This window comes from Protomyctophum bolini (genome assembly GCF_963924005.1).
Source record: "Protomyctophum bolini genome assembly, chromosome: 11".
In the NCBI taxonomy this organism is placed as follows: domain Eukaryota; kingdom Metazoa; phylum Chordata; class Actinopteri; order Myctophiformes; family Myctophidae; genus Protomyctophum; species Protomyctophum bolini.
In genome coordinates, this window is record NC_137872.1 from 18,469,438 (window position 1) to 18,757,795 (window position 288,358).

General features: G+C 42.7%; 9 protein-coding genes across 19 annotated transcripts; all 9 read left to right on the forward strand.

The window, feature by feature from the left end:
• Positions 1–9,790: 9,790 nt before the first annotated feature.
• Positions 9,791–11,503, forward strand: LOC308323329 (phosphoenolpyruvate carboxykinase [GTP], mitochondrial-like; the record flags this gene model as incomplete). The annotated part of the gene is made up of 1 exon (XM_080775050.1): positions 9,791–11,503. Exon 1 carries the CDS (start codon positions 9,809–9,811, stop codon positions 11,501–11,503), a length of 1,695 nt encoding a protein of 564 aa, XP_080631176.1. The 5' UTR covers positions 9,791–9,808.
• A 2,664-nt stretch (positions 11,504–14,167) lies between these two features.
• Positions 14,168–19,578, forward strand: LOC308323246 (prostaglandin E2 receptor EP1 subtype-like). 2 transcript variants are annotated; one of them, XM_080774940.1, is made up of 3 exons: positions 14,168–14,421; positions 16,484–17,427; positions 19,280–19,578. In XM_080774940.1, exons 1-3 carry the CDS (start codon positions 14,397–14,399, stop codon positions 19,562–19,564), a joined length of 1,254 nt encoding a protein of 417 aa, XP_080631066.1. In that variant the 5' UTR covers positions 14,168–14,396; the 3' UTR covers positions 19,565–19,578. The 2 variants fall into 2 exon arrangements, with proteins under 2 accessions (XP_080631066.1, XP_080631067.1); XM_080774941.1 differs by having other exon boundaries at positions 14,168–14,417.
• A 4,516-nt stretch (positions 19,579–24,094) lies between these two features.
• On the forward strand, positions 24,095–26,861 carry LOC308324846 (nuclear factor 7, ovary-like). The gene is made up of 2 exons (XM_080777158.1): positions 24,095–24,120; positions 25,106–26,861. Exon 2 carries the CDS (start codon positions 25,160–25,162, stop codon positions 26,594–26,596), a length of 1,437 nt encoding a protein of 478 aa, XP_080633284.1. The 5' UTR covers positions 24,095–24,120; positions 25,106–25,159; the 3' UTR covers positions 26,597–26,861.
• A 1,668-nt stretch (positions 26,862–28,529) lies between these two features.
• Positions 28,530–35,164, forward strand: LOC308323330 (nuclear factor 7, ovary-like; the record flags this gene model as incomplete). The annotated part of the gene is made up of 2 exons (XM_080775051.1): positions 28,530–28,632; positions 33,490–35,164. The coding sequence occupies exon 2, from the start codon at positions 33,581–33,583 to the stop codon at positions 35,162–35,164; it is 1,584 nt and encodes a 527-aa protein (XP_080631177.1). The 5' UTR covers positions 28,530–28,632; positions 33,490–33,580.
• Positions 35,165–43,101: 7,937 nt separating this feature from the next.
• Positions 43,102–59,659, forward strand: mcoln1b (mucolipin TRP cation channel 1b). 2 transcript variants are annotated; one of them, XM_080775590.1, is made up of 14 exons: positions 43,102–43,312; positions 44,311–44,561; positions 45,070–45,231; positions 45,650–45,806; positions 48,207–48,288; positions 48,846–48,942; positions 51,354–51,453; positions 52,084–52,190; positions 52,498–52,647; positions 53,026–53,127; positions 53,606–53,728; positions 54,459–54,665; positions 55,205–55,335; positions 56,159–59,659. In XM_080775590.1, the coding sequence occupies exons 1-14, from the start codon at positions 43,282–43,284 to the stop codon at positions 56,169–56,171; spliced, it is 1,713 nt and encodes a 570-aa protein (XP_080631716.1). In that variant the 5' UTR covers positions 43,102–43,281; the 3' UTR covers positions 56,172–59,659. The 2 variants fall into 2 exon arrangements, with proteins under 2 accessions (XP_080631716.1, XP_080631717.1); XM_080775591.1 differs by having other exon boundaries at positions 56,196–59,658.
• Positions 59,660–68,994: 9,335 nt separating this feature from the next.
• Positions 68,995–126,995, forward strand: prr36b (proline rich 36b). 4 transcript variants are annotated; one of them, XM_080776727.1, is made up of 13 exons: positions 68,995–69,457; positions 100,870–101,038; positions 101,443–102,019; positions 103,012–103,090; positions 116,510–116,730; positions 117,002–117,453; positions 118,355–118,720; positions 119,127–119,158; positions 119,189–119,576; positions 119,692–119,991; positions 120,477–120,737; positions 121,204–121,488; positions 124,563–126,995. In XM_080776727.1, exons 2-13 carry the CDS (start codon positions 100,994–100,996, stop codon positions 125,259–125,261), a joined length of 3,705 nt encoding a protein of 1,234 aa, XP_080632853.1. In that variant the 5' UTR covers positions 68,995–69,457; positions 100,870–100,993; the 3' UTR covers positions 125,262–126,995. The 4 variants fall into 4 exon arrangements, with proteins under 4 accessions (XP_080632853.1, XP_080632852.1, XP_080632850.1 ...); XM_080776726.1 differs by having other exon boundaries at positions 119,127–119,576; XM_080776724.1 differs by having other exon boundaries at positions 68,996–69,457; positions 119,124–119,576.
• A 12,450-nt stretch (positions 126,996–139,445) lies between these two features.
• Positions 139,446–195,479, forward strand: pkn1b (protein kinase N1b). 2 transcript variants are annotated; one of them, XM_080775825.1, is made up of 22 exons: positions 139,446–139,985; positions 167,881–168,181; positions 168,883–169,022; positions 172,007–172,127; positions 175,288–175,433; positions 177,177–177,390; positions 179,488–179,688; positions 180,355–180,464; positions 181,800–181,943; positions 182,169–182,244; positions 182,980–183,121; positions 183,443–183,533; positions 185,659–185,750; positions 186,531–186,603; positions 187,901–187,992; positions 188,421–188,597; positions 189,573–189,635; positions 192,305–192,381; positions 192,986–193,128; positions 193,587–193,694; positions 194,381–194,461; positions 195,189–195,479. In XM_080775825.1, the coding sequence occupies exons 1-22, from the start codon at positions 139,965–139,967 to the stop codon at positions 195,390–195,392; spliced, it is 2,817 nt and encodes a 938-aa protein (XP_080631951.1). In that variant the 5' UTR covers positions 139,446–139,964; the 3' UTR covers positions 195,393–195,479. The 2 variants fall into 2 exon arrangements, with proteins under 2 accessions (XP_080631951.1, XP_080631950.1); XM_080775824.1 differs by lacking the exon at positions 139,446–139,985 and adding an exon at positions 163,824–164,072.
• Positions 195,480–203,657: 8,178 nt separating this feature from the next.
• engl (endoglin, like) lies at positions 203,658–230,044 on the forward strand. Of its 5 annotated transcripts, XM_080776155.1 has the most exons (18): positions 203,671–203,789; positions 205,060–205,147; positions 207,240–207,418; positions 208,411–208,554; positions 209,586–209,763; positions 210,567–210,765; positions 211,157–211,301; positions 213,661–213,853; positions 214,709–214,890; positions 216,157–216,306; positions 220,000–220,080; positions 220,678–220,956; positions 222,175–222,323; positions 222,523–222,937; positions 223,582–223,711; positions 224,094–224,195; positions 225,555–225,669; positions 227,331–227,464. In XM_080776155.1, the coding sequence occupies exons 2-17, from the start codon at positions 205,078–205,080 to the stop codon at positions 225,665–225,667; spliced, it is 2,709 nt and encodes a 902-aa protein (XP_080632281.1). In that variant the 5' UTR covers positions 203,671–203,789; positions 205,060–205,077; the 3' UTR covers positions 225,668–225,669; positions 227,331–227,464. The 5 variants fall into 5 exon arrangements, with proteins under 5 accessions (XP_080632280.1, XP_080632281.1, XP_080632279.1 ...); XM_080776154.1 differs by lacking the exon at positions 225,555–225,669 and having other exon boundaries at positions 203,658–203,789; positions 205,031–205,147; positions 227,331–230,044; XM_080776153.1 differs by lacking the exon at positions 225,555–225,669 and having other exon boundaries at positions 227,331–230,044.
• Positions 230,045–232,833: 2,789 nt separating this feature from the next.
• On the forward strand, positions 232,834–238,186 carry LOC308323875 (C-reactive protein-like). Its single transcript, XM_080775731.1, has 4 exons — positions 232,834–232,875; positions 233,109–233,175; positions 233,992–234,205; positions 234,932–238,186. Exons 3-4 carry the CDS (start codon positions 234,057–234,059, stop codon positions 235,359–235,361), a joined length of 579 nt encoding a protein of 192 aa, XP_080631857.1. The 5' UTR covers positions 232,834–232,875; positions 233,109–233,175; positions 233,992–234,056; the 3' UTR covers positions 235,362–238,186.
• The last annotated feature ends 50,172 nt before the right edge of the window (positions 238,187–288,358 follow it).

Below are 288,358 nucleotides of genomic sequence, written 5' to 3' on the forward strand. Positions count from 1 at the left end.
TTTGGATCTTTTGCAAAACGTACATTATTTTGTGCATTTGGGCCTTTCTGCCACATGCAAACAGCGTTTAAGGACCCAGGCCAAATGCCATTGCGCAGTACACCAACAAAAAGTCTATGCGTGTGTGCATAGCCGCATGTGAAACTATTCTCGTGCCGTATTTTGCTCTCCATTTCATGGTCATGGTCATGGGGAGGGAGAGAGAGAGGATGCAGAGAGAGAGGTGTCTGTGTGTGAATGCAATCGCATCGAATTCGAATAGCATGGTTGGTGAGAAGAAAGTATATACAGTGGGTCATGTCCAGTCGCAAAGGACTTGCCAGAGCAATGGGAAAGTGTCTATCATTTTTAAATAATATGGAGAGAAAAGTCGGGATTTGAAGATTTATGCACATTGACATGCTGACAGACAATGAAAGAAACATGTTCCACTTCCACTCAACAATTTAGGTGGCTTTTAAAATGCGGTACTTATTCCTTCATTCAAAAATATATTATGATAGGCATATAGGCCTACATGTATTTGGCAAGTGTAAATATAAAATCAAATATAATGTATACAAATTGAAACCTGCTGTGATTTTCTCCTGTGTTCAATGTGTTTCTGTGTTCATGTGTGGACTCAGATATCTCTGTCCTATGGGCAGGATTTATTTTTAAACGGAGGACGGAAATATCCGTTTTGCAAAGGTATAGCCCAGGCCTAAAACATGGCAAATAAGCCAGACACGAATGATATATGAGTCTGGCTTATTAGCCAGGCTAAGAGAATCTAACAGGAAGAGTACTGCTTTTAAAGGTACCTGCAATGCATCCACTACAGACACATAGGCCTACTGGCAGAGTGGGAGGCTGACAGGCCGTCACACAGTTCAGTTCTTTACACAAACTTGTAAGCATATGAAGACATTAAGAGATTGCAAAAGGAACTGTTCTGACATTCCATATGTTGATCCTTCCACTTCGATGTCTCCCTTTTGACTGATGACTGTCCATTTAAACTCTAGACGGGCCTGCCCCAAAGTTATTAGTGCAGCTGTGCCCGACAGCTGGCGGAAACTAGAGTTCTCAACAGAACTCGAAAATTAAGGCCCGGCCGTAACTGGGCCCTCATCAAACCCTGTACATTCAAGACACTGTACACCCTTGGTCGCTTCTTGCCCTCAGGCGTCTTACTGGTTATTATATGAAGCCACTAATGGAGTTATATCAGCCACTCACAACATTTTGGCCCAATACCTTCACGTCCATAAACCATGTACAATTAAAAGTTGGAGATTGTTACGTTATTGGCTTCAATATTCAGATAACAGGGCAGCTTTCCAAACCTCCTTTATTCATAGGAGAAACTCTAAACTCCTGTGTATCACGCACGCACACACATATTCTGATTTCAGAAAGTACTTTGAGTTGCAGTTCACCAAATTCATTCTCCTGGCATCTCATAATACACTTAAATGTGATATCACTTAGGGCATTGTAATGGGGGGGAATAACACGAAGCTAATGCACTCCGGTAATGTCTTTCCGGAGGATTTTGATAATTTTCTGGATTCAGTCTACAAAACCTCTGTGACGTATAGGACCTGTCACATTTATGCTCTGTCCGGCTGAAATAGCAGATATACAAGCTCTGAAGATGCATCTACTATATGCTTTAATATTCTGTCAGCGTTGCAGCAGCAGAATGTGACAAAACATTCTAGAAGGATTCATTGACACTAATTTTCAGGCTAAAAGTGTACTGCATATATATTTTATTTTTATATATGATCACGTTTTCAAATGATCAGAATCGGATCGGGAGTAAAAAGACGTGATCGGGACATCCCTAGCTAGTATCAATATTATATCCATATCACGATATTAGACTGGATATTGTCTGTGATTTTGGATATTGTACAAGTGTTCTATAAAAATCTAAATATCAGATCGGGAAAAATCGGTATCAGCAGATACTCAAAATCAAATGATCTGAATCGGATCAGGAGCAAAGAAGACGTGATCGGGATTCGAGACATCCCTATAGTACATATATCTCTGCTGTTGGGAAGAAACCACCTCTCCAAAATGTTCATTTTTCAGGAAATGAAAAAAACCTTAATAACAAAGCAATATTGCCTCATCAAAGTTTTTTGACTTTATATATTGTCAATTACTTGCATGAGAGAGGTTCAATGGAGTTAAGAGGTTTTGTCCGAAGCGCTTTTTACTACTTTTCATTGGTTCAATATTTTTTCTAAATATGATATGCATATGTATAGTATATGGCTTAGCCTGGACTACAGTGATTGTCCGGACTGGACCACCAGACAGTCATGCTCCATTTCCAGAACCCCACACTTACACATATAGGCATCAACAACAGTCATGCTCCATTTACTCAAAACTTACGCACAAGCATCAACATACGCACAGTGTGATGGGTGTACCCATTGGTGATCCGAGACTCTGCGGGGCCCAGGCAAAGAAGATCTTTAGTTTTTTTTTAAGTTTTTTTTTAGGGCACAAAGGCCTATAATGACACGGCATACATAACCTGAATGTCAGTTTTATTAATAAACACTAGCTCCTCTCTCCTTCTTCCCATGCTGTACATTCTCCAGCACCCTACAAAGGCATGGCAGCAAGGCCATCAAATAAAATAATGATTTAAACGTGTTTGTGTTTATGTTGCCCAATAACACTTGGACAACACAAGACACTTTAGTTGGAGCAGTGCCGGCAGGGCATCAAAGGCTACTATAGGTTTTGAGGGTCATAATACCAAACTGAGAGGGCATGGCAGCCTGCATGGCTTTCATGGCACCCGTGAAATTCTTGCCCTGGTTCTGTAGCTGAGCTGACTAACTGACAGCTAGTCTTAACAGTATGCAGCAGCTGTCATACAGTGGCTAGAGTGGGCCCCACTTATTTTGGACAGTGGTGGTGCACTGTATACCTAGGTGCCTTGCATGGTTTCCGCTGCCATCGGTGTATGAATGTGTGTGTAAATGCCGAATGGGTGAATGTAATGCACAATCTATGTAAAGCACCTGAGATAAAGGTGCTATATAAATGCACCATTTACCATTTACCAAAAGCTTCCAAAACCATCAAAAATACTTTTATATTGCGGTTTGACCACTTCAAGATTTCCTGGTTGGTCAACAAAACATCCTGTTTTTTATTTATAGGAAAGTTTTATAAAATGGGATATAATATTTACGGGAACATATAAAGTGGGATGACAGCAGAGATAAGGGTTTACTCTGGAAAACGAGAGGGTGGACAGGAATGACTCACTGACTCATGTTTGTGGGCCGATGGGGAACGGAGATGGTGCAACGTGATCTTTCTCGTTGGCTCTGGGAACTCCAGTGGCCAGAATATGGGCCAAACATCAGATATTAATGTATTCTAATTTCTAAATAATTCCGGACAACACAAAGTAGACAACTGATAGCCCAGACCCATGACCAATTTCTGTGCCATGTTTGGGCTCAATTTAACTTGTGTGGTTTTGGATACAAATGCACACAAAATCCATGATTGTAATGTTAATAGCAAGTAGAGTTCCTGCCGCACAGATCCTGCATACGTTTCATATCATATTCATCCAGTCATTCTGGAGTCATGTTTTTCACAAAATTCTAAATGCTGAGCCAAATGGTTCTTTAGACAAAATAATGTGTTCCATGAGAAGACAGGGAGCCGTAGGTCTACTGTATATAATTAAAGCCATACCAAATGACTAAGCTTTCAACGTTTTCACCTTAAATCATCTTTTATAGTGTGGAAAAAACACAATGCTTTATCCACCAATGAATATTATACAGATGGAATGTCTGTAGCTTTAAAGCTATCAAGGGAGTAGTGGTCCAATTAGAATCTGGGCTGAATGAAAATAATATGTTTGCAAGAGAACAGTAATAAAGACTAAAACCTTACATTTCTCTACAGAGGAGACATCGCAAAGGAGTGTGTCAGAACAGTCACGGTGCAGATGCTGGTATGTATTTGTATGCCACTACAGTAGTCTACTGTACTATTATAATAAATCATGTATAAAAACAGGGTGCGACCATAAAATGAGCCACAGCTTGTGTAGCAGCTCTCCCAAATTTCATTACGGTACATTCAAGTTTGACTTCTCTTTGCCTTCTCATAACATAACAGATACAGTGGTTATTCTAACTCATTACAGAAGTCATGCCAGGGATTCAGTTTTTATTTGCTTTAATTATTTGTGTGTGTGTGTGTGTGTGTGTGTGTGTGTGTGTGTGTGTGTGTGTGTGTGTGTGTGTGTGTGTTGTATATGTGATATTAAAATAGTTACTCATTTCAACAGCACCGGTGTTGTGCGAAGTGGCACACAAAACCTTGATATACACAAAAACCTTTGTGTTAATTTAACTGTAACCATAGCGTTATGGAACCAAAACGGACCTGTAAGGGTCCATTTGGTTCCCTTTTAAAGTTCTGAAAGTTAAATACCCGCTGGTGATTTTAATGTGCAGCCAGTTACAGTAAAGAGAGGTAAATAAAACAACGCTCCCTCAGTGTTGGCCATCATTTACAAATAAGGTAATGGGTCCTATTTGCTGAAATGTGTCCCCGAAATCCTGCTGGGACTGGCAGTGACGTTCCATGTGTGATGGGAACAGTGTCAGCTTGTCCAGTACATAGGGCGCCTCCCCCAGTCTTGTTAATGGAGCGTGAATGAACAGACATGGCCTGTTAACTGTCAACGTGTATGCATGGAGGCATTGTACCTGTCCTGCTTATCTCCTGCTTAAGTGGTTTATTTACAATCACAAGTCCTGTTTGGTGAGTTTAATAGCAAAATATTGTTTCTACAGCAGTACCTTTAATGGGGTATTTCACTTTAAAACACTTCTCATTTTAACGCCTACTCTGGCTTTTTTGTATGCACCCTACATCTTTGGGTTCTTCATTTAATATTTTGAAAGAAAAAAAGAAAGAAAGAAATTGAAACAACAGCCCCTCCCACATTACTAGGATCAGTCGCCAGTACCAGAAGTTCAATGGTCTTAATAATACTCTAGGAGAGGGGTGTACCTGATTTAAATATTGAATCTACATGGTCATATGACAGGCCTGGGAACAGAAGTCACTCCACACTGCATGTTCCTGAGATTGTTTTGAAATAGCTCCACTTCAGGTGTCAAACTGAATAAAGCAGTAATTCCCCAGCTGTGGGCAGAGGAAAAGTTATATTCTTTGCCTAAATCAGCTCTATGAGAGTGCATGATCACCTCTGGAAAAATCGTCCTAAAAATGTCCTAATTGAAAAGGATCATGCTGTCAATCAATAAATCAATCAATCAGTATTTTAATCTTCTTATTCTACATAACTGACAGTTATTTGTATGTCAATACTCAATAGTCATATATTATTGTTTTCAGAACAAATTAAAAAGGTGACACTATAGTTGCATTTATCCAAGCCGGATAAATAAACATGGTCTAGCAATGCACACGGCCCACCCATCTGATGTTAAGTGGTCAGATGGGTGGTCCATGAACACTGAGATTTTCAAGTGGGCTTTGTAAATGGAGAGATTGTCTTTTTTCGCCTGCCTGGAGGCTTCTTGCCAAATGACTGCATGTGGCCACACCAACATGCAGTCTGAACTGAGTGAATGGACACAGAGTAACGTTCAGTAAACTGTTTATTTCAGAGGGTTCTGATTTGGCCCCTGCATCCCAGTTTACACATAATAGGCTTATAGTAATAGAGCAGCGGTTCTCAACATGGGGCTCTGAGGACCCCCAGGATTCCTTTGGGGGGTTCTAGGGGTCCACAGCTAAATGATTGACAGTTAGGAACCACATGGGTATGTATAAACTCCAAGGATGCACTAATGGAACTAAATGGACCGTCATTTAGAGATTGGAAAAATGTGGTTTAGCAGTAGTGCCACAACTGCCTGCCTGACATGTGTGTTAGGAGGTTTGGATCTTTTTTGGAGATTCTAATTGTTTTTACTGTATGTTGTGTTTCATAGTTTCCTTCTTCATCTTCTTCTTCTTCTTCTTCCAGCTAAATCGCATCTGTTTCCCACACATGGGGACAGCTGGAGAAAATGGCCCAGGACCGGGATGTCTGGAGAGCTCTTGTTCGTGGCCTATGCCCAAAGTATGGCTATAGGCGTAAGTAAGTAAGTCCATCTGCTTCTGTCCTATGGGTCTTCCTCGGTCACTCCAGCCACCTGTATGTCCTCTCGTAACAAATCCATGAACCTCATATTTGGCTGTCCTCTTCTTCCTCTTGCCTTGGCACCTCCATCTTCAGCATTCTTCTCCCAGTGAAAACTAATATTACATCGAACTGAATCAAAAGCTCAGTGTCCTGTATTTAAAAGGTCAATCCAACAGCAAGTATTTCAGTTCTGGATGTGATGTGAAGAGGAAAGGAGAAGGGGTTAGTTAGAATGAACTCATAGTGCTGGAGAATATTTAGACATGGACGCAGACGCTTGCCAATTGGACACCATGGAGACAGGGTGAGGCTCTTTAGCAATAGCATTGTGAAGTGCATGAATACTAGTAGCAAACAATGGAAAAGTACCAAACACATGCACATCTCTCCAAAGTGTGGTCCATGCAGTGAATCAATATCATGTTTAGAGCTTAAAACCAAATGGCTTCTAAGTTTACTGTGAAGTGGCAATCATTTCCCATGTTAACCCCTTAACCAACTGGACCTGAGACTGAGTTGCCTTTGGTGTGTGTGTGTGTGTGTGTGTGTGTGTGTGTGTGTGTGTGTGTGTGTGTGTGTGTGTGTGTGTGTGTGTGTGTGTGTGTGTGTGTGTGTGTGTGTGTGTGTGTGTGTGTGTGTGTGTGTGTGTGTGTGTGTGTGTGTGTGTGTGTGTGTGTGTGTGTGTGTGTGTGTGTGTGTGTGTGTGTGTGTGTGCGCGCGCGTACCTGCGTGCGTGTCATTTATTGGCCCACTCACCCTCACTTATGCTAGGGTTTAAATGGCCCATATGTGGGGCTATATAATATGACATTGTTGTCATAACAGCTGTATCAGCAGTTCACAGTGGCCAAGAATAGCAAGCAGTGGTGGAATGTAACTAATTACATTTACTGAAGTACTGCACTTTTAATATATTTAGATAACTGTACTAAACCTTTAATATATTATACTCCACTACAGCTCAGAGATAAATATTGTACTTTTCTCCACTACAATTATTTGACAGACAATTATTAGCTTCAATCCATGTTTAGATTACTAATACAACATTTACTCAAGCAAAATGTTATATTGTACTTTATTTTGTATAAATGTATTTATAAATACACTGTTATTGTTATATTGTTATTGAAATATGTATCTGGATACTTGTACTGTCTATAAGCATCAAACATGGAAGTTCTTACAGTATGTTGTATTTACCTAATTTGTAAGCCTAATTGTGCGTGGTATCAGTGTTTGGCTTGATGGTAAATGGGAGGGTATGTAATTATCCTCGTCAACATACTGTAAACGCTCGCATCCTCTTGTTGACTACAGATTTCATGGGGTGATAAGAACAGATTTGAGCCTTTGGTAAAACAAGTCAATTACAACTATTCCCTTCTTAACATTTCGTTGCTGTCGGGTAGAAACCTTGTATCTCCATCTAAATTAATGATGAAGTAAGGCACTTCATTATACATGAGTGTCATGCACAAAAGTAGTGAAAATAGCAGATATACAAGCTCACAACATGCGTGCGATGCTACACATTAGGAGCTTGTAGACTGTTGAAAATAATAATAATGAAAGGTTTTGGACATACAAGGTTTCCAACCCACAGCACCGATTTGTTTGTTGTGTGCATGCTTTCATCATCAGTGTAGCTGAAACTGCTTAACGTTGAGCTGAACTCGACATGTTTTTTGTGTAATAGCCCTTGGGGTCATTGTTGGGCAGCTAAAGATAGCTCCCAGTGGGTATTATGTGTTATGTAGTGGTCTTAATGAAATGAGGCTGAGGCTGCAAACATTATTAGCACCATTACACCTCTGCTGAGCCATTTATTGGAACGGACACTCTCTGAACACCCAGCTCAGCGGCTGGGTGAGCAAGAACACATGTCCTGTGCTTGTGTGACACGCAGTCAAATATTCACTGTTAAGTTTATTCTCTTGTAACTTTGGCAGTACACGAGTGCAGTGGAAGAAGTACTCAGGAATGTTATAGTTATTTGATCAGATTTGAGAAATGAAAAGAAACAAAATGCAGGCGTGCATGGTTATCCATTGTTGGTTTGCAGTAATAATCTACGGTAAATCAGCAAAGTAATTATAGCTGTCAAATAATTATTGTGTAGTTAAACCTAAAAAGTAGATGAGATGTAGTGGGGATGAAGTATAAAAAATGTAAATACTCAAATAATGTGAAATAACCTCACAATAGTAGGTGTAGTAGAATAATTGTTCCATTCTTGTTAAAGTGTTCCAGTAACTGTTCCATATTCATTAGAAGCACTCAGTCAGTAGGTGGTCTTGGCTGGAAAGATGAGGGGTGTAGACGCTCACAGGAAACAATACAAGCATTCAGGACAATAGCAACAGTCCAGAGTACAACAGTTCTCCAGAGTGGTCAAAAACATGCTCATACATCTTAGTGAGTTGCACCTAGGGGATGAGCTGTGTAGAAGTGTGTATGTGCGTGCATGCTCTGACACTGCTCTGTGTCCATCCATCCATCCTTTTATGGACCGAAATAAAATCTATCTATCTAAGAATGGTGGTCCCTTATTGGCTGTTGATGGTGACGTAACTAAGCGTTTCAAGGTCAATAACAGGTCTAAAGGATTTAGAACAGCAGTTGTAATAGACATTAGTTAGTAGCAGTACTTGCGCGCTCTGCTTGTGCACAAGTAGGCCAGGTATGGCACAAGTTGGCACAAGTTGGAACCTCAACAGAGTGCATTTCTAGTTAAACACCGGACTGATTATCAGTGCCAAATATCTTGTGCACACAGCCGGTATAGGGCCATAGAAGGCCTGGGTGGGGTGAATATCCTTCACATTTTGTAAATTCCTAATGACAGGTCCACCGGCCTGTCATCCCTAGATCCACAGGAAAGCTATGAAGTGAGCGATGTCTTTGATGAGTTGATCTGGGGCACCCACTATCAAGTACATGACGTCATAATTCATATAGTCATTTATTTTGCCATTGATTTGAGCACCGCTCAAAAATGTATTGATTTTCAGTATGTTTTTATTTAATCCTTTATGCCATGGCTCTGAAGGAGTCTACCTGTCTAAAAGAGGGTTTGTGTGTGTTTCTCTGTCCAGAGCCACATACTGCACACTGCCAGCAGTTTTCACATATAGGCTGTATTAGGTTTTAATACATTTTGAAATAATGCACATTTATTATGGAAATCAATGGGGCTCTGGTCGGACTGAAACATTGCCCAAATTTGGAGTTCTACATCATACAGTAGACACATAACAGATGACTGACACTGGCCAGCACTGCAGATCAGTCACACATGAGCTGTGGTCTGTCATGGACACAGCTCCTCTCTGTTTTCTTAGTTGGTTATCAATGCTCTAGCAGGCTAGATCTCTTTAACTGCCAAATATGTCGTGCCTGTTACTGGGGGTAATACGAACGGGGGGCGGTGTTGAGGCCAGTGCCTGGGTTCCATCCCTCACTTCCATCCCCTCTCTTCCCCCCGGTGTTTCCGAGTTCGTTACGGGGGCAGTGGAGGAGTGCAAGCCTGCCGGTGTGCACGTGGTGACGGGAACCCCGGAGGAGATGGCGAGCCTCCTGGCCGGCCTGGAGAAGGAAGGGATGCTCAAGAGGTTGCCCAAATACGAGAACTGCTGGCTGGCACGCACGGACCCCAAAGACGTGGCCCGAGTGGAGAGCAAGACGGTGATTGTGACCAAGAACCAAAGGGACGCCATCCCCATCCCTGGGGGAGGGGCCAAGAGCCAGCTGGGCAGCTGGATGAGTGAGGGCGACTGGCAGAAGGCCAGAGAGGAGCGTTTCCCCGGCTGCATGGCAGGTCGGACCATGTACATCATCCCCTTCAGCATGGGTCCTGTGGGCTCGGCACTGTCCAAATATGGTGTCCAGGTGACAGACTCGCCGTACGTGGTGGTCAGTATGGGAATCATGACACGCATGGGTACCTCCGTCCTGAACAAACTGGCTGAAGGAGAGGAGTTTGTCCGTTGCCTGCACTCCCTCGGAAGCCCCCTGCCACTCAAAGCTCCAATGGTCAACTCTTGGCCCTGTAACCCAGAAAAGGTGCTCATCTCTCATCTGCCAGACACGAGACAGATCGTCTCCTTTGGCAGCGGCTATGGAGGAAACTCTCTCTTGGGGAAGAAGTGCTTCGCTCTCCGCATTGCCTCCCGCATCGCCAGGGATGAGGGCTGGCTGGCTGAGCACATGCTCATCATAGGTATCACCAACCCTCAGGGAGTGAAGCGTTACGTAGCAGCGGCCTTCCCCAGTAACTGTGGCAAAACAAATCTGGCCATGATGAAACCATCTCTAGTGGGCTGGAAGGTTGAATGCGTGGGAGACGACATCGCGTGGATGAAGTTCGACAGCCAGGGAAAACTGAGGGCCATCAACCCAGAGAATGGTTTCTTTGGCGTTGCCCGGGGAACCTCCGACAAGACCAACCCGTACGCCATGGCTACCATATCCAAAAACACATTGTTCACCAACGTTGGTGAAACCAGCGATGGAGGGGTGTGGTGGGAGGGTCTGGACCTGCCTATGGGCGGGGTCACCCTCACAGACTGGCAAGGCAAAGCTTGGACACCGGGAAGCTCCACTCCCTGTGCCCACCCCAACTCCCGGTTCTGCACCCCGGCCTCCCAGTGCCCCATCATCGACCCCCTGTGGGAAAGCGAGGAAGGCGTTATCATCGACGCCATCATCTTTGGCGGCAGGAGACCAGAAGGAGTCCCTCTGGTGTACGAGACGTTTAACTGGCGTCACGGCGTGTTCGTTGGTGCAACCATGAGGTCGGAGTCCACAGCAGCTGCAGAGCACGAGGGCAAGGTGATCATGCACGACCCCTTTGCCATGCGCCCGTTCTTCGGCTACAACTTCAGTGACTACCTGACTCACTGGCTGAGCATGGAGCACCGCAAGGCGCCCACCCAGCTGCCCAAAATCTTCCACGTCAACTGGTTCAGGGAGGACCCTGCCACGGGCTCCTTTCTCTGGCCAGGCTTCGGCGATAACGCCCGCGTGCTGGAGTGGATCTTCAAGCGCTGTGGAGCTGAGCGTGAGGACGAAGCGGCCAAGAAGAGCATCATCGGCTGGTTGCCACAGGACGGCAGCCTCGATATGTCAGGTCTAGGCAGCACGGTGGACATGGGCGCCCTGTTCGACCTGCCTAAGACCTTCTGGCGGAAGGAGACAGAGGAGTTGAGAGCGTACTTCGCCCAGCAGTTGGGAGCTGACCTGCCAGCTGCGGTGGAGGCTGAGCTCAAGGCACTGGAGGATAGGCTACGGGATTAAAACCGGACCCAAGCAGAGTCATTAATGACATGGGATTGCGTGCATCGAGGTACAACCGCGACCACTGATAGATTGGCCTGATTCTGCAGTTTGATACAATGTTAAAGCCCTCCTTATAGGGCTTTAGTCATTGCATAATTGAGTCTCAAGTGCCAGAGAGTATTTATTTTCAGCAAGCAACAGCACTGCAAGATGAAGCATACAGTGATAATAAATGAATATCCACACAAAATTATTTCTTTTTTGAGGGGCGCCTATGTCCAGCTCTTAATGTATGTGCAAACACAAACTTTGTCCTACACAAACATTAAAGGTAGAGTAACCTCTTTGGTTAATAGTTTTTTTTTGTTAAAATGCACTATTTTATGTTAGGTAACAGAGGTCTCACCATCTCTTCAATGAACAGAAAATAAATTCAGCCAAGAGAGAGTACCCATTTATCAGCTTCATTGTCTCCAGACTCTCCACCAGGCTGAAAGTGTTCCAATTCTGCTAATTTCATCACTTCCAATTCCACTTATTAATCTGTATCCTGTCTGAGTTCTCTATCCTGATTGGATGAAATTGGTATCCTGAGCTGAAAATGCATTTTCTGTTTAATAAAGAGCTGGAGAGACATTTAGACTGGTGTGGGGTAGGGATACCTACTGGTTGACAAGTAGTACTGCCTGGAGCTCATAATCTCCACTCACAACGTAGGGATCGCCTCTTGACTGAGCGTTTGCTGTTTGGACTCGCTCATGGGAGAACCTGGGTCCGAATCCCAGGTAGACAGCAGCAGCACAGCAGCCTGCTGTAATAAACAGACACACCTCGACTTCAAGCACTACCTGTCACGTTGTTCTGTGGAACTAACAATATGCCACACACACACACACACACACACACACACACACACACACACATTCCATTTCAGTCAAAGAGAAAGTGCCTCTGTGAAGGTTCAAGGGCCAGACAGAGGAATGTCATAATGTGCATGATGGCAGGTGAAAACAGTAACCTGACACTATGCATATAGCTCAGTGCTTCTCAAACCTTCTCATTTCAAGGACACCCAGTTTGGTATGCATTGAGGCCACAGACCCCCCATACCTCAGAGGCCTAGTACAGGCTATCCACCCATAAAGAGCATCTTATTTGATTATTGTATTCTCATCACTGTAGTGTACATGCATCGTCACAGTGGTTAAAGTCGGTTTGAAACACCCACTAGTCTTTGCAGTGCACCTTCCAGTTTAAATCTTCCTGACAGATGAGTGCTGCTCCGGGCATGTCAGACAGTCAGAAGAGAACACAGTCACACTATAACTATTTAGAGTCACAGCTGTGATAGCTGCAGGCTCAGGCCAGGGTTGTGAGATATACCTTGGAGAGCTTCTTGGAGACACGTGCAGCTGGGTTGAACTGAACACCTCTGTGTAGCTCATAAAAATGGTTGATATTTCTTCCACACAAAGAGGATTATTTTCACTGGTATAGTTGGGGTTGTCTATAGGGGAAGGATTTTGTTGAGGTTTTGCGGTTATTGGGGGGGGCAGTTTTGAATTGCAGCCGTCCATAGGTGCCCTTTGAGAGCGGTTTTGAAGGAGTCAAGGGATTCACATGTCTTAATGACTGTTGGTAGGGCGTTCCACATTTTGGTGGCATAGGAGAGAAAATAATTTAGTCCCTTGTTTGTGCCGAATCTGGGTAAATGGTTTGTTGCACTCCCTCTGGTGTTGTGGGTGTGGACTTCGTTTACATTAAGGAAGTATTTAGACAGGTACATGGATCTTGGTGGTGTATCGAATCTTGTGGACCAGACCCATTGCAAGATGCTGTACTCTGTCGTCGACCCTAAGCCATCCCAGCCTGTCAAAGTGGGCAGGCGTGAGGTGGGTTCGGGGGTGAGGCCAAGTAGGAGCCTGACCAGTTTGTTTTGGGAGGTCTGCAGCCTTGTTTTAAGGGCCTTTGAGGTGCTGTGGTACCAAGAGGTGGATGCATTGTCAAAGAAACCTATACGAGGGCTAGCTCCTGTTAAGGTCTTCAAGGTGTTTTTGTTGACCAGTGAGGAGATCCTTAAAGGAATCTTGTTCTTTGAATGACCTTTTTGATTACGTTGGTCAATGGTGGCCATTTTATCACCGGAAAGATTGGCCTCCAGGATGGAACCTATAGGTAATTTCATCTTTTCGTGTGATAATATTGTCACCCACTCTAACCAAGAAGCCATCTGCTTTGCTGAGTGTGTGTACTATATGTACACTATTACTTATTACTTTATGGACAAAATATCAAATTTTACACTATTCCATTGGGAGGGGGGGTTAACAGGAGGTCCGGATCGCAATCAAGCCAGAAGAGAAACAATGAAGACCATGCCTTGCCTACTCCATAATATTAAAATGTGCGTGGCATCATTATTGGCGACTTTCTTTAGCAGAAATATCAATGCACAGTGAGTGCACACTCACAGACGCTCGCGTCATCGCGCGGTCAATACAGGAGATCAGAGATAATACTGAGATCAGAACATACGGGCGGGGTTTTCCTGTGCCATCAGGGTTTCTGAGCAGCGAGGGCGGGGTTTGCCTGGAGCTGCGGTAGTATCCATAATAACGCACCGCGCGGACCGGTATAAAATGAGCTGGCATGCAGGCAGCGCGCACGTTGTGCAACCCTGCCTGGCCTGAAGGCAGCCTGCTTGTGCTGACAGAAGAGACTGTGTAAGCGGAGTTGTAGCAGCCTACGAACACTGCACTGGCAGCATGCACGACCGAGAAGGACACATAACATGTTTGGAATTATGCATCTGAAGACTGAAGAGGACCAGTCAATCTCGATTTCGATTTGATTACATTTTTAAACAGCCTACTATGGCTATGATTACATTATTATTATAGAATCAAAGTCCATGGAGTTCATACTTCACAAGGTAGGTAGGATATAAATACCTTATTTGACCTTTGGTTACAAATAAAGTATAATATTAAATTGAGTTGGGTATAGCTCTGGACCCTATAGGTCCATACCTCTGCATGGTCCATAGCCTTAAATGTTTCTGAATTTCACAAAACCATTGCCGTATCATTTTAGAATATTACTTTGTGCATTTCTGAGAGAAATCCATGCAGATCACTTTAATTGGAAGAAATGAGACAGGGGGGGGTGTGACTGTGAGTCAAAGGCATTCCCTTTATGTGCCATGTCGTGGACCGGCCAAGTGGCCAACATTCTTTTTGTTCCTGTCAATGCCAATACTTAAGAAAGTAATTAGCAGAATTTTGAATTGGCTCTCCTCCAACAAATATGAAATACCTTGTTGTACAATGCTGTGTTCATCATTGAGATGTATTGCACAGTTGAAGTTTGGTCAATAGAAAAGCAGAAGTGGCAGTCAATTGCATGATTTCTCTAGAATAGCTTACACACATTGGGTCAGTGGTTCTCAAAGTGGCATCAAAATAAGTGTAACCACTTACAGTAATACTCTACAAGGGTCACAACATGTGTGAACTCCTGTGTTGTGCAGAGCTTGCCTTGCAGATCTGCTATAAAATGTGAAGAATGTGGAATATTTCTGAAACATTTTATTAACAACACAAATCTTGTATGGGGTCCCTCCATGGCACAAACTATATTTGCAGACTGGGGTCTGTCTGCGTCCAAATAATATGGGAAACCATTTGAGAACCAGTGGTTGGTTATAGATTATGGAGTTGATAATGGAATACCTTTGCAGCAGGTTTCAGTGTCAACAGGAGCTGTCAGGACTTGTTATTATACAACTTCCTTGAATGAAGGGAAAACTATGAGGCTCCTTGTATGTATATTAACCTCAAGGGTGCTGAGTCAGACTCAAAGACTGTCGCAGCTGTCACAATGATATAGCTTAACTTAACCTATATACTTATTGACTGTAGTCCCCCAGGGTTCTCTTGGCTCCCTCCTGTATTCACTCTACACTAAACAGTGGTGGACAGTAACAAAGTACATTTACTTGTGTACTGTACTTGAGAAAATATTTTTGAGAACCTGTGCTTAGCTTGAGTAGCCTTTTTATTTCATTTCAAATATTGTACATTTAACTCCACTGCTTTACAAGGAAGGCTGCCAAGTAACAATATAGGCTATAACTATAATGAATTATGGGTAAACTAAACTAAATTAGCATACTAAAATTGGATTGACATTTCTTGCTATCGGGCCAGGGCTTTGGACTCCAAATGTTGGCTAATGACTCACCTTTTTATTCTGCTCAGAGTTAGAGCTCCCGTTAATTAAAATGTTCAAATTTAAGATACAGTATACATTACTGCATTTTGTTGATTCAATTGCAGTCCTATGCTGAAGTTTTTATAGGTGTTTCTAGGCTTCTGTATGCATTGAAAAACAATACAATAATGTATTGATATTATACAGTTCACTTGTAGCTACTTGTACTTTTGAATATATACGGTAAGTGATTTTATAAGCAATCACTCTAGTCTAATACGTTAAGTCGAGTAAAATTTTGACTGCGCAACTTTCACTTCTATAGTTGTATTTTAAGTATTTGACCAGGAGTATACTTTATACTAGTACTGGGGTTCAGTACTTCGTCCACCACTGACTCTAAAATAGGCATAACTTCAGCAATAAATAGCCGACAAATGGAAGTACTTCTTCCACCACTACCCGTAAATAGCCGATCTACAAGCTCATAGATCGTCTTTTCTCTGCGAGTGACATCCAACAGCATAATAAATTATGCATTAGGATAAAGATAGGCTTACACCAGAGCAGATGAAGCTAACCTAATATGATTATTCAGATTTAGATTTGCTGAGGGGAATGGGGAAAATCAATGCCTCTGCTTTTGATATCTGGTCTTTTTTTTTGTCCGGTGCTGTATGTCAGGTTGAATGTAGGGCACGTTTTGTGTTCTCAAACCCTGTGATTATTATTATTGGTAGAGTTCAAATAGCTGTATACAACATTCAATCTGTGGTGTCTTTCCAGCGCCCCCTCACCCCGAGGACCCCCATGATGCTTGGCGGCCAGCAGCAGCAGCGGTGATGTTGGCCATGCAGCACTACAACACCTCAGGCTTCATCGGCCCCACGGCCATCATGAACCAAACCAGCGGCGTGGAGGAGGCCGAGATAGAGGCCATAGTGCGGACACACAACGTCACCGGCCGCAAGCCCGGTGGCAACCCCACCGCGGCGGGCCTCTCCATGACCCTGGGCATCCTGTCCAATGTGGTGGCCCTCATCATTCTGGCCAAGGCTTACAACCGCTACCGGCGGCGTTCCAAAGCCACCTTCCTGCTTTTTGCCAGCTGCCTGGTGGCCACCGACCTCGCCGGACACATCATCCCTGGAGCCCTGGTTCTGCGGCTGTACTCCACGAGGAGTGAGCCCGCAGTGGCCGGCGCCCCCGCTTCTAGCTCTCCGGACGAGCCTGACGCCTCTTGCCTCTTCCTGGGAGGCAGCATGGTGTTTTTCGGCCTGTGCCCGCTCTTCCTGGGCTGCGCCATGGCAGCTGAGCGATGTCTGGGTGTCACCAGGCCCCTGCTCCACGCTCAGCTGGTGACCACGGCACGGACTAAGATGGCCCTCGCCCTCATCTGGTTGCTGGCGTTATGTGTGGCCTTGTTGCCGTTTTTCAGTCTGGGGGCCTACACGTACCAGTACCCATGGACCTGGTGCTTCATCAGGGTGCTGGGGGACACCATTCAGGGGACGGACTTGGCGTTTGTGCTGCTATTCTCTGGACTGGGCCTGACCTCAGTAGCCGTGGCCCTTGTGTGTAACACCATCAGTGGGATCACACTGGTGAGAGCCAGGCTGCGTAAGAAGAGCAGTTCCCACCGGCATACGGCCAAATCTCACGACATAGAGATGGTGGCCCAGCTAGTAGGGATCATGGTCACTTCCTGCATCTGCTGGAGCCCCCTGCTGGTGAGTTACGGGCATGGGAATTTGCCCAAGGGCCTAATTATTCTCATATACTGTACTTTTACTTGATACTCAACCGCTATTCTGTGGGGAACTTTGCCAGAAATCTGCTATTTTAACAAATAGCAAGACAGACACAGAGCCAACTCGGGTCCATAAGTAGTTAAGGCTGATTTATATGTAGTGACCATGGGCAGTTTGGGCACTAAGTATAACACTGCGCACTGGTGTCACTCATACAAGCTCACAATGTGCAGAAGAAGTGCAGTGTGTTGGAAGCTTGTTGATTGACTATTTGCGCAAGCAAATATAAATCATGTATTAGAAGGCGTAAGAGAAGAAAGTATGAATAGTTCCATCACATCAGAAACCCTGTAAAACTGTAAAAACGTAATCCAAATTAAAAGTTTTAGAAATATTTGTCTATCTATGCCATAGATAGACAGGTTTACACACAGTATCCATAGATTATATGGATACTGTGTGTAAACCTGTACCTGGGAACAAAAGGAAAGTAATTTTAGTATTTTCATAAATTTAAATTGAAAGACACAAAATCAATACTACACTGAATAACTCTAAATTGTAATTGCTTTGCCACCCATTATAAAGTATGCACTTTATATCTGCTTGCCATTTCACACATCATTATGTATGCAAAGAGTGGATACTGTTCCATTAAATGTGTGGTTCCTTCTGTCAGATGGAATGAATTAGACTTAATCACTCGGAGAGAAGTCCCCAGGCCATTAGCACAGCATTACAACATTAGCATATTTGAGCTTCTGTTACTGAAGTTCAATGGAGAAATTTCACCATGACAGGCACAGCTTTTAGTACTAATAGTATGTTTTCTGAAAGAAAAATACATAACTTTTATGGCACACTGGAGACTTAAATATAGTTTCTGAACTCACAGGCCATAAACATGTCATGTCTATCTGGCAAAAATGTACATTCAAAACAACGACTGCAATAAGAAGGGACAGGTCCCTGCTTTGTGTCACTGCAAGATGTTGACAATTTATTATTTTGTCTGAACAGGATAGGATCTTTTCATATCACGGTAACTCTCACTTTACAGCCTAGAGCCATTTTAAAATGCTATGTCATTTTAAAACTGCAATCTAAAACTTATTTTAATTATTAAAATGGTAACCGCCCCAACACACTTGCCCCCATTTTTTCATGGACTGGTAGCCCACAGCGGTTCTAGTATTCTTGTTTTATTGAGGTTAAGGTCAGGAATAAACCTAATGTTAGGTTTAGGGCCAGGCATATAGGTATACTGAGGTTACGTTTAGGAATAAGGTTAGTTTCAGGCATAGTTTTACTGAAGTTACATTTAGGAATACCTGGTGGCGACCAGATTTGACCCGGGGCGAGTGTGTTTTGGGGCTATTTTAGCCAATCTGTATGGTATATATAGATGCACATGCACTAGTTATAATAGATGTATAAGTCTCCCTACTCTTCTATTGAAACATTAAGACCCAGAGGTCTGGTAGGACACCTACTGGTTGACAAGTAGCACTGACAAACCTCATGTGCATGGTGCAAAGTACATTTGAGGTAGTTTTACTTTACTTGGGTATGTAATTTTTTTCCGTGCTTTATACTTCTACACACTAGAAGCTATATTGCACTTGTCACCCAACTATACATCTTAGACATTAGAAAACGGGGCATTCTGGGACATTCTGCATAATGCATAATGAATGTACTTTTACTTTTGGTATACTTTAAGTATATTTTGATGCCAATACTTTTGTACTCTTAGTCTTTACATGTAACAGATTATTTCTACATTGCCACCATTGCTAACAGAACTCTTGTCTTCTCTGCTCTGTGTTAGATCTTCGGTCTGATGTCGGTGACGAGGTCCTACAGCGGCTCGTTGGGCGCAGACAGGGACCCGTACCGGACGCTGATGATTATGGGCGTGAGGCTGGCGTCGTGGAACCAGATCCTGGACCCGTGGGTGTACATCCTGCTGCGGCGAGCCGTCCTGCGGAGGATCTATCGCATCACCAAACGGCGCGCCAGCTTCAAGGGGAGCACGTTCCGCTCCCTGCGCTCCTTCCGATGGGACATCAGCTCCTTCCAGAGCTCCGAGAAGAGCGCCGGGAATCACATCTGAGGGTATATCAGTGAGAAGCCTTCAGGAGCATACGTACAGTCCTTCAAAATTGTCTAACCGAAGTCCAACGTTTTTCTCACTTTGCCTGGACTGGCCAAACTGAAATATGTTTGAAATATGACAGGCCCCACAGAAGATCCGAATGACGTTGTCTTGCAGATATTGCCTACCCAACACATTTTGGCCATTCGGATAGAGTATTTACCTGCCTTTACACTGCAGTCTCAGTCCTGCACTGTAAAATATGTTTTTGTCCTCTCTCAGTGCATGTTTTTATAATGGGAGCACCAAGTTTTTGGAAACTCCAGCAGCTTGGCGTGGCACTGGGCATACCTTGTGCTCCCACTCCTAGGAAAATGCTGTGCAGTTTTCATCCGGGAAATAAAGCCTCAGTGGTAATAAGGATTTGCCTTAGGATTTGACTGTGACTAGAGGCAACAACGTTATAGGTGCTTTAGACAATATTCTGTCAGTCACTAATGGAGATGTTGCACCACACTCCTAATTGCAACGCATCTGTTGCACAAGGTTCCTCATTTTCCTGAGTTGTGCCTATCAGGTAGCACTCCTACAGTTTGCACGACTGTAAAGCATCAGCTGCCTCCATGCACCTGTCAAGAGAAAAAAGTACCTTCCTCAACGGAGACGGAAACGACGTGGATGAGGAGGGCTGTCAGCTCACAGACAAAAACTATATTTTGGGACCTGACAAAGCTATTAAAATTATTTCACAATTTAAATAATTTATTTTGGGAAAAGTGATATGTTGATTCCACAACTTTTTAAAAGCTCTGTGGATATATTATTTTCTTTTTATGATTCACCTACAGTATATGAAAATGTTATTAATGTCACCTTCTGGGTGTCAGTCCTGTGTGTCAGTCCTGCACCTGACAGTTCAAACTTTTTTTTCCAGATCCTTTTCCAGATCCTCCACGCAACAAATATTTATAATTTTTGTTGCGTGAAACATTTGTACACGTTACTCCCTTTCTAATGAACTAACTACTTATAAGTAACTCTTTGGGGCTTGTGTTCACAAGACTGCCTTTTTTTGAGCTGCCAGCACCAATCAGCCATAAAGATGCTCTTGAGCACTCCTCTTCCCAACACCAAGCATACAATCATATTACGCTGTAGTATGGAAGAAAAATAAACATAAAAGGTTAGAATATGGCGATATGAGGTTTCTGCAACATCCAAAGCGCTCCTCCTCACATAAAACATTTTCTGTTGACACAGCCCCTGGTGCAATATGATTGAGGTGGATACCCAACACATTTTGTTTTATGTCTGTGTGTGACATTATAGGAATAAGGGCAGATTTTCAGAAAAGTACAGCATGTGGTTCTCAACCTTTTTTAATTCAAGGACCCAACGATTGATATACATTATTAGATTATTAGGGACCCCCATTTGATAACAATATCTTATCTCTGGGACGCCCAATTTACACTGTATACTCAGTGTTTAATTTAACTCTGAGAGTGTACAAATGGAAAATGACATGGAGAAACAGTAAAGTACTATATGACTGTCCCCCTGAATTAATACGGACTGAATGTATATCAACAAGAAACATCTCAACGTTAACGTGTACAAAGCCTACTTTTTCCAGTGTTTTGGAAATGTATATTATTATGTATTATATTATATAGGCCTATGTTTGCCAGTGGATTTTACACATGATTAAAGTCAGTGTAAATAATGTGGCACCGAATCAAAGTGAAGGCTATGCTTTTGCCTCAAGTTTCAAGATTTGAAGAAGAGCGTACAGTAGAGCTAATGAGGCCTTTTTTCACAGCAGCCCCATTGACATGATTAGTCAAGTCATAGTTGCGGATTATGAGACAACATAATAGCAACATACCAGTAAGACGCCCTGATATGAGGGCGAGAAGCAACCTAGCCCTAAAGGGCGAGGTCGCGTGCACGGATCCGCCTGGGTGACGGCAGACTGCTGGCCGAGAGCTGGCCTTTTGGCATGGGGGGTCAGATCAACATATGGAATGAATTCTGTACTAGCCATATATGAGTACAGGGTTTGATGAGGTCAGATCAACATATGGAATGTCAGAACAGGTCAGCTCCATTGTATGGAGCTGACCTGTTCTGACATTCCATATGTTGATCTGACCTCATCCGCTGCCACCCTTAGATTTCCATATACTGTATGGCATACAGTATATGGAAATCTAAGGGTGGCAGCGGGGGCAGTGTCTTGAGTGTACAGGGTTTGATGAGGGCCCAGGTAGGGTCGGGCGGGGCGCGGCTGCCGGGCACGGCTGCACTAATAACTTTGGGGCGGGCCCATCTAGAGTTTGAATCAAATCAACCTTTATTTATACAGCACGTTATACACAACCAGAGTTGACCAAAGTGCTTCACAACAAAAGATAAAAGTTAAAACAGAATACATCAAGCATAAAAAATGGACAGGTATCAGTCAAAAGGGAGACATCGAGACAATGATGTCACGAGGCATGACCATTATGTGGAGGTGTGGGTGACGCAACGAACAAACGGGAAATGCACGTTTTCATAGTAAATGCAAAAAATAACTACATTTACCTACCTGTACAAATAAGAATAAGAACCATACTCAGAATCTACTTTATTGTCACGTCACAGGTTTACGGGTTTAAATTCACCAAATCGAAGACATGTGCGTTTACTCACTATGTGCACATACACCCAATGACGTATGACGTATCAGGATTAACACACTATAAACACATAATGATAGCATGTCATCAAAGTGAATTCTTTAGGCTTAAGTTCTCAATAATAGGTCTGTGCTATTGATACGAATTACTTAATTGACCCTTGTCAACTAAGTGCATATGGTGGTTTATTATTACCATTATAGTAACACCTGTGAAGGAAGTAACATTAAACAGATATTTATGTCAATATGGCTGGCTGGTGTGGAAAAAGTATTGTCAAATTTAGTACTGTTGGCAAATATGTGAATTTGTAGAATGTAGTACACTGTGAGTGTTTTCATTATTCCCCTGTTCTCTGGGGTCTGCAATGAAAATATCACTGTCGGGCAAAAACCTTGTATCTACATTTTGTGTTGTGTTTAATGTTTAATGTTTGTTTGTTTCGTAAATGAATGTGCAAATGTAGCTAAATCAGCAGCAACATGGCACTGAATGCATGGGAACACTGGTTCTTTTCTTCAATTTCCTGAAATATTACGGTTTTGGACAGGTTTCCACCTGACAGTGGCAATGATATACATTATGTTGCAAAAGCTAGTGAATGTAATATTGCCCAATGAAGGGAATGTGAATGTGACCAGTCTTAATTTTAAATGTCAACATTTTGTCCATATGTCATTCTTGGATGTAGGATTTTGTGTTTATAATGTAGACTTCACAAAACAAAACATAGGACATCTTTGATAGGTAATCCTACTTTTTACTGTTTTATTGTTTGCATTTCTACACTTTCCCAGCTGCAGTTAGCTAAATGAAAAAGAAAGGGGGGGGGGGGGGAAGCTAAAGATATATTTAAGTCCCTGACCATAATTTCTATATGTTTATTATACTAAAGTCTAATTGAGACACTATGATGTGAATTTGTGTTTGTGCTGTGTGCACTGAGTGTATTTATTATTCCCCTGTTCTTTGGGGACTCAAATTAAAGTATGTGTTGCAAAAGCTATTGCCCAATAAAGGGAATGTGATGTTGTCCAGTGAAGCATGTTGTCTTACCTTTCATTTCACAACATTTGTCCAACTCATGTATGGATTTACTTTATGGATTTTGTCTTAAGCCCAAACCACACCGGTATAGGGACTCCTTGGGACAAAACTGTTTTAAGGTAGTTTCATTGGTGTGGTTGACCTTAAAAAAACGTTTTGTCCCGACCTGAACCTTTGGTGTGGTTTGGGATTTAGTTTCAAAGGACCCCCAGCCCAGTTTGTTATACGTTAGTAGGTCTCGGACCCCAATTTGAATCACTGAATCTGAATCACTAGACACTAGTGGTTTAAGGTAACTAAGTACATTACTCAATTGACAGTCATGAATTCCAACATTAAATAATGAGAAATGTTTGCAGAATTCAGCAGCCAACAAAATGAAAAAGGTTATAGGCCTACTATGTGTTGTTTATTATTATTATTATTATTATTATTATTATTATTATTATTATTATTATTATTATTATTACTAACCTGCATTGTAGATAGATAAACATAAACACTAGTACTACCCAAAACAGAGTAGAAAATATGTGCTGGCTGGAGTACTATAGGCCTACTCATACTCCGGTACAGTAGGCGGCGGTATGGTAAAGGATAAAAGCAATGGTTGCTGAATTTGCTGTGCAACATTCAACAACCCGCAATAAAACAAAATAAGTTGTTGGTGCATCAGTCATCACCAGAGCGGCAGTGGTATTTTCTCAACTCCGTTAAAGCACGTGAAGCTAAGCTTTATTTTTTGTTGAAACGTTTGGAAAGGCTATATTGCATTTGCTGCTTGATAAAGATTTGTTTTGTGAAGTGGACTCGCATTCGGACTCGTTCCATGCAGATAGCGAGGTAGGCCTATAGTGTAATTTATTTCTAAAAGCCCCATTCATGAAAAAGATAAGTCCTACTATTTAAGCGACGATTCACCAATATTGCACAGACACACAGACAGCTTGCATTATCGCTTTGTCTCTGTCAAGCTTTGTTTAAAAACTAAACAAAACAAGTGTTTTTGAGCTACAGAGCTTATGAGCAACCTTTCCAAGTGTTCGAGTTGGAACACCTGTATGTATCACCATTGTTTACAAAATGCTGAGCTATGTACATGCTGGACGTCGCATGATACATGACAACATGGATTTTCCCTATATTATTTTAAACAAAACCTTGACGGATGATGATTAACTTTATTTTAGAATTCAGACACAATACGTCCATATACAAAACAAACAAAACACAGAGATAAGTACCAGACTATTTTCACTCCATATGACAGCCCCCAGATCAATTAAAACAAACAGTGCCTCCAGTGTTTCCAAAAGCAAGTGGAAAACCTTGTGTGATCCCTGTTAAGGCCATAATGAATACATTCTTTGACTCCTCCAGTCTACACTTCACTTCACTTGCACTGGTCCATCTTTGGAGTCAATGTCAGGAAAATTCTAAAAGCATCATTATAGGACCTTTACCACCTGATGTTTTTTTTCATTTTTTGCACACATTCTTTTGCACAAGTGAGCTGTATGGAGTGCAGAGAGAGAACACGTACACCATACGATAAACACTTGGAAGTGATGATGACACTAAAACGACGAGACAAAAATTGAATTGGTACACTATAGCTAATACATGGGTACACTCTTGCTGAAATTGGCATGAAAATGTATTCTGTTTATTAAAGAGCTGGAGAGCCTGTTACTGAACAAACACATATCATGATTACTATCAGAATAGAGCTTTAACTTTTTCTAAAAACTGTAATAATAATGTATATTCACAATTGTTTCTGTACCATTATGATATGAAGAGAACACTTATTTTTTATGTATTTCAGTGCAACAGTGGATCTGTGGACGTGAACGTGATATCAACTGTTTGTAACTTCACAATGGCTTCCAAGTCCTCTCGCTCAGAAGAGGATTATTGCTGTCCTGTGTGTCATGACATCTTTAAAGATCCTGTTATCCTGTCATGTAGCCACAGCTTTTGTAGCGCCTGTCTGCAGGACTGGTGGAGAGAGAAGGATACAAAGGAATGTGCCGTTTGTGAGAAAATAAATTCAACAGATGATCCACTCTGTAACCTGGCTCTGAAGAACCTGTGTGAGGCCTTCATACAGAAGAGACATGAGAGACCTGCAAAACGTCAGAGAACTTCAACAGGGTCTGACAATCCCCGCAGTCACCAATGTGCTGAGAAACCCAAAGTGTTCTGTCGTGAAAGTAAACAGCTATTGTGTATCGAGTGTCTTCTTTCTGAAAAACGTTTTACTGATAATTTATCCAACTTCCAACCCGTTGATGAAGCTGCACTGGACCAAAAGGAGGAAGTCCAGGGATCACTGAAGCCTTTACAGGAGAAACTGGAGGTCTTCAATAAACTTAATACAAACTATAATCAGATGGCAGGACACATAAAGGTCCAGATCCGACATACAGAAATGCAGATGAAGAAACTGTTTAAAAAGCTTCAAAAGTTTCTACAGGAGGAAGAGAAGGCCAGCATCAAATTACTGATGGAGGAAGAGCAGCAGAAGAGTCGGATGATGAAGGAGAAGATTGAGGGTCTGAACAGAGACATATCAACCCTCTCGGACACAATCCGCACCATAGAGGAGGATCTGAGAGCTGAACCCATCTCATTCCTGCAGAACTACAAGACCACAATGGAAAGAGTTCAGCCGACACCGCAGGACCGACAGCCGGTCTCGGGAGCACTGATAGATGTGGCAAAACATCTGGACAACCTGACCTTCAGGGTCTGGAACAAAATGAAGGACATTGTCTCCTACACTCCTGTCATTCTGGACCCCAACACTGCCCATTCGGAATACACCCTGTCTGATGATCTGACCAGTGTGACATTTGGAAAGAGTCAGCGGCTTCCTGACAACCCAGAGAGGTTTGATTACTATGGCTCCCATGTCCTGGGTTCTGAGGGCTTCAACTCAGGGACTCACAGCTGGGATGTTGAAGTGGGAGACAGTACAGATTGGTCAGTAGGAGTGTTGGCAGAGACGTACCAGAGGAAGGGAGACAGAGGCGGTCAATGCTGGAGTATAGAGTTAAATGAAGGTAAATACACAGCAGAATTCTCAGAATCAGCAACTGATCTCTCATTGGAGCAGAAACCCCATAGAATCAGAGTCCAGCTGGACTGGAATGAAGGAAAGCTGTCATTCTCTGATCCTGATACTGACACATACATACACACCTTCACACACACTTTCACTGACACACTCTTTCCATACATTAACACTAGTCACACCCACCCTCTGAAGATGTTACCAGGGAAGGTCAGTGTGACTCTGGGACAATGTAGTTAGACATGATGATGATGCTGTTTATAGACGTCACACAAAAAACTAGAGTGTGGCAAAAAAAGAAGCAACCAACTAACCACTTAACTGTAAATCCAATTTCAAAAGTAGTGAAAATGCTTGCTTGAAAGTTGAAAGTGTTTAATAAAAGTTCTTAATGGATGTAATGTTGCAGACAAGAAAACACAATTTGTGGTTAAATGCAAAAGCTATGGAGTGTCAATTGCCATCATCTAAGCCTAGGGCCCCAAATGAATCCCTGTGATGATGAAGAGACTACCTACTAGTCTCTAAAGAATAACTTGTGGTTGAGGTCTTGAGGACAAAGATTGAATTGAATTGCATTTTTTGTTTTAATATACAGTTATGTCTAATTTGTTTTGTTGTGGAAGCAATTCTTGATCTTGCAGTAACATACAGCTGGTTGTACAGTTGGTCTGTCATTCATTTAAGGAAATTAAAAATTGCACACTGCATCAAGCACCAACTGTTTCTTTATCTTTTTATAACACCATGATAGATGTGTAAAACTGACCTGGACCAGGAAAAGGATATGCTATTCCTTTTCAAAAAAGAAAAAATATAGTGTTCATCATATTCAGAGAATTAATGCTAATGTTAATAAATAATGTTAAATGTTGTGATGAAGTTTAAAGTTTGGGGGAAAAAAAGTGAAATGAAGGACCTAATGTAATGTAACCATGAAGCCATTTACATTATTTTATCTGCCAGCTCAAGATGCAAAATCATATAGCTGCTTAAACTCTCTTTCTACAATTTAGGCATTTTAGGCGATTAAGCCAGAACACAAAGCATGGCAATACATCGCATAAAAAAGTAGTTATGAATCATACGTAAGCTAAGAACGTAACGGTGGAATATCTATATAATGAAACTATGCATATATACTTTATAGTGCTATGTCTACATACAATGCTATCCAAGTTACATAAATTGAGGTCTTTGCATATACGCCTGTAAGATCGTCGGGCTCTCTCTCTCTAAAACCTGACAGTCAAATAGGATCTTATACAGAGAGCGTACAGTGGCAAGAATATGAAAGTTAAACCTAAGTAACAATTTTAACTTACACTAACTGCAAGTTGTCTTTTTTATTTATTAATATTTAGCTTGAACGTGATAACTGGAACAATTTAGTTCAATTTAGTCATTCTTAATATAATGCCAAATAATTATATAATAAAGTTGTTTCAAGACACTCATTTTCATTCCTGAGCATTTTTTTTTTTCCCTAAAAGAAATTCAAAACGTACTTTACTAGACCTACAGGATCACTAGGCTACAGGAGTACAAAGCATCAGTGGAATATTTGGAGATAAGATTTATTTCACATAATATATTTTTCTCTTCCATATTTAACAATTGTTAAATGTAATAATATGTTTTGTTATTATCTAGTATTGGCATTCAGCTTCTAGTATGAATGAAGTTTTCATAATTTTGTTTAATGAAGTAAAGTAAATAATCTATAATTTATACTCCGGTACAGTAGATGGCAGTATGCCAAAAGAAGTGGTTGCACTTGGCACTTGACATGACAACACAACCTATGACCCTCTGGCATAGCCCTCTGGCCATGCTTAAAAAGAACGAACAACACTGTTTGAACTCTGTCTGAACTGAACGACAGATAGCTCAGTGGCTGGCTGAGACTCCGTTAAACGCTCGTGAAAATGAAAGTTTATTTTTGCTTAAATTTGAAATAGAACGAATAGAAAGAGAATATTGCATTTCTCCATTTCCTGATTTGTAAAGGCTTGTGTGAACAAGTGAAGTGGCCTCGCTCTCCGTTGTAATTCAGATAGCGGTATGTTTATTTCCTTTCTGCGGTTTGAGGTTTTGCTGTATGTTTGTATATGTCTCTACCATTAATTGCATCATTTGCATGATGTATATGAACGATTATTTATTTAATATATGCCGTTCAACCAAGGATTTGATGACTGGAGTGCAACAAAGTAGAAGACTGCTGGCTCATTTCCTAATCCTATCTTGGAACAAAGTGTTTGTGTAACTTCAAGGTAAGTCGGCAGATAATAACTTTTGATATTTACATGATACTATATAGTCCTAGCCATGGTTCACATAACGCTCGTACTTCATAATCATGACAGTCATGTTTCAGGGCTAGAAGTCCATATCTAAACAACTATAAAAGTTCCCTGCTTGCTTCTCCTGGGGGTAACGGGAAGAGTGCGCACCACCCCAGCTAGCAAGTTATGGCGCGCCGCCTGCGGGAGGCGGTCGCCGCGCGCCGCCGATCGTGTCCTCCGCCGGGCGCGTCGCACGATGTGGCCGCGTCGTTCTTGATCAGCGTGTGCCGTGCGCGCCGACGCGCGTGTAGCCGGCGCCCCGCTTCTCTGCCGCGACTCGAACGTCAGCTACGACGGCAGCAGCAGGACAGCGTGGAGCTGTCTTATGACACCCCCCCCCCCCCCATATGACCCCGCACCCCTCGATCCTCCCCCATGCTCACCTCCCTCCCACATATTTATAGAAACATAATAAAGCAGCAAATGTATACTTAATTTTGTTTCTTTATTAGGAAAAAAAAAGGTTACAATGAAATCATTTAGGCACATAGAAAAAATATGTAAACAACCAAGTTTAGAATACAAGTGGTTGATTTTTATGTCATTTTGCTGAGAATGCACTTTAAGACCACTCTGAGAACCACTGGCTTCTAAAATCTATAAAACACCAACTTTCCTGAAACCACCAGAACATGTTGGATAAGATTGTGTCCACATTTCCACAGTTTTCTGAAAAACCTATGTTTCTATATTAGTGGTTCTCAAATTATGTTATGTCAAGGACCCCAGAAATATTATGAAATTGGCCGCAGACACCTACAGTATCTGAAAATATGTTGTTCCAGGGACTACCCAGAAGCAAAGATGAGTTTAAAAACGTTTGCTCTGAAACAATATATATTCAAAGATTTGCACATTTTCAGGATAAAACTAAATAGCAGACCTACAAGCTCATAGCGCGGTCCCTGGAACAACATATTTTCAGATTGGAGTAAATCGTTTGAACACCAATGATACAGAAACATCTAGGCTTTTCAGAAAACAGTCATACCATTCAAACACTTTAACCATAATTTTAAAAGCTGTTAGATTGTTGGCAGATTTACAAGCTCACAAGCTTGTAGATTTGCTAATACTAAAATGTGGCCCAAACACAGTGAACGTTTTAACTAAAATCTGCGAGGATTTAGAAGACATTTTGTGGAATCAGTTCAAGTTTAATTTCTATAAAACACCAAGTCTATTCTGTGTGGAGTTAGTTATGTAGGCCCAGTAATGTTGCAATAACAGTTACACAGCAATAAACAGAACACACAATCGAGATTCACCTTTTGAGCAAGAAATCGTGCAGCATACATTCAAGAGTCCATTTGGAAACCCCTATAGCGGTGGGTTTGAACCCTTTTCATGCCAAAGTTATTCACCATTTGAGCCACGGACCACCATTTGATGAGCTGCCTGCCGTGCCTGTCCGTTTCCTTCCTTTATGAAGCCTGACTGGTGGTGGCCGCCAGCAGAAGTTCCAAAATGCACCCTGTCCAACGTCTCCGGCTCTCAGACCCCAGGTCCCTGTCACTGAAGTCCAAGATCCCCTGGTTTTAGCCACTTTAACCATTATTTAAAAAGCTGTAAGCTGTTGAAAACGAGTTTGTAGATTTGCTAATTTTGAAACATCGTGAAAATGTGGCACAAATCTGTAAATATATATTATTTTGCAGCAAATGTTTTAACTAAAATCTGTGAGGATTTAGAAGACATCAGTTCTCAAGTGTAAGTGCTTAAGTCTTTAAAACACCAATTCTCTTCTGAGTGGAGTCAGGAGTTTCTGAGCGTAGCAATGTATGTATGTCCCCATGTCTGTATGTCCGAGCACGGAAAGCTGGGTGCGTTCCTTGAGGTCTGGATGTTGCGTATAGTAGAGGGTCAGGGAAACCCGACTGGTGGTAGCCTTTCCAGCAGAGGTTGCATTTGAAGTCGATAGGTCTTCCTCCAGCGAAAGTTCGTCTGAAATCACAGAATTAATTAAATAAATTATTGTGGGATAACGTTTTGATGGCTGAGAACCACTGCCTTAACCCATTTAGACCTGAGGACGCATCTGTGTCGCCTCATAGGTTTTAAACATTATTTTAAAAGCTGTTATCTGTTGAAAAATAGCAGATCTACAAGCTCATAGTGTGGCACAGAGTGCCACAGTACTCATCATAATACACCTCAGTCATTTAAAATGTTATGATGGTAACAATGGTACACAGTTACACATTGTTGGGTGCCAATTTTCTGTCCTTGGTAAAATGAACAATTACCTTAAATTAAAGAACGATGTCTCAGCTCTGTACAGCATGTCACCTTGTCTGTAAAATGAAATCAAATTCAAGTCAAATTTCTTTCAAATGTAACAGCAAACTTGAGGCAAGAGAGCTTGTAGCATGCAACCTTAATTCAGTGGTAGAAATGTTCTTACCGTTTGTACGCCCAACAGATCCAAGTCCTGTGTCTGAAATCACAGTAACAACAAAATGGTAAACATTGTATGTACATAAAAATCAATTTGATGAAAACAGAAGATCTACAAGCACACAATGTGCTGCGAGCTTGTAGACCAGCTATATTCAGCATGCAACCAGACATACACACAGACCCCATGCTGTATTGATGTGGTACCATAGGAGAAGTTCTAAAACAAAGAATGACAAAAAATGTGATTTACAGCTAAATGCTGTTTATGTAGTCTACACAAGCAACTTATCAAATCTTATCTAATTCGAATAATTGTGTTTAAGGACTTATCAACACAATAAGAAGTTACCTGTTAAAATAGCATGAGTTATACGTTTGCTAATGCTAACCTTATCCCCTCGTCCAAACAATAGATTGCCCAGGTAGCTAGGCTAGCTAGCTAGAGGGAAACATACACAGATAAAGATCGAAACGATTCTAACACGGGCAATTACACTACACACGGTAGATATCGGATATAAAAATACACTGACCTTTCAACTGAATTTCTCCGGAGAAAAACTGTGTAAGAACTAATATAAGCATTTGTTGGAGAGTCTTGTCTTCTGCGACTGCCTCCACCCCCGTACGTCGATTCAACAAAAACAACAACACTGCAATGCATGCCGGGTAAAGCCTCGGCTCCAGGCTAGGTAATAACAACAACAATAATAATAATAATAAATATAACCGCAAGAAGAAGAAGTAGAAGAAGAATCCACTTAATTATATTCAATAGTTAAAAAAGTATGTATTTTATACATATAATGCACATCCTTGTCTGAGAGAGAGAGAGAGACGGGCGGGGGAGGCAAGCCTTACGTCAGCGTGAGGAGGGACTGTAAATCGCTGTAAATTCACGATCGCATTAAAAAGTAACTGATCGCGCTCGTTTGACGCGCGGACAGCGGGGGGAAGTCCAAGCCAGCCCGGGCGTGCTACGCTGTGAAGGCGACAGCGGGAGGCGGTAGCTAGCGGGGAAATGTTAGCTGGGACGATGTAAAATTGTATATATTATATGTGCGTGTAATCCAAAGTATACTGATACTGATTAGACCATGCTTGAACAAATGTAGGCCTACACTGGCCAATGTAGCCATGTGGACCAACTGTTCAGACAAATTGAAACACCTGTGCTGGTCATCAGCATGGCTGGTGTAGGACTACACCACACTATGGGAATATATGCAACCCTACAAAATTACAAATTGCTACAAAACCTGTATATACCGAATCATTTTGGACATAAACAAGAAGTTAAGGATCGTTTTAAGTCTGATAATGATGTGCCATGCATGTTCACATTATGTATGCACTTTACAATACTTGTGAACATTTTTCAATTATTAATGTTTTAAATATTTTGGACAAAATGGCTAATTTTAGATTAAGGTGCCCACTCTTGTATACCTCCTGACCAACGGATACAATATTTAGGGACACAGGTTAGTTTGTCCAAACTAAGTTTGGCTGAAATGTAAAGTGATGACGCTAGAAGAAGCAGTCAATTCACTCAGTGGAGTGGGCTGGGTCTATGGTCTTTAAGTAATGCAATTATTTTGATTTTTACCATGCAAGGCAATAAAGGCATGCATCATTATCAGACCTAAATGTAATGTACACTTCAACTTCTTGTTTACCCCCTACAAATTAATATACTTTACTTCATTTTTTTTTAACCTTTTGGAAAACATGGCCTACTTAACATCGCATTGCTGTGCTAACTCCTCCTTGGTGCCCTCTCTTCCTGTTACCAATATTGGGATACTCAACAAGCAACCAGGTCTATGAAAACAAGCCCAAAATAAGTGACTAGGGCAGGTCACTTATTTTCTAGTGTTTTAGAGCAGTGGTTCTCAAACATTTTAATTTCATGGACCCCCAAATTAATATGAATTTGGCCACGGACCCCCAATTTTCACATTAAAAAAATGGCAGATACTAGCTCACAACAATTAACGTCTCATTGCATCATTATGCGTGTGAGCTTGCCTGTTATTTTCAAATAGAGCATCGCTCGTTTTTTTAAACACTGAAGTTTTAAAGGTCTTTAAATAAATACTTTTTTAAACTAATGGGAAATTCTGCCCTCGTTGTTCTGAAGGGGGTGAGACTGCGATGTGTATGTATATTGATGATGGGCCTACAAGTATAATTGTGTTGACCAAGGTGGACCTCTTCCACTTCACTGGTATCACAAAACTGCTCAACTGAATGTTGGAGGCCAGTCCAGATCCAACATTTATGAAAGATGCATTGTTTATGAGAATCCAAATTATAAGTGCTGTTTTTTTTATTTGAATATCCAGCATTTAAAATCATGTTCCCCCTTCCTTTTTGTTGCAGTTCAACGGTGGATAAAGATGGTTTTGAAGATGTGCTGGTGATATTGACTGAAGTGCAACAAAGTCGGAGACTGTTTTGCTCTTGAGACTAAATGGCTTCCAAGTCTTCTCCCTCAGAAGAGGATTATTCCTGTCCTGTGTGTCATGACATCTATAAAGACCCTGTTATCCTGTCATGTAGCCACAGCTTCTGTAAAGACTGTGTGCAGAAATGGTGGAGAGAGAAGAAAATGAAGCAATGTCCAGTTTGTAACAAAATTGATTCAAAGGATCCACCCTGTAACTTGGCTCTGAAAAACCTGTGTGAGGCCTTCCTAAAGAAGAGAGCTGCAAAACGTAAGAGAACTGAAGTTTTCTGCAGTCTGCATACTATGGAACATAAAATGTTTTGTGATGAATGTCAACAGCTAGTGTGTGAGATTTGTCGTCTTTCTAAGAAACACAAAAGCCATGGTTTCCGACTCATCAAAGATGTTGATCTGAATCACATGAAGGATGAAGTCTACTACAACTCACTGCCGCCTTTAAAGAAGCAACTGAAGGTCTTTAATAAAGTTAAAACAATCTATGATGACACAGCAGAACACATTCATTTCCAGACCGAGCACACAGAGAAACTGATTAAGAAACGCTTCAAGAAGCTTCATAAGTTCCTCAGAGAGGAAGAGGAGGCCAAGATCAAAGCACTGAGGGAGGAAGGGCAGCAGAAGAGTCGGATGCTGAAGGAGAAGATTAAGCGTCTGACCGGAGACATATCGACCCTTTCAGACACGATAAAATCCATAGAGGAGGAGCTGAGAACTAGTGGATGCATCTCATTCCTGCAGAACTACAAGACTACAATGGAAAGAGTCCAGGTCACACTGCAGGACCCACGGTTGGTCTCAGGAGCACTGATAGATGAGGCAAAACACCTGAAGAACCTGACCTTCAGAGTCTGGAACAAGATGAAGGACATTGTCTCCTACACTCCTGTCAGTCTGGACCCCAACACTGCCCACACAGATCTCATCCTCTCTGATGATCTGACCAGTGTGAAACAAGGAGAGACGGGAGAGCTGGAACTGCTTCCTCATCTTCCTGACAACCCAGAGAGGTTTAACCGCTGGTGCCATGTCTTGGGTTCTGAGGGCTTCAACTCAGGGAGTTACAGCTGGGATGTCGAGGTAGGAGACAGTACAGACTGGGTAGTAGGAGTGTTGTCGAAGTCGCACCGACGGAAGGGAAGCGGAGTGGGTCAATGCTGGTCTTTTCGTTTAAATGAAGGAAAATACAGAGCAGACTCCTCAGAGTCAGCCACTGAGCTCTCATTGGAGCAGAAACCCCAGATAATCAGAGTCCAGCTGGACTGGGATGAAGGAAAGCTGTCATTCTACGATCCTGATACTGACACACACATCCACACCTTCACTCACACTTTCACTGACAAACTCTTTCCATACATCAACACCGGTGGTACTTCCCCTCTGAAGATTCTACCAGAGGAGTGCAATGTAACACTGGACAACTTGGTTAAACATGAAGATGATGATGAGGAGGAGGAGGAGGAGGAGGAGGAGGAGGAGGAGGAGGAGGAGGAGGAGGAGGAGGATTCTTATGATGAAAATGATAATGATGTTTTTAATCCTCGTCATTATCCTCCTTATTCTAGATTATATGAAAGAATATGTATGTAGTGTTTTATGTTGTCTGTTTATTGGACCCTGAGTCTGAACAAATAAAATGGATTGATTACTCTTAAATTACTATGATGGTGATGAGTGCTTCTTTGACCTCATGCCATAGTAGACATGAGTAGGTTCATGAAGACAAACCATCTAGTCTTTAATGGGGTTTACCAGTCAATTTTATAATCTATATAGACTGTGTTGACAGTGGCTGTATTGAGCTTTTCTATTTTCTTTAATTCCAGTATTTGTTTTTCCCGTTGTTTATGTTTTAACATACAGCAATTTGTTAGTTCTATTATTAAGGACATGAATGTGCACTGGAGCACCAAGTGATTTTCTTTGTATTGAATTAACACTGATAAAGAGGTAATACCAAAAAATATATGATTTGTTGAAGAGGTGCCTCTGATGACAAATAAGTGTAAATGGTAATAAAGAAGGTTATTACCAACTGAACATGGCAGTCAAGTGCAGTGTGTTTTTAAATACTACTGTGTGTGTGTGTGTGTGTGTGTGTGTGTGTGTAGAAGGTTTTTAAACTCTACAAGATACATGATACTGATATTGGTATAGGCAGGTGTTGGAGCTATTCACTATCTTGTATTTCACATTTATTTGTTGATTTGTTTGGTAGAATTATTGTATGCATTATTATTTCAGTTTATTTGTGTTCCAGTTAAAAGCTTTTATTTTGAAGGTATTGGGCAATTGGGTGTACACAGGTGAATTGATTTAACTGTCATCAGACAGGCACTCAGCCAGATTTCAGTTTGGCACTGGGAAGGTGCACAAGTTTTTACCAGGGTGACAGGGTCAAAGCAGTTATTTCCATCATGTTTGCCATACCCGTCTATGAAGGAAAAACAATAAAATATCACCAACCTGCAAGAGCTGTTTCGACATCGACTCATTTATCCCTGCGTAAGATCCACTATACCCGGTGCCTCAGTGGCCTTTGGAACTTTATTGTTGTTGACAAATAGCCACTACATAAAGTAAAAACTTGCCCTTATTGAAGTGGACATTTTATTGTTTGGATTTTGCACTGGATTTTAAAGACACGTCAGAGAATGGAGGAGCAGCGACTTAATGGACATTGTCGCACAAAACTACCCAGAAACATTGGTATGTGAAAATAGTATACACTCAGTCGGCTTTATTGGAAAAAAGCTTAACTATTGGAGTGGCTGAGTTTGTTGTTTCACTACCGCAGAGCAGATCGTGAGTTGGATTTTGATGCATGTTTGATTGTGCAATTAGAAACATTCATTCATAAATCTCCGATCTTAACGGTTGTGTGAAGTTCAGACTACAGTAAACCAGACAATATAGTGTGTTGAGAAAAAGACACAATGTCACAGATACATTTAAAAGACAATGTTGAGACTCAGAATGAGGCTCATAGTGTGGTTTCTGATGATATCAGGCCAGAGGACAGCTTGTCAAACATTTCATGTCCAAAGGATAATCAAACCAGAACACACTCTCGTGTATCCAAAGCATCATTCACCTCATATGCAAGGATAAAGGCAGAGGCTGATAAAGCAGAACTCTTGGAGCGCATTCATGCGTTAAAAAGGAAACATCAGTTGGAAGCAAAGGAGGAGGAATTAAGAAAGGAAAAGGAACAGTTTGCTCTAGAGACTGAGCTAGCTGCAACCAATGCTAAAATCAATGTTCTGGAACTCAATTCAAGATGTGGATCCAAAAGAGCGGATGGAATGAACTCATATCTGGAAAGGAACCAGGGCCAGGCTCAGAGGATAAGCCAACTTAATCCACAAACTGGTCAATTTGTCCTACAGGGAAATGACAAAAACAACAAGTTGAGTGAATCTACACCTGAGGCCCTGTCTGTGTCTGCCAGGCCTAAAGAAACGTCACAGACCGTCAGACCTAAACAGGTGACTGTAACACAGACTGACCTCAGACCAGCAACAGCTGGAGCACAAACACAAGTGGTTCTACAGACTGGAGGTGATTCCTCTTTGAATATGTCATGCAACAATAGCACAGAGAATAATATTGTGAAGATCATGCAAAGGCAGAATGAAATCACTGCATTATTGGTTCAGCAAACTTTAGCATCCTCTCTGCCAAGGAGAGAGATAACTGTGTTTGAGGGTGACCCTCTTGAATTTCATTCCTTTATTAGAGCCTTTGAAAGTTGTGTCGAGGCAAAAACTGACAACTCCAGTGATCGACTACATTATTTGGAGCAGTACACCATGGGTGAGCCAAAGGAATTGGTAAAGAGTTGTCAGCAGCTACCACCTGCACAAGGATACCAAATGGCCAAATCCCTTCTTGATGAACATTTTGGCAATGAGTACAAAATTACTTGTGCATATGTAACCCAGGTCAAAATAGCCACGTCAATAAAATAAAGATCTAAATATAAATGGATTTAGGATATAAACCAGGTTAAAATACACTAACCAAACTTCTACAAAAGCGCTTTAACAATGAAAACTAAATGGGATTTGTCCAAGACTATTTTACTATAAAGAGTACAATGTATGGGTTTATATTCTATCTGTATTCACATTCATCTACTTGTGTAGTATGAGAGCCCTGTAAGGTGCTCTGAACAAGCCAATGAACCAATTGACCAATCAGGTCTCTCAATTAATAGACTGCACTTTGGAGAATCACCAGCCCAGGTGATGTGATTCAGCTAATGACATGCTGCAGAGCACAGAATGTTCTGGAGAGAACAGGAGAGAGAAGCCTGTTGAGCAGACAATTTGACAAACAGAGAGGAAAGACAAGATTTGATGAATGTGAACAGATTATTTTCATTTAAAGAGAGTTTTGATTGATCCAGTCTCTTTTTGAGAGAAGAGTGCTGATCCCTTTGAGAAGTTTGATCCTGGAACCTGTTAATTGTGTGAACTTTGTGAACACTGACTTGGTGAGTTGAACTACTGTGTTTGTGACTGACTGACTGCATGCAGCAGCAGCAGCAGCCATGTTACACTGCCTAACTTTCATGGTAACAGTTTTGATTTAATTGTATATCCAGCTAATTGTAAATGTACTATTAGTAGTTGAATTAAGATGAAGACAATGTTTTATTTTGTTTCTAAACTTTTAATGGTGTGATCCTAATGTGTGATTATATGACCTGTTTTGTAAACAGGTCAGGTCTTTTTGCTTTGATTGGATTGATTCGAGTGATATTGGCATATCACTCTGGCGAGCTACCCACGATTCTACGGATGAAGATCCTCAACACCACTGTCCCCTTAAATCAGATAAGAAATTGAGCCTTTGGTAGTGTGGTGTGGTACCACTGCAGCACACAGTGAGACTCTCAGTGTGCTAGCCACTTGTAGTGCACCTCCACTGCATACACATTGCACACACCTACCATACCTGGATGGACATACTGTACAGTGAATTCACAATACACTGAACACTGAATATATACACCCGGATGGACTCTCAGTGAACTATTGAGCTACACACATTCATTTCCATACTTACTGTCACACACAGTGGGAAGTTCATTGGACTTTTAATACCTTTTAATGGACATTTATGGGTTATTATTAAGTTCATGGGAATTGTAATGTGATTGTTGATATAGTGATTGTTTAAAAAGTTTATGTTTATGTTTAAAGGTGAAACGAAGGTGAATTTATAAATAACAAAGTATTTTGATTTCATAACATTACATTTCATTTGGTTAAAAGTGATACTTACTGTGAACCTAAAAAAGGAATAAGTTACTTAAAAACAACTTAACTTATTTACTTACATTAGATTAGATTTAAAACCTGAAAAGGACAACTAAATTAGATAGTAAATAAATAGGACTAAAACAGACTAAAATAGGATTAAAATAGTACTTACCTGTTTTCCTGTGGGAGCAGAGTTAATAGGAGGTATTTATTTGTGACATTCAACTGTCCAAGCACAGTTGTTTTCTTTTGTTTATTGTCTTGTATGATTATTGTCATTGTTTCTTGTGTATCTTCCGTTCTATTATTTTATTGCTGTAATACAAGCCATCGGGCTAATACTAAACTGTACCTATGGTCTGTGGTCTAAATCATTCTTCTTGCTTACTGCTCTTCCGAACCTAGTAACTAGTCCTGTACCCTGTAATTGATAACTAAAGGGTTACACATACATGGACAAAATTCACAACTGGCCTCTCATTAAAACAGAGGATGTCAAAGCTCTGCAATCATATTCTCTTTTCCTCCGAGAATGTTGTCATTTAACATATCAAATCATGCGCATGGAGTTAGACACACCATTCAATCTCAGAAACATTGTGATGAAACTTCCTTACAAGTTAAGAGAAAAATGGAGAGAGGTTGCATGTGATTGTCAGGAGAAAAGAGGTTGCAGAGCAGTGTTCAGTGACCTTGTGAACTTTGTTGAGAGAGAAGTCAAAATAGCCTCTGATCCAATTTTTGGAAATATCCAAGATTTGCAACCTACCAGATGTAGTAAAACCTCCACTGTAAGTGACTCAAGACAAAGGAAACGGGAAAGCACTTTTGCCACTAGTGTCACAACAGTGAAGGAAGCAAATATTTACATGGATAAAAAGTTCCCTTCTGTTGAAAGCAACCTCAAATGTTGTTTATTTTGCCAACAAAACACTCATTCTTTGAATACATGCTCACAGTTTAAGTCAAAGATGCATCGGGACAAGATAAGTTTCATAAAGGAAAATGGAATTTGTTTTGGTTGCTTAAAAGTTGGGCACACAAGCTCCACATGTTGGAGTCGTTTGGATTGCAGCGTGTGTCACCAGAAGCATCCCTCTGTCCTGCACATTGAGCAGAAGGGTATAGGTACATCCTTCAATGAAACTGTGAGCCCTCCACTGAGTGTAACACCTGAACAGCCTGAGACATGTGGTCACATTGGGGCCGGTGATGAGGACAGTTCAGTTTTCTCCATTGTAGCAGTTCAGGTGAAAAGTCAGACGAATAACAAAGTTGTGCACACACATGCACTTTTAGATCCTGGGAGTTCCAGTACCTTTTGCACTGTTCACCTGGCAGAGAAACTCGGCCTAAGTGGCAGGCCAGCCAGCATTTTATTGCAGACAATGGGTCAAAAGAAGATTGTGAGCACCACCTTATTGTCTGACTTGAAAGTGTCTGGCATGGACACAAATTATTTCATTGAACTGCCTAACGTTTTAACTCAACAGACTATGCCAGTGTCGAGGGTGAACATTCCACGGCAAGAGGATGTTGAAAAATGGTCCTACTTGAGGAAAATAAAACTTCATGACGTGGATGCAGATGTTGATTTGCTCATTGGATCAAATGCAGCAAAAGTGATTGAACCCGTGGAGCTGATCAACAGTCAAGGTCAAGGACCCTATGCAGTCCGAACAAGAGTCGGCTGGGTAATTAATGGACCTCTTCGTAGTGGAGACAACGCAGTGAAGACTGGCTGCTCTGTTGTCACAAATAATAGGGTTTCTGTGGAACATCTGGAAGACAAGTGCATTGATGCGCCCTTCATAGAACCTGTACAGCATCCCCAAGGCCAGAAGAGGAAAGTAAAGTTTAAGGAATACAACTCTAAAAGACACTCCACTGTGTGCACACATCCTAAATAGACCTGCAGCAAAGATCCCTCTGATGTTGGAGGCCACAGTGTAGAGCCATGGACAATTATTCTTTGTTCTTTCTATGCTGTCTTTCTGTCTGTTTCTCTTTCAGTGGCCACAGAGTACAAGATGGAGAAGTTGAATATCTCCTTTATGAAATTAGTGTAATTGTGACGTGTAGCCTACACTTTTCCCAATTAGGGGCCGGAATGTTGGAGCTATTCACTATCTTGTATTTCACATTTATTTGTTGATTTGTTTGGTAGAATTATTGTATGCATTATTATTTCAGTTTATTTGTGTTCCAGTTAAAAGCTTTTATTTTGAAGGTATTGGGCAATTGGGTGTACACAGGTGAATTGATTTAACTGTCATCAGACAGGCACTCAGCCAGATTTCAGTTTGGCACTGGGAAGGTGCACAAGTTTTTACCAGGGTGACAGGGTCAAAGCAGTTATTTCCATCATGTTTGCCATACCCGTCTATGAAGGAAAAACAATAAAATATCACCAACCTGCAAGAGCTGTTTCGACATCGACTCATTTATCCCTGCGTAAGATCCACTATACCCGGTGCCTCAGTGGCCTTTGGAACTTTATTGTTGTTGACAAATAGCCACTACAGCAGGAATACATTTTATGACAGCCATATCTAACCGGCAAACAAATTACCTCCCACTTCCCCTCAATAAAAGCTTAATACTGTAGTTATTGTGGTAGATTTTGTCCCTTTAGCCTACACGAGGCCCATTCTTTTAATCAGACATGGCATATCTGTCGCCCCTCACTTTCTCTCTGCTGTCTACTGTCTATTCCTGACTCATTGCTTGCTCCCTCCCTCCCTCCCTCCGTCCGTCTGTCCGTCGGTCGGTCGGTACATGCAACATGGGCATCTAGGTCGTGTAGCTAATCTTGTAGACCAGACGTATTGCAAGATGCTGTACTGTCGTGAAGCCACAGTACCATTCCAGCCCATAAAATGGGCAGGGGTGAGGTGGGTTCGGGGAGTGAGGCCAAGTAGTAGCCTGGCCAGTTTGTTTTGGGAAGTCTGGAGCCTTGTTTTTAGGTCCTTTGAGGTGCTGTGGTACCAAGAGGTGCATGCATAGTCAAAGAAACCTTGTACGAGGGCTCCTGTTAGGGTCTTCAAGGTGTTTTTGTTGACCAGTGAGGAGATCCTGTATGGGAATGGAAGGATGGAACCTTTACCTATAGCTAGGTAATTTCATCTTTCCGTGTGACTATATACGAGTAAGACGCGGGAAGCGAACGCGCAGCTCCATATATGGGCACAAAAGGGGCCAGGTCCACAACAAACAAATCACTGGCCCCTTTTGTGCCCATATATGGAGCTGGGGTACCTGGCCCCTTTTGTGCCCATATATGGAGCTGAGTGATTGCTGATGCAACACACTCCATATTTGGATAGCGGGACAGACAGACAGACAGACAGACACACACACAGACATGATCTGCTAGGTCTCATAGTAAGTGCTCATTGCGTTCGCAATAACCCACTCTAACCAAGAAGCCATCTGCCTTGCTGAGATTGATATTTGATCCAAATAGAATGGATTCAGTGTGTGTAAAGATAGTTTGTTATCAGTGAGTCAGGTGCGAGTTCAGAGCTGAGGGCCTTTTCAACCTGCAGTTTGTTCCTGTCTGAGACCAGCAGTGCCGAGTCATCCGCAAACAGGAATACACGATATATACACAATACAAATATAGCTTACATTTGTGTGTGTGTGTGTGTGTGTGTGGGTATTTGTTTGTTTATTTTTCAGTTAGGCTTACAAAATATAAAAAATGTTACACAAAGTCAATGTGAAAACATGTGAAGGAGAAGGAGAATGCCTTCTCTCCAGGGGCATAATAAGTGGCATTCTCCAAGAACATCTGTACATTAAGGACAAAAACATTGAATATGCAAATCAATTTATTACAATTAAAACACATATCACTTTAGGGGGGAAAAAACAATATGAACAAATTTTTTTAAAAAAACAGCAGAACGTACAAACCACAATAAAATCAAAGTCACAAAACAGGTTAAATTGGCAGACCAAAGGGAAGTATTTGGTGGTTAAGAGAAGTGATTAAGGCAGGGTGTCAGTATCAGTGTGTGTGGGGAGGGGGGGGGTCTCCCTTTGTAAGAACCGCAAACGTTTGTCACGTGACTGTTCTCGTGACCATAAGGGAAGCAGCGATCGACCGTTACAGAGTAATTGGTGACCTGTTCAATTCCGTTACTCCATAACAGAAAGTGTCTTGGAAATGCAAACCATAACAGTGCGTGCGTCGCGGACGGTGACAGGTCACCGTTTTCGGTGTAACGCAATGTTTACCGACTGGTTCTGGTCGTCACCAGCGCACTGAGCATCGTTTATTAACATGCTGTTGTCATTTATAACACGTTAATACAGCGAGTGACACTGAGCGTATTTTATTAACATGCTATTATTATGTTATGTAGGCTATAACATCTGACACCGATGATATATTTGTGATCATTATTGGATTTGGATCGTCAGATCATCGCCATGTCATCTGAAAATCATAACTGTGCTACAGGTTTGTTTACCATATTATTATTATTATTATTGTTGTTGTTGTTGTCAATCCATTATGCCTGCCCTACATGATAGCAATGTAAACATCTTAGTTGTTCATTTAAGTGTAGTTAACCTGTATACATCCCAGGCCATCCCATAAATTGGTCTATATTCATCACATCTTGAAATTCAAGATATGACAACAATTTTCATTCAAGACTTGAATGAAAATGTGTCTTGTCACATATGATCTAATGTCAGTGACACAGAGCTATGTCTACAAAATAGCCTATACATAAGACTTAGGCTATACTATTCTATTCTGATAGAGGCTTCCCTTTAGCCTATAGATCATTCCTAATAAAATAAACCATTTTTTTCAAGGTTTAAAAGAAAGAAATACCATGCCCTTTTCTTATTTTTATTTATAGGCTATTCAAGTTATAGCTATTATAATCTTGTTAGCCTAATAATAATATATTAGAATATTTGTGTATATCTGCATGCAGAAACACATTAACCCATTAAGATCTGTTGCCGATTCTACAATTGCCGTCTAAATTACTATAGTTCTCAAACTTTGTCCTGCCAAGACCCCCATGTGATATGGACCCCAATAATTATATATCTATAGGCCTATATACTGTATATTTATAGCAGAAGCTCGCAGTGTGATGCCCTGTGAGATTGTATATTTGCTATCTTCGAGAACCACTGTTCTCTACTGTTGTAAGTTTTACTGTAGTGTATATGTAGCAGAGTGGCTCACAACCTCAGCCTGATGACCTAAAAGTCTAATATCTCCCCTGCCGGATTATAGGGATATATCCCTTTAGTGTAGTGGTTAATATGTTTGCTTTCCACACGGGAGACTGGAGTGTATACCATTATTCTACATCTGGCCTACAGGGCACTGCTCCATGGATTCTCCATGGAGAATGCTTACCCGGTTTTAATGGGTTAAAATCAGTCTACAAAAAGATCTATTCTGTTTTTCCCTGGCTCGTTTCCACACAGAGAAAGACAGGCTGTTCTCCTCCGTGGCCAGCTATGGGTCCCAGCAGGAAGCGCTCGGTGGCGATGGGGAGGAGCCCCGTCCCGGCAGCCTGGCGGCGGGCGGCCATCATCAGCAGGAGGAAGAGGAGGAGGCCCTGAGGAGGAAGCTCAAGTACTTCTTCATGAGCCCCTGTGACAAGTACCACGCCAAGGGCCGCAAGCCCTTCAAACTGGGTCTGCAGCTGCTCAAGATCATCATTGTCACCGTGCAGGTATAGGGTACAGTGACAGGATTGGTTTGATTCCATTTTTATTGAAGGGAGAGAGCACCGGGGGTCACAATGTGCCCTTACGACTTGGCCTTGGCTGTGGCAAATTTCAGATTTTTGAGGGGATAGCCTCCTATATTCAGCTCTAATGTCGATTTTTCGTCTTAATTCCCATTGACAATAAATGCAAATTTACGTCATATGTAGCTATGACGGATCATCATATTTTTGATCATTACAATGAATAATAACCGTGGACAAAGTAGTTCACTATACTGTAGTGGCTGGAGCATTTGAGGGGCAATATATATTTTATATGCACTGATTACAAATAAAAGAGAATTTATATGTTGATAGCCAGTGAGCCTCTAAGCGCTAAATCGTGAGTTTTGAGCTAATAGATCTGCTCCTTATGATACTTTTGTGTGACACTCTAGTCTATGATAAGGCGTTAGAAAACACAAAACCCTTCTGTCCGTGGAAAGGTTTACCTCTCCTCTGCTCGTTACAGTTGGTGCTGTTTGGACTGAGAAACCAGATGGTGGTGACGTTCAAGGAGGAGAACACGGCCACGTTCAGACACCTGTTTCTGAAAGGCTACCAGGATGACACACCCCAGGCTGTCCACACACAGAGCCAGCTGTACAGCCACATCAACTACACTGTTCAACAGGTAGATAATCACTGTACAGACACATCAACAGAGAAGCGTTCATTTCTTTCCTTTTTGAAACGAAAGGTATAAATATGGTTCCACAACCCAAACATGAGTCCCAACCCAATGTTTGGGAAACACGAGAACGACGTAGAGAACAGACAATTTGTTTATTGTTGCCTTTTTTTCCTTTTTGGGGGGTAAAATGTTAAAGCTCTATATATTATTATATTATTATTATATCTATAATAGTAATCATTGCTATAGTGTTTGGTGATTTCAGTTTTCAGTTGGAACACAATTTGATCCATTTCCACTATCTTAGATTTTGAATAAACGAGCCCCTCAAAAAATTATTACTTGTATTAATTTAAAATCACTATATGTTTTTTAAAAGGTGTAGTTGGATTAACTGTTGCACCCCTCCCCCATGCAGTACATGGCTCTGCCGCAGATCTCACTGGGACGTTATGCGTATGTGCTGGGGGTCGGGGTGAACGGCAGCGCCCTCTCCCTGTGCCAGCGGTACTTCCGAAAAGGCAGCATCGATCCCGTCAACGACACGTTTGACATCGACCCCCACGTGGACACCGGTAAGACGTACTCCTCGGTCTAGGGTTGGCCATGTTCCCCCGAAATGTATCCAAACCCACATTTATACCTGGATGGCCCTGCACCCAACCGAGTACCCTACGCTGTGCTTTTTTAGCTTCTACTTAATAGAAAGAAATTATCCTCGTAGGACAGTGGTTCTCAAACTTTATCTTGTCAAGGACCCCCTAGGCTAACTATGACCCATTTGGCCTCTGACCCCCATCTGAAAAGAATGTTTCAAGAATATTCCTAATGGTGCCTGCTGGCAAAATGGTCCAGGCGCATGCCACATAATTATAAGCTTTGGCCTGACAGCTCGTTGCGTGTTCGAGTCCCGTTCATGACGACCTTTGCTGCATGTCTCTCCCCTTCTCTCTCTCCCTATTTCCTGTCTATCTTCACTTGACACTATCAATAATGGTAGAAAAGCCAAAAACAAATCTTAAAAAAATATATATATATATTCCTAATAATTCTTTGTTGTTGAAAATAGCAGATCTATAGCAGATTAACTAATTTAGCAGGGGACCCCCTCAGAACCTAAAGAACCCCTGAGGGTCCCGGACCCCACTTTGAGAACCATTGACTTCCCCTCACTCCTTTTTTCCTCTACAGACCAATCTGTTGGTCCCGAAATAGCTGATCAACATGTAAAACGCTCATTGTGAGCTTGTAGATGTGCTATTCTCACTGAATGTTCGCCCCCAGAATAGGGACGCTAGGGTTCATGTGGTTTATCATTCAAACCGGCAGCATAATTTAATGCATTTTCCAACGGCAGCGTTGCGTTCGCCCCGGAGGAAGTGAGGGATTGTGTGAGTCAGAGTGTGGCTGTTCCATATACGTCAGGAGAACTATGACCCACTTACTTAATGCCTGAAGTAGTTTCTACTATATGCAGTGGTGAAAGTAACTGAGTTAATTTACCCAAGTACTGTACAATGTTGAGGGACTTTGTACCTCTACATCACTACATATCAGATGCAAATATTTGTACTCCGCCACAAGTATTTGAAAACTTGCTATGTTAACTGGTTAGTTAATAAGCAAACATTAACCACTTAATCCATTGTTTTAGCTATTACCTCTGCTATTTTGCTATTTTTATATTGTTTTATTGTTGATTTTACTTAAATAAAAAACTTTGACTGCTACCATCACGAGTCACTACAGGACACAAAGAACACCCACCACTACCACAGTCTCTTGTTTTGTGCTTCTCCAATTGTTTGTTGCACACATCATTATCCTTTGACTAATGGCAGAAATGAAAAGTAACTTCCACAAGGCCTGCACTGCAGCCTTTTAGGGGCATAGTGGAAATGTGGAATCGTCTGTGCTTTTCACGTGACTTGGAAAACATGCCATCATTTCTGTGACTCAGTGAAAGCCGCTGTATTTAATTTAGCCATTTGTAACTCTGAGACTGAGGGCTGCAATTTCGTCACCGCTAAATCCCTTATCCCTAAACTTCTTTGCCTTTTTTTGTACTAATTTGAAAAACATTTTTTAATAGTTCAGCTAGCCAATCTACATTGACACGTTGTGAGCTTGTAAACTGGCCATTTTAACTATTCAAAAATGTTTTGCAAAATAGTAAAAAAAATGAAAAGTGGTGACGAAAATGGAGCCATGTGTGTACAAATAGAACCAAATGGACCATTCAGAATTAAATGAACATGCAAGGAAACAGGAAGTATAAAAAAATAATTGCAGTGTTTTTCCTTACATCTGACCCCCAAGTGTGTGACTGTGTTTGTGCACACACAAACACAGTCACACACTTATATACTTTTCGTATACTTGTATTACACTCGAATGGTGAAAATATCCTAATCTACAAGCTCACAAAGCATTGCGGTGGAGCGCATGTAGACTTTTATTTTTTGTGTAGACCATTGGTTCTCAAAGTGGGGTCCAGTCCGGGGACCCCCAGTGGTCGTAAAGGGGGTTCCCCAGAAAAAGTAGTTACCATAGCATCACAATAATTTGTAACCACTTACATACATTTATACAGTTGGCTATTCAAAAATAGCAGATATACTTCGTGCCACGCTGTGAGCTTTTACATTTGCTATTTTGGCAATTAAAAATAAATAAATATATATATATACAAGATCCATTGCACTAATGTTCCAGTAATCATATTTACTTTGGGTCGCTTGGTAGAAGTCTCCAGAAACTTTCAATATTTCACTTTGGTACATTGGTGCATGTATGTACGTGTACATGCCCGCTCTCTCTCTCTCTCTCTCTCTCTCTCTCTCTCTCTCTCTCTCTTTAATTCCTTGACTTGAAATGGTTTGAGGACCACTATTGTAGACTAGCACCAAACAGACTCCTGATCTTTGGCAGGGGGCACCAGGTTGGTCTAATGGTGTTGTTCATGTCTTCCACAGAGTGTGTTGGTGTGGAGCCGATGCCTGTCCCTTCCTACCTCCAGAACTCTGACTACAAGAACTTCACACTCAAGTTTCACAAGTTAGAACAACGTTGTTGCTATGTGTTACGTGCAGCACTTTGTGCGTGCGTGCACGACTGCGCGTGCATGCGTGCGTGTAGTTGTTAGGAAAAGATGTCTATAATAAATCCCAATTTCTCAAATAATAACCAACCAACATTATCCTTTTTATATTAATGACACCTAACTATTCAGAATATTGTAAAAGCTAAATAAAACAAGACAGTGACACACTCATTTGACATTAGAGTCATTGCAAAACTCATGGCTTTTGGGGGTATTTAAAAAAGAAAGAAAGAAAAAAAATGACATTGCTCAGCACACAGGTCTCAGGTCAAAACTGGTTAAAATGCAACTCTGTCTGTCATGAATATCGTTGTCTTTCAGGAATTTTTTGTGTCTTTTCTAATTGCCTGTGTGTGTGTGTGTGTGTGTGTGTGTGTGTGTGTGTGTGTGTGTGTGTGTGTGTGTGTGTGTGTGTGTGTGTGTGTGTGTGTGTGTGTGTGTGTGTGTGTGTGTGTGTGTGTGTGTGTGTGTGTGTGTGTGTGCGTGTGCGTGTGCGTGTGCGTGTGCCCAGGCTGATAAATGTCACCATAGAGTTCCAGCTGAAGGCCATTAACCTGCAGACCATAATAAACAATGAGATCCCAGATTGTTACACCTTCACTGTCATGGTGAGATTCTACCTCTGCTGCTGGTGTTTGTCACCCCTGAGTGTGTACTATGCTGACATGTTATTTAGATAGCATGCTGATTCAGACTTGAGACAGAACACTACTTTGTTCTCTCTGCGCTCTATTGGTTTGATTATTTACTTTGTGTTTATGCGGGGTCTGCTCATAATTACAACCTCCCAATAGTCCGGCAAACGTTAGAGTTTGCTTATGAGTCGCTCTGCATGACAGTGTCTACTAAATGCCTAAATTGCAATTGTAAATTGTACTGATGTATATAATATACCATACAGAGGAGAAATGTGCACGCAGCAGACGAAGAGAAGTTCCAAGGTGTTTATTCAAACGGAGTACACAGCATACACAGCAACAGCAATCTCTCACGCCAGCCATGCAGCAGAGTGCATGGCTCACGTCTCCCACAAGGCTCGCGCCTCCGACTGACTGACTCGATAGCCTTGTAGGCCACCTTTTTAAACCTTCCACATTTGGTCAAGCGGGTCGACACGGTGCATATCTATTATAGTAGCAAAGTCCTTTGATTCAATCACTCTGTCCCTTTACGTCAACAGACCCCTAATTTACATAGACCGGAATTAGGCTCCTAGCTTCTCCTGAGAGGCCGACACCCCTAGGCAGCTGTCCACCACAAGGTCTACTGTATGTAAATTTACACAATTGACACGAAGGCATTGCAACACAGTATAATTATGAGATCCTAAATATTCTTCATATTCCCCCCTTGATCATCACAGATGATCATCTAAAAATATGGAACCATAATTATCTTACACCCCCCTTGACCCTTAGCTTAGACAATACATTCGAGAAACCAAAAAATAACAGCATTACAGTACAGAATTCCCCCAACATGGTTTTCAGACATCCATACGTATATGAATAATGGAAAAATGATTAGTACAGGTAACAGACATTAAACAATACATATGCCGCTTTCAACTCCCTTTAAGAGCACTTTTTGATACGTAATAACCTACGTGGTTTACGACTAAACTCTGCTGTCCAATGTTAAATACACAATGCCAGCTAAACCACTCTCGGATTTACGTCTGACCAACATCACACACTGGTGATCCAAGTAGATACACATTCCACGCCAGAGTTTAACAATAATATCACATATCTCTTCATATCCATAGGAAAATTCCTCATTGATTCATAATTAGGCTAAATGACTCAACTTATCTAATTATACGACAAACACATACCAACATGAGGCCTATTATAATTCATGCTGAAAACAAACTTGACGCACTATTTGTTAAACAGAGAGAAGAAAGTCCATCTTTTCTCTGTACGAACAAAGGAAACTTCTTCTCTGTATGCTGCTCATTCTAGTTTACCTCGAACTGTTCGCTCAGCTGCACGGATCAAAGTTCAAGAGTCTGTTCACTGCTGTTGTCCCGCTGTCCTCGTCATCATCATCCTCATTCCTCTCCCCCCTCCCAACTCTGTTTACAACAGAGATGGGACGAAAAGAAAAGTAACACCGTCAACACAGACCCCTGTCTGTGAAGGCCCTCAGCTTGCAGGTCAGTCGGCCACTGCTGCTCCGTGCTGCGTCTCACCGATCCCCGCCCGCAATCGCTGGCCCCGCGCCGACGTGATGAATGACCAAGGCCTCCGTGTGGCTGCCGCCGCTCCATCGACCTCTCCGCAGCCCACCCGTGACACCCGTCCGGTGGCTCGTCACCGGTCCCCGTCGCACAACACTCCTCGCGGTGGTCGCCGTCATCATCCCCGCAGCGAAATGGACAAAATCACGGCCGGGTCGGCTCCGCTGAAGCTTCTTCCGTCGCCGCTCACAAAAAACTCCCCTCCACCGAATTAGACGAAAAAAAAAGCCGCTGGTACTGTTACATCTGACGTGATAAACACACCAACACGACCGGTTTCTGGCACCATCTGATGTATATAATATACCATACAGAGGAGAAATGTGCACGCAGCAGACGAAGAGAAGTTCCAAGGTGTTTATTCAAACGGAGTACACAGCATACACAGCAACAGCAATCTCTCACGCCAGCCATGCAGCAGAGTGCATGGCTCACGTCTCCCACAAGGCTCGCGCCTCCGACTGACTGACTCGATAGCCTTGTAGGCCACCTTTTTAAACCTTCCACATTTGGTCAAGCGGGTCGACACGGTGCATATCTATTATAGTAGCAAAGTCCTTTGATTCAATCACTCTGTCCCTTTACGTCAACAGACCCCTAATTTACATAGACCGGAATTAGGCTCCTAGCTTCTCCTGAGAGGCCGACACCCCTAGGCAGCTGTCCACCACAAGGTCTACTGTATGTAAATTTACACAATTGACACGAAGGCATTGCAACACAGTATAATTATGAGATCCTAAATATTCTTCAGTACTTTATGTTTGCCACCAGATTGTCATGGATAACAAGGCTCACAGTGGCAAAGTCAAGATCCAACTGGAGAACCATGCCTCTATTAAGGAGTGTACAGACCCCAACGTGAGGGGACATGGTGAGTGTATGTGGGAACATTTATGGGGGGAAATTGCCCAAAATATAGACAACAAGTTGAAAGTGATCAACTGTGTCTGTGTGTTTTATACTGTAAATATTGAACTAATGAAAGGTATTAATTAATGGTATTATATAAGGTATTAAGAGCTCGTCAGCAGTCACTAAATAATAACTCCATTGGATCAAGCATGTTTCATGATAAATGTTTTTATGTGATGTATTCCCATGCTTTTTTGTTCTTGCTTAATGTAAATCGCTCTGGATTAAGAGCGTCTGCTAAATGCCTAAATTGTAAATTGTAATCAGAAGACAGGTGTTTCTTTTACATTTCTTGAAAAGTAACAGTTTTGGAGATATGAGGTCTCCACCCACAGCCACGATATCGGATATGATATTGATAAACAAGAGTTAAAAGCACAGTAACAATAATGTAAAGTTAAGAATAGTAATAAGGAATGATCAATAGATACCTCTGAAGGGGGTAGCTTAAAATTGTTGGTAACAAGCTAGAAACGCGTGGTGATGTGGCATGGTTTTAGCTTGTTGTTAGCTAGTAGACCAGGCAAGCCAGGCCACGGTGTGATGGAGCATCCATGAATGTTTCTGTTGCTCTCGTCCTGTTGGTCAGCGGAGAGCTACACACGGCGGCTGTTTGACCTGCTGGTGGCCTTCGTCTGCCTGCTGTCCCTGGTGCTGTGTGGCCGCTCCATTCTCAGAGGAGTCGTCCTGCAACACGTAAGAACACACACACACACACACACACACACACACACACACACACACACACACACCGTGCACACCACTTTACCCAAATCCAGCTCAAGTGGAGTTAGGAGGTTTTGTCCATCATTGATAAGGACAGCTGACAGTGGATCTCCAAGCTCACAATGCATCACAACGAGTGAATTCATGCCCTGGTGCTTCATGACACTGCTTATACAGGCCTACAATAATAAGCAGGACTTTAAATATTACACTAACTTCTGCAAAGGGGTTCACGGTGTGTGTTCACTGTGTGTGTGTGTGTGTGTGTGTGCGCCAGGAGTACGTGCAGTTCTTCAGGCACAGGCTGTCTCGTCGTGTCACATGGAGCGACAGGATGGAGTTCATCAACGGCTGGTACATCCTGCTCATCATCAGTGACATGTTCACCATCATCGGCAGCTTCATCAAGATCGGGATCGAGTCCAAGGTGATCCATACATACGTTACAATTTAGGCATTTAACAGACACTCTTACCCAGAGCGACTTACAGTAAGCAAGGTAAACCCATAACATCTAGTTCAGAGAGACAGTGTAGCGCCTCAGTAAACTATAGGAGCACAGGTAAACCAAGAGCCTAAACAGTATACCTATCAAAAATAATAATTGACATAATTAAAACTATAGAATTTTCTTTTTATATATTTTAGAAACATTTAAAGACTATAAATATAATCAAATAGCATGATATGTATGATCCTGAAATGGCTCATTATGGATTCTGCATAATGAGTCATTTAAAGTTTGGTATATTTTGATGCCATACCGTTTTTTACATTTTTGAAATGTACCTGTACTCCATTGTAGCATCTGTCCTCCTATGACGTGTGTTCCATTCTGTTGGGAACCTCCACTCTGCTGGTGTGGGTGGGAGTCATCCGCTATCTCAGCTTCTTCCAGAAATATAATGTGAGTGAATCACACACACACGCACGCACGCATGCACACACACACACACACACACACACACACACACACACACACACACAAACACGTACACTCACTCACACACATACACACACACACACACACACACACACACACATGCATGCACAAAGTTCACATTACCATAACTATTGGGTGCCATTAATTCACTAAACACTAAAACACTAAACCAAGATATCTAACTCACCCTGTGGGTGATATCGATACAGCACCTGGGGAGCAGTCAGGCGTTACGTTTCTTGCTTATGGACCCTTTGACACATAGACCGGGGCAGGTTGGCGAACCGGGGACCTCCTATTTAAAAGGGCGCTATTGAGTTCCATTTGCACACTCTGGGAGTTAAATTTACACTGAGGGTTTTGCTTTGTGTCTTGTGTTGTTGGTGTGTGTGTGTGTGTGTGTGTGTGTGTGTGTGTGTGTGTGTGTGTGTGTACGTGACAGATCCTGATTGTGACGCTGCGCGCAGCCTTTCCCAACGTGATCCGCTTCAGCTGCTGTGCAGCCGCTATTTACATGGGATACTGCTTCTGTGGTTGGATCGTACTGGGGCCCTACCACGCCAAGGTACTGCACTCACAACACCTTCTATTTACATGGGATACTGCTTCTGTGGTTGGATCGTACTGGGGCCCTACCACGCCAAGGTACTGCACTCACAACACCTTCTATTTACATGGGATACTGCTTCTGTGGTTGGATCGTACTGGGGCCCTACCACGCCAAGGTACTGCACTCACAACACCTTCTATTTACATGGGATACTGCTTCTGTGGTTGGATCGTACTGGGGCCCTACCACGCCAAGGTACTGCACTCACAACACCTTCTATTTACATGGGATACTGCTTCTGTGGTTGGATCGTACTGGGGCCCTACCACGCCAAGGTACTGCACTCACAACACCTTCTATTTACATGGGATACTGCTTCTGTGGTTGGATCGTACTGGGGCCCTACCACGCCAAGGTACTGCACTCACAACACCTTCTTCTAATCAGTGGTGGGAAATAACTATTTCCAGTATTTACAAATTTATAGATCTGCTATTTTCAAAGGATTTTATACATTTGGAAACTAGCGTAATCGGACATTCTGCATGATGAGTACTTTCACCTTTGATACTTTAAGTATATTTTGATGCCAATACTTTTTACTCAAGTACATTTTTAATACCAGACTTTTACGTGTAACAGAGTATTTCTACATTTTGACACAGTACTTCTTCCACCACTGCAAGTAATGCTTACATTTTTAATCCTAGTAACCTCGACTCCCCCCACCCCCCCACCCCCCCAGTTCCGCTCGCTGTCCACAGTGTCCGAGTGTCTGTTCTCGCTGATCAACGGCGACGACATGTTTGTGACGTTTGCGGAGGTGGAGCGCAGCGGCACGCTGGTGTGGGTCTTCAGCCAGCTCTACCTCTACACCTTCATCTCGCTCTTCATCTACATGGTGCTGTCGCTCTTCATCGCGCTCATCACCGGAGCCTACGACACCATCATGGTACGTTGTCGTCACGTAGTTATTTAACACGCATGTCGCCGCACAGCTATAAAAGGTCCCGGGGACGATTTGGGCGCTGGGGGCGTGTTCTCTCCTCCATCAGCGCCAAAGACAAAGAACTCCCACCTGTCAGGTGAAAGGAAGCGGCTTTGCATTGAAGGAAGCATGTGAGGTCAGTCTGTTGCTCTCCCCAGGTTGGCAGAGGGAGTGTAGCGCGAATTGTGAGAATTATGATATTGGGTTTATTATTATTCTAAACCTATTTTCTTGCTGTTCTTCATACAGCCAATCACTTGAAGAAATTGCAGAGTGAGGCCTTATTAGATTTCATGAAATATCTGAGTCCATTATGGTTTTATTGGAAGATGCTTCTGTATATCAATTTACAATTTAAGCAATAGAACAATATTGTTTGACTAATCCTAATACTCTAACTGAAATCATCCATGGCAACGTTAAATCATGTCGATCTACATTGGATTAAATTCAGAAATGTTGAATTCCAAAGCTGTCCACTGTTCGTTGTGTATGTGTATCAGGCCCAGTCGCAGGAGCAGACGCGCACCACAGACCTGCATGTGTTCATTGCAGAGTGCACGGACACACCCAGCTCTGGCAAATTCAGAGGCCCAGAGCCAACCACCTGCTCCCTCTTCTGCTGCTGTGACTGGTGAGCAAGATTTATAGAGATACGTGTGTGTGTGTGTGTGTGTGTGTGTGTGTGTGTGTGTGTGTGTGTGTGTGTGTGTGTGTGTGTGTGTGTGTGTGTGTGTGTGTGTGTGTGTGTGTGTGTGTGTGTGTGTGTGTGTGTGTGTGTGTGTGTGTGTGTGTGTGTGTGTGTGTGTGTGTGTGTGTGTACGTGCGCGCGCACATATGCACGTGAGTGACGACGTCTTTGGCCATGCATGGTCATGTACTGTACGCAAGCACATGCTTCATCAAGTGTGTGTGCATGCAGGGCAGCGTAGATAGATTGATAGTAGTACAGAGGCAGTACAGCAGGGCAGCGTAGATAGATTGATAGTAGTACAGAGGCAGTACAGCTTCAGAATAAGTACATGCAGCTTCAGAAGAAAATAAGTACTGTAAGATACAACTAAGGTTGCATTCATCGCACCGGTAGACTCGATGCGATTGGGCAGAGAAGTTGCTCTTCTTGGGCAGAGAGAAATGTGTTCTTTTGGGCAAATGGTCGAGGCACAGCGGAGACGGGAGCGCAAAATGATCCAAAGTTTACAATCTGTCCCAGGGTCCCATTGATGGTGATACGATCACTATATGCAATTATTATGCATATGCCATGTTAGCTACCTCAATTATTGTCTTAAATAGCAAATCTACAAGCTCATGGCGCATCACGTTCGTGACACGTTACGAACGTACAAAACCGCACCCTTTGGTTTTACCGGCCCCCTCCCATCCATCCGTGCGTGCGCGCGCATGTGTGTGTGTGTGTGTGTCTGGGGTCTTGATGTACTCCCCTCTCATTTCAGTGACTGTAAATGAGATTTTGTGCTCCGCCTCTCACAGACGTGCCAAGTGGGACCATGACAGCACGTCATGCCTTGAGGACACAGCCACATGCCCTTGGACCACAGAGTCGCTTATTCTTTGCATTTTAATAATATCCAGTCCGGAACGCCTACAACGTAATGTGCTTTCAAAAAGGGCCTTATTACCTGCTCCAGCGTCCATATGAATAATTCATCCACGACTTCCTCTGAAATGCCCACTTTCCCAATCTGCTGGTAATGGCTTTTTCACAGGCAACAGTGAAAACCGTTCCTCCTTTCATTGTGTCATGCTGGACATAGACGTTCTGTTGACTTGAATGTTTCACAGTGTAAAGGATTTTACTGCCTTTTATATAATTTTAGCATCATTGTTTTTAGTTTGTATATTTTTTTATCTTGTGTTTGTGTTTATATGGCCACTGTCAAGGCAAAACCTTGTATCTCCGTATTCCATCTCCAACTTTCATCGTCTTTTCATAAAGTATATTATTTTAAACAGTGTTGCGCAAATGTAGGAAAATAGCCAATGTACATGCTCACAACTGAGCTTGTAGAACAGCTTTTCCACGACTTTAAATTTTATTTTGAAAATAAATGTTGCCCAAAATAGGGACATCATACAAGGCTGAGCTTTTGCTCGGATACTTTTACTTGAAAATATTTGAAATTTTTCACCCATAATGACATGAGCCAGAAATAGGGATGTGAAAGTAAAGTGTGTCTGTGCGTCTTGTAAACATTGAACCAATGAAAAGCATTAACAAGAGCTTGTGACTAAATGATAACCACATTAGCTCCATTGGAACCATGGTTCTGTTTTTCCATTTCCTGAAAAGTAACCGTTTTGGACATACAAGGTTTCCACCCGACAGCGACAATGTTCTTAGTGTATCTGCTCTGGTGCTGAGCCAGTTGCAGAGACATTGAACATGGGAGCCAGACGGAAAAAAGGGAAACAAGTGGGGGACCATTATCCCTATTTTACACCACTGGTTCTCAACATCCGGTACCCCGGTCCCAAGTGGACCCTCACGGGTCTGTAACTGTGTACAAATGGAACCAAACGGACCCGTAAGGATCTTACGGTGTAGTTTAGTTCATTGATTCTCAACCATTTTCATTTCACTGTAAAGTAAGTGTTATAAGTCAGATACAGTGTACAATTGGAACCAAATTGGACTTTCTCCGTTACAGGCCAGTAAGAGTACATTTGAGCCCCTTAGTGGTCCCCGGGGGGCTGAAGTTGAGAACCAATGTGCTAATGCACTGAGACAGGTTTTTTGTCTTTTTTGTTTGTTTTTTTCATAGTGAAAACATTGCAGGGGAAAATACGCCTTTTTCCACAATGTCAAACTGCTGCTTCGAGGCGTGGTATGAATAATTTTGTGCATTTTTTGCACGTCATGCTAGACTAAACACTGGCTACTGTCTGTATTTTATATGATGTGCCAGACAGACAGTGTAGCTGTAGATTCCTGAGCTCTCTGTCAAGGGATAGAGCTTGCAGTATTTATTTCATTGTTGTTTATTTGACGGCTGCCAAACAGAAATGTCTCTCTCTACAAAACCAGCATGCAGTGCAATTCTTTTTATTTATTCATGGTCCACCAACAACTGAATTAAAGGGGTATTTCACTTTTTATAAACACTTCTGGGCTCATTTTACTCTGGCTTTTGTGTGCACCCCAGACCCCAGTTTTTAAGTTGCTTGATTCAATATTTATGGTTATTTGATATTCATTTGATCAAACATGCCCCAGTATACATTCTCCATTTTTATCACTTTAGCCTCATTGAAAACACACATCCCTGGTTCTGGTGAATGATATATTGTCCTTCTAATGCATGAGGAGGCTGTGTTAATTAAATTACTTAAAAATAATAATAATACTTGCGCGCTCTGCTTGCGCAAGTAATTAAAAATAAATTATAATTACGCATTATGAGGACAATACCAGTCACCAGAACCAGGAACATGTTTTGTTTTTTAACATGGTTAAAAATCAAAACAAAATCTAATTATTGAATCTCTGGTCTCTGGGGTGCACACAAAAAGTCTAAAGTTAAAAATGACTCCAGAATTTCTATTCATTTTCTGTCTGTTTTCATAGAGAAGGCTTTTGTTTGTTAATGTGTTAATGTCATTGTGACGTACTGTGTAAACTCTTATGAAGGCTATACGTTTAAACTGAAAAGGGACTTTTCCGCTGCTGGAGATAAAGCTTTACAGTACTACTGTATATGGTATATCAGGGACAATACAGACACTAATGTGATCTCTTCAGCACACACACATGCACTGTCGATAGATTGCATGCACCCGGCCGCCCATATGCTGGGGACGAACATTTGGCTAAAATATCTGATAAGCTCACTATTTTCGCCAGAGAGATTTCATATATGGGCATAACAGAGTTTTGTCATAACAGGGAAAACAGCAGAGCATAGACCCCTGGGGGACACCCTCAGGCATCCATTAGGATTCCTCCCCACGTGTGTTTGTGCTTCATTGTTAACAGCATTGCATTTCATTGAAATGAGGCATTACTGTACTTGAATTGATGAATGGTCTTGCCAGGTACAACCGTTCATGTAATGAATGTTTTACACTTTAAACCGCATTTAATGAGGCTTGAGAGAGATATGGGACCTGTTAGCTTGGAGCGATGTGAGATGTCTCACATGGGAGGCATTAATGGAGCTGCCATTATGTACACTTATCTACTTAATGTTTTGTTTGGTGTTCTCTGGTGGACACTTTGTCACATGATTATTTACGCTTTCTACTCAAGGTTCTCAAACCATGGGTCGCACTTGACAACCGGACAAAGGACAATGTATCCTTCCCATTAAGTTTTATTTTTGAAAAGCACAGCCTGTGAACTCATTTTCATCTCATCTCATTATTGATATTAATATTACAAGTAAGACGCGCATTATTATTACAATTATTAACAGATTAAGGCTATCTGTATGTTTCAGTAAATGTGTACAGAAACACTTTCCGTAGCTTTTAAACCACGGTGAAGAAACAACAAATCAGTAGGAATCACAGAAATATTCCTATTCAAGGCTACCAATGAATTCTTCATTGTTGTCATGTATTTGACTTTGTAATTGCACTAGAAATCAAGTGTGTGGATGCCAAAACCAATGCCCCCATGGGTTCTCAAAAGGGTTTGAGAACCCAGTAGTACTGTATCGCTTAACTGTAAATGGAATTTATTCAGCTGCTATGTATTTGTAATGTTTTAACGTCTTATCACACCCAATGGTTGACTGTAACCGGAAATGCCATGGCTGAGTGTATTATCCCTGCAGTGGGGAGGTGGGGCTTGTTTTTACTCTGTAGCATCTTGAATTAGTTTTCTTAGAACATTGTGTAAACTGATAGCCAGTACAGTACACTCCAACACATTAAATTGAAAATGTGAAACTGTGTCGATTATTGCTCTGTTTTTTGGAAGGGTATGCACGTGACATCATCATCATCAGGCGGGATGGCAAAAAACTACTTTCTGGCCATCCAAACAGAAAAGTGCCATCTGATTGCATTAAACTGCGTTAACTCACTTTGCCACTCGATTTTCCACTCACTTTCTGCATGTGCATCCCCTCTATAATAAAAAGCTACCAACGTCTCTGTTGGGTGAAGTGGCCCTTTAAGTGCTTAATCAGACCGATCAATTTTGTCACTTAAGGTGACAGAATATTGTCGAGCGTGGGCGTCGGGTGGTAGATGACTCAGGAGACCCCATAAGGAACAAAATAAAGCAAATAACAGGATAAAGACACCAGGGCGCTAGGATTAATGTGGTTAAAAACTAGACCTGGACTCCGCCAGGCGGCCCAGGCCTGGTTGCATACCCAGGGCGTGCAAACTTCCCAATGGAACATGAAACATCTGACTGATGCATCTTGATCCCATGACTATGGAGATAATGTGTACCAATTAGCGTGAGTATTAATTAGCCTAAAGTTAAAAACGCAAGTCTGCAGGCACAAAGGGCCAGGGCCTATATGAGGAGTTGTGTCATGATCCAAGGAATCTAGGGGAGAAATAAAGTCATTGTGTGATCTACGGTTCAAGAGCTATATGCAATGAGGTTGATAAAAAACACTTCGGGTCTGTCACCCTACATTTTTTTCTTTCTTTGGCCAACTGGGAGTGTGCGTACAAAGTTTCATGTCCATCTGTCAATGAAGCCAAAGATTATCTCTTCAGACAGAATGACAGGACGGGAGCGTAAACTAGTCCTCGGCCTTTGGCCATCCGGCCTGTCAGAGACAATACAAAAATTACACCCGTGTGAACCGAGTGGTGCAACTCCCCTCTCTCTCCCCCCCCCCCCCACCCCCTCCTCTCTCTCTCTCTCATTAGCAGGCAACAGTGCAGCACTGTCTGTCTCTCTCTTTCTGCATGGCACAACAGCGCCCCTACTGGTACTCATACTGGTGCTCATTAACGTCACATAGGTTAACCACACATAGATAGGTGAACACGGACATTGCTGTTCCTTGGAGTGGTTGCACCACTCAAAGAGAAACATACACAAGACCCTGACAGTCGCCCCGCGTGGTGAACTCGACGTCCATGGGGACAGCCTCAGCGTCAAAGTGCTCAAACAGATTCCACGCATCGTGCTGTGCGACTGGCGTGGCTGCGTTCTCCTCATTAGCCTGAGGTTGTAGCTGCAGTGTAATGGAGTTCAGCGAGGAGACGGCGGTATGGATGCGGTCGCCGTAGCCGGACCGACACTGTAACATCTCCAGCAACGTCTCAGCTTCGCGGAGAGCCACCAGCATTGTGCCGCAATTCACCGTATTACCCGGGGTGAAGAAGTCGATGAGGCCGTTCAGAACTTTGCAGCGCCGTTGGAAGATGTCCCCGAAGACGGCGATCCAGTGTTTCTCCATACACCGCAGGACGTCCTGAAGGCTCCAGGGCGGTTTCAGGTAAACTATCTCGTGCCACAGGTCGTCGTACTCGGCCTTCATCTCTGCCTTCAGGACGGCGGACAGCGCCTCCTTCAGGCAGTCCTCCATGAGGGACACACAGGTGCTGATCTCTCTGGTCCTGTCCTCCGTCTCCTCGCCGCGTCCTTCCTTCCTTTCTGTCGTATTTAGGGGCTCGGTTCTCTCCGACTGTTGCCAGCCGCCTCTTCTCTCGCTGAGGGTGGATGCTGGTGTGGGGTGCGGGTCGCGTCCGTACCCCTCCACCTCCTCCACTAGCTCCGCCTTGCTGAGGGCCTTCACGCCGGACGGCAGGGACTTGTTGCGCAGGTTGACGTCGTCGGTGCACAGGATGAGCTCTCTCTCCGGGTGGAGACTCTGGTACTGCAGGCAGCACTGCAGAACCTGGTCGTCATTGTTCTTGGCCGTCAGGCCGTGGCGACGCTGCGCCTCCTCGGCTTGCTGCTTCGACTGGACCCAGAAGCTCTTGCTCTTGAGGCATGCATTGATGAAGTGCACCGCCCGCGTTCTGCTGTGGTTCTTCAGCGAGTCCAGCTCCTGGACCACCACGTGAGGGATCGCCAGCACGGGGAAGCCCATGGCTCTGAGGCCATGGGACAGGATCTTCTTCACGTAGTCCAGGTGAGCGATGAGGATGTTGGTGTCCATGACGATGCTATGCTGCACTCCGGCCTCGTTCGGCTCCTCGTCTACCTGCATCTCGACGTCACTGTCGAGATCCTGTACTCTGTCGTGTACACTCTGTGTTTGTGTGACATTCATTCCTTCCTTCAGGTGGGACTCTGTGATTAGTTTGAACACTTATCTGTGGTGTAAGGACGATTGGTTTCCTTTTTGGACTGTTCTCTGTCGTAACGCATCTTCTACACATTGAAAGCCTAAATAATATCCAACAACTCTATTAGCTCTCTGAAGTGTTACTTCCTGCTCTACTTAATACAGCACTTTATAAAGCAACCAGCGTGCTCTGATCTGACAACACACGTAAGATCATTGTCGTGTGACGTCAGATGGAGGCCAAATACGACCTTCGTCTGACCTGTAAAGTGTCATGACAGGAACTACCCTGTCATGGTTTCACGAGAGCTTGTGATGTCAGAGCGTGATGTCATCAATAACATCAGGTCTGCCATCACTCTCTATATACGGTACTCCCAGTGTCAGCTTTTGGCAAAGCACAAAGCAGCACTTATCACTTCTCAGTCATTCTTAGTAAGCACTTTAAGCTCTTTAAGTGTCTAAGGCCAGAACCATTTCAATTCAGCCTACAAAGATGCAGCATGTTAAAGGACCACTTCACCACTTTTCAACCTATCTTCCAATAGGCCCTCACTAATAATCATGATAAAATGGCACCATTTATTTCTACTCAGTCTGTGTCTCAAAGGAGGTCTGTGGGCAGTTCAGAAACCAGTCCACCAGTGACATCATCGATGGGGAATCGAAGCTAATAGAAACTGCAGGCTTTCTAGTCCTGAAAAGTTGCAATGCAAAAATGGAAGCCATCGTTCTCACGATAATAAAAACATTTTTGTAAAATAAATATTGTTTAAAAGAACGATGATGTCACTGGTGGACGGGTTTCTGAACTGCCCACAGCCCTCCTATGAGACACAGACTAAGTAGGGAAAAAGGGCCATTTTATCATGATTATTAGTGAGGACCTCACTAACCTAAAGATTGGTTGAAAAGTGGTGAAGTGGTCCTTTAATGATATGCTGTGCTGCTGGCATGTCAGAGAGAGAGAGAGAGAGAGAGAGAGAAAGAGAAAGGGTTCAGCGTTCCAGTGTGATAAAACCTGGTTCCCGGAAACGGTTCCAAAAGTGAGGGACCCGATTCCGGTTCCTCAATGTTGTTGGATCACCACCAGCATACTAGTATAGTAGGGTTTAAGTTGTTAAGCTCAGCAGCATCTTATTGACATAATGTGTGTGCAATGGCCACACAGCACCACTAGAGGGAGAATAGGCCCAGGTTGCACACCCACCAGCCAGCCAAGCTCTCTCATAGGAAATCAATTCAGTCCAGACTCAAGAGGCAATAAAGACATGATGGGAAGGGTACAGGCGCTCTGGGGAGGGGGGTTCAAAAGGAAACAGGAAGAACAATGCTGAGACAGTGTAACTCAAGTAAACAGCTTTCTCGGCCCACCATTATCTCCCCCTCAGACCCCTGTAACATCTCATAACATGAGATAAAGTGCACGCTCTCGACAGAGAGATAAGCATTTGCCACAGTGCAACCGTGGCAAATGCGTGTAATTGAGGATGCAAAACGCAAATGGAATACTGCTGTGGCCAAAGCATGATGGGAGGGAGAGAGAGGGGGGGGGGGGGGGGGGGGGTGGTGGAGCAGAGATGTGCACACTCAGTGCTCTTACTAGTATAGAGGAGTGGTATAGACAGGCCTTGCTGTCCGGTAGCCTTGGTGTGCAGTGTGCATTATTTATGACACAATACCACCAGAGCTGAGAAGAAGAAGATCGAGCACTTATACTCATCAGGGAGAACAGACAGACAGACAGACAGACAGACAGACAGACAGGCAGGCAGGCAGGCAGGCAGGCAGGCAGGCAGGCAGGCAGGCAGACAGGTAGAAAGGCAGGCAGGTAGACAGGCAGGCAGACAGACAGACAGACAGACAGGACATAGCCAGCCTGCCCTGATCTTCATCAGCATCACCATCATGGGTTTCAGAGCAGATTAAGCAGGGTCCCCTGGGGACAGCATGTGCTATACATCTTACTTTGTGTGCGTATCATTCTAAGGCCTATACTCTTGGCCCCCAGTCAAATCCTGGATGTTGATTGTCTATTTGTAAGTCTGACAGTGTACTACTATGTAACCAAATGGACCATCAGAGTCACACTGTCAGAGTTAAATGAACCTCCCCCCACATGGGGGGGAGGTGGCCGGAGGCCTGCCTTTCATGTGTTGCATGTGTTGTGAACGCCTTCTCTTCACGTGTGGCGCTTGTTATGCGGCATGTTAATATGTTGCGCTGGCATGTCAGAGAGAGAGAGACAGAGAGAGAAAGAGACACAGGGTGTATTCCTGCACTAATATAGTTCTGTCTGCATTAATAGAGCTACTGTACAGCCAAACAAACAGAGCATCCATCTTCAAAACACATGTGGAAATGCTGCTATAACTCGTACACAATTTTAAATACATACATTGAAAAATGTGCTGCTATTTGTGCCACAGGTTTTATGCCAAGTGAATGCAAAACATTAAATATTGCTTCCATTTGTTTCAAGCTAACTTACGTGTATACTGTATAGCCTACACAAATCTTCCTAAATTGCAATTATTCCCTTTTAATTGTACATACATACATTATTTAGTTTTGAGCATTTTGTTCAACTTTTGCTTTGGCTATAATCTAAACGTATGTTTTTTTTCATGCCAATAAGGCATGGTTTAGGGGGAAAAAAGAGAGCGAGAGAGCTCTCGGCTGTAGCTGTGTGCTGACCATGTGTATGCTTGGTATTCGTGCACACCGCTCCAATTAGGCTATTAGGGTAAAAGGGTTGTTGTGCACGGCACGCACGCACGCACATAACTGCTTTCTGTCCTGAGACGGAGGTTAATGTGTGGGCCTATATCTTGCAGGATAGGCGTGCCTCTCGCTGTTCACAATCACAATGCCAGCTCCTTCCCTTTGTGTGTGGCTTTGGCTAGCGTGCACAATTTGTACACATGTAACCAAATGGACCTGTAAGGGTCCATTTGGTTACATGCGTATAATGCTTTCAGAGTTAAATGAACACTGAGGTTTTAGTACTGTATTGGGCCCACGCCTACTGCCACACTGGACACATTAGCATGCAGAAAGTGATGATGAGGGGGGGTCGAATCGAAGGCCGGTACCTTGAGCTTGACAACGTGCCAGCCGCCTTTGTGCTGTGCTTGTCCAGCTGGACAGTGAGCTAAGTGGGGGGCTTGGTTGTGTGTGTGTGTGTGTGTGTGTGTGTGTGTGTGTGTGTGTGTGTGTGTGTGTGTGTGGGGGGGGGGGGGGGGGGGGGCTAGGGGTGTTTGGCGGGTATACACGGGCTAGCCCCTTCCTGTCGCTCAACTACCACGCCAGCCGCTGCACTGCTGTGTACAGAAGCTCAACTTCCTCTCTTTGTTGTGCTCGGTGAGTGACCTGCCAATATGCCCCCGTCAGCCTCAAGCCAACACTCAATCAGGTGTGGTCTCTGTCGCCAGATGCCTTACACACACGGCGTACGCGTGCACGTGACGCACTCGCACAGACACAGACACAGACGCATGCACATGCGCGCCGCGCGCTAAACTTGCACTCATGTGGTACATGTGTACACACAAAAACACACACACAAACACGCACACACACACACACACACACACACACACACACACACACACACACACACACACACACACACACACTTAGTATTCATCAGTAACAACTGGGCACACACTGCCACCATGCAGTGGCTCAGGATGTAGCCTGGCCCGACTCCCCCTGGCTATGTGTGGAAGTGTCCTTAAACAAGTCCCCTGAAGGCCTATTCATACTCCAGTTTTTGCTTGGTGATAAGGTGACCACCAAAATGGTGGTTAGTAATAACAGAGTTGTCTTTGGGTGAGCAGTGACGCAGTGTGACGTCATGTTGTAGTTTTCGGTGGTCACCTTATCACCTAAAACTGGAGTATGAATACGCCTTGTGCTCCCTCCTGATGAGCAGGTTGGTGCGGCGTCTTGCATATTGTTAAGCAATTTGAAGTTGCTATAAGAGGCAACATTTATATAATTTATTTCTGATAGTATGTGATAGTATTTTCATTGTTCCTTTTCTCACACTTCTGGTCATCACGTGTCAAGATATGAGTAGAGAGAAGAATACAGTGATGATAAAGCATTAGTTGTGAATAGAATTGGGCTGACATACTCTTCAGCTTTAGAACAAGGAGCTGGTTCCAAGAGCAGACAATATGCAAACATAACAGCATACTAATTGCTGTGAAGTGCAGCATTACATAGCCTACTGGCATACCAACATTGTACTGGAAATTGAAGTCGACACACAAACACATATAAATCAGGCGTTACTCTATCCCCAACCCCCAAACCTAACCTCTAAATGCCTAATCCTAACCTCTACTTGAATCTTTTCCTAATTGTAAGACTAACACCCCTAAATCATTTTGAACTAATTATACAAGCACTTCTCTCAACTTCTACTATATGTGGGGATGTTTGGCCCTCACAAGAAGGCTAATACAAGTACGTATGCGCGCGCACGCACGCACGCACACACGCACGCACTCACACACACACACACACACACACACACACACACACACACACACACACACACACACACACACAGTCCGAAGGAGAGAGAGAGAGAGAGAGAGAGAGAGAGAGAGTACCAAAGGCTCAGTACAACGACACACAACCAGAACAGACCAGTTCACAAAAGCCCGGCTCATGTCTGACAGGACCAGCAGGCTGCCGGGATCTGGCTGAACAGCAGCGTGGCTGGCAGACAGACAGACACACACAGATACACAGACACACAGATACACAGACAGATACACAGACACAAAGATACACAGATACACAGACAGATACACAGACACAAAGACACACAGATACACAGATACACAGACACACAGACACACAGAACGACACACATAGCCTACAGACAGACACACAGACAGATACACAGACACACAGACAGAACGACACACATATATCCTACAGACAGACACACAGACACACAGATAGACAGACACACGTATACATACACACACAGATAGACAGACAGGCAGACACACGGACAGACAGGCCGGCAGTATGCCCACCAGCCACCCAGACTGTGCGTATACTGCCCATCATCAGACAAAAGGCTGTGTAAAGCAATGAAACAATGCCCTCGCCCAGAAAACAAACTATGTCTGAAAGAAGACACCAAAATCAACCATGGTGTGGAGGGGGGGGGGGCTTGAACAGTCGTTGTTGTATTCATGGATAACTGTAAAATATCGACTGTTAATGTAGCTCTGAGAGGGTGTGAATGTTCACATTTGGAGCCTCTCAAAGCATGGTACAAAATACAATTTACTATCAATCTACAGTATGAACTGTAGCTTGTAACCTTGTATGTATCCCTTGTCATATCATGTAAAAGTTCTACCTATACCTCTGTAACTATTCTGCCTCCCTTGTAACTATCTTGCCTTGTAAGTTATAAGTATACTGCACATCTCATCTGATTCAGTAACCATCCTGTTTCAACAAGAATAACAAGGATAGATCATAAGCAATAAATATTGAGTTTTGTTTTGTTTGTTGTTTTCAAAACTACCGGTTAAACACATGCAGGATTAAAACTTAAAACTATGTATGATATTTTCTATGATATATATTTTTCTTTTATTGAGGAGTGCTAGCCCCTCCAATGCCCAGCTTTCCGGGTTTGTGTAAACACAAACATTGAAGATCATAAAAGTGAAGACGGAAAAGTGAGGACGCAAATTGTGATTGGCCAGAATGAGATGATGTATGATGATGATGTATGATGATAGCGCCCTTCACTTCACACTGATGTGATCTTTTAAGTAAATCTCTATATTCTAATAGTAATCATTGCTATTGAGTTGAGTGATTGTTCTGTCTCTGAAGCTTTTTAATTAATAAAGGAAATTGGGTCGCTAATTTCACCCAATCAGGAGAGGTGGGCACGAACTGGCACAGAAAATGGCCTTGGCAATTGTCTGTCCAGAACCCCACGGAGTCCTTGTGGGAGTGTGGAACACGTGTGTCAAATTTGAAGTCGGTGGGGCAAACGGTTCTCGAGTTACGTGGATTACAAGACACAGACAGAGACATGGTGCATTTATAGATAGATGCGCCATTGCATGTTCATGTGATTGTTGTTGAGAACATCAAGCCTTAGGTTAATTTTCAGCACCATACTAGTAGTAGCCAAATATTGATAGTGTTCCACAACAGACCAAGGCTTTCAACTTACTGATCTCCTGAATGCCATAGTGGTCTGTATAGACTATAGTCTGGTTGATATAACTGGACATGTATAAAAGAGTGGGTGAAATATTTTTTTGTGTGAGCTCTCAACATTGAAATAGTTAGAAGAGAGAATAGAGGGTATGCACATGCTTAAAGTGAATGGCACATCGAGTCGATTCGAGTGGCACATTGAGTGGCAAAGCAACATGCAAAGTGAGTTTAACATTGTTTAACGTTGTTTAATGCAATCAGATAGGACTTCTCTGTTTGGATGCATGGGCTGTCAAAGCCAGAAAGTAGTTTTTTGACACTCAGTATAGGCCTTCCTGCATAACTTCCGGGTATAATGAAACTTTTGGTACTAAAGTAGCTGTATTTCGAGGCCTCTGTATTACTGTAATACCTCTGTATTTTACTGAAGCAAAACTTTGAATATCAAGGACTTTGCTTTTTATATTTCTACTTCACTGCTCAGAAGGAGGGGGAAGGTGACATCATCCCCCTGATTTGAATAAAGCCCAGCCCAGCCAGGGGCCATGCGATTGGACAAACCAACTTTCCTCCTGTTGGTCGTTGCCTGCTATTCATCCACTCCTTTCAGTTTCTCTCTCCTCCTCCTCCTCCTCCCCCCTCCTGCTCCTTCTCTTGCCTCTTGCCTTCTGTCCAATGTCCATGTCCAATTGTCCAATGTCCATCCATCCATCTATCCATCCATCCACTGAAAGAGAAATAGAGTGACAGAGTGAGAGAGTGGGGAGAGAGAAATATATAGAGAGAGAAATAGAGAGAGGTAGTGAAGGTGGAGAGAAAGAGAGAGAGAAATAGAGAGAAAGAGAGAGAGGGGAGTGACTGCCAAAGCGCCCTGCCTTCTTCCTCTGACCTCTGTTCTTTCTTTCTGGTGCCAGATAGAACAGAACAGAGTGTGTGCATCACGGTAGACACGCACACACAGAGACATACACGCACCAGAGGCAAGTTTCTTTCACATTCCTCCTCCGGTCTCAGCTCCATTTTGGTTCGATTCCTTGAACCCTTTCACTTTCTTGTTCCTACCGCGGGGTGAGCAGGAGAGCGGGGATTGTCACTGGTCGCAGCCGGGGGACAGTGCACCGGAGACCGCACCGCACACACACTGTCTATCACACACTGTATCACGTTGATTGATATAGTAGCCAGGGGACAGTGGACCGGAGACCTCAGCTCAGACACGGGGCTTCACGCTGATCGTAGCCGGGGACAGTGAACCGGAGACGGGGGCTTCACATTGGGCGTAGCCGGGGAGGATTTGCTCCACATTTCTAGGTAAGAAAGAACGAACGAAGGACGCTGCTTTAGCCGCCGTGCTAACGATCACGTCTAATTGTATTAATTATCCTGTTATAATGTTGATTATATAATTATTATATACCGCCCCCCCCCCCACACAAGTTACAACGTGTGTGATTTTCTTTTTTTATTCAAGTCGATGAGCTTGGGGTTGGGGGGCGGGTGAGTTTGATTCATTGCATTGGGGGGCACAGTGGGGCGGTGGCAGCATCTCACACCGGTTATTAAAGTGGATATATGATAATGATCTGAGTCGTTGTTTAATATATTTGTACATCTCTAGTTATATTATTTTAGTACAGTTCTTCTCAAACCTTATAATGGCAAGGACCTAGCTAGCAAGGACCCCTACAAAGGCCTCGGACCCCCCATTTGAAACGATTTTGTTGTGTCAACTGGATTTGGAAAATAGAAGATCTACAAGCGCTAAACGCATGGTGTGCTAAACGCTTGTAATGTAGAGCTATTTTTTTGTTTAGCAGAAAAACAAAACGTCTGCCTCCTTTCACCCCCCTCAAGAATCGAGGACCACTATAGGGTTCCCCGGACTTCAGTTTGAGAACCACACCGATTTTTATATTGGCTGTTTCCCTGTATTGATCTACTATCTCCCTCATACTCCATCTGCGTGGCGGATGTCCATTGTTCTCTCTCTCTCTCTCTCTCTGTGTGTGTGTGTGTGTGTGTGTGTGTGTGTGTCTGTACTGTGTAGAGAGAGAGAGAGAGAGGGCTTGTCTGCTATGTTTGTGAGCTTGGAGATCTGTGTTTTGTCTGCAACTACACTGTGGTCGTAGTAGGTGTCGCTTGTGTGGGTGTGTGTAATCCTTCAAGGTCTAGGGGCATTGGGAACATGTTGGTTCATTTTAAGAAGTGGCAATATGATCACAGCACAATGTAGACATATTTTGGTATTACAAATATGAAAAGTAGCCTACTCAGTCATTATGCAGAAAAATTATGCATTCATGTGTTCACGACTTGTGCTGCGGGGTAGTCATAATCTATCACTATTCTAGTGATGCAAATAGCCTGCATCCTTAAGCATCGTACACACCTACACAACAAATGTTCGTTCGTGTGTGATGTCTGATTGCTGTTTGATTGCTGCTCCAATTCATTTTCAATGGGAGTCACATCGTTTGACCAAACATTTTTGTTTGATGGGGGAACAATCAGCAATCAAACACAAATGTTTGGTCAAACCATATGACTCCCATTGGAAAAGCATTGTGGTGGTGGCCCCCCAAAAAACTAAAACGACCAAACATTGCTTGATTGGTGTTTGGTACATGTGAATTAGATTCACTAAATTGAGAGAGGACGCAATCACGTCTCCCTCCGGGGCTCTTGGGATGCAATACTGTGCTGGATTTTTTTGATGTGTCACCACTAAATTAATGTACACTAGCCTATGTGGTAGATTTTTTTTTTGGTCAGAATTTATTGAAAGGATAGCCCCTTGAGATGCAGCATCTCATTTTAGAGGGGGTCCCGTGTACAGGGAAAACATTACATACATTACAGTGCAGTTACACAAATAGACAGTGGGCGATAGACAATACAGACATGTACAGATACAGTTTGCTTGCTCATTCTCTCCCACCTTGTGTCTTGTGTAGCTTGTGTCTTGCACTTGAGAATCCTGAATCATTGTAACTATTGAGCGTGTATAGAAGTGCACACTCAGGGCCCCTTTTCCATCAAAATAACTTTGGTTCTAGAACTGGTTCTGTTCTCTATTTTTCCATTATGGTTTATACTGTATATCACATCTGTATCTTCCAACCTGAATAGTGACACGCCCACTTTGGTTCTCACTTCAGGGCAAGAATAAGTATTTTTTTGGTTCCTGTTCCGAACCAACTGTTATGGATCCAACCAACTGTTATGGATCTGAACCAATTATTTTGGTTCACACGTAGGCTGGGAAAAAAGAACGAAAGCGGTTCATCCTCGCTGAGGATTTTACTGTGTGTGTGTGTGTGTGTGTGTGTGTTTGTGTGAGAGACAAGAGCGCCAGCCTGCCCTAAAAAACTGTCAAGGCATGTTTAATAAACTGCACCCATGCAAGGATTGAAAAACCTCCTCTCCCCCTCTCTCTCTCACACACACACACACACACACACACACACACACACACACACACACACACACACTTCCTTTAAACCCCCGAGGTGTCAAAGCCAGCTAGGCTGTATCCACTGTTAAGAAGATCAATACTCTACACAATGATCTATAGCACGGGGTGTATTATTGATGCAATTGGGCCTAGATTGTGTCCCAGGATGGTTTAATATAATATGAGCACTTATCAGGCTGGTCTTGCACTAGGGCTTGGACATTCTCTGGTGTCCGAACGGAGTAAAATCAACTGGTGGGGGTCTGTGTAGCCACTGTTTTTCAACCACTTGTCATGGTCCATGGACCACTAGTGTCGGCTTGTAGATCTGACATTTTCTGAAAGCTGTTGACAGCAACGACATGCTACATATTATGATTCAAAGAATTTGAAGTTAAAATGTGTACATTTTAGTCTTTTAAATAATGTATTCATTTCCCTATCCTCTGCAAATCTGCCCCCCTGGTGCCTTTGAAAAATACTGGTCCACCGGATTGCAAAGGGAAAATATTACACCCATTTTTATGGTAGAAGGAAGGCACTGGAGCAGACTCGGGACAGTTGGCAGGGTGTAAGTAAAAGAGACAATGTTTTGATGCAACTATGACATCTTCGTCAGGTCAGGACCCCTTTTTCTTATGTAGCAAAAATATTTTGGCCCCCACTTTGAAATCCCCTGGCCCTAATGTAAGCAGATTTACTCATGAAAACATCTCTGAATGAGAGAATCATGGCTTGCTCACAAATCTCCATACCTGCAGGACAAGGCAGGCATAATGTTAGGCAGACAGACTGGCAAGAAGACCTTGCCCTGGACTAATGCAATCATGTGAAATTAAATTTAGCCTCCATTAAAAACCAGAACCCCCCCCCGCCCCCCCGCCCTCCCACTCCCCTTTCATGAAATGCTGAGATAAAAGGTCTAAAATGGAATTTAAGCTGGCGGCCTGCGGATTCACGTCAGAAGCCATTTGGGAGATTTTGCTAAGAAGATTTATGTTGAGATTTTCTGTTGCTTTTTAATTTGAATAAATAAAGCATTTAATTGTAAGTTAATAAGCATCACCTTCGCTTTAGGCGACAGGAAAATTCCTTTCCATATTAAAAAGGTCTCTGCTGAAAAACCCTGGTGGCCATTTCTCTGTTGACCCATGAGTATGTAGTATAATTTAACTCTTGGGTTGGTCATTTGGTTACATTTGCACACTCTCTGAGTTAATAAAAGCAACAAGGCATAACTTTAACCCTGACGATTGAACCGTGAAAATTATAACCATGCAAGTCAAGGAGTGTCGCGATTCTGCTAGTGAAGTAATAGTGATGTTCATAATATTTACATTAACATTTCAATTCTTGCACATTATTAATATTAAAAGTGATTTCCAGTGACATTACATTTACATTTAACATAACAGTACCTCTGAGTGATACTGTTTGATGGAGGATAATTGGTTGAGGTGCTTGGTGACCAGTGTCACCTTGGCTCTTCTTTTGTGGTGCGACTGTAGAATTGCGTTTTAGGGTCGATGTTCATTTTAATGGCCCAGTTTGCTCCCAGCTGGCCTTTTTTTCTACTGTGTAGTGTGTTCAGGGTCCATTGGTTATAGAAGGAATGATTGTTCCATTAATAGGCCTGTGTCGTCTCAGCTTGCCCTCAGGCTCACCAGCACCAGTAAGAGGTGTGTGTGTGTGCTCTCGTCTGTGTACTTGTTTTACTATACTTGTGAGGGCCAAATGATCCCTGCACTTGTGTCGTGCACCACAATATCAGATCTACAAGCTCTGTGTTCCAGCCTAACATGTTGTGACTTTGTAGATCTGCTATAAAGATATTTTAGAAATGGCATTCATAAAGTCACTCTTCCGACTTCTAAAAATGTTGATGTCCTCACAAGTAGCCTATTGGGATGCAAACGTCTGTGTGTGTGTGTGTGTGTGTGTGTGTGTGTGTGTGTGTGTGACTCAATATTACCAACCTACCCCTCTCAGCTCTGAAACTCCCTGATTTGTGTGACAAGGACAACTCTGTCCGCCCAGGTCATATTTGGGGAGGGGGGCGGGTGTCTTCGGGGAGCTGTCCTGACCTTTGCTGTCCCTGTGACATCATGAAGGAATCATCGTCACTCATCATCAGCATCAATATTAACCCCATGTGTGATGAAGCAACCTTAACGAGCAGCTTCTTGCCGTTAACCATTCAAAGGGGCTGGCGATCCTAGTTATTGATTTGTTGATGGGCAAATAACAGCTTGTCTAACCAAGGATACCTTATTATCATTCCTTATCAGTTTGTTGCTGGTGATTTTCCTGTGGGGTTGCAGGGTTTCTCCTGCAGGAAAACAATCTTCGTAAGTGCTACTGGAGAGGGGTGCACGTTGTACTTGGTTGTGTGTGCCAGCGCCGTACTCAGTAAATTAGCAAGCTAAGATTTTGAAAAAAAGGTCTACAAAGTTTAGGCATATGCGCAAGACAGGGCCTTTTTTTTAATCTTCTATCATGATGTTCTGTACTATGTATGTGACCTTTTCCATGACCAGGAGAGTTACATTGAGGTATAAAAGCTCTGTTGCTATTTTGTTTATGTATGTTCTCTGGGTGGCTTGGTCCGAGGATGGCAGAAACGCCACATAACTGTCTTGAAGCAGACTGAAACATGTGCGCCAAGGAGATAAAGGAAAGGAGAGATAACAGTCAGCTGTAGCCTGACTCCCGTCCGGACATGTAGCTGCTGCCCTGGTCTCCATTGGTCGTGGTGGGGGTAGGGGGCTCATACAGACAGTTGTCAGAGCTGGCAGTTGGTGCGCGGCGGTCCTGTGGTTTTGGACGGCTTGCGTTTGCCAGGCCAGCAGCTGCAGTAATTTGCCGTGTTCGTTCGGAGGCTACAGTGCGAATTCCTCTGGTGGGAGGATGGATAATGGCCTTGTTGCTAGGCCTCCACGCCAAGGTTGCTTTTAGGGCTGCGACAGTTAACCAAGCTAATCGATTATTATAAAATAATTGATAATTGAATTAAAAAATCGATTATTAGTTTAGTGAAAAGTTACAAAAAATGTATCGCTATGAAAATAATCTAGCTCTACTAGTTAGTTGCTTTTATTTTTTATCACCACTGTGGTGAAATGCGGATTACGGTATTAGCCTAATGGCACCAGACCAGGGCCGTTTGTAAATCACAGATGGCAGCAGAAATCAATCGATCAATGAAATGCACTAATAAACTGTTCTCTGTGCGGGCTCTCAACAATGCAGTGAAAGGATGAGTTTAAGAAGGGAAGGGGCAATGAAAAGACATGAAACGCATAGAAATGCATAGTTGCTGTCGGGCAGAAACCTATGTCCATATTCTAAGTTTTTGTGTTTTTTCATAAATGAATGATGAGTTTGATGACCTACTTGATCATCCAGTGTCACAAAAGCATCAAAAGATTTTGGAGGTTTCCACCCGACAGATGATATAAAAAAATGGTAAAAAGTAATAAATAATACATTTTAAAGGAGCTCACAGTGCATCCCAATGCGTTTTGAACTATTTTCACTATTGGATATACAACAAAGTACGTACAAGTTTTAAGTGGTTCAGAGCTGCGGAATCAAAACGGAACAAGAGTTTGTTTGGAGGTTGTCAAAGAGGCATTCTGCTGCATCAGTCGCCAGCGTTGTCATGGCGACCACCTGTTTGTTTTGGGGTGTGTGTGTGTGTGTGTGTGTGTGTGTGTGTGTGTGTGTGTGTGTGTGTGCATACACGCACCTGTACGCTTGCTGTGGTGCAAGAAGTAAAAGTACCAATACCACAATATAGAAATACTCCGTCAGTAGTAAAAGTAAAAGTTCTGTATTCACATTTTACTTGAGTAAAAGTACGAAAGTAGTGACATCAAATTGTACTTACTACTTAAAGTACCAAAAGTACTCCATTATGCACAAAGTCCCATTTCTGGTTCTGGTTCAGGTTCAACAATCTTTTGAAAATGGAAGATCTTGCTTGTAGATCGGCAATTTAGTACAAAATAGTTGGTTAATGAATGTTTTGTCTTAATAATCCAAATCGGCAAAGTAACTAGTAACTAAAAGTTGTCAAAATAATTGTAGTGGAGTAAAAAGTACAATATTTACCTCTGAGATGTATGTATAAAGTAGGAACATTTTTAAATGCTCAAGGAAAGTAAAATAAACCCCCTCAAAAGTATACTTAAGTACAGTACTTAAAGAAAATGTACTTGGTTACTTTCCACCACTGTGTGTGTGTGTGCGTGCATGCGCTGCCCCAGAGGCCAGTCAGTGGGGTTCAGATGATGTCACAGGCTAGACGTGCGGTCAGTCGGTCCGTCCTGTCCGTGCTGTAGACATGGCATGGAGCAATAGGCATGCCTGCATGCCACAAACTGCTGACCACTACGACCCAACCCTCCACTCTTTTTAGCTACTGCTTCTGAAACATTTTCATCACGTCAAGGACCCCTCAAGTTTATTATGTATTTGGCTTTGTTCCCCCATCTGAAAAGACTATGGGGACCCCCATAAGAGTTCTTTTCAAAATTCAAGACAAAAAAAGCAGATATTGTGAGCTTGTAGGTATTTCTGAATATCCAAAGTCAAGTTTAGAATAATAGGTGGTGAAACCTATTTCGTCACCTGGGGACCTCTTCAATGACACCTGGGGGACCCAGACCCTATACTTTGAGGACCACATCTTTTAGGCAAACTAGCACAGGGCTGCGAACCATTCTGTGTCACTTCACCAAATTAAAAGGCTAGCTAGTTACCACTCCGTTACATCAGCTTTGTCTCTGTCAAACGCAGATGTGTTTTTGGGGCGTGACGAGAGAGCGAGAGAGAGAGAGAGAGAGAGAGAGAGAGAGTGTGAGTTCATGGCCCCGTTGTGAGCGAGCCAGCTGTTTTTGTGGCAGTGCTTTGATGCCAGCTGTGTGCTCGGTGTGTTATGGGAGGGAGAGAGAGAGAGAGAGAGCTGCTAGTTAGCTGCAGCCCGCAGGCCCTGGCGTGCGTGTTGGACCATAACGTAATAACATCCATCCAGCCAAACCTCGGCCCGGCTTGAGGAGGATCAGGTTCCATCTGGGACACATGTCGTTCTCCTGCTTCGCTTTAGAAACATGGCCGACATATAATCCTCTTAACAGTGCAACCCTGGGATGGCCGGTGGAGTCACACACCCCCCCCCCCCCTCCACCCACCCACCCATGTGCGAAGGAGAATCTCAAGAGAGTACCTGAGGTCTGTTGGAGGTGTGTCACTGTGTGTGACGTGTTATGTATGTTATCTATCGTCGTTCCTGAGTCCAGACGCCTATGTACATACGTTGTTTACTGCCATCTTTTGTCTCTCTTGCTCTGTTTTTGTCTCTTTCTGTCTTGCTCTCTGTGATGATGACTTCAGCAGTTCAGCCCCATTTCAAAGCTAACGGAAATGGCAGATCCACTAGAGGAAGCAGATTAGCAGATCTACATCATAGCGCATCGCGCTGTTTTTAAAAATGTATGATTATGACATATTCCCAAAACATAGGGATTCCCCGTTAAAACTGTCTGTCTGTCTGTTCCCTCTCTTTTCCTCTGTCATTGTTTTTTCTCTTTCATTTCAATTAAATTCAAAGGTGCTTTATTGCCATGAGACAACATACATTTATAGATATTTGGATACATAGCAAAAGTGGAACTAAACAAAATAAAGAGCGGTGTTTCATTGCAACTTAGAAATATCCCCCCCCCCCTCCTCTCTCTACTCTGATGACCGTAGTATTGATCCAGGAGGACAGCAGCTGGTCCCAGGTCTGCTCTGATCTCATTTATCTCCACGGAGGAGCCTGTCAGTCTGTCTCATAATGGACACGCACATGTCTGTCTGTCTCATAATGGACATACAGCCTCCAGCAGATCTTCAACACACTAATTACTCCAACCCTTCTCTTCCCCTTGGTCTTTTTCTCCCTCCGTCTGTCTGTGGTGCATTTTAAGACCATTAAGATCTGAGTCTGTTTCTACAAAAGGCCTTCTACATCATCAGTAGTTCTCACATTTTCAAGATTTTTCAAAAATGCTAAAAGATGTTCACACTCTCGCTGAGCTTGTGAGTAATGCAAGTTTATTTGTAAAAGGCATTTCAAAATGCTCTAGAGACACTATATGCCATACTCTGTTAAAATTTCAATTACATTATTATTCAATGTAACCTGAAGTTTCCACATGGGTCTTTTAATAACTAGCCTATATTTCCATCTCAATTTTCCAATCACAAAAGAGTATAATATATAGACAACCTGAACCAACTTCAAATGTACAATCATCTAAGGCATTTAACTTAATTAGCCTACACCAAGAGTACACGTCAGTAATCAAAATTACGGCTATTGGTCAAGATAACGGCAATGAAAAGGACCACTATTGGTCAAGAAAACGGCAGGAAAAGTAATTATTTATAGCACGGAAGAGTTTCCAATCCACCATCAGTATTGACATTAATTCATTTTGACCAACTGGAAATGTGCTGTTTATATATTGAGCTCTTGTAATGCAGTACACCATATTTTGTATTATTCCTCGTTGGGCATAGAACTCCTTTTTAATGTTTATATGCCATATTTTACGCTTCCACAACAGTAGCGAAATGTACAAGCTCACAACGTATTATAGGGTGCTGGATATGCTTATTTTAAACAGTATTTTCGCCCAAAAGTTTGAAGTATTTTGGTTTTTGACTTTTTGTATATATTTAACTAAGTGCGTGTGAAGGAATAATAACTACAATGCATGAGCGCTACAATGCATGCATGCAACCATAGAACACAAGTCGTTTCTTACACTTACACTGGTCTATCTGTCTGTCTGTCTTCCCTGGGGAACCAGGGATAACTGCATTAAGGGGAAGAGGTCCCCTGCTCGCCGCTCACTAATGCACTTCCTCCTCTCTCTCTGTCTCTCCCTCACTGTCCATCTGTATAGTCAGCATGCAGGCAGCAGCCTGCATGCTGACTAGTGACTATGTGTACCTCTGGTTGATGGCAGGATCTTTGCCGCTCCTTCCAGACTGTAGTAAGACTGCTGTGTTACGCTATTAGGGGGCCCCCTTCCTCCTTTATGCACCCCGCTCCAGAGGCATTGTGTTGTGGAGTGAAGAACCTCAGCCCTGCCTCCCTATTGTATGGTCTGGTTTCTGGGGCACACTGAGGCCTCTGTTAAAGTTGCCACTCTCTCTCTCTCTATCTCTCGCTTGCTCTCCCTCTCTCGCCGTCTCTCTCCTCCGCCTCTCTCTCACCCCCAGCTTTTCTTTGTCTCATTCGTACCCCATCTTGCCTTTTCACCTTTGTTTGTTTGTTTCACCTTGTGTTGCACGCTTAAAAAGGCAGGTCTGCAAGCTTGTTGATTAGCTTTTCTTCGGCGTGTCTGTTTTACACTCCCTTTCTCTCTCCTTATTCTCTCTTTCACGTTTTCTCTCTCGCTCTCTCTCTCTCTCTCTCTCGTTCTAGTCTTCCTCATGCTTCCCTCGTTCTCTTTTTGTCCGCCTAGTAAAATAGTGGTGCTAGCTAGCGGAGCACGCTGTGGGCCGTGCGCGAAGGATTAGCATCCATCATTGTCCAGGGTTAACGAGCTTTGTCATGTGTTAATCTGCCCAGTCCCCGGGTTGAGGGGGGGGCTTCCCATGGTGCACCAGGGCACACTGCTAGCGCTGAGCATTATGATTATTTAAGCGCACATGTACATTACAGTTGAATGTTTTACGCACCCAGGATTTGAACCTGGCTCACCGGCGCGAGAAGGGACATTGATTGAAGCCAAACATCTTATCCACTAGTGTAGAGGTGGATTCCCCGCTTGGCCGGCGAAAACATTGAGCAGCTCTACACGTGTGTGTTTTTGTCGCCTGGATCGTCCCGCCCCGCTGGCCTCTGTTGAATCGTCCTCCCCAGGGGGAGTGGAATCTGAACACGTAGGTTTTGAATTTCTGTGGCCTGTGTGTGTGTGTGTTGGGGGGGGGTCCTTTAAAATCATACCCCCTTCCCCTCTTGTTTAGTGTGTGTGTGTGTGTGTGTGTGTGTGTGTGTGTGTGTGTGTGTGTGTGTGTGTGTGTGTTCACTTGTTGAGCACGAACAGCGATGGGGCAATGAACGTATCGACATTTTTCTAATCTCTGCTCTCTGTACCCCCCCCCCCCCCCCCCTGCCCTAAAATTAAAAGTTAATACAAAACCCTTCATTCTAAAAACCAAACACAAAAGATCTTTTCCACAACAGGAGAATCCTGGGGATTAAGTCACCGGCCGGCTCTCTCTGATGATCACATGTTGCGGTGTCTCACAATCTGTTACCCCCCGCACCCCCCTCCACCGCGCCCCTCTCTCTCTCTCTCTCTCTCTCTCTCACCAATCTACACTGTAAAGTCGTCGGTGTTCATTTAAGATTTAATTGGAGCTAGCGTTGCACGTAAAGGTCCATGTGGAGTTTGTGGACCCCTGCGGGTCCAGTTGAGTAGAAGGCTTGGTTTGTGTACTCCTGTTGAAGGAGCTGATTGGTCCCTTGGCAGTAGGTGGAGACAGTTGGCGGGCGTCCCGGTGTGGCGTTGCCACCAAAAACCTGGGCGAGCTCAGACTAACTAATGGTGTTTTCTGAGGCCCTGTCCTGCTGACTGACGTCACTCTTTCTTTCTTGTCTCAATCCTGCTCTCTCCTTCTGCTAGCACTCTTTGTTATGATCTCTCTCTCTCTCTCTCTCTCTCTCTCTCTCTCTCTCTCTCCTCTTTCATTTCTCCCTCCCTCTGACAACTTGCTTTCTTGATTTTGTTTTCTACGTTTCTTCCTTCTCTATTTCTCTTCCTCTCCCCCTCGCTCTCTCCTTCACTCTCTTTCCCTCTCTCTCCCCTCTTCCTCCCCTCTGTCCCGCTCTCTTGCTGTGTGTGTGTGTGTGTGTGTGTGTCAGTAGGAATGTCTTTGTTAGTGTGTTGTGTAGGAGCAGGGTGGCTGGCTGACCCTGGGTCGAGGAGAGGAGAGGGGGCCGTTTTGGGAATGCAGTGAGTCAACTGCAGTCAGTGGCAGTGTTGTTTGACTCCGCTCACTCAGCTGAGGGTGTCATCATGAGCCCCCCCCATCTGAAAATACATTTTTCAGTAATATATATATTAATGTATATATATTAGGTTGTCGGACGTCGATAGCAACATCAGGCATTAATCCATCTCCTCCTTTCCCAGTCTATAATATTCGAGGCAGAAACCTTGAATCGCCAACTATCATTTTCTTTTCGTAAATTAAAGCCTTACTTAGCTTTGTGTCCCACAAAGCTATTGAAAATGGCAGAAAGTGCTCAAAAGAAGAAAAAGGGTACTTATTTTCACTATTGTAAATTATTAGGGATGCTTCAATCAGGTTTTTTGGGCCGGACCGCCGATTGTTTTTCTCATGATTGGCCGATACCGATATGGCCGATGCCGATCTTGTGTGTAAGAGGCAAATTTGAATATTTCCAAAATTATTATAATTATGTCAAAACCCACATCAAAACTGTTCTTGTGTGTGGAGGAAGGGGAGAATGTTTAGGCCTGTCCCAAAAATGCTAAATTATATTACACAATCTGATTGACATTTATATACCACTTAAATAGTGTAAAAGATAGGTTTCTCTAGATAGGGTAAATTACCGATCGGAGTGAATATCGGCTGATACGGCCGATCTCTGATTGGTGGGCGATTATCGGAGCATCTCTATATATATATGAGATGATCCTATAATCGGCCACCAATATATAATCCGTTCTCTTTTTTGGGGGTGTTTTTTTGTCATTTATTTGCACATAATGTGAAATTTGTCCTGCATTTACCCATCCTATTAACTATCAGGAGCGGGGAACGCCATTAGTAGGGCACTCTACTTCTTCCCCCCCACCCACTCTTCTTCCTTCCTTCTGGTGGAGGGAGGTGGTGCATGGGGGTGGGAGGGGGGACAACAATCGGCCCCTTCACTTCAAGATATTGTATGGAGAGAGAGAGAGAGACCCCACCCCGCTATTCATTCACCATCACTGCGCTTCAGGCTGCACTCTTCTGTTATAACACGGAGAGTGAGACGCACACACCCACCCAACCAACCCATCCCACTAATTGAGTGTGGAGACTGGGGGGGGGGGGAAGGGGGGAGGACAGGGTTCATTTATCTTTTGCCGGGAGGCCTGCAGTGGTTACGTAACCTCTCTCCGTTAAGATGATGGACGGGCTTGTAACGGGAAAGAGGCACTTTACTGGACCAATGGGATGCCTCCTCTGTCTGGCATAAAGCCCGGACTTTTAATGGTCTGATCTGATGTACTGTATGGCTGCCGGATGGAAGCTGAGTTCTCTGATTCTAATGTTCTCACTTTGGCTCATTCTTTTTGTTTGAAATATGTTTTTTTTGTGTGTTTTAGACCCGCTAGTGGTGGGTGCTCTATGGTTGGCAACTTGGCACTGCAGTGTCCATCTGTTTATCTGTCTGCCCACCACTTTGGTACCAAACAACACATCTCGAAAACGTCTGGATTGCCATGGAAACCACGTTATACTTTACTTTACTTTATTATGGATCCCCATTAGCACGAAGAAAAGCGTGGCTATTCTTCCTGGGGTCCAGTACACAAAACACAACGCATCATTCACCACAACATACAACTACAATACACAGACAGTCAATGGTTCACTTACAAAGGATAAGAGATTCATCGGTTTCAAAGTGTCTAACCCTGACTGATTATGGTGATCCATTAGTCTCTCCTGTAGCGCCACTTTTAGGCCAATTTCAGATGAAATAGTATGAAAGTGTTATTTGGTAGCACAACAAGGGGATGGGGATTTTCCTTACCTGTCCTGTACTTCTTGTCCTTTTTTGCCTACCTGTCCTGTGCTTTTCGCATCCACTGCTATTTACAGTGGCCACAGATTAGTTTTTCTGCATGTCGGTGGCGACGAAAAAACTGTGCTACACTTATACACTCCTCGTACAGCCATGTTTTGGCTAAGTTTGGTACCTACCAACTGGTGAAAATTGCTGATGTACAAGTTCACACTTCACAGTGCGTTGCGATGCAACACATTGTCATATTTTGTACATACCGGTAATGTGCAATGTGCATGGTACTGTACTTTGCTTCGATGGTTGTTTTCAGAGACATACCGGTAATCATTATCCGTGTTTACTGTATACAATAGTCCTTTTCCCCAGGCCTGAAAAGTAATAATGTAACTATGGTACTGCTAGTAGATCATATAACAGTAGGGTCATTGATATTTACCTCCATCTGTCTGTCTAATGCTACACCCGTCCATCCGTCTTCATCCACTTAATCCGGAGTCAGGTTGCGGAGGTAACCCCAGACTTCTCCTCCTTTCCCCGGCCACATTACTCCAGAGTATGAGTGTGGGGATCCTAAGGCGTTCCCAGGCCAGCGTGGGGAGATAATTCCCCCATCTGGTCCTTGGACCCCTGCCCCGTGGTCTCCTCCCAGCTGGACGGACGTGCCTGGAAAGTGGAAAACCCCCCTGAGGAAAGGAAGCCCCATGACAGGACAGAAGGCATCCTTGCTGGATGGCCAAATTTAAATGTCTTCCTTTCTACGCCAAGGAGCTGTGGCTCTGCTCTGAGCCTCTCACGGACAGTGGTGGAAAGTAACTGAGTACATTTACTCAAGTACTGCACTTGAGTACAATTTTGAGGTATTATTTTACTTTACTTGAGTATTTCCAATACTTCTACTCCACTACACCTCAGAGACAGATATTCCACTACATTTTGTTTTGGAAAAACGTAGTTACTTTGTTAAATTTAAGCTCACGCGATGCTATGTGAGCTTGTAGATCTGCTATTTTCAAAATATTTTGATACAGCTTGAAATGGGATGTCCTGCATAATGAATACTTTGGTAGGTACGTTAAGTACATTTAGAATTATAGATGCCAATACTGTGCTGTGCTTTTACTCAAGTACATTTTTGATTATGGACTTTTCCTCGTAGCATAGTATTTCTACATTGCAGTATTGATAATTTTACTTGGATAAATTAAAATGTGAGTACTTTTTCCACCACTGCTCATGGATGACTTCTTACGCTGTCCCTCAAGAGGGAGATCAGCCACCCTCCTGAGAGAACTCATCTGGGTTTACGCTGTCCCTCAAGAGGGAGATCAGCCACCCTCCTGAGATAACTCATCTGGGTTTACGCTGTCCCTCAAGAGGGAGACCAGCCACCCTCCTGAGATAACTCATCTGGGTATATTGTATATCTGTGATCTTGTTCTTTCGGTCATGACCCACATTTCATGTCCATCTGCCACCTGTAGATTGAGACTGCTGCCTTCTCGGTCAGCTCTCTTTTCTTGAGAACCGTGCAGTACAGTGAAGACACACACGTTTTGTCCTTCATATTATCGTCGTTGCTGTCGGGGCAGAAACCTTAATCTTCATATTCAGTCTGTGTGTTTTCCTGAAAATGAACTCCCTACTTGATCACGCTACAGCCACACCATGTTTTAACTCTCTACTTGATCACGCTACAGCCACACCATGTTTTAACTCTCTACTTGATCACGCTACAGCCACACCATGTTTTAACTCTCTACTTGATCACGCTACGTCGCTACAGCCACACCATGTTTTGAGCTTATACATCTGCTACTTTTGATGCTTTTGTGTGACGCTTTTGAATTTGAATCCTGAAAGGTTTTATTTGGACATATCACATTTTCACCTGAGAGTGACTCTATAGAATATGTTTTCTATTCGTTGCTAATGTTCTGCTTTGGTGCTGATGGCTGTGTTGAGCTAGCCTGGCGGGGCCAGACTCATAGTTGGGATTCACTGACGCTTCCTCCCCGCATAGGAGTCTGGAGTCAGGCCCATTGGCAGCATGAAAAATGTCCGTTAGTAGTTTCCTTGACAGACCGATCCATCTAGCCAATCAGCGTAACAAAAAGCTGACGTCACCACACAGTGCACTAGTCTGCTCCTCATACCACGCTAAAAACAAAAAGGTCTGTTATAGTTTCTACTTTATACGTGAGCGAGATATGTCGGATATATTTCAGTCTATATCTGAAACAACTGCTGTTCTTATCGTTTCAGTGTAAACTTTTAAACTTGTTGTGTTGAGGGCAGCCATTGTTGTTTTGAAAGTACTGCAGCATGAATGTTACGTCACCATATACACATGAACCATGAACTGCTTTTCACTGTTGTACGGACAGCCGTTGAAACGCAGTCACTGATTGGCCCCGGTCATTTTCAGATTTTTCCAGCTTCTGCATATATACTCTCTGCCAATGAGCCCGACTCCAGACTCGTATGCGGGGCGGAATCTTCAGTGAATCCCCGCTATGAGGCTGGCCAAGCCAGGCTATTGTTAAAACAACACACTGTTGTAGTCTTGTATCCCCAGATGATGTGCAATTCCTAAACGGGCCTGTAAGTGTTGGGAGGAGGCGAGGCGGAGGGAGTATTATTGTTGTGATTTAGAGTAGGCTGCAGGGGATAATCTGAGGCCCCATGCCAGCGTGTGGCGCCTCGCCACCCAATGTGGCATAACTTACATTCTCCCCCTCACAAGAGAGCAGTTAACACACACATACACACGTACATAAATACACATGCATGCACACAGTGTTCTTCTAGACGGGCATTGCAAACTCATCTCATTTACACACAAAGTACTTAAACACATTTGTGATAATTGCACTTCTAAATGCTCAATGTAACTATTTTCCGTTATTTGATGACGCCGTATAAATGGAGGACGGCCACAGCTGAATGGATAATGAGCCCGCCTAGGACTCCGAAGGTCCCAGGTATGATTCCGGTTCTCGGCAACATGCCGAATTGTCCCTGACACTTGAGCGCCAAGTGCTCCCCCTCTGTGACCGCGCTCCTCTGTGGGCAGCACTCAGCAGGGTGACGCTAACTAAAGTTCCCCCATGGGATATGATAGTTGTATCCCAAAAATATCAATATAAAAATAGTCTGAATCAACGATACAAAACTAGTCTAATAGATTTTAAACACAGAACCTCACTCTGTCTCAGGGAGGAGTGTGGACAGTTCAGAAGAAACCTGCCTACTAGTGATTTCAAGCAAGATTTCATAGATTTTATTTAAAACAAAATGCAAGGGCTTCTATTTCAGCATGATAACTTTGCTGTTTGCATTTGCAAGTAGAGAAAGGCTGTAGTTTCTATTTGCTCGGTTGGTAACCCCATCAATGATCTCATTGGTAGGGCTGTCACGATTAAAAATGTAAGTTGATGATTAATTGTCCTGCAAATAAATGTGATTAACGATTTCTTTTTTTATTGTTTAAAAATAAAATAAAAAACAAACTCCCATATGACATACATTAAAAAGGGACAAAAATAAAGGGACTTAATTGTGTTTTTTGCATTTTATATTGTAATGTTACAATTTGTATTGGTTTGCCTTTTAGGCTTCGTAATCACAAATTGCACAGGGCACGTATGACAACAAAAAAGAGAGACTAATTGTTTTTAATACTTTTTCTTTCCAAAAAACAGCAGAAATGGCAGATCTACAAGTAACACACCTGTCTCTTCGTGACGGGTTGTAAACTTGTAGATCAACTATTTCCGATTTTTGAAAAATGTTTGAAAATGTATGGGAATCTTTCAACATGGAAATTATTGACGATTATGCAAATATAATTGTGATTATCTCAAATAATTTGCGATTATGTGATAATTGTGATCTGACCTAGTCATTGGGAGGCACTGGGCAGGTATCTGAACTGTCTATAACCCCACCGCAGAGGGAAATGGCGCCATTAAGCGTTTCCAGGCTGTGTTCCTCTGCAGTCATCCCTGCATTCCTCAGTCCCAATCACAGCTGATGCTTGCGTCACGCAGGCAGCCCACTTCTCCTCCAGTCACATTCAGCCCCACGTTGGGTCCTGACAGCAGCCATGCCAGAACAGAGACAGAACAGTAAATTATTTAAGGAGGACTGCACTTAAAATGCACAGGCATAAGCCTCTGGACGGGGGAGAGAGAGAGAGAGAGAGAGAGAGGCAGCCTTGAAACAGTGTGAGCTTTTACTTTGGCGCCGGACACCATTGGGCTAATCTTCTCTATTGTATGCAACGTCTGCAAGCAACGTCTATCAAAGCTTTTATTGTTGGAATTTTGAATTCTCAAGTTCTCACTGTAATCTCTCATTGACGTCTACACAAATTGAGTGTCACACAAGTAGTGAAATTGGATAGATCGCGAGGCGTTATATGCTTGTAGAACGGCACATTCTCTATCTTCTGGCAGTAATCCTTGCTATACAGTGTGTTTGTTCAGTAACGGGGGTCTCTCCGCATCTCTCATTTTATTAAACTGAAAATACATATAATACATCTAACTTTAGGAATGAATAAGTACCCTTTTATCAGCTTCACTTTTATAGTGTTATGTGCACATCTTGTTACCGGGCAGACTGGGTTTTTTTCCCCAAATCACTGAATGCTCCTTTAACAAGGTATTTTTTTCCTGTTTTTTTTAAAATAAGATCTACAAGCTCATAATGCACTCATGTGAGGCATTGTTTTCGTAGACCTGGTTGCTCTATTTCGCTTCACAAAATCTGGCAACACTTGAGTGTGACTTGACATTCTGGAGGAACCAGTGCCATCATGGCTCACAGTGTGCATGTTTTTATAGGCCGTGGTGCGGCTAGCTAGCGCTGTAAGGGCAGCGGTTGTGTTCCTTGGGATGAAAGCGTGTCAATGACAGGGTCAGAGTTCACTAAATGCTACTTAAAGCAGACCCTTCAAACAAGACCCCTGCTATTAACATCCCCCATCCACACGCACACACCCACACACCAATAGAATCTATCCTCTTAACCGCCGTTAGCTAGCACCTTGAGTAAAGGTGCTTACATATGACCAGTGTGGCTGCCGAGTCAGCAATTTTCCCCATGTAACGTTAAGTACAACTTCATTTGCATATAGCCACTCAGTATAATGTCCATGCCGAGTCATCGTTTCCCTGTATAATGTTAAATGCAACCTCATTTGCCCTCTTTAACCCTGACACCAGCGCTGCAAAAACAGACAGATCTACAAGCTCTCAACGCGTTGCAAACGAAGCTGCAGAGACGGTCGCATCTGCGGGTTGGGGATCTGTCTTTTTTTCGACTCGCAACCCACTGTAAACTAATCAGCAGATACCGATATTGGATTATATATATATATATATCTCAAATAAAAAATGACGCTTTTCTGGTCTGAATAGCTTTAACACAATCATTCCCGAGATTCCTTCAAAATAGGAGCTCTGGGGTGCCGGGAAAACATGGCCGCTTTTACTCTGAACCCCCCCACCCCCTCGCCCGGAAACAATCCGGGAAAAAAACTGAGAAATATTTTGCTAGCTTACCTTGCTCTCGATTCTATTATATCGCTAAAAGCTCCAAAGCGTTCATATTTTGAACGATAGGCGGATGAGAAGTCAGAAATGAAGTGCTTAGTATATCAGATCAAAACCACGGAGAGTGCCCTGGATTAGCAGATACGAGGCATTATTTCTGCCGCACAACAGCTAAGTGAACGGGACGCTAATATGAATGAAGAGCGAAGCTTACGGTGGCCTTAGAGTCTCACTCAAAAAGAAAAAAGGAAAAAAAATCAGAATATTATTCTCTCGCCTGATATCATTGAGGATGTTCTAGGATGTGTACACCTATGACGTGTGGACACGTCGGATGGACGGAACCTGTTAATGAACACTATGGTTCCTTTTGATTTCAGGGTCATTTTTACAGGCCAGTGGAGTTCCGCCGGCACCTTCGCCTCTGTCCTCTCCTTCCCCCACAACGGCGTCCTTTCACTTCTATTTGGAGTAGGCCCCACGGGCACAAGCACGCCTCACAGAGCACATGAATACATGCGCGTGTTGCGTGTGTGTGTGTGTGTGTGTGTGTGTACACAGATGTGAACTTAACCAACCATTACTATTCGTATGTAGACCTTTTGGGATGGCTACCGTGGCTTAGCAAGCGAATGTGATTTAACCTTTTAAACCCTATTATATACTTACAGTAGTTGACCAGGTACAAGGCTGCTATGATATTTAACCTTTTAAACCCTATATACTTACAGTAGTTGACCAGATACAAGGCTGCTATGATATCATATATACCTACAGTAGTTGACCAGGTACAAGGCTGCTATGATATCATACCTACAGTAGTTGACCAGGTACAAGGCTGCTATGATATCATGACATTTTATGATGGTTAATTATACAATTGCGATTCATTACTTAATTTAGTTTTTTTTGTGGGAGTTGAACTATATATATTGAATCATAATTTTAATTTTAACTTTTTAGGCTTCGACAAAGAACAAATATAATGCCATAATACTCTAATATTAATTAGCTGTTCTACAAGCTCACGACACCTTACCATGCAGGCCTTATCCTGAGTGGCTCTATACTGTAGTATAGAGCCCTGTGCCCTCTCTTCCTTCGTTCCCGCTACACCATTTTATTTTTCCTGGTGAAAATCTACAAGCTCACAGAGCATGCAACGTGTTCACCGCAAACCCAGAATAGGGTCGCTAGGGTTCATATGGTTAATTTAACCCACTATGATGGAGGAAGGATGTTTGTTTTTGTGTTATAAGCCATTTAGACCTGAGGCCGACTCTAAATCCTGACCTAAGTTTTCTGAAAAATGTAAAAATGTACTACCCCGGTCTAAAAGGACCACCTTTTAACACTGACGGTATACAAATGGAACCAAGTTGCAGACTTACAGACTTGTGTAGGTAAAAGGTTTGGGAACCCCTGTCACCATAGCCTGCCCTGCACCATAGACGCACTGTTCAGTGAAATGACTTGTAGTTGGCTTGTTTATTCATAAGCCGGCTGGACCAGCTTATGAATAAACAATATTTCTGTGACAAGAATAAGTTTACTTGCGGTTAAAACAATTCCTAAATGAATAACGCAGCATGTTGGAAAGTCTAACTTTTGCCTTGCTCCCGCGAACCCAATGGACGCTAAACAAGCACACACACACACACACACACACACACACACACACACACACACACATCTGGAACACACTCTGCTTGCTTGCTGTTTGCGGTCAAAGTAAATGTTTCAGCAGTGGTTCTCAAATATGTCAAGGTCAAGGACCCCACATATTAAGGCTGTACGATATTTGAAATGCATGCAATATTCGATAACGTTGTTGAATACCTCTAACGATATGACTCATGAGTACCCCCGACATTATGCAGTATATAGTTTTAATGTCCTTTTGCTTCAGGTTAAGTTTAGCAAACTACAGATCCCCTAGTTTTATGAGGGCCTACTGGAAGTACTTGATATAAACAGAAAACGGTCAGTTGAGAGGGGGCGGGGAGCTGTGCGAGTTCAGTTCACTCCACGGTGCTTTGCCAATGGGATTGCTCAATCGACAAATGGACATGATAATATGAAATTTCAACCTCGATAATTACCTTGCATGATGATACCTCGATGAAGGTACATTTTTGATATATCTTGCAGCCTTACCAAATATGTATTTGGACGTGGAACCCGCCACCTCCCCAAGGCCCCCCCCCCCCCCCCGGACCCCACGCTGAGAAGCGGCCTATTAGAATAATGCTGATGACCTGATTATCCATGAAGGGACTGTATGAGTCTAGACGGCTTAAGCTAAAGTACTGCAGTGGGCCCCTTGGCTGCTTGCCAGAGGTATGGACAGTTAAACATCCCTTCTACGTGTATATATGTATAGGCTGTCGGGGACGTGCACAAACTGCACATACAGAGTATAGTACAGTAGTTCTCAAACTATTTTGTGCCAAGAACCCCCCCCCCCCCCCCCCCAAATGTATTTGGCCGTGGAACCCCCCACCAGAAAATGTTTTGTGCCAGGGAGGGACCCCCACAAGAGAAGATTTGTGTTAAAAATTAATTTATTAAACATTTTCCGGTTTTAATATTTTTCTAAACATAAACAAAAGACGTACAAGCTCGCAGCTCGGCACAAAATGACGTGCTGTGAGCTTGTATAGCTGCTGTTTTTGAAGTGGTGAAAATTATTGTGATGCATGCTACTAGTTTTGCTGGGGAACCCCCCCCAAGGACCCCACTTTGAGAACCCCTGGTATAGGGTGTCAGAGACATGCACACATACATACGTAGACATTTAAACACGAGATTTGATTATGATAATAATAGTCTCTAGAATGATGACACCTTGCCTAACTGGTTTTACGTGTGTGTGTGTGTGTGTGTGTGTGTGTGTGTGTACAAGAATTTTGAGGTACTTTTAATGTACGTATTTGTGCTGTTTCTCGAGTTATGTGGATTACAGACGTACACACGTAAATATGGAGTTCTGTGTCAGGCAGAGGCCTTTTGTGGCAGTTCTGTACTGTAACTGTGAGCCCGACCAACTTGACACCAGGCACTGCACTCCCTGTGGGAGTACAAATCCACAGATTTGAGGATAAAAAGTGAAGACAGAAAGTGAGAACGCCAATTGTGATAAGAGCGCCCCTCACTTTACACAAGTGTGATTTTTATTTTCTTTCTTTTTTTTAAGTAGTGCATTTTCGGAATAATTCTTCTACCACTTGGTGTGTGTGTGTGTGTGTGTGTGGTACTTGAGTCCTCCTTGGTGTGTGTGTGTGTGTTCGGTAGCCTCTTCGACAGTGCGTCTTGCATGGAATGTGGCGTGGGATGTGACAGGGAGGTCGCAGAGTGGGATGTGACGGGGAGGTCGCAGCGTGGGATGTGACAGGGAGGTCGCAGCGGGCCACTTGCCGTGGCGTCTTAAAGGGCAACGGGACATTTCTGTGAAGTCGACCACATTGTTATCAAGAGCACTGCGGGCAGCCAATCACGAGCCTAGAAGTTCGCGAGCTGACAGATTAGGCCGGTCAGGTGTTTCTCAAACAATCTTCAATTGTTTTTTTCCACCCACATTTATCTACCTAAAGTAAACCCGATACTTTGTAAACTTGACCTTTGGCTCTGTACTTGGTCTGCTCTCTTTTTCCTCGTACGGTCACAATGTGTCAGACGCGTTGCGAGCTTGTAGATCTGCTATTTTCGTCTAATGTTCCCTGCCAGAATAGGGATGCTAGGGTGTGGTTAATCTAAAAATTAAATAAAAGTCAATATCACACACATTTGGTGGCCCCCCTGCAGTATCTCCAAGGACCCCCTGTTGAAGACCCCTGGTTTAGGTGTTGGAGTTATGCCTGATTCTTTTTTGTCTCGCACCAAAAATATAAATAATAATTCTACAAGCTTGCCTATTTTTACGGCTTTAGGGCTATGGTTAAAAATGGCATTCATACAATCGAAGTCCTAAAAACATTGATGTCCTCACAAGTATAATACAAAGAAGAAGTGGGTGTGTGTGACATGCAGCTGGTTAACGGGGCCTCCGGGAGCCAATCGTGCGTCCGTCCGTTCGGCTGACTGACCCACTGAAGCCGAATGACCGGAAACTCTTCCTCTTGCCTTCTATAAACGGCTCCATCTCCTCCTGGCCGTTTGTCCCGTCAGCCCGCTAACCGCTTCACACCGCTGACCGTGGCTGATACGTACCATGTAATCAACTAGACATAATGCATCTGACACACTTGTGTGTGTGTGTGTGTGTGTGTGTGTGTGTGTGTGTGTGCATGCATTACTATACTTGTGAGGGATTTAATGTCCCCACAGGTATAGTTTAATTTGAGTAACAGCCTTTTGTTTTGGCTTTTATCCCTGTTTCACCTGTATTGGGTCGGCAGTGGCACAGGGGTAGAGTGGCCAGTAGAACGGCCGGATGGCAAGTGGCAACCATTTACCATTTATTAGGGTTGTACTGATACTGCTATCGGGTACTCGGTCCGATACCACCCTAAAGTACTCTTACTCTGTATCGGAAACGGGGCCGATACTTTGAGACGAGTACTAAAACATTAAATTGACACTGGCTGAATGATCAATGCAACGGGAGCACGTCTGACCCAACACAGCAGCAAAATGAGCAAAGCGCCCAAAACAGCTGCTCTACAAGCATAAATGACAACCGACAAGTGTAGAACGGAGATCCATCGACATCTGTTTATATTCGGTTAGCCTGGAACTCACCTATGCTTTCTATGGCATAGGCAGCTCCCGGCAGGATCCGCCGGGAGAAACTGTGCGCAGCTGCTGGACATGAGACTAATTAATTAGAGCGACAGAGAGTGTGTGTGTGTGTGTGTGTGTGTGTGTGTGTATTTAACAAGGGTGCAGACGATCAAAAATCAGCAGAGAGTGATTGACGTTTGTGCTACTCTATGCCAAATTGAAGTGGACTTGGACCCAGACTTTTTTTTCTCCGAACGTCTGGGTTTCCGAGGCTAATATTCGGTGGACGACACTATCGGATGAATAAATTAACATCTTGATAGTTTTGTCCTTTCTACTCGTATAGCAGGAGCACATTCAAAGTATTTATTTCATTTATATCAGACCACCAAATAAAAAAAATACTACATGTAGTGTAGATTTGTGTCTGTGTATATTCAGCGGGCAGCATTATTAGATTAATAAATGAGCATTAATTAATCTACGTTGTGACATCCTCTCCACTCGTCTCGACGCAGCTGTACGTCAAAAGTTATTTCCATCAGACAAGTTCCAACAAAGTAATCCATGACTGTGTAGGGAATCTTCTTGTAAGCACAACGTCCTTAAAATCCATATAAAGATATAAAAGTTTATTTTGCCGTAAAAAAAATACGTGTTTTTCTTTGCAGCACCCCCACCCCTCCCCCCGCACATGTGCAGGGACTATGACATAGGTGTTTTTTTGCCTCGAGCATAATGAAAGAGAGGCACCTATACAAGGTCAACATTTAAAAAGTACTCGTACTCTGTCTGGAAAAAATGGCATCGGGGCATCTCTACCATTTATTGATGCCAATTGATTCCTCCCCACACACACATCACTGCTGACGTATCTTACTGACTGCACCTGCCAGTGAGGAGCCCCGACCGGGAGGTTAACCCTTTGTCCTACTCCTCCCGCCCAACAAACAGCCATTGTGAGGAACAGATTTCCTGGTCTTCACAAGAGGAATATATTTGGGGGAGTTAGGCTTACAATTAGAAATGGGTTGTCTTTAGGGGAAGGCTTTTAGAATTTGGGTGTAGTGGTTGCAGTTATGTTATAGTTGCTTGCTGCCTGGTGCTGTGCACCAAAGATATAAGTAGGCCTAGAATGGCCATTGTCTGCTTCCGTGTTGGAGTTAAAAATTGGTATTCATAAAATTGCGGTCCTTAAAAGGATTATGTCCTCACAAGTATAGTAATGCAAGCGTGTGTGTGCGCAAGCCATTAAATCACAGGTCAGTGAATTGGTTTGTGCCTGTCCTCCCAGATGGCTTTGAAACCCCCTGAAGGCAGTGTCCTTGGGGACATCTTGGTGTTTAGATGGGTCAGGCAGTTATTATCAACATTCCAATGAAGTGTCCTTGAGCAATCCACATTATTGCATGTTATTGCATGTTTAGTGTTTCTGCACTGAGCTGGTGATCCAACCCTGATCTCCGACTGGGCAGACCAGCCAGGCAACAATAGACTCCTGAGTCATGGTCTTTCTTTGGGCAGAGTCAAGTAAACGTCAGCTAAACGGACAGCAGAGTATTGGTACAACCTAAGGGCTTTCTTGGGAGAAATAATCATGTAATGTAATGTAATGTGCATCTGAGGGGGAAGGCTTAAGACATTGCTACATTACTCTCTTTAATGAATGTTCTCATCACTGGTCTGGTTTGGGGATGTTAATCGGCGTTAAGGCATTCTTTAACAGTAATTCATTGAGAATTATGAGGTTCTGTCATTAAGCAGTTTTCTGTGAATGTAATGCTGTCTGCGCGTGTGGCCGAGGAACGCATGCGCGGGGAGGTTTAATGCAAATGGGAGGTTTAATGCAAATCAAACCGAGGGTCCTTAATAATTAAAAAGGTAGAGAAACAGAGTGAAGGGCTACAGCGTCCGAGAAAGGCTGCCATACTCCTGCTGCGTGAAGTGTGGGAATCCTCAGTGTTCATTTAACTGCACAAATGGACCTGTATGGGTCCACTTGGTTCAAGTTCAACTTGTGCACTTTCAAGAATTACAGACCCCTTTAAGGGTCCAGTTGGTTCCATTTATCACACACATGCACATACCAGCATGTAGTTCCGCAGTGAACTGAACTGAACAGTTAAGTCCAGCTGCTGTGGCTTAACTAGGCAACCCAAACAGGAACATGTGAATAAGGAACTTCCTTATTGGACTAAATATTTGATTTCCCTTTTAGTTTTTTCTTTTGGAGCCTTGGCGACTAATGCAGCTCCAAATTCACTCTTTCTTTCACCATTTAAACTAGTTTGATATGGTTTTATTTGCTATTATTAGCAAAACATACTTAAACTAATAATTAAGCTGGGTAAATTCAGAGGACAAATTTCATGTTGAGTTCCAAATTTGTATTTTTTTTTCTGTCCCCCCACCCCCTAGAATATTGTGATATTTTGTTTCTTTAAAGTTACTTTGAGTATGAACATCAATGACATACTGTAGATGTGTACAGAAAGGTGTGCCCAATGTCAAGCTACACGGTCCGAACAATGGCATTTGGTCTCAAAATGAGCAAAGTTTTCAGTCTCAATGGATTCGGGGAACATCTTCATCATGGTAGCCTGTCCACTGTTACCCAGCCCGGGTTTTTACACATTTTTAATGGTAATACTTTAGGTGGCTGCCATGAATGGACAACTTTGGCAGTCCGTCAGAATGAGCTAGCCTTTATTTGGTGACGGAATTTTTAATTTGCCACCCACCCTGCTTATTATAGCGGTCTATTGAACACACTGTAGGACAAATAAGTTTAATTAGAGCGATGTCAGAATGAATTTATAGTCTGGTTAAGGGGGAAGGAGGGAAGACATTATTGTGGGTGGCTGTAGGGGAGTATAGTGCATGCCACCAGTCCTTGATGACAGAGATTTAAAGTTGCATGGTGCAATCCTTTCTTGCAACTCACAAGGATTGGGATCCGGAACCGGGACCCAACATTGACGAATCGGAAGTGTTTCCGGAGTTGGTATTTGTATTTGGACTTCACATCTGCTAGGGGTTACAATACTGGTGGTTGTCAAGCTTTTTCATTTCAAGGACCACCATAACTCTGAGAGTGTACAAAAGGGTTGGAATTTGTAAATGTTTACACACTCAGTGTTACAGACTTGTAAGGGTCCATTGGTAACCCCCTGTATAGGACCATTTAACGATTCCTATAGGCCAGGGGTTTTCAACTGATTTTGACCCAGGGACCACTTCTGACTAAGAGCAACCTGGGGACCACCACTATTGTGTCTGGTGGGCTGACCACCTGTCCTGCATCTCGCGGGACAGTCCCGAAATATCACTGCTGTCCCACGTCCCGCAAATCAAAGTTATGGGAAAAGAATTGAGCATGTGATGGCATAAGCACAAAAGACACTCAGAGGGCAGGTGTGTGAGTGTGTGTGTCTGTATTCAACTGTGATGCTCGTTTGGCATCAAGGCAATTCTGTTTCTGCACTGCACTGTCAAATAGTCCTACATCTGGCTTTTGTTCAAGCTGTTGATAACTAGGCTACATTCTGCTGTATGAAACACAACTGCAAGACCACCGAGGGTCCGCAGACCACCATTTGAAAACCCATAGGGGTTCATTTGGTTCCATTTAGTTAAGGGAACCCTTAAGGAACCGGACTTCACGTCTGCTATACAATTGCAATACAGCTGGTCCTCAAATATATGAAATCAATATTGCTCTATAGACGGTATTGAACTCTCATCTTCTATATGCATCATGTAATGGAACAGGTTCTAATCATGTTTAGTGTGTGTGCGTGTGTGTGTCTTGTCTCTCTGTCCATCCTTCATCTCTCAAGGTTATTATCACTGTGTGTGTGTATGGATTTTCTCCCCAGGGTTGCTCTTTTGCACGCTCTCCTGCTGTCTCTCTCTCTCTATCTGTCTCTCTCTCTCTCTCTCTCTCTCTCTGTCTCTCTCTCCCTCTGGTCATGCTCAGCTGGCCAGGCCATCTGCGTGAAGGCAAACAGAGAACAAGAGGAAGGGAGGGAGGATGAGGAGGAGGGTCTTGTAGGAGAAAGGAAGGAAGAAAGAAAGGCGAGGAGGAGTGGGGGAACCGTGGTGGGGGTGAAAGAAATTAGGTCTTTTTTGGGGGGTGGGTGGGGAATGGGGATGGGGGGACGTATGCATGCATTGGGTTTGGAAGGGATGAGTAAGAGATGAGCGAAGGGAGGGAGGAGAGAGGATTGGGAGGCCAGCCAGGAAGCTTGCAGCATAAAGATGATGTCTATCTTCCTTGTGTGTGTGCGGCTGTGCGCGTGCATGTAGTTTCCCTGTTCCTCACAAGAGAAATGATTGTTTTATTGTTGACAAAATATTTACTGCGTTAGTGTTATGAGCTTGTAGATCTGCTAGTTTTTCGGCTCTTACAGTAAAAAAAAGAGTGCCATTCCTAAAATTGGCGCCCTAAAAAGGCTAAAATGTTAATATCCTCACAACTATAGTCATTCAAACCTGTGGGTGTATTCAACCGGTGGATGTGTGCCCACGCAGACTTAATTTTCTCTGTCTGTCTCTCTCCATCTGTTTCTCTCTCCTGGGTTTCATCTCAGCTGTTCAACCAAGTCCTGTTCTTCTGTGTTTGTAAACTCTGCCGGGTCCAATTTCATTCTCTGTCCCTCATTATGCCAGCCATCCATGTTTTTCACAAATTCTCACTGGATTTGTATGAATGGCCTCCGGCTACGGCTGTGGCGTTTTCAGCTTCTGTCTGTCTGTCCCCACACCCGTTGAAGCTTCTGTCTGTCTGTCCCCACACCCGTTGAAGCTTCTGTCTGTCCCCACACCCGTTGAAGCGGTATCTCAAGATTTCTGCGAGGGCGTTACTTATCATCTTCCATTTTTTTGTGCCGACATCAACTTGGACTCGAGGGTGAACCACGGTCACTGTGACCTTTCAACTATTCTCATCGTCTGAAACCTCAAAAGTGTTACTTTTCGGGATTCAAAATGTGTCAGGACTGTTTTCCCCTTTCCTAATTATCATGGTGAAAAGAGCAAGACTCAGCATTATGTGCTGGTGGCGGCTACAGAGCAATTCATGCGTCTTAAACTCATGAGACAGGAATGCCAACCTATACACACACCCACCCACCCCAGCAGTGAGCTGCGAGCTGCGAGCTTGTACATCTGCTATTTCTTTAACATTTTTGAAAAACTTATTTTTTAAAGATTTGTTTTAGGCTTTTCTGCCTTTATTGATCGTTTCAGTGAAGATAGACAGGAAAGCGGGAGAGAGAGAGAGAGAAGACATGCAGCAAAGGTCGTCATGAACGGGACTTGAACACGCGACACGCTGTGAGGCCAGAGCCTATATTATGTGGCATGCGCCTGGACCACTAGCGTGTGGGTCCCAAATGTCGGTCCCCTAGTCCTCACTAGAGTTCAGCGGGTCTCCAGGTTTGTGGTCCAGCCTCTGTCTCTCCTCCGCAGCTCATGTTATTCATCTTAACAACATCCAGAAGCCTTTTTTCTACACTGCGTCTGTGCGTCAGTCCTTTTTGGGGCACAAACGTGAGAATCAGAATGTGACTTAGTTTGTATTCTCATCCATGCATACCGCACTGAAGAATTGAATCTGACTGAAAGGTTAGTTACGTGTCGTAACTTGGTGTGTGTAGTGCTAAAGCTCCTTGCCTGTGCTCTCTGGAGTGCACTAGCCCAGAAAAAGCGAGTATTTCTCGTTGGCGGGCCGGAAGCCATTTCTGTGTTTATTGATTTTTATAGTATTTTCAAAGCAATTATTCACATATTTTCCCCCCCACAACCCCATGGCAGCACAAATACTAAACAAAATCTTCAAAGAAACATTAGGAAATGTCCATAAATACAAAACAAATAAAAAATTATAATAACAACAAACACATTACATACAGTTAAACAAACAAATGCACAATGTCCCATCACAGTTTCCTACCCCCACCCCACAGCTGACTACTCCAATGAACCACTATACATCCAAAGCCTCTTCAATATCACCTCGCTTAATGAAGTCCAAAAACTTATAGAATACAGCATGTTTCTTTCTAATTACATACGTTAGTTTCTCATGTGCCAAATTGGTCGTTAAATTCCTCAGCCAAAAGCCAATCGTAGGTGCATTGACATTCTTCCAACATAGCGCAATTGAGCGTCTGGCCTGTAACAGGCAAAGGTCGCGGGAAGCCATTTCGGTGGAAAAGGCAAAACTCTAACCATATTGCACAAATGTGCCACATTATATTATACATTATGTGATACCGTTTCACACATTTCTCTCCTCCTGGAACCGGGCCCTTACTGCTCCATGTTTTTTGTACACTTTGAGTCAGAGTTACAGACCTGTAAGGGTCCATTTGCAACCCCCTTGGAATCGTTAAGGAATCGGACCGTTAAGAGATTCATTGTTAGCAACCGGAATCGTTTTCTTGATCGCATGACGTTAATTCTCCCTTCCCTCTTCTCGTTCACACGTACTACTAACCAGGGGCATCTTTCTCTGTATCTGATCTGTCCTGTGATTCCATAACTGCGGAATACACAACTGAAAATGTCCCCCCGCGGGATCAATATAGATGCTCCATCCATCTCTCTCTTTCTTCCACTGCATGTCATCACCACTGACCCCCACTAACTTGTGTTTGAGTTGGTGACTTCATTCTGTCCTAACTAACACCGTGACTCACTTTCCCCCTAGGGGGGGACGTACCAATTTGTTGCCTCGGCCATAAAGTCACGACGCACAATATTCCCTTTGTCCCCCTTCCTGCCTGCCCCCCCTCGAAGCATCTCATGACCCAGTTTGAACGGTCCCACTCGTCTGGAGAATGTCAGTCTTCTCTACGTAACTCCTTGGAAGTGTGTCATGACACTGTGTGTGTGTGATCATTCATCGTACTCGGCCATCGGGCATGAAACATTGTATCTGTTTCAACTTCATATGTTTGTTGTATGCCTTACTTCGTCATCATACAAGAGTGACACGTGAAAGTAGTGAAAATAGCCAATTTACAAGCACGTTGTGAGCTGATCAATTTGGTTCCGTTATCCTCCAGAAAGTAAAGGTTTTAGACATGAAGTTTGCTATCGTCTCTGGTTGGTTCCATTTGTCGGGTGTAGACCTCATATGTCCAACATTTTACGTTACTTTTCAAATTCCAAAGCATAAAAAGTAGCTGATCTACAAGTTCAATTTGAGCTTGTAGATCTGCTACGTATGACGCTTTAGGCTGTAGTATGATCAAGTAGGGCATTAACTTAAGATAAAACACAAAAAGTGAAAAACTAATATAGAGATAAGGTTTCCACCCCACATTGAGTGACGTTATGTTGTGTTCTGTATATGTACTGTACTGTATGTCCTCCAGGGCTGTTGCAGTAGCTCTATATTTTCCTGGACAGTAGTACGGTACGGTACATCCTGTTCCCTATATGCCCCATATCTCCCCCTGCAAAACCTCATCATGTTTGCAAATGATCTCAGCTTCATAACAAACATATCGTCTGCCTGCCATTCGGGCAAAAAGCTTGTATCTCCATATTTAATTTGTATATATGTATATTTTTTTCTCCATAACAGAAGAATGCCCTAGTTCATGTTCATTCGCATGCATGTTGGCCTCGCGCAAAAGTAGTGGACGATGCTCCTGTCGTGAGCTAAGCTTGTAAATCTGCTATTTATTTATCTTTCTTTCTTTTATATAATAATGGCATGCCCGAAATAGGAAGGCCAGGTTGAAAGATGTTCACTGTCTGTGGGTTATATAAATAAACAAATGAAAAGTACTAACAAGATTTTGTGATTAATAAATACACTGGATCCATTGGAACGCAGTTTTTATTTATTTATTTATTTTACCGGCAACTAATGGCTTTGGACATACAAGGTTTCCTTGTTTGTGTGCGTGTGAGACTGTGTGTGTGTGACTGACTGTGTGTGTGTGTGTGTGTGTGTGTGTGCGCGTCCTCAGCAGATAGGTGTAAGCCATGACATTTATCTGATCCTGCATAGCCACGTCTGCCGACCCGCTGCTCTCCTGTCTGGTCTTGTTCTGTGATTTGACTGACTGCTCCGCTAAATTCCCTGCCGTCTCTCTCGTCTCCTCGTTTGCCTGACTCCATGCTCTCGTCTCTCCTGCAGATCATCGTGTGTCCTCCGGTGAGCCCGTTAGCCGTGCGTTCCCAGCAGCCCAGCGAGCGTCCAGTCGCCCAGTCAACACGCTCCGCAGAGACGGACGGCACGCCACCGCTATCCTCCAGGCCACATGAAGCCGGACGGAGTCGCCACGGCCGCAATGGAGCCAATGGAGGTGATGCAGACCATCTAAAACCATGTTGTTTTAGACCCCAAATTTGGTTCCATTTGTACACTCTCATAGTTAGACCTGTAAGGGTCCATTTGGTTCCATTTGTACGCACGGTTACAGACCTGTAAGGGTCCATTTGGTTCCATTTGTACACTCAGACTTACAGACTTGTGAGGGTTCATTTGGTTCCATTTGTACACACAGTTTCAGACCTGTAATGGTCCATTTGGTTCCATACACATAGATTTACAGACCTGTAAGGGTAATTTGGTTTCATTTCTACACTCTCAAAGTTATGGGGGTCCTTGAAATTAAAAAGTTTGAGAACACTGGCACTACATTTCATTTCAAGTTCCTTTTGGATAAGAGCGTCTGCTAAATGCCTACATTGTCATTGTAAACTGCAGGTGTTAGACTCCAACGCAGCCAACGAGGTGGGAGGCGGTCCTGATCAGCAGGAGGGGCATGGCCAGGGCGAGGGGGAGGTGTCCGCGGCCCAGGTGGCGGAACCTCCTCAGCAAGCACCGCCGGCCTCCGAGGCCATCAATGACCCCAAGGCGGACCCCAAGGCCAAGGTGCCGGCCGGCAAGACCGCCGCTGGCGCCAAGACCAAGCCCGCCGTTGGCCCCGGCGCGGCCAAGCCCGGCTCGAGACCCAACACGGGCCCGGGCCGCCTCGCCAACGGCGTGTCCAAGCCCCAGACCAACGGAGTGGCCAAGAAGACCGCCGGCGCCGCTGACAAAAAGAGCTCCTCCGCTACCACCGCCACTGCTGCCGCCAGGAAGCCAGCAAGCTCGGCTCCGCCTTCCAGGACAGCTGGCACCGCCCCCAAGGGCGCAGAGAAGAAGCCCGCCGGGCTCAGCCGGCCCGCTACCGCCCCGACCACCAACGGCGCCGTCAAGACGGCGGCCAAGAAAACGGTGCCTGCACCTGCTAACGCCACCAAAGCTAGCGCCACCACAGCAGCGGCCAAAAAGCCTGCCGGTAAGCCAGGGAAATGACACACAGAGGAAGACCACAGTCATTTCATTTTAATAGTATATACCGTTGCTGTCGGGCACAAACCTTGATCATACTAACGATGTCATACAAAAGCATTAAAAGTAGCAGATCTACAACCTTGCAAATAATGCGGTGCGAAACAATGTGTTTTTAGATTACATACATCTGCTACCTTTGAATCCTGAAAAGCAACAGTTGTGGACATTGCGTTTCCACCCAACAGATGCGATATATATATATATATATATATATATATATATAGTTAACCAACATGAACACTAGCGGACGCCCACGTCAAGTGAGCATTCTTAGCGAAAAAGAAATCTGCTATTTTCCCTATTCGATGTACAATAAAATATATAGGATTTAATGGTTAAAGGAACACATTGTGCACTGTACAAACTTTAGTATAAAATGTGGTGGATAAATAATCTTTATTATAAACGTTGAGTCGTACATATACTACACCCGGCCAGCCATAGCTCATGAGTTAGAATCAGAATAAGTAACTTTATTGTCACCTCACGGGTTTTCAGGCGTAAAGAAGTGGCTAAATGTTTTTTTCGTATGTAGTTTTAAGGAAAAATGTGGAGAATGGAAATGGACCCATAAAGGTTCCATTTGTACACTCTCAGAACCATGAAATTAAAACGGTTTGAGAACCATTGGTCTCAAAACGTCTAACGTGCCAGTGACATAGTAAGAGCATGAGGTAAAAAAAAGAAGAAAAGAAAGGTTAGACATGCTAGACTGACCGTGCCGCAGCTATGTGTGTACTGCGTGTACGTTTGCCCTACATCCCCAGGACATGTGAAGGAACCGTGTCATGATTCATGCATTCATGTATGAGAGAGCTATACTGTATAGAATGGCTGTTCTTTCTGTGTTCTTTGTCCTGTAGCTTTGTTCACAGCACTCACCTTTTTTTTCGCACCCCCTTGCACTTCTTCTCCTCGCCCCTCTCCTCTCTCCAGCTCCTAGGCCTGTCTCTACAGCTCCCACCAAGCCCAGTACCACCACCTCAACCAAGCCCCCCGCTTCCAAGACGACAAGGTGGGTCTGACATTGGTGTTAGTATAGGGCTCCGAGCCCCTCGCTAGCTCGTGCACAACACACTTACACCCGTGCTACATGAAAATAGAAATACAAACTTTACGATAGATGAGCAATTGTGCAGGATAAACTGAGCATCACAAAGCTCCCCAGTGGTAAGTGAAGGGCGTGTAACTCGGCCACAGGTTCAGGAAGGTCTCTATTTAAGAGAAAACACCCCTGTAAGAGATAGTGAGAGAGAGAGACCACCCCCCAGGGCCCCAGAGGCAGAAGTAGCTTCACATCCAAAGTCAACACAGACCCTGGGAGCAATGCTTCCTGGGAGTTTACGCAGTCAAATCCTTATTCCTTATCCTTATTTTAATGACTACAATTGAATCTGTGTTGGAGAGTATGTTAATACAATATAACTAGTGCAAGGTCTCTGTCGGTCTATGTCCAAAACTGTTACAGGATTCAAATTCAGAAGTAGCAGAACCGCAAGCTTGTAGATTTGATGCTTCTGTGTGATGCTGGAGTATCAAGTGGTGTGTTAATTTACGAAAAAGACACAAGGTTAAAACGTATAGAGATAAGATGTTTCAACAACTAGTAGCCTCCATTGTGCAGTGGTTGGAGGAGGTGGTCTCCTACTGTTCCACTTACATCCCGGTGTCTGGTAGGACACCTACTGATTGACAAGTAGTACTGCCTGGAGCTCATATCAGACTCAGAAAGATAGAGAGAGAGCTGTATTGCCCAAAAGTGCATTGATGATAGTCTCCCTTGACAACATCAGGTAGTCTTCCAGGCATACTCAATTACGCAGTGTGTGTGTGTGTGTGTGTGTGTGTGTGTGTGTGTGTGTGTGTGTGTGTGTGTGTGTGTGTGTGTGTGTGTGTGTGTGTGTGTGTGTGTGTGTGTGTGTGTGTGTGTGTGTGTGTGTGTGTGTGTGTGTGTGTGTGTGTGTGTGTGTGTGTGTGTGTGTGTGTGTGTGTGTGTGTGTGTGTGTGTGTGTGTGTGTGTGTGTGTGTGTGTGTGTGTGTGTGTGTGTGTGTGTGTGTGTGTGTGTGTGTGTGTGTGTGTGTGCGAAAGAATTGTGCCTTGATGGAGCCATAAATCTCCTCTTCTTAATCTCTTTAATTAGATTTAGGCCCTTTCCCTTCCTGCTGCCATGCATTCATTCATGGTTGGTATCAGATGAGCAGCACACACACACACACACACCCCGAATGAGTCAGTCTTGGTTGAGTGCACCACACACAGCCAACTGACACACACGCTCACTCATAGCCCACACACACTGGATGTTCCACTTAGTAGAATTGCAAAGCAAATTCAGACTCTCTCCCAAAGCGACAGCCATCTAATTACACTATAAAATCGTCTGTGTTAATTTAGCTAGGAGTCCTATACACGGGTCCATTTGGTTGCATACCATTTGAGATGGAAATTAAATTAGTGTGTGGCCATGTTAAAGACAGGAGTTGCTACAGAGTTGTCGCGTTGCTTTAACACTCTGTAGACCTACACTATATACACAGAGTACTCTAGCCTAATAGTCCATACCCGTCGTTTCCACCATAGTTATAAATAGACGTCACCGAGAGGAATGGACATGGTGGCCGAAAGTATGTACTGCAGCTCCAGCGGCACTGGGCCATACATGAACGCGTCGTGAGCCAATGCACAACGGCGGCGGCGCTCGTTCATGACTCACTCGCACACGCACGCACAGTGCTCGTTTATGTTTTCGGCCCGGCACGTTCACATATGGCCCAATTCCAACCCAGAATGCAACCCGACGAAGGGATGAAAACGACCTCATGCGCTGGGTGAGCAATTCAATGCAAGTGGATGGGTGGAGAACTCTGGTGACATATCTATATTATTTATAACTCTATGGTTTCCACCCACCGTCCTTCCGGGCTGTGGGACTGCAACGACTACAGATCCCATTGCCCACGAGGACTGTTCGTTAAAGCGATAATAAACCGTGTCAATTTGGGAGAAGTGAAAAATTGGCTTCGTCACTCTATTTACTATCTTTTACGTCTGTGTGCAAGTTGATTGTTCAACCCACTGAGGAACATGATTCCAGACAGAGGTTTCAGAGCTATAGCAGGACGTAGGATAGCATGCATATCGTTGCTGTCGGGCCAAAACGTCCCGCATGTCGGACTAATGCTCCGTCGGAATTACCATCAGATCCCGAAATAGCCATCTACCCATGCTTTAAACGAGTATTTTTGCACACCTAATAAAAATTAGGTCTCATTTGCGGTTTTTTTAGGGCAACGTAGTATAATCGCTATATTACACTCGGGTATGCTTTTGCTTTACTGTGATTATTGGCACTTCAGTGATGCTTGCTTCCTGACCGCATCACTGGCGTGCCAATAATCACGGTAAAGCACACACTCGAGTGTAATATTGCTTAAATCCGTAACGCGTCCGTACAGCACTGAAAGCAAGCTGGCAGAGCCTACTGTCTGGTTGTCTAGTACACATTGTCTCTGACACTGACTGACAACTCCATCCACTTCAACTCCATACTCCATCCCCATCAATTCAGCTGCCACTGGGTAATCCCCCCCCCCCCCCACCATAACTTGATTTGAAACGAACAATAAATACATGAACCGCGACTAGCAAACGGAACATTCTGAATAGGCCATCACAAGAATAATGGAGACGGTTAAACAATTATTGCTTTTATTACTGTCAAACTGGAGAACCCGTCGACAATTGTTTTGTCAGCACATTTTAACATCCCCAAATGGAATTGTACACGATATGACACACACACACACACACACACACACACACACACACACACACACACACACTTTTGTTATCATGCTCTCCCCTTGAGAATTGCCCCAAAAATTCAATTAAGGCTGGCATCTCCGGGACGTACTTGCACTCTGTCAGATACCGATATCCCTGTCTAGCTAATGTCTAGTACTCTAGTCTGTCAAGCCAGACAACCATCCCACAACCATTCCAATGCTACATAGAAAGGCTAACTACGTCAACTGAAAGCCAAGACACGGAAGCTGTCATTTCCATTCACACAAATATATTTTAAAATATCTTTGAAATATATTTAGAAATTTCCACTTCTGCCAAGCAGCAAGCTATACATGTGTACTAGTAGGCTAATTTGATTTAGGACAAATTTGACTAATTGATTGAAAACGGACTAAATGGAGGTGGTGTGGGGAGGCAAGACATCCGCTGTAGTTTTCTTCGCATTTCCAGCACGGTATGACGGAAGGATTTGAGAATCATTTGAGCCGACTAGTCGGGATCCAGAGGAATCTGAGGAACCCGATCCAACATTGAGGAACCGGTTCCATCACATTTGGAGCCGTTTCCGGGTTTTATCACACTGTCAGAGCTGTCGGAGCATTAAGGAAACCGTAAGAGGGAATCGTTAAGGAACCAGAATCCTAAAGGTTCCCAACCCTCTGTAGTCACGATTATTGTGTGGGTGTGTGTGAGTGTGAGTGAGCGAGAGGCCTAGTCGCTTATTTTGGGCTTGTTTTTTTGGCGCTTGTTTTCGTAGACCGAGCCGCTTGTTTCTGTTGGGGACCAGTCAGTCATCGGCTTGGAAAATAATGGGGACTTTTCTGCATGCCATGCCACCCTTTTTCTTTTACTGCCATGTTGACAGTGGCTTTTAATGGTTTGACACGCTTTGTAGGAGTTTCACCAGAGCCAGCTAACGTCAGTCAATTTGTTGGCAGAAACAAAAGCTGAAAATAACACGTCTATTAATGAGCACTGGCAACCGTTCAGTGTAAAAGCCAAATGTACTGTATGCTACTCTGTAGCACCACAATGCCTGCCACACAACCAGTGATTTACAAGCTAATTTGAGGCCAACCACAATGATGTTATAATCAGAATGTCATTGTGTCTGAACTAAGGGCATTAATTATGGTTTATTTTGTTTTGTAGTTGTGTACTGTAATATCGCTCTGTCTGTCTCTGTGTCAGTCTCCCTCTTTCCCCCATGTGTGCCTGTCGGAGACGTTTGTTGTGTGTGTGTGTGTGTGTGTGTGTGTGTGTCTCTTCCGTTTGAAGCTGCTTGCACTCGGTACACAGGCAAACCCTCCAGTGTGATTGGTAGACAGTCCAACTGGTGTTAGAACACCGTGTTCCTACTTGAATGCCTAGGAGACTGTGTGTGTGTGTGTCCTGTAAAGATCAGCTATCGGTTATTTTCTTAGCGATTACATCGCATTGTCGATTAGTAATTAAACACATATTTATATTTTTTATGAATCAATGAACCACCCTTTCACACACCAGTATTTCTAAAACGATCTACAAACTCACTGATATTGAAATGTTTTGAACATTTTCATCTATAATTGCATGCCCCAAATACTTGCTGTACTACGTTCTTCATAGTTTATTTTTATTTGAACACAAATCTTCTCTTCTAAATGCATATCAATTTGGGGGTCCTTGACGAACACGAAAGGGTTTGAGAACCACTGATTTAGAAGGAATTCTTGAGAAACCTGCCCATCTGAATGGCACGCACACCTGCATAAGGACACCTGTACAGTATGTACGGTACTGTTACTGTACATGTTGTACTGTATGTATAGTAGTATTACTGCTCACATTGTACTGTATGTACAGTACTGTTACTCTGCATGTACTGTATGTAGGTGCCATGATGCCGCAGAGCAGGAGCTGTGTTCTAATTAGCATTCAGAGCATGTGTGGGCCGTGTGTGTGTGTGTGTATAGCAGGCTGGGTGGAAGAGGTGGAGGAGCAATGTGTCTCTCTTGCTGTCTGTCTCTCTCTCTCTCTCTCTCTCTCTCTCTCTCTGTCTCTCTCTCAATGATGCATGGTTGCTGCACCTCCTCATCCATGCTGCCAGGAGACCCTGGTGAGAGCCATGGCTGTGCGTGCAGAGAGAACAAGGTGTGTGTGTGTGGACAGGAGGACCACAGTGCCATGCTGGTGTGACACCTCAGTGAAAGATGTTAGGACAGCAACATTCTGCCGTTGAAGGACATGGCAAGGTGACAGGCTGATCTCTTATGTGGCACTGGGCCACATAAGACTGGTCCACAACTGAATATTAATCGGATCTATCTCGGGTTTTCTTTGTAGTGAAATACTGCAGCGCAGAGTAGAAGTCAATCTTAGCCAATCAGAATGCAACGAGTCCGCCTTGATCACATGACTATAGAGATGAGAGATGTGTGCCAATTTGTGTGATTTTTATGAAATATGGCCAAGCTGCTTTCAAACTGCAAAGCTTTTGTTTAATAAAAATCCACCGTAGACATGTTAGGAGCTACTTTCTGTATTGTAATATTGCACAGCATATTCCGAGGTGCCATGTTTTCTTAATTTTTAAGCTGTGCGTGACGGGGCGTCCCCTGCGTCCTCGTCTTCTTTGGGTGTTTTAGGTTTTACTTGCGTGTTTCTATTAAACAAGCGCTCTCCCAAAATAATTGTTTGACGGCTGGTCGCACACTTGGAGCTCGGAATTATGCTTTCAATATTTTGGACAGAAAGTAGCTCAGTCATAACATGTCATACAGTGGATTTTTAAACTATCATTTAGCTGGAGACCCCTTGGAACTCCCTCAAGGACCCCTGGGGGTCGGTGCCCATTGGGCATCGTCCTACTCGGGGAACATGCATGTCGGGAACAATGCAAGGGAGTACTCGTTGAGTTATACCACAGACAGACAGACAGACGAATGCATTTGTTTTTGGTGCAGTTACAGTCAAATGATAATGTTACCCCTGGGAGCGTACAAGTGGAACCAAATGGACCTGTAAGGCAGTGATCAGGTGGTCCTCTGGTCTCCTGTTAGTCATGCTGTGTTTGTTTCCGTAAATAACGCTCCCTCTGAGACCGTGAGAACATTAGTAGGCTACTGAGATGGATTTAAGCACTTAAAGAGGAATGCCAAAACAAAATAGCCTGGTATTATCAATTTCTAATCAACAGAGCAACACTAATATCCATGTCAATGTTTTAACAGTTGAATAAATGTTTCCATTTGACATTTTCTCTCATGTTCTTCCCCAGTAATAACTCTGCATAGTATACCTGTATGACCCCCATTTAAAAGCACTGCTCTATAGCAATGGACTAGCCTGATGCTCAGTCTGAATTTTCACTACATTATTCAGACTGAAAGCCCTCCCCACAGCAGCAGTTTATGGGATGGGCGTGATCAAAGCGGCAGTCTTCGGTGATTGGTTCATACCAACCAATCAGAATAGTAGGAAAGCAGATGACGTTGTTGTCAATCATGAGGCTATGGCTAACCCGCTTGCTAACCAAACAAACACAGCCAACAAGCACTACTAGTATGTAATCAAAAGCGGTAAAATATGTCTGTTTATAAAATCTGTCGTTTCTGTAAAGAAACTATTTATCATACGCCAATTTAATAGCCAGATATTGATACGGCCGTGAGTCACCGCAGCCATGTTTGTTGTCTGGCGCCGTCGAGTGACTGGGCTGATGGCCAATCAGCTGCTGCGATCAGATTTTTGAACGACACTGATGCCGCCGTAGGCAGTCACCAGACCTGAATCGCCAGAACATGTTTTCTTAATGGGCGTGGCTAGCGATTCAGGGCTGGAGCCAGGCTAGCAATGGACACTATAGAACACAGAATTAACCTTTTAACAAAACTACTCTCTCAACACCACCTTATAACGGGTCCATTTTGGTTCCATTTTGTGCACTCCCAGAGTTACATAAGCGCAGACAGGCCGGACAATGCGTGTGTGAACGTCTTGTGTACTGGGCGGGCAGCACTGGACAGCGCAGCGGCCTTCTGTTCCAGTCTGCAGCACTCTGCTCGTAAATCTTGTGTCCTGCCGTGGGCGTGGCATGACTGTGTCTGCACGCAGTCCTCTGCCGTCATCACTGTTTTATGGGCAGACAAGCCGCACAGCTAATCACCAAATTGTGTGTGTGTGTGTGTGTGTGTGTGTGTGTGTGTGTGTGTGTGTGTGTGTGTGTGTGTGTGTGTGTGTGTGTGTGTGTGTGTGTGTGTGTGTGTGTGTGTGTGTGTGTGTGTGTGTGTGTGTGTGTGTGTGTGTGTGTGTGTGTGGAAGATTTATATATCTGTGTGTGGTTTATTCTGAGTGCGCCACAGAAGTGTGTGTGTTGAGAGTGAGTCAGGCAGATATACAGACAGGCAGGGAGAGAGACAGACGGGGGAAGAGAGAGAGACAGACAGAGTTGACAGGGTGATTATGGTGCTAGAGTCCGGGTAAATGAAGAGTCAAGTAGACTGATGACTCTGTCAGTCACAGACTGAAACACCTTGTTATTATTATTTGTATTATTATTATTACCAGCAGCACATAAGTAATTAAAATCATCCCCAACTTTACCAGCTGCAGCATTAAAGGGAATGCTAATTACAATCCCATAATATGATGTGAAATGGACCATTCTGCATAATGATTAGTACTTCTACCGTTTGCTCCCGTCAGTACAGTATATCGTTGCTGTCGGGCAGAAACCTCTTATCTACATATTTAAACTTTCTTTCCCCCCTTAAAAGTTCACAGCAATTGTCAATTCCAGAATAATTGAGGGTCGTGATTAAAATGATCCATGGAGATTTCCATCGAGCATGGTGATGGTTGGCGCACCACAGAGACACAGATACTCGTTCAACAACATGCAACGCTCTACTTTAGGCCTTTCAACCATCCACAGGCTAGTATTAATTTAAACTGCCTCACCATGCTTGCTACACATTAACATTCTCTTTCTCAGTCTTGCAGTGTAATAACTGTTGTAACACTGCTACTGTTATAAGTTAGAGTTCCTACAACAGCATAATAACTAACACTGCTACACTGTTTATAAGATCGGGTTCCTACACAGTCAAATTGTCAGTGTTAATTCATGCATATCATTATCGGGTGGAAACTATGCATGTCAAACAGTTGAGTTTGTTGATCTGCAATTGTTTTGGAAGATTTTGACACATTTTGAAAATGTTGGAGAAACAACATGGGAAATCAGCATGAAGGATATTTAAACTTTTGGTACTTGAAGTATATTTTCATGCCAATGCATTGCAGTATTGCTACTTATACAAGATACTAGAGCGGTGCCCGTTGGGCACTGGACTACTTGGAACGACTTGGTGCATTTAGATAGATGGTTAAAAAAAAATCTGAGTACTTATTCCACCCCGGATTACCCCCACATATCCTGTGCCAGCCAGATTAACTCCACGGCTCTCCTTGAATATACATCTATCACCTTCCCGTGGTGTCTCTACCCTCGCTCACTGAAATTCAGAGTGTTGGTTTAACTCTCAAAACGTGCCCTTAGGGGGTCCATTTACTTTAGGGCCCTTATGGATCCTACAGCAAATCTTTTAATTCCACTCATTCTTGTCCTTCGCTGTCTGGGCGTCTAGCACAGGCTTATGCCAAAACCTGGTAGCCTCATTTCACCCCTTAACCTTAACCACTTTAACCCCTATTTTATGCTTTGGCTGTTAGAAAATCAAGTCAAGTTTAAATTAATTTGAGCATGTTTTGGCGGTACCAATGTTGGGCCGATTCATTGCCCATTGCCTCCCTAAAAATAATGCCGGGAAAAAATTACGAAACAAAGATAAATGTGATGGAGGCAAGACTAAAGGTCCCTGCACACTGGACGCGGTTTTCCACAAAACGCGTCCAGTCCAACTGTTCAGCAGAGGAGAAACACTGTTGTTCTTTTTTTTGTTTTTCCCCCCCAAAATGAGTTAATGGCACAGGCAGACTCTTCACATACTAGAGCATGTCTGAAATAAATGTCAGAGCTGACATGAAAATGTAAATACGAAATAAATGCTTAAACATGTATCTAGGAGTAATGTCCACAGAAGTGAGACCACAGAAGTGAACTTTTCAAGCCTGTTTTCTCAACTTGCTGTTTTCTGCAAGACATTACTTCACTGCTTTCACATGACATGAAAAAAAAGAAAAAGATTTTTCAATGACTTATCCTCGGTCAGAAGCGGTCACAAATGATTATAGTGGTGTGTTTTGACCGGGCACTCTGTGTGGTCTAGGAACTCGACTTGTAATTAGCTTAGCCGGAAGCGGCTTCATCATCACCTGAGCTCACCGTTAAGGATCTGATGCAACTGCTGGCCTACATTTGAACCTCCCGTCATGCTAGCGCGCTAATCAGATTAAACCGAGGAACGATCAATAGCTCGAGCTAAATAGGGTTCATTAGCACAAGTTGGAGCGGCCTTTTTCCAGTAAGAGAAAGAGATCCTGTATCCATTAAGTTGGCCATATTAACATGGAAAACAATGGCTTGTTGTGCCATGTTTGTCCCGGGGTGTTGTCAACGCTGGCTGGATAAAAAGCTTGTCCTTGTCTAAGACTTCATCGTTCCGCCAAGTGGTGTTAAATCCCTCACACCCCCCTCCCCCGGTCTCTCTCCCCGTCTCTGTGACACAGTAATGAGAGGGCACCTTTGTTTTTTGGTACAAGAAGATCAGCGACTTGCCGCATCAGTGGCGACATGCTCCAAATATACGCCCGACACTTGTATTAATGCTGGTGTTTGTTGTTTAAGGCTTCATTGTGTGTGTGTGTGTGTGTGTGTGTGTGTTTTTTTTTTTTTTTTTGCTGTTTTTTTTTCTTTTCTTTTTACGGTCACAAGACCTGAAAATAATAATAATATGACAGTTAACGGCACTGACATGACTCGGCAATCATGCGACACGACACGGGATAAGAATTAGGTATTATATATCGTTTATCATGATGAAAACATATTGCGGTAATCGTATTCCAGATATTTAAATTTAGGGTGAAATTGTCCTACGCTATTCACAAGGATTAGCTTTTGTTCAGCTGCAAATTCAGTACCACTTCAAGTTTAAGTCTTAAACCCTCTATAAAACTGACCTGAAGAGCGCATTTCGTACGCTCTTATTTCACTGTACACAAATCGATTCGCCAAAAATGGCAGATCTACAAGCTACTGAATGGGGAGGCAATGGCATGAGGTGGTTAACAAAATTGTCATTTTAAGTGTTAAGCATGTATTTCTTTAACTTTTTGGTTATTGAATTTTTATGTTTTCACATAAAGGTCTACCATAAATGTATACAAATAAATTAGGACAAACTAGGTATAAATTAAAGGCACAATACAATAAAAAAAGAAGTGGCAAGCAGAAACAGAAATCATGAAACTATAGATACATAATACAGTTATTCATAAAAATACACACATGGGCACATCAGAAGGCAAATTGCAAGATTACAGCTGGGGCTCGCCAATGCAATGAATCACTTCTTTTATAAATCAGAGTAGATAGATCCCTGGGCAAGTAATCTATCAGCGGCTGCCATATAATCATAAAGTTGTTTTCTCCATTTTAATTTTGCTCTTTCCATTGGAAGTACTAAAACCATTGGTTTTCCATGCATATTTTGATTATCGCAATACTATTGTTAATCGGAATTATGTTTTGTAATTTTCATATGGTCCGCTCTGCTGTCAGAAGCTTTGTTTGATTTCTACTGTTTCAGACCACACGGTTTACAGGTGTAGAATGGGCTGAAGTCTTTTCAAGCTTTTGCGATCATATGCCGTTTTCAGGACACCTAGGGGGCGAGAGGGAGAGCAAGGAATAAACGTAGGAAAAAAGATCAACGGTCAAAAGAAATAAAAAAGTGCGTTCATGTTTATTATGTACACTTCAAGTTCACGACACTTGAACGGCTTGCTTCCGACCGGTGCATGAGTCTAACCGGGGGTTAGACTCATGGCGTGCTATGTAATGTTCCATTACAGTTGGCACAGGGGGGGGTGGGGGGGGTTGGGGGGTGTGTGTGTGTGTGCAGATCTCGCTGCTTCTTCCCAGGATATACAGAACCACCCATCTCGCTCTCTTACACAATGGATGTGCTTTTAACGGGGGGCCCGTCGGCGGTTGAAACCGGGGGATTTGAACAAGTTATTTCGGTTCTCCTTTTCAGAATTAAAGATTAACGTGGTCCCAGAAATCTTCCCTACCTCACTGCCTCTGTGTGCATCCCTCCATCACTGCTTGTTCCCGTTATGCCAGTGCTGCTAACATGGTTTCTTTATTTAGAAGCGGGGCGGGTTGGGACTGGAGGCAGGGGAGCTAGTGTAGTTAAGTATGAGGGCAGGGGAGTGATCACATGATGACATGGCCCTGTCTGTCTGTCAGTCAGGGCCCGCTGGATGGAGGTTAGATTCAGTGATGGAAGATGTACTCTAGTTTTTCACTTGAGTAAAAGTATCAATATACCCTATATTGTAGAAACGGTCTGTTACAAGTTCGGTATTGAAAATGTACTTCAGTAAAAGTATAAAAGTATTGGCATCAAGTAACGGAAGGGTCTGCTCTCTCTCTCTCTCTCCATGGGAGTTTAGGAAACCAAATAAACCAACCAACACCCTCTCTTCCTGCTCCCGTCCTGCTGTTCCCTGGCTTTACTTGTGTTTACTTCCTCCGGTGTGTGTGTGAGTGTGTGTGTGTATGTGTCCGTGCATTCGTGCGTGTGTGCACTCGCACGGCGTCGGCGGCGTGTTTACTTCCTGTGCAGTGGGTGTGTGTGGTGGAGTCAGTGCTTCCCCTGCTCTGCCAATGACTAGTCATTGAGCTGTGGGCGGACATGGTCTCTCTCTCCTGTGGTTCTCAATATTTTCTTTTTTAAGCTCGGGCCACTAGAATATTTCAAACAATCCTCAAGGTCACAGACCACCCCACCTCCCCACAACCATATATCGTCACTGTCGGTGGAAACCTTGTTTGTCCGAAATGGAACGAACATTCTTTATTTTAGATCAAAGCTTGTAGATCTGTTGTTTTCACTAACAAGGTGTATTAAGTGATGAAAAATATAAAAAGTTGAAATATGGAGAAGATACAAGGTTTCTTCATATTATGTAGATATGTCTTGCATGCTGTCCGTCGATCTATAATAAATGTATCTAAAAATCGCACAAACATCAGAAATGTTTTTTAGTAGATTGTTGTAACGATGCTTCTAATAATGGCGATAACAATACCGTTGGAATTACGGTTTATTGCCTTTTTTTAATGGTGCCCAATCTGTAATCTAAAATATCGTTGCTATCAGGAGAAACATGTCATATCCTAAATAAATTAAAGCCCCACTTACTTGATCGTACTACACAGCGTTACACAAAAGCTTGTGGATCTGCTGCAGTTTTTTAACTTGAATCCTGAAAGGTAACAGTTTCCACCTGACAGACAATACCGAACTACCAAAGCATACCACAGAAGTAGAAAATGAAACAAAATGAAAATGACTGTTAGTAATATACTAGGCCGGTGCCCGAGCACAGAGTCTGTAATGATCCATGCCCCATCCGGTTATACAATACCCATGTCAGAGTACCCCTTCCACCCATCTGTCCCTTTTATGCCCATGTATATAAATGGAGCCTGGGCACGGCTTGTCCAGAGCTTCGACACCTGGCACTGCACTCTCTGTGGGGGGATGGAACGCATGTGTCGAAATGAAGTCGGTGGGGCGAACGGTTCTCAAGTTACGTGTATTATAGACGTGCACACACACACACACTTGGTGCATTTATACTGTAGATCGATTTAATATCGCAGTAGTTGTGTGTCGGTGTCGTGTCGAGCTCCAAGGCACTGCATCAAGGCCTTGAACAATCAATATTTCATTTACATTACACCCAGGTGTAAGAATGTCCAGCCAGGGTGAGACCTGCCGTTCGCCCCTGGCTGTGAACTTGGCGTCCTACACAACACACGCATGCACACACACACACGCCACTAGCATCACCTTCTATTTTATCATAATGGTTCATCTCTCCATATTTAGGGAACACATCAAACTTGTTAGCTTGAATATCTGTTCTCCATTATGCAATGAGTTACTAATGGATAGAATAGATTATTCTATCTATTCGTATTGTCATTAATCAAATCATTGAGAAGCTCCTTTTTTAAATATATATTTTGTTCATATATCAATAAATAAATTCAGGGAAAATGTGTAGATTTAAGTCTTATTTATATTTTGTGGGGTTTGCAAGAATAGCACAATTGATCAGCTGTTTATTTATAACCATTTTTGAAAAGTATTTAATGAAATTCGACTACTTTTAAAACACATTTGACGTCCTGGGAATTACCGCTATGCAGCGACAAAGAAGTCTGTGGACATCTAGGCAAAAAAAAAAGAAAAAAAGGCACACAAAAAAAAAGTCACTATTTTGAAAGTGTTGTGTGGGCACACAATGTGTTTATTGATCATCTAATTCTAAATGGATTGCTTCGACCAACTCTTGCACATTAGAGTTGATGTGCAAGATTTCACATTAATCCTCCCGTCATGACTCATGGTTTGTTCACTCCTTGCGTTTCCTCCTCCTCAGGCCCGCCACTGGCACTTCGGCTCCTCGGCCCGCCTCGGCGTCGGCCCGCCCGGCAAGCGCCAGCGCGCCCAAGAGCTCTGCCGCGCCCACGACCAAAACCACCCCGAAAACCTCCACCATCACCAAGGCTGGCCCCGCCAAAACCTCCTCCACCGCCCCCTCTGCTGGCAAGACTGCGGCAGCGCAGGCGCCCAAGACCACCTTGCCATCGGTCAAGAAAGGTAACGGAAACGTCGGATAGAGCAGTGTGGTTTTACCTCCTCCCTGTGAGGGCTCCTCGCTGGCAGGTGAGGCAGTAGGGTACAACGGCAGTTCAGGACAGAAATGTGTGGGGAGGATTTAACAAGACACAACATTCTGTGCCAGCCATTGTTGTCATCACTTTCACTTCAGTTTTTCCCACTCGCAGACTGCCATTGTAAGAAACTGCTTAAGTTAGCATTAGCAATGTTAGCGCCATAATAGTGACCATGTCCCATTCCTCCTCTCTAGATGTCACCAAACCAACAACCCCAGCAGCAGCCAAGAAGCCTGCGGCGTCTCCCCTCACCCGGCCTGCGGCGGCAACAACAAAGACCACCAAACCAGAGACCGCCAAATCGTCACCCCGACCAGACTCTGCCGCTAAAAAGCCAACAGCAGTGACCAAGGCGGCGGCGGCCACCGACGGCAACAAAACCCCCTCCCGTCCCAAAACACAAGAGGGCAAGTCCTCCACCCCCGCCAAGACACCCGGCGCCAAGTCCGGCGCCACCAAGGCGACCAGCCCTAAGAAGGCGGTGGGCAGTAGCACCCCGACCCCCGTCAAACGGGCGGCCAAAGTGGTGCCGGCTGGCGACGCTGCAGCTAAAGAGGACTGTGAGAACAAAGAGGTGGTGGCCGCGGCAGTAGCCGCCGCCGCAGCTGTGGCCGCCGCAGCAGCGCTCATCGCCAGGCCGGAAGAGGTAGGTCCTGTTATAGTGATGACAGTTATTAATAAGTAATGATCACAAATATTTGAGCTGATCGCTAATTGTTTAGCATAAACGGCATTCATTTATTCTGTATTAAGTCACCTGTTGAAAATTTCGATTAGCAGATCTGTAATCTCACAATGCGTCTAAATGCGCTAAAATAGCAGATCAACAAGGTCACAACACGTTGCAGGGTTGTGACCTTGTTGATCTGCTATTTTAACAATTTTGGAAAGTGTACATGTTATACTATATATTTAATAGTTTAATGAAATTAATTTTAGTAAACTTATTGAACGTTTTTTCCAATGGAAATATCCTAAAAAACGGGGTCGTATTATAATCGGGGACTAGACTATTTGAGTCTTGAAAAATGGGGGTCGTCTTATAATCAGTCGTCTTATATTCGGGACAATACGGTATATGGCCTGTTTTGGCCATAGTATTATTTATTTTGATTACTGGCGTTGGTCATAGTCATTTCTTTGTCATATCTGAACTGTACAAACAGACATTGTTGTTGACAATGTAAAGTTCAATGTAACAAAATCCATATTAAATCATAATTGTCAACTAAAACGGTGGTTCTCAACCTATTTCTGGATCAGGTTTCCGGCCACATATCAATTTTCTGGTGGACTCCAGCTTCCGCGGCTCCAAGGGATCCTTGGCATGAAAAAGTTTGAGAACTGCTGAATTTATAAGGCATTTGCAGAATTGGCCTCAGAATGGCTTAAATCGTACGTAGTGTTTTGCCAATTATTTGTGGGCCCACTTTGCAATACGCCTCGTGGCCCCACCAGTGGGCCCCCGGTACCACAGGTTGAGAACCACCAAACTAAGAATGTGACGATGGTGACGGTGCTGTGTTTCCTGTCTTTCTTCCACCAAGGCTGGAGCACCAGAGGCAGCTCCCGAACCCGCGCGGGGACCTGCTCCAGAACCGGAGCCCCACCGGGCCCTCCCTGCGCTCTCTGCCCAGCTGGACCTCCTCAGCCTGGGGGAGCCCGATGCCTCGACGAAGGGCCCTTCCCTGGGGACCACGGTCATGTCTCCTCCCTGCTCCCCGCCAGAGGCCACCACGCCGGTCAGCGAGGACCCCCCGCGCAACTCCTCGCTTCCGGCGGAAATGATGCACGTCCAGCCCGACCCCTGGGACTTCAGCAGCCAGCCCACCCCCCTCCTGGCTGCGCCGAGCCCCGGCCACGTGAAGATGACCTTCCAAGCACAGCGGGAGGAGGAGGAAGATGACCGAGAGGTTAGGAGGCTCAGAGTTATAACGCCCGGTCGCTATCATTTATTTGAGATAATGACGTCATTTAGCACAATCGACACAAATCGCTTCAGTTTGTCTGTAATCCGTCTGTTGATGTACAATCTCATAGCGCTGCACTCTACAGGCTTGAGCTTATATTATGCTATTTTTGAAAGATCTTTAAAATGTGCTCATTTTAAACTCCTCATCTTTGCTTCTAGAGGTCCTTGGAAATAAATATTTTGAGATGGGGGTCCACGGCCAAATACACCTCTGATATGGCAACATACATTTTTCAGAAATCTGTTTTGGCTTTAGAAGACCTTTTTAGAATCGGCTTCAGGTCTCAATGGGGCTAAATCGTCATTTGTGGCGACAGTTTAATCATCAACTGACAACCCCACAGGAGGAGCTGATGGAGGAGAAGGAGAACCTCATGTCCGCGCCTCCGTGTGCGTCGGCCCTGCTGGGAGGAGCCTCCCCGCTGGACGACTTCTCCTTCGCGGGCCCCGCATCTCAGCGGCGCGAGGAGGAGCAGATGGGGGAGGAGAAGGAGAACCTCCTCATGCCCGCCATGTCCGCGCCTCCGTGTGTGTCAGCCCTGCTGGGAGGAGCCTCCCCGCTGGACGACTTCTCCTTCGTGGCCCCCACGTCTCAGCGGCGTGAGGAGGAGCAACAGGAGGAGGCGGCCGTGGAGAAGGCCGAGCAGGAGATCAACGACGACGACGATGATGACGAGGAGGACAGCGAGCAGAGAAGACTGGGCCACGCGGCTACCACCGGGTCCTCCTCGGGCGGGTTCGGCGGCCAGTCAGGCTGGCACGCCGACGACCCCATGTCTGCCGCCGCCGACTCTGAGGTAGGACCGTCTGCAGTTGTTGGCGTGACACGCCTGATCGTGATTCATTGAGATAATCGTAATTATTTCAAATTGTTAATCGCAATTACTTTGTACCTCAAATTAATGGTGACAGGCCTACTCGGAGGATGTGAGCAGCGCCAGCAGCCGCCCGCCGGGGGTGTCGGAGATGAGCAGCACCCAGTACACTGCCTTGCTGGAGGGCACGCAGAGCTCGGACGCCCTGGTGGACTCCAGCTTCCGCGGCTCCGAGGGCGACGGCAACTTCATGAGTTCCCCCAACGTGGAGACCCTGGCCAACGAGGAGGAAGACGAGGAGGAGGAAGAGGAGGAGGAGCGCATGGACGACATGGACGTGAGCTCGGAGCGGGCCGAGGACCACCGGCGCCACGCCAAGGCCGTCCAACAACATGAGGTACATGGCTGCTACGTTTTTCACCTTTATGTCTCTTAACTATCATGTACATACCTGTTATTTGTTCATCCTGTACTTACCTGCTACTCTTTGCGCCTTTTTAAACATTTCAAAATGGTTCAAATAGCCCATCTACAATCACAACCTTGATGTAGCTATTTTCACTATTTAAATTTGTTTTTCAAAATGGTCAGTAAAACATAAAGGGTAAATGGTCAGTAAAACATAAGGGGTAAATGGTCAGTAAAACATAAAGGGTAAATGGTCAGTAAAACATAAAGGGTAAATGGTCAGTAAAACATAAGGGGTAAGGCGTGCCTGTCTAATCTCATGTACATAGCTGCTACTTTTGGCAAAGTACTGTACGTCTTAAGGTTTTTCCTGACAACTACGAGTGATTGCGCTTGCACAAAACAGACAATTTCGCCGACTTCTTTTCACACCTGTGACGTGACAATAAAGAGGAGTGTGTTTGTGATTGTGAGGATGAGGAGGATGAAGACGTGGAGATGCCCAGTGAGGGCGGCGTGACGGAGAACGTGGAGGGAGAGGACGACTTCCAGGAAGACACGGAGCGCCTGGACAACCTGAACCGCCCGGCCCCGCTGCCCGCCATGTTCGGTGGTGCGTCGGCCGCCGCCTGGGGTCAGGTGGGCCCCTTCTCGGACCCCTGGGCTTCCTCAGGAAGCCACCCGGCCGACCACGGGGCGTCTGACTCAGAGAAGCCTGCCCTGTCTCCCGCCAAGGTTATTATAGATTTGCATTTTTCTATATTTAAAAAAATGATATATATTTTTTTTTCATTACTTGGTTTTGATTCATTTTAGATTTATAGTACTATTGGGTAGTTGGGCGGGAATGGACAAGCTCAGAAAAATAGCGAAAATAGTAGGTTTACAAGCTCACTTTTTGACAACTGCGCCTAAAACCCAACGCAGCTAAACACTATTGGAAGATTTCATATCCATCAGAAATATTTTGGCTCGTGTGGAATATTGAAATTTACGGCGCGCACACTGACCTAGTGGTCCACGTCCAGGCGCAGGCCAGATATCGGGTTTAGCCTGTTTATGACGACCTTTGCTTGTCCCCTCCCTCTTTCCTGTCCTTCTTCACTTGTAACTATCAAAAAATGTTTAGTCCGTTTTTTCCCCCCTATTTAGAGTTATTTACGTAGTTAGTTTTTAGCTAACTATAATGACTCTTTTCCAGGCCTGGATGGACGGCGGTGCGCCCCAACAGGAGTCCCACGCAGGGCGCCAGTCTGCCCACAAAGACATGGAGAGCGCTGAGGAGGAGGAGGCCCCTGTGGCCCCGCCCCCTGCCCCACCCATGGCCATGTCTCAGTCCAGCACGCTGAGCGGCGCGGCGCTCGCCGCCCACAGCGGTAGCGAGACGTCCACACCAGACGAGCTGCGCGACTACGACAGCAGCTCCGGCGTGGAGTCACGCTCCGACAAGCAGCGGACGCCCGTGCCCGCCGCCCCGCTTCATCAGGTAGGGCTTTTTGTCACCGTAATGGAATGTCCGACTAGTATAAAAATATCAATGTTCCAGTAACACTTTTGATAGAAGGTTATAGTAGTTATTTGGCGGATTTGCTAGCTTTATTTTTGTGACGTGTAGTTTTAGTGTTTTGTTTTAGTTTTTTATACGTTGGGTTATTTGTCAGTTGCAGGATTCAAAGGCCTATTCATAGGCCTATTGTGTAATAAAAACTCAACAAACTGTTGGTAACGAGAAAAACTAAAACTATTTCAGTCCGTTTTAGTTTTGTAAAAGCACAATTCAGTTATCATTTTAGTTTTATTATAGTTTTAACTAAAATGTTGTTTTTTTGGGGTTTTTTTTTAATCTATTTTAGTTTTCATTTGTTTTCGTTAACCTTAATAACCTTGTTTTGATACCATAACATTGGGGTGTCACAGAAGTTGACTAGCAGTGAGTCAATGACACGCGTGGCTACTATAAAGATGCCAAGGATTTGACCGTGATGTTACTGTTATGCAACACGGAAGTAGCATGGAGTCAAAGTTGTTTTATAAACATCACTGAGGAATCTTTGGTATATTCAAACGACCACTTTAATTATTGTGGTCGTGTGAATAATTATGAAATTATTTAATTCAGTAATTTCATGATGAAATCAACGAAAACAAATGTTTAAGAAATGTTGCGTTGGAAGCTTCTCTGGTTACAAACTAAATTTACAAAAAAGTGAGTGTTTCCCGATTAATGAGATGGCCCGTGATGTTTCCCAGTCTCTCCAATCTTTCCATGTGGCAAACAATGGCTTCAAATATTTGGGTATTAATATAACCCAATCTTTTGGCTCTCTTCTTGAACAAAATTTCACTGCATTGACAACCAGGGTCAAGACTGACCTCCAGAGGTGGAATGCTCTGCCTCTTTCCTTAGCTGGCAGAGTACAGACTGTTAAAATGAACATACTACCTAGATACTTGTATCTTTTCCAATGTCTCCCAATATTCCTCCCAAAATCGTTTTTTACTAAATTAGACTCTATGATTTCGTCCTTTATTTGGGAAGGTAAAACCCCAAGAATCAGATTGCCTTTACTGCAGAGAATCAGAGCCGAGGGCGGATTGGGCCTTCCAAACTTCAGGTGTTATTATTGGGCTGCTAACATTCACAAAATAATTCTCTGGTTGAGTGAGCCTGAAGACTGCTGGTGTAGACTTGAGGCTGGCTCCTGCATTTCGTCCTCGATTGAAGCGTTGGTGTGTAGTCCTGTCCCTTTTGTGCCGTCAAAATACAGTACAAACCTGATTGTTGTCTCAACACTTAAGGTCTGGGGTCAGATTAGGAAGGAGTTTGGTTGGTCATTGCTCACCATGTCAGCACCCATCTGCAATAATCATCTTTTTTTTACCTGCTAAAATGGACTCTGGGTTTGCTGCATGGGGAAGAGAAGGTTTGATTCACTTCCGGGACTTATATATAGATGGCCAATTTGCCGAATTTGGAGATTTATGTGCAACCTATAACCTGCGACAATCTGACCGGTTTAGATATTTTCAGGTTCGACACTTTGTTAAAACCCACTCTCCAACATTCCCGCAGTTACCTACAACACGGTCGGGTGTGGAGGTCTTTATGCCTGCAGCAAGCCTAGCTAGAGGTGTTGTTTCTTGTCTCTATGAGACTATCCCCCGCAGAGACCCAGGTTTGGATAAGATTAGGGCAGGCTGGGAGGCCGAATTGGAGATTGCATTTTCAGATGAGTGGTGGGAGCAGGCAACGGAGAGGGTTAATTCCTCCTCTTCCTGTGCTAGGCTTAGCCTCATTCAGTTTAAAGTTCTCCACAGAACTCATTACAGTAAAGCAAGAATATCTAAAATATATCCTGGCGTGACGGATAGTTGCGATAGATGTTCACAATCACCAGGGAATCTGTCCCACATGTTCTGGTCTTGTCCCAAATTGATACCATTCTGGAAATCTTTCTTTGCCATAATTTCTGAGGTGCTTGAGACAACCATTTTGCCTTGCCCCCAAATTGCAATTTTTGGAATCCCGGAGGAGGATGTAGTTTTACCCAGAAAACAACTTAATGTTATTGCCTTCGCCTCATTAATCGCCCGCAGGAGAATACTTTTACAGTGGAAGGCTGAGTCCCCTCCCTCGGCTAAATCATGGTTGGTTGATGTTATGTCCTTTCTGAAACTTGAAAAAATCAAATTCACGATTCGAGGGTCCTCTGACAAATTTTATGACTATTGGCAACCTTTAATATCGTATGTAAGCAGTTTAGAATCACTTTCACCTGACTGAAGACACGTGGTGTGGGTGTGCGGATCTCTACCTGGTGCAGTACATATTGCATAATCGGAAATCATTACACATGAGAGTCGAGAAATGAGCAAATTAAGCGCGTTATCTTTTTATATATATCTGTGTATATATATAGGTTTTTCTTATTTTTTTATTTTTTATTTTTCTTGTGTTTTTTATTTTTATACTTTTTTTATTTTATGTTTTGTTTTATTTTATTTAACTATTATTATTATTACCGTTAATTTTACCCCCCATTGAAGTTGTTTATTAATTATAACCATATGATCCCTTTCTTTGTATTTTAGTATCTTGTCTACCTTTTTGGTTTTATACCTGTGTATATACTGTATGTAGTGTGTATTGTTTTGTACTCAACCTATTGGTTTTATACCTGTGTTTATGTGTTTATATGTTGTTTGTATGTCTGGCCTCGTGGGGAAAGATGGTGGGTGGGTGGGGACGACTGGGAAAGGAGTTGTGGGAGAAAATGTAAAAAAACGAAGAGTCATATTCTCTGTCTGTGAATGTATGTCATACTCTTTGAATAAAATTTACTTAAAAAAAAAAAAAAAAAAAAAAAAAAATGTTGCGTTGTGAGCTTGTAGATCTGCTATTATCATTCCTTTGGGTCCCGGGCAGGCATTAAATTAGTTTGGGAACCGATGCTGTACACATATCTCTTCGCCCCAAAATCGCCGATCTACAAGCTCACAACGTGTCACACGGGTTGCATTGCGTTGAAAAGTGCTGTATTTGTGCCCCCCTTGTCCCAGCAGGACATGGACCAGGACCTGGGCATCCACCTGGAGAAAGGTGACGGTGAGGAGGAGGAAGCCGAGACGCTGCCCGCCGACGAGGTCCCGGGAGCGGGACCCCCGACCGCCCCGGCCTCCGCCCCCTCCTCGGCCTCCACCTCGGGCGACGAGGCCAGCGACACGGAGGGCGAGATGCAGATCAACGACCCCGACGCGCCCATGACAGCAGAAGACCACCAGCACGTTGCCGGCGGCTTCGACAGCCCGCCACCCCCCGGCGGCCTGCCCGCCCTGGACGAGGACGAGGAGGCGGTGGAGGCGGACCTCGGGGGCTGCGGCGGGCTGACGCCGCAGTCGGCCAACTCTGTGGCGTCGTACGGCTTCGACTGCACCAACACATCCAACTCCAACGCCCACTCCACTGCCGAGAGCGCCAAGAGCCCCGGCATCTTCTCCCTGGAGAACGAGGAGGCCGAGGATCCCTCCCTCATCAAGGAGCTGAGCGCCCTGCCCTCCGCGGCCGCCGGCCTGGACGAGCAGCGCCACCACTACATGCTGGGGGGCGAGATGGCCAACGACGACCTGGAGGACGTCGACCCCCTGGAGCCCGGCAGCCGCTTCGGCGCCCCCCAGCACCACCCCTCCGCCCCTGGCGAGGAGCCCTACTACTCTGCCATATGCGATAAAACTGATAGCTTTCTGGCAGGTAACGTATAAATAAGCCGCCCCCCACCTTCCTGCAACAACCCCACCCAACCACCAACCAACCAACCAACCAACCTGGAATGCACCTTTTACCACCCCCCCCCCCCACCTAGAAACAACCCCTCTCCCCCTCCTCGTTACGTGTCGTCGTTCATTTTCTCTCTGGTTGGGTTAGATAAAGAAGACAAAAGAAAATAAAGTAAACGACAAAAAAAAGTGGGTGATGGGTGAGAATGTAGGAGATGAATGGAAGAAAGAGAGAAAAAAAAAAGACTGTAGCGATTTTCAAATGAAGCCTCCCTCTTCCATACTATCATCATTCTGGTCATGGTTCCGAGTGTTCGGCTTATTACGCCCGATTTATTCTCCACGTCACGTGCTGGCGGCGCACGCCTAAATGGTAGCGGATCTACAAGCTCGGAATTGTGCATGTCGCTACAACACATTCTGAGCTTTTAGAGCAACCATTTTTAAGGTGTGCGACACCGGTCTGCGACACCGGGTCCAAGTCGGGCCTTAAACTCCTTTGTGTACAATAGCTACTACCATTTTCTATTAGAATGTTCTTTTTACGTAACACTGCTTATTTGTCACCCCACTCCGACTGCCCCTCCCCCTGACCGGGGTGTTGGTTGACTGACTGACTGGTCCAAAATGTGACTGAACTTTTAAAAAGTGAAAGAGGAAAAACAGAAACAACGTGGATGGAATGAAACGGACTACCTGCCTGTATTTATCCTACTGTTTTTACCGGACAACTGTCAATTTGTTTGTTTTTTTGTATTTGCCTGTTTGTTGAGTTTTGTTTTGGTTGAAACCTGTTCCTCCCTACCCCGATGTACACACACACTAGACATTACTGTAGTCTGGCTTTGTGTTTTATTTGTATTATTTCTTTCTTACAGTTAGTGTTCTTGTTCTACGACTTTAACCGTTCATAGCTACATACAAAATAATAAAGGCTAGATATTTAACACGGCTTCTCATCGTGTTTTTTCGGAAGTAGGTTACAGCGTGGGGGGGGTGGGTCGCTTAGCGTTTGTCGTGTTCTTCAAAGAGGTTGTAGATGAGGTGTAGTTAATCATCGGCATATACATACATATACCCCCCACACACCCACGTGCTCATGTACGGTATCGCCTGATTTATACTTGAGTTGTGCGCATGTGCCACAGGCCACAATTAAGCCAAGCTGCAAGTGCAAGCCTCACAAAGCCCACAATACAAAGCCAAGCTGCAAGCGCACAACGCTTCGCAAGTTGCAACGCGCTGTGGGCTTCATGCAGCTTCATGCAGCGCGGCTAAAGTACAACTCCGGCCTGCGTCTTTCGAGGCATTTTGTTCGTTTTTTTTTTACGGTGGTTTGGCGGTTAAGCACCTTCGGCTAGTTGCTCATTCGTGCTTTTGGCAAATCAACTAACGAGACTAGACCATTGTTTGAAGAAAACTCTCCCGCATCGCATCGTGTCCCCCTCCACACACATACACACACACCCCGCATCTGTTAGAGTTAACCCTTTGCCACAGCATAGGGGGGCGGGGGGTGTCCGTCTGGACCAATTATCTTGCATGTTTGACTAACTGAAGGAAAAAAGACAAAAAAAAAAAGTGTACTACCTGATGACGTTTGGACCGGCTTTACACTAGAGATGTTTGATGATAAATGAATGGTTCTTCTCACTAACTAGGGGTTTATTCGTTTTTTATTATTTGTTCAAAATTCCATTAAAACATCATTGCAAGGCATTCCGTTCCTGTTTCTTCTTTCCCCGTCTGAACTTTCAAGGGGCCATGTCTGTACACAGAACATGTTTTTCCTTTTTTTTTTCTTACACTTTGGACGTCGTTGTCCAAAGCACCACCTCACATTCGCTGAGCCAGGCGCTCCATGTTTGCCGCTTGTGTTGTGAGGCGTGTCGCGTACGAAATTCACGCATAGGCAGACTTTCCGAGATTTCTGTCTACCGATAAGTCCGGTGACGTTCTTATTGTGGTCGATTCTAGGAATGCCTTTTAAATTAGTAGTTCAAAAATAGCAGATGTACAAACAAGCTCTCAGCTTGCATATCTGCTATTTGTTTAATAGCCAATGCAAAAATCTATAATGACACCAGAGATGCTTTCCCTGTTTTTAATGGGTTAACAATTCTGAGAATAAAAATAAATAATAAAAGCATTGCGGAACCAATGTGGAGGGTGGTGATTCTTAAACTGGACGGAGGAATTCAGTCCATATGGTAAAGGCATGTCCAAAAAGAAGAAAACGGTGGGTGTAGCTTTGCTGGACGTTCAAGCCCCATACAATGAATTTGAAAACCGACGTCGAGTTGCTGACATCAACTTCTTTTTTTTTTACTCTGGACACTCTGGCCTAAAAACCCCAGCAGACAGAGAACTCGAGAAACGCATGTCTCTGAGAAGAGGAGTGTTCCTAGACTAGAGCGTCCTTCCTGCCATATAACGCATGGCAGAAAGGTGCTGGCCGCAAAAACAAAACAAAAACACGTTCTGTGGACATGACCCCTAAAGCATGCCTGGAACTCTTGTCCTGTTGTCTTTGTGTCCCCAGCTGTGTATTGTCACTTATGTACCATAATGGGCTACTCCCACTTTGTATCTCCTCGTCACCAAGGAAACAGGCTATAAACATCGAGGGATACAACATGGAAGAATGGTGTTTACACAATGCAATTTTGGTTTGATAAAACCAAAAGTGGTATCTCAGCACCCCGCACATGAATCCACTTTTTGCTCAGAGTGGTACAAATGCAAATGTGGTTGCATTTGTAGGCCTATAGAGCGTCGCAGTCCCTCCCCCTTTCAGAACGACGAGTGGCCCAGGAAAAAAATGCATTTTTCCCAACAAAGAAGAAAAAAACCTGCCTTTTTTTCTACTTTCTAATTCTTTGTTTGGCCCGAAAATGTTTGCGTGTTATGATTTGTCATTACGACGCTTAAAAGGTCTTTAAATAAATACGTTTTGAAAAATGTATTGGGATTCATTTCCCAATACACTCGTTGTTCTGAAAGGGGGAGGGACTGCGACGCTCTATACCCTCTTGAGTTAAATGCATGCATATGTGTCTCTCTCTTTCTCTCAACCTTTTAAGATAATGCACTGACCGTGCAACAGCACGTGCACTACCCCTCCTAGGTTAGACTAAAGGTCCTTGCGCACTGGGAGCGTTCATGTCATGTGATTCATTCACATTAGTTTAATTCACGTTAATTGAAACTGATGTTTGTGTCATGAGTGCATCTGCACAGAACCTGAATGTAACGAGGCGATAAAGTGACTTTTGAAACGAGGTCAACTGTTGACCGCGGATAACGGCATCAACCTGTATGAATGTGGTATCACTTGATGATGTCAAATATTTGCAATGGATTTTCACATTGTTTAATTGTCACATGCCTGGTGTGTAAGGACTTGTGTCCCCGCACTTACAAGTACCAAGTCAACGGCAAGTTCAACAGCTTGCTTGAAATGCCTGCTTGCATCCTCCTCGGTGTAGTGTACCCACTTCATACATTATCTGACACACACACACACACACACAGCTAAACATGTTTAGATATTATCATTCTAAACCTGGTTTACTTATGTTAAAGATGGAGTGCTGTGATTTTTGTACTTTTTCCAATTTTTCATGTGTTTAAGAGGTGACAGTACTTCATTAGACCCCTTGGTGTGGTTATGTGCAATGATGTCTTCCCTTTGTATTTAGGGTTTCTTCCTGGAGGCTGAAACCTTGACATGGCAATGGAAAAAAACTGTAATATAGTGACATCACACTATCAGCCCCTCCCCTAACCCCTCCTCCTTATCATACAACAACAACTGTGGGTGTGGCTTCAGTTCAGGTGGATCACCACACACACCAGGCAAACCAGGCATACTTAATGAACTGATGGGCGTGCCCACATAAAAACAACATTTTAACAAATACTGTACACGTTTTTTAAACGATTCTTCCTCCTTATATAACAAGACCTGATGATCATGTTTTATCGTGGGAAAAGAATCATGGCACTCCATCTTTAACATATGTTCTTAATGTTGTACAGTACATAACAGCATAAATTCCAGATTGAGGCTTTAATCTTCGTGTTTATGAAATATCTACAACCATTAGGTTGGTTTTACGGAAGATGATTCTGAACATCAGTTGTATTTTATTGCTAGTTAGAGCCATTCCAATAGTCTTTAATCTTATAAGCATGGATCCATCTTTATCCATGCAAGACAGACATTCCAGGACAATCTCCCTTTCTCCCAAAAATCTGTGAATGAAGACTTGAATGTTAACCACATGAACCCTATAGCATCCCTATTCTGGGGGTTCGGTTTTTATGGGTCCCTTTATTTTTAGTTTCTTACATTGTTTTAAATTATTACTATTTCAAAAAAAATAATTCCTGAAAATCATCAACAAAATCAAATAAATTCCATATTAGAAAACATTTTTAGCTGATCTAGATCGGCTAAACATCCATCTATTACATCGGCTAAACATCTATCTAGATCGGCTATTTTCACTAGTTTGAGTACAGGGAAGACTGGACTCAAATGTCTATTTTGGGTCACGGGCTAAAAGGTTTGGGAACCACTGAATATAAAGGGTTTAAGTGGTTAAAGTTTTCAGTTTCTGTCTCTAAAGGCCTTCTCTTCCTGTGTGACCTCTGACCTGCCTGCTCCCACTCATTCTATAAATAAACCCTGGTGGCCACCCTCTGGACCTCATTCACGCCCCATCTGAGATACCAAAGTCTGGATTATTATTTTTTTAAGGAAAAAAGTGGTATCTCAGTACCCTTGTTCCCCACTTGTAACGAGAGAGTGTAAAATATACATCATTTGTACACTCTGTTAAATGAACACGCAGCATGCATACTGTATGTATCTCTCTGTCTCTCGCTCTCTCTCTGACCTCTGGATCCAGCACTGACCGTGCAGCATGCCCTCTGAGATACCAACGTTTGGTGCTTTGACAAACCGTAAAAGAAGACATTAGTGGCTCTTCTTTAGAGAAGGAATATAATTGGGTTGAGCAGCAACGGCTTCCAGATGTTTCTCTTGGCTTTGAGCATCACTAGAGGCCATATTTGGTGTAATCATAATAAATTACCCCCTTGTTGTTCTGTTCACTACTGCATTGTATTTTAATTATGAGAACAGTATACAGCATTAGTTGATGAAATGTGGCATTAACCCAAGTAAATCACATTTAGATCAGTAGCAATTACTGTAGGCTTGTGTCAGGCCACTGAGACATGTAATTGAGAAATTAGTCTCATATCCAGGCAATCCACTTCTCATGATGGACCAAGCCTAATTTCTCTGACACTCCTCTTGAGAGTAAGGATTTGGGGAGCATTTGAGGGTCAATCTGAACGCTATGACATTGCGGTGCGTTATGAGGTTATCACTTACAGTGACATGCCACAGTATCGATGAAGGCAGGCGTACTGCCACCACACTCATCTGGCCATGAATTAGAGCAACCTATCGTACTCCAAGGCCTTGTTACCGCGACCATCAAAGTCGGGTTGAGTTACATAACAGATCAATGCAAAAGGAGACTACTGGACAAGACAGGAACGGAGTTCCGATGTAATCGTAATAACGAGAGGTCCCTTAAGGACTAAGGAGCACAATTTCTAGTTTCGCATGACAACCATTGAGCACCTTCTTGTGTTCGCACACAACCAAGTCTTATAGGTAACTTTTGTACCGCATTGAATGCTGGAGAAGCAGGTGACAGAGTCTGCATGTGACGCCCAGTGTGCGCTATCCACTTAACAGTTTCATGGCCGATGCCAATTTATTTCACCTCCCCTGTTTTTTGTGTATTATGTATTTTATTTTATGTCCGGTTATGATCCTTTGTGTCATCATAACAGTGATCAGTTGTTGTGACCTTTCCTCCCCGGACCTCGTGTGGCTGTCCTCCCCGTTGTGTTGGATGCATGCCTCCCTAACGGACACTCACCACGTGACCATCACTGTCTGACAGGACGCCAGGACGCCCGGTCCGACGAAGAAGACAAAGTGAACCGGACAGACTCTCAGGAAGACGTCCAGAACCAGAATCACTCGTCGTCGTCCACCGGCCCCATAGCCAACGGCCACTACCTGGCGCTGGTCCCGGGCAACCGGAGGCCCATCGATCCCGTGGTCGCCTCCCAGTTCGCAGAGATCGCTCCTCGAACGACCTCTCCTCCTTCTCCCGCGAACGCAGCCCCCGACGGGGACGGGGGCGGGCCTGCGACGACACCACACCGGGAGCGGCAGGAGCAGGAGCGTCAGAAGCTGCAGTGGCTGGAGCAGGAGCAACAAGTGCACAAGCAGCTGGAGCGGCAGCGGCAGGAGCTGCTGCAGCTGCGGCTGCAGGAGCAGCAGCAGGACCAGCATCACCAGAGCCAGCAGCGGAGGATGGTCCTCCAGTGGCAGCTGGAGCTGGAGCAGCAGTACCGCCTGCAGCAGAAGCACGTCCAGCAGCAGCAGGTCAGGAGGAGCCCCTCGGGAGGAGTCATGCTGTCTCCCTCCTCGGGGCTGTGCACCATCTACGAGGCCATGGAGGTCAGCGAGGAGGAGGAGGAGGACGAAGACCCACTGCACGAGGGCAGGAGGGAGGCCGGGGAAGAGGAGACGGCGCCCGTTGCCCGCGGGGAGCGCCCGGCACCGCCCTGCGACCTGGACTGGAGCCAGAAGGTGGACATGGTGCAGCAGCTCATCAACCAGACCCTGCTGCTGTCGTCCGGGGGAGGGGACGCGGGGGGCGGCTGCTGCTGCCCGCCGCTCCTGCTGCTCCCTGTGGGCGGGGGCGGCACCCTGAGCCCCCTGGAGAGCAGCATGTGGCCCCGGCTGCTGCCGCACTTCAGCCCGCCGTCCTCGGCCACCGTCACCTCGGTCAGCTGCTACTCGCCAGACAGCCAGGGCAGCTCGCCCCCGCCGGGGGACTGGACCGTGGTGGAGGTGGAGACCCAGCACTAAACCCTTTTACATATCGAAGGACCCCCTTAGAGAGTAGAAATGGAAGCAAATGGAGTTACAGACCTGTGAGGGTCCATTTGGTTCCATTTTTTTTGTACGCTTTCAGAGTTACAGACCTGTGAGGGGATCATTTAGCTGGAGGGACCCACTGGAACCCCCTGGAGAAACCCTGGGGGGTCCCCAGAACCACTGGTCAGAAGGACAGATGGCTTCATCATCACTGTCTGTTAGTCCCATCTCTACTTCGTGGCATGGCGGTGTCACGTGCAAACAAATTGCAGATCTATAAGCTCACAGCTTATTAGATCTGCTGTTTTCGGTGCTCAATAACATTGTGCGATTAAGCATAAATTACGCACACAGTCAATCAATCCACTAACAGCACTGTGACAAGTCAATCAATCAATCAAATCTATTGATCTGATTCTGTACACACTAAATTACATCCCAAATCCCTGAATTTCACAGATTGATTTCTGCGCCACAACATACTGCAAAGTTATTACACACACACACACACACACACACACACACACACACACACACACACACACAGTGATCCAGGATTATGATTATTAGTCAGGTGGTCATGTGATCATATGGACTGTACTGTACTGAGGGGTCAGCAGGTCTGTTCTAGTGGCAGATGGGTCCTGATCATCACAGCATTAACCACTATTACACACATATTGTTGCTGTCGGGCAAACCTCTTATCTGAATTATACTCACTTTTTGTGTGTTTTGCCCTTCTTGATCATACTGCAGCATCACACAAAAGCGTCAAAAGTAGCAGATCCACAAGCTTTGAGCTTGTAGATCTACTACTCGTGCTGCTTTTGAAATGTAAATCCTGAAAAGTAACAGTTTTGGACATAGGAGGTTTCCACCCGACAGAGATAGCAGATCTGCATGGTAAACACGTCGCACAGTTATCCTTTATTATCTTAGCAATATGCATAATAATACCAGTAAGACGCCTGAGGGCGAGGTCGCCTGCACTGGCCATATATGGAACGTGTCTTGAGTGTACCGGGTTTGATGAGGGCCCAGGTAGGGCCGGGACTTCATGTTGAGAACTCTAGTTTTCGCCGGCTGCCGGGCGCGGCTGCACAAATAACTTTGGGGCAGGCCCATCTAGAGTTTAAATGGACAGGGACAGTCAAAAGGGAGACAGGAGGATGGATGGGGAAGGATCAACATGGAATGTCAGAACAGGTTCAGACATTATATCTTATTGATGACATCAGGGATCTCCATATATAGGCTTAATTGCGACAGCAGGTCACATTTACTATGATCCCTGGTTTACTATCATCCCTGATGATGTCATAGTGATGTCACGAGACCTGGGCACAATATATGGTGGCTTTCCCCATGTATGGGGATTTTGAGTGACTGACGGACAAAAAACGCACAATTCCATATAGTTAACTGCGACCTTCGGTCGCAAAAAACATGATCAGAGCACTCCACTTAATAGCTCTCATAACCCTAGTGGGTCGTTTCCTCTGCCACTGCTTAGCACCAAAATAGTCAAACCAAACACTATGACCTCTGAGTGAGGGATGCAGCTATGACAATGATAATGCACTCATTTTACTCCTCTTTCTTGTAACCTGCTTTTGAACAAACCCTTTTATACACAGATGTGTGTTATGTTGATGTACTGTAGGCCGCTTGGGTTATTCTCAGTACTGACGTGACCCAAAACAACAAAACTTGTTGGACATGTGCAATAACAAAATATGAACCAACTCCTTGTGCTCAACACACATTCCTTTTGCCTTTTTTTGGGTCTGTGTTGTGACTGTGTGTGTGTGTGTGTGTGTGTGTGTGTGTGTGTGTGTGTGTGTGTGTGTGTGTGTGTGTGTGCGCGCGCGCGTGCGTGCGTGCGTGCGTGCGTGTGTGTATGTGCGTGCATGTGATGTGTGCGTGCGTGTATGTGCGTGCATGTGATGTGTGCGTGCCTGACCTATGATGACACTGTCATGATGCAATCTTTTCCCCTGGCTGTGCTGTCAGAAATGAATCCCCGCTGTGTGTGTGTTCCCACTGCTCCGCAACTGAAGTGAGAACTTTGTGTGTCTCCCCTCTAAAGACCTCACTGAGCTGCTGTCAGCAACATAATAGAGCCGGGGGGGGAAAGAGGAGAAGAGGGAGAAGGAACTTGTTGTTTGAGTCCCCTTGCCATCCGGACATGCAGTGGGTGGGTGGGGTCGGGGTGAGGGGGTCTCTGTGGAGTTTAAAATGGCAAATACTGTAGGCTACTCAAGTTAAAACCTCAAAATTGTACTGATGTACGGTATACGCACTTGCTTCCAACCACTGGGTGAGGTGGAAGGGGGGTGTCTGCTGGAGGGAAAGGGGACAGGGTGGGTTTGGTTTGAGTTCCCAAACAGTGGGTTGTGGGTCATAGTTAAAGTAGACCAATTTGTATAGGCCCAGGGCCACGATCCAACTAAAAAGTTATAAAATCTCATTATATATATATATATATATATATATATATATATATATATTAAAAATTGTATATATTTTAAAACAAACAAACAAACAGAAAAGTTTGGGAACCAGGGGTAGAGAGGATAGGGGGTGTTGGAGGGATCCTCTCTCTCTCTCTCTCATTCCAAAGTTGTGACCTCATTTCCAGGGTTGGCTGATTATTCAGTGGGTTTCCGAGGCTACCGGGTGATGTCATGATTCAGAGAATGGGAGAGTCTGACATGGAAAGGGAGAGACAGGCTTTGTGCCACACCGGTGGGTGGGCAGACTGGGACAGCCATTCAACATTGAGTATCCTTCTTGTTTGTACGCTCGCTGTACCTTGTTTTAATACAGTTATATCTATGTGCAATCTTTTGTTTGTGATTTGTGCAATTATCCCTAATAATTAGGGACTATCAGGTTTAAAAGTGCGTGTTAAACGGCTACAGTCTATAGAAGAAAAAGCACCTGTCGTTCTCCCTTTGTCTGGGGTGGGTCAGTTCTGTTCCTAGTGACAAATATAGAGCAACACTGCCACCTATCGGAAGAATGACTAGTGGTAAAGAAAAATAAAGAAAACAAATACATTTATATGAACACTGTCTTGCTGGCATTGCTGCTATAGCCTGTATCTATATTTTACATGAGATGTTTTATGAAAATGTTCTATTATTACTATACAAACGTCGACAATAGGTTGGACATGCATATCCTACTGTTTCTGAATCATTTAGTCTGAGTACAGTGCACAATAGCCTTGCACACCTTTTTTATTAGGCAGTGGCTATATCTTTAACAATGAAAGTGAGTTGCACACCCTAACCTTATGCATGTTGTCAGTCTTTCAGTAGGCTAATTTTGTGTTTTTAGTAATAGAAAAGGATATGATACGTTATATTTAAATAAATACATATCTAGCAATTAATAGTTTGCCCAGGTTGTAGTAGGTCTATAGTATATTATATATGCTCTGTGGGAGTGGACCTCTTGATAAAACATATCACTATGTTTCCTTTCCAGCAAATATTCATGAGCATATTCATCATCTTTTCTTATTGAATACTTGGATTTATGTTTCTTATTACTGTGTTTCTCTTTAGTTAAACTTGTCGAACTGTGAAAAGAATAAAGACCAGTACTTGAAATTATTCAATAAAGTTATTATATAAACACGCACTGAAAGAGCCTAGTGTTTTTCCCTGTCTCCCATTCATACCCTGAACCCTTTTATCTTTTATAGCCTACTACAGTACAGTAGGTATAGGCTATAAAAGAAAACATGAAGAAAAGATAAAGTGCGACCTCTACTGGCAGGAACCTCATTATAATTACCGGTATGTCCAAAACTGTTACTTTTCAGGAATTCTAATTCTAAAGCATCAAAAGTAGCAGATCGACTTGTAGATGTTGATGATTTAGTGTGACGCTGTATATATTATAAAGTATCCTTAGGATGTTAATTATCAAACTAGGTCGTGAATTGGTCGTCTACATTTCATGCTCGTTGTTTAACCAGCAGCTAAAGCATGCAGCTGCAAAAAACACAAAGTTAAAATATGGATTCTAGAGTCTAGACTAGACTATTATCTATAAAAAATAATCTCACATGTGGGGTGGTCTGACTGTCTCTGGTGGTAACATCCATCTGCATACAAAGCTGTAGGTAACTGTACACCGCTGTGAGTGGAGAGTGATCCGGCTCATATGCTAGCACTGGTTCTCAAACTTTTTAGCTCAAGACCCAAAAGGGAAATTTGATATCTCCCCAGGTCCCAAACTAGTGAAAACAGCAGATGTAGCCGTATCTACTATGTCCATTACTTCTTAAACATTTTTTGTTGGAATTTCTTTGATTTCTATATTTATTCATGACAATGTTTTGAAAAATGTTGGATTTGGATTTTTTAATGAAAATTGAAGATTGGTTTTTTTATGCTACTGGTTTGTGACCCACAAATGGGTCCAGACCCAGTGTTTGGGAAACGATGTGCTATAGAGGCCATCTCAGATGATGGCTCTATAAGAGCATTCTAATGCTTCGTTTATGGTCTGTCATTGACTCGTTGGGCCCATCAACTATTTTCAAATTAAAAAACAATAGTGATCCATGCAAGGCACCGACCAGCACATCAGGAGCAATTAGGGGTTCAGTGTCTTGCTCAAGAACACTTCGACACTAAAGGCCTATTCATAGTCTGGATTTTCGGTGGTGAGGTGACCACCGGAGCTGTAATAACATGGAGCGGTGGTGAGTAAAAACAGAGAGAAGGGCTGGGGAGAGCGGTGGTTTGCTCTTCACCGGGGCTCAGTGACGTCATGTTGTAGTTCGGTGGTCACCTCACCACCGAAAATATTAGACTATGAATAACACTTAACTCTGGGGGAGCCCAAGTTCAAACTGGCAACCTTGCGGTTCCCTGCATCCAGCCACTCTACCCCTGAGCCACCGCCGTTGATATGGTGATGTAAAACAAACAGTGACCAAACAAACATTAAATTATCTTTGTTGTGTTGGGGACAAGATGATGTAAATTTTCACTTCATTGTCAATGGCATTTTTAAAACAAATATTGAACTAAAAACAAACATTAAAGCTATAGTGAAATCAAGTAGGCTATATAGAATTAAATATGTCCTATTTATAGGCGTAGAACATTATTTATTTGAATTATTGGTCATTGTCAGTCAGTCAGTTGTCATATCCCCGTACCATTTTGATTGTCCCAATGTTCCAGTAAGCAAAAATACAAATCATTAATCACAATTATTATTATGAGAATGAATCAAGTAACAATTTGACGATCATGGCAGCTCTATCAGTTACAGTACAAAGCAACATAAACAGCTAGGGCATAGATCACTGAGAGGAGAGACAGGGGGTCTCTCCTCTCAGTGACCCCAAACTGCTCAGTTTCTGCCGCTGGTGACACCAGAGACCGAGGGGATATCAAGTTAGTAGCCTAGCTGTGTACACAGACAGCTCTGTTCATATTGCATATCAAAAACGAACTAAAAAAAAGGTAAACCATCTTGTCAACTTTAGCATGTTTTTTCGTAAATTAACGCCCTATTGATCACAGATCATCAGTTCACACATACAGTATACTACAGCGTCACATCAAAAGTAACAGATCTGCACGCTTCTGCGGCACCTTTTGAGCTTGTAGATCTGCTACTTTGGCTGTTTTTGAATTTAAATCCTGAAAAGTAGGCCTAACGCTTTTTGGTTTCCACCCGAGTGATCCGACAGATATGATATTTACAAAAAGGTCACACTTGAATGGCAAAAAAACAAAAAACAAAATACAGGATCTCTGTAAGAGAATTAATAAAGAAGAGAGTTTTCAGTAGTGTATAAAGGTTAAAGGAAGAACATTTTAAGAGAAAGAAGATCCTGGATTTGTAGGCCTATTGCTTTTAGCAGAACATGTATAGGCTATTGTTATAGTAACCACAAGTGAAATATTATGGCCTGAATATGTCTATGTCTATGTCTAGTATTATATATTTAATAAGTGGGCTTTAAAAAAATAGTCTCACTGAACAAACAGAACAGCAGCGGGGTAAAGTAACTATAAGTACATTTACTCAAGTAATGTACTATTTACAATGTTCAATACTATTAATACTCCACTATACTAATATTGTAAATCTATCCCGACATTCTTTCTCTGCATCATGCATGGATTAAAAACACAAACAGTCAAACATATTTCCCTTTTAAATACATCCCTAAATATTGTACTTTTTACCCTATAAAATATTTGAAGTGATGACAAATAAAAACATGACCAGACAAAATTGGAAAGGGGAATAAATATTATAAAACTGAAGATGATAAATGGGTTCTCTCTCCTGACCAACCAGAACATTTATTTTCTGTTTATTTATAGAACATAAAAAAATATATCACTTACCTTTAAGTATAGGCCTACTAATACCCCCATTGGCAAAGTTGGAACTGAAAGGCAGTGCTGTTAGAAGTACCCTATTGTAGAAATTGTGTGTTGTATTGGTATTCATTTACTTGAATAAAAGTACAAAAGTATTGGCATCAAAAGGTAGTTAAAGTAAAAGCAATACCTACTCATTATGCACAAGTTTTCAAATGTAGCCTATATAAAACGTATACAACATCTTTGAAAAATAGCAGATCGACAAGCTCCCAAAGACACATTGTGAGCTTTTAAATCGGCTATTTTCAAATTGCCAAAGTGGTTATGTAATAATAATCAAAATCTACAAATATAGCAATAATCAAATCAAATAATTATAGTGTAGGCTAGTAAAAGTTAAAAATGTCATTTGAGATGTAGTAGACTAAGTAGAGTATAATAAGTAACATGATTGAACATTGTAAATATAGGCCAATATACACCTCAAAATTGTACTTGTAAAGTACTTGAGTAAATGCAGGCTACTTGATTAGAATGATACTTTCCCCCACTGCTAAAAGGTTGAATGAATTAAATGTAATCAAGCGGTCTTGATCAACAGGTTCTACGGAAATGGGAGTGATCATGACCCAGAGGCAGAGGGCGCCATGGGTCGACGCACAGCCCAGCTCAGCCTCCAGGCAGGCGGGCAGCAGCATCACCATCACCACCGCACCTCCGACACACACACACACACACACACACACACACACACACACAGACAGACAGGGCTATCAGCTTTCCGCATTCTGTCTGTCTGTGTTACGGCGTCGTTTTTCCTCCCACGGCGCTCATGATCCCCGTGGGATTCGGATGGTTGAGTGTACACACCGCTGCTACTTTCTAGTGGAAGTTCAAGATGCGGCGACGGGCGAGCAGCAGCACAGTATGCACGAGTTGACATCCTGCTCCGGGGGATCATCACACACACACAGCGACCACCCGGCGACACCGCCTCACAACAACACAGTCCCCAGTTTGTGACTTCTTGAAACGCCAGGATGTCGCCGATCATATCACCACCACCACTGTCACTACCAGGCTCCAGGACACGTCCAATCGTGTCTTCTTTAACCAGGAGGTACACTGTTCACGGTTTTAAATCCTAAAAAGGACATTTGTCTAATTGTCTCCCCGTCATTTTGGACGTTTGTACGGACGCCAAGATCTACGGAACAGCTTATGTTGTCTGTCTGATGGTTTAGTGCGACAGACAGACAGATAGACACCACCACATCCCCGCAACGAGACAAAACCCAAACAGACCGACCGACAGCATTTGGTTTTCACGGCTCAGGATGGCAAATAACGACCTGCAAGTAAGTTTGCCAAGTTCTCCTTGTGATTGTTTTGATGCATTCATTTGATTCATTGACAGCTGAGCAGGCTATAGTTGTCAGTGCACGTCAATGCAGGTTCTATCTGTACTCTGGGCTGGAACCATGGTTCCATTACGGTGTTCCATTTGTATATAAGTTAGTATAGTGTAGTGTAGACAAGTCCATTTGAAACCTCTCAAGGGTCCCTGAGGGACGGGTCCCTGGATCACACATACTAGAGCTTCCCAAACAGTGGATCGTGACCCATGGATCGCACTAGCAGATACATTATGGGTCGTGAGTAGGCCTACATATCCCCTTTATTATTCTTTTTTATTTACTGTTTTTAATTAAAATAATAATAATAATAATAATAGCCTAATACCTCCCCCCCATTTTGTATATACCTATACATAACTTTTCATGAATATAAAACAAAATTCAGACTCTTTTTCAAAGACATTTCATGTCATGAATTGAAAACAATTGTTTAAGAAGAATTGAAAAGAGGATGCAAGGTGTTGTGAGCTTGTAGAGATCAGCTATTTTTGTTTGGTTCCCTGGGGAGACTACATTTTTCTCTTTTGGGTCTTGAGCTAAAACGTTTGGGAACCACTGAAGGGAACCATTGAGTTATAGACTAATAATGCATTCATTCATTCAATCTTTCATTTGGCCCGTCAATTATTATCTGTTTTGTCTGTCATGTTTTTAAAAATGTCATTATTCCTTCCTCGCATTACTCAAATGACGAAAGCTTGGACTGTTGGTTTGTTTTCTTCTCTGGTGCTAATTGTCAACGGTACTTCTTAACGGCCTGCATGTTTACGTTTCATCACTGACTGATTCGCCCAATGACTTGTAGGGATTCGAACCGGGGGTCTATTGAGCGAGAGACCAAACATCAACCTTTCCCAAAGAGGGAATCCCCGCCTGTAGATATTGTCCAGTACTACTTGTCAATCAAGTAATACTGCCAGTAGCGGCAGTAGAATAGGAGTAGAGTGGCTGGCAGAGCAGCCAGATTAGAACTGCAAGGTTCCATCGTGGGCTCCCCCAGAGTTAGTGTTGAAGTGTCCTTGAGCAAGACTCTGAACCACTAATTGATCTCAGTGGTTGCCACCATTGGTGTGGGAAGTGACTAAGTGAGGACACTGGCGTTGACTGTTCGCCGCTTCACCTCCCAATGTATGAATGGATGGACCAATAGAAGCATATTAATGGGATGACCACCTACAACCACTGGAGTATATTGTAACGTACTCTAATTATCAGTTAAAATGATATGCTATTCCTTAAAATAAGTTTGGATGCTGCACAGTAAAATTAATACTATCACAAATGGGGAAAAAATGAAAGGGTCACTGACTTTTATTCGTCTCCCGAAAGAAAATGTGTTGAAGTAGAGGTCTTGAAAGCTGCAGTACAAATACACAGATAGCAATACAAAAAGACATATAGTGACATATAGTCACATGACATATAGTGACATGCATATAGTTACAGTAACATGTGCATACATACATACTGGCTACACTAGGCGAGTTGAGGTAGTCACACACACATGTGTTCATCACAGTCATGAGGATTTTACACCTGTATTGTGGTATGCGTTGCCTCAGATAGTGGTTCAGTGTTGCCAAGTCTGCAAGTTATTATAAGCAATTTCTGCCTTGTTTTTCTGTAAATTAGCTTGTAAATATTGTAATTGTGGGATATGTTGTGGGGGTGGGGGACCTATACGAGCTTGTGTGTGCATGCAGATCGTCTATTCTCCAATGGCAAATCTGTATACTGTAGGTTTAAAGTGCTCATAGCCTAGTTATCTGGCAACACTGGTACAGTTGTGTGTGTGTGTGTGTGTGTGTGTGTGTGTGTGTGTGTGTGTGTGTGTGTGTGTGTGTGTGTGTGTGTGTGTGTGTGTGTGTGTGTGTGTGTGTGTGTGTGTGTGTGTGTGTGTGTGTGTGTTTGTGCGGCAGTCAGACAGACAGTGTGGCTGTCTTGGGTTTCAAGGCTCCACCCGGTGTGGTGTCACCAACCACCACACGGCTACGGATGACGAGGGGAAGTGTTAAAAATTAAAAAGGCTTGTCGAGTGTCATTATCCAGTCCATATTAAAGGAGAGGTTCACCCAATAAAAATACTTATTGTTCGTCAATTAGGCTACTGTACCCATGAAGCCTTGGAGTTCATGGATTTATTTTGTCACATTCCTAAGCCAGTAATTTGACTTAAACACAAACCAACAGAATCTCCATGAATTCAGGGTTTCATAGTGTATTTTATAGAAAATATTTGCGCTAACTACTCCTTTAAGCCTGGTTCTCAACCTTTTTTTCTCCATTTCAAGGACCCCCAGTTTGATATGCTTTAGGCCACAGACCCCCATACAATCATACCCTCTGGGACTCCAATCTACACTGTGAATTTAACTGAGAGCGTACTGGTCCATTTGGTTCCATTTGTATGGTCTCAGAATTACAGACCTGTTATGGTTTGGACCCCTGGTGGTCCCCGCCAGACCCTTCATCGTGAAACAGTGCTGTAGGCTACAGTATACTCTCTGATTACTATAATAAATAATAAGCCCGGTGATGCCATTGAAAATTATCAGGAAATGAATACGCTATGCTATTGAGGAGGATTTGTGAGATATGTTTGCCTAGAGAAGTCGATCGTAACCCTGTTTTCAAAAGACTGCAAACAACTTTGCAGTTTTCAGCAGGTTAACTCCATCGGCCTTGCATCTTTTAATTGCATATATGTCTATTCAGGCACTGATATGACTAATGTCACTATAGGTGAATGCAATTAAACTACCTGGTTGTAGGCAAGGCCATGTAAAGAAAGAAAGGACATTTCCGTCACTTTCTTGGGCCGGCGGCAACTCCAGCTGGCAGATTGGTCACACTGGGTTGGCTAACTGCAGCCAAACGTTCAATGTAATTCATTGAAGCCAGTTAGAGCCGAATGAATGGACAAGCATGTGAATAAACACTATTTCTCAATGGTTGTCACCTTTTTCGCTTCAGGGAAAAAAGACAAGAAAACATATACACATAAGATATCATTTCATTGAGGTATTCTAAATAGCAGAGTATGTTTCAGACTGGGCGCAAGTATGGGCTGTTATCACGAAACCGCAGTTCACCGGACAGTCAAAAACCTTTTTAGAAAAAATAGAAAAAATAGAAAAAAATACAGTGTGCACACATTGAAAAAACATGCAACAATGTCTTCTTTTATTTTCCCCAACCGATTATCTTACAAAGGTCACAATCATCAAGAAATGTTGTTTGCTCATGAGCTGGTCCAGCCGGCTCACTTTGACTTCAATGCATTCCACCCACCAGTTTGCCCCCAGTTGCTTTAGTGGCTCATGCCAGGTAGACCTGTCACAAAGATTACATAATCGCAATTATTTTGCATTTAATCATAATAATAATCATTTCCAAAATGATTTTTCAATGTTCAATGCCAGAAAAACTTTAATATTGTGCGACAATCAATCTGCAACAGACCTTTATGCATCATTGATGTGGAACTTCATGCAGTGAAGACAGCAATCACAAACCTGTGTGCAAACCTGTGTGCAGTGGTGGACTCAACCCCAGTACTTGAGTCAATGTAATAGACAGTATTTTCCATATCAAGGACCATTATTTATTAGGCATTTCAGCCATGGACCACCATATGATGAGATTTAGCCGCTCAGACCAAAGACTTAAAATATTTTGTTGTCGTTGGATACGATTTTGTGTAGGAATGCGTGAAAAACAAATACTTTTTTTTTTGGTGGAACTACTCCTTTCAGTACAGTAGTCAAGTAAATATACTTTGGTTCCCGTCCACCACTGTACAGTATGTGTGGGCAACCACAGGTCACGTTAACGGGTCAGCAGACATCAGGTATCATGATGACATCATCACCAGTATCTGTTATCTCTCCTCAGCACTTTGCCCGTTCCAAAGCTGTCTAACCAATTCCCACATACTGTAGGCTTGTCACAATGATTACATCATAGCCTTATTTGGGTTAATAATTACTATTACTATTCGTATCCATTTTCAAAACATTTTCTACTAGGAAGTTATTAAAAATGGCAGTCCTTTTGCTTATAAGCATGTCTCATACCTGGCATGTCTTTAAGCCAAACAGAAATGTAATTTTTATTCATACTACAATGTTCAACGACAAAAAACAACAACAAAAAAACGCAATTAAACTGTAAACCGACTCATCAAGTAAGATCTCATGACAACCCTCTTCCCACATGGAGCTGTTTGTTATTGTAACCTGCACTGAACTCTGCTCTGACATTTAGAAGTTGGTGTTTCCATGACTAGAAAGGTTGCCCTCCTGTTTCCTGGAAGGCTGGGCAAGTTGTGAGTTATTAACCAGAGTAGTAGGACCCGACCAATGCTATAGGTGTTTGTGTCCGATGATGATCTTTGGAGGGTGATAGACAGAGGGCTCTCAGTATACTACGCTAGAATTAATACCCTCCCTCACACACGCTCTCTTCTCTTGTCTACAACCCCCCAACGTCCAACCCCCCCCTCCAGTATCCAGGATTAATCCATCTGCACAAATCTGTCACACACACACACACACACACACACACACACACACACTCCGAAACAGTATTTTTTGACCATTTTCCATATTCTTTATTACTTGCGCAAGCAGAGCGCGCAAGTAATAATTTTGCCCAGTCTGTTCACCGTGTCTGTCCCTGCTGCCCCAGGGACACCAATATGAGACTGAGAGAGAAAGCAAACAAACCATTAGTATCACCCTGGGAGGAAGAGAGCGACACACACACACACACACACACACACACACACACACACACACACACACACACACACACACACACTTTGTGAGAAAGGGATTTGAAAGCCAAGCGTTGTCAGTTTACTCACAGCACAGCACCGTCACTCCTGTCAGTTATTTCGTCCTGTATTGGTAGCCTATATTAGCCCAATATTGGCGTTACGCATTTCACTTGAATAATGTTGTGTGCGCACGTGCGCGTGCGGAGAAAGACAGTTTTTTAATGAAACTGAAAATTATAACGTGCTGTCTCGCCGCCGTATAGCCTGCATGCCTATTCCTGTGTGTGTGTGTGTGTGTGTGTGTGTGTGTGTGTGTGGTGTTACGCATTTCACTTGAATAATGTTGTGTGCGCACGTGCGCGTGCGGAGAAACACAGTTATTTAATGAAACTGAATTTTTTTCATTGGCTAGCAACTTCACAATTGTAATCTATTTATACAAGTGAGAAGTCGTACCCATACAGAAGAAAAAAACCCAAAGCCACAACCGCTACGTCGCTATTGCAACACCCACAACACCATCTTACACACTACACCCACACACACTCACACGCCAGTGACGTCACACACTAACCCTTCGTAGGCCTTCGCAGTGGTCCTGGCCTATCTCCTCAAAAACCGTCGTTCGACAAAACTCAGCACCAGCCCACAAAGAATAATCTCGGCATTGCCACTAATAATGCCTCACTTCCACACTCACGCCGCCAATGCATTTCTTTAATACACACATTCTCGGGACAAACACCCAAACACCCACATCCCCGAGCCTTTCCTACACGCAACACGGAATCAATGCTGCCTATGCTGTTGCCAAACACAGGGACACAAACAAGCCCAACACGCCCAGAAAACAACCACGCCACTTACATACATTACAACTCGCTTACAATCACACAGGATTGGGTCTTATATCACCCTGGGATTTTACAATAGCCTATACATTGCATTCCACATTTATTTCTGTCTCATGAAAAGCGTACATCACCTGACAATTAACAACCATTTATTTTACTTCAATTGACGTTTGCTTTGGACCAATGCAATTACACACACTACAACTCGCTTACAATTCGCTAACCTGGCAACCTGGAGCCAGGCTTCCCTCTCTTCCCAGGCCCGCCCCCACAGAGAAACACATCTCGCGCAGCACAGAATCTGATCTCGCGCAGGACATTGATGAGAGAAAGAAGGAAGAGGACAGATTATACGATCGCTATTTTGCTTCTTCCATCTAAATCTCTTTATTTACAAAATAAATGACTCGACGATTCCCTTAGTTACATCAACATTGTTCTTTGCCATTCATTGGATTGGGCCGAAATATCCCCATTACACCGAGCACTTTGCCTATTTTCGCCAGACAGCCAACTGCCCAGACCCAGTACACATGTATACATACGCCTGCACGCACACGCACGCCTGACGTGCACACACACACACACACACACACACACACACACCAACATGCGACTCATTAAATAACTCCATTTCTCCGCACGCGCGCACACAACATTATTCACGTGAAATGCGTCACGCCAATATTGAGATAGCCTACCAATATGTGGGTATAGCCTACAGGGAATTACCGACGGAGTGTATATATACACACACACACACACACAGTCCCGGCTCCCCAAGAAACTGCTGTTTGCCACACAGGGACACAAACAAGCCCAACACGCCCAGAAAAAACCACGCCACTTACATACATTGCAACTCGCTTACAATCACACAGGACTGGGTATTATATCACCCTGGCATTTTACAATAGCCTATACATTGCATTTCACATTTATTTCTGTCTCATGAAAAGCGTACATGACCTGAAAATTAAAAACCTTTTATTTTACTTCAATTGACGTTTGCTTTGGACCAATGCAATTACACACACTACAACTCGCTTAGATTTCGCTAACCTGGCAACACCCTGCCTCTTACGTCACCAGCTCTGTTCTGTCCGTCGAGCTCACACTCTGTCGCATCTTTTTGATGGGCGAGTGGACATTTAATGCAAATAAATTAATTATAGGTCCAGCAAGCAAATCATGATGGTCTGTTTGTGCTCAATAGGTCACAATAACATTCCGAAATTAGGTGTTGTGTTTTGAATGACATTTTCCCCAGTAGTAGTTTCATATCTATCTCAGCTTTTGCCTGATAGCACACATGCTAACGTTAGCAGCATTTGATGACAGGCTGCCACTTGCCGTAGCAACGTACAGTGTGCATGGGAGAGTGGACATTTAATGCAAATAAATTAATTATAGGTCCAGCAAGCAAATCATGATGGTCTGTTTGTGCTCAATAGGTCACAATAACATTCCAAATTTAGGTGTTGCGTTTTGTATGACATTTTCCCCAGTAGTAGTTTCACATCTCTCAGCTTTTGCCTGATAGCACACATGCTAACGTTAGCACCATTTGATGACAGGCAGCCACTTGCCATAGCAACGTACAGTGTGCGCAGACCTAACATTCGTTGCTTACCACAGAAACACACGGCCTTTTAACCACGCGACTTACACACAACAGGTCGGGAGTTATTAAACCGAACGTGGACGCTGTTTCAGTGTTACATTTGCTGCGCATATCGCATTAATTGTAACGGCATGCATGATAAATGTAACAACGCTACAAAACACCATTAAACATATCGTTTTCAGCTTAAAGCAATTATATTTCATTGAAGCAACTCCTTAGCATTGTTTTCATACCATGGATGTGACAAGAAAATGTATCAAACATAAGGGAAATATTAAATAGTATCGGGTGTACCAGTTGGGCCATTTCTTTTTCTTCAATGGGGCAATACATTGATTAAACAAACGTTTGATTGATTGAGTTGTACCATGTTATACAACCCTAAACTAATTTTAGAATACACTACACAATACAATACAAATTTAGAACATATTTTGCACGTTTCATTTTTTTACTCAGAGATCCGTTTAGCTACACATGTAATATTTTCAGGCAACGGACCTACACATGTCAGCTACCATAAACCACTTCAAGTTATTAGGACGAAATAACTGACAGGAGTGACGGTGCTGTGCTGTGAGTAAACTAATAGGGGAGAGCCGCCAAGGATGTAACATTTTGCACATTTAATTTTTTAACTCAGAGATCCGTTTAGCTACACATGTGATATTTTCAGGCAACGGACCTACACATGTCAGCTACCATAAACCACTTCAAGTTATTTTTTTGATAAAACAGGTCGGGAGTTATTAAACCGAACGTGGACGCTGTTTCAGTGTTACATTTGCAATAGATAAACAAGTCCAAAGTAGCTTATAATGATCAGACTTGGCAACACTGTCTCTAGGTTGAACGTTCTACTTTACAAGCTCACACATATGAAATATGTTTTTTTGAATCTTCAAACTGAGACATATTTTATCATAATACTGTTAGCACAGTCATCATACTCCAAGAGCATACAAATGGAACCAAATGGACCCTGATTTTCCCAGAGAGCAAATGGTATCAAATGGGGGTCTGTGGCCTAATGCATTTCAAACTGGGGGTTCTTGGTATTATATTCTCTGCATATCTTATCAACTTGGGGTGAATATTTCACCACAATACTTTACTGAATATTTCACAAGAATATAACACAAGAGTCAAATGTACGGTCAAATGTAATCACAATATAGGCTACAGATGTAAATATTTATGACACAGTAAAATGTCGAAAATTAGTGCTATCCCCCCCCCCCCCCCCCCCCCCCCCCACACACACACACACACACGACAGGCAAGGCTGTTGTTTGCATCGTTAGCAGGCAGCAGCTACCTTGGCACTGCTCTCTGTGACTGTAGTTGTTTCACCATGTTTGCGTATTTATGAGAAATAAAAAACACTTTCTGTTATTATAATAATTTATAACCCATCCGTTACTACATGTGCAGGGCACACTACTGAGTTTAAAAACACAGCTGAAACATGAAGTGGACTCTGTCAACTCCCGCAGTTTCCTTCTTCCCATATTGCGCTGCAATGTAACTAGGATTCGCCGGCCGAAGGCCGGCGAAATTCTAGTAATAGATAAGTATTAAATGAGGCTACTTGTAAGCTCAAAACACGTCGCTTTGCGCCGTGTTTCGAGCTTGCGGATCGGCTACTTTAGCTGCTTTTGTCTGACGTTGTATCAAGTAGGCCGTTAGTTTACCAAAAGAAAGCGCAAAAAAGTTAGAAAATGGAGATAAGAGGTTTCTGCCTGACAGTGACACTATAACAAAGACAATGGTGAATGATATTTAGTTTCCCAGACAGACAGAGTGAGACTAGACAGATTTTAGGGCCGTTCCGCACTATAAATATAACCATAGCTATAACTATATCGTTCACCATTGTCTTTGTAGCTGTGGCGTGAACTCTGTCATCCACTTGTACAACTATAGCGTTTCTTAGTTATCGTGCTTGGTTTGAATGGCCCTTTATACTTGGTAGATGAGAGAGGGAGAGAGAGAAAGAGTGGCAGTAAGAGAGAGAGAGAGAGAGAGAGAAAGAGAAAGAGTGGCAGTAAGAAAGAGACAGAGAGAGAGAGCGAGCAAGGAAAAAAGAGAGTGTGAGGACCGACCATACCCCCTTGAAAATGTAACTCAAACTGCAGTCATTGTTGTTTTCAAAGACTTCTCAGAGTGAATTGCTTGAATGGCGGTAGGATGGAGAGACACACATAGCAGCCAAGAGCCTTTGTGACTCACCGGCCTTTCCCCAGAGACTAGCAAAATGCACTGGAGAATGAGAGAGACTAGTTCAATGCACTGCATGGAGACCAAGAGAGATTATTTCAATGTACAGGAGAATGAGATTATTGCATTGTATTTATTGCCTCATTCAAAATTGCAATACGGTTGCGCAAAGACTCGCCCCCACCTGTCTCTGATTTGCCTACCGACACTGCCCGTCTTTGCAGTCTAGTGACACTGACGCGAGATTACTACTAGTCTGTGGTGGGAGCAGACTGCATCCATGACCATATGCAGACTGCATCCATCTATTGACCATATGCAGACTGCATCCATCTATTGACCATATGCAGACTGCATCCATCTATTGACCATATGCAGACTGCATCCATCTATTGACCATATGCAGACTGCATCCATCTATTGACCATATGCAGACTGCATCCATCTATTGACCATATGCAGACTGCATCCATCTTGCCAGCAAGGTGCTATATCTAGGTGCAACTTCCCATTGGCAGCCCATTCATCCAAACAGATAAGTCCTATCTGATTGTATTAAACAACGTCAAACTCACCAACATTGCAGCTGTACGAAAAGCTTGAATCATCCTCTTTCGATAATTCAAGCTTTCGTAAATGTATGAAGATTTACACATCTTTACGTACCATATTAATAAATGTAATTTAACAGACACAAAGGGGTTGTACACAGATGAAATGTGTGTGTGTGTGTGTGTGTGTGTGTGTGTGTGTGTGTGTGTGTGTGTGTGTGTGTGTGGCGGGTGGTGGTGACAAAACATAGACACAAATTGTAATCCTGACGCCGATTCTAAAACTGTCTTCTAAATCCATAAAATTTTCAAGAAAAAGTTGAAAAACGTGAAAAATATGTTGTCATATCAGTGGTTCTTAAACTTCATGTCAGGCACCCCCAGAATTATATGTATTTGGCTGTGGACACCCATCTCAAAATATTTAGTTCCAGGGACCCTAAGAAGAAATGTGAAAGATTTTTCAAAAATGCCAGATCTACAAGTTCATAGCACGGAACGAGCTTGTATATTTGGTATTTTTTAATTGTCAAAGACATCTAAAATGACACAGATGCATTCCCGTTTTCTGCCTTTATTGATAGTACTATCAAGGGAAGATAGACAGGAAAGAGGGAGAGAGAGAAGGGGAGAGAAATGCAGCAAAGGTTGTCATGAACAGGACTCGAACACGCAACACGCTGTCAGGCCAAAGCCTATACTGTATGTGGCATGCACCTGCACCACATGGCCAGCGGGCGCCCCTGTGTTCACGGTTTGGGTTAACCACATATCTTTCATTTTTGGGATAGCCTCAAATGGAGCTCGAAACATTACAATTTTTGCACCACTGGCTTCCCATTAAGGGCAGCGACGCGCTAAAACTGTTGAATAGAGAAGCTACATATTGGAGCGGGAATTCCCCCCGATGTGGGCCATGAGTGTGTTTTTGGCATCGGGTGTGCGCGTGCGTGTGATTGATTATTAAGTAAAGTAACTTTGGTGATTCTTCTCTGTGTTTTTGTTTGGAGCTCTGGACCACTAGCATATTTCTCTGGGACCACCCTACTACACCCCACCTCCCCACAACAATGTTTACAGGATCCATGGCTAATAAGACAAAATATGCCTAAAACATTATACTTGCCCTCTATAACTACAATTCAAAAATAAATATTAAATATTTTATTTCTTTCATAAATAAAGAATCTTTTACACAATAAGAACAGCTCCCGTTGCAAGTTGATGATGTCATAATGTCTTTAGGCATATTTGTCTTATTAGCCAGGGATCCTTTTTACATTTAGAACATTGGTTCTCAACGTGAGGTCCAGAGACCCCCATGAGGTTGTCCTCCAAGGATATCACTTTAACCACTTTAACCATAATACTTTGGCTATTCAAAAATTGCAGATACACAAGCTCACAGTGAGGTTGTACAGCTGCCATGTTCTGAACATTAACATTAATATATTTATTATTAATAATAATATTAATAATAATAATAATTTTAACACAAATCTTCTCTTCTGGGGGTCCCTGGCACAAAACATTTTCAGATGGGGGTTCGGGGTTTAAGGCCTTCGGTCTTAAAGGACAGCACGAGGCAATGTGATCTTGAAAACGCCTGTTCTTTCTAAAGAGGTTTGGAAAAAAGAGCAGACCAAGTTCACTCAGTATTGACGGTTAAATGTCTGAAAGTACACATTAACATGAATCCAACACAGTACTGTCACTGTCAATCAAGTCTATGAAGCTATCTGTGAAATCTATGAAAACGTTTAATCTGCAAAACATTTTTATACAATATTTAGTGGTGGGGGTGGGGTCTCCCTACTTCATATCTCTGTCTCTGTCTCTGCTAAGGGGTCCTTGCCCCCCTCCCCCCCCCCCCGCCTTGTTGGCCCATGTTGAATGACGGGTGGTGTTGTGGTGTAATCGGCAGCAGCAGCTAAAGCGGGATAATGGTCTACTATTACAGAATGGAGGCTTTTAGCCTCTGCTCTGCACTCCTCTGGCCATAATCATTCTTAATCTGCTTTCCTCCTCCATTAACATCACACACACGCACTCCGCTGTGCCAGTGGTTCTCAAACTGTAGGTCGGGACCACCCAAGGGCGCCCCCCCCCCAAAAAAAAATGTGTGGGTCCCCAGATGATTTGTATGGACGTAGTGATGGGTGCCTGCTCATATACACACATGGCATCAACGCATGGTGTTGTGTGCAGGCGCCCTACACTCTGTCTTTCTTTTATCATTCACTTTTTAAGAGCCTGCCCAGGGACTACAGATGAAATTTAGCTTTCGCTAACTCTGGTGCGCGTGTGCGTGCGCGCGTGATGTGTGTGTGGGTCATGTGGTGGGAGCATTGTGCTGTGAAGGTTTGAACTCCACACTGACAGTACCATAGAGTATTAAAAGGATAGAGACTGATCTGGCGCGAAACTCCGCCCCCTCCGCTTTCATGTCAGTGGAAGTTGCTCAGTGGCGTTTTGAAGCACCTGGAAGGACCGTCTACTTCCGCGTTTTTTCGCCGATTCAGCATTTGCGGAAGTGCAGCTGGGCTTTAACATTGAGCGCTCGGTTGCACGGGTTTTCCTCGTCATGAATCCACAGGTCCGCCTGCAGTCCTTCCTCTTACCACTAGGGCCCAGCGCTTCAACATTGGAGTGCCTAGCTGGCCCCTTGGGCAGTACATGCTTTAGGAGTATAGTCATAGGAGGAGACACGCTATTTTGTCAACCTGTCTGTCTTCACGTCTAGGCCTATCACCAATTAAATTATCACTCAGTTGCCTTATCACAATTATTTGAGCTACATCTAAAACATTTTGCGTAATGGTGTGTGTGTGTGTGTGTGTGTGTGTGTGTGTGTGTGTGTGTGTGTGTGTGTGTGTGTGAGCTTGTAGATCTGTTATTTTTGAATAGCCAACATATAAATAGATAAAGTGGGTAAAAGGACTTTTTTAATAGGATGCTATTTTAACTACTTTTGCTGGGGTCACCATGGAACACTCCAAAGGACCACTGGTGTAATGTTACTTCCTCACCAGTGTTACCACTGATACTAATTAGGGTTGAGTTCCATTCAGAGACACCCTGGCTGAAGACCTACTATATAGCTGATTGAGTGTCTAAATACGTAACTATCGGAATTTGGCGGGACTACCGCCCTAAGGAAATTACATTGAGGCTGTTTACATTCTCTGTGCATGAAACGAGTGTTGTGATTGGTCGGAAGAGATAGACGCTCTTAATCCAGAGCGATTTACGCAAGAATAAAAAGCATGGCAAAACATTGCATACAGTACATAAACAAAAGTAGTTTATATCATGAATCGTGCGTAAGCTAAGAACGTAACACTGGAATACCGGTATCTAAATAATGAAACTATGCATGTATACTTTATAGTGCTATGTCTACATAAAATGCTATAAGTCTACATAAAATGCTATCTAAGTTACATAAATTGGGCCTTTGCAATGCATACACTTGTAAGGTCGTCGGGGCTAGTGCAAGTGCTACGTAACCTAACCCTAAGCCACAGGTGATTTGTCTTAACCAGCCACGCAGGTCTGACTAACGGGATGTCTGACTTATGGGCAGTGGAAGTACAGGCCTTATAGACAGACCTACCGTATGCAGTAGGTCATGACTATAGGAGTTTCTCCTCAGAGATGAGAAAATGAAAAATGAGAAGGAGAAACACACACACACACACACACACACACACACACACACACACACACACACACACACACACATACACACACGCACACACACACACACACACACACACACACGCACACACACACACACACACACACACACACACACACACACACACACACACACACACACACACAACCCCAGGTCACGGCCTGAGAGGGTTGAGAACCATCACTGCCATACAGCACAAAACAACATGGCACACAAACAGTCAATGGGCTACAACACGTCCCCAGTATCAGAATCCTCATATCAGTGAGGGAGTTTGTTTAGTGCAGCAATGGCTGAAGGGACAAGACTTCTGAAGTGTGACGATGTCAGGATTAGGGATGCCACTGGTTCAGGATGCTGCTATTGTGCATGTTGGCTCACTGGAAAGACTGCTATGTAACAGAACCTTAAAGGACCACTTCACCACTTTTCAACCTATGTTCATATATAGTTGGTCCACACTCCACACTAATGATCATGATACAATAGCAAAAACAAAAAAAATAAACTCTGTCTGTGTCTCATAGGAGGGCTGTGGGCAGTTCAGAAACCCGTCCACGATGGGGAATCCAACTTAATAGAAACTGCAGGCTTTATATTCCTGAAAAGTTGCAATTTGAAAATGGAAGCCATTGTTTTCAAGATAATAAAAATCTAAATGTTTTGGCCTGGGCTGTGACTCAGCGGTCCAGGCACCTTGGCCGGTAGCCCAAGTCTGGCAGTGTGCCGCGGGTTCGACTCCTGATCCCGACAGCCCTTACTGCATGTCACTCCCCATCTCTCTCCCCATTTCCTGTCAGCCTACTGTCTGTCCCTCTATAAAAAATATAAAATAAAGGCAAAAGCCAGATAAAAAGATCTTGTCTAATGATGATGTCACTGGTGGACGGGTTTCTGAACTGCCCACGGCCCTCCTATGAGACACAGACAGAGTAGAAAAAATAGTGTCATTTTATGTGAAGGGGTCCTTTATACGCACAATATGTAAGTTTACCCTGTGTTTACGTATACACAAGTCTGTCATGTGAAAACAGTGAATAATAATACAATCTGTAATACAAGGCAACAAATCCTTGTCCTGCCATCTGTTTTCAGCAGTGCATCAATCCTAATGCGTTTATTTTGTGACTCCAATTCCATTTCTCCGAAGTGGAGGTGCTGTGCTTTCCATTATCGTCTAGCAGAAATTGTTTCAGTGTTCCATTACTACTACTTACTATTAAATCACATTCACCAACTCTGAATTTAGCTCTTTCTTTTTATTCTTGAGCTGTTTGAGAACTCCTAATGCCCACCATTACACTGCACTGTTGAAACTGTATGTGCTTCAACAGTATGAAGGTGGTTCCATGTACTAATTATGAAATTAGCTGTTGCCGTATGGCTCGTACACACTGCACGATATTTGCTCCGATTATGCTGTCGGGACCATTTTTGGCACTCGCCGACAAAACTCCCGATCTGACGCAAGATCGGGCATTGATCGGCGAGTGTGTGTGTGTGTGTGTGTGTATGTGCGTGTGCGAGTTATTTAATGAAAATCAAGATTTAACGTCCTGTCTCACTGCAGCCCACGTAGGCTACACTACACGCTGTCACAAACATTTTGCCGTGTAGCCTGGCTATTCCTGTGTGTGTGGCACTGTGGCATGCACACAGAGAGAGAGAGAGAGAGAGAGAGCAGTGGTAGAACTTGTGGTAGTCCTCTCTACTGCACAGAGGTAGAGCTTGTGGTAGTCCTCTCTACTGCACAGTGGTAGAGCTTGTGGAAGTCCTCTCTACTCAGTGGTAGAGCTTGTGGAAGTCCTCTCTACTGCACAGAGGTAGAGCTTGTGGTAGTCCTCTCTACTGCACAGAGGTAGAGCTTGTGGTAGTCCTCTCTACTGCACAGAGGTAGAGCTTGTGGTAGTCCTCTCTACTGCACAGAGGTAGAGCTTGTGGTAGTCCTCTCTACTGCACAGAGGTAGAGCTTGTGGTAGTCCTCTCTACTGCACAGTGGTAGAGCTTGTGGTAGTCCTCTCTACTGCACAGTGGTAGAGCTTGTGGTAGTCCTCTCTACTGCACAGAGGTAGAGCTTGTGGTAGTCCTCTCTACTGCACAGAGGTAGAGCTTGTGGTAGTCCTCTCTACTGCACAGAGGTAGAGCTTGTGGTAGTCCTCTCTACTGCACAGAGGTAGAGCTTGTGGTAGTCCTCTCTACTGCACAGAGGTAGAGCTTGTGGTAGTCCTCTCTACTGCACAGAGGTAGAGCTTGTGGAAGTCCTCTCTACTGCACAGTGGTAGAGCTTGTGGAAGTCCTCTGTACTGTTCCTCTGTGTCTCGCTCGTATCACGGCATCCTGCACGTGCGTGAGATGTAAAAATTAATAAAATAAAAACAAATGAATATCGGGTCTGTATCGCATCTTGGTGAACTCTTGCAGTGTGTGATGCCTAGTCTGCGACCAATCGTTTAGTGTGAAAGCCACAACGATATAATGACAGACAAAACCTATAGCGGTCTGGGCACCGGTTACTAATCCGTGTCGTGGGTTTGACTCCTGATTCCAATGACAGCTTACTGTACTCTTATCTAATAAAGGCAGAAAACCCCCCAAAAATATGTCAAGTGTCAAGAGCCATTGGTCGTTAATTTTTATCAGCTGTGTGGAGGGAGATCTTGTAGCACAAGTAGGCAGGCGAATGTGACCCTTTCCGATTTAAGTCATGTTGTGTTCCCACATTATCATTGACTAATAACACGGATCACTCAAATTAATTGAAACAACCCGTAATTCATGCAAGGCCTCATGGGACACTGGAAACTCTATGCTCTCTATAGGAGGGACGTGCATGCCGCCCTCGTCCTGGGGACAGAGAGGCTATTTGCGGCAGGCAGCGCTCTGCTGTTCACAATGGACAAAGCACCACACAACAAACACGGCACTGCAAGCATTTACTGAAGTCTCTTGAGGAGATGAACTCCCTGCTACACAATGCATGACATTCACGCTGACGGCCTTCTCCCCAGCTGTGGAACGAACTCACAACTTTGGCAACACAATGCACAGTTGCACACACACAGGCACAGGCGGTGTTAGTAACTCCGAGAGGTTACAAATCATGGAATCAAATTTGTCAATGTTTTGTTGCACTCTCTCGGAATTGCAAACCCATGCAGGCATGTGGGTTTGTTACTCTGAGAGTGTGTACAAGAGTGTGTGTACAAATAATGTACAAAAAATTACATTATTAATGTATGTAAAATCAACATTTAAGGACAGGGGTTTTATTAATTACTTTTTAAATAGTTAGGGAGTTAGGGTATGCCATTTATATCCATAACCCTAACTCGAAAGCCGAGAATACAAAGAGCGATCTGCCTCAAGCTCACTACAACATAATGTGAAGGCATGGCGTAAAGTTACAGCGTCACACAGCCCAAAGGAGATTTGGATGCACCCTTTTGAAACTTACAGGGATTAAAAGGTCCAGGCCGCACACAAAGCCCTGAGCGGTGTTGCCAGATTTTGCGAGAGAAACAATTAAGCAACTATGTCTATGAAAGAAAGCCCAAGGGAGGCCACATGAGCACTTTATAGGTGATATAGACAAGTTTTCAGCCTAAATTTAAAATATATATAAATGTATTTCTTTGGGCCTTTTTCCCTCTATCTTTCCCTATATTATGATGCTGAGGTGTTCTCCTGCAACAGCACACTCTCCCTTTGGCCCCCTCTGGCTGAAGGGACTGTTTATATCCACTACAGTTTATTGTTCGGGACGTTGGGGGGGGATGTAAACTTTTAGCCAATTGCAGCGCGAGGCTGTGACGGTAGTACTATAATGAAAACGCGATGCAATTTCATTGCAATGTATAATATTATCCCCATATCTTAGTTTCACCAACATTGTTCATGTGAAATAGTATACTGTTTATGATTTAATATGTAAGCCTATTGACATTATGAGAATCGCTATGTATAGCGCATGGTTGGGTGGTGTGAATAACACCAGCAGCAAGCACCCCTCAGACCTCGGAGGATCCTAGAAGTCACAGAACGTCGGACCCCCCATACAATCTCCTGGTTACATCAATATCGTTCATGTGGAGTGGGTTGTCTGTGCTTATTTGTTGAAATGGTGGAAGTGGAAGTGAGTAATAGTATCATGTCACCAGTCACCACCGCGGCGACTGCCTGCCCGGCCGGCTTGAAGCATGCATTCAACCCGTGCTCGCCAACGGTGACAGCCGTCACGGATCATCATAGTGATTTTTCTTCATTGCAATGAATAACCGTGGACAGAGTAGTAGTGGCTGGGGCATTTGAGGGGCAATATATGTTTCATATGCACGATTACAAATAAAAGAGAATTGCATTGAGAGCCAGTGAGTCTCCTCCTCCGCTACTTCCTCATTTGCGACTACTATGGGACTCGTCGTGTCAGTCGTGTGATATTGCGATTATTATGCTACAGTTACCCTTAAAAAAACATGTGGAAACTTGTCTACCGGTATATCAGCTTTAGCCGTACTTGACCTGTGCCCGTTGGACACCGGACTACTTGGGAACGATGCAAGTTATGAACCTAGTATCTACAGTATGCAATACCCGTTGTCATAGCACCCGTTTTAACCGTCTGTCTGTCTCTTTTGTGCCCATACTGTATATGGAGATCTCTGTATCTGTCTGTCTGCCTGTGTCTGAAGAGTGCAGTACTGACTGTGAAAAGTGGACTGGTTAAGTAATCAAATGGCAGGTGTGGGGATGCCATGGCAATCAATTGGCAGAGGCTAGGAATTCTACAGGTGAGGGCGGGAACTTAAGCTCATTAGGTCCACTGGCAGAGCCTGACCAGAGCCTTTTGTGGTGGTTCTGGACAGCTATGTATCCGACTGACTCAAGGCACTGCACTCTGTGTGGTGGTGTGGAACATTTGAAGTCAGTGGGGCGAACAGTTTTCAAGTTACCCCCCCCCCCCCCCCACACACACACACACACACACACACAGACACACATGCAACTACCAATATATAACAAGCAACTTTACTTTACTCAAACACGCTTATAATTAGAAGACATGGCAACACTGGTCCTTAGCCCTCACAGTCCAAGGTGCGCACTGTAAAAAAACAGAATGAAAGGACTAAACGCACACAAAGCTGCTCAACGGTTGGCTTCGGACACAGAAGTAGGTCACACAGCTTTCAGACATGGTCCCCAAGATTAAAACCCGATTAGTCGAATGAATTATTGTATATGTAACTAAATATTGTTGCTGTCGGGCAGAAACCTCTTATCTCCATATTTCAACGTTTTCGTTAAAATCAAAAGTAACAGGCTTAGATTTAATCAATAGCTTAAAAATGACAAATAGTGTTGTGTAAAGTAATGTTTTTTGTTTATTTCAGACATACACACTTTGCCGAAGATAGCAGATCAGCATGAGGCGTTGTGATCGACTATTTTCTGCTAGTGTTCCCCTTAGAATACGGATACAAGGTCTCAATGTAAAAGATAAACCTATCACACAAAGATTTGTTGGCCCTCTCTGTAGTAGCTCTGAGGGTCCCCTGTTGAAGACTCCTGCTTTAAATGAACCAATCTGCAAGCTAACAACACGTCACAATGAACTATAGCAATTCTAAGCTAGATGCAATACAAAAAAGTTATAATTAGTGGTGAGTGGGTAATTGCAGGTTGAAGACAGCTGGATCCTTGTTCGGAGCTGTGATAGTCTGAGGAGAACCTCTTCCTGTGGGTCTGTGTGGTGGCTTTGTGAATTGTGCAATTGCACATACTGTAGAAGATACAACAGTCCATATCGGCTGGTGGGGTTTGGTGGGGGTCTTCCATAATCCTTCTAGCCAGTAGCCACTGCCACCTCCTCGAGTACGTGGCAAAGGCTGTTTTATCTGTATAGCACATCTAACTATAAATGCACCAAGTCTCTGTACTGTACGTGTGTACGTCTGTAATCCACGTAACTCGAGAACCGTTCGCCCCACCGACTTTAAATTCGACACAGGCGTTCCACACCCACACAAGGAGTGCAGTGCCCGGTGTCGAGTCCATCGGATTGTCCAGAAGCAGCACAAAAGCCTCTGACCGGGCTCTAGACCTGATCATCCCTATATCTCCATATGACAAGTCCTCGGTGATGTGCACCCTGTGCACACTCACTCTCCCATTGGTGTCCCGTTGATCATTGTATAGCACAAGGCAATTCAACGTGCTCTGTATTTTTCAAACGTTTTCGTGTGAAGGACCCCAAATTGATATGAATTTGGATCCTTGGCACAAAACAAGTTTGAGAACCACTGACTGGTACCACTAAAGTCCAGAGGGTAACATGTTAACACAGGTCTGCCCAGAACTAGAAAATCTGAGACCCCAACCGTGTTATTTACTGCAACCTCATCTTCAACCTCAGTCTTAATGCCCCCCACTCCCCACCACCACTACCACTCAACCCCTCTTAGTCCCAAATCAAACGCCAGTCACAACCATCTCAATAACACTGTGTACAGATGAGAACGTGAGGAACATTCTGATTCTAATTTCTCTCTCTCTCTCTCTCTCTCTCTCTCTCTCTCTCACACACACACACACACACACACACACACACACACACACACACACACACACACACACACACACACACACACACAGCTAATCAATGGCACCATTGAGCGTATTCAGAACTGTTTCCACTCACTCTTGACTGGCTGCTTTTGTCTTGGTTTGATTCTCCCTCCCTTAATGTCTCTCTCTCCCTCCCTTAATGTCTCTCTCTCCCTCCCTCTCTCTCTCCCTCCCTTAATGTCTCTCTCTCCCTCCCTCCATCTGCTTCTCCATCCTCCCTTAATGCGTGTAACAAATGGACGGACACACACACACGCACACACACACACACACACACACACACACACACACACACACACACACACACACACAGACGGAGGGGTGCAGCAGTTAATCGATTTTAATGATCTGCCTTATACTAAAATTGTGAGGACTGGCGGGTGCATGATGTCGTCACACTCATGTCACCTGATGTATTGTATATTTATTAAAAAGTGCTAAGAAGATAATCTTTATAGTTGCAGCCATTCACACACATTGTAACACTGTAAAACAACACCGATCTGCAACGGGGCAATTCAATGTCTCTGTGCAACAGTTGCAACAGTTCTGTTGTGTTGCAAATCTTTGGTTTCTCCTCAGTTCCTATATTGCTGTGCATGTGGTCGGTAATGTGTTGCAGACAGAGTTACATACACATTCCTCTTAGACTGCTCGACTCTGCACAAACAGAGACAATCTGAACCACGGCTGCTGACAGCAGCTTGTCTCTTACTTATAAATATCTGCATACCTTTCTGTATATCTTAACGACGTGTCACATGGCCGTGTAGAACGGATGCTGCAGAGTGTTAGGGAGGCATGGATGGATGTTGTTGCGCCGCCGGCAGAGCCCACAACAACAGTCCCCGAGACCACCACCAGGGGGCAGACTGCTGCTTGGTAAGGAGCAAAGAAATTAAGATCAATAAAAAACGACAATGTAACTGTAGCGCGTTGTACATGGAATTATCAGCATGTGTCAGGTTCGACTGCATATAGTCCACAAGAGACAGAAACCTCTCATCTCCATATTTGAACTTTTTGTGTTTTTTCGTACATTAATGCCCTACTTGATCATACTACATCGTCTCACAAAAGCATCAAATCTACTTGATTGAGTTAGAATTTAAAACCCCACCGAAACCAAACAACGTACTAAACCCCACCAAAACCAAACCAGGGTGTGTGTATGGGATGGGGGAGAGACTGGTGGGAGGGTGTGTGTATGGGATGGGGGAGAGACTGGTGGGAGGGTGTGTGTATGGGATGGGGGGAGAGACTGGTGGGAGGGTGTGTGTATGGGATGGGGGAGAGACTGGTGGGAGGGTGTGTGTATGGGATGGGGGGAGAGACTGGTGGGAGGGTGTGTGTATGGGATGGGGGAGAGACTGGTGGGAGGGTGTGTAGGTGTGTATGGGATGGGGGAGAGACTGGTGGGAGGGTGTGTAGGTGTGTATGGGATGGGGGAGAGACTGGTGGGAGGGTGTGTGTATGGGATGGGGGGAGATACTGGTGGGAGGGTGTGTAGGTGTGTATGGGATGGGGGGAGAGACTGGTGGGAGGGTGTGTGTATGGGATGGGGGAGAGACTGGTGGGAGGGTGTGTAGGTGTGTATGGGATGGGGGAGAGACTGGTGGGAGGGTGTGTGTATGGGATGGGGGGAGAGACTGGTGGGAGGGTGTGTGTATGGGATGGGGGAGAGACTGGTGGGAGGGTGTATGTATGGCATGGGGGAGAGACTGGTGGGAGGGTGTGTGTATGGCATGGGGGAGAGACTGGTGGGAGGGTGTGTGTATGGGATGGGGGGAGAGACTTGTTGTACAACATGGTTCTCTTTGCGTGTTGCAGTAGTGCTGACTGAGTTTGAATTTCCTGGACACAGTTCATTTTGAAACGGGCACATTACAGCCTCTTTGACGCAATCTGTAGTGGCTTTAAGAGGCTCAGATTGAGGTGAGGTGATGAGGTGATGAGGTGAGGGACGATGAGATTAGCTCAATAAAACATTATTAGCATATCAGCATTTCTATGCCATCTTTCCCTTTTAAGATGGTATATGCAACACCATGCAGGCACAGCGGTCTTGCTGTTTTAGAACAACTTTGGAACACACTGCTTCCTGTGTGTGTGTGTGTGTGTGTGTGTGTGTGTGTGTGTGTGTGTGTGTGTGTATGTGTGTGTGTGGCTGTGTGACTGTGTGTGTGTGTGTGTGTGTGTGTGTGTGTGTGTGTGTGTGTGTGTGTGTGTGTGTGTGGCTGTGTGTGTGTGTGTGTGTGTGTGTGTGTGTGTGTGTGTGTGTGTGTGTGTGTGTGTGGATCAGTGACCCTGAGTGAGCCACAGTGTGTGAGTCAGAGGAACATGACTAGTGTGTCACTCAACTGTCACGACAAAGCCACGCTTTCTAGCACAGACTGGCATCTCTGGGGACATGAGGACAGACCAATCAAAATATGATCTCTGTCATTGCTCTATTACAAGGGTCCCCAAACCGTTCAGAATGCGACCCCCCCCTCTCACACTGACAAGCACTTGGAATTGGGGTTGTCCCGATCCGATCACGTGATTGGAAATCGGGTCCGATCACACGTAATTTTCAAATCATCAGGATCGGATCGGGAGCAATAGAACATGATCGGGACATCCCTAGTATCAATATTATATCCATATCATGATATTATGATCGGAATTGGATCGGGATTGCTTGGTAGACGGAAAGTTTGCCTTCTGGCTCGGCTGTCTTTTCGTCACAACAGTGCAGATTATTATTGATGTAATAGAAATTAAGTAGAAAGTGTCTGTTTTTGTGTTCACTTCCTGGTTTACATGCATGGCCGTTGACCCCCTTGTTAATGTACATTGTACAAGCTACTGACGCACGTCGTGCACGCACGCACACACACACACACACACACACACACACACACACACACACACCGCATCTGTCATGACCAGAGTATAACATAGCTGCGCAGAACAACAGTCGAGAGGAAGCAGTGTGGCTGTGAGCTCACTGTCGGTTACAAAACATGTGCGTGTGTATGTGCGTGCGTGTGTGCTTGTATTGCTACTTGTGAGGGACTAATGTCCCTCAGATCTACAAGCTCGTAACACGCTGCGATGCCACACATTGTGAGCTTGTACATCGGCTATTACCGGGGCTTTAGGGTTGAGGGTACTTATAAATGGCAAAACATTTACTAATACTACAGTGTTGATTTCCCCACAAGTGTATGTAGTAATGCGTGCGTGTTCATGTGTGTGTGTGTGTGCGAGCGTGTGTGCCTTGACGTCTGACACAGTGTGTGTGTGTGTGTGTCTGTGGCATGCAGCAGAGCAGAACAGAACAGAACAGGAAGCCGTGGTGGAGGTGGAGCTCAGTGCCTCAGTGTGTCTATCGTCTTGTCTTCCTGTTCTCTCTCCTCTCCGCTGCGTTCGTTCGCTCTGGATTCAGGCCTCCTTTTGATTCCTGCAGCGGGAAGGGAAGCACATCCTGGGATATATAAACGCCATACAGCTGCGTAGTGTCAGTGTGTGTGTGGGTGTGTGTGTGTGTGTGTGTGTGTGTGAGTGAGTGAGTGAGGACAGTAGGCAGGCTTATCATGGAAGTAGTAGCAGAAGACTTGCATGAGGAGCCGAGCAGCGACCTCGCCCTGCACAGCCAGCAGGCTGACCACACGGAGCCCCCTCCGGTAGGCTACGCTCACTGTGTCTCTATATGCCACTGTTAGTTTTGGGGTGATTTAGGCCCCTCCGGTAGGCTACGCTCGCTGTGTCTCTATGCCACTGTTAGTTTTGGGGTGATTTAGGCCCCTCCGGTAGGCTACGCTCGCTGTGTCTCTATGCCACTGTTCGTTTTGGGGTGATTTAGGCCCCTCCGGTAGGCTACGCTCACTGTGTCTCTATATGCCACTGTTAGTTTTGGGGTGATTTAGGCCCCTCCGGTAGGCTACGCTCGCTGTGTCTCTATATGCCACTGTTAGTTTTGGGGTGATTTAGGCCCCTCCGGTAGGCTATGCTCGCTGTGTCTCTATATGCCACTGTTAGTTTTGGGGTGATTTAGGCCCCTCCGGTAGGCTACGCTCGCTGTGTCTCTATATGCCACTGTTAGTTTTGGGGTGATTTAGGCCCCTCCGGTAGGCTACGCTCACTGTGTCTCTATATGCCACTGTTAGTTTTGCGGTGATTTAGGCCCCTCCGGTAGGCTACGCTCGCTATGTCTCTATACGCCACTAGTCTCTCAAGACAGACTGTTGACTGTTGAAATTTGATAGGACAAAACAGGGGTCGCTGTTTTGCCTTATTTGCCGATGGGACTCTCGGATTGTTATACGCCACTGCTCGTTTCATCTAATCCGGGAAAGCATCTGTGTAATTTTAGATGTACACTGTAATTGGGCTGACCTTCGATCTTAAAAAAAATAATTTGTTGATGCTTCTCGCCCTAAAAACGAGCCAAATTCGAAGCTTTGGCGACGGGACCTGGGGTAGGCGGTGTTAAATAATGAGTCAGTGATTCATAACATGAATCACTGACTCATTATTGTGATTCATGACCCACATGGCTTTCATGCTATTTAGATTTTTTTTAAGTGAAAAAATAAACAGAAAAAAGTATTTAAAATAAAATATATATTTTTTTATTTCAACCCTGTACACTATAGCTGTAAGCTATATGCATCGTTTGCTGTCGGGCAGAAACCTCTCATCGCCGTATTCTAACTTTGTATGTTTTTCGAACACCCGGCTTGATCGTACTGCAGCGTCACTCCAAAGTATCAAAAGTAGCAGATCCACAAGCTCTAAATCGGTCGCACTTAACCACTTAAACCCTCTTATTCTTAGTAAAACAGAACTATGTACTTGGACCTCTTTTTATCATCACACCAAATCTCATTGCCCCAAAACTGCAGATCTACAAGTTCACAACGTCTCAGGTTGTTGTGACGCCTTGACACATCCACTTGTATGATTGAGGCATCTATTTAGATAGCCGGTTGTTATTTAGACAGACGCTACTGTAGGTTTACCGTTTACCTGTTAGCATAATAGTTTAAATCTACATATTATTATGTTCAATAGTATGTCGTTTAGACTGATGCTCGGGCTATTTTTAGTAGCGTGACACCAGTATAAGCATAGCATAAACCAGGGGTTATCTGCATGCCCCAACCCCCACCCCTCTATTCTCTCCACTTCCTCGCTCACTTCCTAGTACAAAATCATCTAGATTTGAACGGTGACTCAGCCTTTGAGCTTTCTTTCCCGTTTTCTTCCCCCCGCTGTGTTTTCTTTTTCATCTGTGTGCCACAGTGGGGTGGGGGGGAGTCAAACTTCTGTCTTTTTGTAGTTAGGGCCAGGGATTCACTTTGTAGTGTGTTGTGTGGGTGTGTGTGTGTGTGTCACAGTTACAGACAACCTGCTTGTGCTGTTCGACTTCCTGACTGTTAAGGTCCCTAGTTCCCTACACACCGGACGCGATTTCAGATTTTTTGCTGTGTTTTTCCATCGGTTTTCCGAAAAACGTGCCCAGTGTGCAACCTCCTTTACTCCTTGCAGACTGGACGCGTTTTTCGGAAAACCGGTAAAAACGCTGCTAAAAACCGCAGCAGTGTGCAGGCTATCTGGCTCTGTCTGTCTGTCTGTCTGTCTGTCTGTCTGTCTGTCTGTCTGTCTGACACACACAAACTATACATTTTGAACAGAGGTATTATATACTATAGGTCCTATAGTACAGTAAGTAGGAAATTTGATCTTCACAAGTATAGTAGAATTTGATAAATGGACATTGTGAGGACTGTTTTCCTGCAGGTCTTTACTAGAAGAATGGTTGTTTTATGGTTGGACGGAAAGATTTTTCAAAACGGCAGCCATGCAGATGGATGGGGTAAGGCGGGTTGAGTGGAACAATTGTTCCACTTAAAAGCATTAATCTGGGTGTTTGATCCATACTATCTGTCTATGGTTGCATGTCTGGGACGGGTGCTCACTTGGTAGTAGTGTTTGTAGTAGTGTTTGTGAAATCTGATTCTATTTTCAGTTAACTTTTTATGGTTTGCATGTCATGATTTTCTGCAGCGTACGACGTTGGCCCTCTGTTAAGCCACCGCTCTCCATACGTCACACATTAAGGTCTCATGATCATCATGTTTGTGCAACGGGCCACACATTATTACAAAGCCTGCAGGTCCTGGACTAGTGCCATGTCTGGCTTGCCTTGGCAGTCTGTAAGGACTGTGATGAAATACTTGTATTCTGTAATCTATGGGTGGATTATGGTTTAAACATGAGTGTGGTGTTGCCTGGCCAGACCCTCCCCTTTAGCCTGCCTGCTAAAGCGCTGTTTATGGGTCATGACGCGAGTACAAATTCATTTTTTTTAAACCTGTATACAGTATATATTTCAAAAGACTAGTGAAAATAGCTGAGCTACAAGCTCACAGCACTACTCAACGCAATGTTTATGTACAAGGTTAACCACTTAAACCCCATAGGGTTGAGCGGAGTCCCTCAGGGCTATATACTAGTCTATTTTCAGTTTTATTCAGAAAATAGCCGATCAACAAGCAGCCAATGTGTGACAGGTCAGCGCCGTTCAGGCTACGTCTGAACGCACACGTCAAACTGGATCACTCTCCAAGCAGTGGAACGAACGGACAGTCCCAAAGATCACAGTTGACGACCATAAGGGAGTTTGTGCCTTCGGTATGAATGTAGCTGCAGATATCCGAGAGGAGAGGCTGTAATCAGATCTGCTGAGCTGAATGGGAGGCTAGGATGGATGGCAGGATGGCTGAATGGCCCCTTCAGCACTCACTCACTCACTCACTCTGTGTGTGTGTGTGTGTGTGTGTGTGTGTGTGTGTGTGTGTGTGTGTGTGTGTGTGTGTGTGTGTGTGTGTGTGTGTGTGTGTGTGTGTGTGTGCACGCACGCGCGTGCGTACGTACGTACTTGTATTACTATACTTGTGAGGAACAAACTTTCCCACAAGTATATATCTAAATAAGGAAAGTCAGTCACACTCTCTGTCCCGTAGGAACATAATGCAGACAGCGAGGAAGCTGTTTGGAAGCGTTTTTGTGTAAACACCGGAGATTCCGAGTTCGGCCTATGGGATATCGGTTGTCACTGTCACGGCCATTGATGCCAGACGGCTGCCATCTTGCCAGCAAGGTGCTACCTAGGTGCAACTTCCCATAGACAAACAGCCCATTCATCCAAACAGAAAAGTCCTATCTGATTGTATTAAACAACGTCAAACTCACCAACATTGCAGCTGTACGGAAAGCTTGAATAATCCTCTTTCTATCTGCAATGTGTTATTTGTTTAATAAAAATCCACTGTAGACATGTTATGAGCTACTCCCTGTCAATTATTAGTCCTTAATATGAAAAGGGTTGAAAACCCCCTGGGCTAGTGGAACTATTTTAATGTATGTCAATGACTAAAACCTCTCCTCCTCCTCCTCCTCCTCCTCCTCCTCCCCTCTCCGCTGCAGGGTGACCCGGGCGGGCTGTCGGTGCTGCAGCAGCTGGGTCTGGACCAGGCCACCGACTTCTCCGACTCCCGGGTGCAGCAGCGGCTGGACGAGGAGCGCGCGCGCATCCGGCGCGAGATCCGCTGCGAGCTCAAGATCAAGGAGGGCGCCGAGAACCTGCGGCGCGCCACCACCGACAAGCGCAACGCGCAGCAGGTGGACTCGCAGCTGCGCAGCTCGGCGCGCAAGCTGGACACCCTGCATGACCAGCTGCAGGAGCTGGACGCACACATCGTGGTCAAGGGACACGACGACAACAAAGGCGAGGGCTTGTCTTTTTTTTCCTTTTTTTTTAAATCTCGTCTGAGGTTTTGGTTTTGAGTTTTTTTTCAACATATTTTGTGTTGGTTTAATTTTACACTCTCAAGAGTAACATTTTTGTTGAACACCTGCTGCATTAATACATTTTCAAGAAGTCTACACAATTAGAGAATGTAAAAAGATTGTTATTTTGATCTGGTATCTCTCCTATGGTACCACATCAATACAGCATTGAATTTAGGAGAAAAACATATCCAAGGATAACAAAATATTCTTTAAACGGTCAAACGGTGGCCCGTGGCTGAAATGCCAAATAAATAATGGGCCTTGATATGAAAAAGGTTGAAAACCAAAGCCGTATGACAATTAATCAATTATCAACAATGAAGTTGAAGTAACTTTAGTTTCTAGTTACTTTGTAGATTTTGATTATTATTACAAAACATACATTAACCACTTCTGCGTCGCGTCGTGTAGAGCTGCTATTTAGAGCTGCTATTTAAAAAAAATTAAAACTTGAAATTGGACATTCTCTATTATATTCTCTTACTTTCGTACTTTTAAGTATATTTTGAATGCCAATACATTTGTACGTGCATTTTGAATTCCGGGCTTTTACTTGTAACATATAGTATTTCTACATTGCAGTATTGATACTTTTACACATTAAGCTGACACCTAATCTTATCCCCTCCCACACAGATGCTCCTCAGTCTCCGGTCAGCCGTAAGTCGGCCAGTCAGGAGCGCATCTCTGCTCTGGAGAGACAGCTCAACATTGAGCTGAAGGTCAAGCAGGGAGCAGAGAACATGATCCCCATCTACGACAACGGAACCACCAAAGTACAGGCTTTTTACTAGACGTTGTTCTGTGTCACTTGCTTTTTTCCATTAATCGAATGATCAAGAAGCAAGTTTTTGTTGCTAAACTATTCTATTTAAAAATTAAAAATAAATCAACTAAATTGTTAAACTAGATTGTTTGATTATAAGCCCTATTGTTCGATTTTAAATTTTAAATGGAATATTTTTCTACAATTGATTCAATCAAATACTATGGCCGTCTCTCCAGTTCTGTTTAGGAAAAAAATATTTTTACATTGCGATATCACTTTAATCCAATCAGGATAGAGAACTCATGAACTCATACGGGACACACAAGTCAAAGTGGAATTGACAAAATTTGAACTGGAACACTAAAATCGAAGTTGGTAAATGGATTCTTTATCCTTTTTTTTTTTAATATATTTTTTATCCCACGATTTTTGTAACCCATTTTTCACCCCTGTGTCAATCATCTACTGTGATCCTGGGCTCTACACACCCTCCGCCAACCTGGGGAGAGAAACGGACTTAACTCATGCTTCCTTCATGCTTGAGTGTCCAAGTTGCTCCTTTACACCTGACAGGGGGGAGTTTCCCTGGTTGGACGTAGCGCGTGAAAGGAACACGTTATTCCAACCAGTTCCTTTCCCCTCCATCAGGCGCCCCGGCTGGCCAGGGGGAGGCAGTTTAGAGACCAGGATTACTGCATGTTTTTGTGAGGGTACCTACCCTTTTCTTTATCCTGATTGGATGACATTTGTATTTGTATCCCACCTGAAAATGTAGTTTCTGTTTACTAATGAGCTGGAGAGACCGGGAGACCCCGGTCACTGAACAAACACTCTATACTATAGAGTGTTTGTTCATTGACCAAACTGAGTCTACAGCAACGACTACTATCAGAATATGCAGCGTTAACAAAAATCACACTTGTGTGAAGTGAGGGGCGCCCATTGTATTTATATCGGTCACATGACGTCTATGTTATTTAGTGCCCTAAACAAACATTAAAATCCATAGACTTGGCTGGCAAACGCTTTGCGTGATAAGTGCTATAAACACATGACGTAATCTTCAAAAGCCATGCATTGGCTATAGCGCCCCTAAAAAATAAAATAAACATTTTAAACCATCGTTGCAATTTTGCACACCAATTAATGCTCTGTTAGCTTGCCTTTAGCCTACTAAATACAGTACTTTGCAATGATTTCCTCAGTCACTTTGAAGAGAGAGTAGCGGTTTAAAGAGTGCTTATTCACTCTTAACAAGTGGTACGGTAACAATGGTAATGTAAATTGGACTGTTAATCTCCTCTCCTCTCCTCTCCTCTCCTCTCCTCTCCTCTCCTCTCCTCTCCTCTCCTCTCCTCTCCTCTCCTCTCCTCTCCTCTCCTCTCCTCTCCTCTCCTCTCCTCTCCGTCAGTCAGCGTGGGACTGTGTGGGAAGAGCTGTATAATAGATATAGATAAAGGTTACTGGAAGAGTGCTTGCTAATGTCTGGCGTCTCACTGCGTCCACTCCACTGTAGGGCAGAACCATATACTGTATTGTCTCACTGCGTCCACTCCACTGTAGGGCAGAACCATACACTGTATTGTCTCACTGCGTCCACTCCACTGTAGGGCAGAACCATACACTGTATTGTCTCACTGCGTCCCCTCCACTGTAGGGCAGAACCATATACTGTATTGTCTCACTGCGTCCACTCCACTGTAGGGCAGAACCATATACTGTATTGTCTCACTGCGTCCACTCCACTGTAGGGCAGAACCATACACTGTATTGTCTCACTGCGTCCCCTCCACTGTAGGGCAGAACCATACATTATTGTCTCACTGCGTCCACTCCACTGTAGGGCAGAACCATATACTGTATTGTCTCACTGCGTCCACTCCACTGTAGGGCAGAACCATATACTGTATTGTCTCACTGCGTCCACTCCACTGTAGGGCAGAACCATACACTGTATTGTCTCACTGCGTCCCCTCCACTGTAGGGCAGAACCATATACTGTATTGTCTCACTGCGTCCACTCCACTGTAGGGCAGAACCATATACTGTATTGTCTCACTGCGTCCACTCCACTGTAGGGCAGAACCATACACTGTATTGTCTCACTGCGTCCCCTCCACTGTAGGGCAGAACCATATACTGTATTGTCTCACTGCGTCCACTCCACTGTAGGGCAGAACCATACATTATTGTCTCACTGTGTCCACTCCACTGTAGGGCAGAACCATACATTATTGTCTCACTGCTTACGACCGATTTCTTTTTAGATTACTTGAAACTAGGGATGCACCGATATGGAAATACGATACTCATACCGATATATATATTTATTTCGCAATTTGTTTTTATTTCCCCCTTTTGTGCCAGTACAGGGAAACAATATATCTTCAATACAAGAAATAAATGTTCAGAATCTACAGCTTAGGCTGCAGATAACCAACACACCTTGACACCTACATAGCCAATGCAAAATGTATGCTTATCAACAACAGATACATATTATCTTTGACCGATCATATCGGCCGATACCGATTGACCGATGTGGCTGATACATCGGTGCATTCCTACTTGAAAAAAGTAGTTAGATATTAATGAATCGACGAATGACGTAAAGACATTAAAATATATATATATTTTTACCATCAACTACATTGATTAGTCTGAAGCCCTATTTAATTCTAAGAAAGCTCACATTCAAGCTCACATTCCTATAAAAAAAGCCTTTAAAGAAACCAAAAAGGGACCATTCAAGGTATTGTATATTTCTAGCGGGTTTGCTAGTTTTTATTAGGTTTTTTTTGTGACAACGCTAAGTTTTAGTTTAGTTTTTATTAGTTTCAGTTTTTTTTGCTTTTCACACTTTGGGGGTTATTTCTCAGGTGCAGGATTCAGGATGTGTAATAATAAAAATGAAAAAGATATACATCCAGTTACTGTTGGTAACGAGAAGAAGTCAAACTAAGGGCATGTTGTCTGTGTGTCTCCTTGCAGGACAAGAAGCTTCTCCAGACCGCTCAGCAGATGCTGCAGGACAGTAAGACTAAGATCGACATCATCCGCATGCAGATCCGCAAGTCCATGCAGGCCACGGAGCAGACCGAAGACAACCAAGGTGCTTCGTTGTGTTGTCACAAATAGGCTATACGTTACTGATTTCTAGTAGTGTAGAGGAGATCCAGTAGAACCTTTTTATGCTTGGTTGTGTGCGGGTGTCGCACTCTGGAAACAGCCAATTTACATCGCGGCGCAGTGCGACACATTGTGAGCTTGTAGGCTGACAGGAAATGGGGAGAGAGATGGGGGGAAGACATGCGGTAAAGGCCGTCGGGATCGGGATTCGAACCCCCGGCACACTGCCAGACTGGATTACCAGCCAAGGTGCCTGGACCACTGAGCCATGGCCCAGGCATCAAATTAAATTCTAAATCAACTTTAGATTTCGACAAATATCCTATGGCTGTGCCAGGTGCTATGAGCTTGTAGAATGTAGGTAATCTATTTTCACAATGAAAATAGTGAAACAACTGAACTCTTACTATTCCAGGTGCTTGTCTGGTTGGGGCTTGGGGGGTCCCCAGTTTAAATAGGCTATGATTATTTTGTGGGGTCTCCAGTTGAAATATGATTATTTTGGGGATGTCACGCCCTGAAAGGTTTGAGAGCCACTGTTTTAAGGAAGGTTCCATCAGCTTATCTGAGTATAACGTCGCGTCATGGACGTGACGATGTGAGCTCGGGGATCTGCTATTTCCAGCGCCCGCCACACGGGCGTAGCGTAAATGAGCCGTTATCGTCTCTCTGTTCCCAGAAGCTCCCTAAACGGATCGATGTGTTCTTCCCAACGGCGTGAGATAGAGACACCTTCACACAAACCTGCACACTTCCATTCACACGCACACGCACGCACGCACGCACACACACACACACACACACACACACACACACACACACCACGTGCATGCACACACACACAGTCTCAGGTCAGGGTGTTATTGATGTTCCTGTATTGCCTTGATGTTGGCCAACAGCTAAAAGCCATGCCTCATTTAACAAAGGAGAGAGAGAGAGAGAGAGAGAGAGAGAGAGAGAGAGAGAGAGAGAGAGAGAGAGAAAGGCTGTTTTGGGAACATAACTCTAATGGATGTCTCTGCCCTCCCCTTCCTTGTCTGAGCCTCCTCCCAGGCGGCATGGGAATACATTAGTGCGATACACTAGCACAATGTCCCTTACATCTGTTAGACCACGTCCTAAAAATAGACCACCTGTGTTTCAGGAAAACACGCCTCCAGAACACCACACCCTCCTCGCTCCATAAATAAGGAAAAGGAAAAAGGAAGGGAAAAAAACAGGTCACGTCGACGAGGGCTAAATGTAAAACCAACTCCAAACAATCCCCTAGATGACTGCTACCCAAACAGTGGGTCGGGACCCAGGTTGGGGTCGTGGACCAAAACAAATTATATAATTGGTGCGTCTGGTGCACAGGTCCTGGCTGTACTCCTGGTGAGAGCAGGAGTGGACCTAGATAGACGTAGGAGGGGCCCGGACAGGAATCAACCCACAGAGCCTAGTCCCTCCACATACCAGAATTGTACCTCCCAGTCCCGGCAGAGTAGTTTCGGAGTGGATCCAACGAATTGTGTGGCCCTGGTCTTTCCCTAGTGGGTCTGATCAAGGGTAGCTACTGGGACGTAAGTCGGCTTGATCACCCCGGCTGGGTCACCCGAGTGAGGGGTATGATGTCCGCGAGACCCGAAACCCCGATGACCTTGGGATACATCACTGAGGATACGTCCCAGGTGCATCCAAGCGATGTATTTTTGTTTCTTATTAGTCTTTGAGTCTCGCATACGGGTATTTCGGGGCGTGACCCGGCGTGGCTAAATCCGTCATTATTGTTTAGGGCTAAAGACCATTAGAATTGCATTACGGAACCTACATGCTATGTTTTTTCTTTGTCCTATAGCAATACAATGGTCAAGAATTCTAGTGTTGGGAACTGCTGCAACATAAGAGAGCTCATTAGCTCTGGTTGGCTGATTGAACGAACAGGGACTACTGCTTATTGTCTCAGTCAGACCTCGTTACCGTATCGCCAAGGGAACAGAGACATGCCCGCAGCACAGCCGTGTCAATCATTCACCACAATATCATTGCTGTCGTGCAGAAACCTCTTATCTCCACATTGTCTTTTATTATTTATTTATTTTAAAATAAATGAATGTCCTACTTTTCAACCTTTTCGTATCAAGCCCATCGTATTAGCCCATTCAGGACGGGAACCACTTTTGGGGTTCTTGTTGCCACCTACACTAATAATAAGCAAATAAGCAAAAAACCCGAAATGTTTTTTCTTTTCGCCATTTGAGCCACGGAACACCATTTGATGTGATTTAGCCTCTCAGACCCAATACGTAAGAATATTTTTGATTTTGAATAAGATATTGTGCTCGATTCCATGCTGTGTTGATGTTGGTACCATAGGAGAGATGGCAAACGTTGATCAAGATAACAATAATTATACATTCTCTAATTGTAGACTTATTTTGCAGAATTGTTTATCAATTGAACTCTTGAGAGCTTAAAATTAAACCTAGATTTAATTTTAGAGAGTTAAATATCTATAAGGGTTCATTTGGTAACCAACTCTGCATCCTTTAGCTGGGGACAACCTGGAAGCCCTATCAAGGACCACTGGTTGAGAACCACTGCCCTACTTGATACTACAGTGTCACTCAAAAGTAGTAGATTTTGAGCTTATCAATTTGCTACTGTTTTGCTGTTTTTGAGTGGTGCAACCACTCCAAGGAACAGCAATGTCCGTGTGTCTGTGTTCACCTATCTATTTGTGTCTGTGTTCACCTATCTATGTGATGTTAATGAGCACCTGTATATGACTAGAGGCAAGTGTTACATTAAAATCACATCTATCGAGCCATTTATAAGGAGCCAATGCTCCACTACTGCTCATTATAATAGTGAATGAATGGATGGCACATAATAGCAGCGTGGCTTAATGTATTGGAAGCCACTCATCTGTGCTGGGAACAAAACAAAACAATTCAGGCCTTGAGCATTTGCTATTATTGTTACAGTCCAAATCCAATTCATTGTCTTTTGTCTTTGTCAGCTGTCATCTGGAGACCACCTAAAATCATGTGGGGACCCCCCTGGGGCTCCCGACCCACAGGTTGAGAATTACAGGTCCAGAGAGAAACCATTCGATTGACCCGACCCTCCCCCTCCTTGACTTCCATCTGTTCTGTTCTCAGGTAAGCCGGACATGTGCGGGGTGGAGCTGCGGGTGGAGGAGCTGTGGCACCACTACCGCGTGGAACACGCCATGGCAGAGGGCGCCAAGAACATGCTGAGACTGCTGGGAACGGGCAAGGTCCAGGAGAAGAAGGCTATAGCCGAGGTCAGACTCACTGGAGGTCACAATGGAGACGCTGTGTGTTGTAACTCCCTCCTTACTGGCCTACCGGCATGCGCAATTGATCCAAAAGGCCGCAGCTCGCCTGTTTTTTTTTCTTTTTTCACTTTTTTGTTTATTCAAGATCCAGGGTATACAGTAAATCAAAAGACATATGTGACACACCCATATGAGACATATAAAATATAACAAAATATTGTGAGTCCATACACGAAATATTGTGGTAGCATAAATAAAAATAATAAAATAAAATAAAAATTTGCAAAGTCCTATGCTAACATGGAAGCGACACTAATACAAACCACATAACCTGAATCAAGTTTTAAAACAAAAACAAGACAAGACAAGACAAGACAAGACAACATGGCATGGTCATTGGTCACCCAAAACATAATCGACGTGGTAGTGCATCCACACATGGCTCCTAATAATAAATATACTGAACAACCCAGCTGCGTCGGGAATCTAAGCATGCTCAAATCCAGGATTAATCTCCTTCAATCTGGAATTCACTCCCCTGGTTTTTAACCAGCCAAAATTCTCACATGTCACCCCACTTCTCCGCTCCCTCCATTGGCTCCCGGTCGCTGCCCGCACAGTGTACAAAACTCTGATGCTGGCATTCAAAGCAACCAAAGATACGGCACCGCCATATCTTGCAAGTCTGATCGCACGCTACAAACCTTCCCAAGCGCTCAGATCAGCTGACGCAGGGAAGCTGGAAGTACCTTCGCTAAAAGCGCAGGGACAACGCTCCACTCAAACTATGGAATGCACTTCCCATTGCAATCAGAACTGCAGATTCACTCCCAATCTTCCGTCTGAAAACGCACCTCTTCAGACTCCATCTTAGCCCATACTGTAGCACTTGCCGTAGTACTTGCCCTAGCCTCGACCTCCTACAGGCGTATGCATGTAGGCTCAACTTATGTAACTTAAATAGCACTTTATGTAGACATAGCACTCTATAGTGTATAGTTTCCTTAGATAGATATTCCACTGTTAGGTTCTTAAGCTCACGTAGGATTCATGATGACTATTTTTATTGGATGTATTACCATGTTTTAGTTTTTTGTTCTTAGTTACTTAAGTGCTCTGGATTAAGAGTGTCTGCTAAATGCCTAAATTGTAATTTTAAATTGCTCTGCAGCCAAATACATAATAATTCTGCGGGTCCTTGACATGAAAAGGTGATATATAGATATAGATATTTTGTAGAATGGGCCTCTGGTCTTAATGAGTAGTATTAAAAATGAATTATAATGTCGGGATACTTATTTTACTATTTGAAGATCTGTTTCCGGATCCATGGATCCAGTCCGTGGTTTCTTCCTAATACAAATGGCAAAGTCACCTGGAGTTCTTTTTTTTTCTTTTTTCTTTTTTTCATTTTAATTTGGTGATGCACTATATTGTCTGACTCTGAATCAGCTTTGTGTTTGTTAACATACTAAAATAGTGACTTTGAGAGCTGTTTCAGCGTACAATGTAAGTCAACGAGGAGCATAGGCTACTGTATTTTTTTTGAATGAGGAATTTCTAATCACTGGAACAATTATTTTTGATGTCTTGTCCACATTTGGAGTTACGTCATGGCAAGGTATGCACCAGAGAGCTAGGAATTCAGAAATTTCGTCAGACTTTGGTGCTCTATAAAGAGTGTTTTAAGTGGTTAGAAGTGTTTATGGCTGTGTCTTCTCTCCCCATGGCGTGCGGTGCATCCTCCAGGCACAGTGCGGTCTGAGTGAGTCGTCCCAGCGCCTGGACCTCCTGCGCGGCTCGCTGGAGCAGCGGCTGGTGGAGCTGCCCGAGGACCACCCCAAGGCCTGCCTCATCAAGGAGGAGCTGGCGCTGGCCTCCTCCTCCTCTCTCTCCTCGCTACACGGCGCCCCCTACATGCACAACCAGTACAGCACACTCAGCAAACCCTCGCCGCTCACCGGTAGGGCCGTCGCGTGATTATCACATTTTCACCTCGCGATTAATTGTCGTGTGAATGATCGTGATTAGCGGTTTAATTGTGTTTCTGGGATAATTAGGATTAGGAATACAAATTACATTTCTGTTTGGCATTTAGGGTTCGTAAATAAATGTTGGTGAACAATGGTAATTGTTTTACTGAGAATAAGGTTATAAATACGTTTAGGGTTAGTCATAGTTTTACTGGGGTTAAGTTTAGGAATAGGGTTAGGTTTAACCGTTTAAGCAGAATTTACTTAGGTTACTTTAGGAACAATCTGGGAACCCATCGGCAAAAAAAGAAAAAAGAGCACCCTCTGCTGTTTGTTAGCGCAGCACAGAATCTGTTCTTGAGAGATTAGGAATATCAGGCTGCAAAGATCCGCTGGCTATACGTCCGAGGCGAGTTGGTAAAGGGATGAGTGGTTTGGTATTCATATTTAGTCATCTGAAGTCTTTACGTTTCAGTCTAGTTTTATTTGACTAAATATCATAAGATTGTCTAAGATTGACTAAATCAAATGCAGATTTAGTCAACTAATATGTATTTTGGCAGGCGATGCGGCATGTTGACAGCTGTAGATTGTCTATAAGTTCTGAGATATGGTTGGTTCCCAAAACATCAGGTTTATTTGACTACAACCAGCGACTATACAACAAAGTTAATGGGTGCTCCCGATCGGTTCAGAAACCCGTAAATGGTAATGATTCCAGGCTAAATAGTACCCTCTGTCCGAAGCATGGCCCATAGATTCTGAGAATCTTAATTGAGTATGGAAACAAACCCATTATCCTTGAAATAGGTTACACAGCACAGCACTTCTTGTAGTCATACTGTCAGGCACCAGAAAGAATAGGACTCAAAAGCAGGCAGCAAACTTTGAAGTTTTAATGAAGTCAAAGGGAAAAGACATGGACCGGGTCGTCGGTATAGGGATAGCGCGGGTCAGGGTTCCGGGAAGGCCGTCCGTGGAGTGTCGGTTCCAATAAGGATTAGGCAAGCCGTGAGTCAGAGTCCGGTCCAGGTCTAGGATAAACTGGGTTGAACTCATAGACTGTAAAAAAATATGGACAAAGCGTTCCCCGAGTCTAACATGAACGTAAAATGAAGCCTGTCAGTCCTTGCAATGGAAGTCGCCATCTTTCTAGATCCGTTTTGGTCCAGCTGGCCATTGGCTGGCCCAGACAACGAGGCGGGACTTCCCCCCTTCTTCTCCGTTGGTTTTTATTTTGACTCGAGTGGGAGGGGAATCCCTATCATAGACTGTAACGGTAGCCACGCCCCTCAGAACATACGCGACTTTATGGTCATTTTTTTTATTAATGGGACCATAATTTTCCAAAAAGAATATTATGACATTAGAAATGAGACTTTAAACTAGTGACTGGAAGAAGAAAGTATTCATGACCATGTTTATTAAGGTAATACAGTCTAGGTGAAGTTGGGCCCAAATACATGGACTTCTATGGGGCTATGGGTTTTTCTAGGTCCAATGACAGCACCACAACAGGCCATTATATGAACTTTAATTTCCTTAGTGGCTTCACAAAATATCTGTCTGACTGCCCCCCTGGTTGAACTGCAGGCAGCGAACAATGGGTTTCAGCAGACAATAAGTAACCTTGGCTACTCAAGGCTGAACCAGGTGGTTCCCACTGGCGTGGGAGTGACACATACAGTATATAGAGAGGAGAGATGTGTCTGCTTTTAGAAGGGCTGCTTAATAGAAGCATAGTATTGGCTCTGTGCGAGCTTCACTCTCTGTTCAGGAAAATGTGAGATTTATTGATAACATAATACACTTCTCTTTTTTCCACCTGCTGTACGTGTTCTTTCTTTCTTTCTTTCTTTCTTTCTTTCTTTCTTTCTTTCTTTCTTTCTTTCTTTCTTTCTTATTTATTCTCTTTCTTATTTATTCTCTTCCTTTTTTGTTTCTTCCATTCTTTCCTTTGTTCTTCACCCCCTCTCTCTTTCTCTCTCTCTCTCTTTCTCTCTCTCTCTCTCTCTCTCTCTCTCTCTGTCTCACCCCCTCTCTCCTCCTGTCCTGTCCTGTGTGTGCATGTGCGTGTGTGTCGTCAGGTACCCTCCAGGTGCGTCTGCTGGGCTGTGTGGGGCTGTTGGAGGCGGTCCCGGGGCGGAGCCGTGGGACCCCCGTGGTGCTGCCCTCCTACAGTGCCGTCGGGGGGGACGGGCGTTCCTCCTTCAAGCTGAGCGGTTTGTACAGCCGCAGCACCAGCAGCATGAGCCTCAGGATCCCCGGCAAGACCGACGAGCTCTCTTGTGAGTCACACGCCATCCTGAAGCCCTCTTTAAAGCAGTAGTTTTCAACCCTTTCCGGATTAAGGTCCAATTGTCAATTATCTAATCCTGGGCTCTACACTCCCTCTGTCTACCTGGGGAGAGCAACGGACTGACCTCATGCTTCCTTCAATGCATGAGTCCAAGCCGCTTCTTTTCACCTGACAGGGGTCCTGGTTGGACGTATAGTGCGTGGAAGGAACACGTAATTCCAACCAGTTCCTTCCTTCCTAGGGGACACGGGGAGAACATCCACACACTATCGTGGAGCATTTAATTAACATTCACATGATGATCCTTCACCACATTCACTCTTTTCATTTATACTGGTACAATCGCCAAAAACAGCAGATGTACAAGCTCACAAAGAGTCGCATCATGATGATCGGCTATTTTCAGCAAGGTGCAAAGTTATCTCAAGATATGTTCCATGCCAGTGTGTGTAACTGAATATGCGTGTGTGTGTGTGTGTGTGTGTGTGTGTGTGTGTGTGTGTGTGTGTGTGTGTGTGTGTGTGTGTGTGTGTGTGTGTGTGTGTGTGTGTGTGTGTGTGTGTGTGTGTGTGTGTGTGTGTGTGTGTGTGTGTGTGTGTGTGCGTGTGTGTGTGTGTGTGTGTGCATGTCCGTGTCCGTCCATCTGTCCGTCCAGCGGAGGTGTGTGTGGTGCTGAAGCTAGAGAACACGGTGGTAGGACAGACGGCGTGGAAGACAGTGGGACAGCAGGCGTGGGACCACACCTTCACCGTGGAGCTGGAGAGAGTGAGGCCAGAGACACCACACTACTGTACACACCTGTGTTCCTTAGAGAGTGAGGCCAGAGACGCCACACTACTGTACACACCTGTGTTCCTTAGAGAGTGAGGCCAGAGACACCACACTACTGTACACACCTGTGTTCATTAGAGAGTGAGGCCAGAGACGCCACACTACTGTACACACCTGTGTTCCTTAGAGAGTGAGGCCAGAGACGCCACACTACTGTACACACCTGTGTTCATTAGAGAGTGAGGCCAGAGACGCCACACTACTGTACACACCTGTGTTCATTAGAGAGTGAGGCCAGAGACGCCACACTACTGTACACACCTGTGTTCATTAGAGAGTGAGGCCAGAGACACCACACTACTGTACACACCTGTGTTCATTAGAGAGTGAGGCCAGAGACACCACACTACTGTACACACCTGTGTTCCTTAGAGAGTGAGGCCAGAGACGCCACACTACTGTACTGTACAGACACCACACTACTGTACACACCTGTGTTCCTTAGAGAGTGAGGCCAGAGATGCCACACTACTGTACACACCTGTGTTCCTTAGAGAGTGAGGCCAGAGACACCACACTACTGTACTGTACAGACACCACACTACTGTACACACCTGTGTTCATTAGAGAGTGAGGCCAGAGACACCACACTACTGTACATAGTACACCTGTGTTCATTTTGACAGCACATTTCGATGCAGTTTTAGTCACATGTTCACATGTCTTTTGAGGCTTGTAGATCTGCTATTTTCACAGTGCAACCAAACATAAAATGACTTGTCTTTTAGTTCTACTGGATCTCTTTTTTGGAAGAGAGTCAAACAAAATACATGAAAAGGTTGAAAACCATTGGTTTTAGGCTACCTGGCCGGTATGCTAGTTTCTCGGAGGCTCTATGCGTGTTTGTGATTGTTTACCCTGTTAGTGTAAGTGGCTCTAGACAAAAGAGTCTGCCAAATGCCTACATTGTTAATGGCGTGTGCTGTGGATGTGTCTACCATTATAAATAAACACTCAGTACCACCAATGGTCGTGAAAATAGTAACTATTTATTTACTTTTGGAAAATAGTAAATGTAATATTACTCAAAATGTGAAAGTTATGGCCCGGTTAGCTCAACCGTCTGGGCACCTAGGCTGCTAGGCCGGACGGACGGACGGTTCAACTGCCGAGCCCGACAGCCTTTGCTGTGTGTCACTCCCCATCTCTCTCCCCCTTTCCTGTCTGTCTACTGTTCACTGTCAATAAAGGTATAAAAGCCCTGGAAAAAGGTAATAATACTACGTTAAGTAATAACTTTGCAACACTGGTGTTGTGTCTCCCGTGCAGTCCAGGGAGATGGAGCTGTCGGTGTACTGGAGGGACTGGCGCTCCCTGTGTGCTCTCAAGTACCTCAAACTGGAGGACTTCTTGGACAACCAGAGACACCAGGTCCAACTAGAGCTGGAGCCACAGGGGCTGCTGCTGGCTGAGGTGACACACGCGCAGTCACGCACTCACGCACGCACGCACGCACCCTGCACCGCAATTTAGCTGGGGGGTCCCTAGCTAAATTTGTTCTGACATTTACAGACTCCTTGGCACGAATACATTTCAGAACTACCGCTGTATACAGTACATGTGGACACACGTGCACACACACAACACATGACCACATGCACTCATAACACCACGTTGTAAATGTAACGTGTCATTCAGGTGACCTTCTTCAACCCGGTCATAGAGAGAGGACCCCGGCTCAGACGGCAGAAGAAAGTCTTCTCCAAACAGCAAGGTGAAGATAACGCACACTGCTGTTGCTTTGAACCACTTCAAACCTTAGCATCTGTATTCTGTGCAGTTGCCCAGATGGGAAATATTCAAGGCTCAATATCAGATATGAAAGAAAACTATCGTACACAGCCAACAATGAGAAATCAAACGTGTAAACGTGTAATTTCACAAAAATGCAATTTAGTGTAAGAAACTTGTTTGAGACTTGTATGAAAGTGGCGACCGTCAATTTACCTTTTAGCATTGCTCAGGTCGCTATGGAGAGCCTCCGTTGCTCCATTGAGCCTTCATTATAAGGGGATTTTCAAAGCCCTATATCTCTAAAGCTTCGAGCGCTGTCCATGGTGAGCTGTCGCGCATCCCGATGATCGTAAATCATTTGTGACTTTGTCTCGCATCGCTACGGACATGTAACTGTTTCTGACGAGAGCTAAGGGGTATAGCTACGGCTAACGATCACTGGGCTCATAACAACAGCCCCCACCTCACTGATAAGCCGGAAATTAAACAGAGGATAGTAGAGTGAGAGCGGATGGCTGGCAGGTTAGGTGTGCCTATGCTACCACCTAGCGGGCATCGAAATAATTAACTGTGTGTGTGTGTGTGTGTGTGTGTGTGTGTGTGTGTGTGTGTGTGTGTGTGTGTGTGTGTGTGTGTGTGTGTGTGTGTGTGTGTGTGTGTGTGTGTGTGTGTGTGTGTGTGTGTGTGTGTGTGTGTGTGTGTGTGTGTGTTGCAGGTAAGGCCTTCCTCAGAGCCCGTCAGATGAACGTGGACATCGCCACGTGGGTGCGTCTGCTCAGGAATGCCATCCCGTCAGGCAACCAAGCGCCCGCCTTCTCGCCCAGCTTCACGTCCGGCACGCTCTCCCACAACACAGGGTTTGTTGATAACCTTTTGATGCAGTAATGGTCTTCTCTCTTCTGTCTTTTTCTTTTTTTCTTTGGTATTAAAAATACCATACACACTTTGGATAAAAGCATCTATGAAGTGATACGGCCTGCTTCTTCAAGTGTGTGTGTGTGTGTGTGTGTGTGTGTGTGTGTGTGTGTGTGTGTGTGTGTGTGTGTGTGTGTGTGTGTGTGTGTGTGTGTGTGTGTGTGTGTGTGTGTGTGTGTGTGTGTGTGTGTGTGTGTGTGTGTGTGTGTGTGTGTGTGTGTGTGTGTGTGCGTGCGTGCGTGCGTGCACATGTCTGTACACAGGGAGATCTCGGTGGAGAAGCTAACCCTGGAAGGTAACAATCTACCCAGACCAGAGACCAGGAGAGATGTGGTGGACACTGCTCTGCCGCCGGTGAGACACTGGGACAGAGGGGCAGAGGCCCGAGGGACACTGGGACAGAGGGGCAGAGGCCCCCAGAGGGGCAGAGGCCCGAGGGACAGAGGGACACAGGGACAGATAGACACAGGGACAGATAGACACAGGGCCAGAGGGAGGGAGCCGTCAGATGGATAAATAAAGCAAGGGGGGAAAAGACAGGGAGTAGGAAGGCAGGGTTTGCAGGAAAACGAAAAGAAAATCATGGGGACATAATGGAAGAGTGTTTATTTTACTTCTCTGGGGGGTGATTTCTCATACGTCAACATTTGGGTTACTATGTGCGTGGTGCCTGGAATGTGGTTGGTTAGAACCTCATGTCCTCTCCTCTCCCGTTTGAATGGAGCAGAACAGCTTTTCAATTCACTATTGACATCTCATCTCATCGGGTGTCGTATGAGCAAAATTTGAAAGTCTCCTAGGCTTATGTTAACCACTGACTTTATTTCCTGCATTCGAAAGCCCTGGAGTTAGTCAAAAACAAAGAAAGGCAGACACGCACGGCCGCACGCACACACGCACACACAGAAAGAGAGAGCTGGAGAGCGGGAGGGAGAGACAGACAGACATACAGTACATAGGATGTACGCATGTGTAGGACGGACGGACAGACGGATTGACGGACGGACAGAGAGAGAGAGAGAGGGGGGGGGGGTAATGGGAAAGAGAGGATGAGGGAAGCAGTGAAACAGGGGATACAGATTGGGATGTATACACAGCAAACAATTTTAAAAAAGTGTCTATTTAACTCCCGAGAGTGTGAAAACTGTCCCCCACTGTGAACCACAGTGTGTCTGCTGGCCGCGCTCCATGCCACCCTGCCAGAACCCTGAGTGTTCCACTGAACTCTGTGAGGGTGCAAAACGGAACCAAACGGACCCGTACGGTTCTGTTTTACCCGTACAGGTCCGTTGGGTACCGTTTGCACCCTCACGGAGTTAAAGAATCAGCCCTGGAGAGATGGAGGAGTATGTGGCAGATGGTGTGGACAACACATTGGAGGGGATTTAGGGGGATTAATTTACTTTGATCATTTTTGTTAGAGATTAGTAATTAACGGTAATACGGAATTCATGGCATGGCGGGCGGTGATAACACCCCTCCACACCACAAGTGATAACACTTCATCTACATCGACTCCACACATTGTCCTTTTTCTTACACTACGGACATTATTTGACAGCGTTTAGTTGCTAGTTATTTTTGTTGATTTTTTTATTATGAAAAGAAAACATAATATGAAGTGAAATTATGCTGGTGTAATATAGGTTGAGCTACACAGCAGCACAGCCAATAAAATCAGCCGCATCATTTAAACTTTAAATGATGCGTGAAGTGAAGTGGTCCTTTAAATTTTAAAGGAACGCTTCACTTTTCAACCTACCTTCATATAATTAGTCCTCACTAATGTTCATGCCGAAAAAGATTCTACTCTGTCTGTCTCATAGTAGGCCTGTGGGCAGTTCAGGAACCAGTGACATCATCGATGGGGAATCAAAGCTAATAGAAACTGCAGGCTTTCTATTCCTGAAAAGTTGCAATGCGATAATGGAAGCCATCATTCTCACGATAATAAAAATTGGAATATTTTAAAGAATATATCTTGTTTAAAACAAGAAATCTGTTCAACGATGATGAACTGACCACAGCCCTCCTATGAGACATACTGAACATAAAACAATTGTGGTATATTATCATGAACATTAGTGAGGACCAATTATATGAAGATAAGTGGTGAAGTGGTCATTCCAGGTGTGGAACACATTCATGTATTTGTATAACCCTGTTACAATACAATAAGATGATTAATGGACCATTCTGCATTATGAGTACTTTAACGTTTAGTGTCAATGCTTTGGTATCTTTACTGTATTGTCAAATTCTGAATGTACAGTACTACTTCCTAACCACTGGTTCTGTAGGTTTTATTAATCTTGCGACCATTGCTCTCTCTCTCTCTCTCTCTCTCTCTCTCTCTCTCTCTCTCTCTCTCTCTCTATCTCTCTCTCTCTCTCTCTCTCTCTCTCTCTCTCTCTCTCTCTCTCTCTCTCTCTCTCTCTCTCTCTCTCTCTCTCTCTCTCTCTGCACGGGCGTGTCACAGGAACAGATGCTGGCGACGGAGCCCTTGTCACCTCCGGATGTCCCTGACAGCCAACGGCCGGCCAGATCGCTCTCCCAGAACTCCACACGCAGGTGCCGAAACACGCACACACACACACACACGCACACGCACACGCACACGCACACGCACACACACCCACACCCACACCCACACCTGAGTGCACAATATGGCCTGCCCTGCACAGTGTGAGTCCAGCAGCACACCCACACTCAATATGTTCTTATAAGCTGGCCTAGCTGTTTCGTAACACACACTCACAACGCCAGTCAGTGTTCATTATTTTACTCTTGGGTTCATTAAAGCCCCATTTATACTCAGCCTCATGCACAGCAGCCTAAAACAATAGACTTACAAGCTCACAATGCAACACCACGCCGATGTACGAGAGAACATAAATCGGGGCTTAACTCTGTGTGCAAACAAAAGGCTAGTCAATATGTCTCCCTTTACTTCTTTACTGCACTGCACCAGCGGGACAAAACGGAAGGACCAAAACATTTATTACAAACAATGTCCCCTTCCTTTACTGTAGGCTACTGCATTGGTTCTCAAAGTGGGGTTCGGGGACCCCTAGGAGTCCTTGGGGTGGGTTTCCAGGGGCGTCCCCAGCTAAACTAGATAATATAGCGTCTCAATCATTTTAAGCTTTTTGTCCATATTTTATACATTAAAGCTCACAGCGCACCACTGATTGTGCAGTACATCTACTATTGTTTAATCAAAAAAATGGATAGAAAATGTTGAATGATTTTGATTGTGTGTGTGTGTGTGTGTGTGTGTGTGTGTGTGTGTGTGTGTGTGTGTGTGTGTGTGCGTGTGCGTGTGCGTGTGCATGTGCATGCGTGTGTCAGGCTGAGCCGGGGTCCAGTGTGCTTGCAGGACTTCAAACTGATGGCGGTGCTGGGAAGGGGACACTTTGGAAAGGTACAGTAACCCGTTAACAAAAACTACACGCCAACTGTAATGGTTTAATGTCCACGTTACCAGGCTAATACATGCTGTCTTTCTGTGCAACACCGGCATAGAAACTCAGCATGTCATTGTCACAATAGCTTCCTTCAGCTCAGCAGGGGGGACTGCCTATAATGCCTATTATGGGCGGCTGTGTCTCAGGAGGTAGAGCAGGTCGTCCAATGATCCATGGGTCTGTTATGAGCGGCTGTGTCTCAGGAGGTAGAGCAGGTCGTCCAATGATCCATGGGTCTGTTATGGGCGGCTGTGTCTCAGGAGGTAGAGCAGGTCGTCCAATGATCCATGGGTCTATTATGGGCGGCTGTGTCTCAGGAGGTAGAGCAGGTCGTCCAATGATCCATGGGTCTATTATGAGCGGCTGTGTCTCAGGAGGTAGAGCAGGTCGTCCAATGATCCATGGGTCTATTATGGGCGGCTGTGTCTCAGGAGGTAGAGCAGGTCGTCCAATGATCCATGGGTCTGTTATGAGCGGCTGTGTCTCAGGAGGTAGAGCAGGTCGTCCAATGATCCATGGGTCTGTTATGGGCGGCTGTGTCTCAGGAGGTAGAGCAGGTCGTCCAATGATCCATGGGTCTGTTATGAGCGGCTGTGTCTCAGGAGGTAGAGCAGGTCGTCCAATAATCCATGGGTCTGTTATGGGCGGCTGTGTCTCAGGAGGTAGAGCAGGTCGTCCAATGATCCATGGGTCTATTATGGGCGGCTGTGTCTCAGGAGGTAGAGCAGGTCGTCCAATGATCCATGGGTCTGTTATGAGCGGCTGTGTCTCAGGAGGTAGAGCAGGTCGTCCAATGATCCATGGGTCTGTTATGAGCGGCTGTGTCTCAGGAGGTAGAGCAGGTCGTCCAATGATCCATGGGTCTGTTATGAGCGGCTGTGTCTCAGGAGGTAGAGCAGGTCGTCCAATGACCCATGGGTCGGCGGCTCCAATCCCGGCTCCTCCTGTCTAGCTACATGTGTGTGAATGTGGGAAGTGAGGAAGCTGGCGTCGACTGTTCGCCGCCTCACCTTCCAATGTATGAATGAAGGGGCGCTTTGAGTAACCACGTAGTGCATAGAAAAGCGCTATAAAATGCAATCCATTATTATTATTATAACTCCGACATCCCATTACTCCGACTCCGTTGCTTCGTGTGCGGTTAGGGTTATGGATAGGGTTAGTAGTATTTTATCATACTGACATGATAAAATTGATAAATGTTGTCATTAAAACTACAGTAACACATTATTGGTCTGTGTTACGGTGTGACAGGTGTTGCTGTCGGAGTACAAGCGCTCGGGCAGCCTGTATGCCATCAAGGCCCTGAAGAAGGGAGACATCGTGGCGCGAGATGAAGTCGACAGGTAAAACTCACCGGGTTTGCTCACTCGACACAACATGCCAATTATCACGTCATTTGGATTCCATAGAAGCCAGCTTGTCTTCTATATGGAAGCATGTTGTAGCAACTCATAATGTAATAATGGTTCATGATGTAACAAACTAAACATTTTATAAAAGCTCATAATGTAATAATAACAACCTCATAATGTAATAACATAATGAGCGCAAAACCTAATAAAGGATTTAATGTAGTAATGTGTTACATTAAGAACCGCACGGAGTCGCTAATACTGTCTGTAATAATACTGCATCATAATAATCAGTATCATGTCCGGACCCCACTGTTCTAATGTATAACCACATCTCTCCTTACTCTACCCCTGCCCCCCTCTCTCTCCCCCCCCCCCCCCCCCTCTCTCTCTCTCTCTCTCTCTCTCTCTGTGTTCAGTCTGATGTGTGAGAAGAGGATCTTTGAGACGGTGAACGTCTCCCGCCACCCGTTCCTGGTCAACCTGTTTGCGTGTTTCCAGACACCGGAGCACGTGTGCTTCGTCATGGAGTACACGGCCGGCGGCGACCTCATGATGCACATCCACACCGACGTCTTCACCGAGCCGCGCACCGTGTGAGTGTGTGTGTGTGTTTTTATTTTTATTTCTTTTATCCTTTATTTACCCAGGGTAGTAGCTGAGCACAAGTGCTCATTTTCAGCAACGCCCTGCACATAGAGACCTTAGAGTATATATTAATAGAGACGGCACCCAGAGGAAACCCTGAGGCGAAATGAACATAGTAGCCGAATTTGGTATTGCAGCGCTGGGCCAGAGCTGGTCCGTTGACTATCATTGTGCACGTTCATGATGACACGTGAACGCGTGCAACGATAGTCAACGGCAGCGCGTTCATGTGTTTGGGTCCAATCCATCCCAGAATGCACTCTGTTCCTACCCGGAAGGAGGAGTAAAATCGCCTCATGCGCTTTTGAGCAACTTAATGGGAGGAGAAATCCGGTGCCGTCTCTATTAATATATACTCTAAGATAGAGACACACAGACAGACAAACACATTAAAAAACCTGGGAGCTGACCAGTACAACCACAGCAGCACTGGAGCAGTTGGGGGTTCAGTGCCTTGCTCAAGGGCACTTCAGCGATGTTGGGTGAGTGATGACAATATCACTTCCCGACCCAGACATTTCCTGCCCATCCGGGGAATCGAACCGGCAACCTTTCGGCAACAAGGGCGCTCCTCTAACCCTTAGGCCACTGTGTGCGTGCGTGCGTGCGTGCGTGCGTGCGTGCGTGCGTGCGTGCGTGCGTGCGAGTGTGTGTGCGCGTGCCAAGGTGCTTAAGTACAAGTGTCTTAAGGATGCTTATACAGCTTGGCTACAAATGTAAACTACCTGTGTTGGAAGCCTCGGTAATGTCCAAGCCGAGAGCTAAGACAAAATATTGTTAAATTCTGTTCAGTGTCTGTGATACTGTAATTGGCAGTCGCAATATATGGAGAAGGCGATGCTTCCTGACTGTACCCGTATTCCTTGTAATGCAAATAAATGCAAATAAAGATGTTAAATGTGTGCATGTGTGTTTCCTGTCAGGTTCTACTCAGCCTGTGTGGTCCTGGGTCTGCAGTTCCTTCATGACCATAAGATAGTGTATCGGTGAGTAACTTAAGTCCTGTATTACAAATATCCCAAATATCTCCATAGTCTTTTTATTACTTGCGCAAGCAGAGCGCGCAAGTAATCGTTTCGCTTGGTCTCTTTCGAAGTGAAGCCAAGTTTTCTTCAACGGTAAATCTGTGCCTGGTTTGCTGGGACTAGTTACAACATTACGTCATCCTTGAGAGAGTACATGGTGTGTATATGACGTAATGTTACAAGTTACAAGTTACAAGTTACAAGTTACAACATTACGTCATATACACACCATGTACTCTCTCAAGGATGACGTAATGTTGTAACTAGTCCCAGCAAACCAGGCACAGATTTACCGTTGAAGAAAACTTGGCTTCACTTTTTGGAACCAAGTAACCACAGTATACTGCTAATCAAATTACAACTACATACTCTGTATGTAGTTACTTGCGCAAGCAGAGCGCGCAAGTAATCGTTTCGCTTGGTCTCTTCGAAGTGAAGCCAAGTTTTCTTCAACGGTAAATCTGTGCCTGGTTTGCTGGGACTAGTTACAACATTACGTCATCCTTGAGAGAGTACATGGTGTGTATATGACGTAATGTTACAAGTTACAAGTTACAACATTACGTCATATACACACCATGTACTCTCTCAAGGATGACGTAATGTTGTAACTGGTCCCAGCAAACCAGGCACAGATTTACCGTTGAAGAAAACTTGGCTTCACTTTTTGGAACCAAGTAACCACAGTATACTGCTAATCAAATTACAACTACATACTCTGTATGTAGTTGTAACTAGAACAACTACATACAGTCTGTGCCTGGTTTGCTGGGACTAGTTACAAGTTACAAGTTACAACATTACGTCATATACACACCATGTACTCTGGTCCCAGTTCTCAACGATGACGTAATGTTGTAACTGGTCCCAGCAAACCAGGCACAGACTTACGGTTGAAAAAAACTTGGCTTCACTTTTTGGAATCAAGTAACCACACTACACAGTATACTGCTAATCAAATTACAACTACATACTCTGTATGTAGTTGTAATGTGATTTGTAATTTGTAAATCTGTGCCTGGTCTGCTGGGACCAGACTACACAGATGACCATATCTCTTACGTCATCACTGAGAGCTAGTCATACATATACACACCGTGTACTCTGGTCCCAGCTCTCAACGATGACGTAATGTGGTATCTGGTGGGACCAGATTACACAGATGACCATTTCTCTTACGTCATCACTGAGATACAAATCCAACTACAGATTTCGGAAGTATTTTAGATCATGTATATTTCAACAAATTTGAAAGTATTATTACAGAAATTGAAGTTAGAGACACATATTACTCTGATCATGATTTAGTATTAATATCACTATAGTACAAAATGAAATACATTTAAAACAATTGACAATTTACAATAAGTAATACAATAATTATACTGTATAATATATTTTAATTCAGTTTATATACCTTTTTTTTCATCACATATCAATGATTCATTTTTCTGTAAAAAAGTAGTTAGGTAGCAAATAGTTACACGTAATGATTATACATTTCAAACGTTCCTTCACAGAGATACTGAGATGTGATAGTTTCCAGCGGTCGAAAGTACTTGCGCGCTCTGCTTGCGCACTAGTAGGCCATTTATGGCCTACTAGTGTGCAACAAGCAAGTATGCACTCGGCAGAGTGCAGTTCTAGTTTATTATTATGTTTTTGTAAATGTATGTCCTAGTTGATCATACTACATTGTCACACAGAAGCAGCAGTTGCTGGGGGGGTTTTTATATACAAAAGTATTGACATCAAAGTACTCATTACAGTATGCTGCAGAATGGTCCAGTTCACCATAATGTAATTAGTAATGCATTAATGTGTCCATCACTTTAATGAGGCAGCTGTTAAAGAGTATTTTTAACCTGTACTAATATGTCATTATTTATCAGTTAAAGTTGCAGTCCATAGGTTATTTGTCATACTCTGAGGTGAACCGGGTTCCCCGCGCAAGTGCTGCCAACATTTCTACTGCTGATCTACTACAGAGACCAGTTTGGACTGAATAAATAATTTGTGCTTTTTCAGCTTCATGTAATAGCACTTTTCAACCAGTAGAGGTCCTACACGACCACAGGGGTGGAGGAAGGAGGGAAACCAACCACAAACACATACTAGTTATATTTGATTTTGAACACAGCACAACAGATTATTTGAACAAAGCACAACAGATTGGTTTAAATAATCAGAAGGGATTAGGGAGCATCTCAGAGGCAGGACAGGTTACAGGAGAAAAGGAGGCACTGGAGCAACTCAGACAGTTTAAGCCCTTATTTTAGTAAAAGTAAAAAGAAAAAAAGCGATTTGATGTATCAGTCACATCTTCGTCAGGTCATGTGGATTAAATAATGTTTTTATTCCACACACAAAAATGTTAGGATTGCATCTTTAATACGTGCGCTGTATTACTAATATAAATCTGCAAAGTAAGTAGTAACTAAAAATAAAAGCTATTTGCCTCTGAGATGTAGAAGCATAAAATATCAAGAAATTGATAAACTCAATTGTAGGAAAAAATACTATACTGTATGTCAAAATTGTACAGTACAGTCCTTATTTACTTTCCACCAATGGTCCCCCACCCTCTCTCTCTCTCTCTCTCTCTCTCTCTCTCTCTCTCTCTCTCTCAGGGACCTGAAGTTGGACAACCTGTTGCTTGACACTGAGGGCTTTGTGAAGATTGCAGATTTCGGGCTGTGTAAAGAAGGTGATTTACTGATTGTCATTTACTGATTGCTAAACAGAATCCAGGTGTGGTGCGCCAAGGTTATTCATTTTTCTCTAGTAGGGTGGAGCCCTTTCATTACAGTGTGTAGCCTATAAGACCATCTTCTATCCCCCCTCTGCAATTTGGAAAATAGCCCATAAATCCAACTGGTAGCAACAGAACAGAACAGAACAGAACATTGAAGCACATGGACCTCCCAAAGATGGGCAACGCTGGATAAGCGATTATGTCACTCCCTGGGCTGATCTCAAATGTAAAATGGGTGACCAACCAAGTTCTATTGCAGAGTTTTGGCTATAGCTTTGGGCGAGTGAGGCCCCCCTTGCTGGAGGAACCTCCCGTACGCCAGTGGTAAAAGTGTGAAGTGAGGGGCGCTCTTATCTTCATATATCACCATACATCACATTCCGTGCTCAACCAATCAAATCATCATAAATATCACGCCGGCCAATCACAATTTGTGTCCTCACTTTCTTCTTCAATGTTTGCGTTTACACAAACCCTCAAAGCTGGGCATAGGAGGGGTTAGCGCCCCTGAAAAATTATAATTTCTGTTAATAACCTTGCTCTCTCCACCCTTCAGGCATGGGTTATGGGGACAGGACCAGCACGTTCTGTGGGACCCCAGAGTTCCTGGCTCCTGAGGTGCTGACGGACACATCTTACACCAGAGCGGTGGACTGGTGGGGCCTGGGCGTCCTCATCTATGAGATGCTGGTGGGAGAGGTGAGGAGGATGCAGACATGGACCCACCAGATTGATTTCGTCGAGTAATACTATGAAAGAAATCATCGTACATCATCATACATCATCTCATTCCGGCCAATCACAATTTGCGTCCTCACCTTCGTCATAAATGTTTGTGTTACGCAATTTTTGTGTTTACACAAACACTCAATAGTGTCCATTCATCGTCAATGGCATTTATTGTTTGTGTTAGGACAAAATTTGTGTTATCGCCCCTCAAAAATAATTATGTTCGTTAACTACCTTTTTTTTACTGACGAAAACTAAATAAAAACTAAGCTATGATGACTAAAACTAAGACTAAATATATTAACTATTTTGTCAGCAACTAGACTAAAATGTTAGGGAGGGACTAGTGGAGAAGAGATCCACATGCAACTAAAAGACGTTTTTGTTTTAGTCGACGAAAGTAACACTGCGTGGTGCGTTTGTCTCAGTCTCCGTTCCCAGGCGACGATGAGGAGGAGGTGTTTGACAGCATAGTGAACGACGAGGTGCGCTACCCTCGCTTCCTGTCCACAGAGGCCATTGGCATCATGAGACGGGTGAGACACACGCACAACCACCACCACACTCACACCTGGCCTGGGTGAGACCTTAAACACACCCACCACCACACTCACACCTGGCCTGGTTGAGACCTTATAAACACCCACACCCACCACCACACTCACACCTGGCCTGGGTGAGACCTTAAACACACCCACCTCCACACTCACACCTGGCCTGGGTGAGACCTTAAACACACCCACCACCACACTCACACCTGGCCTGGTTGAGACCTTATAAACACCCACACCCACCACCACACTCACACTTGGCCTGGGTGAGACCTTAAACACACCCACCACCACACTCACACCTGGCCTGGGTGAGACCTTAAACACACCCACCTCCACACTCACACCTGGCCTGGGTGAGACCTTAAACACACCCACCACCACACTCACACCTGGCCTGGGCATCATTGTTGAGTTGAGAGCTGTAAGGGTTAATTTGGTTCCTCACTCGCAGTCATTTACTGTAGCTTGGGACCCCCTGGAACCCCCCCAAGGACCCCTAGAGGTCCCCACACCTCACTTTGAGAACCGACTGTACTCATATGTCTACATGTTTCCAGGAAATGTAGACATTACCCTTCTTCCTAAATTTATGGTAACGTACGTTGATACTATATCATTGTGGTGCAGTGCATGAGAACGGTTCCCATCAGTGGTTGTTTGTTTCATAGCTGCTGAGAAGGAATCCTGAACGGCGTCTGGGCTCTGGAGAGAAAGACGCTGAGGATGTGAAGAAACAACCATTCTTCAGGGTGAGAGTCTCTACCGATCTACAAGCTCACTCACAAGTATTTTTAAATGTTTTTCAAAATAGTAAAAAAAAAGTCAAAGAAGTTTAGGGATAAGGGGTAAGGCATGTACGAAGATAGGGTCCTAGGCGTAGAGGGGAAAACCACGTGCGTACGCACGTGTGTATACGTGTGCGCGCGCACACACACACACACACACACACACACACACACACACACACACACACACACACACACACACACACACAATAAGAGATCTACAACAACAACAACAACAATGTTTAGCCAGCACCAGGGCAGCTGAATAATTGCAAGGCTATACAACAAAATAGTCAAAAGTCTCTCATCTTTCGAAATCTTTTTCTGCTTCATATTCCACATTATGTACTGTAGATACCGGTATCTATATAAAATAAAGCAACAATCTCTCTCTCTCTTGAACTTTTAAACTAAATGTTTTCAATAGGCAGAAAACAAAAGCTGAGTAATATACTACTTTTGTTTTGTTGCCTTTATTGATAGATTCACAGTAGTTTGACAGGAAAGGGGGAGAGAGATTGTCTGGAAGGTTGTTTGGTTCAGGACTCGAACCCGCTACACGCTGTCAAGCTGGATTACCAGGCTAGGTGCCTGGACCGCTCGGCCGACCCATAACACGACCCATAATACTACTATTTTAACATTACATTACAGTATTAAACACTGGCTGGTCCTGTGTCTCTCCTTTCAGACCATGGACTGGGAGGCGCTCCTCCAGAGGAAGCTGCCGCCGCCGTTCGTCCCCACCGTCAGTAGCAAGGAGGACGTGAGCAACTTCGACGAGGAGTTCACGGCCGAGCGGCCCGCCCTCACGCCGCCCCGCGAGCGCCGCTCGCTCTCCCGCAAGGACCAGGACTGCTTCAAGGACTTCGACTACGTCTCTGAACTCTGCTAGTGGGTGCCGCAGGTCAGGCGGGACGGGGGACGGTGGGGGGATGTCGGAGCCCCTGCCCCCCTTACCCCCATCCTACCAAGACTATGATCTGGCTGGAGAGGGGGGGACTTTTAAAAAAGCCACACCGATCATGTGGCGGGGGGGGGGGGGGGGGGGACTGTTCAGAAAGTGGGTTGTGCACATCCAGTTCGTCGCTGGTGCTGACACAGTTCAAAAGAATACTAAGTCTGCACAACAGCATTTCTCCCAAGTGTTTACTTTAGAACACACTTTCGGACTTTCAGATACAATTGTCCATCACCTGATGAAGGTCCATTGTGGCTTAAACGTTGTACCACCTGTACAAGTTTTTCTGGTGAAAAAAAATATTCGAAATTGAACAGCATGTCTGCGTGCGCTACAGTACGATACAATCCGCTATCCTTTGCTGAGGCGTGGCAAAGGTTCCAGAAGAAAGGGGAGGGATGATGATCACCAACACAGATTGACCATGTGACCCAACGGGCGGTCTTGGAAGGGTTTTGGGATCCGACTTATTAAGCGATCCGACCTTTCTCCGGCTTCCCACTGCATAGACTTAACAGGGCTGTGGGGACTGCATCACTGGAATGAACCAAGACCTCAGACAGCAGTCCCATCTACAGTATTTGTACGCCGTTGTATGCTGCGTTATGACGTGATCTGCAGTCTGCTCTTAATTCCTTGTTTTCCCAAACGCTAGCACACAAGCCTATATCATTGCCCTGTCTCTGTTTGTTTGTTTGTTGCTGCCTAAATGTCTGGGAGAGTAAAAACACCAGCGGTTAAGATACTTGGTCTTGCACCGCGAATAGCGCATCTTCAAGCTCACAACTGAGTGTATATACGTCTCGTACTGTATGTTCGGTGTGAGACTCTGGCGCGCAGCTGAGCATAAATCAGGCGTTAGTCTTTGTTTCCTGTCTTATGAATGTGTCATATCGTCGCTGTCAGGTGGAAAACCTCATGTGTCCAAATGGGGTCCTTTTTATTATCATAAAACAAAACGACTAATGTAGTGACTTTGTGTCACAATGTGTCACTTTGCGACACTTTTGTGGGCTTGTAGAGCTGCTATTTTCACTACTTTTGTTTTTGTATGACACTTGTGTATGATGAAGTACTGTAGGACATTAATTTACGGAAGAAAACATAAAATGTTGAAATATGGAGATAAAAGGTGTCTGCCCGACAGCAACCATATTGCTTGTTTTCCCCACTATGGGGAATGCCTGTGGACAGGAGCATAGATATATAAGAAAGCTAGATGGCTCACCCACGCTCTGGCCAATGGAGAGCGGCCATCTTACTTCGGGGCAGCATAACATTGTGTCTATGGGGCATGTACTTTTAAATAACCATAACTTGCTCAATTTTCAACCGTACTGTACTGTAGCCCCGAAGCAAGATGGCCGCCTGGTGAACTACGTCAGAGACTCCGCCTTGAGCCATCTAGCCTTTATATCTATGGACAGGAGGACCCAGCCTGTGATTAGCGAGACGGGAGAAGGGGCTCGTTTTGCACTTCCTACTTCGGGGCCCCTTATACATTCTTTACAGGTGTTACTGATGATACTGATTAAGGCTCTGTTCCATTTAGTGTACAGTGGTTCTAAAACTTTTATTTTAAGGACCTTAAGATTCTACTCTGAGAATGTTTCCAGTGAGCCACATGCACAATAGCAGCACCCGGACTCTGTTTGATCAGAATTGAACAGAGCCTTAGGGGAAGGAGCCCGGACGTACAGTAGGAAGAGTTATTCTGTATGCATAGAGCCTATTCCGTCCATTGCGGTTTGCCAACTCCGATGGCACGTCCATTGTGCCACTCGCCGCGGGCACAATGTATTTAACATCCCCTCAGTGGCTTTTTTGCACCACTCGCCCACACCACTAGAGGGAGCTCATGTATTGAGTTAAGTGGTAGGATGAGGGCTATTTTGTTTGGAAGGAGGGCAGAAAGACAGCGAGAGATGATGGGCCCTATTTTTGTCAGTGCTGCTGAACCCCTTATCCCTCAACACGTTGTGAGCTTGTAGTACCATGTGTTCAAAAATAGTAAAAAAGGCAAAGACGTTTAGGGGTTAGGGGTTTAGCACTGACGAAAATAGGGCCCCATGTGTGAAACCGCAGGTGCTGTTTTGCGACGTGCGCATTTGCGTGTGCCGTGAGTGTACTGCCATGCAGTCTACCTGCCATCCTCGGGGGCGTCATGCAATGTTTAATCCTGTTAAAGAGCTTAATTTGAAAAGCTGTGTGGGCCATGATTCCTATGTCTTTCTCTCTGGTTTGACCTCCCGTGTTTGTTCTGTCACTTGCAATTCATGCTGCCGACATGTTTTGAGAACTCAGTAAAGATGTGAACCTAAATGGTCAGGTTATTTCTTTTCCATATTTTTCATGCATATAGAGTATATATTTGTACAATACACATGCTATATTATAGATAGATGAATGAATGGGCTATTTGGGGGGTGGGGTCAACCGCTGCTGTAAGCTTTGTTTCCATATCTACAAAACGAGATGTTCCTGGAGGAGTGGAAAGGTGCCTGGACTAGATTTGGTGTTAATCTTCAAACCATTGGACAGATCATCACAGAATGTAGGCCTATTGTACACGCTGCTAGTTAACCAAGGAAGTAGGCCTACCTCTCACTATTATCATTCTCCTGATTCTAGTTTCATGATGAATACTGTAGGTGCTAACTCTTATTGCGACTGCAGGTCGCATTTACTATGAAATCGTGCTTTTCCAGTCGGTGTCAGTCACTCAATATCCCCATACATGGGTTGAAATCGTGCCTTTCTCGTCAGTCACTCATTATCCCCATATATGGGAATGCTGTATACTGTATATGGTCTCGTGACATCATGTGACATCATCAGGGATGGAGATCCCTGATGTCATAGTAAATGTGTCGTGCTGTTGCAATTAAGCCCATATATGGAGATCCCTGATGTCATAAATTGAATTGCATGATTTTAGAAGCAATGCATTGCCGACTATAACCTCTTTAATAAATACAGTAGGCCTATTTATTAACCCACAATTGATTGTTTTTACATTTAATTTACTTGCATAATGTGGACACTACATTTACTTTGCAGACGTTACCTCACCTCTGTGATTTAGTGAATGACTCCAAAGTTCTATTTGTACTGCTGTTATGCTATATGCTTGACTCAGTGGGAAACACTCACCTGTAAGCATATTGATATCCAGATATGATGAGAACCGTCCGATGTACAGATGACCGACTGTATGTGCGAAATGATATGAGATGCATGCTGTTAGTCTGTTCCTGTTCATTCTGTTCTTATTCTAATCTTTGTTTTCATATCTGCTATAGGGACGGCATATATCCGCTGTTCATGCTGATCCTCACCCACCACCCCTTTGGTTTAGATGGAGACTCTAGGGACCATTCAGATGGTCAACCTAAATCACAACAATAGACATAGAAGGACATGGCGGGCAGTGGGTATATACACTGTACAGTATATTGTACCCACAGACATACACACAACTTCAACTGTATTAACGTGGGCATCTCTGAGCCTGTGTGATGTCATGGTGACATACTGTAGGTCTAATAGGTGCCTATATAAACTGACTTTCATTTCTGTTTTCAGTGTGTGAAATGGCGTCTGCTGGTCTTCTCTCCGAAGAACAGCTGCTCTGTTCCATCTGCCTGGGTGTGTTCACTGACCCAGTCACCATCGCGTGTGGGCACAACTACTGCAAAACCTGCATCAAACATTGCTGGAATCAACCCAATGCCGAGCATTGGTTTTGTCCGACATGTAAAAGGAAATTCATCAAGAGACCAAAAGTCTCCGTCAATACTTTGATTTCCGAATTGGCCAATCTGTACAGGAAGTCGCAGATGCAACCTGCTGATCCAGACGAAGTCTCCTGCGACGTCTGCACCGAGTACATCAAGCTCAAAGCCCTGAAGTCCTGCATGGTGTGTCTCACCTCCTACTGTGAGACTCACCTGGAGCGTCATCAAAAAGTCCCGGCGTTAAAACGCCACCAACTGATCGACCCTGTAAAGAACCTGGAGAACGTCATGTGTCAGAAACACGACAGACCTCTGGAGCTGTTCTGCAAGACCGAACACACGTGTGTGTGTCAGATCTGCACAGAGTCAGACCACAAGTCGCATCAAATTGTATCCCTGGAAGAGGAATGTGAAGGAAAGAAGGCTGAGCTGAGAAAGACAGAGGCTGAAGTTCAGCAGATGATCCAGGAGAGACAACTGAAAATGCAGGAAGTCAAACACTCTGTGGAGCTCAGCAGGAAAGACACGGACCGAGGCGTAGCAGATAGCATCCAAGCCTTCACTGCTCTGAATAGCTTTATTGAAGAGGAGCACAAAACAACAGAGAAACAGGCCGAAGGCTTCATTAAAGGGCTACACGGGGACATCGCCAAATTAGAGAAGAGAAGCACTGAGCTGAAGCAGCTCTCACACACTACAGACCGCTTCCACCTCCTCCAGAACTTCACATCCATCAACTCCCCTCCACCCACCAAGAACTGGACAGCGGTCAGCGTTCGTCAGTCTTCATATGTGGGAAGTGTCAGGGCAGCTGTGGCTCAGTTCGACCAAGAGATGGAGAAGCTGCGTGATGCTGCTCGAGTTAACCCATTTTGACCTGAGATTAGATTTAAAAAAAAATCTTCTACATCCTGACAGTTTTCTGAAAAAGCTATGTTTCTATGTCAGTGGTTCTTCGATTTTTCAAAAATAGCAGACCTACAAGCTCGTAGCGCGCCACTCGGTGGCGCGCTATGAGCTTGTAGATCTGCTGGAGGACAACACGGCAGGGGTGTCACGGAATAAGTGACACAGACATAATATCTGGGTGGGGCATGCATCATTCCAAGTAGGCCAGTGCCCAACAGGCACCGCTGTAGATCGAGGCCCTACAGGTGCTCTAGTTTGTTTAACTTATAGACTTGGTTGCCACATGACGTGTTTAGTGCCCTAAACAAACATTAAACGTCCATACACTTGGCTGCAAATGACGTAATTTCAAAAGCCAGACATTGAAAAAGAGTAGTAAGACTCATTTTCATTTAAGACAAGTGTGTATATGGTAAGTATATTCTTATTAGCCTTGTTCCACCAAACGGTCAACTAACAAGATAGGGTCTAATATCGGCTTCATGCGCTTCACCGCCCCTCTAATGTATAATGATACATAAAACATTTATTCATATTCAAAGACACTTTAGTTTACATGAACAGAAATAAGATAACTTTTTTAAAGAAGGAGGAAATGAAGGCTACCAAAAAAAGAGACTAAAAACAAAACAATAAAATGTTAAAAACAAAGGAAGCAGAACTATATAGCTGTGAAAGATGTGAACATCTAGCAAGTGTCTGCAGAGATCAGATTAGTTTCCAATGTAAATTGTAATAGTTTGAAAAGAGATGCACGCATGTCCTGGACCAGTTTAGCAGTCCAGGCCAGGCACCTACGCTGGTAATCCAGCCTGACAGTGTGTTGCGGGTTTGAGTCATCCCGATGAATTTTGCTGTGTGTCTTCCCCCCATCTCTCTCCCTGTTTCCTGACAACTTACTCATGTCTATCTATCAGTAAAGGCAAAAAAGCCCCAAAGATTATCTTACAAAAAGATATACGACACATCGTGAGCATATCTATGAGTGATCTAGTGAGTTTGATTTAATCTGGGGTGAGAAACAGGTAAAAAATTATTGGCTACTCATAGTGACTCAATTGGGAGGGAGGGATACCTTTATTTGGCTTCTCAAAATGTGCGTGTGTGTGTGTGTTGGGGGAGGAGGGGACAGTGAGTGAGCCTACTGCCTACTGTGTGTATGTCATCACGACCAGACCAAACCATCTGTCATATAAGGCCTCAGTGTTACATAAGCACATACTGTATTTACCACACTGGGGCTTTCAGGGAAGAATGCTGCGTTATTTTGGGGTTCATGTGGCTGCATATGGCTGCCATCCGATGACTTTCACTTTTCAGTCTGACTGAAACGTGATTTACATTATATGGCTTCAAAATAGCAGAGCTGCATTTCAATGCGGAGTGGTTTGGGTTTGTGGGGCCTTATAGACCTGTAAACCATAGACAAAGCATTTCAATGGAGAGAGGTTTGGGCTTGTGGGGTCTTACTCCTCCAGACCTGTAACACATAGACAAAGCATGCACGCTGCATTCTGCAGTGGTTCCCAAACCTTTTAGCCTGTCACAAAGCAAAGCAAAGCAAAGTTACTATGTTTACCCAGGGTAACTGGACTAAGCTCAATAACTTGTTTACAGCCAGGCCCTGCTCATAGAACATTTTATGGTAGGGGTTCAATGCCTTGCTCAAGGGCACTTCAGCGGTGGTATTTTAACGTGCCGGTCCGGGGATACGAACTAGTGGCCTTCCGGTATCAAGACCGCTCCGCAAACCGTTCGGCCACCGCTGCCCCAAAAGAGACATTTGATGTCTGACTCTACCCCGTACCTAGCTCTGGTCCATAGCTCTAATGCGCGGGGCAGAATCGTAGAAGCAGTAGAAGGATATGGATCAGACCCAAACTAGTGGAAATAGCAGATCTACACACTCACAATGCAACGCTTTTCGCACTTCTGCCCTTCCCCATTCCAGTTTTTAATTGATTGAATAGTCAGAAATGTAGACAGCGCATGGCACAGTCAGACATTAAGGCTAAAAAGATAACACAAAAATGTCCCGGGGAATGGTTTCCCTTGAAAATCTCAGTAGGCTAGTGTTGAAATATGACAACAGGAATCCCATGATGCATCCCATCGCATGGTCAGATGAGGCCCTAACTCGTCACTATAGTCACGCTTTCTACAGGGACAGAACTTTTCCAGCAAAATAATTAGCATAACTTGCTGAAATTACTGAATGGGAGAGACCGTTTTCACATGCCCCGCTCATTGGCAGCAATGGTTTTTAATTGCATGATAAGCCACCGTTTTCCTTTCGTTATTTCCTACTTATAGCACTTTATACTCTCACCAGAGGTGACTGTATAGGCACGCAATATTTCTTTCTCTCGCAATCATGATACGACTTTGAGAGCGACAGAGGATCTGGTTCTCTCAAAGAAAGTAAAAATGTAAATGAAGCATGAATTCTCATTTCAGTCAATGCAACCAGACAAATTATTTTTTATAAATTGAAACATGTCTGAAATGTCTATTCAATTTTCTTGGCCATTTAAGTTGATTAATAGAGTGCTTCTCTCCCTGCTGTTGTATAATTACCTGGAGATGAGAGGGCAACTTGACCAGAAGAAATGCTGTATTATAAATTACATTAAATTGTCTTTCAAAATTATTATCAAAAACACAAAGGCTAAAATACAGTAGGCCCTATGTCATCTTTAATTCCAAATATATATCTGACACAAGCTGAGACCCCCCTCCCCAAACACACACACACACACACACACACACACAGACACACTCACACACACACACACACACACACACACACACACACACACACACACACACACACACACACACACACACACACACACACACACAAATTTGAGGTATTTGTACTTTACTTGATTATTTACTACAATTAGGCCTATTTTAAAAGTTTAGTTACGGAACTTACGGTACATTTTTATTATAATTATAAGTTAACCCCAGTCTCCAACCCTATTTCGGCCAGTAGGCCTATTTGGAAATAGCTGATCTACATGCTTGATATATTGTGAGCTTGTAGATCCGCTATTTTCAAAAGATGTATAGCCTACTTTTGAAAACGTGAAATAAGACATTCTGCATAGCCTACTTTCTAGTCTGGTACTGTACTTAAGTACATTTTGAATAGGGCTACTTTTTGTTTAAGTAGGCTATGTTGAATTCCAGACTTAGGCTACTTGTTGTAAAATTGCAGTATTGATAATAAACTTAAAGTAAAAAATGTGAGTAGGCTACTGTTCAAACTCCAGTCCAGCCTCCTCATGTGTCCAGACTTCTACACTCCCCTTACACTCCCCTCCCTGCCTGCTGCGCAGCCTAACTACGTTTGCACTGCGTCCTCATGGCCCTTTATTCCTCTCCTCTCTCCAGTCTGTCACACCATCCTGCAGCCCCTCCCATTAGGAGCCCACCCCCCCTCTCCCTAATTACCCCCACCTTTTCCCTGTTAAGTTCAATGGAGATGAAAATGCATGACCCTGGTCCCTGGTGGGATATATATCCACATGCAGTGGCACAACTTGACTCGCAAATGTAGTATTTATCAAACTGTCAGAGAAAGCGAGAGAGAGAGAGAGACACGCACTGCATGCGTTTTTGTTGTCAAAACTCCACACAGCAGTTTGAGGAGCGAAAAAATCAGTTCGTCCTTTGACAGGTGAGTTGTCTTGTTTTGGTTTACGTTTTCGGCTGCATATCATTATTTTATTATACAACATGTATAACATAACATTACCGATCGTTTTGCATTGTTTGCTTGTTGGGGATAGAAGATGCACTTTTATTCATTGTATATTGACAAATGAGCATCCAACAAACTATTATCGGTTGCTGGAGTCTTTTTTTTTCTTATCTTTTTTTCGATCTTTCGATCAGTAGCCTATATCTTTTTCCCTCTCCTTTTTTTGTTTAGCTATTAGGAATAATCAAATAATCCCTGTCCAGCTGTTTCTATCATGAGTTTTAAGTATATAGCAGCCAGACTGAGCCAGTCCTAAAACTATAGGCCTGTAGCCTACTAGTAGACAACCGCATGAATACCTGTGGTTCTGGCTGTCCGACCCGATGCACAACACTGTCTGAGAGTGTCTGCGCAGGGAAGGTTTCACCAATCAGCAGCCTAAAGCATTATCACAATAGCTAGGCTACAAATGAAAGATGCAGGATCAATGTCTTATGTCACTTTTTTGATGCAGCTAGGGGATGTTCATAATTTGTGCCTGCTTTTTATTGGTCTTGTTTTTCTTCTCTGTGGACTTCTCTGTCTGACTGTGGACAGATCTTTATTCACATGCATTTAAGTTATAAGGTGATTGAAAAGTTGAGATAGTAAGCACTAAGCTATAGCCATTAGGCCTATTTTGTTTCTGAGTAAAATTATACTCTTGCTAAAGTTGCTCTTAAAGGACCACTTCACCACTTTTCAACCTATCTTCATATAATAGGTCCTCACTAACAATCATGATAAAATGCCACGATTTTTTCCTACTCAGTCTGTGTCTCATAGTACGGCTGTGGGCAGTTTAGAAACCGTCTTCCAGTGACATCATCATTATGTAGATTTAGATTTTCATTATCGTGAGAACGATGGCTTCCATTTTCGCATTGCAACCTTTCAGGACTAGAAAGCCTGCAGTTTTTATTAGCTTGTATTCCCCATCGATGATGTCACTGGAAGACGGTTTCTGACCTGCACACAGCCCTCCTATGAGACACAGGCCGAGTAGAAAAACATTGCGCCATTTTTTTTAGATTATTAGTGAGGACCTATTATACGAAGATAGTTTGAAAAGTGGTGAAGTGGTCCTTTAAGTGCTCTTCAGTTTACTTGATGGCATGGCATGTGTAACATTTTGAATTTATGTAGTATATGACTGTCTTTACTTTATCCTTTGATAGGATAGTGGTAAAGGCTATTTTTGCTGTAGTTGTAGTAAACCACACTGATGATGGCACCCCTGCCAGACACTCTGTGGACCATTCTCTGTCTCCTCCTAATGGCAAAGAAAACAACAGGTAAGGGACAATAAAAACTAGAAATGCACTCTGTCGAGCTGCCAACTTGCGCTTCGCACAAAGGGAGGCCATTTATGGCCTACTTGTGCGCAAGCAGAGTGCACCATGAGGTGCGCTCACCACTGCTGGTACGACTGCTGCTCTGAGTCCTAAAGCTCTCTGCTGCTGTCTGGGTACGACTTCTGCTCTGAGTCCCTAGAGCTCTCTGTCTGGGTACGACTGCTACTCAGAGTCCTAGAGCTCTGCTGTCTGGGTAGGACTGCTGCTCTGAGTCCTAGAGCTCTCTGCTATTCTAAATCCTTTAGACATATTATTGACCTAATACCAACCTTGAAACGTACCTAGTTACGTCACCAAGAATGGTGGTCCCTTATTGGCTGTTGGAGGACACCGACACATATACATACCCAGCTGATCGCAGTACCTGCGCACTATGCTTGCGCACAAGTAGGCCATGTATACTGTATGCCTACTTTTACACCCTTTATATACAACCTTGAAACATACTTTAGTTACGTCATCAAGAACAGTGGTCACGACATGCATGCATACCCAGCCGATCGCAGTACTTGCTCACTCTGCTTGCGCAAGTAACAATAACAAAACAATAAACAACAGGAATATAATATGATATTATAAAACCCATACACCAGTAGTTCTCAAAGAGGGGTCTAGGGACCATGGAGGCATGGAGGTCCCCAGCCAAATTATTATTAGTCAGGTCTGGAGTCATATCTGAAGCTTTAACTCCCAAGAGTTTGATTGATTGAATATTGAATACTTTTTAGACATAAATGTGAAAACGACAAGAGTGCCACCATTGTTGTCCTACTCCTATGTATTCAATTCATCAATATATCAATAGGCTAATATACAAGAAATCATCAATATTACTAGCAGTAAAAGTTACACAAAAACAATGGGGGTTGGGGGGTAATTTCCTTTGGCAAGCTAGAAGATCAGTTGGTCAAATTGGTGCTCTTTTAAACAAAAGTCACTTTTTGTTGGCTGCTGGTAGGGCACTCCACATTTTGGTGGTGTAGTAGTAGAATTAATTCATCCCCATGTTTATGCCTTAAGGAAGTAAGTAATGTTTATGCCGAACACTGTAGACTGTAGGTGTTGTGCCCATTGGTGTGGGCGTTACTAGCTCTTTTGAAGTAGTTTGACGGGTACATGGGCACTGGTCCCTTGTTAGTATCTTGAAAACCAGTCCCATTGCAAGTTGCTGAACCACTGCCATACACGTTAATAACGTTAGCCTGGCATGGCCAGACTGAAACACAAAGAGCAAATTATTTCGCCCTGTCAGATTAGTCATGGTTCCCATGCAGGCTAAAATAATGTTTATATCCTGTTCTATGCTGTTTTATATCCTTGTTCTGTTCTATAAATGAATGACACCAAATGACATACTGTATCCAACCACAACATGACCTAGTAACAAATGTATCTATTCTAGGCAAACAGAAAGACTAGTTGTACTATTGTGAAATCAATAAAAGTCATAATAGTTGTTTGAAGGATGTAGGAATGTATGCATGAGTCACAAAGCAGTTAAGATAGTCATGCAGCATATTATTTATAGCTACGACTTCTTTCCTCAAACTGTGCAGCTATATTCACATTTTGTGGCACTCCCCTGTGGGCAGAAGTTAAGTAGTGCCCCAATATATACTGCAGTAGGCTAGTCGGGTGGAAACCTCATTATGTTTAAAACTGTTACTTTTCAGGATTCAAATTAAAAAACAAAGTGAGTGAAAGTAGCATATCTACAAGCTCGAAACACTTCGCTCAGTTCCCTGTGTTTCGAGCTTGTGGATTCGCTACTTTTGATGCTTTTGTATGACCGACGCTATTAGTATGATCAAGTAGGGCTTTCTTTCATTTACCAAAAAACACAAAAAGTTAGAATATGGAGATAGGAGGTTTCTGCCTCAATAATATGTAAATAGGACCCGGCCACAATTTGGTGAATTCACCCACTATCACCCGCTTTTTAACAAGTTAGTTTCTTTATTTGTTTGTTTGTTTGCTAATTTATGTATTCATTCTGTCTGTCTGTCTGTCTGTCTGTCTGTCTGTCTGTCAGCTCAGAGTGGTGGGGGGATGCGGTGCTCCGTGTCCCCTGTGGGGACACGTCACCCGGTCCAGGCTCTGTTGGAGCAGTTCGAGGCCGGGCCTGGCTGTGCCGCCAGGGAGAGTGGCGAGAAAGAGACTCACGTTATCGCGGTGGGGAGAGCAGCGACGAACGCCCCGGACGACCATCAGGTTCCACTGGACTTAACCTCTGATTTTGTTCAATCCATTCAATCCGGGAAAGCATCCGTGTCATTTTAGATTTGAGCTATATGGTTCTCAAAGTGACCAGTGATCCTAAATGTAAACAGCGGGTGGTACAGTAAGACATTCAAGTTAAAACGATAACACAAATAAGTCCTGGGGACTATGGGCTGTATTTTGCGTGTCTTAAGTACCAGGTCTTATTACCTAACTTGAGTAAAATAAAGACCTGGAGGCGTGATCAATGCTCTTTGGCCACTCAGAATAGCCAAATGGCATTGATCACGCCTCCAGGTCTTTAGTTTACTCAAGTTAGGTAATAAGACCTGGTACTTAAGACACGCAAAATACAATTGTATTCAATTCATCAACATAGCATAAGAAAAATACACAATTATACATGTGAGTGATCAACAAACAGTGCTAATGATCACTTCCTACAGGATTTACTGCACAAGCTCTTCTTTATTATTCTGTTCCCATTAAAACCTGAGTTTTCTGAAAAACGTTTGTTGCTGTATCAGTGCTGTTCCAGGGGGGTCCCCAGCTAAATTGGTTAATAAATCATTGCATTTTATTTATTTATTATTAAGATATCTTTGGGCCTTTTGGCCTTTATGATAGAGGAAGTGGAGACAGACAGGAAACGACGGGAGAGAGACAGGGAGTGACATACCGCAAAGTTCGTCTGGAACGGGATTCGAACCGGGTCAGGCTGCTTTAGGAGCCTAGGTGCCTGGACTGTTAGGCCTGGCCTGGGCCAGCATAACATTCTTTAACCACTTGATCCATATTTTATATGTTATAAAAAAATACTTTTTCTTATGTTGAAAATATTGGAAATCTTGAATAATTTTGACATTTCTTTTCACAAATCTTCTCTTCCGGATCCCTGGCTGTCACAAAACATTTTAAATACTGTATTTTGCTATAGTTATAGTATATAGGATCCCTCCTACTGTCTCACTGGGTGTCTGCAGGTGACTGTGGTCCTGAAGCCTGTGTCCCCTCCTGCGTCCCCTGGCCCCCACAGAGCCTGTGTCCTGGTGCTCATCTCCCAGCAGCCGGTCAGCTGGTGGCTGCAAGCAGAGCGGCTGCCTCCACACCTCCCTTTGGTGGTGCAGGTATACTCAGTGTTGAGCGGTGCCTCCGCTCCATTACCCAGCTATGTGTGTCCCTATGTCTATGTACGTGTCTGTCTCTGTGTCCAAGCACGGACAGCTGCAACACCTAAAGTGGCCACTAGTAGGCCTACAGTACAGAGTAAAGTGGCACAGAGTACACTACAGTACAAGCCCTGGGCGCGTTCCTGGGGGTCTGGAGTAGAAAGAAACGGTAACAGCTCAGTTCACACAGCTGTGATTTTTTTTACTTGAGTAAAAGTACATTAATGTATGAATACAGCAATGTAGAAATGCTACAGTTACAAGTTAAAATCCAGTAATGAAAATGTACTTCAGGCAAAATATACGTACATACAATGTTGTACTGCATTTCTGTTTGATTAATGGTTAAAACAAACTTAACATATCGTCGTATTTCTGTGATGTTCGGCAGAAAACAGTATTCTCAATTTTTTTGCCTTGTTATTTAAATGTTAATTTAAATCAGTATCAGTGCTATTGAACATCCTTTACTTCTGTGGGTGGGTTTTACAACCCGCTTCTGACTAAACCTCCTAACTCCATTCGATCCTCAAACTTGTTGTTTGACAAAATATGGTCAAAAATAGCTCCTAACTCCACTTGAGCTGTATTTGGGTAAAATGATGATACTATAAGAACACATTCAAGTATCTGACAATGTATAAAGTCACCATACCGACTCTTATGAGGCAGCATATTGTATTTATACTGGACTCGGACCGGGTTTCGAGCTTGTAGATCTGCTACTTTTGAAGCTTTTGTGTGACGCTTGTATGATTAAGTCGGGTGTTAATTTTCAAAGAAAAAGTTAAAATATGTATTTAATAGGTCCTGATAGAAACCATATATCACTGTAATTACACTACTGATTATTCTAATTTAACTCTGAGAGGGTGCAAATGTGGGCCCTTACGGTTCCATTTGGTAACATTTGCTCGCTCTCAGAGTGACAAATGGATGAAGTAAACTAGATAGTAGGGCTCAAACTCCCTCTCTCCCCTGCGTCTCAGGTGTCCTTGAACTCCACGGTTCAGTCCCACACCGTCCATAACCTGCGTGTGTATTCCATTCCATCGCTGCCCTTCCGTCCACGGGCGCTGCTGCGCTGGGCTCTGCGGCACCACGCCAACCTCACCTCTCTGACACACACGGACCGCGCCAACCGGGTCTACATCGGCCTGGGAGAGGGTGAGGCCTCGTGTTATCCTTTTTAACCACTTAAACCCTATTATGTTTGAGTGGAGTCCATCGAGGCTCTATATACCAGTGTATCTTCTGTTTTGTGTAATTGTGGGGAAATGACAGATTTTAACACATTGTAAGCTTGTCGATCTGCTATTCTCAGCTAAAGCTTTCCCCTATAAGGATGCCGGGTTTAAGTGTTTAAATTATTGTATTAGAGGAAAACGTACAAGATTTGCCTCTTGAGATGTAGTGCAGTAGTCCAAGTAGAAGTAAAAAAGTATTGCAAAAATGGACATGCTCAAGTAAAGCAAAAGTACTGTCTTCGTTTTCCACCTGTTGTACCAAGGTTATTAGTATTACAGTATGTAATTTTTATTATGAACAAAATGTAATTTTGTCCCATCTTATATAATTGGTTTCCCTGCTTACTTGGTTAAGAAATTGGATTAGTGTTTACAAAAAAGGATGAGACAGTGAAACTGTATTGTGTTTACAAAACTAAATAAACTAAAACTAAAATAATCAGATCTACAAGCTCACAACGAGTCGCATTGCGACATGTTGTAGTTTTTGAATATCACTCCTACCCCATACAACATGATGAAAAAAAACAAATTAAAATGAACTAAAACTAAATAAATGTTTGCTAAACAAGAAAATCCCTTTTTTACAAACTATTTAAAACTGAACTGAAGTTGAAGACAAAACGTCCAAATTGCTGGTTGTAGGAGTGGTTGCACAACTCAAAAATAGAAACAAATGATGAATGCAAACCTATAATAATTAACCACGCCATGTCCACACAGACACAACGCTGCCCAGGGTGTGCAAGCTCCGCTCTCTGTTCCTCTCTCACAACTACCTGACGTCCCACCTGCAGACACAGGAAGTGCACGGCTGTAGTGCGCCCACCGTGGCGAGGTGGGACAATGACCCGCATGTGCACGTGAGGGACCAGGAAGTGCATGTGATCAAGCTGCTCTCGGCCGGCTCTGCGCTCTGTGGGTGAGAGAGCCTCTTGTCTTAAAACATTACATGTATGTAATCTCAATTTCTTAATGAGACCTGACATGGCAGCAATAATGCTTTTGAATTTTCCCAATCACTTATAACGTATTACTTATCATTATTTTGTCATAATGAGAAACAGAGAAAAATGTATTTAAGAATGTGACATCTTTATTTAATTTTTTAGCATTTGTATATTTTGGGTTCCCAAAACAGGGATGCTGGAGTTAATGTGGTTAACCTAAACCTACATTGTTGTTTTATTACATTGTTAAATGGTGATGTTCAACATCATATATATATATATATTAACAAGCCACTGTTAGCATAAAGTTGGAAGCCAATATGTTTTCTGGTCCTACCCCCCCCCCCCCCCCCACTCACTCAGGTCTCTGCAGATAGAGGTGGTTGTCTCCCTGATGCCCCCTGTGGCTAACTCGGGGACACACAACGTGGTGCTGATCCTTAGCAGTGCAGCACCAGTCAACTGGGCCGTCACCGCACACGGTGTCCAGGGCAGCGTCTATGTGCATGTGAGTGGAGCAGAAAGCACACACACACACACACAGACGCACGCGCACACACAGACACACACGCGCACGCACAGTTGCACACACACACACACACACACACACACACACACACACACACACACACACACACACACACACACATTTCGATTTCTTTATTTGAATCCACAAATTACAATTAATTTTACAAGGAAACAAATATAACGGGGTTGACAGTTCATGTTCACTTAAGGATACACATGGCACCTCCTTCTCCACACAGACAAACTGCCTATAACAGACGAGACAGAACAGTATTTGGCAAGTTGTTTGGCTTTGCTTTTTGTCATGCCAGCTATTCTTAGGCCACTCATGGTCAGTTTATGCACATGGCCCAGGCTTCCGAATATCAGTATGGCAAATCTACAACGATACCCCAAGTTTGTTATGCTTCCAAGTAATGGTTGATACTTAGAATATTTATCTTGGAATGCCTGGTCCATGTACAAATCAAAGACACAGCCCACCTCCAGAATCAGGACCTCCTTGTGTCTGGTGTCAACAAAGACAACATCAGGTGTATTCGGGATGTTAGCAAAGACATCGCATGCACAGCTAAACCAATCTGGTAACACTCTTGAGTGTTTATACATTGCTGCACTAGATGGCACATGCTTTCGAACTGCATCAGACACTAGGTCAACAATCCGGTCGTGGCGAGCAATATATAAGTTTTTGTATGCACTACATCCATTTGTTATGTGTGCAATGGATTCTAGGTGTTGTTCAGAATCATGATGGTTTATACAGAGTGGAGTGTGGGTGTCGGGATACCAGATTGACAGATTGTACTTGGTTGGTAGTACTTGTAGTCTTGCTTTGATGGTAAATTTTAAAACATCCTCCCCAATAGCAGCATTTTTGTACATCGAATGTGAAACAGAGTGATCAGCTGAATCAACACAGGCCAACTTTCCCTGCAGTCGAAGGCCACGCCAATGTTCTTTGGCTTCAGTCTGTTTCGTGCTAAGCAGAACCCTTCTTGCCGTTTCTTCCTGTAGTCTAGTGTCCCCTCCCTGGTGGGTGAGGGTAGCCTTCACTACCACGCTGGAGTCTGTAATTCATCCATCTGAGATGGGCACATTTTCGTTGTTTTTTGCCCATTTTAGCTGGACTCCTGTCCGATGGCAAAGGTCGTTGAGATCTGGCCAATCAGACCAGACCCCGAAGCCCTTGGCTTGTGAGTCCAGTTTCCCAGAGTCTTTCCTCCTAAAGCCTAGGAAGTTATTCTGGACTGCAGCAGCCAGGGGTACCTTCCTCCTGCGCAGGTCCAGTAGGAGTGATGCCCTGGCCATTTCTCTGACGGTGCCATCATCATTATTGAGCATGTGCAGTAGGTGGCTCAGCCGTGTTGCTGCATAAGTCCACTCTACATTTGGGACCCCCAGCCCCCCTTCGCCATATGAAAGGAAGAGTATGTCTCGTGTGGAGTGTGAGTTTAGGCCAACCCATTTTCTGGCCAGCTGGACAGTTCTATTTGTCATGTCTCTCAGTGCATGTTGTGGGATGTGTACATTGGCAAATAGGTGTTGTATCTTTGCCAGGGCCACTTCTCTCACAGCCTCGAGCTTCATCACACACACACACACACACACACACACGGGATGTACATTTCTTTATATGTTGACTTTTGATCACGTGTGCATCTTTCATTTATTTTCCATTTATTGTATTGTGAGCTATGAATTAATAACAAATTAAAAGTAATTTCACATTCAGATCATTGTACTTATTCTATTAATCTGTAGTGTACTGCTATGCGGTAGGCCATTAGCCATTTGCCTAGTCGTTCTGGGTCAGGGCCCACTTGAACATGTTGAAAACATGTTTTCATTATCAGAGCCTGTTTCTTTGAATGACCACTCCATGGATTGTGTTTCATCTTGGATCAGAGGAAATAACATAGTATACTTTAAGTTCTTTTCTACTTTAATTTATCACTATCACAATGAAAATCCATTTTTCAAGATTCAAGATAAAAAAAAAATATATATATATTAATGTTAATTAATTATTTGGGGTCCCACTTACAGTATCCTCATCCTCACAACCACACAACTGAAGATGTGTCGTACTGGTGGCACCACGGGATCATTGACAATTCCACACCACCCAAGAAGTCATCTTTAATCCATTCAATTGTTGTGCTGAATATTTAGGGATATTTAACAACTAGTCCTATTAAGAATCCTCAATCACTGTCCTAGTGTCTCTATGTCTGTCCCCACTAGTCTTCCAACAGTGTTTGTTCCCGCCTACCCAGCACCGTCTCATCTGACACTGTCCTGATGCATGTGTCTCTGTCTTTGTCTGTCCCCACTAGTCCTCCAACAGTGTGTCCCCGCCCTACCCAGCACCGTCTCACCTGACCCTGTCCAGCGTGCTGGACGCTGACCTCTCAACCACACCTGATCTACTAGCATGGGCCAATCAGAACGGCTTCCCCAGCCCCAGCTCCTACACAGAGGCTCACCTGGCCAATCGCTTTGTGATCCGGCTTGCCGTGGGCGGGCCAGGTCTGTCTGTCTGTGTCCGTCCGACCGTCCGTCCGTCCGTCTGTCCAACCAACCATTTGGTCCCGAACAACTGGAAACTGGTGGAAACCTTAAATGTTGAAAGGCAGAAAGTCGTTACTTCATAAAAAAATTACCTTTGTGGATCCGATGTAGCCATTATTTAATCATAAGCTCTTGTTAATATGTTTCATTAGTTAAATATCTATAAATATTATGTTATCGCATTGCTATCCATAGCAATGCAATAACATGTAATCTAATAATTACTATTGTTACTACTGTTATTATTTACGTAAGATAAAGTGTTTTGGTATTATGGAGAAACTTGCCTAACTCTCTCCTAAATGTAAATTTGTCAGGAAAGTAAAAATATATGTTCAGGATTTTATTTTTACTCCATGTATCCTCAAACTGTCTCCTAAAGCAACTAACTCCACCACCTCTCCCCTCTCATGCAAGTAATTGACAATATATAAAGACACAATACCAACTTTGATGAGGCAGTATTGCGTTGTTTTAACTTATTCCCTGCCCGCTCACGATTCAGTCTAATATTATGCCGCCCGTAGTTACGGGATATTTTATTTTGAAAATCCCAGAATTCACCTCAAATGAACTGGAAGCAGAATCGCTTATAACTAATCGTCGTACTTTTAAAGTCGTAACTTTAAAAGTCATCAGAAGCATTAATATTGTAACCACGAGGTTACAATATTACTGTCTCTGTCTGTCTGTCTGTCTGTCTGTCTGTCTGTCTGTCTGTCTGTCTGTCTGTCTGTCTGTCTGTCTGTCTGTCTGTCTGTCTGTCTGTCTGTCTGCCTGTGTCTCTCTCTCTCTCTCTCTCTCTCTCTCTAGAGGAGGTGCTTCCACCAGTAGGCGGGGAGGAGGTGATGGAGCAGGAGGAGCTTAGGTTCAGGCAGTGGCTCAGCCGAGGAGGAGGAGGAGGAGGGGGCGGAGCCGGCCGAGGTCAGGATGCCCTCACTGTCCAGTGTGAGGACGGCCGCCTCAGCGTGGCTGTGAGCCAGCACCACCTACAGGTCACCATCACACTGCACTCAGATAAATTGTGCTTAGTGCCGAATCAACCCCTCCGTGGGCCCTGGCGCTACACCAAATCAAAAGGCCCCATGCACGTGTGTGCGTAACACAATCAAGAAGGACACTTTTTGCGCCCAGTGAATGAATGCGCGTGCGTTCAGTGCACTGCCAGCACTATCGCCACTGCTCCCATAGAGTTATTAGGCTGCTCCCCGACACTGCATCTGCTATTTTTGAGTCTCCTCCCACTGAATGGTTAAGAAACTGTTGGACGACCAAAAACACTAGCTGGGTTTCCTGTGTTGCGTTACATTGAAATCGGTGCCCCATGAATACGGTTTCGATGGAAGCTACAGCTGTACCTATTTGAAATAGTCTCGCACAGGGCCCTGCGAGCTGCGAGCCCTGGCGCTTAAGCTCCAGTAAATTCCATTCATGTTAATCCGGGCCTGCATTTGCTCCTTCAAACTGTCCGGGCAAGGAAGGTCCGCTTGAAGGTCCAGCAGATGTCTCTATTTCCATTAAGTGAATGAGATTTTGGCCGGACTTTATTATTAAATTAAACTTAAAACACTGTTGTGCAAAGTGAGGGGCGCCTTTTAATGTTTGCTTTTGTACATCACGGTGTAAAGCAAACAAAATGCCCATAGGCTTGCCACATGACGTCAAGGGGGTATGTTTAAAGTAAACATTAAAAAGTCCATAGAATTGGCTGCCACATGACACCACAAAAAAAGCCAGTCATTGAAGGGGCTAGCGCCCCTCAAAAGTCTACTCAAATACTGCACCTACGTACAATTTTGAGGAACTTAAATTTACTACTTTACTTGACTTATTACTTATACTCCATAATTTCAAGGCTCTATACCGGAATACATATACTCCATTACATCTCAAAGGCAAATAGTAAAATACTGTACCCACTGCAATTATTTGAAAACTTTAGTAGATTATTATTACAAAACCTACAGTACATTAACCAATATTCCACACTTTCGGAAATAGCTGATCTACAAGCTCACAATGTGACACATCTATTTAAACTATTTTCACAACATTTTGAAAGTGACATTCTGAATGAGTACTTTCACAAGTAGGCCTACACAACAATGTTTGCATCAAAACATATAAAGTAACATTTTTAATTCAGAGTATTTTTTACTTCAGTAATAAATTGGTACTACACCCATTGTTTTCTCTCTCTCTCTCTCTCTCTCTCTCTCTCTCTCTCTCTCTCTCTCTCCCTCTCTCTCTCTCTCCCACAGACCTTGTCAGTGTGGGTGTCTGCTGTGACTCTGGAGGATCCTAAATGCCAGGCACGCTCCAACGGCAGCCATTTGCTGTTGGCGTTCCCGGTGTTTTCCTGTAGGACCACGGCCTTGCTCCATCCCAGAGGGGTTCTGTACAAGAACACGGTGAGGAATGAACAACAACAACACAAATGGTGGGAGGGAAAGGCTGAAGGAACAACAAAATCATTCAAAAGTCAATATTCAATATGCTATCATGCTGGACAATATTAAAAATAGGTACAGCCATTCTAAGGAATTGATGCCTATTCCTATTCCCTATATGTGATATGCCTCAACTAAACAACTAAATACAAATACAACTAATTCAACTTTGAAAAATATAGGGTGGTATTTCTTCCTTGGCATAGTCTCCTGGCGGTGACAATATTGGTGAATGGTTTAAGGAAACTATCAATAGAATCAGGCAGTTAAAAATCACCAGATATAACCGTAATGTATAATACATTTGAACTTAAACCACCTAATTATTATAGTTCACTATTATGCATGTTTGTTTCTACTGAGTATTAGGGGGTGGGATGGGCTTGTTGAAGTGTTTGTTTGTTAATGTTAGTATCTACGCCGTGAATGTTTGTTAATGTATAGTATAGTATTGTTTATCAGGAACCTCCTGGAAGCTCATTAGTTAGACAGAAAGAAGACCGCAGAACAAGATGGGAGATCAAGCAAGGCAAACACAATGTGAGTGATAAAGGAGGGGAGCAGTGTACATTTAAGAGGGAGTTGTAATCATGTTTAATAATGGTAATACTACTACTAATAATAATGACTTTATTTGTACCTTTCATACCGTATTATGCAGAATATAAGAACGTTTTTTCCAATGAAATTGGCCTAAAAAACAGGTCCGTCCTATAATAAATTTTCGTTGTATTAATTCTTTGCCACTAGATTGCACCAGTAGTGCTAAAACCAGTGTTATGAATTGAGCGTTTCATGCAACACAGAACACACACAAGATGGAGGAATGGCGTGAACATCTCCGACCAACAGAGTGGTTAAAAAGCTGGCCATGTTAATCAAACAACAACCAAAGTGTTTCACATTAACACAATCAGCTCCTGGATTTCTTTCAAAATAGAAGCTCGGGGAGATATGGCCGCTTTTACTCGATTTGTAAGCCCCCCCCCTTCCGTTCCGGACAAAAACCGGGAGACATATTTTTGCTTGCTTACCTCACCGATGATTACGATAAAGTCGCTGAATAATCCCCCGTTCATATTTTGAACGAGAGGCATATTGAAGTCAGAAACTTGTAGTTAAGACTAAACAGTATATAGTTTAAGTGAAGAGCAAGAACAAAGTCGGGCAAAAATAATACCGGTACAACGTAATGAGTCTTGAAAGTGCCAAGTTATTGAGTGCTTTCACTGTTTCCTCTCAGCCAGCTCTGGTCTCAGACGACATTCCGTTTCTCTTCAAAGTTAAATGTTGCCATACTGTTGGAGCAGCCATAAACTACACACGTTCATCGATGTTCTGGGCATCTTTATAAAGTTAGTGTTAGTAAAAAAAAGCAGGTAAAAGAGTAACATTTGAGCAGACTAACATCAGTCACTTTTCCATTCACTGTAGTAGAAGAGGTGCAGGTTTACACCGCAGATATGTCGGCTCCGCCTACAGGAAATATTCTTGACATTTAAAAGTTTGAGAACCACTAGATTCAATGACCCTGCCACTACACGCAGTGCTGCTGACAAACTTAAGAAAAGTTTCAGCATGAAAGAACATTCCTCATAATCTGAATCAGACCACCCACACTTCTTTTAGGATCAAACATAGAAGAGGCCTTGTCACATACACATGAAGCATGACTATAACAAGTGGTAACAGGTGTGCTTACAGAAAAAACCTGATTTAGTTCCCCGCCGGTATCATTCCACAGACTCTCATCGATGTTCCTACGTGTTGTGAGCTTGTAGATCGGCTATTTTCACTGGTGTCTTAAAAGCACTATATAAATACACAATTTACCATTTTATATATAATCTATTTTGAATCGTTGATAATAAGACCCCTAGTGTGAGCTTGTAGATCAGCTGTCGTCTGTGTGTACGAGACGCGGCATGCAGACCAAGTTATAAATCAGACAAAAGTCAAACACAAGCACAAGCCTCAGTGAGGAGAGCTAAACAGAGGGAAGTGGAACGCAAGGCAAATGGTTCCTGCATGTAATCACACTGTCTGCCTGTCTGAGTACATCTGAGTACATCTGTGTGCTAAGTGGAGGCCTTCCATCCCATAATAATACCACTGTAACACCTGGAGGTGTGTGTGTTTGACATCAATCCTATTGTAGTTTTGAATAATTTTTTGAGTTTTGAGTATTTTTTTCTTTTTAAATTTCTGTTTGAAGTGAGTTTTTGGTTTTAGTTTAGTTTTTTAAGGTTTATTTATTTAGTGTTTTAGTTTTTCATGTAATATGGGGAATTGAAAAAGAAAACATATTCACAGGTAAAACATCATTCATAACTGATTTCACTGAAATAAGACAAAACTGAAGACTTTTTCTCCACGATTTTAGTTCGTTTTGTAAATGCATCAGGCACAAATGCCCTGGCATTTGTGGTCTTCACCAGCCGACAGTCACCACTGTCTTTTTGTATTACAAGATCTTTGTTTTGGCTCAGCCGCGGCCCCGTGACTGCCCAGCCCTTCTGGAATCTGCCAGAATTTCCAGACCGTCCAATGCGGGCCTGAAACGCATAATTTTTATCTATCACTCTTTTTTATTTCAGTTAACTAATGTTTATTATATTTTCCTTTTTTCCCCCCAAGTCTAGTTTTTTGTTATTTCATATTACTTAACTCTGGTGTACTAAGGACCTTGGTTCACAGGGGATGTGTTGCTGAGTCAGTGGAGTGGAGACCTTTCTGTTCAGTTCCATGCTGCCTGTGGCTGATTACATTACGTGTATGTATAGTGACGCATGATGCTGACTGAATACATTTATAGAGGTATCTGTCATGACTAAAAGCAACACCGTGGACTGTCTGTCTGTCTGTCTGTTATAACACTGTAACACACACTGCTATAACACCTATTAGAAGTGCACTCTAAGGGGGTGGTTATGTTTCCACCCTCTCAGAGTTACAAATGGATCAAATAAACTATAGGTCACAAGCACAAATCTCTCATTTTGTGCCAGGGGACCCCCATAAGAGAAGATCTGTCAAGATTGTGCAAAGTCTTATAACACCAATAACGTAGATCTACGGCAATTAAAATTTGTATCACGGAAATTGGTCTTTTATAGTGGTTATGATAGATCAAGTCATAATGCTACTTACATTAGCACTGGGATGCTAGGTGATGTTGTCAACAACAATGGAGCGCGCCATTCCAGATGGCATTTCTGGTCAAAACAAGGTTTATTTGACGGCCCATAGCCAACGCTGTAATCGTCGCGGTAACCCTTGCTGATCGCCAAGCAGGAGTCCAGATATGGATCTGACACAACACAGTGTAAGTAACAAAAGTTACTGGGTCGCATCGAATCATTAATTAATCCTGACGGCCAAACGGTTAAGCTGTTCCTCAATTTGCTGCAGACCTCCTGAAACTCTTTGTAAAGCAGTGGTTTAGAGATGCTGGGCTCATTGTTTACTTGGTATCCTAGTTTCTTTGAGGCACTTCATTGTTCTCATGTGACTATTTACCTGGTTGTTTGTCCACCACTCTGATCTCACACCTGTACAGTAAGTCACTCTGGAGAGAGTGTCTGCTACAGTAAATGTCTAAACCGTAAATTATCTCTCTCATTCTCTTTCTCTCTCTGTCTCTTTCTGCCCTAGGTTTTGTTATGGAGAGAACAACCTCAGAATATTCTCACACACAACCAGACAGAGAGGAAGGCAAGACCCCTGGCCATACATGTGAGAGCCCTGTGTGTGTGTGTGTGTGTGTGTGTGTGTGTGTGTGTGTGTGTGTGTGTGTGTGTGTGTGCGTGCATGCGCACATGCGTGTGTGCGTGTGGGTCCAGGTGTGTCTGTATACATAACGCAATTAGCCTATCTTCATGCTCACAATTCACATCATGTTGCAGCGCAACACATTGTGACTTGACATGCCCTGAAACCCTCAGGACCCACTTTGAGAATCAATGCTCTAACCAAAAGGCCACTGAGCTGGTGAGTCCCTGGGGGACTCCTGTCAACAGTGGTTCAATCTTCTCCCTATATGTGCCATATTTTCAGTGTAGTATCAATGCTGCAAGTACAAAGGTAGTGGCATCAAAATGTACTTGAAGTAGTACTCATTGTGCAGAATGTCTCATTTCAAGTTTTCAAATGTATAAGTGGGTAATGCATGTTTTGTAATAATAATACAAAAGTTTTCAAATAATTGTAATGGAGTAAAAGTACAAGATTTGCCTCTGAGATGTAGTGGAGTAAAAGTAAAAGCATTGGAAGTGGGAAATACTTGAGTAAAGTAAAAGTACCTCAAAGTGCCTCTTCTCTCTGCTCGTACAGTTCAGCTGCTTGGCATCCGTCCCGCTCGTCCCCGCCCGTCCTCGGCCAGCGCCACAGGGCCCACGGCTGGGCCAGGGTCCAGGCCCGGGACCCCTACTCCCACCGCAGGGCCCACGGCTGGGCCAGGGTCCAGGCCCGGGACCACTACTCCCACAACCGTCCCCCCGACACAGACCTGGTCCCCCGCTGCTGTCCCTGAAGCTGTTCGTCACCGAAGACTACGAGCACAGACCCACTGGCCCCTGTGTCATCACTGCTAATCGCCGTGTCTATGTAGAGGTGTGTGTGTGTGTGTGTGTGTGTGTGTGTGTGTGTGTGTGTGTGTGTGTGTGTGTGTGTGTGTGTGTGTGTGTGTGTGTGGGCACATTGGTCTGACAACGTGGCTTCACGTTCGGTTAGGGTTAGATAATAATAATAATATATCAGGATTAGTTAGACGCAAGCAAGCAATTGCTTGCTTGCATCAGTGCCATGTTCTGAGTGCAATTACTCTATCACAAACCATCAGTTTGTTTTTTTGTTGCTATTTCTGGGTCTTGAGTGGACATTGTCCAACTAGTGCATCTATTAGCTCGTATATTTTATTTGTTTTGGATGGGTGCTCAAAAAACGTTTCATTCTACAAACATCCAAAAACTCCACCTCGTCAGCCTGCCTATAATACACTCACAACCGTGCACAGAACCATGTACCCATCCTGCAAACTGTTAATACAATTTTCAATCAAATCAGATGGCTTGTTATTAGCCATGATTGATTGTGAATAGAGCGTCGCAGTCCCTCCCCCTTTCAGAACAACGAACGGCCCAGGAAATGAAAACGCAATGCATTTCCCCATAGGCAGTTCTTATTTAATTTATTTAAAGACCTTTTAATCATGACAACACACACAATATTTTGGACCAAACAAATAATTACAAAGAAGAAAAACAACAAAAAAAGTGTTTCGTTTGTTTCTACTTTCTAATTCTTTGTTTGGCCCGAAAAATTCTGTGTTGTCATGATTTGTCACGACAAGAGTTGGCTTCGTATGACGCTTAAAAGGTCTTTAAATAAATTAAATAAGAACTGCCTATGGGGAAATGCATTGCGTTTTCATTTCCTGGGCCGTTGTTCTGAAAGGGGGAGGGACTGCGACGCTCTATAGACCAAGAAGGTGTTGGGTGATTTAAATGCTACAATGGCATGGATGTAAATGACAACCCAGTCATTTAAGGTACCTGATGACAGAAGTCCATGTCTACGTTATTTCAGCTAAGCTAAAGGAATAAAGCAAGCTTCGGTTCCTTTAGAACGTTGTAACATTATATGTAGATTAACGCCATACTTGATCACACTGACTACAGCATCACACAAAAGTATCAAAAGTAGATCCACAAGCTCGAGACACAAGTTCAGTTTTGAGGATTCCACCCGACAGCGACGATAGTTAACCATAAAATAAATAAATTGATGTGGGAAGAAAAGAAGACCTACCTTTGTTGTTCTTGTCTACAGGTGTCTGTCAACAGGCCCGTTAGCGGGGGTGTCGAGGTGACGTCATGTGTCGTGTCACCGTTTTCACACCCCCGGAAGTCTCCTTTCTGGACCTTGGTGAAGGACAGCTGCTCCTCGGACCCCTCGCTCGTCCTCAGCAGTGCTGAAAGGTAACTAAGTATATTTACTCCTACTAATATTTAACTTACTATAGTTAAGTTAAATTACCGCAAAATCGTACTTAAAGCTGCACTATGTAACTTTAATTTGATGCCAACACTAATTGCTTATTCGTATAACAGCAGGATTACATTGTGCTTCTAGTATAACTTAAGTAAATAGTCTGAGTACTTCTTCCGTCCTCCTCAGCAGAAACGAGGAGGAGGAGGAGGAAGAATCGGACGATGCTGAACCAGAGGAGGAGGAGGACATGGAGGCAGGAGCCAGCAGGGAGAAAGACTCTGGCAATGAGGATGTCCCCAGCGGCTCCCGGCTCCAACGCCAGGCCCGGGCTCGGGCACGCCAGGCAAAAGACGCCTCCACTGCCGGCACAACAGCAAGGGACAACAGACGGAATCAAGGGAGGAAGGTGCCAGCCGAGGAAGAGAAGGTGACTCTTTCACTGCGGTTCAGCTTTGTTCTGCAGCCCGTTTTCAACGACTCTGTGCAGTTCCTGCACTGCAGTGTGCGTCTGTGTGCTTCTGGGGAAGCAGCTAGGAGGGACAGGGGCACATGTGACCTACGCCTACCTCCTCTGGGAGCCCCTGGCTCCTCCACGCAGCAGGTACCGCAGCTCCACACACACACACACACACACACACACACACACACACACACACACACACACACACACACCGCTTCCTGAATGAGAAGTGGCTGTTTGACCCAAGGGTTCTATGCTAGACTTCAAAGGGCTCCATATTAACTTTTCGCTCGCCGCACACATGCACGCACACATGCACGCACACATGCACGCATACATAGACTATCTACAAGCTTTGAGCTGGTAGATTTCTTGCTATTTTCGAAAATATCTTTAAAAGGCCCAGGCGGTGGCGTAACCGTCTGGGCACCCGACTGGTAATCCAGTCGCAGTGAGCGGCGGGTTTGACTCCCGAGCCCGACACGGCCTTTACTGCATGTCATCCCCACATCTCTCTCCCGTTTCCTGTCAGCCTACTGTCTGTCCCTTCAAAAACCAATAAAAAAATATCTTTACAAAATTTAAAAAATATATTAGAAAATGTGCCCAATTAAAGGGCTAATGTGGAAATGTGATATATGTATATACTATATATATATATATATATATATATATATATATATATATATTTGCCCCTCGCATTTTTGCGAGGGGCATGGGGCTCTATTTGTCATTAAACCTTCATAGATGGCAAATCCACCCACATTTAATGTTGTATTTTCCAGTGTGAGAGCAGGGATCTGTCAAGGCCCATGGTGGTGACCCAGCGCAGCAGACCACCACCGCCCCCTGCTGGCCAGAGGGCCAAGACACCCACCGTGTCCCAGCTGGCCAATCCCAGCCCAGAACACAACTGTAAGGAGTGGTCACATTGAGCTCATTTGTTATTTGTGTTCATCCCATTAAGACCTGAGGCCGATTCTATGAATGCCTTCTAAATCAGTACTTTATAGTGCCAAGCAGTGAAGCAGGACCCCGCGGACCACCATCTGAAAATGTCCCCCCCACCCCCCCCAGAAGAGAAGGTTTTGTGTTGAACATTTTCAACACTTTTTAAAAAGTAAATTTATTTTATATGCCTTGGAATGTGTTCTGAGGACAGCATTCAATGTGTGGCAACTGGTCCAGTGAAGTATTTATACTTTAGTATTTGTACTCTGTGTATTGTAGACTGGGTGGTGGATACTGGTCCAGTGAAGAATTTATACTTTAGTATAATGTACTCTGTGTATTGTAGACTGGGTGGTGGATACTGGTCCAGTGATGGGGATTGTGTTTGCTGCTTTTGCTCTGGGCATCAGCCTGATGGGGGCGCTGTGGTTCATCTACACTCATACAGGTAATGACTCCCTCTCTGAAATCTTTCCCACCAAAATAGCTTTGGTTGTAGAACTGTTTCCGTTTTAGATTCTTGGAACCTTGGTGCTTTCACAGAACCGGCGGTAATTTTTTGGTTCCAGTTCCGAACCAACTTTTAGGGTTCTGAACCAAATTAATTTTCAGTGGAAACAGTGGAAACACTCTGAACTGGTTCAATATTAGGCGGGGGAAAAATAACCGAACTGGTTCAACCCCGGTGGAAAAGGGGGCCTCTGTGTTTGATTGATTGATTGATTAATTTATTAACAGTTTGCAGAATTACAGTACATTTCAAGTACAACTCAATACAAAAACTGTTAACAGTGAGTGGACGATACCATAAAGCATTACACTTGTTTACAATAGGGCCCAACATTTTCAATTCATCAAAACATTTAGAGACGTACGAATATACACAACTATATAGTAAAAAATAAATCATCATAGGAGGTAAAAAGGGAAAAGAAACATATACAGTGAGGGGAAACAGTTGTGGGTGGGGGATTCAGATTTTACAGGGGCCAGTTTCGAATTGCAGCCGTCCGTAGGTGCCCTTTGAGAGCAGTTTTGAAGGAGTCAAGGGATTTGCATGTCTTAATGACTGTTGGTAGGGCGTTCCACATTTTGGTGGCATAGGAGTGAAATTAATTTAATCCCTTGTTTGTGCCGAATCTGGGTTGCACATGGTGTTATCTATCTATAAATGCAAGTCTCTGTACTTCTGTCTGTACGTCTGTCTGTCTGTCTGTGTGTAATCCACACAACCCGAGAACCATTCGCCCCACCGACTTCAAATTGGGGAATGCATTTCCAACTTGCATCGTTCCAAGTAGGCCAGTGCCCAACAGGGATCGCTGTAGAGGCTCCAACGCCTAATATCAGGGTGGTGTATTTGTTTATTTATTTATTTGGATCCCCATCTACTGCCTTAGTAGCAGCTACTCTTCCTGGTGTCCACACATAAAATACATTACATGCATTTCCAACTTGAATTGTTACAAGTAGGCCGGCCAGTGCCCAACGGGAATCGCTGTAGATGCCCCATGTGCACCACTCTAGTTATGGAAAACAAACAAAAAGTGTTAAAAGGAGATTTATTTGTGTTTGTCGCACTCCTAAGCCAATAATTGACTGGGTCATCGACGGTCAAAAGGAGACTCCGCCGGTCATCAAATTAATACAAATCTCTATGAATTCAAGGCTTCATGGGGTGTGTCATTGATAGAAATTAAGTTATTTTGGGGGATGAAGATTTGATTTCGTTTATGTCTTTAAACATTTTGTGTCTTTGTTGTTTGCATCAATGGGGTAATTTGATGTATTTGGTGATTGGATAAAGGGAGACGGCCTCCACCAATCAGAAAATTGAGCGTGCTGGACGGTGCGGAGCAAAGTCAGGGTAACCATGGCAACTGGATCCCCCCTGCATTGATGGAGTACACGTCTATGTAGAGGTGACTCATTCTGTTGACTTTACACCAAAATACTGTAAATGGCGGGGGGGGGGGGGGGGGGGGGTGTTCCATTCACGCCGAGCCGACGCACGTGACGCACCATAATTCACATTTCAAGCAGGGTGTTTTTGCCTGGTCTGTGGTCTTCTGGTCTTCTTATAAGTTTATACTGTAACTACTTCTTCCTCTTAACTTTCATCAACCATGGCAGTGGCTCTCAAAGTGGAAACCGACACCAACTTCCTATTGGTTCACCAACCCATAAGCCCGCCTTCCCTCCCCCCTCCTCTCTCCTTCCCTCCCCTCCCCAGTTGAACACAGTGGAGAACACTGACGTCACCAAATTTGGAGTGACGTCCCTTTGCACTGTTATTGGTTTAGCGAAATACAAGATTCACTTCCACTCCTATGCCACTTTTCCTGTTTGGCTGCGGTTTCTGAGGCTATGTATACATAAATCTTCTCTTCTGGGGGTCACTGGCACAAACTCTTTTCAGATGGGGGTCTGTGGCCAAATGCATATGAATTTGGGGGTCCTTGGCTTGAAAAGGTTTGGGAACCACTGGCTTATGGTGATTGACTTGGGTTATTTTGATGCCCACTGGAGAATGTGGTGCACAGTATTGGACATAAAATTGAATGAACATGAGGTCAGTCCGTTGCTCTTCCCAGGTTGGAAGAGCAGGATTACAGTGTTGTGCCCAGGATTACATTAGACAATTGACACTGGGTGGAAAAAAATGGCTTACAACAAACAAACAAACAAACAAGCTATATATATATATATATATATATATATATGTGTATATACAGTATATTAGGCATGTAATGATTCACTCAACTCACGATACGATTCGTATCACTATGAGGTTCACGATACGATTTTTCACGATATTTGAAACAAAAGATATTTTCCAGAAAAAATGTTTTTTTAATTGTATATATAAACTTATCCCCCCCCATTACTTTTGACAGTGCAGAAACATAATTGCCTTCCTTGATGTATTAATGAGCGTCAACGACCATAACCTGGGCACAGACACACAGCTCCCCTTTGTCTACAGAACTCTATTTTCTCTAATTTCTGTGCAACAACTGTAAACATGCTTTCTTGTTTAGAACCTAGCTCGAGTTAACATGTAAAAAAGCTTTCTTTGATGGCATCTTAGTACAGATGTAGATCTATTTGACAGTGCAGAGACACAATTGCCTTCCTTGATATGAATGAGCATCAACGACCATCACCTGGGCACAGTCACACACACACACACACACACACACACGCACACACACACACACACACACACACACACACACACACACACACACACACACACACACACACACACACAGCTCCCCTCTGCAGTGCTCTACTACTGAAAGTTGCTCAGTCTCATTTCTCTCCAAAACACTTCAATATGATTAAAGCTCATATTTCATATCACACACACCATAATTCACTAGCCCCCCCCAAAAAAAAGATATTTATTTTTTTAGAAAATCGTTTATTTTATTTTATTAAATCGATCGTCGGGATTAATATCGATATATATATATATATACGATATATCGTTACATGCTTAATATATATATATATATATATAGCTTTTTTTAAGGGTTTACTGAAATACTCCCCCTCCCTTCTCTCTCTCTCTCCTCAGGATTTCCTCCTGCAAATCCGAGACAGAAGGCGAAGGCAAAGGCAAAAATAAATGATTATTGTGGCGTGTGTGTGTGTGTGTGTGTGCGGCTGTGCGCAAACGCACGAAACGTGTTTAAGGTGTTTATGCACATGCTGTGCACGTGACTTTTGTAGGCGTACCCGACACCGAAGCTAGAGCTTGAGACTGAGACTGCGTGTTACGACTAGTGATTTTAGTTGACTAATTTGACCCATTGGTAGTCGACTAGTCGTTTACCTATTGTGTAATCTTATTTTAGATTTGTTTAGCAAGATATCAAGCTAATGCCAACTATAATATAGTTGAGAGGGGTACAGGCTTTAGTTCCGACATACTATTGATCCGAAACCTCAATCCCTAACCTAACCATAACCGCAAGCACGGGAGCAGCGCATGTCGGACCATCGCATTTTCACATCGCATGTCCCCGCCCTTCAGACCTTTGGTGTGTCGGAAAAGCGTGCGCACCCCGTTGAGAGTAGCTTGATATCTTGTAAGCCCAAACCACACCAATGATTGCAAAGAGTTGCATTGGTGTGGTTGACCTCAAAACTGTTTAGTTGCGACTATAATTGCAAGGAGTTGCAACTATTCAACTAGTACCAGCAAGGTCGACTAGTGGTTATAGTCGACGTTGGTGAAGCCCTACTGTGTGTACATGTATTTACATGTACACGCGTAAGATGAATGTACACACATGATGACATTCATTTAACTCTGTAGAAGCAGGGTGTCCCAAGCATAGGGTCTGTGACAAAAAATGGTAAAATAGTAAATATCTCATAATATCCCTATATATTTGTTTTCTTCAAAGAAGATATCTACAGAAACGCGTTGCGATGCTTTGTGATCTGCTATTTTCACTATCTTTGAAATGGGGCTCAAGTGCTTAATTCATCATGTATTTTTGTAAGCTTGCGCCTCTTGGGGAGACACCAAATGTATCTTTTGAAAAGGTTTGAGAACCCCTGCTATAGAGTGTTAAATAACATGGACCAGCGTCTTGCAGTGCCTATACTGCCTACAGCAGCCCAGCTTTATCTCACAACGTGAACATTGGGGGAAATAATAATAATAATTGCATTGTTTAAGGAAGTTGTTTGGTAATTAGCAGCTGTCTATTTGGGCGACTGTTGTCTGCATTCATAGATCAGTGGTTCCCAAGCTCGACCCCCAAATTATTTTGGTGGGTCCCAGATGATTAGCTTATAACTGTTTTCTCACGCAACGGTAAACAAAGTAGTGCTGCACAATGAATCTAGATTCAGACACCTATGCGATCTAATTTCTAAATTTTCAGCAAGAATCGAGTAGGCTTAGTACTAGTTGGCTGTCCAATTCATTTGAGTTACTCTTATGTTTTTGCTACAAGAGAGACACTTTAAGAGAGGTTTCAGTCAAGCACTTTGATGGTGTCTGTTAAAACCACAGGGCTCCAGGTGCCACATTTTATAACAAAAAACACTGCATGGATGCACCTGGGACGTATACTCAGTGATGTATCCCAAGGTCATCAGGGTTTTGGGTCTCTCGAACATCATACCCTTCACTCAGGCGACCCAGCCGGGGTGATCAAGTCCCGACTTACGTCCCAGTAGCTTTTGAATTAATGTTCAGCAACTACAGACTAAAGACAATAAATATTTTCATACAAATCAGTACAAATAGGATTATTTGGGGGGGAAAGTTTGGGAACCCTTGTCATCAGTGGTGGAAAAAGTAGCCTACTCACATTTGTTACTTAAGTAAAAGTATCAATACTGCAATGTAGAATTACTCCGTTCCAAGTAAAAGTTTGATAATCAAAAGTTACTTAAAATGTACTTAAATGTACTTAACTACCAAAAGTAAATGTACTCATTATGCAGAATGTCTCATTTGAAGTTTTAAAATGTCTACAAATATTTTGAAAATAACAGATAGAAGGTCCTGGGTTCGATTCCCGCTCGGGACGCTGTGGGTGCTGGCGGCGTGTTTCCTCCTCCGCGTCATCAGTGCTCATACCCGAAGGCGGGGTTGGCGAAAGGGCCTTTCTGTGTGGAGTTTGCATGTTCTCCCCGTGTCCACTAAACTGCCTCCCCCTGGCCAGCCGGGGCGCCTGATGGAAGGGAAAGAAACTGGTTGGAATAACGTGTTCCTTCCACGCGTTACGTCCAACCAGGGAAACTCCCCCCTGTCAGGTGTAAAGGAGCAACTTGGACACTCAGGCATGAAGGAAGCATGAGTTCAACTCCATTGCTCTCCCCTTGTCCCCCATATATGGGGACTAGGTTGGTGGAGGGTGTGTAGAGCCTAGGATCACATTAGATGATTGACACAGGGGTGAAAAATGGGTTACAAAATCGTGGGATAAAAAATATTAGTTTATTAGTTAAATAACAAATCTACGCAATGCATCCTGGTGCATTGTGAGGTTGTAGATCAGTATTGTAAGTACAGTACTTAATTAAATGTACATACCTAGTTACTTTCCACCACTGCTTGTCAGATGATCGGAACTCTGTCTTACTTTTGAGTTGTGACTGAGACCAAAACCAGATCTTTGTCATCTAGACACAAGGAACTTATTTACCAATGTAGAAATGACTTAAGGAGTATTTATGTCATAACTGTGAACATCTGCTGGGCTTGTTATAAAAAATAAATAAAGATCTGTGTGGTAATATCTGTACAGTATGTGTCTGCTAACTGAAGACCATATTAAACGAGCAAAGAGTTATTACGATTTACTTTGGCCTGTATCACTTTTCTTCTTTCACAAATCACGAATAAACCAAAGCTAGGGTTATGAGTCTTATGACTTACCAGTGGTGGGAAAAAGTACTCAAATTTTGTCCATAAAAGTATCAATACTGCAATAGAAACACTCTGTTACAAGTAAAAGTGTGGTAATAAAAAATACTTGAGTAAAGTACCATTATGTAAAAGTACTCATTATGCAGAATGGCCGTTTCAAAAGGTATCGTATGTGTAAATGGTTATAAAAATTATTCATGTATGTTTTATAATGCAAATCTACAGTAGTTCTCAAATAATTGTAGTGAAGTAAAAGTACAATATTTGCCTCTGAGATATAGCGGAGTAAAGTAGAAGTATTGGAAATTGGAAATACTCCATCAAAGTAAAAGTAACTCAAAATTGTGCTCTAGAGAGTGTCACAGTCCCGCCCCTTTCATGACGACGACAGACCCGGAAGAGAATTCCCCATACGTTTTTCCCATAGACGTTTCAAAAAGTATTTATTTAAAGACATTTGTGCCTCGGACAAAGCCAACTCTTGTTGTGACAAATCATGACAATGCCCATTTTGTCGTTATATGGGTCGTTGAAATAAATAAAACTAGAAAAAGTGCCCCTCGGGGCACAGGTCTCAACCAGGACAGGTCAGGTTGTGGCCTCCTGGTGGCACTATAATAAGCCAATGTGAAAAAGGTGCCATATTCCTCAGCCTAGTAGGAACGTCTGTGAAAGATTTCACGTAAATTGCACGCTGCGTTCATGATTTGAGGCTTTTTGTTCAAACCGGGCCAATCCTGTAAACTTTGAAAGCCAATGTTAGCCAATCAGGATGGAATATGAAATATCGGATAGATCTGTCTTGAGCACATGACTATAGAGATACTGTGTAATGATTTGCAGGATCTTTTAACAAAATATGCAGGAGTAAATCAAAAAATGTGTTTTACAAAAGTCAGACTCCTGGTGGCGCTATAACAGGCCGTTCTGGAAACTTCAGGTTCATTGTTGGCATCTAGGGAGTGTCTAGGGAAATTTTGGCATCGACCGCGCTAACGGTGCCGGAGATTAGCTGTACACAGACGGACGGACGGAAACATGCACACACATGGACACACACATACGGACGAGTGCAAAACATACTCTCTCCCCATGCCTTCGGCCTGGTGGAGACAATAAAGTTTGAGACCCTTTGCAGTTCAAAAAAAGTTGAATTATATGTTCCAGCTAGGCAGCTTTCAACTCTGTGTACACAGTAGTGCCATAAGCTACACTGAGCCTCTAGGTGGTGCTGCAGGTCCACATTGTGCTGTAAAGAGTACGTATAACCCACATTTCTGGGAGGTGCAATGGTCCACATTGGTCCACAACTAACGACGACTCCATCTCCAGCGTCGTCAAGTAACTTTTAGTTACTCCACTCCGCCCTCTACCGATATTGCCAAGAGAAAACCCTCATAGACAATATTTTTCCTCCAGCCTTTCTGGCCAAAAAGTACCTTTTTATACGTGTGCTGGGGGGCTCAGAGTGCTTCCACTAAGGAAAGTAGGCTTTCTAATGACACAACCCGCCTTTGTATTGGTGAGTAGCAAAAACTTTATTTTTATTTACGCATAATGGTCTGCATTATGCGAGCCCCGGAAGTCATCAACATAGCTCTAAATGCAACGGCATTTGGACCAGAGCTAGGGAAAACCTATTTTGACATTTTTCAATATGTTCCCCTACTATAATTGGATTTCTTAGGACTTTTGATATGTTATTAGTGACATATTTATGAAACAAAAAAAGTTGAAAGAGTTTGTGTTGCAATTTGTTTGAGGTTAAACCCTAGATTGCCTATACCAGTGTGGTTCCCAAAGTGGTGTTCTAAATGATAGTTTGGAACCAAATGGACCTGGGTCTGTAACTCTAAGAGTTAAATTGATTTTACAATATAAATTGGAAAAAAGGGACCCTGCACACTTGCAGAATTTAAATCTAATTCTATTTAAATCTAATTCTGCAAGTGAAGACAGTGTGCGGGATCCCTCTTTTCTCTACTTCTCCAGTTCCAGTTATCCGATGCACCTGTCCACTGTAGGTTTGCATAAGGACTTTTTTTTCTAGGGTCCCAGAGATAGACATGCCATTAAATGGGAGTCTTTAGACTAATACATGTCCATCTGGGGGTCCTTGAAATTAAACGGGTTGAAAATCACTGCTAGAGCCATACAAATCTTCTCCTATGGGGGACCCTGGCATATCTTTTCAAATGGGGGTCCGCAGGATAATTAGTGTCCTTGACTTAGGGTCCTTGGCATGAAAAAGTTTGGGAACCACTGGCCTATTGATCTCGCTGCCCCCACCCCCACCCCGTTCCCTTTCTTTTTCTTGGAATAACGATACGATGGGAAATATGCACAAACCTCGTGAAAACCATCTTTCACCATTACATTTTACTTAATTAAAAAAAAGAATTGTCCCTGTAATTTCTCTACAGTACACCAACAAGGCGGCCACTGAGCTGGTTATGAAATGGGAGGAGTTTGAAAACGACTTAAACCCATAAAAACCCAGCATGAAACAGAATCAACAGAAGGAACACGATGGTATGTATGACATCATTGTAGAATGTAGAATGTGTGGAGCATTGTCCAGGATCATACATTGTGGGATGGCGTCACTATTTTGGAATTTGGGCATGTCATTATAAGACTCGCTATAGAAGGATATGCTAAAAAAAAACATTGTCTGAAGCTCCCAGTAGAAATTCTGCAATTCACGAGAACGGGATGGTTTACCAGGGTACTCAAAAATAGCAAAAATAACTGATCTAACCAGCACTTTTTCTTTTCCTTTTTTTGTCGTTGCAGAAAGATATGGCTTATGGCTAATGCTCCATCATACATTTTCACAAGCTCATTGTTAACATTGCAAGCTTTAGATCTACTATGTTCGCTGTGTGACAACTGACACCACTGTATGACGAATTATATAAAATAGGACTTGAGTGGTTTTATTTGTCCTTTTTTTTCTAGGCAGTTGTGGACAACATCAGGCTTTTGGCAGCTCTTTTCCTCATTGCATACCCTCTGCAAGCATCAGGTACATTCTCACTTATGCATGTGTTTAAATAATGTCGTTTGAGGGAACAGGATTTTATATTTGTGTGCAAAACAAAATATATATATATAGATGTTTATTTAAGAAAACACAATAAAGTAAATAATGTAATAAATGTAATGTTTGTGTTGAGGACTAAAACAAACATTAGCACCCGTTTCTTAAACAAACATTATGTTGTAAATAATTGATGTTAGATGATAAGAGCGCCCCTCACTTCACACGGGAGTGATTTTTATACTCCTAATTAGTGTGGTTGCCCAAAGGGCAAACAGACTATAGTTATTGTCACACTTTATTATTTACCTTTTTCCGGAGTAAGCTTTGCATAACGTTTAGTAGCTAATTGGCTGTTGTTGGGTACGTAACCAATCTATGTTTTACAATCGTTTATAAAGACATGAATTCCCTTGCAGGGGCAGAAGACCAATCTATTCAAGCGTTATAGACATTTTCAAATTAGGGAGGGGCCTATGTACGCGACTGCGGCAATTTTTCAAAATTGCGACTTCAATTTAGTGTGTGGCTAAAATTACATATTATATGACAATAATCTACCTTGATCACTTACAGTATGTGTATGTTCAAAACCGGTTCTAAAACAATCCCTCCCATTTTTACTAGGTGGGGAGAGATTACAGGAAAGAGAGTGATCTGAATAATCATTCCTATACAGTAGCCTACATTGTCTCGTTGGGCTGACTTCTAGACTTGGGGGTCCCGGAACACACTTTGAGACCTGTTGCAGTCAAATAAATACATCAATACATAAAAACATTATTTAAAACCTCTTTTCAGGGTTCTGTGGGCGTCCAGGTAGGTCACTGATATTCAGTGAACCGTCATCCGACAGCTTCGTGGAGATGACCCCTAAGAAGCCAATGAACCTGACAGCCTTCACTCTGTGCATACGTATGGCCACGGAACTGAGCAGAGAGAGAACGATCATTCTGTTTGCATACCGAACACAATTCTGGGATGAACTCAATGTGTGGCGTGAAACGGATGACAGGTAGCTTTCTTTCTTTCTTTCTTTCTTTTGATGTATTGATGTCCCCTTCAGATGTGCGTGAATGCCCATGAAACTCCCTCGTGCATGTGTGTCTGTGGGCCCATTCACATCAGCCCAGCTTATTTCTGTGGGCAGCCTATTCATTAATCCTATAGACACTGAACCCAAATTTTGTCAAACCATCACTAAACCCCGGGTATATTTTTTACCCCATTCCATAACAAAATATTTCTCATCAATTCATGGCAATTTGAGGTACTCTTCTTTAATATTTCAACAGGAAATTTCACAAAAATAAGAAAAATAGATATCATGGGGGGGATATTTTGAAAAATGTGGGCATTATTATTATCTCCAAGGTAGGCAACAGCTACGTACTGTACTTATCATCACTCCACATGTACAGCCGGCAGATTTTTGTACTACCGAATCTGACATAGTGGACTAGTGAATCTGAAGGTTTTAAGGCGCTAATCTTTTCAACAGTGAGAAAAGAGTGGCGCTGGCTGATGACGTATCAGCAACGTGGCTACGTAACAGGTGACGTTATGGAATTCGAGTCAAACAGGAGGCTAGCCAGACTGAGTAGCGAAGTGACAAACAAATTATATAATTCTCTTTCTCTCTCTCTCTCTCTCTCTCTCTCTCTGAGAGTGAGTGTGTGCGTGTGTGTGTGTGTGTGTGTGTGTGTGTGTGCGCCTGTGTGTGAGCCTGTGTGTGAATTAGATTGGGCCTCTTCCTATCTTCTAATAGTAGAGGTGGTATCTTCTTCCGTCTCCCTCAACTTGGGCCCCTTGAAACCCATGTGTGTGTCACATGGAACTCCAGTTCAGGTCTGACTGCATTCTACATGGACGGCAAGAAAAGCCTCAGTAAGATCTACAAGAAGGGCCACAGTGTGCAACCTGGGGGAAGAGTTATCATCGGCCAAGATCCTGACAACTATGTTGATTTATTCGATGCCAAGCAGAGCTTTGTGGGAGAGATCAGTGACATCAATATGTGGGACTATGTCCTTTGTCCTAACACTATCAAGGCTTTGTACGCTGGCCAGCGGGTGGCAAGAGGCAACATATTTGACTGGGACACAGCAGAGCTCATAATTAAAGGGCGGCCTGGGCTGGTGGAGGTGGTCGATAATGAACATGTAGCATAATTCATACAGAAGTCCCGCGAGCTGAGCGTGCTCTGCGGTCAATAGTTTCAGAGAGGATAGAGGGCTGCCGACTCACTGTAATAATCTATCTATAAAAACAGTTTGCACTCACACAAACGGACGCACTCTGCCAAATGGACACATTTAGACTATTCAGGCCTAAGCCTATTCAGGATGAGTAGCCGAAACGCTACTCATCAGTTTGTCAGAGACTGTTGCTGCTGCGGTATAGATAACAAAATTAAAAGAAATTTCAAATTGTGAGTGTGGACTGTTTCTATAGACAAGTAGCATAATTCAAAACAGACACAGCATATTTGTAACACTATAGAGCGTCGCAGTCCCGCCCCCCTTTCAGAACGACCATTCATTTTCTCCATAGGCTTTTCAAAAAGTATTTATATATTTTTTTATATATATTTTATCCCACGATTTTGTAACCCATTTTTCACCCCTGTGTCAATCATCTACTGTGATCCTGGGCTCTACACACCCTCCGCCAACCTGGGGAGAGCAACGGACTTAACTCATGCTTCCTTCATGCTTGAGTGTCCAAGTTGCTCCTTTACACCTGACAGGGGGGAGTTTCCCTGGTTGGACGTAGCGCGTGAAAGGAACACGTTATTCCAACCAGTTCCTTTCCCCTCCATCAGGCGCCCCGGCTGGCCAGGGGGAGGCAGTTTAGAGACCAGGATTACTGCATGTTTTTGTGAGGGTACCTACCATAGGGGACACGGGGAGAACATGCAAACTCCACACAGAAGTACAAAAAGTATTTATATAAAGACGGTTACGCCGCGGACAAAGCCAACTCGGATCGTGACAAATCATGACAACAAACACAATATTTTGTGCCGATCAAATAATTTGAAAGAAGAAAATAAAGGCAGGTTACAACGGGAGGCGGCCTTTTTTCCGACAGCATTCTAGCCGACGGGGCAACGATCCGATCCGCAGCGGGGGGACATTCGCTGCGATGCGAAAAAGCGATGGTCCGACATGCGCTGCTCCCGTGCTTGCGGTTAGGGTTAGGTTAGGATTGAGGTTTCGGATCAATATGCTGTCGGAAAAAAGACCTGCACCCGGATACAACACTATTTGTTTTGTTTTTCTTCTTACTAATTATTTGATCGGCCCAAAACATTGTAATTTCTGAAAGGGGGCGGGACTGCGACGCTCTATAGAGGACAGTATAGTGAGTGACACCTGCCTATACTGATGACCTCATCAGTGGTAAAACTAATTTGTATGACTTTTTTTATTGATTCTGCAACAGATTATGTTTCAACAAAACTTTCCAGGAAGATCATTTATCCTTGGAATCTCCACCGATGATGTCATTGTTGGTAGCCTACATCTGAGACACTTAACAGACAATAGCAGATCTACAGACAGAAAAGTGGTCAAATCTTATAATAAGAATTAGAGAGGACCAATTTAATTATATGAAGATATAAGGCTGCCAATTAACCACATTAACCCTTATGTCCCTATTTTGGGGAATATGTAGGCTATATGGTACATATTTTCCATCCTAAAGATGTCATCACTCTGATCTCTCTAACTTATATTACAACGTTTTTTCATAATGCCCTATTTGCTCATACTACACTACAGGGTCGCACAAAAGCAAAAATGATCACTGCTGTTGGGTAGAGCGCCCTTTGCGCAACCTAGTCATGATTCTGATTGGCTTCCCGAGTCTGACCAGTGACCCCACACTCTGAAAAGCCGCCTAAGCCAATGGGAGTCTCTGAGATCTGCACATCATATATCTCCAACTTTTAGTTTTTTAGTAGATCCACAAGCTCGGAACGTGGCGTGAAAAAATATGTTTTGAGCTGGCATATCTGCTTGTGCTTATTTACACAAAACATTAACACTGTTCAAAAAAACCAAAAAACCAAAAACAAACACATGGAACAATCAATACAATATTTAAAAGAACAGAGTTCTAGCAGACCTAAGAGTGTTCCAGTTCATAAAAACTAAACTCTGAATCTGTCAGAAAGCATACCTATCCCAAATGATCTGAGAAGTCTGGGTGGTTCATAAAACAAAGTGCATTATTGTTTCAAAATATCATATCAGATATAAGTCCAACTCAGTTCAGTGCCTTTATTGTGCCAACGAGGGAAAAGCTATTAAAAACAACAACAAATGCAAGTCATAATATCCAGTCGGTTTGGCTGACTTATAGCAGCCATAATTTGCCATGTAAATTTGCCCTGTTTTTTGTAACTACTCCTGGGGTCCTTCATTTGGGCATATCGTTAATGTTGGTGAAAAACTTTCAAACATTTTCAAAAGTGTTGCTTCCTCCATAGGTGATACCGTGATAGGCCTATATGTGACTGAGATGAAGTGACTCGAATAGACAGCCATAGACGTTCGGTTTCGAGCTTGTAGATCGGCTTCCTTTGATACTTTTGTGCAACGTTTTAGTATGATCATGTAGGGTGTTAATTTGTAAAAAAAAAAAAAAAAAAAAATCAGAAAAGGGGTTTCTGCCCGACAGCAACGGTATCCTTATATGACCATTTAGGACAGCAAAACTTCTAGCCTTGTGATGGCTGGAGAAATAAACATGGGGCGAGATATCGACACTTCTGGGCGAGACATCCACGCTTTGGGGCGAGATATCCACACTTCGGGGGCGAGCTATCCACGGCTTTGAAATTCCGCAGTGACCGTTCTTCACTTTTCGCGGGGACGAGTTGGAAAAGGGGTGACCGTACCTGTTACCCTGGAGGAGGGGCCTGTCAGTCTAGCTAGCTCTCAAAACTCTGATGATCATCTTTTCTTAATAAACTCTGTCAATCCTTCATCCTTGTGGAACACTATTATTTTTTCCATTAACAGAAGGTTTCATTGTTTTACGTTTTTTGTACTGTCTTTTAAAATGATTTAAAAATTTAATTTATTTTTAAACTATGTGAGTGCTCTCCTTTTTCGCACTCACGCATGCACAGCTGAGTTTTTGTTTAATTTATTGACTAGGTCATTTGCAAAATATAAATTGTGGTACGCCTGTCTGAATGAATTAAGGGTGAATTGTTGCTGTAGACACAGACATTTATCTTGTGGGTGTAAATAACCTTATGAAGTGTTGTTTTCCATAAGTGGCCATACAGTTACTCATTCTGGCCAGAGGAGGGCGCTGTCGCCTTTTGGACAATCTAGCCTTTGGACCTTCAACGTTACGCTGGACCTCTAAGCGCTGGACTCTGCGCGCAGAGACCGGAAGGAAGTGGTTCAGTAAGAAGAGTACTGTTTGTTTGGCGCGATATGACACTGGTACAGAGCAATGTAAACAAATACGCCAACAAAGGAACACTTCAGTGTTTACAACACAACCAAACGTTTATTTTGTTTAAGCACCTGGCCGAGGCCACAATTAAGGTACAGTACAGTTGATCATTGCTGCTTTGTATTATTTGCAATATCTTTATTTTTGTATTTGTGTTACCTCGCGTTAGTAGCCTTCCTTTGAAGTGAATGTGTTTCTGCAGATCTATTTTCAGACAATTTGAGAAGCCTCGGGTAACGTCAATAAATCAATAGATGGGTTTAGACTTTATTTCTTGATAACCGTGAATGAATGGACTAAAGTGTACATTTAAAGCAGTTAAACCTTGGTGTAAGACTTGTTAGTTAAAGGATACAGTAACTTACATGTCATGGTTGTTGGTAGCCCCACAAGCAGAACCCAATGGTAGCCTACTGAAGTTTCTGATATTTTGGAGACCCAGTAGCCATGGGGTCCTATTCCACCTCTACCCTGCCACCTGGTACGCGGACATAAATAAACATAAATACGTCGGATACGTCCTGTCTGCTGTTTGAGGGCTTTTGTTCGTACCTATAAATACCGCTGGAAGCATGACACTTTATTAAATAAATCAATCAATCAATCAGATTGAAATCTTTATTAACAGTTTGCAGAATTACAGTACATTTCAAGCACAAACTCAATACAAAGACTGTTAACTGTGAGTGGACGACCCAATTAAGCCTTACACTTGTTTACAACAGGGTCCACATTGTTCAATTCATCAAAACATTTAGAGACAAACAAATAGACACTTCTATGTAGTTAAAGAACAGAACAGGAATTCATCATATAGGAAGCGAAAAGGGAATAAAATATATATACAGTGAGGGGAACAGGGGGATAAAAGAAAACGAAAGACAGAGTGTAGGGCGCCTGCACACAACACCATGCGTTGATGCCATGTGTGCATATGTGCAGGCACCCAACACCACGTCCATACAAAAACATAGTACAATCCAGATAAAAATTCAGCTTTTACAGAGGCCAGTTTCGAATTGCAGCCATCCGTAGGTGCCCTTTGAGAGCAGTTTTGAAGGAGCCAAGGGATTCACATGTCTTAATGACTGTTGGTAGGGCGTTCCACATTTTGGTCGCATAGGAGCGAAAATAATTTAGTCCCTTGTTTGTGCCGAATCTGGGTTGTACATGGTTTGTTGCACTCCCTCTGGTGTTGTGGGTGTGGACTTCGTTTACATTAAGGAAGTATTTAGACAGGTACATGGGTATCTTGGTGGTGTATCGAATCTTGTGGACCAGACCCATTGCAAGATGCTGTACTCTGTCGTCGACCCTAAGCCATCCCAGCCTGTCAAAGTGGGCAGGGGTGAGGTGGGTTCGGGGGGTGAGGCCAAGTAGGAGCCTGACCAGTTTGTTTTGGGAGGTCTGGAGCCTTGTTTTAAGGGCCTTTGAGGTGCTGTGGTACCAGGAGGTGGATGCATAGTCAAAGAAACCTTGTACGAGGGCTCCTGTTAAGGTCTTCAAGGTGTTTTTGTCGACCAGTGAGGAGATCCTGTAGAGGAATCTTGTTCTTTGATTGACTTTTTTGATTACGTTGGTGGCCATCTTATCACCGGAAAGATTGGCCTCCAGGATGGAACCTAGGTAGGTAATTTTATCCTTCCGTGTGATAATATCGTCACCCACTCTAACCAAGAAGCCATCTGCCTTTTTGAGATTACTATTTGATCCGAAGAGAATGGATTCAGTTTTTCCCAGGTGTAAGGATAGTTTGTTATCAGCGAGCCAGGTGCAGATTCTACCGAGTTCAGAGCTGAGGGTCTTTTCAACCTGCAGTTTGTTCCTGTCCGAGACCAGCAGTGCTGAGTCGTCTGCGAACAGGAACAAGTTGCAGTCACAAGCTGAAGTCATGTCGTTTACATATATTAGGAACAGTAAAGGCCCTAGTATGCTTCCTTGTGGGACGCCACAGCTCACTGGGAGGGGGGGGGACAGTGTTCCGTTCACTTCCACCATCATGTTGTACTGGAAATCATGTTGTACTCCGAAACGGTTGTGATATGACAGAGTTACCGTGTGCCGGTCCCTCTACTCTACTGTACTGTCACTGTACTGTACTGGCACACCTGAAATCATCATATATACAGTTAATATGTGCATGTGTGTTTGTGTGTGTGTTAGGTTGCGCACAGGTGGTGAAAAACAACCGTGCTGTTTTCGTGCTCATATACCCAGCCAGCCAGGCACCCAGCCACCCACCCACCCACACACAGCTCCGTAAGACACTCAAAAAGAAAAAAATATATTTTTATACAAAAAAGGAATGTTTGAGCATGGACTGTTTTCAGGGACGATTTTGCATCCAGCACCGTTATAAAATCCTGAGGATGGGTCCATGCTCAGTTGTCCCGATCCTGACGCAGTCTAATTTGTACTGTGCCATCTGCACATATAGTCTGTCCTGCTGCTCAGGCCTGCAGTCTGTGTTCAGTTTACTGAAAAGGAGAAAGACGCACCACAGAAGGGTCTTGGTGGTGGAGATGCCCTCCATATATTATCCATTTTAGTTGCTGTGTTTATCTAAAAAAGAAAAAAAGTTAAAATGTAAAGACTGTACATTGAAATCTTAAAATAGCCAATCTACAGTACAAGCTATTAAAAAATGCTTTTCAAAATAGTAAATTCATAGGGATGGTTCGAGCAGTCTAAATTCACAGTTTGGGGATTTAGCAGTGGGGAAGGGGTGTTCCCCCACTAAAGTTGGTATTTTGGTCACCTGTCTAAATCCCTAAAACACCTCCGTCACCCGTTACATTGTGCATAGGTGTGGTTTGGGCGTTACAATAATTAAACCAATCACCGTGCCACATGCCATTGCCTTTAAGAGATCCCTTATCCGTTGCCCGTTATGCCCAGTTCTATATTGCTTCATAGCCTTACGGTCTATAGCCCGTGGAAGAGTGATGTGTTGCTTCCTTGAAGTCTCACTTGTGCTGCAGCAGTGCCGTTTTTCTATGTTTTCCCAGCCCGCACAGAGCCAAGAACACTAGTCTTTTCATTGAGTCACAACTCGCTCAGATCTCGCTTATTTTTTAAATTTCATGTAAACTACGAAATTTGGGATTTAATTTGGTATATAGATCGTGCGTGTAGGCAGTCTCTATGAAACGTTATCAAGCGAAAAGGAAAGTTCGGTAAATCAGATTAAACTAAATTTTCTGCGCTGTGGTGTGATGAAACTGAATGAGCATATGGAATCGCGCACGCCGCACAATGCCTAGCACAAGCCAAATAACTTCTTTGACTAGATAAACACTAGCCTGGCTAATAACCCAGACTCAAATCACACTGTCGTGTGAGGCAATCTTTTTTTGCCAACGGCTGATTCGGTCTGGCTTATTAGCCAGGCTAGATAAACACACCTATGCTGATTATAGGACAATTTCAAAGACATGCATGTCCATGCCGCTATACCAAACTAATTTGGCATGCGGCTTACAGGTGCTTTTAAACTCCACTATCGCCTTCCTAAATGTGTGTTACCAAAATAGAAATTTAGGGGAAACTATAAAGTTTTTCTACAAGCTCACCGTGTCAAGATGTGACACATCGTGTGCTGTTTTTGTTATATAATTATTTTCTTGACAGTGACGATGCTCAACAGTTTCTCAATGAGAAAGCACTTGGCAATGGTGGCAAGGACAAACTCCCCTTTAATCGGGAGAAACCCAAGCAATACCGCGCGCACGTGTGTGCTGTGTGTGTCACAATGTTCTTAGTTTTCTTCAGTCACTTCAAGTCCTGGGGGGGGTGTAAGTTCAAAGTTAGAATGTGAGGGTATATGAGCCCAGGCCTTGAATACACCAAGCTAAACACAGGTTCTAGGAAAACAAGATTAAAAAGGTAGCATGCCTGGCTTAATACTATAAAAAGAGGAACAATAACAAATGTTAACCCAAGTCCCAACCAGTCCCTCAGTTTATTTATAGAATCGAGTGTCAAGTCCTCCTTCTGAGGACAGGTCCAATAATGGCTCCTCTTGAGGCTTCGTACACACCTACACAACAAATGTTCGTCCGTGTGCGATGTCTGATTGCTGTTTGATTGCTGTTCCAATTCATTTTCAATGGGAGTCAAATGGTTTGACCAAACTTTTTTTTTTGATGAGCGGGGAGCAATCAGCAATCAGCAATCAAACACAAATGTTTTTTCAAACCATGTGGAAAAGCATTGTGTTGGCCCAAAAAACCAAAACAAACGACCAAACATTGCTTGATTGGTGTTTGGTACGTGTGAATGAGGCCTGAGGGATCAGAAAGACAAGTAATCAGTCACAGCTTCCCTCCTAAGCAATCAATAATAATCTAACACAGAAAAAAGCACAGCCCACTGACACTATACACGCAAATTTGTACTAAAACGGCCCACTAAAATTTGTACACGATGCCAAGTAAGGGTTAAATGACCAATTCAAAATAATATAGCCAATTAGGCTACAATTAAGGTCCAGATTGGTGCTGGGCAATAATAGATAAACAAACCCATAAGCTAAAAATGGTTACTCTAACCACAAGGCCACTGACTGCATGGCCAGGCAGACAGTCTTTAAACATTCAGGTGATATACGCCCAATCCAACCCTTGATGCTGAGTGTCAAGCAGGGAGGCACTGCCGCACTGGGTCCCATTTTTAGAGTCCACAGCTGGGGATTGAACCCCGACCTCAAAGTCTCAGGGCGGACACTCTAACCACAAGGCTACTGAGCTGGAGTTTGGAAGTGCTCGTTGGATATCACTGGATTCGTTGGATTTTTATGAAACAAACTTTGCAGATAGAGGATAATTCAAGCTTTTCATACAGCTGCAATGTTGTTTCAATGTAATGTGGTTTAATACAACCAGCTTGGATGTATGGGCTGTCAATGGCAAACCTGGCATTAACTTATCACATCGACTCCCATTCATGAGTTTAGGTTACCTGAGTTAATTGATAAAGACCTCTTTCCCTCCCAGACATGATAAACGAGTTATATTTTCACTGTTTAATTCGCTGTTTTCCTCGGACACTCTGTGATGAAGTAACATGTTTGGATCACGTGACCGGAAAAGATCACTGACGCTGGCTTCTCAGGGCTTGGTAATCAAGGCGCAATGCAAAGTCTATATGGAGTGGTCTGCATAAGGTCAATTCTATGCCCCGCCGTCCCTAACTCTATGCCCATAGGGTCTGCCCCATAGAGCATTAAAAGGATGGAGACTGATCTGGCGCGAAGCCCCCCCCCCCCCATGATAAAGATGAGAACCAAATCCTGTCCCGTTCAGCTCTGTAACTCTTGAGAGTCTCAGATTCATACCAAATTGGGGGTCTGTTTGGTCCCTATATAATGTGTACCACCCTCCCTCCTCCCCAGTGTTATACCAAAGTGTTTAGAACATCTCCACGTTGCCTAGCAACTGGCCCTCGGGAAAGCCTCAGGAAAGACCACTACAGACCACTTTGCCTGTAATGTGATATGTTGCAATGGTGTGTGCGAGCGTGTGTGCATGTGTGTGTGTGCGTCTGTGCGGGCGTGCGCTTGCATGCGTGATGTCCGAATGAATGGTGTGACTGCTGGTGAGTGTGTTGGTATAGAGGTTGTAATAAAGTGAGTGTGTGCACAGTACTGTGCGAGCGGTTTGTTGTGTGATGAAGGGTGTGTGAATCCTTCCATTCCAGTTGGGTTGATGTGGTAAATTCATGCCAACCTTAGGGGAAATGAAACATTACAACACATGATACATAGGGCATACACTTAAGAGTTCCAGTTTGGCAAAGAAATAGAGTGGGGGACATTTCTTTCACTTGATTCATAAGCCAAATAGTGAAAATAGCCAATCTACAAGCCCATTACATGTTGCATCTTTCATGATGTGAAAGCTTGCCATCCATAACCCATTCAGGATGGGAACCCCGTTGGCACATTTGGCACTAGACAATCGCTTCAAAACATACAAGCAGGCCAAATGTGTTTTCACCAAACCATCATTTGATCGATCACTTTTCTGAATAATCGAATAACCAAGATGCATTTTAATATATATTTGTAATGTTTTATTATTAATTGAACTAATCAATTATTGATTGCGTTTATAATTAATTAAATCAACTTCAATTAACTGCTGCAACCCTAAATGTAATGGATTTAGGTTTACACTGATATAATATAGATGTTATCTCATGTGTGTAGGCCTACTGTTAATCACTTATCGTATACTGTATGTCCAAAAGTGTTCAGGATTCAAATTCAAAAACCGTTAAAGTAGCAGATCTACAAGCTCAAAACATTTTGCTTCGCGCCGCCTTTCGAGCTTGCGGATCTGCTACTTTTCATACTTTTGTCTGATGAGCCTGAGGGATACTAGTGTGGGCGCCGGGCGTCTACTGCTCGCCGGCTTGAAGCTTGATTCATTGCGTACAAAAGGCTAGATAGGATCCAAGTCAACAACATAAACCCCTACCGTGTCTATTCTGGGCATTTCATAATAATAATAGGCGAATGTTCAGTGAAAATAGGATTTTTTCATTTTTTTAAGTAAAACAATATCTGTGTTTATAGGCCTGACTATCTCTAGCACGCACACAGGCACACGCACATGCACACACACACACACACACGGACACGCACGCACACAAGTGTAAGTATGTACAGTAGGACTAGTATCATGCCAAAGTTGGTAATGGTGTTCCCATTGGTGGTCTAAATCCATAATCAAAATTTCGGGACTGTAGCATATTGTAAACAAAAGTAGAAAATGTATTAAAGCTATGAACATTTGTAAAAACTATAGTTTAAGCATAAATAACTGCATAAAGCGGAATAAAGTATGTGGAAGTTGTAGAAGTGTTTTTAAAAGTTTTTCTTTGAATGTAAAAAAAAATAAGTTCTTGATTAAAAAAGAAATTCAAGTTTTTTCATTTTTTAAAAAATTGTTTTAATTTAAAAAAAATATATATATATATATATATTTTACGTTTATTTTTTCTAAACGTGCTTGCGTGCGCTTGCGAGAGCTGTGTAAAGGCCAGCCAATAGGAAGACAGGGTGTGTGTGTGCGTGCGTGCATGCGTACGCTTGCGTGTGTCTAGCCTAATTGCACAAATAGCAGACCTACAAGCTCACAAGGTATCGCAGAGCAACTCATTGAGATCTTGTAACTTTAATGTCAAGCCCTGTAATTGTGGGCTCGCCACAGCGAGCACACACTAGTTATTGTGGGCTCGCCACAGTGAGCCCACACTAGTTATTGTGGGCTCGCCACAGCGAGCACACACTAGTTATTGTGGGCTCGCCACAGCGAGCACACACTAGTTATTGTGGGCTCGCCACAGCGAGCACACACTAGTTATTGTCAGTTTATATTTATTGTGGGCTCGTCATCTAACTACTTCCACATACTTTATGCTAGAAATTTAGTTCAAACTTCAAACTGTTCAGCTCTTTGCAGTGATGTGTGCTTGTATTTTGATTTTCACAAAGTTTTATACTTTTTATACTTTTTAACTTTTTTAATTTCCTCCCATAGACAATGAATGGGATTTTATCTCTAAATCAACCTCACTTTTGCAGCCTCATTACTCTGGCATACTTTGTCGTAGAAACGTGATTTAAACTTAAGAAAACTCACACGACTCTAGACTTTTTCGTGGTTCAAACCGTATTCGAATACGTTAAACGGTTTTTCCGAAATCGCAGTTCAATCGCAGGCCGTTTCGCCTAATTAGTGCCAACTTACATTGCTCAAAATTATTTAATTTTTGTATATATCCTCTCTTGATAATGTAAATAATATCCCAAGCGGCACACTATACTACTTATTTTGATGGAAATAAGCGAATTAGCACAACACCCCATAGCCCCATTCAATTCCCATTCAATCCTATGGTAGGGGAAATAACCAATAAGGAGCTTTTGCACAAACCACTTTGGTGGGGATGTAACGACTACAAAGAAAGTTAAGAAAGGTAAAAAATTCTAGCATGGAATTCTCCTTTAAAGAAATACTTTTAAAAACACTTCTACAACTTCCACATACTTTATTCCGCTTTATGCAGTTATTTATGCTTAAACTGTAGTTTTTACAAATTTTCATACTTTCTTTTACTTTTACTTCAGCTTTAATACATTTTTGACATGTTTGCTAGTCTAGTTTGATATTCTAGTTTGCTAGTCTAGTTTGCTATTCTAGTTTGCTAGTCTAGTTTGCTAGTCTACTTTGCTATTCTAGTTTGCTAGTCTAGTTTGTAAATGTACAAGTAAAAAATGTACAAGTCAAAAATGTACAATGTACAAAATTGTACAATGTAAAAATTGTACAAAATTGTACAATGTAAAAATTGTACAAATACGGCCTTCAGTGCATGAGACGTTCAACTTCTCACACCTCATTGCTCCGACGCGGGTGACTCTGAGAGGTGGGAGTACAGTACAGGGTGAGGTGAGGTACAGTATATCGTCACAGATGGTCCCATGGTGAGACACCCCCCACATCTCCACTGTCAAACAACAACGCCTAGCGCAAAGTTCAGCACGTTCTCACACGAGGAGGATGAGATGAGACAAAACGTTAGGAATGGTGAAAGTGCCGTTGTCATATTCTACAGCGTTCAAAGCGCTTTACACATTCACACACTCATCCGGAGATACTTGCAAGTAATTAATAAAATAATTGGAATTGGTTGGTAGATAAACCTTTTAACCCATTTTGACCTGATGATATCAGATTCTAAAAATGTCTTCTACATCCTGACAGTTTTCTGAAAAAGCTATGTTTCTATGTCAGTCGTTCTTCGGTTTTCAAAAAAATAGCAGACCTACAAGCTCATAGCGCGCTACGAGCTTGTACATCTGCTATTTTTCAATAGCTAAAGCATAACATATTCTACGCCGTTCAAAGCGCTTTACAGTTTACACACATCCACACAGCGGTGACAGTGGAGTCAGACGTCCGTGTCCAACCTGCTCGTCGGGAGGCGCTTAGTGGGGGTTTAGTGCCTTGCTCAAGGACACGTTAGATGGAGAGAGCACACATTTGTCTGTAAAGTCGAGTCAGCGTGCGATCCACTGACATATTGATATACTGATATTATATTCAAACTATGATAACACTTCTTAACGTGTGTATACACAGCTGAGCTGAGGCAGTGTAAGCAGACAACACAGCTGAGCTGAGGCAGTGTAAGCAGACAACACAGCTGAGCTGAGGCAGTGTAAGCAGACATTGAAGTCAAGTTGACCCGTAAAAGCCGATGGGCGGAGAACGGGAAATGGGGCCCGCAGGCTTACTGCACAACAATAAGCCATAAGTTAGTCAGTTTAGTTATCAACCACCTTCCAGTGGTGGAAAGTAACTCAGTACATTTACTCAAGTACTGTAGTTAACTCAAATCTTTGCTTCTGGGGGGGTCCCTGGAACCAAAATACTAGCTAACACGGGGTCATACCTATGTTCCCTATGTTCCCTCAGCCCTATGTTCCCTCAGCCCTATGTTCCCTCAGAAGGAGCATTGATCCGAGGTGCGCTGGGGGTCGGGAGAGGGTGGGTGGTTAGGTTTAGGTGTCTGCCCCGGGGGAGGTTAGGGTTAGGGTGAGGGTTTGAGGTAGGTTGTCGATCGGACCGTCGGCATATTGACGCGGACCCGAGGGAACATAGGGCTGAGGGAACATAGGTACGGACAGGCTCTGATGTGTATATATAATTTGTATAGTGGCTTGTTGATTTTGATGCTATATTAACACATTTTGGGGACCACTTGGAACTGACTTAAGGACCCCTGGGGGTCCCCTGACCCCAATCAATATTTTCAATGGGTCTGACTCAAAAAGACTATGCTAGGGTATACCGTTTGTGTGTTATGTTACATGTAGGCCTTTATTTGTAGTGTACTGTACATAATTTGGATGCTGTGTGTTCAGCATGCTGCCACAACTAGTGTAATATTTAGAGTTGATGCTCCCCTATTTTTATATCTTCTGTTATGCAAGTACGGATGGTGATGTCAGAAAACAAGCAGTGGTAGTCGGTACATTCTAACTTTGCTAGAGTCGGGGTTCAAATCCCTGCGCTGCTGCTGGCTGTCTCACCGTTGTCCACTTGTGTTTAACCCATTTTGGGGCGGGAACCCCTTTTGGTGTTAGCATTATGCTATGCTTTAGCTATTGAAAAAGAGCAGATCTACAAGCTCATAGCACGCCACCGAGTGGCGCGCCACGAGCTTGTAGGACTGCTATTTTTGAAAAATCAAAGAACGACTGACATACTGTAGAAACATAGCTTTTTCAGAAAACTGTCAGGATGTAGAAGACATTTTTTTAATCTGATCTCAGGTCAGAATGGGTTAAAAGGAAATGTTACCACTCAATTCATTGTCACACTGTACAGTAAACAGATTAACAATTTCACTGAAGCTGTTGACAACTGTGTCCAAAGAGGCTGTGTGTCAGGTTAGACAAAGGTTTGAATAGACAACAAAGGACCTCTAGATGGTCTACCACCATGTCTTCACCTCCTCCTATAGGACACTCTATAGCAGGGGTGCCCACACTTTTTTGACTTGAGGTCTACTTTTAAAATTGCCAGCTCAAGGTGATCTACCAACCAAAGAAATATTATCCCAATAGCCCATATCGTACGGCATACTATAGCGCGCCGTTTTTCATCATTTTTGAAGATTTGAAAAAAATGACAAAATGACAAAAACGATGGGTTATAGCCCATGTTTTTTGAAATTTTGAAAAAAAGAGTTAGCCTCGTTTCTCATCATTTTGGACCATGGGCTATAGCCCATATCGTACGGCATACTATAGCGCGCCGTTTTTCATCATTTTTGAAGATTTGAAAAAAATGACGAAATGACAAAAACGATGGGTTATAGCCCATGTTTTTTTTAATTTTGAAAAAAAAAGTTAGCCTCGTTTCTCATCATTTTGGACCATGGGCTATAGCCCATATCGTACGGCATACTATAGCGCGCCGTTTTTCATCATTTTTGAAGATTTGAAAAAAATGAGGAAATGACAAAAACGATGGGTTATAGCCCATGTTTTTTGAAATTTTGAAAAAAAAAGTTAGCCTCGTTTCTCATCATTTTGGACCATGGGCTATAGCCCATATCGTACGGCATACTATAGTGCGCCGTTTTTCATCATTTTTGAAGATTTAAAAAAAATGACGAAATGACAAAAACGATGGGTTATAGCCCATGTTTTTTTAAATTAAAAAAAAAAAAGTTAGCCTCGTTTCTCATCATTTTGGACCATGGGCTATAGCCCATATTGTACGGCATACTATAGCTCGCCGTTTTTCATCATTTTTGAAGATTTGAAAAAATGACGAAATGACAAAAACGATGGGTTATAGCCCATGTTTTTTGAAATTTTGAAAAAAAAAGTTAGCCTCGTTTCTCATCATTTTGGACCATGGGCTATAGCCCATATCGTACGGCATACTATAGCGCGCCGTTTTTCATCATTTTTGAAGATTTGAAAAAAATGACGAAATGACAAAAACGATGGGTTATAGCCCATGTTTTTTGAAATTTTGAAAAAAAAAGTTAGCCTCGTTTCTCATCATTTTGGACCATGGGCTATAGCCCATATCGTACGGCATACTATAGCGCGCCGTTTTTCATCATTTTTGAAGATTTGAAAAAAATGACGAAATGACAAAAACGATGGGTTATAGCCCATGTTTTTTGAAATTTTGAAAAAAAAAGTTAGCCTCGTTTCTCATCATTTTGGACCATGGGCTATAGCCCATATCGTACGGCATACTATAGCGCGCCGTTTTTCATCATTTTTGAAGATTTTAAAAAAATGACGAAATGACAAAAACGATGGGTTATAGTCCATGTTTTTTGAAATTTTGAAAAAAAAAGTTAGCCTCGTTTCTCATCATTTTGGACCATGGGCTATAGCCCATATCGTACGGCATACTATAGCGCGCCGTTTTTCATCATTTTTGAAGATTTGAAAAAAATGACGAAATGACAAAAACGATGGGTTATATCCCATGTTTTTTGAAATTTTGAAAAAATAAGTTAGCCTCGTTTCTCATCATTTTGGACCATGGGCTATAGCCCATATCGTACGGCATACTATAGCGCGCCGTTTTTCATCATTTTTGAAGATTTGAAAAAAATGACGAAATGACAAAAACGATGGGTTATAGCCCATGTTTTTTGAAATTTTGAAAAAAAAAGTTAGCCTCGTTTCTCATCATTTTGGACCATGGGCTATAGCCCATATCGTACGGCATACTATAGCGCGCCGTTTTTCATTATTTTTGAAGATTTGAAAAAAATGACGAAATGACAAAAACGATGGGTTATAGCCCATGTTTTTTTTAATTTTGAAAAAAAAAGTTAGCCTCGTTTCTCATCATTTTGGACCATGGGCTATAGCCCATATCGTACGGCATACTATAGCGCGCCGTTTTTCATCATTTTTGAAGATTTGAAAAAAATGACGAAATGACAAAAACGATGGGTTATAGCCCATGTTTTTTGAATTAAAAAAAAAAAAAGTTAGCATCGTTTCTCATCATTTTGGACCATGGGCTATAGCCCATATCGTACGGCATACTATAGCGCGCCGTTTTTCATCATTTTTGAAGATTTGAAAAAAATGACGAAATGACAAAAACGATGGTTTATAGCCCATGTTTTTTGAAATTTTGAAAAAAAAAGTTAGCCTCGTTTCTCATCATTTTGGACCATGGGCTATAGCCCATATCGTACGGCATACTATAGCGCGCCGTTTTTCATCATTTTTGAAGATTTGAAAAAAATGACGAAATGACAAAAACGATGGGTTATAGCCCATGTTTTTTTAAATTTTGAAAAAAAAAGTTAGCCTCGTTTCTCATCATTTTGGACCATGGGCTATAGCCCATATCGTACGGCATACTATAGCGCGCCGTTTTTCATCATTTTTGAAGATTTGAAAAAAATGACGAAATGACAAAAACGATGGGTTATAGCCCATGTTTTTTGAATTTAAAAAAAAAAAAGTTAGCCTCGTTTCTCATCATTTTGGACCATGGGCTATAGCCCATATCGTACGGCATACTATAGCGCGCCGTTTTTCATCATTTTTGAAGATTTGAAAAAAATGACGAAATGACAAAAACGATAGGTTATAGCCCATGTTTTTTGAAATTTTGAAAAAAAAAGTTAGCCTCGTTTCTCATCATTTTGGACCATGGGCTATAGCCCATATCGTACGGCATACTATAGCGCACCGTTTTTCATCATTTTTGAAGATTTTAAAAAAATGACGAAATGACAAAAACGATGGGTTATAGCCCATGTTTTTTGAAATTTTGAAAAAAAAAGTTAGCCTCGTTTCTCATCATTTTGGACCATGGGCTATAGCCCATATCGTACGGCATACTATAGCGCGCCGTTTTTCATAATTTTTGAAGATTTGAAAAAAATGAGGAAATGACAAATACGATGGGTTATAGCCCATGTTTTTTGAAATTTTGAAAAAAAAAGTTAGCCTCGTTTCTCATCATTTTGGACCATGCCCATATCGTACGGCATACTATAGCGCGCCGTTTTTCATCATTTTTGAAGATTTTTTAAAAATGACGAAATGACAAAAACGATGGGTTATAGTCCATGTTTTTTTAAATTTTGAAAAAAAAAGTTAGCCTCGTTTCTCATCATTTTGGACCATGGGCTATAGCCCATATCGTACGGCATACTATAGCGCACCGTTTCTCATCATTTTTGAAGATTTGAAAAAATTACGAAATGACAAAAACGATGGGTTATAGCCCATGTTTTTTGAAAATTTGAAAAAAAAAGTTAGCCTCGTTTCTCATCATTTTGGACCATGGGCTATAGCCCATATCGTACGGCATACTATAGCGCGCCGTTTTTCATCATTTTTGAAGATTTGAAAAAAATGAGGAAATGACAAAAACGATGGGTTATAGCCCATGTTTTTTGAAATTTTGAAAAAAAAAGTTAGCCTCGTTTCTCATCATTTTGGACCATGGGCTATAGCCCATATCGTACGGCATACTATAGCGCGCCGTTTTTCATCATTTTTGAAGATTTTTTAAAAATGACGAAATGGCAAAAACGATGGGTTATAGTCCATGTTTTTTTAAATTTTGAAAAAAAAAGTTAGCCTCGTTTCTCATCATTTTGGACCATGGGCTATAGCCCATATCGTACGGCATACTATAGCGCGCCGTTTTTCATCATTTTTGAAGATTTGAAAAAAATGACGAAATGACAAAAACGATGGGTTATAGCCCAGGTTTTTTGAAATTTTGAAAAAAAAAGTTAGCCTCGTTTCTCATCATTTTGGACCATGGGCTATAGCCCATATCGTACGGCATACTATAGCGCACCGTTTCTCATCATTTTTGAAGATTTGAAAAAATGACGAAATGACAAAAACGATGGGTTATAGCCCATGTTTTTTGAAATTTTGAAAAAAAAAGTTAGCCTCGTTTCTCATCATTTTGGACCATGGGCTATAGCCCATATCGTACGGCATACTATAGCGCGCCGTTTTTCATCATTTTTGAAGATTTGAAAAAAATGAGGAAATGACAAAAACGATGGGTTATAGCCCATGTTTTTTGAAATTTTGAAAAAAAAAGTTAGCCTCGTTTCTCATCATTTTGGACCATGGGCTATAGCCCATATCGTACGGCATACTATAGCGCGCCGTTTTTCATCATTTTTGAAGATTTAAAAAAAATGACGAAATGACAAAAACGATGGGTTATAGTCCATGTTTTTTGAAATTTTGAAAAAAAAAATTAGCCTCGTTTCTCATCATTTTGGACCATGGGCTATAGCCCATATCGTACGGCATACTATAGCGCGCCGTTTTTCATCATTTTTGAAGATTTGAAAAAAATGACGAAATGACAAATACGATGGGTTATAGCCCATGTTTTTTGAAATTTTGAAAAAAAAAGTTAGCCTCGTTTCTCATCATTTTGGACCATGGGCTATAGCCCATATCGTACGGCATACTATAGCGCGCCGTTTTTCATCATTTTTGAAGATTTGAAAAAAATGACGAAATGACAAAAACGATGGGTTATAGCCCATGTTTTTTGAAATTTTGAAAAAAAAAGTTAGCCTCGTTTCTCATCATTTTGGACCATGGGCTATAGCCCATATCGTACGGCATACTATAGCGCGCCGTTTTTCATCATTTTTGAAGATTTAAAAAAAATGACGAAATGACAAAAACGATGGGTTATAGGCTAGCCCATGTTTTTTTAAATTTTGAAAAAAAAAGTTAGCCTCGTTTCTCATCATTTTGGACCATGGGCTATAGCCCATATCGTACGGCATACTATAGCGCGCCGTTTTTCATCATTTTTGAAGATTTGAAAAAAATGACGAAATGACAAAAACGATGGGTTATAGCCCATGTTTTTTGAAATTTAAAAAAAAAAAGTTAGCCTCGTTTCTCATCATTTTGGACCATGGGCTATAGCCCATATCGTACGGCATACTATAGCGCGCCGTTTTTCATCATTTTTGAAGATTTGAAAAAAATGACGAAATGACAAAAACGATGGGTTATAGCCCATGTTTTTTGAAATTTTGAAAAAAAAAGTTAGCCTCGTTTCTCATCATTTTGGACCATGGGCTATAGCCCATATCGTACGGCATACTATAGCGCACCGTTTTTCATCATTTTTGAAGATTTGAAAAAAATGACGAAATGACAAAAACGATGGGTTATAGCTAGGGATGCGCCGATCAATCGGTTGCCGATCGATCGGTGGCCGATCACCGATCGATCGGATCGGATCGGCCGTGCAAAATCCACCGATCCGCGAAACCGATCTCCAAAGCAAAAATCTGCGCCGTTTACATCCAAAAATAATGTGTCACTTTCTCGGTTCTGCACCGCTTAATGGAGAAGTATAGCACTGGCAGCGCAACGAATACCCCCCCACACACACACACCCCAGGGAGGGAGGGGGGAGAGAGAGAGAAAAGAGAGAGAGAGAGCGAGAAAGAGCACGCACGTCTTCACCCCAGCGAGGGAGGGAGACGGGAGAGAAAGGGAGAGCTCATCATCTCCAGTCCAGTAGTTAGCAAAGGGAGCTAAGTGCTAACTATAATCCAAATTGTTAGACAAGTAGTGTGCCCTGGCCTGACACAACTTTCTTAGAAATGTGCATGTTGCAGCCAGCCAGTAAGATGAGGCTATGCATTTCACGGTTTTCGGGAGGGCGGGGGGGCAGTCGGTTTGGGGGGGTTCCCGACGGCTGCGCGTCGCTTCCTCCTCTGACAGAGGGGAGGCGAGTAAGCGACACAGTCAGAAGCCCCCTTTGTTCAATCGAAGGCCCCCTCACTGCAGCTGTCTAGGGGTGAGGATCGCGTGATGATTCTAATGTAGGCTACATAATTCTATAAGTCACCACTTTTGGTGTGACACACAGCTTCTGTTTCTGTTTACAATGCGTTGTCAACACGTGTTGAGTTGACAAAGATTGACAGATTTCGGATAAGACTGATAGTTTATCCGTTAGTAATTAGGCTGAGGCACACAGAATCACACTACTTTTGGATTTATTGGGATTGGCTTTTTGGGGAAAAGAGGGGGAGGAGGTGATCAAGCAGCTCCACAAGACCACAACATATTTGGTAGGCTCAAGGCTGCATTTATTTTCCTTTTTTTTCTCTCGAGGGTGCATGGGATGATGGGAGCCCCTCCAGCAGGCTAGGGAGCTCCGCTCAGGCTAGCGGAAAATGACCGCGGGCGCGGGTTGCCAGGTTTTTTTATAAGTAAAAAAAATAAAAATTAAATTAAATTAGAATTAAATTAAAAAAATATTAAAAAAAGATCGGGATCGGGATCGGAATCGGCCGATCTTTTTAAAAAAGATCGGTGATCGGGATCGGCCCCCAAAAACGTGATCGGAGCATCCCTAGTTATAGCCCATGTTTTTTGAAATTTTGAAAAAAAAAGTTAGCCTCGTTTCTCATCATTTTGGACCATGGGCTATAGCCCATATCGTACGGCATACTATAGCGCGCCGTTTTTCATCATTTTTGAAGATTTGAAAAAAATGACGAAATGACAAAAACGATGGGTTATAGCCCATGTTTTTTGAAATTTTGAAAAAAAAAGTTAGCCTCGTTTCTCATCATTTTGGACCATGGGCTATAGCCCATATCGTACGGCATACTATAGCGCACCGTTTTTCATCATTTTTGAAGATTTGAAAAAAATGACGAAATGACAAAAACGATGGGTTATAGCCCATGTTTTTTGAAATTTTGAAAAAAAAAGTTAGCCTCGTTTCTCATCATTTTGGACCATGGGCTATAGCCCATATCGTACGGCATACTATAGCGCGCCGTTTTTCATAATTTTTGAAGATTTGAAAAAAATGAGGAAATGACAAATACGATGGGTTATAGCCCATGTTTTTTGAAATTTTGAAAAAAAAAGTTAGCCTCGTTTCTCATCATTTTGGACCATGGGCTATAGCCCATATCGTACGGCATACTATAGCGCGCCGTTTTTCATCATTTTTGAAGATTTTTTAAAAATGACGAAATGACAAAAACGATGGGTTATAGTCCATGTTTTTTTAAATTTTGAAAAAAAAAGTTAGCCTCGTTTCTCATCATTTTGGACCATGGGCTATAGCCCATATCGTACGGCATACTATAGCGCACCGTTTCTCATCATTTTTGAAGATTTGAAAAAATGACGAAATGACAAAAACGATGGGTTATAGCCCATGTTTTTTGAAAATTTGAAAAAAAAAGTTAGCCTCGTTTCTCATCATTTTGGACCATGGGCTATAGCCCATATCGTACGGCATACTATAGCGCGCCGTTTTTCATCATTTTTGAAGATTTGAAAAAAATGAGGAAATGACAAAAACGATGGGTTATAGCCCATGTTTTTTGAAATTTTGAAAAAAAAAGTTAGCCTCGTTTCTCATCATTTTGGACCATGGGCTATAGCCCATATCGTACGGCATACTATAGCGCGCCGTTTTTCATCATTTTTGAAGATTTTTTAAAAATGACGAAATGACAAAAACGATGGGTTATAGTCCATGTTTTTTTAAATTTTGAAAAAGAAAGTTAGCCTCGTTTCTCATCATTTTGGACCATGGGCTATAGCCCATATCGTACGGCATACTATAGCGCGCCGTTTTTCATCATTTTTGAAGATTTGAAAAAAATGACGAAATGACAAAAACGATGGGTTATAGCCCATGTTTTTTGAAATTTTGAAAAAAAAAGTTAGCCTCGTTTCTCATCATTTTGGACCATGGGCTATAGCCCATATCGTACGGCATACTATAGCGCACCGTTTCTCATCATTTTTGAAGATTTGAAAAAATGACGAAATGACAAAAACGATGGGTTATAGCCCATGTTTTTTGAAATTTTGAAAAAAAAAGTTAGCCTCGTTTCTCATCATTTTGGACCATGGGCTATAGCCCATATCGTACGGCATACTATAGCGCGCCGTTTTTCATCATTTTTGAAGATTTGAAAAAAATGAGGAAATGACAAAAACGATGGGTTATAGCCCATGTTTTTTGAAATTTTGAAAAAAAAAGTTAGCCTCGTTTCTCATCATTTTGGACCATGGGCTATAGCCCATATCGTACGGCATACTATAGCGCGCCGTTTTTCATCATTTTTGAAGATTTAAAAAAAATGACGAAATGACAAAAACGATGGGTTATAGTCCATGTTTTTTGAAATTTTGAAAAAAAAAAGTTAGCCTCGTTTCTCATCATTTTGGACCATGGGCTATAGCCCATATCGTACGGCATACTATAGCGCGCCGTTTTTCATCATTTTTGAAGATTTGAAAAAAATGACGAAATGACAAATACGATGGGTTATAGCCCATGTTTTTTGAAATTTTGAAAAAAAAAGTTAGCCTCGTTTCTCATCATTTTGGACCATGGGCTATAGCCCATATCGTACGGCATACTATAGCGCGCCGTTTTTCATCATTTTTGAAGATTTGAAAAAAATGACGAAATGACAAAAACGATGGGTTATAGCCCATGTTTTTTGAAATTTTGAAAAAAAAAGTTAGCCTCGTTTCTCATCATTTTGGACCATGGGTAGGGTGGCCAGACGTCCGGTTTCACGCCGGACAGTCCGGTTTTAGACCCACCTGTCCTCCTCCCACCTCAACCTCTGGCCGGACACATAATTGTCCGGTTTTTTGTGATATACAGTGCTTGTGCCATAACTGTCATTTACGTCGTCTGCCTGGGTATTAAAATCTCTGCAGCGCTGCTCAGCTCCGAAGCGAGTGGAGACGTTCGGAGTGTTGCCATGTCCGCTTAATTATAAGCGACTTTGGGCTTGTTTTATATAATAGGCTACTAAGCCTAGTCAGGCTTCTTTTGGGCTTGTTTTCATAGACATGGTTGCTTGGTTCTCTTCCAAAACCTGGCAACACTGCCAGTGGGATGGTCGGTTTGTTACTTTGTTGAGCTCTCACAATCAATTTAGTATAGTTAATGCAGAGATAAATAAACCAAATATGCCGAAATGAAAAACTACATTTAATGAGCAATATGGAGCTCGACATCATAAAGAAAGGGAGGCTAAAGCACTGTGAACATACATATAGGCTACTGGCTTCATTCTATTTCTATGTCCTACACCGATGACCATAAGACTGTATAAAAAACCCCACAAGAAAGAGATTAAACATAAAACATACCGGTATCTAAACATGAAATAAAATTAATTGATTATAAAATGAATGGCCTTTGTGGTACCCTATAGCCTAATTTAAAAAGGTTAATTTAATTAGCAAATATATGTTCTCTGTGGACATAATGCTGGAGAGGATGGTGGTGAAAATCAGGTGCAATAGTAGTAGTAATAATATTAATATCTGGAATCTGGGGGGGGGGGGGGGTCGGGGGAGCGAGCCCCGCAAAAAGTGTCCTCCTTTCTGAGGTCTTGCAGGTGGCCACCCTAACCATGGGCTATAGCCCATATCGTACGGCATACTATAGCGCGCCGTTTTTCATCATTTTTGAAGATTTGAAAAAAATGACGAAATGACAAAAACGATGGGTTATAGCCCATGTTTTTTGAAATTTAAAAAAAAAAAGTTAGCCTCGTTTCTCATCATTTTGGACCATGGGCTATAGCCCATATCGTACGGCATACTATAGCGCGCCGTTTTTCATCATTTTTGAAGATTTGAAAAAAATGACGAAATGACAAAAACGATGGGTTATAGCCCATGTTTTTTGAAATTTAAAAAAAAAAAGTTAGCCTCGTTTCTCATCATTTTGGACCATGGGCTATAGCCCATATCGTACGGCATACTATAGCGCACCGTTTTTCATCATTTTTGAAGATTTGAAAAAAATGACGAAATGACAAAAACGATGGGTTATAGCCCATGTTTTTTGAAATTTTGAAAAAAAAAGTTAGCCTCGTTTCTCATCATTTTGGACCATGGGCTATAGCCCATATCGTACGGCATACTATAGCGCGCCGTTTTTCATAATTTTTGAAGATTTGAAAAAAATGAGGAACTGACAAATACGATGGGTTATAGCCCATGTTTTTTGAAATTTTGAAAAAAAAAGTTAGCCTCGTTTCTCATCATTTTGGACCATGGGCTATAGCCCATATCGTACGGCATACTATAGCGCGCCGTTTTTCATCATTTTTGAAGATTTTTTAAAAATGACGAAATGACAAAAATGATGGGTTATAGTCCATGTTTTTTTAAATTTTGAAAAAAAAAGTTAGCCTCGTTTCTCATCATTTTGGACCATGGGCTATAGCCCATATCGTACGGCATACTATAGCGCGCCGTATTTCATCATTTTTGAAGATTTGAAAAAAATGACGAAATGACAAAAACGATGGGTTATAGCCCATGTTTTTTGAAATTTTGAAAAAAAAAGTTAGCCTCGTTTCTCATCATTTTGGACCATGGGCTATAGCCCATATCGTACGGCATACTATAGCGCGCCGTTTTTCATCATTTTTAAAGATCTGAAAAAAATGACGAAATGACAAAAACAATGGGTTATAGCCCATGTTTTTTGAAATTTTGGAAAAAAAAGTTAGCCTCGTTTCTCATCATTTTGGACCATGGGCTATAGCCCATATCGTACGGCATACTATAGCGCGCCGTTTTTCATCATTTTTGAAGATTTAAAAAAAATGACGAAATGACAAAAACGATGGGTTATAGCCCATGTTTTTTGAAATTTTGAAAAAAAAAGTTAGCCTCGTTTCTCATCATTTTGGACCATGGGCTATAGCCCATATCGTACGGCATACTATAGCGCGCCGTTTTTCATCATTTTTGAAGATTTGAAAAAAATGACGAAATGACAAAAACGATGGGTTATAGCCCATGTTTTTTGAAATTTTGAAAAAAAAAGTTAGCCTCGTTTCTCATCATTTTGGACCATGGGCTATAGCCCATATCGTACGGCATACTATAGCGCGCCGTTTTTCATCATTTTTGAAGATTTAAAAAAAATGACGTAATGACAAAAACGATGGGTTATAGCCCATGTTTTTTGAAATTTTGAAAAAAAAAGTTAGCCTCGTTTCTCATCATTTTGGACCATGGGCTATAGCCCATATCGTACGGCATACTATAGCGCGCCGTTTTTCATCATTTTTGAAGATTTGAAAAAAATGACGAAATGACAAAAACGATGGGTTATAGCCCATGTTTTTTTTAATTTTGAAAAAAAAAGTTAGCCTCGTTTCTCATCATTTTGGACCATGGGCTATAGCCCATATCGTACGGCATACTATAGCGCGCCGTTTTTCATCATTTTTGAAGATTTGAAAAAAATGACGAAATGACAAAAACGATGGGTTATAGCCCATGTTTTTTGAAATTTTGAAAAAAAAAGTTAGCCTCGTTTCTCATCATTTTGGACCATTGGCTATAGCCCATATCGTACGGCATACTATAGCGCGCCGTTTTTCATCATTTTTGAAGATTTGAAAAAAATGACGAAATGACAAAAACGATGGGTTATAGCCCATGTTTTTTGAAATTTAAAAAAAAAAAGTTAGCCTCGTTTCTCATCATTTTGGACCATGGGCTATAGCCCATATCGTACGGCATACTATAGCGCGCCGTTTTTCATCATTTTTGAAGATTTGAAAAAAATGACGAAATGACAAAAACGATGGGTTATAGCCCATGTTTTTTGAAATTTAAAAAAAAAAAGTTAGCCTCGTTTCTCATCATTTTGGACCATGGGCTATAGCCCATATCGTACGGCATACTATAGCGCGCCGTTTTTCATCATTTTTGAAGATTTGAAAAAAATGACGAAATGACAAAAACGATGGGTTATAGCCCATGTTTTTTGAAATTTTGGAAAAAAAAGTTAGCCTCGTTTCTCATCATTTTGGACCATGGGCTATAGCCCATATCGTACGGCATACAATAGCGCGCCGCTTTTCATCATTTTTGAAGATTTGAAAAAAATGACGAAATGACAAAAACGATGGGTTATAGCCCATGTTTTTTGAAATTTTGGAAAAAAAAGTTAGCCTCGTTTCTCATCATTTTGGACCATGGGCTATAGCCCATATCGTACGGCATACTATAGCGCGCCGTTTTTCATCATTTTTGAAGATTTGAAAAAAATGACGAAATGACAAAAACGATGGGTTATAGCCCATGTTTTTTGAAATTTTGGAAAAAAAAGTTAGCCTCGTTTCTCATCATTTTGGACCATGGGCTATAGCCCATATCGTACGGCATACAATAGCGCGCCGCTTTTCATCATTTTTGAAGATTTGAAAAAAATGACGAAATGACAAAAACGATGGGTTATAGCCCATGTTTTTTTAAATTTTGAAAAAAAAAGTTAGCCTCGTTTCTCATCATTTTGGACCATGGGCTATAGCCCATATCGTACGGCATACTATAGCGCGCCGTTTTTCATCATTTTTGAAGATTTGAAAAAAATGACGAAATTACAAAAACGATGGGTTATAGCCCATGTTTTTTGAAATTTTGAAAAAAAAAGTTAGCCTCGTTTCTCGTCATTTTGGACCATGGGCTATAGCCCATATCGTACGGCATACTATAGCGCGCCGTTTTTCATCATTTTTGAAGATTTGAAAAAAATGACGAAATGACGAAAACGATGGGTTATAGCCCATGTTTTTTGAAATTTTGAAAAAAAAAGTTAGCCTCGTTTCTCATCATTTTGGACCATGGGCTATAGCCCATATCGTACGGCATACTATAGCGCGCCGTTTTTCATCATTTTTGAAGATTTGAAAAAAATGACGAAATGACAAAAACGATGGGTTATAGCCCATGTTTTTTTTTATTTTGAAAAAAAAAGTTAGCCTCGTTTCTCATCATTTTGGACCATGGGCTATAGCCCATATCGTACGGCATACTATAGCGCGCCGTTTTTCATCATTTTTGAAGATTTGAAAAAAATGACGAAATGACAAAAACGATGGGTTATAGCCCATGTTTTTTGAAATTTTGAAAAAAAAAGTTAGCCTCGTTTCTCATCATTTTGGACCATGGGCTATAGCCCATATCGTACGGCATACTATAGCGCGCCGTTTTTCATCATTTTTGAAGATTTGAAAAAAATGACGAAATGACAAAAACGATGGGTTATAGCCCATGTTTTTTTAAATTTTGAAAAAAAAAGTTAGCCTCGTTTCTCATCATTTTGGACCATGGGCTATAGCCCATATCGTACGGCATACTATAGTGCGCCGTTTTTCATCATTTTTGAAGATTTGAAAAAAATGACGAAATGACAAAAACGATGGGTTATAGCCCATGTTTTTTAAATTTTGAAAAAAAAAGTTAGCCTCGTTTCTCATCATTTTGGACCATGGGCTATAGCCCATATCGTACGGCATACTATAGCGCGCCGTTTTTCATCATTTTTGAAGATTTGAAAAAAATGACGAAATGACAAAAACGATGGGTTATAGCCCATGTTTTTTTTAATTTTGAAAAAAAAAGTTAGCCTCGTTTCTCATCATTTTGGACCATGGGCTATAGCCCATATCGTACGGCATACTATAGTGCGCCGTTTTTCATCATTTTTGAAGATTTGAAAAAAATGACGAAATGACAAAAACGATGGGTTATAGCCCATGTTTTTTTAAATTTTGAAAAAAAAAGTTAGCCTCGTTTCTCATCATTTTGGACCATGGGCTATAGCCCATATCGTACGGCATACTATAGCGCGCCGTTTTTCATCATTTTTGAAGATTTGAAAAAAATGACGAAATGACAAAAACGATGGGTTATAGCCCATGTTTTTTGAAATTTTGAAAAAAAAAGTTAGCCTCGTTTCTCATCATTTTGGACCATGGGCTATAGCCCATATCGTACGGCATACTATAGCGCGCCGTTTTTCATCATTTTTGAAGATTTGAAAAAAATGACGAAATGACAAAAACGATGGGTTATAGCCCATGTTTTTTGAAATTTTGAAAAAAAAAGTTAGCCTCGTTTCTCATCATTTTGGACCATGGGCTATAGCCCATATCGTACGGCATACTATAGCGCGCCGTTTTTCATCATTTTTGAAGATTTGAAAAAAATGACGAAATGACAAAAACGATGGGTTATAGCCCATGTTTTTTTAAATTTTGAAAAAAAAAGTTAGCCTCGTTTCTCATCATTTTGGACCATGGGCTATAGCCCATATCGTACGGCATACTATAGCGCGCCGTTTTTCATCATTTTTGAAGATTTGAAAAAAAATGACGAAATGACAAAAACAATGGGTTATAGCCCATGTTTTTTGAAATTTTGAAAAAAAAAGTTAGCCTCGTTTCTCATCATTTTGGACCATGGGCTATAGCCCATATCGTACGGCATACTATAGCGCGCCGTTTTTCATCATTTTTGAAGATTTGAAAAAAATGACGAAATGACAAAAACGATGGGTTATAGCCCATGTTTTTTTAAATTTTGAAAAAAAAAGTTAGCCTCGTTTCTCATCATTTTGGACCATGGGCTATAGCCCATATCGTACGGCATACTATAGCGCGCCGTTTTTCATCATTTTTTAAGATTTTAAAAAAATGACGAAATGACAAAAACGATGGGTTATAGCCCATGTTTTTTGAAATTTTGGAAAAAAAAGTTAGCCTCGTTTCTCATCATTTTGGACCATGGGCTATAGCCCATATCGTACGGCATACTATAGCGCGCCGTTTTTCATCATTTTTGAAGATTTGAAAAAAATGACGAAATGACAAAAACGATGGGTTATAGCCCATGTTTTTTTTAATTTTGAAAAAAAAAGTTAGCCTCGTTTCTCATCATTTTGGACCATGGGCTATAGCCCATATCGTACGGCATACTATAGCGCGCCGTTTTTCATCATTTTTGAAGATTTGAAAAAATGACGAAATGACAAAAACGATGGGTTATAGCCCATGTTTTTTGAAATTTTGAAAAAAAAAGTTAGCCTCGTTTCTCATCATTTTGGACCATGGGCTATAGCCCATATCGTACGGCATACTATAGCGCGCCGTTTTTCATCATTTTTGAAGATTTGAAAAAAATGACGAAATGACAAAAACGATGGGTTATAGCCCATGTTTTTTGAAATTTTGAAAAAAAAAGTTAGCCTCGTTTCTCATCATTTTGGACCATGGGCTATAGCCCATATCGTACGGCATACTATAGCGCGCCGTTTTTCATCATTTTTGAAGATTTGAAAAAAATGACGAAATGACAAAAACGATGGGTTATAGCCCATGTTTTTTGAAATTTTGAAAAGAAAAGTTAGCCTCGTTTCTCATCATTTTGGACCATGGGCTATAGCCCATATCGTACGGCATACTATAGTGCGCCGTTTTTCATCATTTTTGAAGATTTGAAAAAAATGACGAAATGACAAAAACGATGGGTTATAGCCCATGTTTTTTTAAATTTTGAAAAAAAAAGTTAGCCTCGTTTCTCATCATTTTGGACCATGGGCTATAGCCCATATCGTACGGCATACTATAGTGCGCCGTTTTTCATCATTTTTGAAGATTTGAAAAAAATGACGAAATGACAAAAACGATGGGTTATAGCCCATGTTTTTTTAAATTTTGAAAAAAAAAGTTAGCCTCGTTTCTCATCATTTTGGACCATGGGCTATAGCCCATATCGTACGGCATACTATAGCGCGCCGTTTTTCATCATTTTTGAAGATTTGAAAAAAATGACGAAATGACAAAAACGATGGGTTATAGCCCATGTTTTTTGAAATTTTGAAAAAAAAAGTTAGCCTCGTTTCTCATCATTTTGGACCATGGGCTATAGCCCATATCGTACGGCATACTATAGCGCGCCGTTTTTCATCATTTTTGAAGATTTGAAAAAAATGACGAAATGACAAAAACGATGGGTTATAGCCCATGTTTTTTGAAATTTTGAAAAAAAAAGTTAGCCTCGTTTCTCATCATTTTGGACCATGGGCTATAGCCCATATCGTACGGCATACTATAGCGCGCCGTTTTTCATCATTTTTGAAGATTTGAAAAAAATGACGAAATGACAAAAACGATGGGTTATAGCCCATGTTTTTTTAAATTTTGAAAAAAAAAGTTAGCCTCGTTTCTCATCATTTTGGACCATGGGCTATAGCCCATATCGTACGGCATACTATAGCGCGCCGTTTTTCATCATTTTTGAAGATTTGAAAAAAAATGACGAAATGACAAAAACAATGGGTTATAGCCCATGTTTTTTGAAATTTTGAAAAAAAAAGTTAGCCTCGTTTCTCATCATTTTGGACCATGGGCTATAGCCCATATCGTACGGCATACTATAGCGCGCCGTTTTTCATCATTTTTGAAGATTTGAAAAAAATGACGAAATGACAAAAACGATGGGTTATAGCCCATGTTTTTTTAAATTTTGAAAAAAAAAGTTAGCCTCGTTTCTCATCATTTTGGACCATGGGCTATAGCCCATATCGTACGGCATACTATAGCGCGCCGTTTTTCATCATTTTTTAAGATTTTAAAAAAATGACGAAATGACAAAAACGATGGGTTATAGCCCATGTTTTTTGAAATTTTGGAAAAAAAAGTTAGCCTCGTTTCTCATCATTTTGGACCATGGGCTATAGCCCATATCGTACGGCATACTATAGCGCGCCGTTTTTCATCATTTTTGAAGATTTGAAAAAAATGACGAAATGACAAAAACGATGGGTTATAGCCCATGTTTTTTTTAATTTTGAAAAAAAAAGTTAGCCTCGTTTCTCATCATTTTGGACCATGGGCTATAGCCCATATCGTACGGCATACTATAGCGCGCCGTTTTTCATCATTTTTGAAGATTTGAAAAAATGACGAAATGACAAAAACGATGGGTTATAGCCCATGTTTTTTGAAATTTTGAAAAAAAAAGTTAGCCTCGTTTCTCATCATTTTGGACCATGGGCTATAGCCCATATCGTACGGCATACTATAGCGCGCCGTTTTTCATCATTTTTGAAGATTTGAAAAAAATGACGAAATGACAAAAACGATGGGTTATAGCCCATGTTTTTTGAAATTTTGAAAAAAAAAGTTAGCCTCGTTTCTCATCATTTTGGACCATGGGCTATAGCCCATATCGTACGGCATACTATAGCGCGCCGTTTTTCATCATTTTTGAAGATTTGAAAAAAATGACGAAATGACAAAAACGATGGGTTATAGCCCATGTTTTTTGAAATTTTGAAAAGAAAAGTTAGCCTCGTTTCTCATCATTTTGGACCATGGGCTATAGCCCATATCGTACGGCATACAATAGCGCGCCGCTTTTCATCATTTTTGAAGATTTGAAAAAAATGACGAAATGACAAAAACGATGGGTTATAGCCCATGTTTTTTGAAATTTTGAAAAAAAAAGTTAGCCTCGTTTCTCATCATTTTGGACCATGGGCTATAGCCCATATCGTATGGCATACTATAGCGCGCCGTTTTTCATCATTTTTGAAGATTTGAAAAAAATGACGAAATGACAAAAACGATGGGTTATAGCCCATGTTTTTTGAAATTTTGAAAAGAAAAGTTAGCCTCGTTTCTCATCATTTTGGACCATGGGCTATAGCCCATATCGTACGGCATACAATAGCGCGCCGCTTTTCATCATTTTTGAAGATTTGAAAAAAAAGACGAAATGACAAAAACGATGGGTTATAGCCCATGTTTTTTTAAATTTTGAAAAAAAAAGTTAGCCTCGTTTCTCATCATTTTGGACCATGGGCTATAGCCCATATCGTACGGCATACTATATCGCGCCGTTTTTCATCATTTTTGAAGATTTGAAAAAAATGACGAAATGACAAAAACGATGGGTTATAGCCCATGTTTTTTTAAAATTTGAAAAAAAAGGTTAGCCTCGTTTCTCGTCATTTTGGACCATGGGCTATAGCCCATATCGTACGGCATACTATAGCGCGCCGTTTTTCATCATTTTTGAAGATTTGAAAAAAATGACGAAATGACAAAAACGATGGGTTATAGCCCATGTTTTTTGAAATTTTGAAAAGAAAAGTTAGCCTCGTTTCTCATCATTTTGGACCATGGGCTATAGCCCATATCGTACGGCATACTATAGCGCGCCGTTTTTCATCATTTTTTAAGATTTAAAAAAAATGACGAAATGACAAAAACGATGGGTTATAGCCCATGTTTTTTTTAATTTTGAAAAAAAAAGTTAGCCTCGTTTCTCATCATTTTGGACCATGGGCTATAGCCCATATCGTACGGCATACTATAGCGCGCCGTTTTTCATCATTTTTGAAGATTTGAAAAAAATGACGAAATGACAAAAACGATGGGTTATAGCCCATGTTTTTTGAAATTTTGAAAAAAAAAGTTAGCCTCGTTTCTCATCATTTTGGACCATGGGCTATAGCCCATATCGTACGGCATACTATAGCGCGCCGTTTTTCATCATTTTTGAAGATTTGAAAAAAATGACGAAATGACAAAAACGATGGGTTATAGCCCATGTTTTTTTAAATTTTGAAAAAAAAAGGTTAGCCTCGTTTCTCATCATTTTGGACCATGGGCTATAGCCCATATCGTACGGCATACTATAGTGCGCCGTTTTTCATCATTTTTGAAGATTTGAAAAAAATGACGAAATGACAAAAACGATGGGTTATAGCCCATGTTTTTTTAAATTTTGAAAAAAAAAGTTAGCCTCGTTTCTCATCATTTTGGACCATGGGCTATAGCCCATATCGTACGGCATACTATAGCGCGCCGTTTTTCATCATTTTTGAAGATTTGAAAAAAATGACGAAATGACAAAAACGATGGGTTATAGCCCATGTTTTTTTTAATTTTGAAAAAAAAAGTTAGCCTCGTTTCTCATCATTTTGGACCATGGACTATAGCCCATATCGTACGGCATACTATAGCGCGCCGTTTTTCATCATTTTTGAAGATTTGAAAAAAATGACGAAATGACAAAAACGATGGGTTATAGCCCATGTTTTTTTAAATTTTGAAAAAAAAAGTTAGCCTCGTTTCTCATCATTTTGGACCATGGGCTATAGCCCATATCGTACGGCATACTATAGCGCGCCGTTTTTCATCATTTTTGAAGATTTGAAAAAAATGACGAAATGACAAAAACGATGGGTTATAGCCCATGTTTTTTGAAATTTTGAAAAAAAAAGTTAGCCTCGTTTCTCATCATTTTGGACCATGGGCTATAGCCCATATCGTACGGCATACTATAGCGCGCCGTTTTTCATCATTTTTGAAGATTTGAAAAAAATGACGAAATGACAAAAACGATGGGTTATAGCCCATGTTTTTTTAAATTTTGAAAAAAAAAGTTAGCCTCGTTTCTCATCATTTTGGACCATGGGCTATAGCCCATATCGTACGGCATACTATAGCGCGCCGTTTTTCATCATTTTTGAAGATTTGAAAAAAATGACGAAATGACAAAAACGATGGGTTATAGCCCATGTTTTTTGAAATTTTGAAAAAAAAAGTTAGCCTCGTTTCTCATCATTTTGGACCATGGGCTATAGCCCATATCGTACGGCATACTATAGCGCGCCGTTTTTCATCATTTTTGAAGATTTGAAAAAAATGACGAAATGACAAAAACGATGGGTTATAGCCCATGTTTTTTGAAATTTTGAAAAAAAAAGTTAGCCTCGTTTCTCATCATTTTGGACCATGGGCTATAGCCCATATCGTACGGCATACTATAGCGCGCCGTTTTTCATCATTTTTGAAGATTTGAAAAAAATGACGAAATGACAAAAACGATGGGTTATAGCCCATGTTTTTTGAAATTTTGAAAAAAAAAGTTAGCCTCGTTTCTCATCATTTTGGACCATTGGCTATAGCCCATATCGTACGGCATACTATAGCGCGCCGTTTTTCATCATTTTTGAAGATTTGAAAAAAATGACGAAATGACAAAAACGATGGGTTATAGCCCATGTTTTTTGAAATTTTGAAAAAAAAAGTTAGCCTCGTTTCTCATCATTTTGGACCATGGGCTATAGCCCATATCGTACGGCATACTATAGCGCGCCGTTTTTCATCATTTTTGAAGATTTGAAAAAAAATGACGAAATGACAAAAACGATGGGTTATAGCCCATGTTTTTTGAAATTTTGAAAAAAAAAGTTAGCCTCGTTTCTCATCATTTTGGACCATGGGCTATAGCCCATATCGTACGGCATACTATAGCGCGCCGTTTTTCATCATTTTTGAAGATTTGAAAAAAATGACGAAATGACAAAAACGATGGGTTATAGCCCATGTTTTTTTAAATTTTGAAAAAAAAAGTTAGTCTCGTTTCTCATCATTTTGGACCATGGGCTATAGCCCATATCGTACGGCATACTATAGCGCGCCGTTTTTCATCATTTTTTAAGATTTTAAAAAAATGACGAAATGACAAAAACGATGGGTTATAGCCCATGTTTTTTGAAATTTTGAAAAAAAAAGTTAGCCTCGTTTCTCATCATTTTGGACCATGGGCTATAGCCCATATCGTACGGCATACTATAGCGCGCCGTTTTTCATCATTTTTGAAGATTTGAAAAAAATGACGAAATGACAAAAACGATGGGTTATAGCCCATGTTTTTTTTAATTTTGAAAAAAAAAGTTAGCCTCGTTTCTCATCATTTTGGACCATGGGCTATAGCCCATATCGTACGGCATACTATAGCGCGCCGTTTTTCATCATTTTTGAAGATTTGAAAAAATGACGAAATGACAAAAACGATGGGTTATAGCCCATGTTTTTTGAAATTTTGAAAAAAAAAGTTAGCCTCGTTTCTCATCATTTTGGACCATGGGCTATAGCCCATATCGTACGGCATACTATAGCGCGCCGTTTTTCATCATTTTTGAAGATTTGAAAAAAATGACGAAATGACAAAAACGATGGGTTATAGCCCATGTTTTTTTAAATTTTGAAAAAAAAAGTTAGCCTCGTTTCTCATCATTTTGGACCATGGGCTATAGCCCATATCGTACGGCATACTATAGCGCGCCGTTTTTCATCATTTTTGAAGATTTGAAAAAAATGACGAAATGACAAAAACGATGGGTTATAGCCCATGTTTTTTTAAATTTTGAAAAAAAAAGTTAGCCTCGTTTCTCATCATTTTGGACCATGGGCTATAGCCCATATCGTACGGCATACTATAGCGCGCAGTTTTTCATCATTTTTTAAGATTTAAAAAAAATGACGAAATGACAAAACGATGGGTTATAGCCCATGTTTTTTGAAATTTTGAAAAGAAAAGTTAGCCTCGTTTCTCATCATTTTGGACCATGGGCTATAGCCCATATCGTACGGCATACTATAGCGCGCCGTTTTTCATCATTTTTGAAGATTTGAAAAAAATTACGAAATGACAAAAACGATGGGTTATAGCCCATGTTTTTTTTAATTTTGAAAAAAAAAGTTAGCCTCGTTTCTCATCATTTTGGACCATGGGCTATAGCCCATATCGTACGGCATACTATAGCGCGCCGTTTTTCATCATTTTTGAAGAATTGAAAAAATGACGAAATGACAAAAACGATGGGTTATAGCCCATGTTTTTAGAAATTTTGAAAAAAAAAGTTAGCCTCGTTTCTCATCATTTTGGACCATGGGCTATAGCCCATATCGTACGGCATACTATAGCGCGCCGTTTTTCATCATTTTTGAAGATTTGAAAAAAATGACGAAATGACAAAAACGATGGGTTATAGCCCATGTTTTTTTAAATTTTGAAAAAAAAAGTTAGCCTCGTTTCTCATCATTTTGGACCATGGGCTATAGCCCATATCGTACGGCATACTATAGCGCGCCGTTTTTCATCATTTTTTAAGATTTTTAAAAAATGACGAAATGACAAAAACGATGGGTTATAGCCCATGTTTTTTTAAATTTTGAAAAGGAAAGTTAGCCTCGTTTCTCATCATTTTGGACCATGGGCTATAGCCCATATCGTACGGCATACTATAGCGCGCCGTTTTTCATCATTTTTGAAGATTTGAAAAAAATGACGAAATGACAAAAACGATGGGTTATAGCCCATGTTTTTTTTAATTTTGAAAAAAAAAGTTAGCCTCGTTTCTCATCATTTTGGACCATGGGCTATAGCCCATATCGTACGGCATACTATAGCGCGCCGTTTTTCATCATTTTTGAAGATTTAAAAAAATGACGAAATGACAAAAACGATGGGTTATAGCCCATGTTTTTTGAAATTTTGAAAAAAAAAGTTAGCCTCGTTTCTCATCATTTTGGACCATGGGCTATAGCCCATATCGTACGGCATACTATAGCGCGCCGTTTTTCATCATTTTTGAAGATTTGAAAAAAATGACGAAATGACAAAAACGATGGGTTATAGCCCATGTTTTTTTAAATTTTGAAAAAAAAAGTTAGCCTCGTTTCTCATCATTTTGGACCATGGGCTATAGCCCATATCGTACGGCATACTATAGCGCGCCGTTTTTCATCATTTTTGAAGATTTGAAAAAAATGACGAAATGACAAAAACGATGGGTTATAGCCCATGTTTTTTGAAATTTTGAAAAAAAAAGTTAGCCTCGTTTCTCATCATTTTGGACCATGGGCTATAGCCATTATCGTACGGCATACTATAGCGCGCCGTTTTTCATCATTTTTGAAGATTTGAAAAAAATGACGAAATGACAAAAACGATGGGTTATAGCCCATGTTTTTTGAAATTTTGGAAAAAAAAGTTAGCCTCGTTTCTCATCATTTTGGACCATGGGCTATAGCCCATATCGTACGGCATACTATAGCGCGCCGTTTTTCATCATTTTTGAAGATTTGAAAAAAATGACGAAATGACAAAAACGATGGGTTATAGCCCATGTTTTTTTTAATTTTGAAAAAAAAAGTTAGCCTCGTTTCTCATCATTTTGGACCATGGGCTATAGCCCATATCGTACGGCATACTATAGTGCGCCGTTTTTCATCATTTTTGAAGATTTGAAAAAAATGACGAAATGACAAAAACGATGGGTTATAGCCCATGTTTTTTGAAATTTTGAAAAAAAAAGTTAGCCTCGTTTCTCATCATTTTGGACCATGGGCTATAGCCCATATCGTACGGCATACTATAGCGCGCCGTTTTTCATAATTTTTGAAGATTTGAAAAAAATGACGAAATGACAAAAACGATGGGTTATAGCCCATGTTTTTTTAAATTTTGAAAAAAAAAGTTAGCCTCGTTTCTCATCATTTTGGACCATGGGCTATAGCCCATATCGTACGGCATACTATAGCGCGCCGTTTTTCATCATTTTTTAAGATTTTAAAAAAATGACGAAATGACAAAAACGATGGGTTATAGCCCATGTTTTTTGAAATTTTGAAAAAAAAAGTTAGCCTCGTTTCTCATCATTTTGGACCATGGGCTATAGCCCATATCGTACGGCATACTATAGCGCGCCGTTTTTCATCATTTTTGAAGATTTGAAAAAAATGACGAAATGACAAAAACGATGGGTTATAGCCCATGTTTTTTTTAATTTTGAAAAAAAAAGTTAGCCTCGTTTCTCATCATTTTGGACCATGGGCTATAGCCCATATCGTACGGCATACTATAGCGCGCCGTTTTTCATCATTTTTTAAGATTTAAAAAAAATGACGAAATGACAAAAACGATGGGTTATAGCCCATGTTTTTTGAAATTTTGAAAAGAAAAGTTAGCCTCGTTTCTCATCATTTTGGACCATGGGCTATAGCCCATATCGTACGGCATACTATAGCGCGCCGTTTTTCATCATTTTTGAAGATTTGAAAAAAATGACGAAATGACAAAAACGATGGGTTATAGCCCATGTTTTTTTTAATTTTGAAAAAAAAAGTTAGCCTCGTTTCTCATCATTTTGGACCATGGGCTATAGCCCATATCGTACGGCATACTATAGCGCGCCGTTTTTCATCATTTTTGAAGAATTGAAAAAATGACGAAATGACAAAAACGATGGGTTATAGCCCATGTTTTTTGAAATTTTGAAAAAAGAAGTTAGCCTCGTTTCTCATCATTTTGGACCATGGGCTATAGCCCATATCGTACGGCATACTATAGCGCGCCGTTTTTCATCATTTTTGAAGATTTGAAAAAAATGACGAAATGACAAAAACGATGGGTTATAGCCCATGTTTTTTTTAATTTTGAAAAAAAAAGTTAGCCTCGTTTCTCATCATTTTGGACCATGGGCTATAGCCCATATCGTACGGCATACTATAGCGCGCCGTTTTTCATCATTTTTGAAGATTTGAAAAAATGACGAAATGACAAAAACGATGGGTTATAGCCCATGTTTTTTTAAATTTTGAAAAAAAAAGTTAGCCTCGTTTCTCATCATTTTGGACCATGGGCTATAGCCCATATCGTACGGCATACTATAGCGCGCCGTTTTTCATCATTTTTGAAGATTTGAAAAAAATGACGAAATGACAAAAACGATGGGTTATAGCCCATGTTTTTTTAAATTTTGAAAAAAAAAGTTAGCCTCGTTTCTCATCATTTTGGACCATGGGCTATAGCCCATATCGTACGGCATACTATAGCGCGCCGTTTTTCATCATTTTTGAAGATTTGAAAAAAATGACGAAATGACAAAAACGATGGGTTATAGCCCATGTTTTTTTAAATTTTGAAAAAAAAAGTTAGCCTCGTTTCTCATCATTTTGGACCATGGGCTATAGCCCATATCGTACGGCATACTATAGCGCGCAGTTTTTCATCATTTTTTAAGATTTAAAAAAAATGACGAAATGACAAAACGATGGGTTATAGCCCATGTTTTTTGAAATTTTGAAAAGAAAAGTTAGCCTCGTTTCTCATCATTTTGGACCATGGGCTATAGCCCATATCGTACGGCATACTATAGCGCGCCGTTTTTCATCATTTTTGAAGATTTGAAAAAAATTACGAAATGACAAAAACGATGGGTTATAGCCCATGTTTTTTTTAATTTTGAAAAAAAAAGTTAGCCTCGTTTCTCATCATTTTGGACCATGGGCTATAGCCCATATCGTACGGCATACTATAGCGGGCCGTTTTTCATCATTTTTGAAGAATTGAAAAAATGACGAAATGACAAAAACGATGGGTTATAGCCCATGTTTTTTGAAATTTTGAAAAAAAAAGTTAGCCTCGTTTCTCATCATTTTGGACCATGGGCTATAGCCCATATCGTACGGCATACTATAGCGCGCCGTTTTTCATCATTTTTGAAGATTTGAAAAAAATGACGAAATGACAAAAACGATGGGTTATAGCCCATGTTTTTTTAAATTTTGAAAAAAAAAGTTAGCCTCGTTTCTCATCATTTTGGACCATGGGCTATAGCCCATATCGTACGGCATACTATAGTGCGCCGTTTTTCATCATTTTTGAAGATTTGAAAAAATGACGAAATGACAAAAACGATGGGTTATAGCCCATGTTTTTTGAAATTTTGAAAAAAAAAGTTAGCCTCGTTTCTTATCATTTTGGACCATGGGCTATAGCCCATATCGTACGGCATACTATAGCGCGCCGTTTTTCATCATTTTTGAAGATTTGAAAAAAATGACGAAATGACAAAAACGATGGGTTATAGCCCATGTTTTTAGAAATTTTGAAAAAAAAAGTTAGCCTCGTTTCTCATCATTTTGGACCATGGGCTATAGCCCATATCGTACGGCATACTATAGCGCGCCGTTTTTCATCATTTTTGAAGATTTGAAAAAAATGACGAAATGACAAAAACGATGGGTTATAGCCCATGTTTTTTTAAATTTTGAAAAAAAAAGTTAGCCTCGTTTCTCATCATTTTGGACCATGGGCTATAGCCCATATCGTACGGCATACTATAGCGCGCCGTTTTTCATCATTTTTTAAGATTTTTAAAAAATGACGAAATGACAAAAACGATGGGTTATAGCCCATGTTTTTTTAAATTTTGAAAAGGAAAGTTAGCCTCGTTTCTCATCATTTTGGACCATGGGCTATAGCCCATATCGTACGGCATACTATAGCGCGCCGTTTTTCATCATTTTTGAAGATTTGAAAAAAATGACGAAATGACAAAAACGATGGGTTATAGCCCATGTTTTTTTTAATTTTGAAAAAAAAAGTTAGCCTCGTTTCTCATCATTTTGGACCATGGGCTATAGCCCATATCGTACGGCATACTATAGCGCGCCGTTTTTCATCATTTTTGAAGATTTAAAAAAATGACGAAATGACAAAAACGATGGGTTATAGCCCATGTTTTTTGAAATTTTGAAAAAAAAAGTTAGCCTCGTTTCTCATCATTTTGGACCATGGGCTATAGCCCATATCGTACGGCATACTATAGCGCGCCGTTTTTCATCATTTTTGAAGATTTGAAAAAAATGACGAAATGACAAAAACGATGGGTTATAGCCCATGTTTTTTTAAATTTTGAAAAAAAAAGTTAGCCTCGTTTCTCATCATTTTGGACCATGGGCTATAGCCCATATCGTACGGCATACTATAGCGCGCCGTTTTTCATCATTTTTGAAGATTTGAAAAAAATGACGAAATGACAAAAACGATGGGTTATAGCCCATGTTTTTTGAAATTTTGAAAAAAAAAGTTAGCCTCGTTTCTCATCATTTTGGACCATGGGCTATAGCCATTATCGTACGGCATACTATAGCGCGCCGTTTTTCATCATTTTTGAAGATTTGAAAAAAATGACGAAATGACAAAAACGATGGGTTATAGCCCATGTTTTTTGAAATTTTGGAAAAAAAAGTTAGCCTCGTTTCTCATCATTTTGGACCATGGGCTATAGCCCATATCGTACGGCATACTATAGCGCGCCGTTTTTCATCATTTTTGAAGATTTGAAAAAAATGACGAAATGACAAAAACGATGGGTTATAGCCCATGTTTTTTTTAATTTTGAAAAAAAAAGTTAGCCTCGTTTCTCATCATTTTGGACCATGGGCTATAGCCCATATCGTACGGCATACTATAGTGCGCCGTTTTTCATCATTTTTGAAGATTTGAAAAAAATGACGAAATGACAAAAACGATGGGTTATAGCCCATGTTTTTTGAAATTTTGAAAAAAAAAGTTAGCCTCGTTTCTCATCATTTTGGACCATGGGCTATAGCCCATATCGTACGGCATACTATAGCGCGCCGTTTTTCATAATTTTTGAAGATTTGAAAAAAATGACGAAATGACAAAAACGATGGGTTATAGCCCATGTTTTTTTAAATTTTGAAAAAAAAAGTTAGCCTCGTTTCTCATCATTTTGGACCATGGGCTATAGCCCATATCGTACGGCATACTATAGCGCGCCGTTTTTCATCATTTTTTAAGATTTTAAAAAAATGACGAAATGACAAAAACGATGGGTTATAGCCCATGTTTTTTGAAATTTTGAAAAAAAAAGTTAGCCTCGTTTCTCATCATTTTGGACCATGGGCTATAGCCCATATCGTACGGCATACTATAGCGCGCCGTTTTTCATCATTTTTGAAGATTTGAAAAAAATGACGAAATGACAAAAACGATGGGTTATAGCCCATGTTTTTTTTAATTTTGAAAAAAAAAGTTAGCCTCGTTTCTCATCATTTTGGACCATGGGCTATAGCCCATATCGTACGGCATACTATAGCGCGCCGTTTTTCATCATTTTTTAAGATTTAAAAAAAATGACGAAATGACAAAAACGATGGGTTATAGCCCATGTTTTTTGAAATTTTGAAAAGAAAAGTTAGCCTCGTTTCTCATCATTTTGGACCATGGGCTATAGCCCATATCGTACGGCATACTATAGCGCGCCGTTTTTCATCATTTTTGAAGATTTGAAAAAAATGACGAAATGACAAAAACGATGGGTTATAGCCCATGTTTTTTGAAATTTTGAAAAAAAAAGTTAGCCTCGTTTCTCATCATTTTGGACCATGGGCTATAGCCCATATCGTACGGCATACTATAGCGCGCCGTTTTTCATCATTTTTGAAGAATTGAAAAAATGACGAAATGACAAAAACGATGGGTTATAGCCCATGTTTTTTGAAATTTTGAAAAAAGAAGTTAGCCTCGTTTCTCATCATTTTGGACCATGGGCTATAGCCCATATCGTACGGCATACTATAGCGCGCCGTTTTTCATCATTTTTGAAGATTTGAAAAAAATGACGAAATGACAAAAACGATGGGTTATAGCCCATGTTTTTTTAAATTTTGAAAAAAAAAGTTAGCCTCGTTTCTCATCATTTTGGACCATGGGCTATAGCCCATATCGTACGGGATACTATAGCGCGCCGTTTTTCATCATTTTTGAAGATTTGAAAAAATGACGAAATGACAAAAACGATGGGTTATAGCCCATGTTTTTTGAAATTTTGAAAAAAAAAGTTAGCCTCGTTTCTCATCATTTTGGACCATGGGCTATAGCCCATATCGTACGGCATACTATAGCGCGCCGTTTTTCATCATTTTTGAAGATTTGAAAAAAATGACGAAATGACAAAAACGATGGGTTATAGCCCATGTTTTTTGAAATTTTGAAAAAAAAAGTTAGCCTCGTTTCTCATCATTTTGGACCATGGGCTATAGCCCATATCGTACGGCATACTATAGCGCGCCGTTTTTCATCATTTTTGAAGATTTGAAAAAAATGACGAAATGACAAAAACGATGGGTTATAGCCCATGTTTTTTGAAATTTTGAAAAAAAAAGTTAGCCTCGTTTCTCATCATTTTGGACCATGGGCTATAGCCCATATCGTACGGCATACTATAGCGCGCCGTTTTTCATCATTTTTTAAGATTTTAAAAAAATGACGAAATGACAAAAACGATGGGTTATAGCCCATGTTTTTTGAAATTTTGAAAAGAAAAGTTAGCCTCGTTTCTCATCATTTTGGACCATGGGCTATAGCCCATATCGTACGGCATACTATAGCGCGCCGTTTGTCATCATTTTTGAAGATTTGAAAAAAATGACGAAATGACAAAAACGATGGGTTATAGCCCATGTTTTTTTAAATTTTGAAAAAAAAAGTTAGCCTCGTTTCTCATCATTTTGGACCATGGGCTATAGCCCATATCGTACGGCATACTATAGCGCGCCGTTTTTCATCATTTTTGAAGATTTGAAAAAAATGACGAAATGACAAAAACGATGGGTTATAGCCCATGTTTTTTTTTATTTTGAAAAAAAAAGTTAGCCTCGTTTCTCATCATTTTGGACCATGGGCTATAGCCCATATCGTACGGCATACTATAGCGCGCCGTTTTTCATCATTTTTGAAGATTTGAAAAAATGACGAAATGACAAAAACGATGGGTTATAGCCCATGTTTTTTGAAATTTTGAAAAAAAAGTTAGCCTCGTTTCTCATCATTTTGGACCATGGGCTATAGCCCATATCGTACGGCATACTATAGCGCGCCGTTTTTCATCATTTTTGAAGATTTGAAAAAAATGACGAAATGACAAAAACGATGGGTTATAGCCCATGTTTTTTTAAATTTTGAAAAAAAAGGTTAGCCTCGTTTCTCATCATTTTGGACCATGGGCTATAGCCCATATCGTACGGCATACTATAGCGCGCCGTTTTTCATCATTTTTGAAGATTTGAAAAAAATGACGAAATGACAAAAACGATGGGTTATAGCCCATGTTTTTTGAAATTTTGAAAAAAAAAGTTAGCCTCGTTTCTCATCATTTTGGACCATGGGCTATAGCCATTATCGTACGGCATACTATAGCGCGCCGTTTTTCATCATTTTTGAAGATTTGAAAAAAATGACGAAATGACAAAAACGATGGGTTATAGCCCATGTTTTTTTAAATTTTGAAAAAAAAAGTTAGCCTCGTTTCTCATCATTTTGGACCATGGGCTATAGCCCATATCGTACGGCATACTATAGCGCGCCGTTTTTCATCATTTTTGAAGATTTGAAAAAAATGACGAAATGACAAAAACGATGGGTTATAGCCCATGTTTTTTTTAATTTTGAAAAAAAAAGTTAGCCTCGTTTCTCATCATTTTGGACCATGGGCTATAGCCCATATCGTACGGCATACTATAGTGCGCCGTTTTTCATCATTTTTGAAGATTTGAAAAAAATGACGAAATGACAAAAACGATGGGTTATAGCCCATGTTTTTTGAAATTTTGAAAAAAAAAGTTAGCCTCGTTTCTCATCATTTTGGACCATGGGCTATAGCCCATATCGTACGGCATACTATAGCGCGCCGTTTTTCATCATTTTTGAAGATTTGAAAAAAATGACGAAATGACAAAAACGATGGGTTATAGCCCATGTTTTTTGAAATTTTGAAAAAAAAAGTTAGCCTCGTTTCTCATCATTTTGGACCATGGGCTATAGCCCATATCGTACGGCATACTATAGCGCGCCGTTTTTCATCATTTTTGAAGATTTGAAAAAAATGACGAAATGACAAAAACGATGGGTTATAGCCCATGTTTTTTTAAATTTTGAAAAAAAAAGTTAGCCTCGTTTCTCATCATTTTGGACCATGGGCTATAGCCCATATCGTACGGCATACTATAGCGCGCCGTTTTTCATCATTTTTGAAGATTTGAAAAAATGACGAAATGACAAAAACGATGGGTTATAGCCCATGTTTTTTGAAATTTTGAAAAAAAAAGTTAGCCTCGTTTCTTATCATTTTGGACCATGGGCTATAGCCCATATCGTACGGCATACTATAGCGCGCCGTTTTTCATCATTTTTGAAGATTTGAAAAAAATGACGAAATGACAAAAACGATGGGTTATAGCCCATGTTTTTTTAAATTTTGAAAAAAAAAGTTAGCCTCGTTTCTCATCATTTTGGACCATGGGCTATAGCCCATATCGTACGGCATACTATAGCGCGCCGTTTTTCATCATTTTTGAAGATTTGAAAAAAATGACGAAATGACAAAAACGATGGGTTATAGCCCATGTTTTTTGAAATTTTGAAAAAAAAAGTTAGCCTCGTTTCTCATCATTTTGGACCATGGGCTATAGCCATTATCGTACGGCATACTATAGCGCGCCGTTTTTCATCATTTTTGAAGATTTGAAAAAAATGACGAAATGACAAAAACGATGGGTTATAGCCCATGTTTTTTGAAATTTTGGAAAAAAAAGTTAGCCTCGTTTCTCATCATTTTGGACCATGGGCTATAGCCCATATCGTACGGCATACTATAGCGCGCCGTTTTTCATCATTTTTGAAGATTTGAAAAAAATGACGAAATGACAAAAACGATGGGTTATAGCCCATGTTTTTTTTAATTTTGAAAAAAAAGTTAGCCTCGTTTCTCATCATTTTGGACCATGGGCTATAGCCCATATCGTACGGCATACTATAGCGCGCCGTTTTTCATCATTTTTGAAGATTTGAAAAAAATGACGAAATGACAAAAACGATGGGTTATAGCCCATGTTTTTTGAAATTTTGAAAAAAAAAGTTAGCCTCGTTTCTCATCATTTTGGACCATGGGCTATAGCCCATATCGTACGGCATACTATAGCGCGCCGTTTTTCATCATTTTTGAAGATTTGAAAAAAATGACGAAATGACAAAAACGATGGGTTATAGCCCATGTTTTTTGAAATTTTGAAAAAAAAAGTTAGCCTCGTTTCTCATCATTTTGGACCATGGGCTATAGCCCATATCGTACGGCATACTATAGCGCGACGTTTTTCATCATTTTTTAAGATTTTTAAAAAATGACGAAATGACAAAAACGATGGGTTATAGCCCATGTTTTTTGAAATTTTGAAAAGAAAAGTTAGCCTCGTTTCTCATCATTTTGGACCATGGGCTATAGCCCATATCGTACGGCATACTATAGCGCGCCGTTTTTCATCATTTTTGAAGATTTGAAAAAAATGACGAAATGACAAAAACGATGGGTTATAGCCCATGTTTTTTTAAATTTTGAAAAAAAAAGTTAGCCTCGTTTCTCATCATTTTGGACCATGGGCTATAGCCCATATCGTACGGCATACTATAGCGCGCCGTTTTTCATCATTTTTGAAGATTTGAAAAAAATGACGAAATGACAAAAACGATGGGTTATAGCCCATGTTTTTTTTTATTTTGAAAAAAAAAGTTAGCCTCGTTTCTCATCATTTTGGACCATGGGCTATAGCCCATATCGTACGGCATACTATAGCGCGCCGTTTTTCATCATTTTTGAAGATTTGAAAAAATGACGAAATGACAAAAACGATGGGTTATAGCCCATGTTTTTTGAAATTTTGAAAAAAAAAGTTAGCCTCGTTTCTCATCATTTTGGACCATGGGCTATAGCCCATATCGTACGGCATACTATAGCGCGCCGTTTTTCATCATTTTTGAAGATTTGAAAAAAATGACGAAATGACAAAAACGATGGGTTATAGCCCATGTTTTTTTAAATTTTGAAAAAAAAGGTTAGCCTCGTTTCTCATCATTTTGGACCATGGGCTATAGCCCATATCGTACGGCATACTATAGCGCGCCGTTTTTCATCATTTTTGAAGATTTGAAAAAAATGACGAAATGACAAAAACGGTGGGTTATAGCCCATGTTTTTTGAAATTTTGAAAAAAAAAGTTAGCCTCGTTTCTCATCATTTTGGACCATGGGCTATAGCCATTATCGTACGGCATACTATAGCGCGCCGTTTTTCATCATTTTTGAAGATTTGAAAAAAATGACGAAATGACAAAAACGATGGGTTATAGCCCATGTTTTTTTAAATTTTGAAAAAAAAAGTTAGCCTCGTTTCTCATCATTTTGGACCATGGGCTATAGCCCATATCGTACGGCATACTATAGCGCGCCGTTTTTCATCATTTTTGAAAAAAATGACGAAATGACAAAAACGATGGGTTATAGCCCATGTTTTTTGAAAAAAAAAGTTAGCCTCGTTTCTCATCATTTTGGACCGTGGGCTATAGCCCATATCGTACGGCATACTATAGCGCGCACAATGAGCAGAAAATGAACCATGTAAATACAACAAATTGAGGGCACCGCAGGGAGTTGAACCCCATTCTGGTAAACCAGGAGTACCACACCAGTGCCATAGTTTTTTGTTTTATAATTTACAGGTCCAAAATCAGTCATTAGTTTAAATTTTGCTAAATATGTTTAACTTACTCTTGCCGACCTCCTGCGGCAAGATAATAAAAAGATAGCCTAAACACTCAATTTGAATGATAGCCATGATTATGTCTTTATACAATTGAAAGAAGACTCACACCACAAATACATTAAGGAAAACTCCTCAGACATAAACTAAGACATTTATTTTGTCATGCTCATAAAGTGCTGCAAAGTGCTACAAGTGAAAAGTGCAGCAGAAAACGTTTGGGTCATAGGCCCATCGTCGATGCCTCGCCTACTGACCGGCATGGATGATGAAGTTTTAGCTGTGCAAATGGAAGCATAAATAAATCACATCAATACACACCACATAATGTGATGTTAACTGACGCGATGAAGCTTCACTCGCACATTATAAAAGACATACATCACATCAACCAACATCACATACCTAGCCCTAACCCTACCCTATGTACATTATGTGATGTAGGAGGACATGATGAAGCCTTACTCACAAATGTGAAATGAGACATGACATAAACACACATCACATACCGGGCCTGTGTTCATAGGTGATGTGGGCTTACATAATGAAGCTTTACTCACAAATTAGATCTGATAATATAGCACCAACAATGGTCTTATGACCTAGACGTTTGCTGCTGCACTTTTCACTTTAAGAACTTTGAGCACTTTATGAACATGAACAAAATAGATTTTCTTGGTCTCTGCCCAAGCAGTTGGCCTTAAGTTTCCGTGGCACAAGTTTGTCTATCTAGTTGTCCCATGTAGGAAACATGGGGCAAAATGTACAATTTATGCCATTTGTGGACGATTGACATAAATTATACGAGGTAGCAGCATTCTTTGCGCCCCAGTATTTGTCAGCAATACTACACAACATACAACAGCAATAAACACAATTCGTATGGCGCAATGCCAACAGACGTGAATAACAAGCTATCCGCAATTGCTGTGAAATATCACCTTTAAAAAACACATGAATGCACATCACATATCGGCCTGTGTTCATATCTGATGTGAACTGACGTGTTGACGCTTTACTGGTAAATTACATGAAACAGCTTCAAGTGAGAAACTGTACACGAGACATGACCCGAGTCACACATACACTAGTGAAGAACTAGTGTCATAGAACTCTGACCACAAAAAAATAACTTTATTAAAGCAAAGAATAGAAGAGAGAAAAGATGAAGGTTGGGTAGAAACCTTGTACAAACAAAACATATATTAGAAAAACAGAATACTACATAATGTTAAATATTCAATAATGCATTTGCCTCGTGAGATTGGCCATTTGCTACTTGTGTGTGACACTGTAGCATGACCAAGTAAGGAAATTTATTTACTAAAGATTGAACTATGGCGATACAAGGTTTCTGCCCAACAGTCAAGGATAATAAACTACGCTCACTTACCTTCAATATCAGCACTAAACAAAACACACACCAACCAAGGAAACAAATGACACAGCGGCCATCATTTGCTTCCTCTTGTTAGTTTGCACAGACCTACAGCATAGTAAGCTGTAAACACAGTGTTAAGGGGCTACATGCTACCATAATGACGCAAGACATAAATCACATACCTCCACATCACATTTGTACACACATAAAACACTAGTGAAGAACTAGGGCAATAGATAGGCAAGAAGAAAGAAATAACCTAAATAAAGCAAAATGCGATTAAAAACTATGACAACAAAAAATAAATAACTTTATTAAATCCAAAGAATAGAGAAGAGAAAGGAGACACAAGAGAACATACATATGTGATGTGGATGTGGACAGACTTTACCCGTAAATTATGTTAAACGATAAATAAATCACATGCCTCAACAAACATCACATAACGGTGATGTGGACTGGCATTATACACACAAATTAAGTGAAACTATACATGGCGCGAAAGACAACCTACGGTATGGTAGCATGTAGCCCACTTAAACAAGCAGCAGGAATCAGACGGTTAACTAACCTTCACTGCTAACAGCAGCCAGCAGTGGCAACAGCATAGAGTTCACCCAGCAGTGGCAACAGCATAGAGTTCACACCTCCAGTCAGCTTCACTTTCTGAAATGGCAGGGGGAAAGAAAATTAGTTGTCGGCCTACAGGATGACATTTTGGAAGTCATAAAAGTCACTGACAGGGCTGTGTCACCTTTATTACACACAGTCTAGGGCTATAATCTGCCTTGTGCAACCATTTATTTTATGAAGACAGCCCTAGTTTCTACTACAGCGACATGTAATCCAGGTACATACCATGTGGGGCCTTCCGTCGCTCGGTTGAAGATGGCCGGTATTAATAGAGCCGCGTAGGTTGTATGGCACAATACGTCCCGAGCACCGTACGCCTCGTAATCTCAGGGAGCGTTCGTTGACACCGTTATTCGTTTCAGCCCAGCCGAGTAGACACTCTATTACCAATACCAGCCATCTCCTGATGACTGCAGCCAAGGTCACCGCATGACACCAAGGTCACATGATCAACCTGTAAGACACAAACATACACCAACATTACTCTTTATCCAGATTTTATACATTGTAGAAAATACGTCTTTAGGAAATTCTTGCATTTTTCTTTTGCAACCAGATCTTATTTTAATGATGTTTGGGAGACAAAAAACACTTTCCTGGGGTTTTTATGCGTTTAGATATTTTAGTATTTCAAAGAGTCCATGATGTCATGGACACTGGGCTCACTTCCTTCCTGGACTGTTGTCTCAGCAAGACAGCCCTCCCCTATCCACAAGGAGGAGCAGTGGACCAAAGCATTGTGGGAATTGTAGTTCAGGAAGGAAGTGAGCCCGGTGTCCATGACATCATGGAGTCCATAGACACTTTGAAATACTAAAATAACTAAAAACACATAAAAACCCCCAGGAAAGTGTTTGTCTCAAAAATCATTCAAATAAGATCTGGCTGCAAAAGGGGTGAAGTGGCCCTTTAAAGTTGCTCTGTATGGTAGAAATTGGCATGTAGATCTGCTACTTTTGTATGCATGTGTACGTTTGTAGGCCTACATTTGAGTTTTCCATCCAGCAGAGACATTTAGTTTAATCTTATGAATGTGTCTGAGCCACAGTTACAACTTGTGTTACCATGATGTACTAAAGTAAAAGGGCATGGCATCAAAATGCACTAACAAAAGGCCAAATGTAGCTCATTATGTAGATATGTCCCATTTCAAATGTTTGAAAGAAAACAAATCTGAAAATAGCAGATCTACAATCTCACAATGCATTGCATCACAATGCATTGTGAGCTTGTAGATAAGCTACTTTCAAATTTCAAAATGTGGTTGTAGCCATAGTGGTAAATAACTGCAATGTAGCTAGGCTGTTTATTTTAATAATCCAAATCGACAAAGTAATTAGCAATTAAAAGTTTCCAAATAATTGTAGTGTAGTATAAAAGTAGCCTACAACATATTTTCCACAGTAGCCCAACTTCAATAAAATGTAGTGATTAACTTCCCACTGGTTTAGTTTAGCTTGTTTGCTTCTCAAAAAGGACCAACTAATTCCTCATAATGTTGTCCATTTAGTGTCACAATAAACAACCAACAGTCCTTCTAACAACTCTAATGTTTACACAATAGAGTTAATGGTGGATAAAAACCTTACCTTGCAGCAGCTACGCCCCAAACACACTGCCACTGCACCGCATGCGTCCATTTTAAACCTAGAGTATCCGGATCTGTTGAAACACGTCATTGGAAAGTCCATCGGTCATTGGTTGGTTGGTTCCGTCAAAGTGAATGGACTCATATAAGAACACATCATGAATGTTGTGTTCTTATATCCTTACTGAATTGAATCATATACATAAGATTGTCTTTCTGGTTTCTTTATTATCATGACCGCTCCTGTCGACTTGCCGGTCTCAATCATAACATCCTGTTACATCACCTTTGGTGTCCCTATACATTTATGTTACCTGTCGTTACCTGCTTGCTTCCTGGTCATGTGACTTCAGTAACCAATACACGACAATGAATATAAATTATAAACGGCTTATTGATTAAAGAACCCTGAAAGAAGAGATATATAAACATAGCCTACTCTGTTGTAAAGTATAGGAAGTAAAACAAGTATAGGAAGTATACATGAATAAATAAATAAATAAATAAATAGACAGACAGACGGACAGACAGACAGACAGACAGACAGACAGACAGACAGACAGACAGACAGACAGACAGACAGACAGACAGACAGACAGACAGACAGACAGACAGACAGACAGACAGACAGACAGACGGACAGACGGACGGACAGACGGACAGACAGACAGACGGACGGACGGACGGACGGACGGACGGACGGACAGACAGACGGACGGACAGACGGACAGACAGACGGACAGACAGACGGACAGACAGACGGACAGACGGACGGACGGACAGACACGGCTTCCATAATAAGAAAGGGCGCAGAGCGAGGCCAAATTCTGTACTTTACCGCATGGGTTTAGTAATATTATATGACCTATAAAATGGGGCTCTTAATTTAGTGTAGTGTGAAAAAGTGTACAGTTGCCACTTCCGGTCATTTTTAGTAATATAGTTTAAGTGGTTAACAATTTAAGTGATAGCTGCTCTTATTTTTATTGGTAAGCTCAGTTATTCAGTAGTCACCCAACAACACCAGCCACTCCTACATAATTTCAGTCTATGCCTCTTATTTGAACTTCTATTAGCAAATCCAAACACTATGTTGCATCTGTGGTAACGCTCGAGGCATCAAAATGTTCTCTCTGCACTGCAGAAGACAAACTTAAAGGGTTGTCCCTAAAGATCAGTCCACATGCTGAGATCAAGGAAGAAATGTTGTCTTTAGTTTAAGACAGCTGTGCTCAAAGTTCTCAACTGCAAAGTTGCAAGCTAGCCAGCCAAATGGGTTAAATTCAATTCAATTCAATTCAATTAAATTAAACATAAATCTGGGTATACAGACATATATCTGGGTGGGGCATGCATTTCCAACTTGCATCATTCTAAGTAGGCCAGTGCCCAATGGGCACCGCTGTAGAGGCTCCAACGGCCACCACATAGTGCAATATAATGTGTAATGTCAAGGCAGGAGAAGAGCATCTCTGGGGATTAACGGTGACTCTTGCATACTGGGATGTTGAAGCAAACCAATCAAGGGCGACAGCCTGGGGTTTCCTATAGATTGTGAAACTTGCAGCCCCGTCTCATCTGGGCTCATATGCATCTTCTCTGTAATGTTTTCTGTGTCCTGCTGATGTATCATATCTCATCCCGCCACAGCTTGCACCGTTATCACCCCATGCTCCTGTCTGGACCCATCCCTTCCTCTCATCTATCTCCATCCTCTTCCTCCTCAAGCCTGATTTATAATTTGTCTCGTGCCGGAAATAGCCGACATATACAAGCTTGCAGCGCGTCCTTCATTATTTTAGTGTTCCAGAGAATCCAGACCAGTTCCAATCCTGTCTGCTCACTTTTGTATTTGTGACGTTCAATTACTTTTGTGTATCCTATATTCTGTATAGAGTTCTCCCTCCTTTCTATGATCTGAAGAAATTGGTAAATTGCACCCTGAAAATTCAGTTTCTATATGCTGACAAACTAAAACTACAAAAATCACACCCGTGTGAAGTGAGGGGCGCTCTTATCATCATACATCATCTCATTCCGGCCAATCACAATTTGCGTCCTCACCTTCGTCTTCAATGTTTGTGTTTGCACAAACACTCAAAGCTGGCAATTCATTGTCAATGGTATTCAATGTTTGTGTTAACACATCCCCGACCTTTTAATTGATAAGGTACTTCCCGCGGATCATGACATTCCCGCCTTTTGTTTTCATCATTGTTTAATTTGACGTTTTAGATCACTTTTAAGACTTACAGGGTTTTCCTTGGACAGAGTGGCGCGGATGTACAATGAAGCATTTACAAACAAACTATTAATTATGGATACACTATAGGTTTCTGCCCAACAGCAATTTGTGTGCGTTTATCTAATTCCCTTGCGCAGATACGAAGACAGTCGGTTAATGTATATCCTATATAATTATAACCC

Coding starts and splice junctions, on each gene's coding strand:
- prr36b (XM_080776724.1), top strand. CDS start 100,994: ATGAAGCCGGACGGAGTCGCCACGGCCGCAATGGAGCCAATGGAG. Junction 117,454..118,354: donor TCATCGCCAGGCCGGAAGAG/GTAGGTCCTGTT, acceptor TCTTCCACCAAG/GCTGGAGCACCAGAGGCAGC. Junction 119,992..120,476: donor AGGCCGTCCAACAACATGAG/GTACATGGCTGC, acceptor TGTGATTGTGAG/GATGAGGAGGATGAAGACGT.
- LOC308323246 (XM_080774940.1), top strand. CDS start 14,397: ATGGAGTTCATACTTCACAAGGTAG. Junction 14,422..16,483: donor GTTCATACTTCACAAGGTAG/GTAGGATATAAA, acceptor GTGTCTTTCCAG/CGCCCCCTCACCCCGAGGAC. Junction 17,428..19,279: donor TCTGCTGGAGCCCCCTGCTG/GTGAGTTACGGG, acceptor GCTCTGTGTTAG/ATCTTCGGTCTGATGTCGGT.
- LOC308324846 (XM_080777158.1), top strand. CDS start 25,160: ATGGCTTCCAAGTCCTCTCGCTCAGAAGAGGATTATTGCTGTCCTGTG.
- LOC308323875 (XM_080775731.1), top strand. CDS start 234,057: ATGACCCCTAAGAAGCCAATGAACCTGACAGCCTTCACTCTGTGCATA. Junction 234,206..234,931: donor TGGCGTGAAACGGATGACAG/GTAGCTTTCTTT, acceptor TGTGTGAATTAG/ATTGGGCCTCTTCCTATCTT.
- pkn1b (XM_080775824.1), top strand. CDS start 163,983: ATGGAAGTAGTAGCAGAAGACTTGCATGAGGAGCCGAGCAGCGACCTC. Junction 172,128..175,287: donor GCAGACCGAAGACAACCAAG/GTGCTTCGTTGT, acceptor TTCTGTTCTCAG/GTAAGCCGGACATGTGCGGG. Junction 185,751..186,530: donor TCCCAGAACTCCACACGCAG/GTGCCGAAACAC, acceptor TGCGTGTGTCAG/GCTGAGCCGGGGTCCAGTGT.
- engl (XM_080776154.1), top strand. CDS start 205,078: ATGATGGCACCCCTGCCAGACACTCTGTGGACCATTCTCTGTCTCCTC. Junction 208,555..209,585: donor ACCTCCCTTTGGTGGTGCAG/GTATACTCAGTG, acceptor CCTGCGTCTCAG/GTGTCCTTGAACTCCACGGT. Junction 214,891..216,156: donor TGAGCCAGCACCACCTACAG/GTCACCATCACA, acceptor TCTCTCCCACAG/ACCTTGTCAGTGTGGGTGTC.
- mcoln1b (XM_080775590.1), top strand. CDS start 43,282: ATGTCATCTGAAAATCATAACTGTGCTACAG. Junction 43,313..44,310: donor AAATCATAACTGTGCTACAG/GTTTGTTTACCA, acceptor GTTTCCACACAG/AGAAAGACAGGCTGTTCTCC. Junction 51,454..52,083: donor CCCCAACGTGAGGGGACATG/GTGAGTGTATGT, acceptor CCTGTTGGTCAG/CGGAGAGCTACACACGGCGG.